At 41.9% G+C, this 288,358-nt stretch overlaps 2 protein-coding genes, 2 non-coding genes and 1 pseudogene across 5 annotated transcripts; all 5 read left to right on the forward strand.

The window, feature by feature from the left end:
- The first annotated feature begins 25,634 nt into the window (after window positions 1-25,634).
- Window positions 25,635-242,399, forward strand: LOC126094110 (ionotropic receptor 25a). The gene is made up of 17 exons (XM_049908770.1): window positions 25,635-25,704; window positions 49,076-49,171; window positions 69,879-70,034; window positions 79,941-80,144; window positions 88,489-88,655; window positions 95,273-95,452; window positions 111,274-111,507; window positions 126,057-126,248; window positions 133,817-134,044; window positions 137,868-137,967; window positions 154,150-154,327; window positions 169,394-169,577; window positions 178,245-178,366; window positions 207,629-207,776; window positions 213,422-213,591; window positions 234,374-234,495; window positions 241,850-242,399. The coding sequence occupies exons 2-17, from the start codon at window positions 49,084-49,086 to the stop codon at window positions 242,077-242,079; spliced, it is 2,703 nt and encodes a 900-aa protein (XP_049764727.1). The 5' UTR covers window positions 25,635-25,704; window positions 49,076-49,083; the 3' UTR covers window positions 242,080-242,399.
- Window positions 146,344-146,461, forward strand: LOC126100374 (5S ribosomal RNA; annotated as a pseudogene).
- Window positions 179,310-179,384, forward strand: Trnal-cag (transfer RNA leucine (anticodon CAG)). Its single transcript has one exon. It is a non-coding gene; the product is annotated as a tRNA-Leu (tRNA).
- Trnal-caa (transfer RNA leucine (anticodon CAA)) lies at window positions 215,246-215,320 on the forward strand. The gene has a single exon. It is a non-coding gene; the product is annotated as a tRNA-Leu (tRNA).
- Window positions 242,400-266,219: 23,820 nt separating the features above from the next.
- LOC126094127 (protoporphyrinogen oxidase) lies at window positions 266,220-280,211 on the forward strand. 2 transcript variants are annotated; one of them, XM_049908772.1, is made up of 2 exons: window positions 266,220-266,338; window positions 278,704-280,211. In XM_049908772.1, exon 2 carries the CDS (start codon window positions 278,717-278,719, stop codon window positions 280,115-280,117), a length of 1,401 nt encoding a protein of 466 aa, XP_049764729.1. In that variant the 5' UTR covers window positions 266,220-266,338; window positions 278,704-278,716; the 3' UTR covers window positions 280,118-280,211. The 2 variants fall into 2 exon arrangements, with proteins under 2 accessions (XP_049764729.1, XP_049764728.1); XM_049908771.1 differs by lacking the exon at window positions 266,220-266,338 and adding an exon at window positions 266,346-266,848.
- The last annotated feature ends 8,147 nt before the right edge of the window (window positions 280,212-288,358 follow it).

Raw genomic sequence — 288,358 nt, forward strand, 5'->3', positions numbered from 1 at the left:
GTCTTCACTTGGTGTCTATGACATTTGTTACTTGCTGTTCTCCTTACGATAGACACTTTCCTTGTCGCATAATAATTTTGCATGGAGTCAGACGATTTGTACAATTTTACACTTCAGGCGATTCTCAAATTTATGAAAAAGAACTTATTTAATCACATTACTTCGTATTCAAAAGACATCCTTGTTGAAGGTTTTGAGATTAGTTGTTCTGATGAGCAGCAATTGCAGAATTGGTTTCTTCTGCTTCAGAAAACTGTTTTATTGCTTTTGACACTTTGTCACAATCAGTCATGGTAACTTTTTACTAGTTAGGATATCTTTGTACCACTTGTTACTTTTGTTTCAAATGGCTGGTATTCCATCTACTTGCATTATTTTGTACTAAAAGTCGCAGTTTTATTACCTCTATGATTTACAGCTCGTATTCCAATTGTCTTTCCACTTACCAGCAAGCTCTTAGCCATGTGCTTATTCTTTGCTGGCATTGACTGTAAATAGAGCGCCTGATGGTAGTGACTACTGTTGAACAATGACAGGTTGATACATATATTTCGATATTTCAAGGTAAACCTGCAATATTGAATTAATTCTGTTCGTTTTAATCTATTATTAGCAACTGATTTCCTTAGTGAATGGTCAAAATTTATCCAGAGCATTAGATGTGCTACAAATACTAAGTCTTTTAACCCTAGTCTAATCTGACTGGTAGTGTAACTGTAACTGAAATTTTACTTTAACAGGGCATAATTAGGATACATTTTCACTTTCACAAGTATTCATTAATTATAGACGTAAAACGTTACAATATATATGTGATTTATTTTGTGTCCCCAGTCCTCAAAACATGTAAAAAACTATGAAAAGTTGTCCTGATTGATTCTATCACGTATATCCAGCTTTATCGTCTTCGGTGACAGTTGTGGTGGCTTACTTGTTATGTTCAACAATGTGAGTTTATCATCCATTATTTACTAGCCATTTCTTGCTTCTAAATAGAAAAATTAATCTACTCCAAATGCCTACGATTGACAAGAGTATTGTAAGGAAACAGTCCTGTAATGTCATGTTTCATACCTCTCGGAAACCTTACGAAACCTGAAGAATGACAAATCTCATTTTCTTATGTCAAATGCCTTTTCTTATTGCTGCAGTTTGCTGCGTTACATACGCTCCGTTTTTCAAAGAATACACGCTACAAATGAATATAACCAATATTATTCGTGTTCAGTACACATCGTATTCAATAGTGTGACTTAGTGGCCACTTGGAGAGCTGCTGTCGCGGAGTACAACAAACATGAACGGGAGTTTCTCGGCTGCAGACTGTGGCTACATTGGAAACCATACGAAGTTATGATAAAAATAATAACAGTACCTTACTCTCCAAAAGTAATCGAACAAAATTAAACACGCAAAAACAAAAATATATTCCCAGTGTGGCTAAAATATGCTGAAGTTAAGCCTCTTTACAATAAGTGGGATAAAGAGATATCATCAAACTATCAGCCAATATCACTTTTTCAGATAATATATAGTCCAAGTCACAATTTTGGTTCGTTAAGAGTTCTGGTATAGAGAAAGCTATTCACATGTGCAGTGAGGACCTACTCAATTCATTAGATAACAAATCAGAGACTACTGGCATCTACGGTGAGCTGTCAAAACACTTTGACTGCGTGAAGCACTGCATTCTTTTAAGTAAATTAGAATATTAGGGTATTACTGGTAGTGCTACAAAATGGTTCGAGTCTTACATAACTAACGGGAAACAAAGGGTATTATTATGAAATACCTGTGCAGTAAGCAGTCAGACTTCATATGATTGGGAATTAATTACATGTGGTGTCCCTCAAGCTTCCATGTGGGATCCATTGCTTTTTCTTATGTACATTAATGACCTCTCATCTGTTTCATTGCCACATGCTAAGGTCGTTTCGTTTGCAGATGATATGAACACTGTAATAAATATAAAATCAAAAAATGGTTCAAATGGCTCTGAGCACTATGGGACTCAATATCTTAGGTCATAAGTCCCCTAGAACTTAGAACTACTTAAACCTAACTAACCTAAGGACACCACACACACCCATGCCCGAGGCAGGATTCGAACCTGCGACCGCAGCAGTCCCGCGGTTCCGGACTGCAGCGCCAGAACCGCTAGACCACCACGGCCGGCCTATAAAATCAAGTACAGATTTAAATGGCTGCTAGTCAAATTTTCACTTACATCAATAAATGGTTTAAAGCTTATTCATTGTCATTAAATTTTGAAATACACACTAATGTAGTTCAGAATCTGTAAGAGATTTCCTTACAGCATGTGTGCAATATACAAAGAAATGCAAATAGAAGAGCTTTATCGTGTTAAATTTCTGGAATTAGAGCTCAGTAATAAATTCAATTGAAAAATCCATACACCAAATCGCTGAAGAGTTTAAACGAGTCTGTGTTTGCAGTGAAAATGATGTCAGATATATGAGGTGTAGGTATTTAAAAAAACTTGCATACTTCGTTTATCTTCATTCCTTTATGTCATATTTTGGGGTAACTCGTCAAACAGAGCAAAAGTTTTTAAAATTCATTTTTGCTGTAAATTCATTAATATCATGTAGAATCCTGTTCAAGGAACTGAATGTTGTAACTACTGCTTCTCAGTATATTCATTCCTGAATGAAATTTGTTGTAAATAATATGAGTCTATTTCCAACCAATAGCCTAGTACATAGTATCAATACTAGAAATAAAACTAATCTACATAAATACCTAAAATCACTTACCATGGTCCATGGTCCAAAAACGGGTCCATTACTCAGGAAAACACATCTTCAATTATTCCAGCAAACATTAAAAATACGGTTTCAGATGAAACACAGTTTAAATAGAGTTTGAAAGACTTTTCAGTAGGCAACTCCTTCTACTCTGTAGACGAGTATCTTAACAGGGACTGTTAGAACCAGCTTAAGTAAAAATGTCTGTTATATTTCAGTTTTTGGAGCACTAGGTCGCAACAGTCAAGATTAGGTATTTTATGTTTGGTAAATTTATTACAAGTGAGTAACTAGTATTAATTCTGCAAATACGAGCAGTTCCAGTTAGTTGTAATGGATACACAAATCTTGACAATCTCCTGACAAATGATCAGGGAAGAAAGCATTATATTCAAATGTTCCGTGTTTTTTTATGTTATACTTTCTGACCTGTGCCAAACCCATGAGAACCTGTGGAACGAAAGCGGAATCTAATCTAATCTCCTGTGTTTTATCTTTGTCATACCTTAAAAAGATATTTTAACTACGAAACACACAAAATATATTCCAAATTCTGTTGAAAAAAAGTTGGATACCCTTTTTTAGAGATCCAGTTATTGAAACAATGATAATTCCTTTATTAGGGCTACAAGAAAATCATTTGGCGATATAAATCTTGAAAAGTAATGAAATTTTCGGCACAAAAAGTGGTATAATAGGTAATTTTGTGGATAACATGTCTAACATAATCACTGTCCACTCAAATATCGAAGATACTGAACCTGAAGGACCATTAAGAAATGAAACTGGGAGTCATCTTGCATTGTGATTCAAGAAATACTATCTTATACTAAAACTAAGTTTCAAGAACGAACACTATAATGTTATTGTTACAGATTTACAATGCTATGCCCTTGTGCTCAACAGGTCAGACAATTCAGTAATTGGTTTATGCTGATTTAATATCCCTTTACGTCAGAATATCTGGCAGAAATGAGGAAAAAAAAGTAGAGTACATCAGTTTTTGTAAGGGTTTAATTTTTTTGGGTGAATATAGAAAGTATAGCTCTTTGATAGCTGTTAAAATATGAAAACCACTAACATGAGAATGACATTGACATAAAATATTTTTATGTACTTGTTCTAAATCGTGTTACCATTACAGTGGTGTTTGATATAGAGTATTTGTTAATATTGGGTGTTCAGAAACTCCCATTACAAACTTCTAGCACTTCTAGAGGGGAGTGAGTACCTAATATTTTGAAGAGGAACCGTATGTTCGGAAACCTACCGTTTCCGTTCTTTGACGGTTTGAATTCAGATGTATAGCAGATTCATTTCTGCTTGGGGAGCTGATTTAGGGGTGACACTGTACAATTATAGGTAATAATTCGAAAGGATATATAACGGATCATTCATTTGTCACTTTAGCTCAGTTGTTTATTGTTGTGGATTGGCAAGAGAGCCAACCCACTATGAGAGGAAGCCGAAAGGCGCGCGTTTTAGCTCACGCAGGCTGGCGTGAGGTCTGGAACAGGTCAAGGAAATTAGACTAGCAAAAAAGGACGTAGCTGTGGAATACTTAACTTTAATTCATAAATGGTGAACATCGCTCTTGACGGTACATGTTTTACAGCATCAATACTCGTAGTAACTGGTAATGGCGCCTTGCTAGGTCGTAGCAAATGACGTAGCTGAAGGCTATGCTAACTATCGTCTCGGCAAATGAGAGCGTATTTTGTCAGTGAACCATCGCTTGCAAAGTCGGCTGTACAACTGGGGCAAGTGGTAGGAAGTGTCTCTAGACCTGCCGTGTGGCAGCGCTCGGTCTGCAATCACTGATAGTGGCGACACGCGGGTCCGACGTATACTAACGGACCGCGGCCGGTTTAAAGGCTACCAACTAGCGAGTGTGGTGTCTGGCGGTGACACCACATTTATATTAACACTTAAGCATTATGTATTTACATTACTCCAAAATAAAAAAGAACCCAACATACTGTACATAGGGAACAGTACTGATGCATTACAAAAGTGGATCAATGTGTCGACCACCAACATTGTTTCGTTATGTTTCCTTTCGAATATGTACCTAATAATTGTACTGCATCACACCTACTTCAGTTCCTCAAGCAAAACTGGATGCGTTAAAATTCTGAACTGCAACAATTGTAGAACGGAAATGGTTCGTTTCCAGACATGGGTTCCCGTTAAAAATATTGTGTACTCACTTCCCTCTACCAGTCCTAAAAGTTCGTAATGGTAATTTCCGAACATCCTGTATAAACACAGATAACCCAGTGCTAATGAAAAAAAAAAAAAACTTTTCACACAAATAAGTAAGAACAAAATAGTAACTTCAGTAGATTTTACGGTCCTGCATGCAATATACATCCAAATCTGATGACCATGCGCAAAGATAGTGTATATACATTTCTAACACGTGTAGTTTCTAAGTAATCAAGATAAATAAGTGACCCTCCATTGTGAAATAACATGAAAATTGTTCATTGTGGGAAACGGCCTATAAACAAGGCTACAGATTTAGCAGGACTTTTTATTTACATATTGTTGTGAACGAGATATCTAAATTAAAAAGAAAATCTATTGCCATTCAGAAGGGGGAGTTTGAGCCTGCAGTGATTTTTTTAGCTATTGACGTATTGGAATTCGTATACCTTTATTTTCCTGTGAGCAAACAATACCGAGCTCATCCAAGCATATAAGAGGGCATTCAGAGTGCAACTAACCTTCATAGTTTGACTAGGGATGAAAGTGACATTATGTACCAGGATGAGTATAAAATGGATTTCAAACTCAGAGCCCTTCGCTTTTTAATTTTATGCAAACTTTTACCAGCAGATCAATGTTATGAAGCAATTCCGCTTTTACAACATGAATCTGGATTTGCTTGTGGCAGTGTTCAACGCAGGACAGTGATATATGTGTTCAAAGCTTATGAATGTTTCTTTGCAATAATACTTTCAATGAGAAACGTATGCAAGAATTTGGGGTAGTTTCTTGGTCGTTTTCTAGAGTCAATTTAGAGAAGCCCAAAAAGCACATTCTAAGAGGCTACTCTGTCTATATTGCATTTCATTTTCCATCTTTCGGCTCCTGAATCGAACATCACAGAACCTACTGAAAGTTATGACTGAGTTTTTTATATCTATACAACAACAATTACCTTCCTCAAAAGACATTTAGTAGAAAAAAATTATACAAAATGGAAATTCGCTTATGAATTGCTATGACATTGGCCAAATGAAGACAATTATTATGAAGAGTACTGTTAGACTTCTTAGAAGTTAATAATTACGGCTTAAATAATTCGCTTAATAATGTGTGACGTACTTACACAACCTGAAAATAACTGACATTATACAGGATTCAGTCAGGTACTGCTTATTTAAACTTTCAGGTTTGCTTTAAACAAAGATAAATGTAAGTTTCCTGGGCATTTTCAAATCGTGTTATTAATAACGAGTCATTAAACGTATCGAAACAGCGACAGCTATCTGTAAACTATCATTTCCTCCAATGAAAAAGCCTTCTACGTAGTGAACTCGCTTTCTTGGGGTGTACGGTCATGAAGGACATAATACAGTTAATTATACATGATTTATTCTTACTTCGACAAATACACAACACTGTCTGATCAAAGTATTTGAACGCCCCTTTGCAATGTGTAAATGACCACTAGATGTCACAAAGGGCTGACCTGCTAGTATGAAAGCAGGCGGGAAGTACTGTGTTGTCAGTAGAAAAGCAGTAACAACAGAAGGGATCGCTCAGGAGAGTTCAGTGACTTCGAAAGTGAATTAGGCATTAGATGTCACTTGGATAGCAAATACATCAGGGACATGTCGCCTCTTTCAGAGTTGCCCAAAAACACTCATGCTCATAAATTAAGGATAATTGCAGAACATGGTTCAAATGGCTCTGAGCACTATGTGACTTAACTTCTGAGGTCATCAGTCGCCTAGAACTTAGAACTAATTAAACCTAACTAACCTAAGAACATCACACACATCCATGCCCGAGGCAGGATTCGAACCTGCGACCGTAACGGTCGCTCGGCTCCAGACTGTAGCGCCTAGAACCGCACGGCCACTCCGGCCGGCGCAGAATATGGTGCTACACAACGTGGCACTACACAAAACTGGCTCTAATAGCATAGGCACATAGGGTACACACACGACACAGATCTGTAAGTCCACAGTATTGGAGATAAGTTGAGAAAACCGTCCCGAAACACATATGCTACAAAACACCACTGTTTCCTGCGCGTGTACCCCGACAGCAATATGGGATATGATCACCATGCACACGTATACAGGCCGCGCAACGGGTTGGCATACTCTGGATCAGGTGGTAGAGCAGCTGCTGGGGTATAGCCTCCCATTCTTGCACCAGTGCCTGTCGGAGCTCCCGAAGTGTCGTAGGGGTTTGAAGACATGCAGTGATACGTCGACAGAGAGCATCCCAGACGTGCTCGATGGGGTTTAGGGCTGGAGAATAGGCAGGCCACTTCATTTACCTGATATCTTCTGTTTCAAGGTACTCCACGATGGCAGCTCGGTGGGGCCGTGCGTTATCATCCATCAGGAGGAAGGTGAGACCCACAGCACCCCTGAAAAGGCAGACATACTGCTGCAACATGACGTCCCGATACACGTGACCTCTTACAGTTCCTCTGTCAAAGACATGCAGGGATGTACGTGCACCAATCATAATCCCACCTCACACCATCAAACCACGACCTCCATACAGGACCCTTTCAAGGACATTAAGGGGTTGGTGTCTGGTGCCTGGTTCATTCCAGATGAAAACCCGGCGAGAATCACTGTTGACTATACCTGGACTCGTCCGTGAAAATAGCCTGGGACCTGTGTTCCAATGACCATGTACTGTGTTCTTGACACCAGGTGTCAGTGGACTGCACCTTGCAGGTCTCGAGGCGAATAAACCCTGTTTGTTCAGTCGTCTGTAGACTGTGTGTCTGAGGAAAACTGTTCCAGTAGCTGCGGTAAGGTCCCGATCAAGGCTAACTGCAGTACTCCGTGGCTGTCTGCAGGCACTAATGGTGAGCTATCGGTCTTCTTGTGGTGTTGTACACTGTGGACGTCCCGTACTGTAGCGCCTGGACACGTTTCCTGTCTGCTGGAATCGTTGCCATAATCTTCAGATCACACTATGTGGCACACAGAGGGCCCATGCTGTGTTTGACCAGACTCCAGTCGCCCTAGTATTCTACCCCTCATAACGTCATCAACATGTGTTCTTTGAGCCATTTTCAACACACAGTCACCATTAGCACGTTTGAAAACGTCTGCACACTTATTCGCTGCACCGTACTCTGGCATGCACCAACACACCTCTGCATATGTGGACTGCTGCCAGCGCCACCGTGCGACGACAGCAAGTCAAATGCACCTCATGGTCATACCCCTAGGCGATTTAAACCCGCAAACCGCCCACCAGAGCGTTGTTTCACCATATATCAGCATTATCCTAAATTTATGAGCGTGAGGGTAGACTGTTGGTGATGTGATGGGAAAGTGGCAACGTTACAAGTCCACCACATCTAAATCAAGGCCAGGCAGACCAAATGTACTGACGGACAGGAGCCGTCAAGTATTGTAGAGAGTGTTTGTAAAACAATCGCATGAAATCAGTGGATGGAATTACTTGCGATCTCCACAGGTAGCACAGTCACTGTGCACTGAGAATTACAAAGAATGTGGTTCAATGTTCCAGCAGCTCCTCATAAGCCACATATTTCCATAGTCAGTGCTAAGCAATGCTTGAGGTGGTGAAAAGAGTGACGCCAATGGACAGTGAATGACTGGAAACGAGTGGCGTGGCGAACCACGCTAAACCCTGGAACAGTCCGATGGAGGATTTGGGTTTGACGACTGCCTAGAGAACGTTGCCTGCCATAACGTGTACTGCAGTATGGAGAAAGAAGGTGTTGAAAAAAAATGGTTCAAATGGCTGTGAGCACTATGGGACTCAACTTCTGCGGTCATTAGTCCCCTAGAACTTAGAACTAGTTAAACCTAACTAACCTAAGGACATCACAAACATCCATGCCCGAGGCAGGATTCGAACCTGCGACCGTAGCGGTCTTGTGGTTCCAGACTGCAGCGCCTTTAACCGCTCGGCCACTACCGCCGGCTAAAATAACATGCCCGACATGGACAGGCCTGCCCAGAGTTCCGACTTGAACCCAATGGAAAACCTTTGGGATTAGTTAGAATGTCTACTGCGTTCCAGTGTCCGACATCACTACCTTCTCTTATTTCTGCTCTATGGGAAGTATAGGCTGCTCCATTCCTCCAGAGACATTCAGACACCTCACTGAAAGTGTTCCCAGCAGAGTTCAAGCCGTCATGATGGCGTAGGGTGGACACAAAAAAAGAACCACCGTTCGACAGGCCTTGAAGGCCCAATGGGACCGATCGGCCGCTGTGTCATCCTCAGCCCTTAGGCACCACCAGATGTGGACACTATGGGTTCCTGCCCACTCGTCTCGTATAGGCTGCCTAAAGGATGCTCCGTTCGCGTAGGCCTATACAACAACTCAAGCAAACGCTGCATGGGGGCTTAATTAAATAAATTTTATTATGCAAATAATTTCCAGTTTAGTAGCTGTCTGTCCGGTTACGCAGCCGCGTAACCGGTTGGCCCTGACCAGTATTTGTACGCAGTCTGACTGCATAGAATAACAGCAAAGAATGAAACAAAACTTCCGTTAACACAATTAATTAATTAAGTCCCCAGCAACTGTAAAACCTACGAAACAACAAAACACAAATGTAACTGTTCTGTGTGTGGAAGTGTGATTCAACGTACACATCTGGCACGGTACTTCCTCAATAAGACAAGATATTTTAGATACCACTTAGACTGAATTAATTAAATAAAACTGAAATACTATAATTGCACATAGAAACCCGAATTACAGTCTAATACATTAACACGAGCCAGATGCTTTGTTGACTGAACCTGTGACCAAGAGGCATTATTTTTAAGACATTGAAATAATAAAAAAAGACATTTTTTACCTTCATATATATATTGACGAAAAGCACATTACAGACATCCCTAATCCAACAACATCTGATGTCTAGCCCATCAAAACAATATGAGAACATCCATGGGAACTTCTCAACAACGACACGCTACTGCAACATCACCACAAGCACTCTCTACCAGCGCTTCTCGACAATAACTCTCCGCGACGACTTCGCGACAAGCACTGCCTACCACCGCTTCTGAACAACTACTCTCCACGACGACTTCACGACAAGCACTGCCAGTGGAGGCGGCTAAATAATACTCTTTGGCGCAATCTCTGGCGCTGTGACTCAGTGTAGCCACCTTTCAACGCGCATTAATAGTTTTTATTAGAAATAAGAAGACTGACAGTACTTGTATTTACATGTATTTACAACAAGTGTCACGCGTGAAGGGTGGCATGCAAACAGTAATGTTTTTCACTGTAGACAATGTTCAAACAAGCAATGGATATGGATCACTAGTAACTGTTCTGCGAGTGCCAGTCTACAACTGTGCGAATACCGTCCAGTACTGAGCGGCCGAGGCTGGCAGGAGCGGTGCTTGTATTCTCCTCTTTTACAGGCCACTCCTGTCGTGGTGCAGTCCTAATCAGCGCACCATTGGCCGACGTCGTTTCACCGTCTTCTCTCCTCTTGCGCTCTTCATCTTCGTTCCGGCGCTTGTGGTTACGCCAGAACATTCCTCCCCCCCCTCCCCCCACCCACCCCCCACCCCCAAAGCTACGGACCGTCGTCGTGTAGGGTGTTCGACCACGGCGGGGGAGGCAGGAATGTAGGCGCTTCGCCGGGCGGGAAGCTACGGCTGCAGGGGACGTCAAGCTTCCGGCCGCACCCCGCCTTCCGGCCTGCGCTCTGGCGGAAACGTCCCCCGAAAAACGACCAGAAAGGTACGCGTCCAACTCCTGCTGCTTGGAACCAGACGAAGAAGGTGGCGACTGCTGCGGTGTGGGCGGGTCCAGCTCCATCGGTAGGACGAGAAGAGGCGGAGGAGGCGAAGGCTCTGTCTGCATGGGGCCGTCCCGCGGTGTCGTGATGACACCCTCTGGCGGCGCTGTCCATTGGATCCGTGAATCTGGGGCAAGAGAGCCTGAAAGATCATCGTGTACATGATAGAGGCGAAGTTGATTTTGACAGCGGCGCTGCAAGCCGTCAGGGCCTGAAAGAAGATACGTGCAAGCGCCAAGTCGACGGACGATCTCGCCTCCCGTCCACTGTCTGCTGCCGCTAAAAACCCTGTAAAAGACAATATCATGCGGCACGAAGTGATAATTGCGGCCTTCCTTCGGCTCCGGATGCTGAGGAGGGTGGAGCAGGTGGAGAAATGTGCGATGGCGGCGGCGGTGAAGCAATTCCGCCGGCGATGGTCCATCTCGTGGGTGTGAACGACATGAGACGAGAAAAGGTTGCAAGGCTTGATCCCTGGTGCGCGCGGAGCGAAGTTTGGCCATCTGCAGCTTGAAGGTTCTGACAAAACGTTCCGCTTCGCCGTTTGACTGTGGGTGGAACGGTCCACTAGTTAAATGCTGTATGCCATTGAGCTCACACAATGTTTGAAATTCATTTGACGTGAACTGAAGTCCGTTGTCTGACACGATTACTTTAGGTAAACCTTCGAGGCAAAAAATCGACAACACCTGAATTGGGCTACGTGACGTTCTTGAGTTCCTTGGCACAGCAAAAGGAAACTTGCTATACGAGTCAACCACAATCAACCAGCGAGTGTTCCAAAACGGTACCGCAAAGTGTGTGTGCACACGTTCCCATGGTGATTGCGACTTAGGCCACACAGAGAATTTTTGTGGCGGAGCGGACTAATTTTCCGCACAGACTTGACACTGTAGTGTCATCTGTTATATTTGGGCGTCCATACCCTGCCAAGCACAGTGTCGACGCGCTAACCGTTTTGTACGAACAGTCCCGCAGTGTCCTTGGTGAAGTAACTGCAACACTTCTTATTGCAAAACTTTAAGGATCACCGTACGTGACTCTCCACTGTCATTTTGAACAAGACTTACACCTTTCTGTACAACGAGGCTATGCCGACGGGCGAAGTATCGGCGCACTACAGAGTTCTTTATGCTGTGCAAGGAACAAGGTGTAAGTAGGCTGTTTATGTTTTCTTATTGGCAACGTTACGTAGCGCTCTGTATGAAAATCACTGGCTGTACTGTGTGCAGTCTGTGGCTAGTTTGCATTGTTGTCTGCCATTGTAGTGTTGGGCAGCGGCAGCTGGCTGTGAACAGCGCGTGTATTGTTGGGCAGCTGGATGTTAACAGCGCATAGCGTTGGGCTGTTAGAGGTGAGCCGCCAGCAGTGGTGGATGTGAGGAGAGAGATGGCGGAGTTTTGTAATTTGTCATGAACTGCTATATATATTATGACTATGAAGGTAAATACATTGTTTGTTCTCTATTAATATCTTTCATTTTGTCAAGAGTCAGCACTGTCTTTCCGTTGGATGGACAACACTGCTTCTTCAAGACTCCATGGAAATCCACTACTTCCGTGTGCATTTTCTTTTACTGCTCAGACTTTGAGAAAAACACTGCAATTTTACAGTGATGAACAATCTGGACTGTCTTTATGGACTGTGAGAAAATTTTAGCTTTTGACCAACAGTGTATCAATAAGTGTGTGCATTTGATATCTTCCTTACTGTAATTATGAAAAAATTTTTCAAATCTGTCTTGGCCACTGCCCAAAAGAATTTGTAAATTTTTTGTGGGGAGCATGGGGGCTATGTAAGTAGGCTGTTTATGTTTTCTTATTGGCAACGTTACGTAGAGCTCTGTATGAAAATCACTGGCTGTACTGTGTGCAGTCTGTGGCTAGTTTGCATTGTTGTCTGCCATTGTAGTGTTGGGCAGCGGCAGCTGGATGTGAACAGCGCGTAGCGTTGCGCAGTTGGAGGTGAGCCGCCAGCAGTGGTGGATGTGAGGAGAGAGATGGCGGAGTTTTGTAATTTGTCATGAACTGCTATATATATTATGACTATTAAGGTAAATACATTGTTTGTTCTCTATTAATATCTTTCATTTGCTAACTATCCCTATCAGTAGTTAGTGCCTTCCGTAGTTTGAATCTTTTATTTAGCTGGCAGTAGTGGCGCTCGCTGTATTGCAGTAGTTCGAGTAACGGAGATTTTTGGTGAGGTAAGTGATTTGTGAAAGGTATAAATTAATGTTAGTCAGGGCCATTCTTTTGCAGGGATTTTTGAAAGTCAGATTGCGTTGCGCTAAATAATATTGTGTGTCAGGTTAAGCACAGTCGTGTATAATTTTTCTAAGGGGACGATTCAAAGGCCAAGATGTGCGAATGTATATTAGCAAAATGTTCAAATCTGGGTCAGCTTCCATGGCCTGTGCAATTTTCTTATTGTTCAGCGGAAAAGACTGAAGCAATTCAGAATCATGAGCCTCGATGTGACAACAAGATGCAGCAGAAGCGTCAAAGTCTGCATCAGGGCCAATCGGAAGACGTGAAAGTGCGTGCGCATTACCATGTTGAGCCGTCGGACGATACACAATCTCGTACTGGTATTGTGACAACAACAAAGCCCATCTTTGCAATTTTTGGGCAGTTCATACAGGAACCGGTTACGTCGGATGAAACAAGGACTGCAAAGGCTTGTGATCCGTCACTAAGTAGAATTTCCTGCCACACAAACAGTACTCAAATTTGGTGACAGCATATACAATAGACAATGCCTCTTTTTCAGTTTGTGAATAGTTACACAGAGCTTTACAGAATGAGATTTTCCCTCTGCAGCGGAGTGTGCGCAGATATGAAACTTCCTGGCAGATTAAAACTGTGTGCCGGACCGACACTCGAACTCGGGACCTCTGCCATTTGCGGGCAAGTGCTCTACCGTCTGAGCTACCCAAGCACGACTCACGCCGCGTCCTCACAGCGATACTTCTGCCAGTACCTCGTCTCCTAGAGTAGATGGTAGACCACTTGCCCGCGAAAGGCAAAGGTCCCGAGTTCGAGTCTCGCTCTGGCACATAGTTTTAATCTGCCAGGAAGTTTCATATCAGCGCACACTCCGCTGCAGAGTGAAAATCTCATTCTGGAAACATCCCCCAGCCTGTGGCTAAGCCATGTCTCCGCAATATCCTTTCTTTCAGGAGTGCTGGTTCTGCAAGTTTCGCAGGAGAGCTTCTGTAAAGTTTGGTATGTAGAAGACGAGGTACTGGCAGAACTAAAGCTGTGAGGACGAGGCGTGAGTCGTGCTTGGGTAGCTCAGATGGTAGAGCACTTGCCCGCGAAAGGCAAAGGTCCTGAGTTCGAGTCTCGGTCCGGCACACAGTTTTAATCTGCCAGGAAGTTTCACACCGAGCTTTGGACAACACTTTTGATGCTAAAGCAATAGGCCTGTCTTTATCACCAATTCTGTGTGAAAGCACGGCACCGGCTCCGTAAGAGAAAGTGTCAACTTGCAATGCAATTGGTTTGGCAGCATCGATCGCTGAGCAATTCATCTTTAAGTTTTTGAAAAGCTACTTAGCACTCATCTGTCCAAACAAAGGGGACATTCTTGTGACGCAAGCGATGCAATGGAGCTGCGACTTGTGCAGTATTCGGTATGAACCGAATTTTCCCTAAAACTGACTGCAATTCTCTGATATTGCGAGAAACTGACAACTCGCGTACGGTTAACAAATGCCGCTGAAGAGAATGTACAGCTTGACTGCTTATGACATGACCAAGATACTGCAACTCAGGTTTAAAAAAATCACACTTGTCCAGTGTACACTTTAGTCTTGCCTCAGATAACACACGAAACAAAGCACGTTAATTTGGAAGGTGTTCTTCAGGTGTACGCCCCGCTACGACAATATCGTCCAAATAGTTAGAACAGTTTGGGATTTGTGCAGTCAGGTGTTCCAAATACCGTTGGAAAATGGCGGGTGCGGAAGCACTGCCAAAAGGCAAACGCAAATATTTAAACAAACCCAAATGAGTATTTACTACACACACTTTTTGACATTCTTCATAGAGCGGTATTCTAAGATACGTGTCGCGCAAATCAGTTTTTACGAAGGAGCGTCCAGCGCCTAATTTGCCCTTGAGATCCTCTGGGCATGGAAACGGATAGGTATCAATCACAGTTTTTGGGTTGACCGTAGACTGAAAGTCAACACAGAGGCGAATGCGACCTGAAGGTTTGGGGAGCAAAACCAGTGGACTTGCCCATTGGCTAGCTGATATGGACGCATTAACTCCCCTATCTTGCAATTCTTTAAGTTCAGCAGCGACTTTGTCCCGTAATGCAAAGAAACAGTTCTGGCCCGGCAAAATTTCGGCTGAGTATTGCCTTTCCCTCCCCTCCCATGAACCAGGGACCTTGCCGTTGGTGGGGAGGCTTGCGTGCCTCAGCGATACCGTAGGTGCAACCACAACGGAGGGGTATCTGTTGAGATGCCAGACAAACGTGTGGTTCCTGAAGAGGGGCAGCAGCCTTTTCAGTAGTTGCAGGGGCAACAGTCTGGATAATTGACTGATCTGGCCTTGTAACACTAACCAAAACGACATTGCTGTGCTGGTACTGCAAACGGCTCAAAGCAAGGGAAAACAACAACCGTAATTTTTCCCGAGGGCATACAGCTTTACTGTATGGTTAAATGATGATGGCGTCCTTTTGGGTAAAATATTCCGGAGGTAAAAGGGTTCCCCATTCGGATCTCCGGGTGTGGACTACTCAAGAGGACATCATTATCAGGAGAAGGAAAACTGACGTTCTACGGATCGGAGGGTGGAATGTCAGATCCCTTAATCGGGGAGGTAGGTTAGAAAATTTAAAAAGGCAAATGGATAGGTAAAAGTTAGATACAGTGGGAATTAGCGAAGTTCGGTGGCAGGAAGAACAAGTCTTTTAGTCAGGTGAATACAGGGTTATAAATACAAAATCAAATAGGAGTAATGCAGGAGTAGGTTTAATAATGAATAAAAAAATAGGAGTGCGGGTAAGCTACAACAAACACCATAGTGAATGCATTATTATGTCCAAGATCGATATAAAGCCCACACCTACCACAGTAGTACAAGTTTATATGCCAACAAGCTCCGCAGATGACGAAGAAATTGATGAAATGTATGATGAGATAAAATAAATTATTCAGATAGTGAAGGGAGACGAAAGTTTAATAGTCATCGGTGACTGGAACTCAACAGTAGGAAAAGGAAGAGAGGGAAACGTAGGAGGTGAATATGGAATTGGAGTAAGGAATGAAAGGGGAAGCCGCCTGGTAGAATTTTGCAGAGAGCACAACTTAATCATAGCTAACACTTGGTTCAAGAATCATGAAAGAAGGTTGTATACACGGAAGAAACCTGGAGATACTAGAAGGTATCAGATAGATTATATAATGGTAAGACAGAGATTAAGGAACCAGGTTTTAAACTGTAAGAAATATCCAGGATATAAGATGAACATCAACAAAAGCAAAACGAGGGTAATGGAATGTAGTCGAATTAAGTCGGGTGATGCTGAGGGAATTAGATTAGGAAATGAGGCACTAAAGTAGTAAAGGAGTTTTGCTATTTGGGGAGCAAAATAACTGTTCATGGTCGAAGTAGAGAGGATAAAAAACGTAGACTGGCAATGGCAAGGAAAGCGTTTCTGAAGAAGAGAAATTTGTTAACATCGCGTATAGATTTAAGTGTGAGGAAGTTGTTTCTGGAAGTATTTGTGTGGAGTGTAGCCATGTAAGGAAGTGAAACATGGACGATAAATAGTTTGGACAAAAGAGAATAGAAGCTTTAGATATGTGGTGCTACAGAAGAATGCTGAAGATTAGATGGGTGGATCACATAACTAATGAGGAGGTATTGAATAGAATTGGGCAGAAGAGGAGTTCGTGTCACAACTTGAAGAAGCGATCAGTTGGTAGGACCTGTTCTGAGGCATCAAGGGATCACCAATTTAGTATTGGAGGGCAGCGTGGGGGGTAAAAATCGTAGAGGGAGACCAAGAGATGAATACGCTAAACAGATTCAGAAGGATGTAGGTTGCAGTAGGTACAGCCGCACGGGGTTAGCCGAGCGGTCTTAGGCGCTGCAGTCGTGGTCTGTGCGGCTAGTTTCGGCGGAGGTTCGAATCCTCCCTCGGGCATGGGTGTGTATTTTTGTCCTTAGGATAATTTAGGTTAGGTAGTGTGTAAGCGTAGGGACTGATGACCTTAGCAGTTAAGTCCCATAAGATATCACACACATTTGAACATTTTTTTGCAGTAGGTAGTGGGAGATGAAGAAGCTTGCACAGGATAGAGTAGCATGGAGAGATGCATCAAACCAGTCTCAGGACAGAAGACCACAACAACAACAACAACATTGTCTTCCAGCGTAATATGTGCAACAAAATTGTTAGCTTTGCCTAAACCTTCAGAAAAGAGCTCGGGGAATTCTTTTAGCAAGCTGACTACACTGTCTTTTGGATTGAATGCAGACACTGCGAACACATTGACTGTGGAAGCCAAACTAATCGAAAGAATCAAGATCAAACATATTCTCACAATCGCGTGATTTAGTACTGTAAAAGTCACTGTTCGCGTATGCAAGCAATACGTGGCAGGCAAAGTACACTTTCCGAGAACAGGAATGTCCTGTCCGTTATAAGCCGTCAGTTGCGTTTATACAGGCATGGGGAGCCTAACTGCTCATATGTGCGACGATTGAGCAATGTGATAGAGGCACCCTAGTCCAACTGAAATTTCACACGTTTCCCACAAATAAGTAAATGAACAAAAAGTTTGTTTGACTGGCATATCACTAAAGAAACTGCACGCTCGCTAGTTTTACTGATGCCTGTTATAGGCTTTGAATATGCTGCACTAATGACATGGGTCTTGTGACTAGATTCCTGTGAGTGGGCTGAATTCTTATGTTTGTTCCGTTGCAAACATACGGATTACACGCGTCCTTTCCTGCCGTCAAGTCCAACACTGAGCTCGTCGGGTGATATGTGCGGGGGTATTGGGGGGGGGGGGGGGGGGGGGGGGCAGCCATGGCGTTCGTGCCGTGAATAACACCGACGGCAAGACAATTCTGTTCGTCTGTGTAGCCGCCTGTTTAGCGAACTGCTTATGCGGCCGCCGTTGCGAGATGGGGCAGTCGCAAGCAAGGGATTCAACCCGACAAATACAGGGTGTTTCAAAAATGACAGGTATATTTGAAACGGTAATAAAAACTAAACGAGCAGCGATAGAAATACACCGTTTGTTGCAATATGCTTGGGACAACAGTACATTTTCAGGCAGACAAACTTTCGAAATTACAGTAGTTGATGGCGCTGCGGTCTGGGAAACTCTATAGTACGATATTTTCCACATATCCACCATGCGTAGCAATAATATGGCGTAGTCTCTGAATGACATTACCCGAAACCTTTGACAACGTGTCTGGCGGAATGGCTTCACATGCAGATGAGATGTACTGCTTCAGCTGTTCAATTGTTTCTGGATTCTGGCGGTACACCTGGTCTTTCAAGTGTCCCCACAGAAAGAAGTCACAGGGGCTCATGTCTGGCGAATAGGGAGGCCAATCCACGCCGCCTCCTGTATGTTTCGGATAGCTCAAAGCAATCACACGATCATCGAAATATTCATTCACGAAATTAAAGACGTCGGCCGTGCGATGTGGCCGGGCACCATCTTGCATAAACCACGAGGTGTTCGCAGTGTCCTCTAAGGCAGTTTGTACCGCCACAAATTCACGAAGAATGTCCAGATAGCGTGATGCAGTAATCGTTTCGGATCTGAAAAATGGGCCAATGATTCCTTTGGAAGAAATGGCGGCCCAGACCAGTACTTTTTGAGGATGCAGGGACGATGGGACTGCAACATGGGGCTTTTCGGTTCCCCATATGCGCCAGTTCTGTTTATTGACGAAGCCGTCCAGGTAAAAGTAAGCTTCGTCAGTAAACCAAATGCTGCCCACATGAATATCGCCGTCATCAATCCTGTGCACTATATCGTTAGCGAATGTCTCTCGTGCAGCAATGGCAGCGGCGCTGAGGGGTTGCCGCGTTTGAATTTTGTATGGATAGAGGTGTAAAATCTGGCGCATGAGACGATACGTGGACGTTGGCGTCATTTGGACCGCAGCTGCAACACGGCGAACGGAAACCCGAGGCCGCTGTTGGATCACCTGCTGCACTAGCTGCGCGTTGCCCTCTGTGGTTGCCGTACGCGGTCGCCCTACCTTTCCAGCACGTTCATCCGTCACGTTCCCAGTCCGTTGAAATTTTTCAAACAGATCCTTTATTGTATCGCTTTTCGGTCCTTTGGTTACATTAAACCTCCGTTGAAAACTTCGTCTTGTTGCAACAACACTGTGTTCTAGGCGGTGGAATTCCAACACCAGAAAAATCCTCTGTTCTAAGGAATAAACCATGTTGTCCACAGCACACTTGCACGTTGTGAACAGCACACGCTTACAGCAGAAAGACGACGTACAGAATGGCGCACCCACAGACTGCGTTGTCTTCTATATCTTTCACATCACTTGCAGCGCCATCTGTTGTTGAAAATTGTAACTACTGTCATTTCGAAAGTTTGTCCGCCTGAAAATGTACTGTTGTCCCAAGCATATTGCAACAAACGGTGTATTTCTATCGCTGCTCGTTTAGTTTTTATTGCCGTTTCAAATATACCGGTCATTTTTGAAACACCCTGTAGCTGGCTGCTCAAATGTATGAGCCGACAAGGCATCGGAATCGTACTGACCTAGTATTTGCACTACCTGCTGAAATGATGGATCTGACTGTTTCAAAATTTGTTCTCTGAGTTTGACGTGGGGCACATTGTACACGGTCGCATCACGCAACGTAACATCTGAATATATAAAGCACCGCAAGCATATTTAAATTTGCATTTCCTTGTCATACCCTGCAAATCTGTTACCGACGCACGATAAGATTGTTCTGACCGTTTTTTGCAATTAAAGAATGGATACCTAGCTGCTACCACATTCCCTTGTTGGTCATAATAGTTAGTTAGCGAAACAATAACCTGTCGTAACTCAGTTCACTCGGAGTTGATAATACATAGGGAAGTATCACAGTATCTGGTACATTTTGGTCGATGACGTGGGCTTCAAATTGTGACAACCACTCGAGCCTTTCCTCGTCTAGTTCACTAAACTGCCGAAAAGGTGGTGCAGCAGCTGTAGTAGACGGTGATTCTTCCGGTGGGCGTGCAGCGTTGGCCAATAGCTGCTGCACCGTGTTGAGTAACGTGGAGATTTGTTGAGTCTGGAACTGAAATTTCCGCGTTAACTGAGTGTCATCGAACGCTTGCTGCTGTGGCGCCTGAGCAGGGAGAGGGACAGGTGGGGCGCGGGGGGGGGGGGGGGGGGGGGGCATGGGCATGTTGGAAGACTCAAATGCAAAAAATAGAGTAAAATTAGGGAACAAGCAAAGAAAATTTCTACAATGCCACCTCAAAACACTGATTAGCAAAAACGACAAGAAACTGTTAAAGCAATTAGCGCCCCTGCAAAGTAAAGACAACAGAGAATTAAGTCGCCAGCAATATACCAAAGTCCGTGGCCGTCTGGCACTGGGTTCGGCGGATACTCGTCGCCAAATGTGGGGTCCTGCTCGCCCGTCTCGTATAGGGTATCTTAAGGATTCGGCATTCTCGGGAGGCTATGATACAATTGAAGTAAAATCACGTTAATACGGGGTGTTCAAAAAGTTTCTCCGCAGTGCCGTATGATTGGTCGCCTGCCTGGGTTACTCCCCTTCAAGTGGACTCTCCCAACATTCCACTGTTTCGTTTAACTGAGCCAGCGTCAGTAGTATCGTTGGTGTGTGTCGTTACCTGTTGACGTGAACGTATAGATTTAGTTCCTTTGTTCGTTTGTTTCATTTTTGTCACTGTTAAAATGCTAACCATTGAAAAAAGTGTGTTTTTAGTCGAACAAGTGTTCAAACTCGGCGTAAATACGCAGTTTCAGTTCTTCAAACATTTAATTCAGTTTTCCCGGAGACAACACTCCCACATCGCGATACTGTGCGAGATTTGATTAATAAATTTCGAAGTACGGGTTCGGTGACAGATGCGCCGAAACGTGGTCGTCCTAGCGTTTTGTCTGAGGATAAACTACTCGATATTTCCGATAAAATGTCCATGAGTCGGAACAAGTCAGTAAGAAAACTCGCCCAGGAAATCGATGTTAGTGTCGGAACGGCCCACACAGCTTCAAGGAAAAAATTAGAAGTTTTCCAATACAAAGTGACAGTCGTGCAAGAAATGAAAAATACTGATCATGCAAGGGATCGGTTGGTAGGGCATGTTCTGAGGCATCAAAGGATCACGAATTTAGTATTGGAGGGTAGCGTGGAGGGTAAAAATTGTAGAGGGAGACCAAGAGATGAATACACTAAGCAGATTCAGAAGGGTGTAGGGTGCAGTAGTTACTTGGAAATGAAGAAGCTTGCACAGGACAAAGTAGCGTGGAGAGCTACATCAATCCAGTCTCTAGACTGAAGACCACAACAACAACAACAGTTTCACGAGTAAGTTGTCTGATCACTTCAACAGCAGAGCATAGATTGGCGTGATTCACTCGGACAGGTAAACGCGAACCGCACGAGTTAGGCGCTTGCTTACAGTAAAGCAGACGTCTGAGGGACCTCTTCTGAATGTTCTCGGAATTTTCTTTAAATTCTGCAAGCTTCACTCTCTTGACAACAATGTTAATGAATGTTCACTTAAAACAGCCGTTCTAATGGGCTATGGTCGATGTATAAAACTTTATCCCAACGTTTCCTCTCTGACTACGGGAAACATCTTCAGAGGCAAAATTCGAGGAAGTGCCGAATACGTTGGCAGTGTAGAGGGAGTACAGTCCATCACGTAACGTCGGTTACGAGATTATCTCTGGTAGTGCCAACATTCTCGACTGAAAGTAATCGATCGTCATTCCTACGTCGCAATGCTGACATCGAATTTTTTGGTCTTTTCTGCTAAAATTATTACAGTGTTAATAAATCTCAACAGCCCCTCCATACATGTGAGCGTAATAATTTGATGTTTTCCATGTGACACTCAGCTCAGTGAATTTTATTTCGTGATCATCCTCCTGGTACAGATGTTTCGTTACGGCCGATTTATCTGTGTGTCCCAGGCGTGTTCACCCAGACGGACTCTTCTTTTTGCGGTACCTATAAAAACCAGACCAGAGCGGCTAGGAATTTTCCTTATAGCCGGTGTAGTGAGAGTGCTATTGGGTCTCCCATCCACGAATTAGCTACGCGCCTTGCCTCATTGCTGCTACCTCATGTTCAGCCGGCCGTAGTGTCCGAGCGGTTCTACGGTCGCAGGTTCGAATCCTGCTTCGGGCATGGATGTGTGTGATGTCCTTATGTTAGTTAGGTTTAAGTCGTTCTAAGTCTAGGGGACTGATGACCTCGGATGTTAAGTCCCACAGTGCTCAGAGCCATTTGAACGAACCTCATGTTCGTGGAACTGACAATCATATTAAAAATCCATATCATTTCATTCACAAATTAAAAGAAATGCACGTGGGCCAAGGTGATATCCTTGTTAGTTTTAATGGTGTGTCGCTATTTATTCCAGTCAAGGAAGCTATCTCGTGTATAGTGAATATTTTTCCACTAGATATTGCGACACTGCCTCACGGCGACGGGACTGAACGTTGGACCATAGGGCACATAGAAAAGCCACGCATGCTGACCATTACCTGCACAAAGATTCTAACCACCACCCAAAAAAAGAGGTGTGATTAAAACCTCGGTGGAGAGGGCACGCAAAATTTGGGAACCGACATATTTAAAAGATGAGTTTGAACATCTGCGGTCGACATTCAAGGAGAATGATTATTCGAACAAGGAGATAGATCGAGCACTTCGTCCTAGGGAGAGAAACAGGATCAACGAGCAACAATGGCCGTCCAAAGGTAAAGTTTTCCTTCTGTTTATCAGTAAGATTACAGATCCCATTGGGAAAGTGTTGAGCAAGTATGGTGTGGAAACTACCTTCAGACTCACCAGGATGATAAAAGAATGTTTAAGATCGGAAAAAGATATATGACATACTTTGGCTACACCGGGTGTGTATAAAGTTCCTTGTAGTTGTGGTCTGGCTTAAACAGGTACACCACAAAAAGAAATTTTACCATCCGTCTGATTGAACACAAGAAGAACTACCGCCTGGGACATACGGGTAAATCGGCCGTAACGAAATATCTTTACCAAGAGGGTGATCATTAAATAAAATTCACTGGGACGAGTGTCACATCGAAAACATCGCTTTATCATGCGCGTATGTGTAGAGAGGCTATTGTGCTTTATAAACACGGAAATAATTTTAAAACAAAACAGGAGCCGGCCGGAGTGGCCGAGCGGTTAAAGGTGCTACAGTCTGAAACCGCACTACCGCTACGGTCGCAGGTTCGAATCCTGCCTCGGGCATGGATGTGTGTGATGTCCTTACGTTAGCTAGGTTTAAGTAGTTCTAAGTTCTAGGGGACTTCTGACCACAGCAGTTGCGTCCCATAGTGCTCAGAGCCATTTTTTAAAACAAAACAGGAAGGTGTTAAATTAGATAAAGTTTGGATGTCAACATTGCAGCGTAAGAATGACGATCGATTACTTGCAGTCGAGAATGCTGGCACTACCACGCGTAATCCCTTAGCCGACGTCACGTGTTGGACTGCGGTGCCTTCTACACTGCCCATATATTCGGCGCTCCCTCGAGATCTAGTTGCAGTTCGCCACTTTACCTGTGAAGATGTCTCCCGCAGTCGGAGAGGAAATGATAGGAGAAAGATTTACACATCAATCACGGTCTATTAGCCCGGAAAATTCAAGTTATGTCACTACCAGCCATTTTGAGTTTCATAATTTTGACGTCAAATCCGTAATCAGTGACCTCGAAAACCTGTTGGTGCAAATTTTCGGAACGATAAAGTGATTATTTTTCCAAAATGTCCGCCATTTCCGTCCGCCATTTTGATTTTCATAATTTTTATATCAAATTCGTAATCAGCGACCCCAAAAACGTAAAATCTGTAAATTTGGAATTATTATTTTCACTTTTCGACTTTTGGCCAGGGTTTAGACCGTTCTGAACCACTGTTCGCCAGCGTTCTTGCACTTCGCTCGACGTTGCACATATTGAGCTTGGACCTTTTGCTATTTCAATTTTGCTTTTTTTTCATCATTCAGTACACTTTCTTCCTGTTTTCATGTTTGATCTGTGTTCAGTTTCTGAAGGGCTATCCACCATCTTACCACTAAATCTGGGGGGAGGGGGGGATGGGGAGTTTCCCTTGTGTCATTTATCCAAGCGACAGAATGAAATCAATTTATGAAATGTAGTATGTTATGAAATAATACAGTGCAGATATTAATTAAACAGGGCTTCTGTTGAAAGAAGTACAGCGTTATCAAAACAAAATTAGATAGGGGTAGAACAGTAATATGTTTAATAATGAATAAGAAACTAAGAATTTTGGTAAGCTGCTACGAACAGCATATGAAAGGTTATAGTAACCAAGACAGATACAATATGAACGCCCACCAGAATAGCACAAATTTATGTATTTACTAGTATGATGGAGAGACTCAAAGAATTTGTGATGAACTGAAATAAATTATTCAGACACTTAAGGGGGATGAAAATTTAATTGTGAAGGTGGACTGGAACTCCATTGTAGGAACAGGAAAAATGGTACGATAACATCGACTGGGGTAAAAGGAATGAAAGGGGAAGCTGCTTGGTAGAATTTTCTACAGAGAGTAGTTTAAATCACTGACAGCACTTACTTTAAGAATCTTAGAGAAAGTTGCATACATGGAAAAAAGCCTGGAGATATCGGAAGGTTTCAGATAAATTATACAACATTAAGAAAGAGATTTTAAACTGCAAACCTTTTCTAGGGTCGAATATGGACTCTAGCCATAAATAAATCGTTATGAACTGCAGACTAATTGTAGAAGCTATAAGGAAATAAGGATATGGGACCCTGATAAAGTGATTGTACGATTGGCGAATGTTATCCAAGAAATTGTTTGACTACGTTAGGTATTATTCATATCGGCTCACCGTGAGCCCAGGAACATCGATTTGGATGCTAGCCGATTGTCTGCGCGCAGCGACACGGGTCGCAAAGTAAGCACGTCAGAAACTCGGCCCGTCATGGTTCCTGCAGACGGAATAGGAAAGTGCGTATTATAGTCCACCTGGAAGTTCTCACCCAGCCAGTCTACACAATTCACGAGCCTCAGACATCAGGGAGAAGTCACGGAGGCGTAGAACCAATTGGTGGGACATTGTTGCGACCTGATTTTTTTTTTGTCTACATCCTAACGTCACGCGATTACTCAATTACTACAGGGCGTCTAGCCTAACAGTGCCCTTCACATCAAGGAACATCGTTCCCAAAAGCAAAGAACTGAACTCACCGATCATGTTCGTAGCTAGAACATAGGTTGAGGCGACATAATCTTAGGAGAGAGTATTTGCCCGCGAAAGGCAAAGGTCCCGAGATCCAGTCTCGGTCCGGTACACAGTTTTAATCTGCCAGGAAGTTTCATATCAGCGCACACTCCGCTGCAGAGTGAAAATCTCAATCTGGAAACATCCCCAAGGCTGTGGCTAAGCCATGTCTCTGCAATATCCTTTCTTTCAGGAGTTGCTAGTTCTGCAAGGTTCGCAGGAGAGCTTCTGTAAAGTTTGCAAGGTAGGAGACGAAGTACTGGCGGAAGTAAAGCTGTGGGGGCGGGGCGTCAGTCGTGCTTAGGTAGCCCAGTTGGCGTTCCGCCGCCGCCGGCCGTGCTGTGCGGACGTGCGGAGCGGCTGTTTGCGGTGTTTACATCGTCGCTGCGAGCGGCCGGCGCTGTGTGGTGAGTGTGCGCTTTCTGCGTTAGTTATAGTACACGATCACATTTCTAATATGACGTAATGGAACAGGCAACGCGACGAGATACTTTGAAGTTGATTTTCGATCCGAACTGCGCACGACCGAAATCTTACGAAGTTGAGGCATTTATCGAAGAAACTTTTCAGATCAAAGTGGATGAATTGATTGGAATTCACCTGCCGATTGTCAGTCCGACTGTGTTCCTTAAGTTATCCAGTTCTGACAAGTGCGACCAAATTGTAGAAGCATGTGGTGGGGTGGCCAAATTCAAACATTCAGACGGACACTTAGGGCAGGTCACGGATTCGCGTGCAGGAATGAGGATAAGAACGGCTCGAATCTTTGAGCTCCCCTTTGAAATAATGCCCGAGGAAATTAACAACAAACTGAGAGACTATGGCGCCATTATCAGCAATGTCGCCAAAAAATGGTCTAGCTTGCACAAGTATCCAGTATTAAATGGAGTCAGGCAAGTTAAGATTGACAAGCTGAAACATATCCAACCGTATCTCTGGATTAGTGGATATCGAGCGATCATCATTTACGATGGCCAGCCGAGAACCTCCACGGGATGTGGTTCGACCCAACACGTACGCGCGCAGTGTGTTCAACGGCGTGTGACGCAACTGCCGACTGGGGAGCGGGACCCGCCTAGTCAGATGGCCACGCTACCCGTGTCGTACGCCGCCGCAATTCGCAGTGACGTCGCCCCTGACGTGTGTTTCGACAGGGCGGTAGTTGCTTAAGCCGACGTTCCCGATGGTAACGCAGCCATCGATACTAGCAGCACAGACGCTACAGGTCCAGCACACTCACAAGACGAGGAAACTGACAGGCGTGCAGAACCAGACCAGGCTAAAGACGGCAGAAGAAGGCATGTGTCAACCACATGTCAACCACTCGAAGAAGTCGGGCAATACAAAGAGGACACGGTTGCAACGTCGGAGGATAATGACCAGCAGCCTACAACTGTTTCACCAACGAAACGGGAGAAACGTCGAATAGCCCGTCAAGGAGCAGCAGAAATCGCGCCAATACTGCGTGAAAAGGCGAAACAGATAGACCAAGAACTAGAGGAGACGACACAGGCAACTCCTCTGGAAGATCGAAGAACAAAAATGAAGACCCGAAATGAGGACACTGAACCCGACCGTGGAATCCACATTCCAGACGGTACAGCTAGTCCGAAGGACCCTCCACGTGTACCAAAAACGGACACGTGGGAAGTTGCGAGATTGGGCGGATGATATGGAGGAGCAAAGCCATGATGTGGAGATGGCTGCCATACCGCAACATTCAGGACGGACGGCACCCGACCATCGACTATACCACCATCCAAGACGCTCATGCAGCAGATGATGATGCCGACTTCTTCTAAGTGGAGCAAACATCCACTTCACCTGGCTAACAGTATCCCACCTGACGCGGTACAGTCGACATGACGTCCTTGCAGGCGTACAGAATTGCGACCTTGAACATAAATAAAATTAGAAGCACCCTCAATCTGAGGAATCTCCAAGATTTTCTGTACGCCGCTGATGTTGACATCTTAATGCTGCAAGAAGTAACGGCTACCCGTTTGGACGACATCACCGGCTACAACGCCGTCATCAATCCTGGCAATGACAATGGCCTCGGCCCAGCGATTATGACTAAAGAGGGGATCCTACTTACAGACGTGGAGAAACTGCCGAACAGTAGAGGTCTCGCTGTCACGATAAACAACACCAGGTTTATCAACATATATGCCCCGTCAGGAACCGGAGACAAGCGCCGCAGAGCCGAATTTTTCAAGGAGGACATTGCCCCCCTTTTCGCGGTGCGATCTGAACAAACAATATTTGCGGGTGACTTTAATTGTGTGCTGAGTCCCAAAGATCAGATGCCAAATTTTAACAAATCTCTGGAGCTGGAGAACATCGTCAGAGACTTCCATCTGCTTGATACTTGGGAACTAAAACATGGTGATAGCTAGGTTTCACCTATATCACCAGCCATTCTGCCAGTCGTATCGACAGGATTTACGCAACATCCCATTTAAGGAGACACGGTTTACAGTCCGAGCTATGGCCCACTATTTTCTCTGATCATATCGCGTACATATGCACGATAAATTTAGAGAAACAATGAATTTACAGGGCGAGATGTCAGTGGAAGCTAAATGTCGCTCATCTTCCGGATCCTGGATGTTACGCAGCCTTCCACACCACTTGGGCAGAATGTGAAAGGAAGTTCCACTTGTACGGTCCGGCGCTGAATTGGTGGCTAAACTGCGCGAAGCCCGCATTAATAAAGACAATGAAAACTTACTCCCGTGAAGAAGTCGCCTGGCGTAAGCGGACATTAGACTTTTACTTCAGCTGTCTGAGAGACTTGGGCGTTCGGGGTGCTACAGTGATAACAAATCATAGGCAGATCAACAGAATAAAAGCAAAATTGCTCACCCTGCAGAGACACCATCTCTAAGGCTGTAAAATACGAACGCGTTTGCAGAACGGTACACGAGAAGAGACAACATCGATGTACCACATTCTCCAAGAGAATAAAAGACAAAAACGGAAAATTCTGGCGGAACTCAAAACTTCAGACGGGAGACTCTTGACAGATCAAGCTGCAATACGAGACGAGATCCACCGACACTTTAGTGAATTGCTGGCCAATACACAGGCAGATGAAACAGCGCAGCAAGCTCCTTCTGCTAGGACGACAGAGCGACTCACTCCAGAAGAAGCTGATATGCTCGCAGCAAGAATAACGGACGAAGACGTCTAAGATACCATCTCGAAGAGCCCAAAGAATAAATCACGTGGACCAGATGGGCTACCCGCTGAATTTTATCAAACTTTTCACGGACAGATAATTACCAAATTGACACTCGTCTGCAATGAAATAATAAATGCCGAAACTGACCTTGCGAAGGAATTCTGTGAAGGTACAGTGGTCTTAGTCCCCAAAACTCCAGGAGGCAAAACCATGGAGAATCTTCGACCCATAACACTTCTCAATAGTGATTATAAAATCTTCGCCCGTATCATGATGCAAAGGTTCAATTCAGTTATTCGTACAGTGACAGGAGCTTACCAGACAAGTGTGGGAAAGGACAGAACTATACTTCAGACCTTATGCGAATACAGAGACATTATAGCGATATCGGAAGCCTGCAAGATTCGCTGTGCTCTGATGTCGCTTGACTTTGAAAAAGCTTTTGATAAAGTTAATCATTCGTACCTGTTCCGGTGTATGACATCTGTGCACTTCCCACAGAAAATTATAGCCTCCGTGAAAAACATACTGACGAATAGCACGTCAAGAATCAGTGTCAACGGACAACTCAGTCGCCCGATCAATATTCAGAGTTCGGTAAGACAAGGTTGCCCCATGTCCATGACGCTTTTCGCGATTGCGCTTGAACCCCTCTTACAAGGGAACCTCCCCATCGCACCCCCCTCAGATTTAGTTGTAAGTTGGCACAGTGGATAGGCCTTGAAAAACTGAACACAGATCAATCGAGAAAACAGGAAGAAGTTGTGTGTAACTATGAAAAAATAAGCAAGATATGCAAACTGAGTAGTCCATGGGTAACACAGGCAATATCAAGGATTATGTGAGCACGAGAGCGCCGTGGTCCCGTGGTTAGCGTGAGCAGCTGCGGAGCGAGAGGTCCTTAGTTCAAGTCTTCCCTCGAGCGAAAAGTTTGCTTACTTTACTTTTGCAAAGTTATGATCTGTCCGTTCGTTCATTGACGTCTCTGTTCACTGTAATAAGTTTAGTGTCTGTGTTTTGCGACCGCACCGCAAAACCGTGCGATTAGTAGACGAAAGGACGTGCCTCTCCAATAAGAACTGAAAACATTTGGTCCAGGAAAACACGTCGGATATATTCTATACGACACTGGTGACGACATGTGCGTCACATGACAGAAATATGTTGTCGACCTACCTAACTTGCACACTTGGCGAATGGGTAAAAAGATTCTTCTACGTTGCACGATTTAGGTTTTCTTGTGGATGTGATAATCACTCCCAAAAAAGTGATGAAAATATAAGAGTGTGTCACATAAACTGCAACAAATGAATGCAACAGTTTCACAGTCACACAGTTTTCTCTGTGCTCTGTCAAAACATATGGTTTTAACGTTTTCAAATTTTTCCGTGTGTAGACCGTCAAATCGTGCATATGTCCAAGCAGATCTGAACATGTGCTGGAATTTCGGAGAGCGAAGTTGATTATGTGCGAGTGCCTGAACTCTGATAATTGTCTGAATTTAAACTTTTCACTCGAGGAAAGACTTGAACCAAGGACCTCTTGCTCCGCAGCTGCTCACGCTTACCACGAGACCACGGGGCTCCTGTGCTCAGACCATCCTTGATATTGCATATGTTGCCCTTGGACTACTCAGTTTGTATATTTTGCTTGTTTTTTCATAGTTCCACACAACTTCTTCCTGTTTTCTCGATTGATCTGTGTTCAGTTTTTCAAGGCCTATCCACTGTGCCAACTTATAACTAAATCTGAGGGGGGTGCGATGGGGAGGTTCCCTTGTTAGTATCCCTCATTCGGGAACTCCGCGAACTACATATACACGGGCAGAAGATCATATGCCAAGCCTACGAGGACGATGTAGGGGTACTTGTGACTGACGAAAGCGAGGTGGACACAGTACTCGAACTTGTGGCGACCTACGAACTGGCGTCAGGAGCTAAACTCAACCGCAATAAATCTGGTATTATGAATCTTTGTCGAGGTATAGAGATCAGAGCCGCTGGACCTACCAACACTGTGGAAAAAATAAAATGCCTTGGAATAGAATATACGAGTAATATCCGCCGCACGGCCGCTCTCAATTATAGTAAATTACTTGCCACATTACGAGCAAGCATACAACAACACAGCTTGCGTAATTTAAATGCAATACAAAAAGTGCAACTAGCCAATACCTATATAACTTCCAAAGTCAACTATGTTGCTCAAGTGGTGCCTCTGCCACGAAACATAGAACACCAAATGCAAGCAGCACTTAGTTATTTTGTCAGCAGAGGTCAGATATTTAAGGTTTCATACGATACCTTGACGCTACCGACACGAAATGGCGGGCTACATCTGACAGATGTCTACCTTAAAGCGCAAGCGCTATACGTTAGCAAAACTTATAAACAGTGGCAACGATCAAAATTGTTCAAATGGCTCTGAGCACTATGGAACTCAACATCTTAGGTCATAAGTCCCCTAGAACTTAGAACTACTTAAACCTAACTAACCTAAGGACATCACACACACCCATGCCCGAGGCAGGATTCGAACCTGCGACCGCAGCAGTCCCGCGGTTCCGGACTGCAGCGTGGCAACGATCACCGCGGACCTTAGTGGCTCATCTCTTACGTGAAATCACCCCAGTCAGCAGAGATCCACCAATCGATGTGCATCACATCTCACACGAGCTGTACCGCTATAAACATATTCTTGTGGAATACAGCTATGTACGCCATCGAATACCGGAGAAGGACATATATCAGGTTAAGGAGGTTTACAACACCTTGCTGGAGGGAAAACTGCGCAATCGAATAGAAAACAAGTTTCGACATTATGATTGGAAAAAACATTTGGGAAAACATATCTGACCCGCATCTACCATCCAATGTGCGATCGACGTGGTACCTCGCAGGCAACAGAAAAATCCCCACCACCTCCAAATTGCACGCGATACATCTGGCACGTACACCAAACTGTTACAGCTGCACTGTCATCGACACTGACGAACATCGCTTCCTCTGTGACCATGTTAAAGACGTGTGGAATCTCTTCAGGCACAAACTAGCACATGTTCTCCGCACGTCACCTAACACGATTACACCGACACACGTCCTTCTGCCTGATGACGTGCCATATCCTAACACTAAAAGAAGGTCAGCCAACTGGCTCAAAGGACTGACAGTCCATTACATCTCGACGGCTATGACAAAGAGTAAAGCAGATTATTGGATGTACCTGATGACAGAACATCAAAAGCTCGAACGACAAAAGAAATACAAAGAAAATTACGCATATTTCTTGAAACTAACATTGTCATAGCGACAGAACTGAAGAACGATCAAACGATATTTTGTTCAATCTCAGGATTCCCTTTTTTTCTTTATGAAATTATTTATTAAGTTTCTCATTCATTTTTCGCCAACGAGGTGGCTATTTCGTTTCCTCCTTACCCTCGTGAAGAAGCACAATTAGGTTGCTGCTGACGCAAACATGAGACGCCAGCAGGATGAAGCATGCCTGGCTCTCCTATAAGAATCGCTCCCGCACAATGACGGAAGAATGTAGCGGATCTATTTTCTTTCCACCACCCCAAAAGAAGGGATTTTGTTTACTTGTATACATTTATTTCGTCAGTCAACTATCTCTTATGCAACAAACATAGCACAGAAAAAAAAATGTTGGTAGAGCACTTGCCCGCGAAAGGCAAAGGTCCCGAGTTCGAGTCTCGGTCCGGCACACAGTTTCAATCTGCCAGGAAGGTTCATAATCTTAGGAAGTCAGCAAACAGATCAAAGTCACCAACGCAATCGCTTATGTATCATACTGGCTTAAATATTGAGAATGATACAGAGAAAGCGAAATGTTGAATTCGGTCCTCCGAAATTGTTTCACTGCGTAAGATCATAAAATAGTTTCTGTTCATTATCTAGTGCACGAATGCCGAAATGACAGATATGGGGATAAGTGACAGGGAATAAAAAATCAACTGAACTCGATCAACAGAACCTAATGCAGTACCTGGAAGATTTTTCTGCTCTTCACACAAACTACTGGAAGGAAATCTATTTCCACAGTTTCTGTCAGTCAGCTCACTGTCCTCATAGCAACCCACAACATACACCGCTTTTTATAACCACGTAAGACCGAAGTGCTATTCATCGGCCTGAGAAGACCACTTAGGAACAAATGCCAACAAAAATACTTTCCTTTTTTAAAGTGTGTTTTCACAACTCTAATGATTTTGTGCATACTTCCACTCATCAATAAGTTACGGAAACGTTTTATGAGGGAACTTGACTTCCAAGGATAACCTTTTCAAAGTATGGCACTACATTATAAGATCACATCTTGTTTTAGTCCTAGAACATTCTGCATATATCCCTTCGAAAACTTAGTATTTTGACAACTGGTACATATTAAAGACCTTTGTCGCTGTAAGTAATTTTTTATTTTCTGAAATAAACAGTATAAAGGATGATTATAATAATGGGACCAAAAACAGTCTTTACAAAGAAATCAAGGATTCAATATCTATAGAGAAAGGACTATGATCGATGGGCACACATATTCATCGACCTACAGGAGAATATGAAATTTGTTGTCAGTAGCAAAATTTAGAAGTGAATTAAAGAACTTTCGTTTGGAAAACCCATTTTCCTCCTTTGAAGATTATATTCGTAAGAGCTCTCAAAAGTTTAACTCTGCCACAACGTTATTGCACCTGGGAATGGGGGCGCTCCGGTCGACAGTTATTACCGTGATGTCACGACGGCACGCTGAACCACTTGATAGTACATATGCAGCTGTCTTGAAACCATCTTTAGTGACTACCGTACTTCTTTATTGTAACATTAACGCGTATTTCCAATAACAACCACGGAAGGTCAGCTGCTATAATATCGTGGTAGGGTACAGTAATTCATTATGTTGGTGCTATTGTTGTTGTTTTTATGTACTTCAGTTCAAGACTGGTTTGATGCAGCTCTCAATGCTAGCCTGCCTTCCGCAGGCCTCTTCATCTCCGAATAACTACTGCAACCAACACCGTTCTAAATCTGGTTACTACATTCCTCTCTTGGTTTGCCTCTACGACTTTTATATTCCGCTTTCCCGCCATTACCAATTCCCTGATGCTTCAGTAATTCTTATACCAATCGATCCTTTCTTTTAGTCAAGTTGTGTCTTAACTTACATTTTTTCCCCACTTCGATTCGCTACCCTCTCGTTAGTTACTCGATATATCCATTTGATATTCAGAAGTCTTCTGTAGCATCACATTTCAAGAGCTTCTGCGCTCTTTTTCTCTGAACTTCTTATCGCCCACGTTCCACCTCTGTAGAAGGCTACACTCCATACAAATTGTAAGTAGGCTGTTTAGGTTTTTATGTTGGTAACGCCACGTTGGTAAGTTTACCAGCACAGTCATTTCATAATTTTTAAAGGGAAGGGTCGCCAAATGAAACATCCCCTTTAAAAATTATGAAATGACTGTGCTGGTAAACTTCTACGTTATTTGATTTTCAAACAGCTGAGCAAAATTCAACGTATTCAAACAGTTTTCTCTTTACTTATTCTGATCATCACTAAACTGACACACAATTTTTTTTTAGCGCAACGCAATCTGACTTTCAATAATCCCTACAAAAGAATGGCCCTGGCCAAAAACAACCTATACCTTTCATGAATCACTTACCTCACAAAAATCTTCGTAACTCGAACTACTGCAATACAGCGAGCGCCAATACTGCCAGCTAAATAAAAGATTCCAACTACTGATAGGCATAGTTAGTAAATGAAATATTTTGATAGAGAACAATGTATTTACCCTAATAATGTTCAAAAGTCATCATATATCTGTCAATTCATGACAACCACCTTTACAAATTTCCTTTTTCCGACGGACACACGTCCAGATCGTCCGCTTATAGTAACCTCTCAAAACTCTGCCATCTCTCTCCCCACATCCACCACTGCTGGCGGCTCACCTCCAACTGCACAACGCTACGCGTTGTTCACATCCAACTGCCCAACACTACAATAGCGACTATTCCAACAATGCCAACCATCCACAGACTGCACACAGCACAGTCAGTGATTTTCATACAGCGCGCTACGTGGCGTTACCAACATAAAAACCTAAACAGCCTACTTACAAAATACGTTCTTAAATACTTCCCAACACTTACATTTGTAATAAATGAAAAGCACCAGTTTCTTTTGTTTTACTGAGTAAATGTCTGAAGATGGCCTTGTAAGCCGAAAACCGGTTAACAATAAAAGTAACATTGTAGAACAAAAGCAAACTGGTGGTTTTCATTTATTATAATGTTGTTCTACCAAGAACCGACGGAAGATACTGTTAACTTACATTTGTATTCGATGTTAACAAATTTCTCTTTTTCAGAAACGCTTTTCTTGCCATTGCCAGTCTACATTTTCTAACCTCTCTAATTCGGCCATAATCTGTTATTCTGTTATTTTTCTGCCCAAATAGTAAACTTCATCTACTATTTTTAGTATCTCCTAGTCTAATCGCATCAGTATCGCCAGATGAATGTCCACCATGTTTTATTAATTATGTGTTACTTTCTTGATATTCATCCTATATCCTCTTTTCAAAACACTATCCACATCACGTAACTGCTCTTCAAGCACTTTGCCATCAGGTATAGAATGTCATCGCCAGATCTCAAAGCTCTAGTTCTTCTCCATCGACTTTAAGTCCCTTCCCACTTTCTCCTTGGTTTCCTTTACTGCTAGCTCAACGTAGCGACCATCGGGGATAGGATACGACCCTGACTCATTCCCTTGCCAACTCCTTTTCACATCCTTCGGCTCTTGTAACTGTAGTCTGGGTTCTGTACAAGTTCTAGACAAACTTTCGTTCCGTTATTTTATTTCTGCTACCTTCATAAGTCCAAAGAGTATATTTCGATCGACTGTCAAAGCTTTCTCTAAATCGACAAAGGCCGAATTTTTCCATTCCTTTGTAAATGATCTGCGTCAATATTTTGCAGCCATGGCCTATTAAACTGATGTCTGGTTCATATTCATACCTGTCACCACCTGTCCTCTTCAGAACTGGGATCATTTCGTTCTTTTTGAAATCTGAGGGTATTTCGTCCGTTTCATTTACCTTGCATACCGGTGGAATAGCTTTGTTATGGCTGGCTGTCCCATGACAGTACGCGTGAGGAAATGTCTATTCCAGGGGCCTAGTTTCCACCTAGGTCTTTCAGTGCTGGGTCATGTTCTTCTCGTAATACCACATTTGCCTTCTCATCTTCATAAACGTCCTCTTCCGGTTTGTATAATATTCTCCTCACCTCGCTTGTCTGAGCTTCCCACTTACTTCTTCTACCTATTGCCTTCCTTCTCCGCTTATTACGGAGTAGCCATCTGAATACTTAACATTAATACAGGTGCTCCCCTTTTCTTCAAATGTCTCTTCATTTTACCAGTAGGTGGCATCTATCTTTCCCATAGTCATGTACGCTTCTACAGTGTGTGCTTCTCCTCTAGCAAGCTTTTGCATTTTCTGTCTGTCTCATTTTTAGGTGCCTGTTTTTCGTTTGCCTACTACATTTGTTGTATTTATCCCCTTCTCCAATTACGTTCAATATCTCGGGTGTCAACCGAGGGTTTCTACCAGGCCTAGACTTTCTGCCTATTTTATCCTCTGCTCTATTCACTACTTCATCTCTCAACTCTTAAACATTCGCCTTCTGCTGTATTCCTGCCCCTGTTTCTGTCGCTCCCGGCGGAACTCTCAAGAGCGTCTCTGGTTGTATCACTTTATCAGGGTCCCATATCCTTATTTTCTTACGGATTCTACAGTTAGTCTGCAGTTCATAACGATTTACTTATGGCCAGAGTCCATATTCGACCCTAGAAAAGGTCTGCAGTTTAAAATCTCTTTCTTAATGTTGTGTAATTTGTCTGAAACCTTCCGATGTCTCCAGGCTTATTTCCATGTATGCAACTTTCTCCAAGATTCTTAAACCAAGTGCTGTCAGCGATTAAACTGCGCTCTGTACAAAATTCTACCAAGCAGCTTCCCCTTTCATTCCTTTTACCCCAGTCGATGTTATCGTACTACTTTTCCTTTTCCTACAATGGAATTCCAGTCCACCATCAGAATTAAATTTTCATCCCCCTGAAATACCTGAATAATTTCTTTCATCTCATCACAAATTCTTTGAGTCTCTGCGTCATGCCAGTAAATATACAAATTTTTACTATTCTGGTAGGCGTCCATATTGTGTCTGTCTTGGTTACTATAATCCTTTCATATGCTGTTCATAGCAGCTTACCAAAATTCTTAGCTTCTTATTCATTATTAAACTTATTGCTGTTCTACCCCTAGTTAATTTTGTGTCGATAACGCTGTACGTCTTTGACCAGAAGTCCTGTTTAATTAGCACTGTAATATTTCATAACACACCACATTTCATAAATTCATTTAATTCTGTCACTGGAATAAATCACAGCTCTACTTGCAAAAGTTTATTGGTCACAGGGGAAGCTCCCCATTGCCCCCCTCCCCCCCCCCCCCCCGCCAGATTTAGTGGTAAGATGGTGGATAGCCCGTCAAATACTGAACACAGATCAAGAATGAAAACAGGAAGAAGGTGTACTGAACGATGAAAAAACAGCAAAATTGAAACAGCGAAAGGTCCCAGTTGAAGAGTGCAACGTCGAGCGAAGTGCAAGAACGCCGGTATCTGGTTGTGTGATCATGGTGTTGGACTGCCATTCTTGTAGGTCCGTTTTCAAATCTCCCTCGTGACCTTTTTTTTTCACAAAATAATGAACTTTGTAACCGGTCGTTGACGTGTCTGTTCTCCTTCTGAAGTCTTAGCAATTGTCATACTATACATTGGTTATAGAACATGAGTCGTATGGTAAAAATATATTACCGTAGCAAGTAAATGTGATGAATAGCGAGAGTAGGCGAGTTGCTGCATAGACGTCTCACAGAAATGAAAACAATAAATAAACTGGTGTGAACTATGTTACAACAAAGGAATAGAAGAATCAAAACTTCCAAAACGAAACGCAAGATTCTTAACATATAGTACTTGTGTAGAACAACTAGGTGGTAAGTACTGAACCAGTACAGTAGTTTCCGCTCCATAAGCAGCAGGTTTCGCTGCTCGCTCGCACCGGGAAATAGAAACAGAGGCGGCTCCGCAGCCAATTTTATTACACGACGCGGCCGGCCGCGGGTGCATCAGAACCCATGAGGACGGGTGGAAAGAAATGTGTCAGGCTTCATAATACGTATTTATATGTGTCGTGTATTATGCATTTCTTGTACGTGAATGTGAATCTGCACATGAACTTTCCTAATCCTCCTCACACCTTTCCATAAAGCGTGGCCACATCTTTGTTGGGAAGTAGTTCTGTAGTATAGTAGTGCCAACCTTACTCCTGGGTAGGGGATCCAGAGTGGCAGCACGGGCAGATAAAAGTCAAAGACTTTCCAGTGTCACAAAATTTGGGGTGGAGAGGTTGGTCGCGGCCAAGTGGTTCGACCACCCCCTCCACCAGGGCCCAGGAAGACCTCCGGGTGCCCGCCATATTCGTGGAGTGTTACAGAAGACGGGTAAGTGAGCAGACGTGCCCTCAGTGCGTCTGTCTCAATGTTCATGCATGGAAGAGAGGTATTTGAATATTTGTACTAACTCTTTTATTTCCAACTTCGGATTGTGTAAGGAAATGAATGATCTCGTTAATTTAGGAAATTTGACCCCCTGTGTTAATGTATCTGGTCCCCAGTTTGCCCGTTATCCTCCTCACATAGTGGATGTCCTATGTAAAATATTGGGAGACTGTGGTGGTATACATTTGGCCAACGCAATTCCGTCTTGCCCGTAGAAATGTGGGTGCGGATTGGTATATAATATTGTAAAATTGTAATGTCTGTAAACTGGAACAATTTCTGCAATCGCTGTAAAATCGAGTGATGATATTTAAAATAAATACGTAATCAATTGTCATCAATCTTAACAAACCATAAAAATCACAATGAAGTCAAGTTAAAGCAATTCATTTAAAATAAAAGATATAGAATGCAGGGACCCACACATCAGTGTGTGAGCCCTCCAGCCCCTTGCCTAGTATCGTATAGAAAGGGCATGCTCTCTAGGTAGCGCTCTCAAGCTCCCCTCCCCAGTTATCCGTTGCGCAATTTTGATTCGGGGCTTGACGACATCAACTTTCATCTGACGTCCCTAGGCAAGGAGGTTAGACGGTAAACATTCAGTACGTCTGGAGTTCCCTTCCACACTCCTCGATGTTGGAAAATGGGGCACCAAGGAGATTTGAACACGGATTTACCCTCTTTGCGGTCCAACACCGTGACCAGATATTCGCTCGATGTTGTACATCTTCAACTTGAGCCGTTAACTGTTTCGATTTTGCTTCTTTTTTCACAGTTCAGTAAACCATCTTCCTGTTTTCGTGTTTGATCTGTGCCCAGTTTTTGACGGACTGGGCCATCTTGCAACTATATCTGAAGGGGGTTCGATGGGGAGCTATCCTTGTCAGCATAACTTTATCGGCCACACCCCATCCTCAAGTGTTCAGCCAGTAATTCACACTAAAGATAGGGTTGCCATATCTAGCTATGACCTTAGGATCTTGTCGGGACACTCTGAGAGGGGTGAGGTGGGGTGTAAAAATGAAGTAAAAATTTATTTAATATACTTATTTTTTATTTCGAACACAATTGCATGGAACTTGTTGTGGCAGAGGTAGTTGGTACATCATATTTTTCGTAATATTTCATCTTTTTCAGCAAGTCTCTTTTCCCTTTTACTTATTTATAGAGCTCCATGCAAGTTAGCTTGTAGTTACATTAGCATTCCACAGTCCCTGGCAGCAGTCAATTTCCTTCACCAGTCCACTGGGCCGACATCAGCGAAAACACTCGTTCCGCAGTGGCGTTGTGTGCGGTACTAGAAAACAAATACTCCCATGATTTTAGCAGTTGGCATTTGCGTTCAGGGTTTTCATGTTCCTTAAAAAAGTAAATCCGTCTTTCTTCCACGGAGTTTTTGGTCTTCCATTCTTCCGAGTCACTCTTAGTTTCTCATATATATACTTGATATTTATTAAAATACATAGCTCATTTCTCTAAGCAATTAAATGCTATGGTCTAGAAAACCATTGTCTCTTCCTCAGATTCTAAATCAAATTAATTATGTATTGGTCAGAGTTTTCAGACTTTGATTTGTTGAAATTCATCTTGCTTTGCAAACCAGTAAAACAGGCAACCTTCCTTTCATTCTGTCATCTTCGAGTGTCGACTAATATATTTCTTATTGCAATTATCGATACTTTATTCTTCTCCATGCTTTTTATATTTTTTCAAGCAGATCCAAGCTTGACTGCAGAATCGTGAAGTAAATTTCAGTGATCTGACCACAGAAAAAATTCTGAAATTATTTTAAGTGGTCTGTCTTCGGCGTCAAAAAAAGTTTTTAATGGGATCCAAAACTTAAGAATTCTTACAACTGCGGGCATTAACATTTCTTTGTGTGTGTAAGATAGAAGAGTCTGATGATTGAAATCAACGTACATGCAGAATTCTTTCAGCTACACTGCCCTTACCGCGTACAATGAAAAATAATTAAATATTTTCATCACGATTATTTCGACAGGTAAAACTCTAGCAATACTTGATATACTATTGTGGAGAATATGGGCAGTATATCCAATTCCTTTAGATTTTTCCTAGTTCTTTAATTTCTGCAAACACATTCCCCTGGCCGTGTCGATGAAGCCTTCCGAAGTTGGTATTGGCACTGTCTCCACAAAAAGCGATTAATTTATCTAACGACATTTGCGGTTGTCTTAAAGTGTCTCGACAAAAAACTACAATTGTCTCCGATGTTTCGTTATTCAGAGAATCAAACTTCAACAGCTTCGTAGGATTCCGTCAGTCTTAGTTAAGTATTGAACAACTAATGGAAACATCTTTTCAGCCTTTTGGTTTGATGCGTAGGTGCCTGTGATATAAAATGAAACTTCTTGCAATTGTTGTTTGCATTCCAACTAGAAGTGTGGTGCGAGAATATTTTTAACAAGCGCTGTAGCGCTGGTCTTGGCTGTAGACTGCTTTGCGGCGACTTTCAAATCAGGACACATTGAGCCATTCAGTTTTGCGGTACGATCAAGAGAACTGAATGACTGGTGATGGTTCACAACCTTATAAGCTGTCGTTAGCTGTGCAGCAGCAACGAGCAGTTCTTCCTGGGTATCTTCTTTAATCATGAATGTAGAAATAGGCTTTGATGTCTGTGCAATCGCGAATACCTTTGTAAGACTCTTCATAAAAATGTGATGCCTCACACGTGCCTTACCTTCGTGAGTTACTGAAATGAAATAGTTACAAATTTCACACAACCCTTCCCGATCCTTACGTCCTTTCTTGAAAAAAGGCAACTCTTATAATGATCAGAAAGTGATACTTTCTTTTTCTATCCTTTCGCAATTTCGTGAGCTTTGATAGGTTTATTAGACGCGTAAACTGTAGACAATAACACTTTAATCATCGAAGTACATATACCCGCAGTAAACAGTTCAAACATTACTAACATGCATTTGTTGTTCGTATTATGTTTAGAAAAAATCGTCTAATCAGATCGTTATTCAAATGGGAACTGCCTGATTCTTCTGCGTGGCGTTGCTTAAATAGTTCCAGTCTTGTGCTGCTGGAGAATTCTAATGTTATCTCGAATGATGGCACTAGATCTAGAAAGTACTTGCATCGTAGATATGCGATACGCAAAATACAACGCCATCTGTGCGACGACACAAACAAACAAAAATGAGGCTGGATTTACATGTTGCGCTATCCAATGATGTTACTTGAGTACTTGAGCCAAGCTCATAAGAGTACTTTGCAAAGTCGGGACAAAATTTTGTCTTGTCGGGATGTCGGGGCAAGAAGGTCCATGACGGTGGCGGTACTGTACATCGGGACGGGTGGCAACTCTACGCTAAAGGCGCAGTGGACGCACCAGGACACGAGACACTCGTTGTATTATAAAAAGTAAAGCCGATCTCAACCCTAAAATTGGTTTGATCACAGCAGTACTTTACTTGGCATGGTTGTCTTGGAACTGTATGCCCTTTCCTTGCTGCGAACGTTACATCTAAGCAGTTTACAACCTTTTCATTACCAATGGGCTCAACAGCTATACGAAAGCAGGGAAACTGTAAGCAGAATTTTTTATAAAAGACTTTCATCACAGCAGTTCAGCTACTAGTTCAGTCTTCGCCTCCACCCGTGGGCGCAACTCTTCAGATGGTTGGATACAATGCGATAATACAACCACAACAGACAAAAGTGTACACTATAAAATAGTCACAAGATACAATTTGTTAATGCAAGCGAACATGAAGAGAAAACATCCTGACACTAAATTAATCAGTTCGTGCATAAAGTTTAGTGTAGAGAAGTGTTTTAAAGAATTTTCCATTAGCACAACACGGAGCGCAACCGGTGGGGTAAGGGCTAGGACCTGTGGGATACACTTCTTACATAAACTGTAACTCCTAATAACCACTTGCAAGAGAAATCATGATAATATGACTGACGATCCTAAAAAAATAACCTTTTCTTAAAAAAAGTTAAAACAATTATATCTAGCAGAACCTGGCTCGGCTTAGGCCAATAAAAGTGGCACAGACGAGTGGATACGATTGGACGTGAATGTATGCTTATAACCACACTCCGTGACGTGCACGCCACGTGTACGCCAGCTACGTGGTGCACGCCGGTTCCTTGGAGCACATTTCACAATCGTCATGCCTGACAGAGTTGTTAGCAGAGGTCAGTCTGGTAGCGGCCCTAGCTGGCCACGCAGGTCACCTGATCTGTCAGTGTGCTATTACTTTGTGTTGGTAGCCCTCAAATCTAAAGTGTATCGCAGCAACCCATATAGTCTTCAAGAACTGCAGCAGAACATTTCGGATGAGATTAATCAGTTCCAGCAGTTTCGATCCTCCATCAGTAACTTGCTGAACGGGGCCCAAAAGTGGCAAGGGATGAATGGTGGTCACTCTCACAAGGGAACCTCCCCATCGCACCCCTCCTCAGATTTAGTTATAAGTTGGCACAGTGGATAGGCCTTGAAAAACTGAACACAGATCAGTCGAGAAAACAGGAAGAAGTCGTGTGGAACTATGAAAAAATAAGCAAAATTTACAAACTGAGTAGTCCATGTGCAACATAGGTAACAACAAGGAAAATGCGAGCGCAGGAGCGCCGTGGTCCCGTGGTTAGCGTGAGCAGCTGCGGAACGACAGGTCCTTACTTCAAGTCTTCCCGCGAGTGAAAAGTTTTCATTCTTTATTTTCGCAAAGTTATGATCTGTCCGTTCGTTCATTGACGTCTCTGTTCACTGTAATAAGTTTAGTGTCTGTATTTTGCGACCGCACCGCAAAATCGTGCGATTAGTGGACAAAAGGACGTGCCTCTCTAATAGGAACCGAAAACATTTGATCCATGAAAACACGTCTGATATATTCTATACGACACTGGTGACGGCATGTGCGTCACATGACAGGAATATGTTGTCGACCCACCTAACTTGTACAGTTGTCGAATGGGTAAAAAGATTCTTCTACCTTGCCCAATTTAGGTTTTCTTGTGGATGTGATAATCACTCCCAAAACAGTGATGAAAACATAAGAGTTTGTCACGTAAACTGCAACAAATGAATGCAACAGTTTCACAGTCGCACAGTTTTCCCTGTGCTCTGTCAAAACATATGTTTTTAACGTTTTCAAATTTTTCTGTGTGTAGACCGTCAAATCCGGCATATGTCCAAGCAAATCTGAACATGTCCTGGAATTTTTGAGAGGGAAGATGATTATGTGTGAGTGCCTGAACTTTGATAACTGTCTGAAAATAAAAAATTAAAGTTTTCATTCGAGTGATGACTTGAACCATGGACCTCACGCTAACGACGGGACCACGGCAAGCCTGAGGTTGTAGAGTCCTGGATATGGTATATGTTGCGCATGGACTACACAGTTTGTATATTTTGCTTATTTTTTTCATAGTTCCACACAACTTCTTCCTGTTTTCTCGATTGATTTGTGTTCAGTTTTTCAAGGCCTATCCACTGTTTCAACTTATAACTAAATCTGAGGGGGGTGCGATGGGGACGTTCCCTTGTCAGTATCTCCTACAATCAGGTTACCAATGTATTTCCTTTCCTCTGCTGCGTTTCTTTGTACGCTGGAACTCTGTTTTCTGGACCAGTTTTATTTGCCACACCCTGTACTATTAATATGCCAAAGTATCGAACACTTGTGGTGCTCACTTTTATGAGTGCAGGCGAGTGGCTTCTCTAACATGCTTAAATTAGTTTCCAAATCTATAACGGTCACCAAAGGCCAACATGTTGCAGATTTAAATGGCTTAAAATCTCTACACACAGAGCCGGAAACTGGCCACGCTAACCAGAACTTGCTTCGCTCCACTAGACCTCAGTCGTACCACAAAAATCGTCAAATAATACCAGGTACGGGGGTCTATACCGTAGTTAGAACAGATTAACCATATGAATGTGTCAGTCTGCAGAATCTGACCAGCCGGCCGCGGTGGCCGTGCGGTTCTGGCGCTGTAGTCCGGAACCGCGGGACTGCTACGGTCGCAGGTTCGAATCCTGCCTCGGGCATGGGTGTGTGTGATGTCCTTAGGGTAGTTAGGTTTAAGTAGTTCTAAGTTCTAGGGGACTTATGACCTAAGATGTTGAGTCCCATAGTGCTCAGAGCCATTTGAGCCATTTTTAGAATCTGACCACAGCCGATCGGCTTGTGGCGACTCAAATGGAAATCGCCACTGCGCAATTTGCAGACGTGTGTTTTACCTTTGCCGCTACTAAACACACGCTGACATTCAGAACATCAGTCTTAAGTCCTTGGGGCTTGGGTATCTGATTGACAGGCGTCAGAGACTGCGAGAGAGCCCCCAGCCGCCGGCGACACGGAATCATCTTGTCTTCGAAGCGCCACCGCCACACCACGTAGACGGGCCAGCGATAACGTACAGAGATGGTCACAATCGATCTATCGCATTCGAGACAATACCTAACTGGCTCAAGAACTAAATATCCAGACGGTGACTTTCACATAATCATGGTCCTAGTGAACGGACAATGTGATTGAAGAGCACAACAGTAAGTTGTAATGCATTGCGAATAGACAATTTGGCTTAAGTGCCAGTTACAACTTACGACAAACCTGTTACTACAGCACTGTATGAATGGTTGAGGTTCCATTAATGTGTTTAGTGGTGCAATATACGTCGATCTTTACCAGAAATTTGTGGTTCTCATTTGGTCCATGCTCCCGCAACCTGCAACTAATTAATGAACAACTAAAGGAGTAAATAGTAGGATAATGATCGAAGCAGAAGAAATGAATTAAAATTTGTGCCTAGCAAGGAAGAACACCCGGGTTCGAACCCCGGCCGCAGCACAAATTTTAATTCATTTCTTCTGCTTCGATCATTGTCGTAGATAATGAAGAGACTTAAATGTCTCGGGGAAACATTTAATTATAAGACTAAATAGTAGTTGGTGGGCGCAGCAGTGAGGAGACAAGCAGCAAGAAGGGAAAAAGGTAAACTTGATATAGGCACATGTTCGCTAAATATTCCGATCCACGTGCCTGTATGGTGTATCATTAGCTGTGTGTGAGACTGAAGGAGAGACGCAATGTACACTTGGGCCGCTCAAATTACATTAAATTAATACTCGCTCCACAGGTCATGAACAGACATTTCGTAATGATGTGGAGCGTGTCAGTTTAACATGAGCTTTCATCACACTTTTTTTTTTACTGTTACTGCTTCAAATCAAAAAATTTATCTATTGAGTAGAAGAAGTTGTCATTCATAAATTCTTTTATTTTTTTAAATATTTTTTGGCTCTCTGTCAGATTTTTAATGCTATTTGGCAAATGGCCAAAGACATTCGTGGCAGTATGATTCACCCCTTTCTGTGCCAAAGTCAAATTTAACCCAGAATAGTAAAAATCATCCTTTCTTCTAGTGATGTACCTATACACTTCGCTATTATTTTTTCGTTGGGATGGGTTATTAATAGCGATGACAATTCTGTAACTTATACAGTAAGAGAGATAGTAGATTACTCCAGCCAGCTACAAAAGAAAATTTTCTGACGCTGATGAAATCCACAGAGAGGACCTCATTTGTCCTGTTTCAAAAATCCGACTTTTTTTTTGTTGCAAACTTCTCAGTGCTGGAATTATCTCGCTTGCAACTATGTCAGAGCTTTCAGACTGGAAAAACATGTCCGGACTTCTAGACCAACAAGAAAAATTCTAAAACTTCTATACCAGTCAGACGAAAATCACACACGCGCTTACGCCTAGGTGTAGTGCTTGATGAAGAAAATCAGAGTGTCATTCAGGCTGAGAATTAAAACTGGTATGAGGTATTAATTCATTTCTTTGCGTAACACAGTTCCGAGCGAAACATAGTGGTCGGAAAACTCATTAGTCGAAAGAGCCAACTGTCAACAATACGACTGAGATATCTGTTGAGAGCCAATATTTTAAACTTAAATTTTATAGGTAGGTACATCTTTATTAACTTAATTAGGACACTCCTAAGCTGGCCTATGCTAAAAACAGTTCTCAGTGTGACTGAGGACCTTTCACTGAGGTCAGCCCCTTCCAACTCTTCCATCCACACTCGTCTTGTACACTTATTTCGCCTGTCTCCTTTGGATCATATCCTCTAACGTGTCCAAACCATCTTAACATACATTTCTCAGCACTCTTCACTGCATCTTCTTTCACTCCGCAACGCTTCCTAAAATTAATTTAATAAACTTTACTTAAAGTTTGAAATTTTGTTAAACTATAGCTGCGTTGCTTAAGCTTTTATGTTGTCCAGAATGAGATTTTCACTCTGCAGCGGAGTGTGCGCTGATATGAAACTTTTATGTTATACTTAGAACGGTATTATTTATTGATAAAATTAAATTGTAAGGTATCTATTGAATTAAATCACGACAATAACTGACAAACACTAATGTAATCAATGGCCTTACACCTGCTTGAAAAGTCTAAGTCAATTTTGAATGTATCTGTTTTTAATTTTAGGCACGATTTTGAGTTTTCATCAGTAAGATGACTTCTCAATTCTCTTTTCACAAGGTTGACGCTTCAGAATGATTTTTCGCGTGAAAATGTAGACTCGAATAAGGAAATAATGTAAAATGCTGTTTTTTAAATGATTTGTAAGTCAGAAATACTATTCCAGGTGTGAAATATCAACATATATTTCCTTCTCTAGGTCTTTAAAAGCAGACCACTTGCGCTGCGAACCAACAAGTAAATTCGTATTTGTTTTCTCCAATATTTGTATATGAGCACAAATACGTTCAAATTTCGACATCCAAAATTCGTTTTTTTTTAATCCAACAATCTTCGAAAGTGAGTCAAACTCTACAACAAAAAGAAATTATTTGCTTTCGAATGCTCTAACACTGAAAAAAAGTGTTCCTTTTCCCCCTGTAATTTACCGATTAAGCTGATTTAGGTGAGATATAAGTCTAACATGGAAATTAAATTTTTGAATTCACAGGTCTTTCTGGATACTGAAAACCCTTCTAAAGCAGAATAAGGAATTGAAATGTTTCAAAACGCTTCTTCTTGATAACCAACGTGAGTTATTATGCAACAGAAGACCTGCGTACAGCAGTTTGCCGACCGCTGGCGTTGAGTAACAACAGATATTCTCTTTAAAGAAAGTAACAGGAATTTCTTGAAAATATTAGAACACATCACACCGTTTGGTGTTATGTTGAAACTAGTCAATATATCAATAAAGTAACACGAAATTTATTCGTCACTCTGTAATCAACAAGTATTCAAAGATTAATTTTAAAAGAATTTTTAGGAAGCAACGTACCAGTCCGTACTCCTGACGTGATTCGCACAGAACAAATGTCAATAGTCCTTCGTTTTGTACAGACAGTGTGTGGTGAGCATTTGTCACTAAGTTTGGTATATTTCTGGGCACACTCTAAGAAAAAAAGGCTCACTGCGAAGGAGTTATCCGAATTGGACGGAAATCAGTAGACGTGATGTACTTGTACAGAGAAACAAATGATTACAATTTCAGAAAAAATTTGGGTGATGTATTCAAGAGAAAGAGCTTCAGAAATTGAGTAAGTCAGTAACACGTTGATCTACCTCTGGCCCTTACGCAAGCAGTTATCTATCCGGCTTGCCTCTGTTTAACAGAGTTGGTTGATGTCCTCCTGACGGATGTCGTGCCAAATTACGTCCAATTAGCGCATTAGATCCTCAAAATCCCGAGCTGCTTGATGGACCTTGCCCATAGTGCTCCAGACGTTCTCAGTTGGGGAGAGATCCGGCGACCTTAGTGGGCCGAAGCACAAGCAGTAGAAACTCTCGCTCGGCGGTATGTCGATGGTAGTCTACACTCCGTTTTGTTGCCCTCCGTGACAAGCCCTCCTGGACTTAAACTTCAGCAAGGTTATACCCGTCCGCACATGGTGAGAGTTTGTACTTCTTTTTTTCGTGCTTTCCAAACCTTCCCTTGGGCAGCCAGGTCGTCGGATCTCTCCCCAGTTGAGAAAGTTTGGAGCATTATGGGCGGAGACCGCCAACCAGCTCGGGATTTTGATGATCTAATGCGCCAATTGGACAGAATTTGGCACGACACTCGTCAGGAGGACATCCACCAACTCTGTGAAACAGAGCCACGCCGGAAAGATAACTGTTTGCGTAAGGGCCAGAGGTGGAGCCACGCTTTACTGCTTGCTCAATTGCTGAAGCTCTTTCTCTTCAACAAATCATTTAATTTTTCTAAAATTTTAGTCATTTGTTTGACTGTACAAATGGTTCAAATGGCTCTGAGCACTATCGGACTTAACATCTGAGGTCATCAGTCCTCTAGAACTTAGAACTACTTAAACCTAACTAACCTAAGGACATCACACACATCCATGCCCAAGGCAGGATTCGAACCTGCGACCGTAGCGGTCACGCGGTTCCAGACTGAAGTGCCTAGAACCGCACGGCTCCACCGGCCGGCTTGCTTGTACATGAAGGTCACATCTACTGATTTCCGTCCCATTCGGATAATACCTTCGTATGCGTCATTTGTTTTGTCCCAGAGTGTGTAATTTGTTAAAATGTGTAACAATAAACATGAATAAGGAGAGAAAACATATGTGTTTACTAAAAAAAGATATCAAATCCCAGTTTTCTCTAACGTGAGGCTGTCTCTAACTGAAACTAATCTCTTACAGGTATGTCAGAGTTTTCAGACTGGAAAATATGTCCTCTTTTGTAGCCGAACACCAAAAATCGTCAAACCATAACCCAGTAATTGTGCCTTTTGTTTGTGACCCAGATATATACAAAACGAATTTAAAGGTTTCTGCACCAGCAGGTATAGAAGTGTTTTTTATTTTTGTTTCCTCGTCCTCTCTGCATGACCATACCGCTGCTAATCAACATGTTGCGTGGCACAACAGTGGTTTTTCTTTAGAAACTGAGAGAGCTTATTTTTGGGACAGGTTTCACCATGTGGCCGCTGTGGGTCTCTGTCATCGCTGTCCAGCTGCAGCTTGCATCATCACAAGCGACGTCCGACCCTCTGCTCATCCGATTCCGTAAGCTCATTTTATTATGATTAAAGTTGTTCGCCTCAAAAGTGATACAAGGAAGAAAATGGAAGCAAATATTATCTATCTAACGCGAATAGTAACCAATCTCAAGTGGCAAATAACGAAAAGGTGAATTAAACAATGTTTTTGAAACTTGTGTACTACCCCACTACAGGTGTGCCTCAAGGCTCTGTCTTGTCACGCCACCCCCCCCCCCCTTTTACATTCTGTGCGCTTAAGACATTCCCAAACCACCAGTCAACCTACCTCCCGCTGACGACACCGCTTACATAGCTAACCACCACAACAACCTTCAACTCTCCCATGCCTCCCTCCAAGCCGGCTGGAGTGGCCGAGCGGTTCTACGCGCTTCAGTCTGGAACCGCCCTACCGCTACGGTCGCAGGTTCGAATCCTGCCTCGGGCACGGATGTGTGTCCTTAGGTTAGTTAGGTTTAAGTAGTTCTAAGTTTTAGGGAACTGATGACCTCAGAAGTTAAGTCCCGTAGTGCTCAGAGCCATTTCAACCACTTTGAACCACCTTCCCTCCAACGCCATTTCAATCTCATGGTCGAATGCTGTAATACGTGGAAATTTCATGTAAATACACAGAAAAGCCAAGCCACCACCATCTTTGGTTGCACCACGTGTCATTTCCGTCGTCCAGACTTCCACCTCTCCATCTACAACCATCTCATCTCTCCGATCGCCACAGAAGAAGGTTAAGGACTAACCCTCGACAGAAAAGTAATATCACAATTAATAACCTAACTAACCTAAGGACATCACACATATCCATGCCCGAGGCAGGTTTCGAACCTGCGACTGCAGCAGCGGCGCGGTTCCGGACGGAAGCGCCTAGAACCGCTCGGCCACAGCGTCCAGCTCCCATTCACACCCTGACTCGCTACTGACTGCAGCAAAATTCCGTTTATGTATCACCCCGCGCATGACGTGACTTCATGTGTTTTGAATACCCGAGCGCATTGGCCGCCGTCGGTTGCCGCCGTTCGCTATTACTATCGTCTCATTCTGGAAGACTGATAAACATCGTCTTCAGCACAGGAATCCAAATATCACTCAATTTCACACCCTCCTCTTTCCTTCTAAAGTTCCTCTGTCTGTGTAGCGTTTCAATGTATCCGCTTGTCGCTGCCAGTACTTGAGTCCTATCAGAGTGAATGTGATGGTCTCTTGCTTGCAAATCACGTTCCCCAATTGTTGATGAGCCAGTCTCCTCCATTGTACAATTACCCTTGTGCCCTTCTAATCGTATTTTCATCGTTCTTTTTGTAGTACCCACGTACACCACTCCACAAGTACACAGAATCCTAAAAATTCCTGCTCTTTCGGCGGTTTGCGAGGATCCTTGGGCAATTTTAGGTAATCCTGTATTTTCCAGGAGGATTTGTTGATTGTCACGATGTTCCGTTTATTCAAGATTTTCCCTAATTGGTCAGTAACATTCTTATTGAACGACAGAAAAACTGTCGATTTTACAGGCGCTTATGCGTCGCTTTGATTTTTGCACGGTGGTCTTAATGCTCTTTTTACCTCAGCGGACGAATAAGCATTCTTGACCAATGCACTGGTGAGATATTTTAATTCCGTCTCAAGCCGCACTGCTTCGCAGATTTTTCTTTATCCGCCATCGTCTTCGGGATGTCTCACGTTTGTTGTGGGTAGTGGTTCGAATTCTGGATGTAGGCAACGATCTCTACACCAGGGTCTTCACTAAAGCGTATATCCCTTCTTGAAAACTAGCCCATGAAGAAAATTTAATCTTCCACCTATCTCCTCCTCCATGGTAAACTGAATCTTCAGATTATTCCCGTTGAGATGCTTGTGAAAACGACCTAGTTCTTCTCTGCCATGTTTCCAGAAAACTAACGCATCACTCACGTAGCGGAACCAAATATTCGGCTTCCTGTTGCCTTTCTCCAATGCCTGCTCCTCGAAGTTTTCCGTAAAGACATTCGCTATAACTGGGCTTAAGAGGCACCCCATAGCCACGTCATCCATCTCTTCGTAGAATTCATCTTTATATTCGAAAGACGTGTCTGAGAGGGAATATTTAAGTAATTTTGCAACATCTCATTGAGCGAAACCATAAAAATAGCGATACCACTTCAAAATTACTGATATGTTCTCCAGATGGACCACTACGCTGTTTAATTTACAGATAAATTGTGCCGAATTTTTGATATAAGAATCCTATCGGCCCACATATGACCATAATAATGATTTCAAGAAGATGGCAATCGGATAGATCGGAAAACCAATGGCACTTATTAGAGGTCTCAGAGAAACGTGTTCTTTATGCACCTTTGGCTAGCCATAAAGTCTTGGTATTAGAGAAATTGAATTGAACAGACTTTTCTGAACGCTATGTTCGACAAAGCACTTTTTATCAACTGTGTGACTGTTCTAAGAAGTTCGTCGATGGGGTCTTTACTCAGTTTTCTACATGTCTGTGAATCTAAGAAGTCGTTAATCTTACTATGATAGTCGATCAATTTCGAAACAACTGTCGCATTTCCATTGTCAGCGGGGAGAACGATAATGGTATCGTTTTCATTCAGGCTTTATGGCATTCCTCTCACACAAAATTAAACTGAAACCGAATGACATCTGGATCCCGGTGGTGGGCATTCAAAATACGTGACGTCACGCCATTGCGCGGTAGCATGCGTAAACGGAATTTTTTGCAATCATTAGCGAGCCAGGATGTGAATCGGACACTCAAAGGAGCTTCAATCCCCCTTGAAATTATCCGTCGCAGATGGGGACGAAACGTTAAGTTTCAATGTGAAATCCATTCGACCACGGCGTAATAGCCTGTAACATTTTATTAATCGTGGCCTTTCCGGTCACGGAAGCTCACATTTCACAAGAAAAGTAATACGGAATGGACACCTTATTACCGTCCAACACAAAGCCCGAAATTGGCTAAAACAACTAACAGGCTGAACATGGGTCCACATCCTCCTACCATTAACATCACCTAAAAGTCACTCATCCACCCCTTCTCAACTTAATCCAGAGTTGCCTGGACCACCGCCTCCCCTAAATGCTACAAGTCTCCTGAAATCCTGGAAAGATATGCATTCCGCCTCGCGTTCCGCGTCCCTGTACCTTCATCAACTCGTATCACATACCAGTTCATCCATTTCCCACACCTTCAGCTCATCCTAGAGCACCTTTGTATCCTAAACATTAATTGAAAAACGCTCTCCACGCTCAATCCCCCCCCCCCCCCCCAACACACACACACACACTAATCAGCCGTCCAGGTACGCTGCTGCGCCAATACATTCATATTCCACCTTCCATGCACCTTCATACCATATCTATCCTTTCTCAACCGATTTCAACCAACTCCCACTCCCCGAAGATGAAATCCGTTGCAAAGCATACCCCCCTCCTTCGAACCCTAGTGAATGCTCCGCCTCACACTATCTTTTCGCTTTCCTTTCTCCCTCCTTCCACCATCTTAGTGACGTTTAGTCGCTACTTACAGTTCCGCAAAGCCCCATTATCATACTCATCACTCCACCTCTATCATGATAATGATTATTTGTATGCACTACCAGCATAGCTATTAAACATTACAGCAGCATTAACATTACTTTACAGTCTACCTATAATATGAATTTAATAAAAAAATTTAAATCGTAAAAATTTTTCGTCAACGTAATTTTTAAAAACACACTTATTCTGTTGTTGTTGCGGTCATCAGTTCAGATACAGGTTTGATGCAGCTTTCCATGCTACTCTATCCTGTGCAAGCTTCATCTCCCAGTACCTACTGCAACCTGCATCCTTCTGAATCTGCTTAGTGTATTCATTTCTTGGTCTCCCTCTACGATTTTTATCCTCCACGCTGCTCTTCAGTACTAAATTGGTGATTCCTTGATGCCTCAGAACATGTCCTGCCAACTGATCCCTTCTTCTAGTCAAATTGTGCCACTAATTTCTCTTCTCCCAATTCTATTCAATACCTCCTTATTAGTTACGTGGTCTACCCATCTAATCTTTAGCATTCTTCTGTAGCACCACATTTCGAAAGCGTCTATTATCTTCTTTTCTACACTTTTTACACCCATGTCTCACTTCCATACAGGGCTTCACTCCACACAAACACTTTCGGAAACGACTTCCTGACATTTAAATCTATACTTGATGTTAACAAATTTCTCTTCTCTGAAACCCTTTCCTTGCCATTGCCAGTCTACATTTTATATCCTCTCTACTTCGACCATCATCAGTTATTTTACTCCCCAAATAGCAAACCTCATCTACTACTTTAAGTGTCTCATTTGCTAATCTAATTCCCTCAGCATCACCTGATTTAATTCGACTACATTCCATTATCCTCGTTTTACTTTTGTTGATGTTCATCTTGTATCCTCCCTTCAAGACACTATCCATTCCGTTCAACTGCTCTTCCAGGTCCTTTGCTGTCTTTGACATAATTACAATGTCATCGGCGAACCTCAAAGTTTTTATTTCTTCTCCATGGATTTTAATACCTACTCCGAATTTTTCTTTTGTTTCCTTTACTGCTTGCTCAATATACAGATTGAATAACATCAGGGATAGGCTATAACCCTATCTCCTTTCCCAACTACTGCTTCCCATTCATGCCCCTCAACTCTTATAAATGCCATCTGGTTTCTGCGCAAATTGTAAATAGCTTTTCGCTCCCTGTATTTGGACCCTGCCACCTTCAGAATTTGAAAAAGAATATTCCAGCCTCCCTTTATAAAAAGGGAGAAAGAGATATTGTAGATAATTTTAGACCTATTTCTGTGCTATCAGTGTTTGCAAAAGTTATTGAAAAGGCTGTGTATGTAAGGATAATTGATCATTTTATATCATACGATTTGCTATCAAATGTACAGTTCGGCTTTAGAAGTCGTTTAACAACTGAAAATGCTATATTCTCTTTTCTCTGTGGGTACTGGATGGGCTAAACAAAAAGTTTCGAATGCTTGGAGTATTTTTTGATTTAACGAAGGCATTTAATTGTGTTGATCACAAAATATTGCTCCAGAAGTTGGACCATTACGGAATACGAGGAGTAGCTCACAATTGGTTCACCTCTTACTTTAGCAACAGGCAGCAAAAGGTCATTATTCACAATGTTAATAGCGGCTGTGATGTGGGATCGGAGTGGGGTAATGTCAAGGTGACACAGAGATCAGTGTTGGGTCCTCTCCTGTTCCTTATTTATATAAATGATATGCCCTCTAGTATTACGGGTAACCCTAAAATATTTCTGTTTGCTGATGACACTAGCTTGCTAGTAAAGGATGTTGTGTGCAACATTGGCTCGGTTTCAAACAGTGCAGTACATGACCTCAGCTCATGGCTTGTAGAAAATAAACTAACGTAAAATCACAGTAAGTATCAGTTTTTACAGTTTCTGACACACAATTCACAAAACCTGACGTTTTAATTTCACAGAACGAGCATATGATTAGTGAAACTGAACAGTTCAAATTTATAAGTGTTCAGATAGATAGCAAGCTGTCGTGGAAAGCCCACGTTCAGGATCTTGTTCAAAGACTTAATACTGCCACTTTTACTGTTCGAACGGTATCAGAAGTGAGTGATACTTCGACACGAAAATTAGTCTACTTTGCTTGCTTTCATTCGCTTATGATGAATGATATATTTTGGGGTAACTCTTCCCATTCTACAGGGATATTTTTGGCTCAGAAACTGGCGGTTCGGGCAATAAGTGGTGTAAGTTCACGAACCTCTTGTCGACCTCTGTTATCGAGTCTGGGTATTTTGAGATTGGCCTCTCAATATGTATATTCCTTATTGTCGTTTCTTGTTACCAATATTTGTTTCTTCCCAAGAATAAGCAGCTTTCACTCGGTTAATACTCGGCGGAAATCAAACCTGCATTTAGATCGGACTTCCTTAACTCTAGTGGAAAAAGGTATGCAGTTTACTGCTGCATCCATTTTCAATAAGCTGCCACTCGAATTCCAAAATCTTAGCAGTTACCCACGCGCTTCAAATCGAAACTGAAGAGTTTCCTCATGGGTCACTCTTCCTATTCTGTCGAGGAGTTCCTTGAAAAATTAAGCTGATTCTTATTGTAATGCTGCTAGCGTTTACTTAAACTTATGGACTGACTTTTTTCAGGTTCATGAACATTTATTTTTATCTGTTATTACTTTTATGTACTGACACGTTCTATGACCTTGGAGGGTTACTCCTCAATTTGGTCCTACGGAACTTGACGTGTAAATAAAATAAAAATAAAAATAAAATGAAAAATTGTCAAAAGCTTTCTATAAGTCTACAAATGCTAGAAACGTAGGTTTGCCTTTCCTTAATCTATCTCCCAAGATCAGTCGTAGAGTCAGTATTGCCTCACGTGTTCCAACATTTCTACGGAGTCCAAACTGATCTTCCCAGAAGTCGGCTTCTACCAGTTTTTCCATTCGTCTGTAAGGAATTCTTGTTAGTATTCTGCAGCCGTGACTTATTAAACTGATAGTTCGGTAATTTTCACGACTATCAACACCTGCTTTCTTTGGGATTGGAATTATTATATTCTTCTTGAAGTCTGAGGGCATTTCGCCTGTCTCATACATCTTACTCATCAGATGGGAGAGTTTGGTCAGGGCTGACTCTTCCAAGGCTATCTGTAATTCTAATGGAATGTTGTCTACTCCCGGAGCCTTTTTTCGACTTTCAGTGCTCTGTCAAACTCTTCACGCAGTATCGTATCTCCATCTAAATGCTCTTCCATTTCCATAATATAGTCCACAAGTACTCCGCCCTTGCATAAACCCTCTACATACTCCTTCCACTTTTCTGCTTTCCCTTCTTTGCTTAGAACTGGGTTTCCACCTGAGCTCTTGATATTCATACAAGTGGTTCTCTTTCCTCCAAACGTCTCTTTAATTTTCCTGTAGGCAGTATCTATCTTACCCCTAGTGATATATGCCTCTACATCCTTACAATTGACCTCTAGCCATCCCTGCTTAGCCATTTTGTACTTCCTGTCGATCTCATTTTTGAGACGTTTGTATTCATCTTTGCCTGCTTCATTTACTGCATTTTTATATTTTCTCCTTTCATCAATTAAATTCAATATTTCTTCTGTTACCCAAGGATTTCTACTAGCCCTCGTCTTTTTACCTACTCGATCCTCTGCAGCGTTCATTATTTCATCTCTCAAAGCTACCCATTCTTCATCTACTGTATTTCTTTCCCCTGTTCTTGTCAATCGTTCCCTAATGATCTCCCTGAAACTCTCTGAAACCTCTGGTTCTTTCAGTTTATCCAGGTCCCATCTCCTTAAATTCCTACTTTTTGCAGTCTCTTCAGTTTTCTTCTTCTTCTTTCGATTTCGGCCATCTTTGGACCACGTTCAACAATTCACTTGCCCGGCTTTTTGATCTTTTTTTCTCTCTTCCCAATATTTCCTCATCATTTTCGAGTGGTTCCTCCTCCGCTCTTCCGACCATTTCCTGTTATTATTCTTTAGTTTCGTTTCTTCTGGAAAACACTTAATTTCGTTCACTATTTGTCTAAACTTTTCCCTGTCCCTGATTGACTCACGGGTGACATTAAAATAGGCCAAATCCTTTTTCACCATCTGTATCCATTTATTGTTGGTTTTTTCGTTCCTGTTACTATGTTCAAACACTTTTCTTGTTAGTCTGTTTCCATCCATCCTCGACAGGTGACCATAAAACGTTAGTCTGCGTTTACGCATTGCCTCACTCACTTTCTCAATAGTTTTGTATATTTCCTTATTACTCTTTAGCTTGTACTCTTCTCCAATCTTTCTCGGTCCTAATATTTTTCTCAAAATTTTCCTTTCTTTCTTTTCCATGTTTTCTATTTCCCCCTTTTTGTTAAGAGTTAGGCACTCCGATGCATACAGGCATTCTGGTCTAATGACAGTTTTATAATGTCTTAATTTAGCTTGAATCGAAATGTTTTTTTTTGTTATATATGTCTTTGGTTTTTTGAAAAGCAAATTCCATTTTCCTTGCTCTCGCCTGGTTTGCACTCTTGTCTAAACCATTCACTTGAATTATTTCACCTAAATACTTAAATTTTTCTACTCTCTTAATATTGCCGTATTTAGTAATAAGATTTTTCTTGTTATTTCTATGATTAGACATATACACGGTTTTTTCAAATGAAATCTGCAGTCCAGCTCTGGCCGAAACTTCTTGTAGTTTCTCCAAGTAGTTCTGAGCTATTTCTTCGTTTTCTGTAATTATTGCCAGATCGTCTGCAAAAGCTAAACAGTCCACTTCTATGTTTTCTTTTTTTGTTCCAATTCTGATGTCATTCTTGGTGCCTTTGAGTTCTTCTTTCCATATTCTCAATATCTTTTCCAGTACGCAGTTGAAGAGGATTGGGGATAAACCATCACCTTGTCTAACACCTGTTTTAATTTCGAACTTCCTTGAAATTTCACCCATAAATTTAACTTTGGCCTTACTGTTTGTTAGCGTCTGTTTGATAATTTGAATTGTTTTCTTATCGACCCCAAATTCTTCCAATACTTTCAGTAATGTTTCTCTATCTACCGAGTCGTATGCTTTTTTGAAATCTACAAATACTATTGCAAATCTCTGGCCTCTTGAGATTCTGTAACGAATTAGTGTTTTCAGGTTAAATATTTGTTCAACACAGGATCTACCTTGTCTAAAACCTGCTTGATATTCACCTATTTTTTTATCCAGAACTGGCTCCACGATTTGAAGTAATTTCCTTGACAAAATTTTGTATCCTACTGGTAGTAGCGAGATCCCTCTATAATTATTAACATTCATCTTATCCCCCTTTTTGTGTAGTGGGTGTATCAGGGCACACTGCCAGTCTTCAGGAATTCTTTCTTCGTCCCAGATCTTCTTAAACATATGTTCCAAAACTTGTGGGAGGTTGGTATCCATTATTTTTAGGATTTCTGGTACTATGGAGTCTTCACCTGGGGCTTTATTGTTTTTTAGACTGTGTATTATGTGTTTTATTTCTTCAGCGTCTGGAGGTTTTGACTCGGTATTAGTATTTCGGTGGTTTTCAAAACTCATTTTATCTTTGGGTGGTTCACAATTTAGTAGATTCTCGAAATATTTTGCTAATATTTCACAATTAGTCTTGTTTGTCAAACCTAGCTTGTTCTCTTCATCTTTAAAACATAAATTTGGGGATTGGTATTTGGTTTTCAGTTTTAATCTACATTTCATAGCCAATAGATTGTGGTCAAAGTCCACATCTGCCCCTGGAAATGTCTTACAATTTAAAACCTGGTTCCTAAATCTCTGTCTTACCATTATATAATCTATCTGAAACATTCCAGTATCTCCAGGCCTCTTCCATGTATACAACCTTCTTTCAAGATTCTTGAATCAAGTGTTAGCTATGATTAAATTGTGCTCTGTGCAAAATTCTACTAGGTGGCTTCCTCTTTCATTCCTTACCCCGATTCCATATTCACCTACTACGTTTCTTTCTCTTCCTTTTCCTACTATCGAATTCCAGCCACCATGACTATTAAATTTTTGTCTCTCTTCGCTATCTGAATAGTTTATTTTATCCTATCATACATTTCATCAATCTCTTTATCATCTGCGGAGCTAATGGCATATAAACTTGTACTACTGTGGTAGGCGTGGGGTTCATGTCTATCTTGGTGACTGTACCGTGATTTATGTTCCAAGAATTTTCTTAAGAATTTATTTTATTTACTATCGATTCATCAAGAACATTAACACATTCAGTCACGCTATGTAAGCACCGAAGTAGTTGCCAGGGAGCAACTGATGAAATCATAACCAAATTCCTTGTAACAAATGGGAATTTTATTCACTTTAATAGTGCTTAAAAGCATTTTTTTAAAGAAACAGATTTAAAATTACAATCAGAAAGAACCCCCTAAATATCAAAGTTATAATCTATTCAGAGGCAGAAAGAAACAAGTTTTGTCTGTATGAGCTTCGGGCAGAGAACCTTGCTACTCCCTTTTGACACGGCCATAGTTACGACCGCTCACAACAGCCTCTGAAAGACTACACTGGTTCAAATCTGCAACACACCAGATAACTTTAAACTAAGAGTTTTAACAATTTACACAAGGACGCAAACTATGCATCCCCCCCCCCCCCCCCCCGTAGGAGGGATGGAAATGGTACAAAACACCAAAACACTAACAATTAAAATATTAACCTTGCCACCGAAGGTGCAACTTGATTTTAACTTCTAAGAAAAGCCTTACGGTGAAAGGGTGGCAACTTTATATACTAAAATGATCATTTAAATAAAAGCCCATGAAATGCAATCTTATATAAAATTCTACAAGGTTGGCCAAACAATAGTTCAGATGCTCTACAGTACACAGATACCGCCTCTCAAGATCATAGGCAATACTATCAAAGTTTCCAAAGATCAAACATATTTCAGGTATTAGGCCGTTACACTTCAAGCAATAAATTCGTTAACACACCAGATCCGACAAACATGACAGAGGCAGCTACTAACGTACGGTAGATTGATAGGGAGATTACTGAACAACCCGAACCGTAGGTTGCTCTAACCCGCCCCTACTCCACAAGGGAAAAACGGACCACCCAATTTATAAACAACCACCTTACAGCGGGTGGGCAAACGGAGAAGAATGGTGGGACGGCCTCAAAGCACAACGGCTGGTGATCTCACCAAGAAAACAAGTAGAATTTAACAAGAGTAAATCAAACAACATATCACCAATCACTTAACTTCTAATATACTGCGATTTCTCGAGAAGATCTGGCGCAGCACCCCCAAATCACTCTCCAGAACCGTCCGCTGCCAGCCGCTTCAACGGACGCAGGAAGGCGCGCCGATCTCCCGCCTCACGGCGTCGCAGCTCGCACCGGCCAGACTGATGTCGTGGGTTGACTCCTGTTGCTCTCGTGTCGACCGCGAAGTCACTACCCCTCGCTATATGGGGCGGCTCACTGGACTCACGTGGCGACCTCATATGCGCCGACGCACAAGACGGACAAGTCGTCTTGTGTCTCACAGCGCGACCGACCAACCGATAGATCCAACCACCAATGACCATTACCAGAGAAAACTCGAGCAGACTGGCGGCCTAACGCGCAGACTCTTAGATGCAGGAACTAAGCCCCGACCGGGCGACCACTCGCTGAGTTCTCTTACTGGCGGAGTGGAAAGACTCTCATTCTGCCGGTTTTAAAGGTTGATCCGAACGACAGACATACTAGCACTACGAACGACAGACAGACACTAAGTGCCTAACAAATTCGGACGAGAGACAGACTAGCATGCTGGGGACGAGAGACTGACCCAGCCTGACTCACTGGCGCGCGCGCGGCCTCATGAGATTCTGGACGGGGTGTGGAACATCCCGGTCTATCGTGAACGTAGGGTTTACCGAGAGGCATTTCCTACCAAGGCTGCAGGTGGAGGTTGGCGGAGGACATCGCGTGTGATAACTGGAAGTCGCAGAGAGGAATAGGTGGTGGGGAATCCGCGGGGCTGACCTGATTATTCGATCAGGGCAACGGGCCGCCTGTAGTGGTCGTGATTGTCATTATGTCGTCCTAAGTGCCGGACGAGGGGATTGTCTGAAGTGCGGGTGGTGTTATAAAACCGGCGCGCTGCGTCTTGAAATCTCTCCCGGACGAGGGGTTCCTCAGCCGCCTGATGGAGGAGGCGATGAGGAAAATCACGCGGCACATGGTAGATTCGGCGCAAGATCTTGTTTTGTAGTTGCTGGAGCCTCTGAATGTGAGAGGGGGCAGCATTGCCCCAGACTTCACACGCATAGTCCATGACCGGACGGATGCACGTGCGATAAAGACGCAGTCCGTTGGCGACAGGAAGCGAGGAGGTTTCATTGAGCATGGGGTACAATGCCCCAGCCCTCTGAGACGTCTTCCGGTGGACAGCGGTGACTTGAGCCTTACATGTCAGCTTGGGATCGAGAATGACCCCGAGGTAGGTAGCAGTCGTGGTCCAGGTGATGGCCTGGTTACAAAGCACCAGGGGTGGCACGTCAGGTGGGAGACGGCGAGTGAGGGTCAGCCCCTGAGATTTGGTGGCGTTGAAGCTGATCCTCCAGTCGGCGGCACAACGCTCGAGGTCCTGCAGCGCAGCTTGCAGACGTCGGAGGACGGCGTCGATGTTGCGATGGCGCGAGAAGAGGGCCGTGTCATCAGCATAGATGGCACGACCAACCCTCGGGGAAACCGGCAGGTCGGAGGTGTAGAGGGAATACAAGATCGGGCCCAGAACACTCCCTTGCGGCACTCCAGCAAGGACGGGGCGAACAGAGGAAGTCGTGCTGCCAACCCGGACGACAAAAGTACGTCCCTCAAGGTAGCTGGCAAGTAGGCGGACGAAGCACGAAGGGATGCCGAGGTGGAACAACTTGAAGAGCAGGCCGTGGTGCCAGACGGTGTCAAAGGCCTTTGACACATCAAGCAGGACAAGGCCGCAAAACTCCCGATTGTTGAAGGCCAGTGTCGCCTCCTCGACGACGCGGAGCAGCTGTTGAGTGGTGGAGTGGTGCTGGCGGAATCCAAACTGCTCCCGAGGAATGATATTGTCTTGGTGAAGCAGCCGGCCGAACCTAGAGAGGAGGATTCTCTCGAAAACTTTGCTCAACGTCGGGAGGAGACTGATGGGGCGATAATGCGCCGGCACCGTCCTGTTTTTGCCCGGCTTCGGGACCGCCACAACGACAGCCGTCTTCCAAGCTTCTGGGTACTGCAGTTGGTCAAGGATGGCGTTGAAGAGAGCGACCACGTACAAGATGCCAAGCCTGGGCAGCATGCGGAGGACTCTCCCGTCAACGTTGTCGTGCCCAGGGGCCTTCTTCCGGGGAAGTCGTCGAAGATGGTCAGTGACCTCCCTTTCCGACGTCGGGACAATGGTGGCGTCACCGTGGTCGCCGTGGAGGAAGACAGGAAGTCTGGTCTCGACTGTGCGGACGTTCTCGTGGTTGACCGGCACCGCAAGGGGCCGGAAGTTGGCCTCGAAAGCCGTCGCCAAGGCCTCGGCTTGAGCGGCAGGCGTGTAGGCAGGTCCATCCGGTGTTGTGAGCGGCGGCATGTGTGGGCGATGGCGTGTGAGGGAACGGACCATCTCCCACGTGTCGGCCCCAGGATCAACGGAGGCAAGCTTCTCCTCCCACCGGCGTATACGATGAGCAGCAAGGGCAGCCTTGATGGTGCGGCGGAGATGATTGATGCGCCGCTTCAGCAGAGGCTGCCGTGTTTCATGCCACTCTCTGTTGAGACGGTTTCGTTCTCGGATAAGGGCCTGTAAGGCTGCAGGAAGAGCTGGAGCCGCCACAGAGGAAACCCGTGGAGGCGGAGTGGAGTCAGCGACAGCCGTGGTGAGAGCCGCAGTCAGGGTGTGGAGAGCAGCATTGACATCTGTGTCCAGTGGAGGTGGCTCGTCAGGGAGGCGTTCCCGAACAAGCTGCTGGAAGACTCACTGGCGAGCTCATAGCGCCCCTTAAATGCACGTGAACAGGCAACCTTTCCCCTTTCCCACCAGAGGGAGACACCAAAGCTGCGATTGCCACTGCGGCGCCACAGCCAGAAACGGAGGGCGACTGCTTCACACTACGCGCTGCAGTGCGCTCTTCTAAACAGCAATTTTTACCACGGCTCAGTGACAACAATGCGTTCACTATGCTGTTTGTAGTAGTTTTCCCGCGCTCCTATTTTTTTATTCATTGTTAAACCTACCTCTGCATTACCCCTATTTGCTTTTGTATTTATAACCCTATATTCACCTGACCAGAAGTTCTGTTCCTCATGCCACCGAACTTCACTAATTCCCACTATATCTAACTTGAACCTATCCATTTCCCTTTTTAAATTTTCTTACATACTTGCCCGATTAAGGGATCTGACATTCCACGCTCCTATCTGTAGAACGCCAGTTTTGTTTCTGCTGATAACGCCGTCCTGAGTAGTCCCCACCCGGAGATCCGAATGAGGGACTATTTTACCTCCGAAATATTTTACTCAAGAGGTCACCATCATCATTTAATCATACAGTAAAGCTGCTTGCCCTCGGGAAAAATTACGGTTGTAGTTTCCCCTTGCTTTCAGCCTTTCGCAGTACCAGCAGAGCATGGTCGTTTTGGTAAGTATTACAAAACCAGATCAGTCAATCATCCAGACTGTTGCCCCTACAACTATTGAAAAGGCTGTGCCCCTCTTCAGAAACGACACGTTTGTCTGTCCTCTCAGTAGATATCCCTCCGTTGCGGTTGGACCTACGGTACAGCTATCTGTATCGTTGAGGCACGCAAGCCTTCCCACCAACGGCAAGGTCCATGATTCATGGGGAGAACATTTATTCTATCTGTTTTAAATAAAGTAATCTTTGGCTGAAGAGTGGATTTATCAGCTATCAGACCGCACCTTCCTGGGGCTTTGAAACAACAACAAATAAAAACACACACATAAATACTTGATGCGAAACCCACCTCGCGTCTTTCTCACATGACATCCTGAAAGCCATGGATCATGGCTACTAGTAGCTGCAGTCTTCCTTGACTTCGTAAAAGCGTTAAACCCGATACCAGATCAATATGCATTAAGAAATTTACGATTATAGGAGTATCAAACGAAATTTGTGTTTGGATTGAGGAGTTCTTGAAACGGATGACGCAGTATGTTACTTTGGATCGAGTATTATCGATAAATGTTGAATTAACTTCATGTGTCCCCAAGGAATGTGTAATGGGGCATATGCTGTTCATTTTGTACATTAGTAACTTGACAGACAATAATAATAGCAACTCTACACTTGTTACACAGGATGTAGTTGTTGTAATGAAGTACTATCTGAAAATGCTGCATAAATATGCTAATTATCTTGCGTATTTTAAATGTACACAAATATAAAATTGTGAACTTCATAAAACTCTGAGTGGTACTATGCTTACTTTATCAATGGTTCACAATTAGTATCGGTAAACTCATACAATACACTAGAATTCGATAGCAGGAAAAGGAAGAGGAGGAAAAAAATAGATGACTATGGGCTGTAGGAAAGGAATGAAAGAGGAAGCTGCTTGGTAATATTTTGCACAGACCATAATTTAATCATCGCTAACACTTGGTTTAAGAATCATAAACGAAGGTTTTGTAGATGAAAGAGACTTGGAAACACCAGAAGGTTTCAGATTGGTTATGTGATGGTAAGGCAGAGATTTCGGAATTTTAAATTGTAAAATTTTTCCAGGGATACATGTGAACTCTGACCACAATTTATTGGTTACAAACTGTAGATTAAAACCAAAAAAATTCGAAAAATGTAGGAAATTAAGGAGATAGGACCTGGATAAGCTGAAAGGATAAGAGGTTGTTGGAAGATTCAAAAGGAGCATTAGGCAACGACTGACTAGAACAGGTGAAAGAAATACAGGAGTAGACGAATGTATAGCTTTGAAAGATGAAATAGTGATGGCAGCAGAGTATAAAAAATAACAATAATAAAAAACTCCTAGTCGAAATCCTTGGATAACACAGAAGATGCAGCAAATGAAGCAGGCGAAAGGCAATACGAAGTCTAAAAACATGAGACTGACAGGAAGCGCAAAACGGCTAATCAGGAATGGCTAGAGGACACATGTAAGGATTTAGAAGCAAGTTTCACTAGGAGGAAGTTAGTAACTGCCTACAGGAAAATTAAAGAAGCCTTTGAAGAAAAAAGAAGCAGCTGTATGAATATCAAGAGGTTAGATAGGAAACCAGTCCTAGGCAACGAAGGGAAAACTCAAAGATGAACGAAGCATATAGAGGGTCTGTTCACAGGAAATGAAATTGAAGGCAATATTCTATAGATAGAAGAGGTCGTAGATGAAGATGAGACGGGAGATATGATAATGCGAGAAGAATTTGACAAAGCACTGAGAGATCCAAGGGACAAGGCCCCGCTAGTAGACGACATTCCGTCAGCGCTACTCACAACCGTGGTAGAGCCAACCATGACAAAACTCTTCTATCTGGTATGTAGTTTGTATGAGACAAGCGAAATACCCTCAGACTTCACAAAGATTGTAATAATTCCTGTTCCGAAGAAAGACGGTGCTGACAGCTGTATATGTTATCGAAATCTCAGTTTAATAAATCGTGGTTGCAGAAAACTAGTACGAATTCATTACATAAGAAGAAGAAAACTGTTAAAAGCCGACCTCGGGGAAGATCAGTCTGTATTCCGGAGAAATGTAGAACACTCAAGGCAATACTAATCCTACGAATACTCGTAGAAGGTAGGTTAAAGAAAGTCAAACCTACATTTATAGCATTTGTAGCTTTTGACAATGTTGGCTGGAATATCCTCTTTGAAATTCTGAAGGTAGCAATAGGGAGCGAAAGGCAATTTCCAATTTGAACAGAAACCAGACGGCATCTATGAATCGAGGAGCATGAAAGGGAAGCAGTGATTGAGACAGGATTGTAGCCTATTCCCGACATTATTCAATCTGTACAATTAACAAACAGTAAAGGAAACCAAAGAAAAACCTGCTGTAGGAATTAAAGTTCAGGGGGAAGAGATACGAGGATCGTTTAGTAAGTAATGCCCCACATTTTTTTCTCTCAAAACATATTTATTGTTAAGAGCCAGAATTTGGTGACTATATAAGTCAAAATGTCTTGTCCATATACTATTTTTCTATGTAGTCTCCATCACGTTCTATGGCCGTACGCTAACGTCGTGGAAGAGCATGTATTCTCTGCTCGTAAAAGCTCTTGCCCTGTAGGTGTAGCCATCTTTTTACTGCATGACTGACCCTCTCGTCATCTTCAAAGTGTGTTCCCTGTAGAGAATCATTAAGTGGCCCAACGAGGTGGAAGTCCGAGGTTGCCAGGTCTGGGCTGTAGGGTGGATGAGGCAGCGATGTCAAACCCAATTTGGCGATGTGTTCCCGGGTTCTCAACTTGTGTGTGGGCGTGCATTTCGCGTTGGAGCAAGATTCCTGTTGGATTCTTGTTCGATCGAACACGTCTTGAGTTTATTACGAGTCTTCACGTATGCCTCTGAATTGATGGTTGATCCTCTTGGCATCACATCCACGAGAATGACGCCATCACAATCCCAGAAGACCGTCACCATGACTTTTCCGGCAGAGGGGGTTGTCTCGAATTTCTTCTTTTGTGGTGAATGATGATGATGCCACTCCATTGATTGCCTTCTTGTTTACAGCACAAATTAGTACACCCAGCTTCCGTCCCGGTAACGATACGTGACAGAAAGGCCTCTCCGTCGGTCTCAAAACGCTGCAACAATTCAGATGAAATGGCCTTTTTTTTTAATCTTGTGGTCCGCTGTGAGCATTCGTGGAACCCTTCGTGAGCATCTCTTAGAATATCCGAGAGTCTCGATCATTGCAGACGCACTTCGAATGCTGACCGACAACTGTAGAGCCAATTGTCGAGGTGTGATGCCCCGGTCGGCACGAATGATGGCTTCCGCACGATTCAACACGTCTGGAGCAGTGGCTGTGACAGGACGTCCCGAGCGTGGCTGATCAAGCAGCTCTGTTTCTGCGTTTCCTGAGGCTGCAACTTTCTTTACCCATCGCCCAACAGTACTCCTATCAACTGCAGCATCGCCATACACTGCACACGAACGTTCATGGATGTTCACCACGGTTTCTTTTTCTGCACACAAGAATTCAATAACAACACGCTGCTAGTAACGTGAGCCGTATTTAGACGCCATTTTGACGCTGTGCTACTGTTCTCCCATCTACCAGAACGGTTCTAAATTTCACCGGCAACAAGAACAAACATCAGATGTGAAGCACCAACAAGGACGTTTGTCTATGTATGTTAATGACTTTTAAAAAAAATATGGCCATTACTTATTGAACGACTCTCGTAAAAACCTCAAGATGTGCCAATGACATTATAAATCTGTTAGCAAAGGACTAGGAATAGCAGTTGAACAGAAAGAAAAGTGTCTTGAAAGGAGGATATAAGATGAACTTCAACAAAAGCAAAACAAGGACAATGGAATGTAGTCGAATTAAATCAGGTGATGCTAAGGGAATGAGATTAGAAAACGAGACATTTAAAGTAGTAGACGAGTTTTGTTATTTGGACAGCAAAATAACTGATGATGACCGAAGTAAACAGAATAAAAAATGTAAACTGGCAATGGCAAGAAGATCGTTCCTGAAGAAGAAATGTTCAAATGTGTGTGAATTCCTAAGGGACCAGATCGCTGAGGTCATTGGTCCCTAGACTTACACACTACTTAAACTAACTTACGCTAAGAGCAACACACACATACACACACACACACACACACACACACACACACACACACACACGAAAGAGAACTCGAACCTCTGGCGGAAGGGGCCGCACAATCCGTGACATGGCGCCTCAAACCGCACGGCCACTCCGCGCGGCTTCTGAAGAAGAGAAATTTGTTTACATTGTATACATATTTAAGTGAACCCGCCAGGGTAGCCGAAAGCGCTAATGCGGCGAGCGGTAGGTTGAGATTGGATCTGACGGAAAATGTGTTCGAATGGCTGAGGCGTTGAGGCAACTGGTCTGAGAAGTAAGTAGAGCATCTGGGTTCGAGTCCCAGTCTGGCATAAATTTTTCAGCTCTCGCCGTTGGATTGCCACAATGCCCTGTGCTGCTGGCAGTCGTATTTCCGTCATATATCTCTCCCATTGCGTTTCTCTTCTATTCCTTTCAACCCAGTTTCTCATGTCCTACAGGTTGTCAGCCGGGACCACAACGACCACCAGCGCTAGCCTAAGTTGATGTCGCCTGTTTGGCCCGATACCTATTTATTGGAACTGAATATTTCTCATTCGCTTCCCCAGTTGTCATTTCAAGAAGTCTGACTTTTTCTACGGATTCCTTCATGTTGCTTTCATCCCATTTATGTCGTGATTCTCCACACTGACTTTTAAAAAAACGTAAGAAGATAAAATTTTATGTTACCAGTTTTGTCATTAGCAGCCAGAACATACCTCTGTGGTAGTTTTAACATTTCCATTGTTATAACTTAGGCTACAAATAGTCACTCCCTCCTATACTGAGATCACATCAGTTGCATCTGAAGAACAATAAAAATATAATATTACGAGGGGTGTTCAATAAATAATGCAACCCATTTTTTTCTGAAAGCAGTTTTTCGTTATTCGGGATTTCAATACACCATATTATTCCCCACGTTTATTGGCTATAAAACCCTATTTTTCAACATAATGTCTAATAAATGGCAACGCGGGGTGGTCGCGCGGTCTTTGGGCGCCTTGCCACGGTTCGTGCGGCTTCCTCTGTCGGAGGTTCGAGTCCTCCCTCGGCCATGGCGTAAGTTATTTTAAGTAGTGTGTAAGCCTAGGGACCGTTGACCTCAGCATTTTGGTCCCATAGACACTTACCACAAATTTTCAGATTTTTTCCAATCAATGCGACGGCTTTCCGCCACCTTACTCAGAGGACTAGTACACTCGAATGGCACCACTTTACTGATCGACGTCGGAGTCAACGTCTTGCAGCACCAATAACCCCCTTGTCATGCATGTACTGCTTCTCTCGGAGTACATTCGTCGCTGGACCAAACAGATGGAAGTCGGAAAGTGCGAGATCTGAGCTGTAGGGTACTTGAGGAAGAACAGTCCAGTGAAGTTTTGTGAGCTCCTCTCGTGTGTGCGGACTTATTGAGGCATTGCGTTGTCAAGAAGAAGGAGAAGTTCGGTTGCATTTTTGCGGCGCTGAACACGCTGAAGTCGTTTCCTCAAATTACTTAGCGTAGTGCAGTGCGCTTCAGGGTTATCATTGCAGCATGAGGAAGGACATCAAAAGGACTAACCCCTTTAGACGATCACCATGGCTTTGTTGGTTGAGGGTTTGACCTCAAAGTTTTTCTTCGGAGGAGAGATGGTGTGGCGCCAGTTCATCCGGTCGAAGCGATGAACTCACGTTGCGTGTTCTGCTAGACAGCGAGGAACCCAGCGGGCACCTACCTTTGGGTATCGTAACTGGTGGACGAGTGTCAGCACTACCGACAGAGACGTCCATTTGAGCAGCAAGTTGTTGAATGAGAGTGTTGGCACGTTCCAACATTGCAGGGGTCACAGCTGTGAGCCGCTGGGGGGGGGGGGGGGGGGGGGGCACATGATATATCAGACAACTTTGTATGACCTTATTGCGATGATAACAGACGCCTTGCACCACGACTCAGTGTTCGTTTGTTCACTACCAACTCTCCGCAGACGTTCTGCAAGTGCCTATGAATATATACGACGCTCTGGCTTCCGGCCAAAAGAAACTCAGTGACAGCTCTCTGCTTGGAACGCACTTCCGTTACAAACGTCACTTTGAAAACTATGTACAGTGCCACCACCTATCGGAACATCATGAAATTATAGGGCTTAAGTGAGAATATTCACCACATTGAGCTCATTTACCCAAAAACTCACCGGGAATAGGTAGCTTGTTGCTGTTGTTTCGATTCAGAGTCTCAAGAGCGGTATTGTTCCTCCATTTCTCGCACTGCAGTTTTTAAACACCTCTGATACAGTCCACTGTCAGATACTACCCGACTTTGCCCATTGCACTGCAAGTAACGCCTGGGGGGGTGGGGGAGGAGGGTATCCTGTGTCGGCACGCTGAGCTCGCTGACTGTTGCCACCGTGCGCCTGTCCTGTCCCTTGTGCGCAGTGCTGGTGACCGAGGTGAACGCCACCTGGGTGGGGGGCGAACTGCGCGCCAACCTTAGCGGCCTGGAGGCGCGTTACGCCGGACTGCGCCTCCAGCTGGACCTCAGCGCCATCGAGGTGGACCGCGAGCACGAGGTGGAGGAGTTCCAGCAGAAAGGTCGGTACCAGCAACCAGTGGAGAAGTACAGCGAAGTCATGCATAAATCAGATAAGGTTGATTTATTTTTTGTTTACATTTTAATGAAATCTTTAATTAATCAATTATAATGAAAGTTACAGTTATAGAATAGTTTAACATTTTTTATATGCATAGTTTTTTTAAAAAATGCCCCATCCTTTCAAAGGATTTCAGCTGTACATACATGCACTTAACGCAATATCACTATGTAAGAGTCAGACCACTATTGTCTTTTTATTTTGTTTGGAAAAATATCAAATGAGAAATATGAATTGGTACAATTTGTGAAAACTACATTTAATTCACTGTGTTACACTGTTTTCTGACTTTAGTGACAGTGATGTTACTTCTTCTTTCTTGAAACAGGATATAGTGACACATTGTTCCACCTAGCCAAACACAAGGTCAATCACCTGAAACTTGCACAGCAAATATTGTGGAAATGGAGATCTGTTGATGAGTGGATTTCACAGAATGGATTCATAGTCGCGAGCTTGTACTGTCAGCCAATAACCAGATCGTAATAACACTTAGAAAGTGTATTTTTTGTGCAAACGTATGCTTTTTAAATGGAACAATGCCTTTTCACATTAACTAACTATAAGTAGGGTGAATTAGAATGTCAATGGTGATTGTTGCAGGTTTATAGTGCGAGTCGTTTACAAGATTCAGTATTTTGGAAAGTTTCCACACTGACACTTGTTTGTGCCATTCAATCTGCATAGTTGCTACATACGAAGTTAATATGTTTGCTTACAGTGTGCTTCTGTGTTCCTTGAGAGCATTGCGACTTCCTCGTCAGTTAGTGTGTGACAGTCCAAGCAATAAATCGTGATTGGGCAATGAGGTTTACCAATGCAGAAGAAGCCGACATGCTCTTGGTGTGTGAAGAATGTAATAAGAATGCAGTTCGTTCTTAAATTTCCAAAGGAAAACTACTCCAGGAAGTAACCAATCTTCTATCTCTAGTGATGGTGGTGTAACTAGGCCTTTGGATTCTGGAGAGCCTAGAACATCATCCAAGGAAGAGTTGGAGCTTCCTAGAACTTCTTCAAGGATAAGATCGAAGAAAAAAACACCTACTGGGGACTCTGAACATCAACACACTTGTGAAAGTTGGAAAACTAAAAAACCTAATGGACACACCTCAATCAGTGCAATATGCTTATATCAGCACTTCAAGAAACAAGGTATCTGGATGAAAATGCATTTGAGTCAGGTTGATACAGGATCTGCAAAGGAAAACCAGCCATTAAAAATTCCATAATAAAACTATATTATGGACAGCAACTTATGGAATCAATAACTAATTTAAGCATCAGAACGAATTTCATCTCTGGTGTTTAAGTCTGGCAATAAAAATTACATCATTATAAATGCACATGTACCTATTAACCAACAAAACAGAACAAATGTTAACAAAGTGGAAGATTTTTGAGAAATGCTAGAACACAAAACATAAAAATTACCAAAAGGACATATCAAAATTTTAGTGGACGACTTTAATGCAAAAGTTGGCAAAGAAATAAAATTTAAATCAGTAGTTGGAGATTATCCAGCACATGAAAGAACCAACAGAAATGGGGAAAGACTCATAGATTGTTGGGAACAATTTAACCTAAGACTAATGTCTACTTTTTCAGGAAACTTGCAAGAAAGAAGAAAACGTGGGTATCACGTAATTCAAATCAAGGTGAATATCAGTTAGATCATGTGGCAATAATGGCTTGTAACTACGAGGAAATCTCGGATGTCAGAGTGAGGAAGGGCCTAAACATAGACTCTGACTGAAATAAAGACCCTGTTGAACCGAACAAACCTAAACCAAAACCAAAAAGATTTCCAAGAGTAAACACTAAATATCTGACGCAAAATCAGGACAAGTTCTGTGATATATTAAACACAATAAAAATGGAAGAACTTAAAGAAACAATGCTAGAGTCAGTTAAAGAAATGGGCCAACCACAAAGAATTCTAGGACACAGATGGTGGAATGAACTGCGTGGTGAAGCAATTGACAATCGACTAAAGGCATAGAAAAAATGGAACAGCAATAAGAAACATGAATATGGGGAAGAGTTTAAAGAAGAAAGGAAAAAGACAGCAAAAATCTTCAGATCAGTGAAAAGAAAATACGACGAAGACAGATTAGAAGAAATGGATTCAGACTTCAAAAGGAACAACACTAGAGACTTCTATAAGACTTTCAAAGAGGTTTTAACAGAATTTCAGTCACCAAGTTTACATTTTAAAGGTAAAAATGGAAATTTGGTCTTACGCAATAAGGAGAACTGCCAAATTTTAGCTGAATGCTTTGAAAATCTATTAAATTGTGAAGATCCTAATGACAGATTGCAATTTCTAAAACCACAACATGAAAATCCGCCATCGGAACCACCTACAGTAGAAGAAATAGAAAAGATTATCAAAGCATTGAAGAATAACAAAGCACCAGGAGAGGATGGGACAGTAGCAGAAATGTGGACACTAGGGGACTTATCCACAAGGCCGAAAATTCACAAAGTAATTAAAGACATTTGGACAACAGGAATCATACCCAATGACTGGAAACAAGCTTTGATCCATCCTCTCCATGAAACAGGAGATAAAACAGACACCAACAACTACAGGGGTATATCCTCGTTACCAGTAAGATACAAAATACTGACTAAAGCACTTTTAAATAGAGTAGAGGAACAAGCAGGATATAATATAGGAGATTATCAAGCAGGATTTAGAAAAGGTAGATCATGTGCAGAAGAGATTCTTAAAATTAAAAACATTTTTGAGAGTGAGTGTGATCTGGTAGTCAGGGAGAGGCAGGATAAGGCAAGGATTGTGGATGGGGCTGTAATCAGCTACCGTTGGTTACAGTAAACTCATACACTTTATTTGAGTAAATAATTTTCAACAATCATTTTAAAAGATTTTACTACACTGACTGCTAAAGGGCTTACTAAGAAAGAATTCAAAATTATTTGTTGTCTGTAGCCCACAAGCAACTTCAGAATAGTCAACAGCTGAAGACCTGAATTACAAGGGAGGAAGGCAGTTACAAGTTAACAAATACTAATATATTTTCTTCTTAAACAATCAAAAGTGTAACAAGCTATAGTAATGGCTGAAGGCCTTAATAAGAAGGAATTGCAAATTATTTGTCAGCAGAAGGCCACAATCAAAGTTACACACAATCAACAGCTGAAGGCCTGATAAGGAAAAAATCGAAATTATTCATCGGATGAAGGCCACAAGCAATTTCAGAAAACTCAATGGCTGAAGGCCTGAATTACAAGTGAGGAGGGCAATTACATGTTAAAACATTAGGGTGAATTTTAAACAATTATGACAACTTGACCAAGTAAGACAAGTGATCCACAGACATTGCTCCCTGGATCGACCTGAGAAAGGTGACTACAGCTGTGTGAGCGGTGAGACTGACAGCCAAGAGCAATGTTCACCTAAGGAGGGCATGTCAAACTATAGACGGTTTAAATGCCGATCAACCTTCTTAGCAAATCCACCTAACGACAGATAACCAGTACAACGATGGAATAACTCAGGCGAGAGCGAAGTGACAGACAGCACTGCATCTCCAGAATCCGGTGTCTAAAACACCAAAAGGCAGAAGGAACCACTATAACCAAGGTACGCAAGGAAAACAACTATCCATACCGAAATCAAGCAAGCTGTAAAATTACGAGCCATGCTGGACAACATCTGCAAGATGAGGAAAAGTACACTGCTGCAAATTACACCAACCTCCAGGGCAGGTAACTGGGGCGTTTGCGGCCACTAGGTAGTATGATACCGCTGGTTGCACTTCAACAATAATAATATTAAATTCAAACTAAAATCAAGCAGCAGAAGGCGGCTAATAGCTTCCGCCAACCTGACAGACTCCATTTGTTGCAGTTGGTCTGACCGACCCTAGGAGCAGATACATGCAAACAACAGCGAGATCTCAAACGGTAGAGGTTTCACTACTGGATAAGGTTCACTCAACTTCAAAGTCCTGGGTTCGGTCATCGGCTACAGCCCCTCGGTCCGACAGTGCCTGCACGCCGCCAGCAATCCCGGCCTGCCCTCGCACTGCGGACCTCCTCTCTGCTCCCTCCGAAGCCAAACTGCCTGCCACACACGACGACCTTGAAATACATGTGGCCACACCAAAGATAGTACCACAGTACTGGCTATCGATAACCGCTGCTGCTGCCACTCGTGGACAAACAATACTAGCAAACTCAGTGGCGCCATTCACACAAGAAGGAAACGAGACGTCACTACTGCTCTTACAAAACGCCAAGTTATGAAAGGCAAGAACGCGAGCCGCACATGGCTCTGAGGGCTATACATGATAAAAATACAATAGTTACTTTCGTAGACTTCAAGAAGGCCTACAACTCATTTGACAGACAAACACTATTCCAGATACTTTATACCAAGCGGGGTGGCGCAGTGGTTAGACACTGGACTCGCATTCGGGAGGACGACGGTTCAATCCCGCGTCCGGCCATCCTGATTTAGGTTTTCCGTGATTTGCCTAAATCACTCCAGGCAAATGCTGGGATGGTTCCTCTGAAAGGGCACGGCCGACTTCCTTCCCAATCCTTCCCTAATCCAATGAGACCGATGACCACGCTGTCTGGTCTCCTTCCTCAAACCAACCAACCAACCAGATACTTTATGAATCAGGGATAGACGAAAACGCCAGGAGACTTCTGAACAAACGCTCACAGATACAACATCAAGGATTAAGTTTCAAGGCGAAATTTCTGAACCATTCAAAATCAAAACAGGAGTTCAACAGAGAGATGGACTGTCCCCAATTCTCTTTAACTTGGCTTTAGATAAAACAGTAAAAACATGGGAAAGCATATTAAAAATACAGGCACAAATGGTATAAGTATGGGCCAAGAAAAGACGAAATTTAAAGTTAAATGTTTAGCCTTTGTGGATGATAAGGCATTGATAACTGACACCCAAACAGACACAACAGTTATGCTTGATCTGTTACACGAGATTGCTGAAAAGACTGGGCTTAAAATAACCTATAAAAGCTGAGTATATAGAACACAAACATAATACAGAAAAGTGTATGAAAACAAAGTATGGAAAAATTAAAAGAGTTGATAAATTCATATACCTTGGGGAGTGGATCCAAGCCAATAAGAAAGAACAAAAAAAATTAGGTTCAATGGTTCAAATGGCTCTGAGCACTATGGGACTCAACTTCTTGGGTCATAAGTCCCCTAGAACTTAGAACTACTTAAACCTAACTAACCTAAGGACATCACACACACCCATGCCCGAGGCAGGATTCGAACCTGCGACCGTAGCAGTCCCGCGGTACCGGACTGCAGCGCCAGAACCGCTAGACCACCGCGGCCGGCCTAAAAGTTAGGATTTGCATATATATTAACACAAAACTCCTACAATAACAAATCAATGTCCATACAAGCGAAGATTAGACATTATAATTCGGTTATTAGGACACAAGCAACATATAGATCAAAGTGCCTAACACTGAATAAGAAAGGCGAATTAAGAAAACTTGAAAAAAGAGAAAGAAAAACGCTAAGAAAAATTCTAGGTCCTGAGAAAAACAATGAAAATAGGTGGATTAAAAGGAGAAATGAAGATTTATAGAAAAATACAGAAAGGATCACAGATTAATTGAGGAAGAGACTGCTAAAATTTTATGGACATTTAAAAATAATGGAAGAAACATGGATTACAAAGAAAACTTTTAATTACATTAGTAAGCTGAAAGAAACTGTAAAATGGATAGAAGGAGTAAAGAAAGATGCCAACAAAATAGGTGTTACAGAAGAAATAATATGTGCAGGAATCACTTCAGGCTACTGATAGAAAATGCAAACTATGAAGAAGATGAGCCGCAAACTTGACCCAAGAGAGTGTGGACATATAAGCAGAGACAAGAGAAAAAGAAACACCAAAAATCTTAAGTTGTATATGGTCCATAGGTGGCCAAATTAATATATATATATATATATATATATATATATATATATATATATATATATATATATATATATATATATATAAATTATACAGGCTAAAGCAATGAATGAAAATTTTTACTGAGGCCTGCTCAATACTCATGTGGTAACCACTATGCCACCCTGGCAGAGTGGCTTTGCACAACTGCACAGACTGTCCTGGCACACCTCTCTCCTCAAACCAAATTCCCACTCACACCTCGTCCCTCTTGGTATTCGCCATAAGCTTAAACAGTGTGAGGTGTGAGGTGTGAATGGAAATTGGGATTGAGGAAAGAGTGTACTAGAATAGTCCACACAGCTATGCACAGCCACTTTGCCAGGGTGGTTTGCTGGTGAGACCCCTGTTCAAATCCCAGGCTTGGTACAAATTGTCATTCATCCTTTCAATCTCCTACATACATCGAAAATTTTTAACCTCGCTTTCATCTTCAACTAACATGAATGAGATTCATTGTAATTAAAATATTGTTCAAAGTGAATACTGTTTATGTTAGATAATAATGGAAACATGTGCAACTCAAAAAAACTCCATACTAAATACCTAAATAATTATGAGAACAATGCCATTAGAATGTGAAAGTATAGGTCATTGCCGAATGTAGAGCCAGTACTGCATCAAGAAAAATGTATAGTTGCATTGTTGTCATGAAATAAACAACCACTTATTCAATAGGGTAGGGTGTTAACATATTTTAACGTACTCTAGACACATCATGATTCGAACTTACTAAAAATAACCAGCAGTTATCTTTATTTGTAGAAGCTATGGTGATACTGCGATAAAAAGCTTTCTTCAAGCAGATGTTGACATGTAATGGGAACATGCAGAAACAAAAACAATATCCACAGAAAGCACATGATGTAAAGTGTACACTGCTGAGCTAGGAAAAATCAAAGCTGGATGTGGAGTATGTACTAGATAAGGACTGACAAGGTTAAGATCTTACTACTGCTGAACTTGGAGTGGAACAGGGACAGGACTTTACTTGCACTTTTTTTAGACGAAAGACCCAGACCATCCCATTCTCTGGATGTATGTATGTGACCATGGTTGTAAGCTACCACAATTGACATGGACTGGCCAGAATAAAACCACAAGAGCTACCTGCAGACAGGCAGAGCTCTGAGACTAGAATGCACGAGAAACTCTTGCTCTGACACATCAAATGCTCGCTCAAGTGGCTAAATAGCAGGTATGGGTCAGTTGGTTGCCGAGTAGTGTACGTCCAAATGTCAGCTTTTTGAGGAAACAAATTTAAAATTTTGAGTAAATTATGACACTGCAATAATTTGTGAGCTTTCAGTAACTATGTCACTATGTACAAATTTACTGTTGAAACGTTTTAACTGGAAACACCCTTTACAGCACATGCAGCCTACATTACGAAACATTTTAGGTGGTATGAGTTTACCTGAATGATACCTTTATGACTCGCCACTGTTTCACAAGCTTTTTTCAATACCACATTAATGTCTATCATGTTTTATAACCTTTCTCGGCCATGAAATAACAGCAGTCACATCCATATTTTAGCAGTCTTTAACACACAGCTACATTATTTTAGTTTTGAGCAACACAAACATAATAACATGGATGTCTCACATACAACAGAACAAGGCCACACAACTAATTAAGGTTATCAGGTAGTACAAGCAGACCTGACTACCATGGGCACTTGGATGTACACCAATTGATGGCAAAGGCACTAGCAGCCACCTTCAGTGTAATAACATTCAGCGTTCTCTGTGTATGAACTACTGAACTGGGTCCCAAGCAGCTTTTCAGACACAAACATCTACTTGTCTAATAGGTGGTGTGAGCTCAATTTTTGTGACTTACACCACTTTGCAGCCAACCTGCCCATATATCAATGAAGCGGCACTTTTTTAAAGGTGAGAGGAATCACCCTGCCACATTGTCTCTTTGTCTGTTACCCTTCTAGTGGTGATAGCAGTAACATGAGAAAGGACTGTATACTATTAGGGTTTTAGAGAATGGGATTTTAGTGGCGCTGAGTCCATTAACCCCCTCCCTACCACACCTCAAATACTTTTATTAGTGAGTTTTCTCTTGCTGCGCATGATAAGTAACGTCTGAGAACACTTAGCCAACATGGTACCACACATCGGAGCTTAGTGTGGAGGCCACGCAGAATGCTGTGGCCAGTAGATGCGAAGATGGCAGGGCACGCTTGGGGAGAGCTGTAGTGGTGGGGGTTGTGGACAGGCGCTGTAGGGGAAATGCCAAGCGCTGGAGGGGAAGTACCGTTCTAAACCGAAGCCTACACTCACATTTTTTTGTAAATATTAAGTGGGGCCCCTCGGCGCCCGTATTTGTATGGTGAACATTCAAAAAGATCTGTCATCTCTACTTTGGTTACTATCTAAAAAGAATTTCACCAAAAGTGCAGCGATTTATTTTCGTCTGGCTTGTAAACCATTTGTAGCTTTCAGAAAAGTGTCACGAGTGGCGAATTGTAAGTAAAACCTACGCATTTCTCTTGTTTCTATGTTCAAATTTGCTTCTTTTGCCAAAATCAAGCTGAGTTTACAGAGTCTCACGCCACTAGTATTTTGTACAGACGAAATTACGAGAGAATTCTGAAACATTGGTTTAAATTTATTAAGTGAGGAGCTGAGGAAAAGTAAAGTCAGTATCTTATGAAAAAGCACATCCTTGTCACAATATAAATGTGTAATGTCTTCACTTATGTTTTTTCCAAAACTGATGGCATTTCTTGTTTCACCAGCTATCGATAACCCTTAATATTTACATTCTTTCATCGAAAAAATCTCTACTTAGTGCAGTAACATGGTAGATAATGAAGTTTTGCATAATAATAATATGGCAAAATACTCTCATCTTTGGGTGCTATCATTTCCCAAAACCTCATTTCGATATCTTAAACCATTTATGAAGCATGAGGAATGTTGTGGATATTTCACTCTCGCTTTATCGCTGTCGTGGCGTATTCGCAAATGAATGTGCTACATCTGACCAGTTTTCTCGAGATTTGTGACAGATAGAAGTCTCCACCCAAGTCTAAAGAAAAATTTAATATGTTAGCGATATTTCATATGCAGCAACATATTATGTAATATGCTCCAAACGCAAAATCATAGCGACATATGTTTTTCATTGCAAACTTTTTCTAATTTAGCGCAGTGTCTTACTTCCATGTAAATATCACAATAACTATGACCATTAACGAAATGATGGGTACCTCATCATGAACCTGGCATATAAAGCTATAAGTAAAAAATGAAATATTTTTACCGAATCGTTTGAGAAAGATTGCAAGGCGTGTGTCATCATTCTGCCATTGCCGACCGGACGAAAGGCGGCAAACAATATGGGCCTCTCCTTCGGAACAAACGAATGATTTCGCCCAGCGCTTTGGACGAATATTGGTCACTGCGCATCGGCCAACGTACCCTGCGTGGACACTAGCTTCCGTTGCCCAGTGGTGTGCTACTAAGTAGTCCACACACAACATTGAGAGTAAATGCTGAGTTAATACCTCGGGAAATCATACTTCGACACTTTGAAGAACTTTCAGAGAGAATTTTACCAAATTCCTCGATGTCCAGGCAATTTTAGTATCAGACATGTAAATAAAATAACAACTCATACACAGGCACTTAATTTGTTCCTACGCTCAGTCAGTGAATACCAAGAGAAGAGAACCGTAATACAGAATGTTACAACAAGAGGTTCATGCTGATTTTCTCTCGTTCTAAAATAGTTTAATGACGAAAACATTTCGAGTGGCCCTCCACTGATACCTCGTAATAGGTTGTGCGTGGTTTAAACCGCTGTGGAAGTGCGGAAGTGATAATCTAAAAAAGTTGACCGGCACAGTGTGCGGGGAACTGGCGGTGGGCGTGTCTGCGTTGCTGGACGCCACGTGGACGGGATGGCGGCGCCTGCGCGACGAGGCACAGCACCGGGGACTCCCCTACCTCCGGCTCGACGCCACGCTTGCCAACCTGGTGGACGCCGTTGACAAGTACCTGCAGGCGCGCGAGGCGTCTGATGCAGCACTGATATTTCACACAGAGGAAGGTACAGTAAGTTACATTTTCTATCAGCACTGAAGTAGACTGCAGAAACATCTCTTGTTTACACTCTAAAACTACGTACCTCCTACATTAGCCGGTTTTGATGACATTCTGTGTCTTACTTTAGAAAAATGTCTTGTAATACTCTTAATTTTCAAAATTATCTGTCAATGTGTCCGAGATAGGTGATGCTTGTAGAAGGAATTGATTCAAGCCATGAAACAACATTGAAAAATATACCTGTATAAAATCTTGAAATATCCCTCTTCTAAATGATTCTATTCTGAATAATAACTGTATCGTCTAGTGCCAGATAATAGCCACTATAACCTTTCCCTGGAATCTCCTTCATGAATCAATAAATAACAGTCAGAACTCCTTTAAAAGAAGTATGTAAATCGTAATTAAAGTTAACTACAAATTTAGTAAACAGTATTTCCTTACTGGTAATCAGCAACTCTGTCTTGTCTCTTTATCTCGTACAATCCATGGAAAGCTTGCAGCCGGCCGCGGTGGCCGTGCGGTTCTGGCGCTGCAGTCCGGAACCGCGGGACTGCTACGGTCGCAGGTTCGAATCCTGCCTCGGGCATGGGTGTGTGTGATGTTCTTAGGTCAGTTAGGTTTAAGTAGTTCTAAGTTCTAGGGGACTTATGACCTAAGATGTTGAGTCCCATAGTGCTCAGAGCCATTTCAACCATTTTGAAAGCTTGCATTTTACATCACAATTAGTTGGGGTACTATTCTACATTTTCTCCGAAATCAGACTCTGTAACGACTAACCATGAACCACCAATAATTATCAAATCACGGAAAATATATTCCGATGATGAAATTAAAACTCAGAAAACCAAAAGTACTTGAAACTGCCTCATCCTGTACGACGTGGATAGTTTATTCTTTTTTACACACTCTAGAATAAAATTATGGAAGATTTCCTTTCATCTTGGACGTTTAACAACGAATAATAGCAGTGAATAAATCCATCTGATCTGTTAGCGCACAAGATCATTGTAGAACTAGTTATACAGATCTTTTTCTGTATAATACTAGTATCATATTTGTTGGAATCTGTGTTAACAATCTTCATACAGTTTAAAGGTCTGAACTGTTGGAGCGTGTAATTCCACAGCCGTCAACTTTTGTGTGTCCTTATTAAAGCCAGTAGAGAAACTGCAGGACAGTATCTTCAATAGCGAGTGATTAAAGTCTGCTTCAGTATTATCTGTCTCGATAAAGATTTTTGATGCATTATAGGTGTATCCGTAAGCGTGCGCAAAAATGTAGCAGAACGTGGTGGATGCTCCTGTGAACAAATTGAGGTAGGGAACCTGGGGTCGGAGAAGCCAGCTTCAGTAGATAGTAGGATAAAAACCACATTTCTGTGTGCTTTTTTATTTACATTAGTTAACTGCACTGATACAATGAACGTGCCATTTGTACTGTATCTTACAAACTCTGCTGAAACTGACAGTCATCAGCCTCAATGCAAGCATGACAACCGCGAACAAGATTCTGACGTACCCTGACAAATATCCCTGGTCTGTTTCGAATCACATCTCAGGCAGCTACAATTAGGGCAACAAATTCCATCTGCGTATCGACTGGGGTCTCACACAGAAGTGACTATAGATAACCTCATAGGAAGTAATCAAGGCGATCCAGGTCAGGTGACCTCGCAGGGCGTGGAATAGGACCTACTCTCCCAATCCAACGACCAAGAAATACAGCATCATCACTTCCTAGTAATCAGGCTCGTCCTGCTTGTTTTCTTGTACGGAATAAAAAATATACATAGTTAAATTTGTACACATGTTAGCTGTAAATAAACTGGAAAACGATAATGCTAGACAAAGCAGCAGACAAGTTTATTTCCATATCTCCTTCACCTGGCTTCTCCGACCTCAAGTTCCCTGTCTCACATTGTTCAGCGACGCGTTCTCTACGTCCTGTTACATTTTTGCACGCTCTTACGGAAACGCCCTGTATAATGTCCGGCTTTTGAGATTCCTGTACTTGTTTCACGATGTACAATACATGATAGTTCCAACTCCAAGGAAAACAGATCCTGACAGATGTGAAAATTACCGAACTATCAGTTTAATAAGTCACAGTTGCAAAATACTAACACGAATTCTTTACAAAAGAATGGAGAAACTGGTAGAAGCCGACCTCGGGGAAGAATGGTTTGGATTCCGGACAAATATAAGAACACCAGAGGCAATACTGACCCTTCGGCTTCTCATAGAGGACAGGTTAAGTAACGGCAAACCTACGATTATAGTGTTTGTAGACTTATCATCATCATCATCATCATCATCATCATCATCATCATTTAAGACTGATTATGCCTTTCAGCGTTCAGTCTGGAGCATAGCCCCCCTTATACAGTTCCTCCATGATCCCCTATTCAGTGCTAACATTGGTACCTCTTCTGATGTTAAACCTATTACTTCAAAATCATTCTTAACCGAATCCAGGTACCTTCTCCTCGGTCTGCCCCGACTCCTCCTTCCCTCTACTGCTGAATCCACGAGTCTCTTGGGTAACCTTGCTTCTTCCATGCGTGTAACATGACCCCACCATCTAAGCCTGTTCGCCCTGACTGCTACATCTATAGAGTTCATTCCCAGTTTTTCTTTGATTTCCTCATTGTGGACACCCTCCTGCCATTGTTCCCATCTACTAGTACCTGCAATCATCCTAGCTACTCTCATATCCGTAACCTCAACCTTGTTGATAAGGTAACCTGAATCCACCCAGCTTTCGCTCCCATACAACAAAATTGGTCGAAAGATTGAACGGTGCACAGATAACTTAGTCTTGGTACTGACTTCCTTCTTGCAGAAGAGAGTAGATCGTAGCTGAGCGCTCACTGCATTAGCTTTGCTACACCTCGCTTCCAGTTCTTTCACTATGTTGCCATCCTGTGAGAATATGCATCCTAAGTACTTGAAACCGTCCACCTGTTCTAACTTTGTTCCTCCTATTTGGCACTCAATCCGTTTATATTTCTTTCCCACTGACATTACTTTCGTTTTGGAGATGCTAATCTTCATACCATAGTCCTTACATTTCTGATCTGGCTCTGAAATATTACTTTGCAAACTTTCAATCGAATCTGCCATCACAACTAAGTCATCCGCATATGCAAGACTGCTTATTTTGTGTTCACATATCTTAATCTCACCCAGCCAGTCTATTGTTTTCAACATATGATCCATAAATAATATGAACAACAGTGGAGACAGGTTGCAGCCTTGTCTTACCCCTGAAACTACTCTGAACCATGAACTCAATTTACCGTCAACGCTAACTGCTGCCTGACTATCCATGTAAAGACCTTTAATTGTTTGCAAAAGGTTGCCTCCTATTCCATAATCTTGTAGAACAGACAATAATTTCCTCCTAGGAACCCGGTCATATGCCTTTTCTAGATCTATAAAGCGTAGATACAATTCCTTGTTCCACTCATAACACTTCTCCATTATTTGCCGTAAGCTAAAGGTCTGGTCCTGACAAACTCTAAGAGGCCTAAACCCACACTGATTTTCATCCAATTGGTCCTCGACTAATACTCGCACTTTCCTTTCAACAATACCTGAGAAGATTTTACCCACAACGCTGATTAAAGAGATACCTCTGTAGTTGTTACAATCTTTTCTGTTTCCATGTTTAAAGATTGGTGTGATTACTGCTTTTGTCCAGTCTAATGGAACCTGTCCCGACTCCCAGGCCATTTCAATTATCCTGTGTAGCCATTTAAGACCTGACATTCCACTGTATTTGATGAGTTCCGACTTAATTTCATCCACCCCAGCCGCTTTATTGCACTGCTATCTATTGACCATTTTTTCCACTTCCTCAAATGTGATCCTATTTCCATCATCATTCCTATCCCATTCTACCTCGAAATCTGAATCATTACTGATCGCATTTTCGCCTACATTGAGCAACTCTTCAAAATACTCCCTTCATCTGCCCAAGGCATCCACAGGATTCACCAGCAGTTTTCCTGACCTGTCCAAAATACTTGTCATTTCCTTCTTACCTCCCTTTCGAAGACTGCTAATTACACTCCAGAATGGTTTTCCAGCAGCTTGACCCATAGTCTCCAACCTGTTTCCAAAGTCTTCCCACGATTTCTTCTTGGATGCTGCAATTATCTGTTTGGCTTTGTTTCTTTCTTCAACATAAATTTCTCTGTCTATCTGGGTTCTGGTATGTAGCTATTTTTGATACGCCTTCTTTTTCCTTTTACAGGCTGCCTTGACTGTATCATTTCACCAAGCTGTTTGCTTCATCCTACTTTTACACACTACTGTTCCAAGACATTCTTTAGCCACTTCTAGTACTGTGTCCCTGTACCTTGTCCATTCCTTTTCCAATGACTGTAATTGACTACATTCAACTAACTAGTACCTTTCTGAGATCGCTGTTATGTACTTCTGCCTGATTTCCTTATCCTGAAGTTTCTCCACTCTTATCCTCCTACATATGGACCTGACCTGCTGCACTTTCGGCCTCACAATCCCAATTTCACTGCAGATTAAATAATGATCAGTGTCATCAAAGAATCCCCTGAATACACGTGTGTCCCTCACAGCCTTCCTGAATTCCTGATCTGTTATTATATAGTCATTGACATATCTTGTTCCCCTGCCTTCCCAAGTATACCGGTGAATGTTATTATGTTTAAAAAAGGAGTTTGTGATTACTAAGCCCATACTGGCACAGAAATCCAAGAGTTGTTTCCCGTTCCTGTTGGCCTCCATATCCCCTCCAAATTTACCCATAACCTTTTCATACCCTTCTGTTCGATTTCCAATCCTGGCGTTAATATCACCCATGAGCAGAACACTGTCCTTGTCCTTACTCTAACAACTACATCACTGAGTGCCTCATAAAAACTATCCATCTTATCTTGATCTGTCCCTTCACAATGCGAATATACTGATACAATCCTAATTTTCTTGCTAGACACTGTCAAATCTATCCACATCAGTCGTTCGTTTACATACCTTATTGCAACTACGCTGGGTTCCATTTATTTCCTGATGTAAAGCCCTACTCCCCATTGTGCTATTCCTGCTTTGACTCCTGACAGGTAGACCTTGTATTCTCCCACTTCCTCTTCTTTCTCACCCCTTACCCGAATGTCACTAACAGCTAAAACGTCCAGCCCCATCTTACTTGCAGCCTCTGCCAGCTCTACCTTCTTCCCAGAGTAGCCCCCATTGATATTAATAGCTCCCCATCTCATTACCATTTGTTTGCCAAGTCGTATCTTAGGAGTCCCTGGTTTGTCAGTTAGAGGTGGGACTCCGTCACCTCCAAAGGTCCGAGGCATTTTGCTCTCATTGTTGCCAGCATCATATTTAAAGTACCAGGGAAGCACGTTGCTAGCCTTACTTGCCCCGAGTCCCATTGGGTTTTACCCCTAACGGCTGACGGACTAACCGGTGGATTTGGTAGTCTTTGCCGTATGAGCACAAAGGTGACCACGACTCAGAATATGTCCGAGATGCCCAGCCTTATTCCGAAGTAACCGGTGTCCCGACTGTCGGGACCACTTACTTGGCCACTCATACGTTGCCCGTGGTTCATGAACTAGGACATGACTACAGGAACCCACACCATGAACCACTTAGAGAAAACTTTTTAATGTGTTGACTGGAATGCTCTCTTTCAAATTTTAAATGTGACAGGTTTAAATTCCAGAAAGCGAAAAGCTGTTTACAACTTCTACAGAAAGCAGGCGGTGGTTACAAGAGTGAAGGGGCATGAAAGGGAAGCATTGGTTGAGAAGGGATTGAGCCAGGGTCGTAGCCTATCCTCGATGTTATTCGATCTGTATATTGCGCAAGCAGTAAAGAAAACAAAAGAAAAATTTCGAGTAAGAATTAAAAGTCCTGGGAGAAGAGATAAAGCTTTGAGGTTTGCCGATGATATTAAAATTCTGTCAGAGACGGCAATGGACTTGGGAGCGGAGTTGAAGGGCATGAACAGTGTTTAGAGAGGAGGATATAAGATGAACATCAAAACGAGGGTAATGGAAGTAGTCGAATTAAATCAGGTGATACTGAGGGAGTTAAATAAGGAAGTGAGGCACTTAAAAAAGTAGATGAGTTTTCTTTTTTGGGCAGCATAATAACTGATGATGGTCGAAGCACAAAGAATATAACATCTAAACTGACAATGCCAAGAAAAGCGTTTCTGAAGAAGAGAAATTTGTTAACATCGAGTATACATTTAAGTGTCAGGAAGTATTTTCTGAAAGTATTTGTATGGAGTATAGCCATGCGTGGAATTGAAACTTGGCCAGTAAACTGTTTAGACAAAAAGAGAATAGGAGCTTTTGAAATCGGGTGCTACAGAGGAATGCTGAAGATTAGATGGGTAAATCTCGTAACTAATGAGGAGGTACGCGGAACAGAATTGGGGAGAAAAGAAATTTGTGGCACGACCTGACTAGATGAAGGGCAGGTTGGTAGGACACACTCTGAGGCGTGAAGGGATCACCAATTTAGTATTGGAAGGAAGTGTGTGTGTGTGTGTGTGTGTGTGTGTGTGTGTGTGTGTGTGTGTGTGTGTGTGTCTGTGGAAAGGGGGGGGGGGGTTAAAAATCGTAAAGTAAGCAGATTCAGATGTTGTAGGTTTCAGTAGTTACTCGGATATGAAGGGGCTTGCACAGGATAGAGATGCATCAAATCAGTCTTCGGACTGAAGACCGCAACACTAACATACTATTCACTCTCTGATCAAAAGTATATGGACGCCCTATGAAATGCGGAATTGACCACTAAATGTTCACGAGGGAAGGACGTGCCAGAATAAAAGTATATGCTGTCACTAGAGAAGCAATAAGAGCACGATAGGTTGATCAGAAGAGCTCGATGACTTCGAAGAAGCACTGGTTACTTAATGTCACCCGAATAATAAGTCCATCAGGGGCATTTCGGCCATTCTAACGTTGTTGTGATGTGACTGTGAAGTAGAAACGCAAACGAACCGCCATGGCTAAACCAAGACTAGGAGGACCTCCTGTACTGATGGACAGGGACCGTCGAGCATTGCTGAGAGTGGTTGCAAAATATCGCATGAAATCAGCAGAAGGTCTCTATTGTTAGTCACAAAGTGCTACAAGCAGCCTAGCTAGCACAACGCACTTTGTAGCATGTCTGCACGCTGCATCCCCAGTGATCCATAAAGTGAACTGCAGAAGGGTCGGTATAACTTTCTGAAACACCTTCATTGCGGCAGAGGGAATGGGAAAATGCCTGCTCGCTCTTCGTTTTGCAGACCTATGAAGGAGGGAAGTGCATGACAAGAATCCAGTGACGTACCTTCCCTCATGCTTCTAACAACCTCCACCCTCAACTTTCCACCCTATTACACCCCCAGAACACAATTTAGATATTATTACAGTTCTACTACACTTAGTGCACTTAGATATGGTACACACATTTAATATTTATTCTTAACTCACTTCATATAATAATAAATATAAAATTTATACAATTACAACACTGTCTTTAATCACCTGAGATTTTTCATTTGCTGAAACGCAGAAACTATTAGTTTTGAAGGAATAGGACCTTTTTTGGTGATAAAATCTTCTCAGGGACTTCGCCTGAAAATGATGGGTACGAATCTCACTGAAACGTTGCGACAAGACGACGCCAGCACTCGGCTGATCACCCGAGAAGATTTTATCATTGGAATAGGCCGAGGAATCCTGCAATCACGTAAGACCTTTTTTGCAGCAATATGTACTGAGGGACATTTTTTTCTGGATGCCGCAGTTTTCGAGAAACTCAAGAAAAACCTAAAAAAGTAACCTCTAAGCGACCCCCATCTCAACTCCCACGCTCACATCCCACCGGTCAAGATTTTAAGTTTGTTGATCATGACCGTCCCACCTGCCACCGTACAAAAATTTGTGACTGTACGATTTCCCCACCCCCCACTCGATATTCCTTCGTCGTCGTTGTCTGGCAACCCTGAGTATCAGGCAACTCAGTCACATTCATTTGTCTCTCGGCTGCCGCGTCGTTCACTTTATACACTATCATTTCTTCTACCTCTGTCTTACATTGCACAGTGTCACAGTTTCCGTACACAATAAGTGTCTGGAGGGTATATCATAGACACGTTAGGATTACGTGTAACGTCATTAATTTTTAATCAAAAGATGTGCCTCACCTACTGCACGGCACCTGCTCGCAACAGAACCTCCCACCACTGCTGTTGCCGCCACTTTATGGGCCATGTTGTATTGGGTGCACTATACACCACTACTGCGTCAGACTTGGCATGCCTGTACGTCATTCTGCGTGCTGTTTTCCCAGAACTGGACCAGGCGCTGTACCACCTGATCGGCAACTCAGTGCTGCGAGTGATCGCCCTGAACGGCTTGGAAACGGAGACGGTGAACCGGCTCAAGGACATGCGGCCCGTCGCCTCCTACTTCGTTATCTTCGCCGATACGGCCCACATGAGCGAACTCTACTCCAAGGTAAGTCGATGTCCCACGCCAGTTAGCGCAATTGCTGCATAAAGCTGTTCCACCCGCACCTCTCAGAACAGCGCAGCTCTCGTATTTTTTTCTGTAATGTTACATCAGTAAAATTTACTCAGTCAGAGATTATGATCTTATTTGCTGATATCAGTAGATTAAAAAAAAAAGACACACATAGCAATATATCTGCGACACCAGAAACCTAACCTCCTGCAACGGAGAATTTGAATCAAATTAAACACCTTTGAGCCGTCTAGTTCCCAAACTTATTTGGCTACCAGTTTCAGCATTTTACTACGCCATCTTCAGCCCCATAACCGGAAGATTCTACCTCGGTTGTGATAAAAGCAGGGGTATTAGTAGATTTTTGCTCCAGCGGTCACTTCAATCATCATCTGCCAACTGTTTTGATCACAACTGAGGTATAATCTTCGTACACGTCGATTAGGGACCTGAAGATGGTGTAGTAAAACGCTGCAGCCGGTAGCCAAATAAAATAAGTTTGGAAACTAGAAGGTTGAAAGGTGTTTAATTTGACATCCTGTATCGAACAGCCGAGTTCCGCAGCCTTCTCTAAAAAGATGGGCATACAGAGAGAATTTGAGTGTCTGTCTCCGTACCAACCGTTAGTAAGAAGCACATGGTACATTGATGAATCATACCATCAATGCATACTGCGAGATTGAATGACACCTGGTGGCACTGCGGGTACATTTTGCGCTAAGAGAAGTATATTAGTCGAATAGAGGTAAATTGGAATCATTCTGGCGACTACACCGTATGCAAATGGGGAAATCCAGTGAAGCAGATCATAGTAACGTGTGCCGTTCACACTGCACGTCCTTGTCCTTGGGGTCAGAGTTCCTCAAAGAAAAATGGACCAGTCTTACGAATGGCACATTGTTATAGTGTGGTGAGTGGAAACGATCATCTTGGAAAAGGAGAAACTGGTTGGCTGGTCGCATGCTACTGTCGTGAGTACCTATGGAAACAAGGTTGTTGGATGTCGACACTTCGTCACACAATGTGGAGGTCAGAGGTTTGCCTGTTCTTTAAAGTAAGACAGAGTACAGCGGGGTTGTCGTTATTTTATTTGCTACTTCAGAGGGACCCCATAAAAATAAGAATAAGGAACTATGAATAAACCAAGAAGAAGAGATACATTTTAATTTCCATATGAGAAGGTAACATTTGTTAATGTGATGTTTGCGTTCCAGATTACAAACGTCGCTCAATGTGACGACGACCACCTGCATCCACGACAGCCTGGAACCGCACTAGAGATTGCTCTACGGCTGCCTGAAACATCTCGGGTGGGATGTTGGCTACATCTCTCGCTGTGCTCATCTACAACCTCCAACGGATGTTGTGGCCCGTTGATAAACCTCGTCCTTCAGATGACCCCACAGCCAGAAATCGCGCGGGTTCAAATCTGGTGATCTTGGTGGCCACACAGTTTGGAACGATCGTTGAATGATTCGGTTTTCTCCAAATGTGTTAAGAAGTAACAGAATGACCTCATGAGCAATGTGAGTTGGATCTCCATCGTGTATCAAAACAGTTTAGTCCAAAGCACCTCTCTCCAATAGACAGGGACCACATGTTGGCGAAGCAGATCATAGTAACGTGTGCCGTTCACGCTGCACGTCGCTTGTCGTCGGGGTCAGAGTTCCTCAAAGAAAAATGGACCAGTCGTGAACTGTGCCGTGAAGCCACACCACACAGTGACGCTTCATTATGAGGGGGAAGTTTTTGAACGTTCATTGGTTTTCACGATCCCCTGTATGCGACAAATGTCAATGTTGACTGCCCCAGTGAGCGTCTAGTGTGCTTCTTCACTCCGCAAAATATCCCAAGGTCACATGTCGTCAACTTCAACCCATGCAGAAATCTAAGATCAAAGTCTAATCAAATGTCTGTGTCACGTGGCAAAAACTGGCGAGTAATATTAGGTTTGTATGGATAATATTTCACAATTGTTCACAGTACTTTTAGAATGGTGGACCATGGAATGTTCAGCTGTCGCGACACAGCTCGTGCATTGTTTGAAGACTGCACATTGGTTCCAGCATTCTCAGCCATGGCAACAGAACGTATTCAACAATTTGCGGTACTATTGGCCGTCGGCCTCTCCCAGGAGCATTTCCCAAATCGCCAGTTATTTCGAACTTCCGAATCATGTTCTTCAATCCCAGTGACAATATTGGACTTCTCTGTATTCCTTTAACGCGTCGATACTCGCGAAGATTAGCAGTACCATGGCTGTTGCTGTGATAAAACAACTTTACGAGTAAAGCCCTGCAGATCTTGTCCAGAACCACACTGACTGTCCGCAACTGTAATGCACCCTGGTGCTGTTTCAAAACTACGCCGCCGTACCAGTACTGGCGCCTACCTGCGAGTCTTGACACTAACACTACTAACAACGTAAATCCTGCAGCACATAGTCTGAACACCACCCCTATAAATTTGGGTACCCACACGGTAAATAATTCTCCGTCTGTACTGAATCAAGTAGTGAAAATTTAATTATGACCACCCTTTACAGCGCTAGTGCAGGCAGAAATGCTTCGAAGCACATCGGCCAGTGCAGGTTGTTGAACGTGAGCTCAATAGCCTCATGCGTTCCCATGTTGACCAACGACATGGTCAGTATTAGGATTACAGTGGGCATGGGCCATCAGCACTGGACCGTGTATCAATAGCAACGTGTCACCTGCTCAGATGAATCTCATTCCTTGTTACACAGGGTCGATGATCTTCTCTGGATACGCCATCATCCAGACGGACGCCTACAAGAAACATGCATTGCGTCACGTATGCAGGCCTGTGGGGTGCAGTATTATGATATGGGGGAAATTCAGCTGGGTCTCAATGGAACCCATGGTAATAATCGAGAGCACCACGAAAGCTAAGAACTCCGTAACATTACTGTGGACCACGTACATCCTTTCAGGCTTGATGTCTTCCACAAGCCGATGGTATGTTCCGATTGGTTAACTGTCTGTGCCATAAGGCCAGAATAATGCTTCAGTGTTTTCAGGAGTCTGACAGTGAACTGTTCTTGATTGCTTGGCCACCATATTCGCCTGATCTGAAGCCGATAGAACACATTTGGGACTTCAAAGGGGTAAAAAATAGGGTAGTCAGTAACAACAGGACGTTGCTTTAATAGAAGCTGTTAACGCTTGGCTGCAACAAAACGCAGTACATACAGGTTCTGACACTGAACTCTTGTAATAGCGAGATTTTATTGTTGCATTGTTGTCAAACAGTGAGTGAAGTCGAACATTTGAAATTCTTAGAACTGAGGATGGATAAAAGGGATGTCGTATGGCTGGGAGACTCCGAGGGCTCAAATGGCTCTAAGCACTATGGGACTTAACATCTGAGGTCATCAGTCCCCTAGGCTTAGAACTACTTAAACCTAACTAACCTAAGGACATCACACACACCCATGCTGTCGTCGAGCATCAACAAACACAGGAGAGGTTTAAACGTGACTCGGTTCTTGTGAAGTTGGGGGCGGGAGGTCGCCACAGGAATCTGTTCTGGATCCATTGCTGTAATTAGGGCATTGGGCGTCTTTTGACCACTGCGGCGGCTCCTGACGCAGACGCAGACGCAGACGCAGGCGCAGGTGACCCCAAACAGTGGCTACTTCACCGCACTTCATTCCATTCCTCGGTGCCTCCGAATTTAAGGTCCACATGCGACGCAGAGATCACCACCGATAGTGTCGCAAGTCGCCACGTCACGAGGCACTGGGGAGAGGTTTGGAATTTAATCGAAGACATCCGCGCATTCTGTTGATCAGGAATTGCACGCCACCACCCCTGTTACCCCCTGCGAGGAAGACAAAGGCATAGCAGCCAGCAGCACGTGGTGTACTCGGGCGATTGCGCATCCAAGTACCGTCCACGACCGACGTTGCTTAACTTCACTGATCTGACGGGAACCAATGTATTCGAGGAGGTAAGACAGTTGGCACTGAGGGTAGAGGGAACGGCTTTTTCAAAGTATCACACTGAAGAATTTGTGCAGAAACTGAATGCTACCATCTCCACTTTCTCTGGCACTGAAACGCGAAAGCTTGTTTATTTTGTTTACTTTTACTTTATTATCTCATCTGAGGTTACATTTTAGGACAACACTGTGCACTTACAAAGAATATTCTTAGCCCAGAAAAGGTCAGTCAGACTGATCTGTGGTGACAGTTCGCGAACTTCGAGTAGGCCGCTGTCCAGGTGTCCCAGAAATCTAACTCTGGCACTCCTTTACATATATTATATTCCATCATGTGATTTGTTGTTGACAATATCGACGCATTCGAAAGAAACTGCCGCATTCATTCACTGAACACTAGACGTAAAAACAATGTTCGCTTGAAAAATGCTTCCATAAATATAGTATAGCTCAACAGGTTTTATTTTCGACTGGCTTGCAGAACAGAAAAAAATTGATTATGCTTATCCATTACGGATAGGGAAGATTTCTCACCAAACTGCTAACCTCTTCAAGACATACAACATAAAAATAAGCTTCTTCGCCAACAACGAAATACAAAATAAAATCATACACAGCACCAAAACCATTACACAACAGTATCAAAAGTCAGGTGTATACAAGTTCATTTGCAACTCATGTCCAAGCTTCTACATTGGGCAACCTGGTAGAAGCTTCACAACAAGATTTAAAGAACACATAGAGGCACTCCATCTTAAAATCCAGCTTTGCTTCACATCTTGTCAACACAATCATTCTGAAAACAACATCTAACAAAATCACCAAATACTCTATTATGCCAACAAAGGCACGATCTTCTTGAAGAAACTGAAATATTTATCTACCAAATACAGCATCTGACTACCTACTCAGTGACCAAATTGAACTGAGAAACAAATTTTTCCTTCAGAACGTTGAAGATCTACTAGTTCAAAACAAGTAACCACTCAACCAACCCTACATCGCCTCCCCATCCGCCCCTTCTCCCTAACGACCGCCCCCCCCCCCATCCCTTTCCTTACATCCTAATTACACTGGTGTCAATGTAATATCCTACAACAGAATAAAACCTGTACTAAATTTCTAAATGGTAAGCCCTCCACTGTTAACATAAATCAGTACTTTTATACATATTACTTCTATCTGGAACAAACAGAAGCTGCCTTTACCAATAATCCAGATCACTTTAATAATACAAAAACAAAAATAAGTCAACAGTTCACTTGAACCTTTGTTCTTAGTTTTTAAATATAAAGTGTACGGTCATACAAACAGCTTTAGTCCATTACAAACGCTATGACTTCTATACACACATCTTTAGCTAAAATAAACAGAATTTACTCTTACTAATATCCCAGATCAAGTTAACGTAACAACAGAAATAAGTCAACAGTTCATTTGAAATTTTGTTATTATTTAAAAATTTAAATTTAAAGGTCCCAGTCATACAAACAGCTGTATCTCATTGCAGATACAATAACTCTGTATTATTGATTCCTGGGCATTCATGTTAATGCCAATCATGATTAAAATATTTGCTATAAACTGCTTGTATTATACATTAATAGGCAACTACAAATAAGACTGCAGATCGATTGAAGTTTGTTCTTGTAGTAATTAGTTATTTATTTTATTTTGTGCTCTCATGTTATCGTCAGTCTGATTAAAATATTTGCCCTCATATCGACTTTAATACATGTAAAAAAAAGAACAAATTACATCTCTGTGCAAAGTAGGCCTATGCCATACCTTTTTGTCAAGATCTTTGTTACAAGCAACAGTTGTAAAGCAAATCCTGGATGATGGCGAAGTTTCGCTGTCAGACTGTAAATTAATATAGTTTGTGTGAAAGTGTGTATAGTGATATAACAACTGGACATCAAAATGGTGGCAGACAGATGGACACTAAAGGAAAAAGCTGCCCATACTGTCTCAGTAAGTAAAAAACTAGATTTACATCCATATCGACAGATAAGCAATAGTCATGGCGATACATTAAAGCGTGTTCCATCTTCTTGTCATAGAGCCAGCACCCAGCATTATGCTAGAAATAATAATGTAACTTCCAGAACCATCTCAAGATGAACTTGAAAAGGTCCGAAAACCGGTTCATGGAATAAAACATAATTATTCAAAAAAATGACTGATTGCAGTTTTATATAACTTATTTACAAGAAAAAAATTGTCTGATAAAAAAAAGGCTACCTTGTGAAACACTTATTCTTTTCTGTAGAGGAGTTCCTCACAGTAGTTGAGAACTTCCCACTGTAATGCGTTATTTATTCCTGTACTTCCTCACAATTTCTTCGTGTGTTATTAATTCCTTATTTTTGTTCATAAATTTTGTACTCATCGCTCTGTAAACTATATACTGACTCTGACTAAGACCGTGTAGCTTTGGCCTGCATTGTCGGAAGGGACCTGATAAATAAATGAGTCACTTTGGTACCATCTTTCACCCTTTGCCCTCTCGCTCGCTTCCTGTGACCTCTACCTGAATTGAGTAATGACTAATACTGCATGATATTTAGAAAATAGGTCTAGTGCCTTTGGGCAGCAGATTTGTATTTCAGTGAGTTTGTGAGGATTGCCAGGTGTACGTTATGCAGGCGGCAGCCGGCGGTCTGGTGCGGAAGGCGGAGCGCTGGACGCTGGTGTTCACCGACTGGGAGTGGCGCAGCTTCGGCCGCGAGCACCTCAACCTGTCGACGGCGCTGCTGCAGATGAAGCCAGCCTCCTGCTGCGCCCTGCAGGGGGAGCCCGACGCCTGCAGGTGCACCCTGCGCAAGGTGACGTACCGCCACTACCTCATCCTGGCAGCACCACGGAAAGTATACTTCCTGCTAGCAGGAATCTGCCGATAAAGAGCGGAATGGTGAGGTACCTCTAGAATAGGTGAGGAAAGAAGGACAGATAATTTTTTTCCAGGAGTAGCAAATTATTAATTTGGGAATGTAGCTCACGGGAAAACCAAAGCACTCTTCACCCCATAAAAGGGCACACTGGCCACTTCAGTGGGCTGTAGATAATGTGAAACTGGTACGAGGCACTTATGTGACCCTCCCCCGCTGATAAAGTCATGGGAGTGGTGTAGCATGTACACTATCTGACACCTCTATTAAAAACGGAATTCACCACTAGATGTCACCAGAGGCGGACCCGTAAGTTTAGATGGAGGTGGGGAGTGTTGTGTTGTCATTAGAGAAGCAGTCCGGAGAGTTCAGTGACTTAGAACGTGGACTAGTCATTGGATGTCACCAGAGTAACAAATCGATCAAGGGCATTCCATCCCTTCTAAAGATGCCCGCGTCAGCTGTTGGTAATATGACTTAAGTGGAAACGCGAAGGTACATCCACAGCTAAACAAAGACCAGGCAGAACTCATGTACTGTTGGACAGAGACTGTCGAGTATTGGCGCAGGGTGACTGTATAAACAAAAACTTCCATGAAATCAGTGGAAGGGATCATTCGTGAGCTCCAAAGTGCTACCAGCAGTCCAGTTAGCGCAGACTGTGATTACGGTGTTGAAAAGAATAGGATACAATGGTCGAGGAGTCGATGCTAAGTGACGCTAAAGGTGGAGTGAAGAGTGACGGCACTGCACAGTGGCTTACTGGAAACGCTTGATTTGGAGTGATGGAAGTTTTGGAGTTTGGCGAATGCATGAAGAACGTTACCTGCTGTCGTATGTACCAACAGTTAGTACGAAGGACGTGGTGTTGGTTGATTGGTTGATTCGTTGGTTTGGAGGGGGGGGGGGGATAAATGTGAGGTCATCGGTCCCATCGGATTAGCGAAGGAGGAGAGAGGAAGTCGGCTGTGCCCTTCCAAAGGAACCATTTGACTAAAGCGATTTAGGGAAATCACAGGAAACCTATATCAGAATGGTCGGACTCGGGTTTGAACCGTCGTCCAGCGTGCTAACCACTTCGCCACCTCACTCGGTATGTGGTACCACAGAGTTGGGTTCTTTTTCGTCTTTAGAGTGTGGTCCCTTTATTGCGCTTAAGAAAACACTAAATGCGGAAGGATGTGAGCACATCTTACAACACTGTGTTCTGGAAAAAATAGAGGAACAATTAATCATCTGTGAGGAAATGATGTGTGCACAATAACATTCCTGAAATGGATTGCCCAGCCCAGTCCCTACCTGAACCCGATGGAACACCTTTGCCATGAGTTAGAAGGCAGACTTCGCTCCAGACCATAGCGTTGAACATCACTATCTTCTCTGGTTTCGCCATTCCTCCGCAGACATTCACACACCTCCCTGAAAGTGTTCCCAACAGAGTTCTAGCCATCATAAAGGCATAGGATGGGCACTTCCCATACTAAGTACACTAACAGGTGTGCGGATACTTTTGATCAAATAGAGTTTGTGCCAGTTGGATGTATGGAATCAGCGCAATAATCCTGGTCGTCACAGAGAAGTGACAGAATGCCAAAACGGAGATATCGCGTTTGATGGGCCCACAAGCGCACCGTGAATGAAGTTGCCCATGCTTGTTGTTGTATCAGCGCGAACTGTCCAGCATGCCTACAGGGAATACTGTAGCCATATAACAAGGCGTAAGAGAACTGATCTTAAAAGTATCTTATCCGGATGCGACTTCCTCTGTCACACGTTGTCGGTGAGTATCGGTTTCGTTGGAATTCTTGTTGGAAACCTTCAGCTGTCTTTTATTTTGCAGTGCTACTACTCGTAGTTTCTATAGAAGAGCATGTTCAAGCTTGGCCTAAACGAGGAAGTGCAAAACGTAAGAGATTGTACAATCTGACAAGTTAGTGTAAGATTGTAAACAACGTACGTAAGGCAGTAATGTTATACCATGATGTAAACGATTGCAAGTTACTGTTTCAGGCCGGCCATAGTCAGTACAACAGTCAACAATATAATAACTGTACAGAGCAATTGTCACCAGAAGGCTGATTCACGTAGAAAGTCAATAACAAAACTAAACAGATGAACTAACTTGCAGCATGCTCGAACAATTTCAGGTCAGCAACTTGTCTTAATCAGTACAACGGAAAACCAGCCAAAGTTGCAAATTTCACTTTCTTTATTTACTTGATAACTAGTTTTCGGCCGGGTGTATACACTGTAACTGTCCATTTGCATTTCATAATGCGTATATATTTTTGACATTTTTGGAAACAACATTTTGACTATCTGGATGATTTGAAAAGGGGTTTCGACCAGAAACTACTCATCAAGTAAATGAAAAAAGTGAAATTTACAGCTTTGGCTGGTTTTCCGTTGTACTGATAAACAGATGAAAATAGGTAAGTAGTACATGGTGAACAGGGAAAGATAATGCCATGTTACAGATAAAAACACTAGAGCATATGCTAACAAGTGAAGCAGTAGCCTAACAAACAAAGCGGTACAACGTAATCTTTGATTGAAAGTAAACAGAATACCCATGTGAAAGTGATAGTAATATTAAGTATACAATATAAATAGAAACAAACTGTTTAGTAATAAATTTATAGCGACTGTGAAGTATATTCAATCGAACTGAGTGCTTAGTAAAATATTCTAATTTTAATCAGCATAGCCAAAGTTGTTGGGCAGAGGAGCTGGAAGCATTTCTTTAAAGTGAAATTTTAATTCTCTAGTATAGGCAAAGGAAAATGTAAAGGAAAAGAAAATATAATGGGAATGTGGGTAGAAGAATTGAGGAGAAGAGGGGGGGGGAGGGAGGGGAGGAGAAGGAAACGAAAACCGGCATAGGGAGAGAAGGGAACTTAGCTGTCGAGTATAAGCTTACACATTAACTAAGTAGGTAAATATTATCTAGCTAACATCCCTGTAAATAATGTTATACTATATAATCTCCTTAAATGAGGAGATACTTGCAGACTGAAGCTTTTTCCTATTTTTTTTTTACGAACAAAAAATTGTTAAGCACAAAAATTATTTTCATGTAACCTTTTATAATTCTTATGTAAGCTAAGGAATGTGTTCATGTGTTTCGTTAGCACAGTTTCTCCTTCTCAATCCATGATTCTTACTACTTTATATTCCCACTTTCTCCCATGGCTGACTTCCGTCCTTCCTCCTCCCCCCACCCCCTTAGATACCTACATTTTTACTTTGTATTCGTTCTCTGATTTATCCTGTGTCTACAGTGACTCAGTCAATAATTTTGTTTATGGTTTGTCCCCCCTCCCCCGACACAAATTTGCCTTCTTCATCCCCCTCCCCCATTCACGGGTGATTTTGCTAGTAACATAAGTACGTTTATCTACTTAATTAATATATAAGCTAATACTTGACTGTTAATGTCCCTTGTCTGCTTTTGTTCATTTTCATTCTTTTCCCTCCCCACCCTCCCCTCTCCCCCCTTTCCCTTTCAATTCTTGTTTGTACCCTCTTTCTCTATTAATGTTTCTTTTTCTTTACATTGTCCTATATCGATAGTGCATCATTAAAATTTCACTTTAAAGTAATGGGCCCACAGCCCCACCCCCCTTTGGTTCTGCTATTTAAAATTACAATATTTTATCAGTTAAATATTTTATCAGTTCAATTGAACGTAGTTCACAGTCATTATAAATTTATTACCAAACAGTTTGGTCAGATTGACTTTCTCTGTTTCTATGGTGTCAATTGTTAGCATATGCTGTACTGTTATTCTTTTTAACGTGGCATGAGCTTTACCTATTTTCCAGGTATTGCTTGGCCCATTTTTTCTGTTTAGTCTGTTACTGTCTTTCGATTTGAAGAAGCCTTCTGGTGACAATTGTTCTGTACAGTTGTTATATTGGTGACAATTTTATTGACTATGGTTGGCCTTCAACGGCAACTTGTAATCGTTTACATCATGCTATAACATTCCCGCCATTTCTGCCCGTAAGTATGATGGTTATAACCTTTCACTACCTTGTGAGACCGCACAATCTCTAACGTTTTGTATTTCCCCGTTAGGCCAAGCTTGAAAACGGTCTATTGCCGAGTCTAGCAGCACTGTCCAAAATAAAGGACAGCTGAAGGCTTCCACGTTGAATTCCAACGACTATTTAGCAGCTGATTTTCCGCAGCTATATGCATACACGAGTATCGGTTTCAAACGCGACAGATATTTCTGCCTTGGTGGGTGATGGTCCATCGTAACCAGAGTTCCGACGGAATAATGGCAAGTGTACGGACGTTTGGGGTCGGGTACCCGCAGAAGGCTGTGATTCGCAGTGGCACGTAAAAGCTGTTTTCAATGGGCCAAACAACACCGACACCGGACAATAGCCACCTAGTGGTCCAACTAATTGCGGTTTTGCTTCTTCTCAACTGATCCGAGGTGTCGAGTGCACCTATGGACTAATGAGACGTGTAACATGGATTGTTGTGTTTCAGGTTGCAGGGACTTCTGTGATTTTTGGGGATGTTTTCTGTACCACGACTTGGGTCTACTCAGTCAGGTTATTGTGAACATTCTCAGTGACCTCCCGTTTTCCACAATGCCAACGGTCGAGTTCATAGGTCTGCATGCTTACATCCCTTACTTGACGAACACTCAGACACCCATCAAAACTCGACCGGCCCACAAAATCACCCGAAAAAATACATAAATACCTTAATTGTCTATTGCTCTTAATATATTGTGCTTGAAATAGCTAGACCAAGTGGGGAAATTAATGTGAGAAAAACACTAATGAATCCGTGACTGGCTTTCAGCTTTGCACTTGAGTTTAACCTCATCTTTTTCAGATTGTTGCAGAAGAGAAGGAACCTCCACAAGTTGTCTATATTAGTATTTGCATTTGTTATCGTAAAAATGGTTGAAGTTCTTTCTATAACAGTTATCAACTTTTATCTGATACTTTTTCAATGAAAATAATAAAAAATCTGTGGACAAAGTCGAAAATCTGTAGACTCTTCGACGTATTTCGCACTGCGATATCTCTTCACTACGTCAGAGGTTTCTTCTGCTAAAACTTGAAATATTCATTCATTCATCCTATGTGGAGACTATTTCAGTGCCATAACAGTTTTCCGATGCTGACTGGGTACACGAGATTAGAGTTATTGAAATAAAGTGTATATTATTTTCTTTTCATTGAAAATTCAGTTAACAAAAGATTGATCAAGTAGAGTTTCCAAGTTCGTATACCTATACCTAGTTCATATCTGTTCGTTTCATTTACGCAGAAGACAAAACACCGAACATCTAAGCTTCAAGCGTTAATCAAAATAATGTTCACGAAACATACTTTACAGTTTGAACTGGTTCTGAATATATTTTTCTGATTAACTACAGCGATTTACTCTTTACGTCTGCTTTTGCTTCTGGCTAGTAATTACAACAACAGTTCGCAAATTCACAAACACTGAACATAGGTAAGCCACAACAATGGTTTTTACATTTCTCTCTCCCAAATCGCAAACTGGACTCTACTCCACCGCACCATCCCGAGGCTGGCCCCTGTGGCCGAGCGGTTCTAGGCGCTCCAGTCTGGAACCGCACGACCGTTACGGTCGCAGGTTCGAATCCTGCCTCGGGCATGGATGTGTGTGATGTCCTTAGGTTAGTTAGATTTAAGTAGTTCTAAGTTCTAGGGGACTGATGACCTCAGGTGTTAAGTCCCATAGTGCTCAGAGCCATTTGAACCATTTTGAACCATCCCGAGTCTCACAGCAGCGAATAGTGGCTCTGAGAACTATGGGACTTAACACCTGAGGTCATCAGTCCCCTAGAACTTAGAACTACTTAAATCTAACTAACCTAAGGACATCACACACATCCATGCCCGAGGCAGGATTCGAACCTGCGACCGTAACGGTCGTGCGGTTCCAGACTGGAGCGCCTAGAACCGCTCGGCCACCCCGGTCGGCGAAGAAACACAGAAAACGGGGGTGGGAGACAATGATACTTTCATCTCCTTTGCATTCATACCATAAAAATATCTCAGTGAGACTCGCATTACGATTCTACGCATGCACTATTCTGGACAGAGGTTTAACCGATGCACGAGGTTGTGCGATAATTATTCAACATACTAACTGCGTCTGCTGCTTGCAAACGGCCGAAATAGAGCACGTGGTGCATTCCGAATCAAACTGTTGTGCTGCTTGGTAGCGCACGAAAGAACAGATATTCTTGCGGAAATTATAGCTCATTAAACAAGCAAACTGTTAAAATAAAGCCTATTGCGGTGCCGTGGGGGACCAGAAGGGTCATTGATTACCAAACAGGTGGCACAAAATCGACACACAAAGACAAAAGCAACTTCCACAAAATATAAGATTAAAAATCATTAAGAATCATACTCACTTCGACACAGTATTACACTCACGTACGGTTGAAGTGATCCTAACCATCTTTTCCTAATCAGATTTACCGTGTGAAATTCCACTTCATCGTTGTTCAAAATGAACAAAGTAACTTCCACACTTTTGACTCAAACACCCAAAAATCGCCTATTTAAAGCAATATAACTATGGCACATTCGGAAAAATAACTCGCTTCACACGCTTCAGTTAAGCTGAAGTCCTTAAGTATTTCAACAGTTAAACATAACGAAGTCCTAACTCAACCTGCTTCCTATCACCTGAAACCCCCCTTAAGAGCTACGATCCGTACTCACCAAGCGTTCTCCGAAGAGTGCCGCTTTCTCTTTCGAGATTACCTAGCTCCCCGTGCAGCGGAAGCTACCAGATGCGTAGCCCTCCGTCGCCAACCTCACACACAAAAGCAGCCTTCGACTAAGATGGGCAAACCTCTCTGTTTAGGTGGGAAATCTAAGTTGGTCATCCTGTGCTCTCCTTCGAACGAGAAGCAACATCGTCTGCTCCCAGCAGACGATGACCAACTCAAGAGTTTCCCACAAAACAAAACCGATAGGCCTTATCTGAGTGCTCAGTCTTTCTGGAAGATTTCATGAATTGAGCTAAAATCAGGTAGTAAAGTGAATAAGTTGTACCGAATTCGAAAAGCGTCTTATGAAACGACTTCACAGAGACGTTTCAGCATTCTTGATCAACGTCAACTCACCACTTCCAATCTCAAAGGTAACTAACGCTCACGACACGTACAGTGTGCGTTTAAAATAAACCTGATTTCCATTCTCATAGTGAATCTACTAGCGTCACTCTTATGCGACTGGCGCAAAATTTGAATGGACATCGTCTTTCAGCTGTAGAAACACGCCTTCCAACATTCGTTTATGTCGCACTACTCCTTCTTGGTGTCGCGATTTTTTTCGGTCAGAATGTTATTTCTTCTAATATAGATACCGCGAAATTACCAGCGATAGAAATTATAGCTCTTACTGCTGCTTACAAACAGTAGTTTATCTCACGCACCACTCTCAAATTGAACAAAAAACAGATGGAATGATAGTGGTAACATAAGTTCCCTCCGCCACACACCATAAGGTGACTTGTGGAGTATAGGTTACATGTAGATCTAGATTTTGAACGAGAACTTACAAGGAGGTTTTTGGCGTAAAATGGCAAAAGAAATATGTTATCAAGCTGTCTGAATGACTGCACGGAATATTGATCGACGTGCTCTTTCGTAAATAAGGCCTGCTGTAATTCGCCCGACTGCTCTGGGCCGGGTTTTTAGCGGGCATTCGCCCGTTTGCCGATCGAAAGTCGGGCTGTAATCGCGTGTTGTGCTGTAACCTGGCAACGGGTTGGTCGATGCTCGCACACTGAGTGCCCTTCAATGTTTCAGACGCCCAGCTCCATTCCGATGACCCAGATCCGGTTCTGATGGCCCGAGATTCTAGCTGGACAGCCGGACAATTGGATATCAGATCGGGAACCGCCTCCTTGTCGGTCGCGTCTCGTTCATCAAACTATCAGTTCGTGCGCCGAATTCCACTCGCCGCTGCCTCGCCAGCATTTCTGTGGCTCTATGGTTAGCTGTCAGAAAGTGGTAGTCCATCTTGTGCAAAAACATACTTTTGTTTCCTTCTCACCCTAATATGTTTCGTCACCGCTGTGACATCATTAAAGAATACACTATTTAAAGTCAAACCTCGTTAATCGTGCTCCCATTATTTCGGATCTCCGGTTATCCATGAACATGTCTTTTCAATTTTTTGAGACATGGCATTTAGTAGCACAGCAGCCTAGTACCACAGTCATTAAGTTTAAATTCAGCCAACTATCGCACACATATCCTGGCGCGACGTTAGTTAATAGTACTCTGGTGCCTCCGCTTGTTCTGAATGTAATATGAGATCAAAGATAAAGAAACTGCTAGTGTCCATGGACAAAAAATTAAACGCACTGTACATTATGAATAAAGGAGAATCGTCAAAAAAACTTTGGTACTGAATTTGGTGTTAGAACTTCGCCTTTGCTAGACTGAAACAACAACCGAAAATAAATTGAAGAATTTTAGTTCAAAATGACGACAAAGGACAGTTTAAAAACCAATAAATGAATCGCTAGATGACGCATTTTCATCTGGTTCAGTGCAACGAGGGAGAGTGAAATCCCGATTTCAGGCCAAATATTTTAGGTAAACGAAATACGTTTAAAGAAGAAGCTTTCCAATGGCGGTTCTAACTTCACAGCCAACCAGAGTTGGTTACAAAGGTGGAAAAAATCGACATGGAATACGTAAGATATCAGTGACTGGTGAAAGTCTTTCGGGGGTTACGTTAGGAAAGGAATTCGAAAATCTTATTTTCTTTGACAAGTTCACTCCATATCAAGTTTTAACGTCCATGATTCTGGTATTTTTTTTATTGGTTGCTATTCAGTAAGATATAAGCTTCCACATTAGATCACTGTGCAAAAGCTATTCAAAGGATAACGATGGAATTACAACGAAGATTTGTTGTAATGCCTCTGGGAAACAAAACCCCTCTTCTGATAAGGGCAATCAAGCCATTCCCTTGCTTTAAAGTATGTGAATCGTCCCTCCTTGAGAGTATCTTATAAGTCACAAAATACTGCATGGATGTACGGTTTGCTTTTTAAAAACTGTTTCTTCAAGATTTTATACCGAGTATAACGAAACTGTAAGCTTAACTTGTACATGTTAGAAACTTATCTTAGTTCAAAAACAGACGCTCCCTAATTTCATTATATATTTACGGGAGAAAAGATATGTTTCTGAGAATTTTCAGAGGTTTGTAACCGTTGTCTTTCCGTGAAATTTTGTAAGCCATGAGTATTAGGCATATCCTGTTTCGCAGGAAAAATGCTGTTTGTGATTTACAATTACTGTGAAAAACTAACATATTGCGTCATATTAGTTTTCTACCAGGAGCGTATATTCCCTGTATTAATCGTGAATTTGCGCTATTGTCAAATTTTTTAGTGACCATAACCTGAGAAGCGCGTCAGAAAAATAGTACAGTTATTACCAAGTTTTTCTGTTACCGTAATAGATATCTCGCTCTGGATGTTCATCGCTTCAGTTCTAAAAGGTTACTGGTAATACTCGTAGCATATCAGACCCATAAGTTAAAGGAGAATCAACAAATCTTGTTGAAAGTTATTTGTTTACTGTTCTGTAAAACAGTTTGCAATCCCGCTGTGTATGCTGTCCTCGGGCACGAGACGAACTAGTAGCTGTTCGTAAGCAACTAAAAATCGCCCTGACTACTATAAAGCAAATGGAAATTGCTGTAAATGTTGTGTTTTGGGTTGGGGGTGGGGGGCTACCGAGAGCCATGTACGAGTGATACCAAAGGTACCTCAAGTACTGTCCCACACTGTGGATACTCTCCCTGCTGCAGAAAACACAAAATCTATCACTACACGTCCACCCGATCGATGAGTGGCATGTCAGTGGTAGGTTTAGACATTCTGTACAGGGGTGACAGGGACAGGGGGGACAGGGACCAGGGAGAATACCCATACCCCTAACCCACAAGTTCGAGGTTTTGTCTTCCACTGCAACCGAAACTGAGCCAGTAAGAATTACTCACCTGTTGGGAAACGTGCTACGTCCCGATTCAAGGTGAGATAAACGACCGGTGAATAAGGATAACCTTAGGGAAATGGGAGTAGGAGATGGGAAGGATTATTATGTGCACTCCGGGTTCCTAGGAGGAAGTTATTGTCTGTTCTACAAGATTATGGAATACGAGGCAATCTTTTGCAAGCAATTAAATGTCTTTACATGGATAGTCAGGCAGCAGTTAGAGTTGACAGTAAATTGAGTTCATGGTTCAGAGTAGTTTCAGGGGTAAGACAAGGCTGCCTGTCTCCACTGTTGTTCATATTATTCATGGATCATATGTTCAAAACAATAGACTGGCTGGGTGAGATTAAGATATGTGAACACAAAATAAGCAGTCTTGCATATGCGGATGACTTAGTTGTGATGGCAGATTCGATTGAAAGTTTGCAAAGTAATATTTCAGAGCTAGATCAGAAATGTAAGGACTATGGTATGAAGATTAGCATCTCCAAAACGAAAGTAATGTCAGTGGGAAAGAAATATAAACGGATTGAGTGCCAAATAGGAGGAACAAAGTTAGAACAGGTGGACGGTTTCAAGTACTTAGGATGCATATTCTCACAGGATGGCAACATAGTGAAAGAACTGGAAGCGAGGTGTAGCAAAGCTAATGTAGCGAGCGCTCAGCTACGATCTACTCTCTTCTGCAAGAAGGAAGTCAGTACCAAGACTAAGTTATCTGTGCACCGTTCAATCTTTCGACCAACTTTGTTGTATGGGAGCGAAAGCTGGGTGGATTCAGGTTACCTTATCAGCAAGGTTGAGGTTACGGATATGAAAGTAGCTAGGATGATTTCAGGTACTAGTAGATGGGAACAATGGCAGGAGGGTGTCCACAATGAGGAAATCAAAGAAAAACTGGGAATGAACTCTATAGATGTAGCAGTCAGGGCGAACAGGCTTAGATGGTGGGGTCATGTTACACGCATGGGAGAAGCAAGGTTACCCAAGAGACTCATGGATTCAGCAGTAGATGGTAGAAGGAGTCGGGGCAGACTGAGGAGAAGGTACCTGGATTCGGTTAAGAATGATTTAGAAGTAATAGGTTTAACATCAGAAGAGGCATCAATGTTAGCACTGAATAGGGGATCATGGAGGAACTGTATAAGGGGGGCTATGCTCCAGACTGAACGCTGAAAGGCATAATCAGTCTTAAATGATGATGATGAGTGTGTGTGCCTGGGGGCCTCAGTCAACATGTTGGACAGGCTACTCTGGCAGCCATTGTAGGATCAGGATTCAAGTGACTGCAGATTGTGGCTCACGCTGGTAGAAGCGATGGATGTCATCTGGGTTCCGAGGTCTTACTTGGATAACTGGAACGACTAGCAGAGAGGGTTGACAATACCAGCCTCGCTCATGGAGGTTCAATGAGGCTCACAATCTACAACATAGTCCCCAGAATAGATGGTGGCCCATAGTTACCTGTCCTGATGATTTTAATTTTTTTTTCTGAGTTAGTAGGATGATAGTTAAAATGGTTCAGATAGCTCTGAGCACTATGGGACTTAACTTCTGAGGTCATCAGTCCCCTAGAACTTAGAACTACTTAAACCTAACTAACCTAAGGACATCACACACGTCCATGCCCGAGGAGGGATTCGATCCTGCGACCGTAGCGGTCGCGCGGTTCCAGACTGAAGCGCCTAGAACCGCTCGGCCACTCCGGCCGGCCGATGATAGCTATTGCACTTTAATTGCTCTGAGAATGTGGAATGATTTATTTCATATTCCAACAGTTGATTCTTCTTCGTAATATGTTTAAAAAATCACCCTTGTCATTCGTATGTATACTGTATGACAACTTTGACATCCACGTTCGCATATTCCAGATTTCTAGAATTTGTCCCTCTTGATTGCTGGTTGGCTTAAGTTTGTTTAGAGAGTTTGCGCAATTTATATGCTATCTTGAGGTTCTGTCTGCTACTCTGTGTGATAATTTATGTGTGTCAGTCATAGTATATAAGAAGTACTTTGTTTCTGTGTGGTGTTGTCACTGTGTATGTGTGGTATGTATTTGTTGATTGGAAAGAAGCCATATAGGTTTTACATAGTGCACTAATCAAATCACTAAGACGCAGACTTTCTATTGCATCTCTTTCCGTCTCAGTTTACCAATAAAATATTTCTTAGTCTGCTAGCTTCTTTTCTTCATTCCTCTGCAGTAGATCCTAACGCGCTTCGTTACTGGAATGTTATAATGGCCTACATAGTGCAGTATCTGCAGCCCAGAGGCGAATCAAAGGGAAGCGGGGGAGGGGGTCTTCAGCGCTTCAGCGCTTCCCAAAACTGCAGCTGTTTCACCTTAATCTAAAAAAAATTCCAACATAGTTTTCACACTTAATGGTCTCGAAAATTTTCTCGCTGTTGTAATTGGTATTATATTAGATTAAGAAAATACTTCCGTTTACTCTATTCTAAAGGATCTGAAGACGGTACTGCGATCCAAAATGTCTATGAACGCACGACGAATTAGTGCTTAAATGAGCTATCATTTTTTTAAGAAAATCACTCTCTCTGAGAGACTAATTGGAGAGATTCTTCAATACAAACAGACGAGTATAAGCGGCCTTAATGATCGTGATTCTGTTATGCAAGCGTTGTCTGGTTGTCCTAGATCTGACTGTCATACTTTGCACGCGCTGTGGAAAATATTTGCTTGTCTACCTGCACCTATTGCTACAGTAGAAAGAAGTTTTTCTTCAACATTGCGGCGTACAAAGACATGACTGAGGTCGACAATAAAGGAGGATCGACTTAATGGCTTCGTTCTGTTGGAAACACACCCTGGCATGGATTGTTCCATTGACGATGTAATTAACCAATTTGCCAGGAAGACCAGGCGCATAGAATTCATCATTTAAGGAGGAGAACCACAATTGTAACTTTTTTGTACGAGGGTCACTCTAAAAGAAATGCACACCATTTTTGTAAAAATACAGTTTTCATTCTGTATGTGTGAAAGTTATACAGTGTGTAGATACATCCTTCCCGCTTGTTTTAAAACTTATTTCAACCTGTTCCCGTGAGTGGCGCCGTCACAGCATGTCTTCAAGATGACTGCTACACTTGACGTTCGTCAGAAGCAACGTGCTGTCATAGAATTCCTGTGCTGTGAAAACGAGACAGTGGGAAACATCCATAAGAGGTTGAAAAAGGTGTATGGAGATGCTGCTGTCGATCGCAATACAGTTAGTCGGTGGACAAGCAGGTTACGTGATGAAAGCGGGCACGGCAATTCTGAGGATTGTCCTCGCAGCGGCAGGCCTCGCACTGCACACACTCCAGACAATGTGCAGAGAGTTAACGAATTGGTGACTGCTGACAGACGCATCACATTGAAAGAATTGTCACGCTACGTTGGGATAGGGAAGGAAGTATTTGCAGAATACTGAAACTGTTGGCGTTAAAAAAGATTTGTGCCAAGTGGGTTCCCAGGATGTTGACAGTGGCTCACAAAGAAACAAGAAAAACGGTATGCAGCGAACTTTTGGAACAGTACAGGAATGGTGGAGATGAATTTCTTGGAAGAATTGTGACAGGTGATGAAACATGGCTCCATCATTTTTCACCAGAGACGAAGAGGCAATGCAAATTCACCCAAGGAAAAAAAATTCAAAACCACACCTTCTGCTGGAAAAGTTATGGCTACGGTGTTTTTCGATTCCGAAGGACTCTTGCTTGTGGACATCATGCCAAGTGGAACCACCATAAATTCTGATGCATATGTCACGATACTGAAGAAACTTCAAGCTAGACTGAGTCGTGTTCGACCACATCGGCAAAAGCAGGATGTTTTGCTGTTGCACGACAATGCACGGCCACATGTCAGTCAAAAAACCATGGATGCGATCACAAAACTCGGATGGACAACACTGAAACACCCGCCTTACAGTCCTGACCTGGCTCCATGTGAGTATCATCTCTTTGGGAAACTGAAAAACTATCTTCGTGGAATAAGGTTTGAAGATAAGGACTCACTTGTGCACGCTGCCAAACTGTGGCTTCAACAGGTTGGTCCAGAATTTTAGCGTGCGGGTATACAGGCGCTGGTTCCAAGATGGCGTAAGGCAGTTGAAAAGAATGGAAATTATGTGGAGAAATGAAAATATTGTTCCTAAAGGATGTATCTACACACTGTAAAACTTTCAAATATGTAGAATAAAAGATTAATTTTAAAAAAATAGTGTGCATTTCTTTTGGAGTGACCCTTATAACGGTACTTTGCGGGCAGGCGTGTCAATTAGCATCATATTAATTAAAATCGGGGAAGAATTAAAAAGGGGAAAGTAATACGAAACTTTAATAACCGCACAGTATTACTAAGAAGCAATATAATGAAAAGTAATAAAAAGCAAAGTAGCAAAGACCAAGCGGGACAGAAAGATATAGGGCCGCGTGTGTTTCTTATACATACAGAAGAACAAGTAACACATTATTGAGCTCTCTTCCTTCAGTTATCGCTAGTCGATGAAAAAGCGGTACGCGACTGCTAAATTCGTTAAGGAGATTATTTTAAGACTCTTCAAGCACGTATAAAATACATTACGTGTGACGATGTGATCAGAGACGTTTATTGTCTGGTGAAGTGAAAATGAATCCGACAACGTAATTCGTACTTTGTGTTAGCTAGGAAAAATACTCTTGGGAAACTATTATGGTTGTGGAACCCACGAACATTGTGCGTAACGGAAAGATATAGTTTACGTAATTCTGCATTTTATAAAATGGTGAAACGCATGTCCGCGGAACATCAATAGAATCTTATCCTTGGACGGTTGCGGGGGTAACTGATACAAACAACGCGCCAGCATAAAAAGTAGTTGGCTTATTAACTACCAGATATTAATTAACGGGGACCTAAAATACTAAAAAATAAGGATAGGATCATCACTTCCAATCCCGGTTCATACTTCATATTTAATTAGTGAAAAGAGAAGTGTTAATAAACAAACTAAATTTCAATTTTATCCTCGATTTTGGCTTCATTACGTAGTCTTCACTACATGATATACAATATCTGTGGAAGTTGTATGCAACGTATCGTCATAATATTTAGCCAGCCAATATTATGGGACACCAAAAATGTAAATACATGAAATTGTTCTTACAGCGGATGTATAGTGCGTGAGTGCGACGAACTATATTGAGAAACTGAACATCCATTACGTACTTGCATGTTTATCTGCGAAAATGGTCCTTGTCGGTACATCAGCATAGAGTTCGAATAGAATCGCTGGAACATTGCAAACCATTCAGATTAATCGAACAGCTAAATACGCATAATGCTGGTACCACCAGGATGTGTTCTTTCTCCTCACCCCCGTGGCAGCAATTGAGTTAAGAGACAGCCGGGAAATACATTTAAATCAATTGACGACCATTGAGCTAGAGTCACGAATTTTTAAACGTCCACTGCCATGTATGAAGGCGAGTGACACCACGAGTGTTAACGTCGATCGAGGGGTGTCGTCGTGATCGTATTGAATGACATTGAGCGGTTACACCCTCGTATCATAAGGTGGCATTGTCTTGTATATATGTATAATCAGTTTAAATAAAACTTTCTTAAACTCTGCATGTGACTTGGTTATTTTTTATTACGGTAAAGCTGAAGGTAGCTCAAGATATCTTTAGCGCCCCCTCCTCGAGGTTCTTCTGTATCCGCCACTGGGTGCAGGTGGCGCCCGCGTACCTGCGAGCGGCGCTGTCCGCCGTGGTGGAGGCGCTGACGGAGCTGCACAGCAAGGGGCTGGAGGTGCGGCCGGTTGCCAAGCAGTGCAGCGCCGCCGACGCCGGCTCGCCGTCGGACGACGAGGGCGACGGGGGCGGGGGCGTGGACGCCGAGGACGCCACCGAGCCGCCCCCCAACGCCACCGGCAACTACGACGCCTTCCTCAGGGCCATCGCGCCGGTAAGCACCGGGGTGACCAGCTCTCTCCCGTATTACGGCAGTTTTCTCTTACCCCTCGCGACTCACAGGCTGAACGCCTCTTTCTCCCGTATATTTCGTCACTGATCACTGTTGGAAACGTTAATCCCTCAAAGTACAATCGATAGTTCGAGTTCCATGATCGATAGATCTCGTAAAGGTTTCGTATAATAATCGACACTGTTGTCGACATACAGTGTTACTCCCGTTCTTGATTCTACAGAAAGAAGAGAGTTTGGCTCAAGGGAATGTGAAGAGTGAAGAAGCAATGGCGTAGAATGAGATTTTCACTCTGCAGCGGAGTGTGCGCTGATATGAAACTTCCTGGCAGATTAAAACTGTGTGCCCGACCGAGACTCGAGCTCGGGACCTTTGCCTTTCGCGGGCAAGTGCTCTACCATCTGAACTACCGAAGCACGACTCACGCCCGATACTCAAGGTTTTACTTCGGCCAGTATCTCGTCTCCTACCTTCCAAACTTTACAGAAGCTCTCCTGCGAACCTTGCAGAACTAGCACTCCTGAAAGAAAGGATACTGCGGCGACATGGCTTAGTCACAGCCTGGGGGATGTTTCCAGAATGAGATTTTCACTCTGCAGCGGAGTGTGCGCTGATATGAAACTTCCTGGCAGTTTTAATCTCATTCTGGAAACATCCCCCAGGCTGTGGCTAAGCCATGTCTCCGCAGTATCCTTTCTTTCAGGACTGCTAGTTCTGCATGGTTCGCAGGAGAGCTTCTGTAAAGTTTGGAAGGTAGGAGACGAGATACTGGCCGAAGTAAAGCTGTGAGTACCGGGCGTGAGTCGTGCTTCGGTAGCTCAGATGGTAGAGCACTTGCCCGCGAAAGGCAAAGGTCCCGAGTTCGAGTCGCGGTCGGGCACACAGTTTTAATCTGCCAGGAAGTTTCATAGCAATGGCGTAGTCTACGCATCTAGAGGGGTCGTGACAGGGGAAATGTTAACTTCTCAGTACTGTACTGGTAACCTACGGATGCGCTTGCCTCGTACCGATCAGTAACTGTGGTACAAACAACACAATGAAGCAACAAGGAGCCGTGCAAGAGGATTATAGAGACCCTCGTTACATTATCTATTTCTCAACTGACTCACACAACGCAAGAAAATTTCTCAATGCTTCGAAAGAGTTGATTCCCCTATGAACAATACGTGGATTTTTCAGAAAAACAGCAGCAGACAATAAAGTCAGAACTTATGATAAAAACCATTTTGTTTATAACTGCAAACAGTATTTTAAATTTGCACTAGAAGCTACAAGATTGTAGAATTCTACAGCTTCTGTACATAAACACTTGTAGAGAACACACGATAAATATGGGAAAATTTGTAGGATTGTATTGTGACTGTATTTGTGTATTATATGCAGTGAACAAATAAATTGTTATGTTTAAGTTAATTTAGATTATTTTTCATTCCACAGACCCAAAAAAGAGAGGATAGTCGTAGTGCGGCATATGTCAGAAAAAATATAGCAAACACATTTAGAACACTTGAGTGTAATATTCATCTCTGAATTTGCACCACAACTAAATCTTGTTACACGCTTTTTTCGGTTTGTGCAGTTACCCATAACATGCTACCGTATGACGTAATAGAGTAAAAGTAAACAAAATATGCCAGTTCTTTTATATCTCCATTGTAGCCCATTCCAAGAAAATTCGACGGTCTTGTGGATCCGAAATTTCTTGCTGTTAAATCTCCCTTAAACGTTTCCTAAAACCAAGGTCAGATGTTGACCATCTCCCTCAAAACGCCCTAGTAGCAACCTCCACTCCAGATGTGCCCATGCCTAATTCTAGGGTGGTAGCCAGGAATAACTATATCTGTGATTAACTGTATATTGTTGTACATGATGTATTTCTAAATATGACCTACACAGTAAGGACCTGAAGGCCACGCGATGCCAACCGATCTCCGTGTCTTGATCTGCTAGTGACGTCATTTGATTCTGGTCTGAAGGGAATGAAGTAGACATATTCCTGTCCCAATGGCTGTCAGTTTTCCAAGCTTTGGCTCCGCTATTTGCCTTCCATCTCTTCACTCTTCCTCATGAAGCTGAGTGCACTCTTTTTTCTTCTTCTTCTACGCATGGGCTATTCTGTACTTAGTTTATTTCAAGTGTTTATCCTTTATTGTATTCCATGTTTCTCTCATCGTTTCTCGAGGTTTCTCCCTTCTTTCTTCTGTCCAAGTGACTCCCGTCATCTTCTGTTTTCCACGGAAACCTTTGGAATCTTGTAATTTCTTTCTGAGTAGCAGTCGTGCCTCAGTATCCCGCGGAGCGATTAGGATTTCTTCTCTGTCCCTTCCAATTACTTTGCACCATGTGTCATCCATTTTTAGGTTATCGAAATGAATGAACAGGCTCTTTGTCGGTCTGTTGGTATTCATTCTTTGTATGAGGCTACAGAGAGTTTTCTTCTTTTCCCTATCAAGACTGTAATTTTTTCAGTGCATGTGTAACATTCACTATTATTTGGTCCTGTTTATCGTGTTTGCTCTTTAATTTGTACCGAAATTTTCCTTAGTATTTTTCTTTCTGTGATTACTAGTGCTTCTATCATCGCCTTTTCGTTTAGAGTTAAAAATTCTGCTGCATAATGTGCTCCTGGTCGAATTACTGTGAAGTAGAGTCTATAGCATTGAGGTATATTTATTTCTTATTATATACATCATTAGTGAGGTACTACAGTGTTTACATCTGCTTAATTATTGCTTTAAGGGCGTCTTTCTCCCAAATGCCTTCCACAATATTTTTTATTGATTTATTTATTCATACAGGGACCATTTGACAATGATATAGGTTTCTTTATCATAATGAAAATAAATAGCTCAAATATATATAAATATAGGATATATGTTGTTAGGAGGATAAGAAAAGTGGTCGCCTGTGCACCCATAGAAGGAACCATCCTGGCATTTCGAATATATGAATTATGCAGCCAACTGGTTGCAAAAGTTTAATGTAAAAACCTTGACCAGGTTTCATAATACGAAGGGTATCTTCTTCAGAAGGAAGTCACGTAAATTACATAACGTAATGTCTTCTCTTTTAACAAGCTCTATCTGAGTAACAATTTTTACTGTTTCCATGGAGAACTTTACACCATATTTTCTGTTGTTTCACTTGAGCTCTTTTGCTTATCATGTATGTATACAATGTAATTTATGTGACTTCCATCTGAAGAAGTTACCCTTAGTGGTATCGCAACCTGGTCAAAGTTTCTTACATTAAACTCATGCAACCAGTTGACTGTATACTTTGGACATTGAGAATTTATTTACGGTTGCTGCTGCTGGCCATGTTTAAAATTGTGAGATCTCGCTGGAATGATTTAGGAAAAACGTTATGAGATGTTCATAAAATCTGTTTATTGAACAACCAGTTTCAGGCTGCAGACTATCAGCAGGTTCATCAAAACATTTACAATCTGATGATGATCTGTGGGCCGAAACTGGTTGTTCAATAAAGAAATTTTATCAGGAGCTGTTGCTGGCAAATCAAGAGGGCCTCTAAACCTTCTTAAAGCATATCAGTTTAGGAAACCCACAGAAAATCTAAATTAGAATCAGCCGACAGAGGAGACTCCATCCTCCTGAATATGATGTCATTGTCTTAACGACTTCACTGGCTCATTCGGCTTGTCCCTATTGTACAATATGCTTCTGATCGTGCACAATTTGCACAAGATAACTTATATAATAAGAAAGTAGTTTAGCACTGTTTCTTTACAGTGGATCACGAACATGCTGATACGCCCCTCGTCATCCTTTCAATCTGTCCGGAAAACTGACTCTAGACCCACACACATGATATCATGCTCCACGCAAACCTCCATGTCCTTCCATAGTACGTCTGGAAAACTGAGTCCGTTTCTTCCCGCACCACGAGTGAGATGTTTACCTCAGGAGAATGGAGAATAACAAAACATTTTGATACAAGATTTTCTCCATTCCAATGTGATTATCTATTTTAGTGTGACAGGATATATTGTTGTCCCGTTTCGTTAATAAACCCTACTCTGAATAATGTTTAACTGTGTAGCAGATATTATTACTGCCTTTTAAAATAAAGCTATACATGATGATTTTTTTTCACAACGTAAAAACTCTATGGATTGAACGATGATAGGATACACAACAAAAAATGTCTAATGAACGTATGTCCACTTATTGAATGATACATTGTTACAGAGACTGTTATTTAGTTGGTTGGTTGCATGTTACATTGATCAATTTCACGGTACAGTAGCCATTGTGATGTGGAACGTGTCAAGCACACACACACACACATATATATATATATATATATATATATATATATATATATATATATATATATCAGTACAATGTTAAAGATTAATATTTCTATTATTCACCCCATTCCCTTAAATAGCACAACATGCACATACTATATTTATAGATCTATTTATTCCTATTCATGAATTCATCTATGGTATAGAAGGAGTTGTCAAGGAGATATGATTTCAATTTATTTTTGAAGCTATTACTGCTGTCTGTCAGGCATTTTTATTTCCTCTGGTAATTTGTCAAAACTTTTTATAGCAGCGTATTTTACCCCTTTCTGTGCCAAAGATAGGTTGAGTAAAGGATAGTGTAAGTCCTTTTTTCTGGTATTATAATCATGAGTGTCACTGTTGTTTTTAAACTGGTCCATGTTGTTGAGAACAAATTTCATTAGTGAGTAAATGTACTGTGAGGGTGTTGTAAAAATTCCCAGACTTTTAAAAAGATACCTACAAGATGTGCGACTGTGAACCCCACACATTATTCTAACCACTTTCTTTTGAGCAGTGAATACTTTTTGTCTAAGTGTTGAGTTACCCCTAAATATTATTCCGTATGACACCAAAGAGTGAAAGTATATCCTCAAAATTGGCAATTATTCTGACTGCAAAAGTTGCTGAACCCAGTCGCTTTAGAAGATCCAAAATATGAATTTTCCAATTAAGTTTCTCATCTATATGTACACCCAAAAACTTAGTATGCTCCACTCTGACTACTGACTTCTGTTAATGTGTTACTTTTATTGAAGGAACTGTACTTTTTGCAACAGAAAATTGGATGTACTGTGGTTTTTCAAAGTTTAGAGCAAGCCCATTTGCTGAAAACCAATTAATGTCTTTTCCAAAGACCTTATTTGTATCATTTTCAATGGGAGTTTCTTTTACTGGACTACGGACTAATATGCGCTGTACCATGTAGCCATATTGAGAGTATGCATGGTTTCCTCCTGGAAGGTGGTACTGTTCTTCATATGTCATGCGCTAGCGCCCTCTCCTGCCATAGTCATTGGTGATATTGTGTCTGATTCACCTCTCTTGCTGATTCACCTCGTAATGGCTGTGATACAGCGTTGTACACAATGGTTCCGTATTCGAATCGAGAGCTTGCCAACGTGTTGTTTACCTACGGAAAAGCAAGTGGCCACGGGTGGTGAGCAGCAAGGTTGTATCAGGAGACTTATCCCAGTCGACAACAACCACAGCATTCAATGTTTACTACAGTGTTTCAGCGTTTGTCTGAGGAAGGGTAGTTTCAGGAAGCAGGAAATCATGAAGAATGTACCCAAAATGTTCGGACACTAGATTTGGAGGAAAATGTGATTAACACTGTGGAAGGCGACCGCCAGTGCAGGGTAAGCCAGACGACCGTGTGGAACATTCACCATGACAATTGTTACTACCCTTATCACTTACAGCGTGTGCAGGGCTTACTAGCGACAGATTTTCCACATCGGGAGCAGTTGTGTCACTGGTTTCGTCACGAGGCAACCATCATTCCGGGACTTGTATAATCCATCCTATTCACAGATGAGGCCACCTTTACGCAGAGTGTTATCTTCAACTTTCATAACAGTCATATGTGGGATAGTATGCAGATCCCAATGGTATGGTGACGGCGAATGATCAGCATTGGTCAGCCAGAAAGTGTGGGCTGGGATCAGTCTCCCTTCCACGTCGCCTAACAGGTCGGAACTATCGGCGTTTCTGCGGGTGACTTTGCCTCCCCTGTTGGAAGAAGTGCGATTGATGATTCAAAGGTCTATATAGCTGCTACATTATGGTGCTCCGGCCCACTTCGCCGTTAATGTCTGAACGCATTTCAGTCACGTCTTCCCAGGTCGGTGGATCAGATGCTGGGGTCCAGTGGCATGACCTGCTCATTCAGTGGATTTCAGCCCGTGCGATTTCTCGTTATGGGGCATCTCACCTCAAAAATATCGTGTATGGAGAGCCCATTCCAGATGCGGAGACACTGGAGCAGTGTACTCGTGTGCCTTTGACACTGTTCGGATGCAGCTTGGCCGATGTAAACGTGTGAGACAGAATATGCTACGACGCGTACAGGCATGCATTGAGTCACATGCAAACCATTTTCAACTGTGGCTGCATGGAACAGCGTATATTAGATCGCAGTTTCTGTAACAATAAATTGTCTCTAGCATGGAAACCGTGCATTTCCGACATAAGTTCATTATACATTTTTCGTTTCGATTCCTCTCATTGCTCAATCCCTAGAGTTTGTACACAGTGGAAAAAATTGCGCTGTAGGGTCAATACGTACCAAGTGGTCCAAGAAAAAAATAATTGGTTGCTTGACCATCTCAGAAAAATTTTATATTTGCTGGGTTAATTCACCAATGTTTAGTAGTCACAAAAATACTTTTTTTAAAAGTTGATTGTTTATTATTTTGAAATGGCGGCCATATTTGTTCCAGGCCGCATGCGTTTTTTCGTATTTGCAAGCATCTACATTTTTTTACAATTATTCAGTAGTGGGTTGTCCTAAGCCTTTCAGATAAAATGCTTTAGTTCAACACTCTCTGGGCTACAAATTAAAATCATTATCACTTAGCTGAATGTATTCTTTAATATATTTTTAACAGTTAAAAGTTATCAGCCACAAATTTAAAGAACTCAATTTTTGAACAGTAGTTTTCCAAAGAAAGATTAAATTTCTCAGCTTTAATATTTTTTCTGCTATTACACTCTATAGTATAGTTACTTTTTATAGTATAAATGGTGAGCAGCTTACACTTAAAAAATACACTATTTTAAAAAATTGATTTTTTTTTAGTTTTTCCATTTTGTGACCTGCAATATCTTTGTTGGGGGACCAGATAAAAATCTGAAAATTTCACAGTTAATAGACCTTTATGATATCAAACTTCAGTATAAATTTTAACATTGAGATTCAATTGGAAGTTATGGAAAATATATTACAAACACGAGTCAAATATACGTTTTTTAACATCTGCCATATCTAGGCCTATGGAATAAAATATAGCAGCTACAGTATATAATTTAATCATATCTGTGATTACTTACCTTTTTTATTGAAAATAAGACTACTAATTACATTATATTGTTCTCTTATTTGTTTTTAGTACATCGCTTATTGAACATTTGAGAAATTTGTTCACCCAGTCACAGTTGTAAATTCCTTGGGAGACAGCTTCCTTAGTACATTTTTAAGTGGCGTCCAAACTTGATCCCTCTCAATTTTTTAAAAGATGTCCCTGGTCCTGGAGGGTGATAAAATACAACATGTACATCTTAGTTTGACAGTCAATATTATCAACTTCGCCAATCCACCACTGTTCATCGTAAACACAAGCCACTATGTCTTTATTTTGAAGAACCAGTTGTACAAGTTTTTCACACTGATGAAGTTCACTATCAGGAGAAGTTAATGTGATCTTACACTTCAATAAGTTGTGTGAATGGGGTACAAAACAATGAAAAGATCGAGTGACTTTAATCTTCTGACAAGTGTTGTACCTTTCCTTCAAGACATTGTCATAGACTTCTTGTATTTCCTCACATTGTACAAAAACTTAGGTAATTCCTTTGATATGTTTTTTACAGAATTCAAACATTTCTTGAGGTGTTATGATATGATTGTCATCAGTCCACTGCAGACTTGCTTTTGTGACACCTCGCTTTGTTGTACCCCCAACACCATCACAAGCATTCTTCCCATGGCATGAAGCGAAAAAGTGCCATTCTACATCAAACCCAAAATCTTCTTTATGAAAGGAGATGTTAATAAATTTTTGTTGTTTTTATTAACTTGCTGCCCCATCAGAAAAGTAAATCAGATTTTTTATGGAAGGATAGTGCCATTTAATGTAGTTTGTTAATTTTAGTTGAAAAATGTGCACTGCTGTAGTGTTGTGTTCAAGGTAGTCACTTATGACACAAAATCTGTGGGTCATTAGTTTACCTTCATCTGTATAATAGAATACAAATGGTTGAACTGTGGCCTATTTGTTTACCCAGTGGTGCCCTTATACTTCATCTTGAACAACAAAGTCAGCAAGAACTAAGCAGTCATCAGCTGCCAAGGTTTGCTTTTTGTCTTTCAAAAATTTACTTTGACCTTTTGCAATAAAATGATGCATTATCAGATTTTCAAGGTTAGCCACCAACACTTCAAAAAACTCTTCTCGTTATTTTACGACTGTCACCATTTCACTTCTGTCTTGTCACCCATTGTTTGTATTTTATATTGTCACGCATCAAATCGTCTTCTTCGGATTCTTCAAACATGGCAAATAAGGCTTGCTTGCCTGGACAGTCTACACATTTTCCCTTGATCATACATACAATTGTGACTGTCAATATTGCATACCATAACAGCCAAAAGGTCTTTTTAGTCAACTCTAAGAATTATGAACTTTATGTTCTGATGGTACAAAGAAACACAAACATTACAGGTGCCAGATGCCCCTGCAACAATACATTATCTTGGTCTCAACTCGCAAAACTTTGATCTTCCAATTTTAATGTCAGGATTTTCTTTTTTAAATCCAGTGAATAGTTCACTTAAATTGCACAGTATTAACCTTTTTTGTCTTTGAATCTTAGAACTATTTTCTTTCACAGAAAGTCTTTTTTTGCCAGACATTAAATGGCTGTTATTGTCATCATCATAATACTTAATAACTTTATTGATTGTGTTTTCATCTACCAAATTAGATGCACTTTTCTTTTGTAATGCTGGTAAAATTCCCTGTTCTTTTACTAATTGCCTTGTTAACTTAACAAGATGTTGTGACACATTAAATTCATCACTAACGTTTGCTCGACTCCAAGAATTCGACAGTAAACTTATAATCTTAATTTTATACTCTTTGTTTGAAATACTAATTTAGTTTTTAGTTTTTCTATCAAATCATCATATTCGGTTGGTGAAGTTTTAGAACCTCCATCTGTTTTAGTACAAATTGTATTTTGAAATGAAACTTCGTAATTCTTATTGACTGTAGCTGACACTTTCTCAGTTTTTGTATTCAAGGCACTTGGTGTTTTATCTTGACTTAGTTTTCTAATTTTACTAGCTCACTATATACTCAGGATTTCACAAGCTGTATCTACTTTTTTAATGGTTGCTGATAAGTCACAAAATTCTGTATCTGAGGTTTCACTGTCATCTCTCTTGTGAATTATAAATATCTTAGAATAACATGTCAGACACAATGATTTTCCTGGTATGAGATTGACAAAAGGGCTTTTATTTTTAGAAAAATGATCAAATCTTATTTCTCCCAGACCTTTTGCTATAGGTTTCTTATATTTCTCAAAAGGGTACATGCAAGACTGACCAAAAAGGTGATGAAATTTTTTAAAGTATTTCATTTCGTGGTACTTGCATGTTGATTTGACCACTGAGACGACTCGTAAGTAAAACAACACTTTTTCTTCTTTACTGTAATCTTCGATTAAAGTAATGTCTTTAGGATACACTCCATACACACTTTTATTACATGTTTCATTAACAATAATACCAACAGAACACTGAGACACAATTTTTCTACTGCACACTTCAAGAACTTCTAGCTAAATAGCTGTGAGTAGACAATTGTTGAACCATGGACCTTGCCGTTGGTGGGGAGGCTTGCGTGCCTCAGCGATACAGATGGTCGTACCGTAGGTGCAACCACAACGGAGGGGTATCTGTTGAGAGGCCAGACAAACATGTGGTTCCTGAAGAGGGGCAGCAGCCTTTTCAGTAGTTGCAGGGGCAACAGTCTGGATGATTGACTGATCTGCACTTGTAACATTAACCAAAACGGCCTTGCTGTGCTGGTACTGCGAACGGCTGAAAGCAAGGGGAAACTACAGCCGTAATTTTTCCCGAGGACATGCAGCTCTACTGTATGATTAAATGATGATGGCGTCCTCTTGGGTAAAATATTCCGGAGGTAAAATAGTCCCCCATTCGGATCTCCGGGCGGGGACTACTCAAGAGAATGAAATTATCAGGAGAAAGAAAACTGGCGTTCTACAGATCGGAGCGTGGAATGTCAGATCCCTTAATCGGGCAGGTAGGTTAGAAAATTTAAAAAGGGAAGTGGATAGGTTAAAGTTAGATATAGTGGGAATTAGTGAGAAGTTCGGTGGCAGGAGGAACAAGACTTTTGGTCAGGTGATTACAGGGTTATAAATACAAAATCAAATAGGGGTAATGTAGGAGTAGGTTTAATAATGAATAAAAAAATAGGAGTGCGGGTTAGCTACTACAAACAGCATAGTGAACGCATTATTTTGGCCAAGATAGACACAAAGCCCATGCCTACTACAGTAGTACAAGTTTATATGCCAACTACCTCTGCAGATGATGAAGAAATAGATTAAATGTATGACGAGATAAAAGAAATTATTCAGGTAGTGAAGGGAGACGAAAATTTAATAGTCATGGGTGACTGGAATTCGTCAGTGGGAAAAGGGAGAGAAGGAAACATAGTAGGTGAATATGGATTGGGGGGAAGGAATGAAAGAGGATGCCGCCTTGTAGAATTTTGCACAGAGCATAACTTAATCATAGCCAACACGTGGTTCAAGAATCATAAGAGAAGGTTGTATACCTGGAAGAATCCTGGAGATACTAAAAGGTATCAGATAGATTATATAATGGTAAGACAGAGATTTAGGAACCAGGTTTTAAATTGTAGGACATTTCCTGGGGCAGATGTGGATTCTGACCACAATTGGTTATGAACTGCAGATTGAAACTGAAGAAACTGCAAAAGGTGGGAATTTAAGGAGATGGGACCTGGATAAACTGAAAGAACCAGAGGTTGTAGAGAGTTTCAGAGAGAGCATAAGGGAATAATTGACAGGAATGGGGGAAAGAAATACAGTAGAAGAAGAATGGGTAGCTCTGAGGGATGAAGTAGTGAAGGCAGCAGAGGATCAAGTAGGTAAAAAGACGAAGGCTAATAGAAATCCTTGGGTAACAGAAGAAATATTGAATTTAATTGATGAAAGGAGGAAATATAAAAATGCAGTAAATGAAGCAGGCAAAAAGGAATACAAACGTCTCAAAAATGATATCGACAGGAAGTGCAAAATGGCTAAGCAGGGATGGCTAGAGGACAAATGTAAGGATGTAGAGGCTTGTCTCACTAGGGGTAAGATAGATACTGCCTACAGGAAAATTAAAGAGACCTTTGGAGAGAAGAGAACCACTTGTATGAATATCAAGAGCTCAGATGGCAACCTAGTTTTAAGCAAAGAAGGGAAGGCAGAAAGGTGGAAGGAGTATATAGAGGTTTTATACAAGGGCGATGTACTTGAGGACAATATTATGGAAATGGAAGAGGATGTAGATGAAGACGAAATGGGAGATAAGATACTGCGTGAAGAGTTTGACAGAGCACTCAAAGACCTGAGTCGAAACAAGGCCCCGGGAGTAGACAACATTCCATTTGAACTACTGATGGCCTCGGGAGAGCCAGTCATGACAAAACTCTACCATCTGGTGAGCACGATGTATGAGACAGGCGAAATACCCTCAGACTTCAAGAAGAATATAATAATTCCAATCCCAAAGAAAGCAGCTGTTGACAGATATGAAAATTACCGAACTATCAGTTTAATAAGTCACAGCTGCAAAATACTAACGCGAATTCTTTACAGCCGAATGGAAAAACTGGTAGAAGCCGACCTCGGGGAAGATCAGTTTGGATTCCGTAGAAATATTGGAACACGTGAGGCAATACTGACCTTACGACTTATCTTAGAAGAAAGATTAAGAAAAGGCAAACCTACGTTTCTAGCATTTGTAGACTTAGAGAAAGCTTTTGACAATGTTAACTGGAATACTCTCTTTCAAATTCTGAAGGTGGCAGGGGTAAAATACAGGGAGCGAAAGGCTATTTACAGTTTGTACAGAAACCAGATGGCAGTTATAAGAGTCGAGGGGCATGAAAGGAAAGCAGTGGTTGGGAAAGGAGTAAGACAGGGTTGTAGCCTCTCCCCGATGTTATTCAATCTGTATATTGAGCAAGCAGTAAAGGAAACAAAAGAAAAATTCGGAGTAGGTATTAAAATTCATGGAGAAGAAGTAAAAACTTTGAGGTTCGCCGATGACATTGTAATTCTGTCAGAGACAGCAAAGGACTTGGAAGAGCAGTTGAATGGAATGGACAGTGTCTTGAAAGGAGGATATAAGATGAACATCAACAAAAGCAAAACAAGGATAATGGAATGTAGTCAAATTAAGTCGGGTGATGCTGAGGGAATTAGATTAGGAAATGAGACACTTAAAGTAGTAAAGGAGTTTTGCTATTTAGGGAGCAAAATAACCGATGATGGTCGAAGTAGAGAGGATATAAAATGTAGACTGGCAATGGCAAGGAAAGCGTTTCTCAATAAGAGGAATTTGTTAACATCGAGTATAGATTTAAGTGTCAGGAAGTCGTTTCTGAAAGTATTTGTATGGAGTGTAGCCATGTATGGAAGTGAAACGTGGACGATAACTAGTTTGGACAAGAAGAGAATAGAAGCTTTCGAAATGTGGTGCTACAGAAGGATGATGAAGATAAGGTGGGTAGATCACGTAACTAATGAGGAGGTATTGAATAGGATTGGGGAGAAGAGAAGTTTGTGGCACAACTTGACTAGAAGAAGGGATCGGTTGGTAGGACATGTTTTGAGGCATCAAGGGATCACAAATTTAGCATTGGAGGGCAGTGTGGAGGGTAAAAATCGTAGAGGGAGACCAAGAGATGAATACACTAAGCAGATTCAGAAGGATGTAGGTTGCAGTAGATACTGGGAGATGAAGGAGCGTGCACAGGATACAGTAGCATGGAGAGCTGCATCAAACCAGTCTCAGGACTGAAGACCACAACAACAACAGACAATTGTTGGTGTAAGGGGGAAGACAACAATCATACTTGTGTAGGCTTGCAGATGCAATTGTTAGCCTGCTGAAACACTTATCACAGCATTGTTTCGACAAATAATCATTAGTTGGTGTAATGTGGTGTGTTTCATTATGCAATTGGTATACTTTATTTGATTAGCTTACTAGATATCGCAGATGTTAAAAAACGTATTTTTTATTCGTGTTTGTAATATATTTTCCATAACTTCTAATTGAATCTCAAAGTTGAAATTTATACTAAAGTTTGATATCATAAAGGTCTATTAACTGTGAAATTTTCAGATTTTTATCTGGTCCCCCAACAAAGATATTGCTGGCCACAAAATGGAGAAACTAAAAAAAATCCATTTTTAAAAATAGTGTATTTTTTAAGTGTAAGCTGCTCACCATTGATGCTATAAAAAGTAACTATACTATAGAGTGTAATTGCAGAAAAAATATTACAGCTGAGAAATTTATCTTTCTTTGGAAAACTACTGTTCAAAAACAGAGTTATTTAAATTTGTGGCTGATAACTTTGAACTATTAAAATATATTAAAGAATATATTCAGCTAAGTGATAATGATTTTAATTTGTAGCCTAGAGGGTATTGAACTAAATGCATTTCATCTGAAAGGTTTAGGACAATCACTACTGAATAATTGTAAAAAATGTAGATGCTTGAAAATACGAAAAAACGCATGCGGTCTGGAACAAAAAAATGGCTCTGAGCAGTATGGGACTTAACATCTATGGTCATCAGTCCCCTAGAACTTATAACTACTTAAACCTAACTAACCTAAGGACAGCACACAACACCCAGTCATCACGAGGCAGAGAAAATCCCTGACCCCGCTGGCCTGGAACAAATATGGTCGCCATTTCAAGACAATAAACAATCAATTTTTTAAAAATATTTTTGTGACTGCTAAACATTGGGGAATTCACCCAGCAAATATAATTTTTTTTCTGAGATGGTCAAGCAACCAGTGCTCGACCACTTGTGTGGATTGACCCTGGTATATTAATCTTTTCCATCCCCTGTCGCAATTCATTGTACAATTGTGATCCCTGATAGAAAATGTTCAATTCCGCTCATCAACAAAAAATTCCTCGAGGTACCAGGAATCGAACGTGTGTCCTGGTGATGCCAGTCGGTTACAGAGATGGACTTCATGTTTGTTTACGATGTTAGATTTTTTTAACGACATGTGTTTGATATTGCTTCACGGAAATTGTAGCCGCTCTGGCTTCCTATTCACGAAATATTCTCTAATTTCTTGATTGCGTATACGATTTCGACAATAATGCAGAGGTGTTTATCCTTCCTACAGCGTGGACAAACCAACTCGACGCTGTTCTTCCGCATGCAGGCGGCCCAGCTCACCTTCAACACGCCGCTGCAGCTGCGGATGGTCAATCGGTCGGAGGAGATCGATCTCGGTAACTGGTCGGCAGAAAAGGGGCTGCAACTCAACACGCAGCTCAAGCCTGCCAAACGCTTCTTCCGCGTCGGCACAGCAGAGGTGAGTCTCGAAGCGTCGAAGTGCACAATGGAAAAGAGCAAACGACCCTGTGATTCATATCGAAAACATTCGTTCCAGAGACCCTCTGGAATAAATACGTCCGAGTCACGATAGCCGTCAATTGCCCATCACGTCACGTCAATGTCAGAGTATATTCATATACGACATCACATCAAATCACGTAAGTTTCACGTCACGTCAATTCGCTTGAGTCCAGTACGGAAGTGTGAAAGTCAGGTTATGAAATACCATCGGTCACACAAAAAGTCGGAGTATAGTATCGAAATTGAGGTAGTAACAACGATGAAGTTGATTAATGCCCAAAGCAAACTTCATAACGTATTGTTACAACCTGAGGGACTGTGATATGTCAGAACGACCGAGAGATGTGGTCTGGGAGAGAGGGATGACTTACGCCGAAGCGTGCAGAGAAGCACAGTCGGCCCTTCCTGAACTCGGCGATGGCGCCACGGAGCATGCATGGGTCAGTGGCACCTGAATCTGGAATCTACAGCGTCGGCGTCCGGCTGCCCAGCCTTGAGGATGTAGCGATCCTACTCGCGCCATGGCTAAGTGGCCGCCGCGTGCGTTGACTGTGTCCGTGGCCCGGAACACGGCTGACTGCTTCATCAAGCGTTGCTCGTGGGCCCCATGTAGAGCGCCGATGGGAAACAACCGACCGCCTTCCTTATACTGAGCCTCAGCAGCTGCGGCCGTCCGCCCAGGGCAGCTCATTCGGCGCCTGCAGACAGCTCTGCATCCAGGAGGCCGCGTGTTCGCGCCTGCCCCGCCCCTATGGACGCCACCTTGCAGTCCGCCGGACGATGCCATCCAGAGAGCGGAGGCTAGCAGCCCTCTCGCTCCTCGCGCTTTTGTAGCTCCAAGGTGCGACGCGCCCCACCACAGCGATGATGTGTCCGTGCAGCGAAAGTTGGAGGTAGCTCCAGCGGGCCGGTTGACCGCCGATATCTATCACAAAAAGGTCGCCTTTGTTGGCCTGCAACTTAAACAATCGTCGTTCTCTCCGGTTCTAGACGTGGACAAAATGGCGAATAGACTATTTGCTTTGTGCCTCCGGGCTCGATTATTCATACGTCTTTTCCCTATGCCTCTGACGTAGTTCCTCTATAGGGGATAAGCGAAGTGCTCTTTGATAATTACAAAATCAGCTTTCCTCAGTCCACTTCGGCCCCTACAGGCAAGTCACTAGGCGTTGTTGTAGCTGCAATGTATGGGTTCTTTACAGCACGTTGGTACCCTATGCTGTCCTGATTACTTCACATCTGCCGGCCGAAGTGGCCGAGCGGTTCTAGGCGCTACAGTCTGGAACCGCGCGACCGCTACGATCGCAGGTTCGAATCCTGCATCGGGTATGGATGTGTGTGATATCCTTAGGTTAGATAGGTTTAAGTAGTTCTAAGTTCTAGGGGACTGATGACCTCAGAAGTTAAGTCCCATAGTGCTCAGAGCCATTTGAAACATTTGAACTTCACATCTGTACACAGTGCCCGCCGGGCCGTGCCCTCAAACCTGCGAGCGGTCTTGTAAACCTGACTCGCCGAATACTTTGCAAAATATCAACATCGACCGCGCCTGCCATCCGATGTGCCAACGTTCCCTTAATTACTGCTTTCCATTCATAGCTCCGCGAGATCTACAGGAATTCCACAAATCCACGCCTGTACGTATTCGTGGCGCAGCAGCATGTTCTTGATCAATTTTGTGTGATAAAGCGCTGAGAAGTGAAACGACATTTCAAAACACCGACAACAATAAATATATACATAAGAAAACGTCAAACAGTATGTATAATAGAATAGATGGAGCCTGGTTGCCCTACCCATTACGCTTGATTTTCCTACGCAGCAAATAACGTCGTAAACAACTGTATTTTTCTCCTTCAATAGAGCTGACTTTTTCTCTTAACAAAAGGTTATTCAGTGAAAATTGATTCATCAATTTATGTTTTTATTTACACACAGTGTAGGTGTCAGTTCCATTTTCTTACTGTAAAACCTACATCATTTTTCACTTTCATATATCTAGCCTCGCGTATTCGCAGAACACTCAATGGAAAAAATTTCCAAGTCGTTTGTCACCGAAACAAAACAAAATAATAAAATGAAGATTAAGAAGATACAAAAGCACAAAATATACTACTACTTTAACAAGAGTGGCCGCGGGGAAAAAAGGTTAACTTCAGAAGCTAGCAGACGACGACACAATGCCCCCTACTCAACATCACCGTCGAAACTTTCTTCCAGAGAATCCTTGACGACGTGGCGTGACGTTGTCGGCCTGTGTGAATGCCGCTACTTGAAATACATTATGGAATGTTTTGACGCGACGTGACGGCAAGTGTGAATTTATCTTTAAAGGTTTTAGCTATAGTAAATAGTGATAACAAATTGATGTACAATTTCATAAGGCTCTATTTTCCATAAGAATCAAGACAAACATGTAGTGCATTTCTATCTCAAAGAGGGAAACACATTTGATCTGTACAGATTGGTTGGTTTGTTCAGGGGAGGGTACCAAACAGCGACGTCATCGGTCCCATAGGATTAGGGAAGGATGGGCAAGGAAATCGGCCATGTCCTATCGAAGGAACGATCGCGGCATTTGCCTAAAGCGATTTAGAAAAGCCATGGAAAACCTAAATCAGGATGGAATTTTCTCCCTAGTCTGGTTTGAACCGTCGTCCTCCCGTATGCGAGTCCAGTGTGCTAACCACTGCGCAATCTCGCTTGGTGATCTTCACATTTCACTACATACGTCATCTTGCTAATAACATGTACTATGACGTGAACTCCACTTCTCTGTAACAATAGATCGTTTGGATATTATTGTTGAGAAGGCCTTCTGAGATGACACATTGATTTGCACATATTGTTGTCGGTTAGTGCATGTTCACGATAAATTTTTTTATGGTCTTCAGTCTAAAAACTGGTCTGATACAGCTGCCCACACTGGACTATCTTGTGTTCTTGTCCTGTCCCCTCTACTGTGCATAGGTAATGCAACAAACATTCCTTTGAACCTGCTTGGTGTAGCCAAAACTTTTTCTCCCTCTTCTCCTTTTTTCTCCTATATTGCCATCCGCTACCAAAGTGACGATTTCTTTTTGCCTCGGCATGTGTGCTATCAGACGACCCTCTCATTTAGTCAAGCTGTACTGCAATTTTTTTCTCCCTAATTCGATTCACTGCCTCTTCATCAATTACTCGGTCTATCCTAAAAAAACCATCCGACCACCGAGATTTACTTTTCTCGCAAATTCTCTAAATCGATTGCAGTATATGATACAATGGTTCTTTTACAAAGGACACGGCCGTTTTTCTTCCACATCCTATCGTATTCGACTTTGCGCTGCATACCTAATGGCGTCTTCGACGCATAAATAATGTACCTAAATCTTACTTCCCTCTTTTTTCGGTGTACGTTTGACAGCAAAAATCGAAGGAATTCAAAGACAAGGATTGGAACACATCGGTATAGCTCACAAAACAGTGGTATCCTATGGATACCTGTCGTCGGGCTCATGAAAATAAGACGAGTGAGATTAGGCTGCTTACGGAGGCATAAAACTATCACTTTCTCCTCGCTCCATCCGCAAATTGACGTGCTAATATTGATAGAAAGTAGACTGACATGCTCCGTAAAACTGCTTACAGAGTGTATCTAAATCTACATCTACATGACTACAATCGTTGCTAGAGGATTCACAGAACCACATTCAGACTATTTGTCTCCATTTCACTCTCGAAAAATACACGGGAAAATAAACATTTAAATGTTTCCCTGTGAGCTCTGATTTCTCTTATTTTATTAAAATATTCATGTCTTCCTATGTAGGTGGGAATTGACAAAACATTTTCGCATTCGGAAGAGAGAGTTGATGGTTGAAATTTCGTGAAAAGATCTCGCCGCAACGAATAACGTCTTTGTTTTAATGGTTGCCACCCCAAACCTGCATACCACGACCGTAACACTCTCTCCCCTATTATGTGATAATATAAAACGAGCTGTCCTTCTTTGAACTTGTTCATTGTCCTCCGCCAGTCTTACATGGTAAGGATTCCACCTATAGTGCGCAGCAGTATTCCATAAGAGGACAGCAAGCGTAGTGTATGCAATCTGTTTAGTAGACGTGTTGTATCTTCGAAACGTTCTGCCAATAAAACGCTGCCTTTGGTTCGCCTTTTCAAACTTTTTCTGTGTGATGGTACCAATTCAAGTTGTTCGTAATTGTAATGCGTAGGTATTTGGATGAAGTGACAATTTTTTTTAATTTCTGTGATTTATCGTGTAACCGAAATTTAATTGAATTTTAGTACTCATGTGGAGGGTTCTTTAGGTCACTTTCCGCTCTATACAGCTACTTTGTGTAAATCTTTTGCAGTTCGTTTTGATCCTCTGATGGCTTTAGGTAGATGGTAAATGACAGGATCATTTGCAAACAAACTAAGAGCACTGCTCACATTGTCTCAAATTGGTTCAAATGGCTCTGAGCACTATGGGACTTAACATCTGAGGTCATCAGTCCGCTAGAACTTTGAACTATTTACAACTAAGTAACCTAAGGACATCACACACATCCATGCCAGAGGCAGGATTCGAACCTGCGACCATAGCGGTCGAGCGGTTCCAGACTGAAGAGCCTAGAACCGCTCGGCCACACCGGCCGGCTTCGCATTGTCTCACAAATTGCTTATATACGAGGGCGTGCTGAAAAATATTGCCTCCGCATGTCTGATGTGAAAACTCTTGAAGCTTTTTAAATAAAACAATCGTTATTAACATTTTACGTCTTTATTCTTCGTGTTTGCGTAATTATTTCTCAACACAATCACTCTGGCGACAAACACATGTCTCAGAACGAGAAACCGGTTTATTGGCACCGTCAACCTAGAATGTTTGTTGAAGGGATGACAACCTCACCTCTGCTTGCATCGCTTCATCACTACCATCGAAGGTGTTCTTTAAATTTTGGAATCAAATGAAAATCGTATGGGACCAAGTCGGGACTGTGTGGATGATAATCGAATACTGTGAACCCATGGCGTCAGATAGTTGCAGATGTCGCAGCACTCGTATGTGATCTGGCATCGTCCTGCTGAAGGAGGAGTGCTCCGTGTGTGGACGAACTGTTCAAATTTCTGCTTTCAGCAACTCGAATACAGCACGCTGTTTCTCATGCACCGACATAGTTACCTTGTACACCGCCATCTTACACGCTACAATTCGGAGCCCTCTAGTCACAGAAGGATGCAACGTGGATCAACGAAGCGAGAAGTCGACCGAGAAATACGCTCGACAGGTAATACCTTAACCGATATTTGAAACAGAAAAAAATTTCGGAGGCATTACTTTTCAGCACAGCAACAGCAAAGGACCTATCGGGATTTTCGTTGAGAAACTTCAGATGCAACTTTGACTTCATTACATGCCTTCCCATCGATTTTCTAACAGTAGGTCCCCGTTTTTAAGAAGGGACGTCGAACAGATATGCAGATTTATAGACCTATATCTCTAACGTCGATCAGTTGTAGAATTTTGGAACACGTATTATGTTAGAGTACAATGACTTTTCTGGAGACTAGAAATCTACTCTGTAGGAATCAGCATGGGATTCGAAAAAGACGATCGTGTGAAACCCAGCTCGCGCTATTCGTCCACGAGACTCAGAGGGCTATAGACACGGGTTCCCAAGTAGATGCCGTGTTTGTTGACTTCCGCAAGGCGTTCGATACAGTTCCCCACAGTCGTCTAATGAACAAGGTAAGAGCATATGGACTATCAGACCAATTGTGTGATCGAATTGATGAGTTCCTAGATAACAGAACGCAGCATGTCATTCTCAATGGAGAGAAGTCTTCCGCAGTAAGAGTGATTTCAGGTGTGCCGCAGGGGAGTGTCGTAGGACCGTTGCTATTCGCATTATATATAAATGACCTTGTGGATAACATCGGATGTACACTGAGGCTTTTTGCGGATGATGCTGTGGTATATTGAGAGGTTGTAACAATGGAAAATTGTACTGAAATGCAGGAGAATCTGCAACGAATTGACGCATGGTGCAGGGAATGGCAATTGAATCTCAATGTAGACAAGCGTAATGTGCTGCGAATACATAGAAAGAAAGATCCTTTATCATTTAGCTACAATATAGCAGGTCAGCAAGTGGAAGCAGTTAATTCCATAAATTATCTGGGAATAGGCATTAGGAGCGATTTAAAATGGAATGATCATATAAAGTTGATCGTCGGTAAAGCAGATGCCAGACTGAGATTCATTGGAAGAGTCCTAAGGAAATGCAATCCGAAAACAAAGGAAGTAGTTTACAGTACACTTGTTCGCCCACTGCTTGAATACTGCTCACCAGTGTGGGATCCGTACCAGATAGGGTTGATAGAGGAGATAGAGAAGATCCAACGGAGAGCAGCGCGCTTCGTTACAGGATCATTTAGTAATCGCGAAAGCGTTACGGAGATGATAGATAAACTCCAGTGGAAGACTCTGCAGGAGAGACCCTCAGTAGCTCGGTACGGGCTTTTGTCAAAGTTTCGAGAACATACCTTCACCGAAGAGTCAAGCAGTATATTGCTCCCTCCTACGTATATCTCGCGAAAAGACCATGAGGATAAAATCAGAGAGATAAGAGCCCACACAGAGGCATACCGACAATATTTCTTTCCACGAACAATACGAGGCTGGAATAGAAGGGAGAACAGATAGAGGTACTCAAAGTACCCTCCGCCACACACCGCCAGGTGGCTTGCGGAGTATGGATGTAGATGTAGTCGTAGATCCAGTGGCACAGCTGAGACGATACTCCATAGCTAAGCAATTTGATTAAGAGCTGCTCTTACGAGGTACGGTGTCAAAAGCCTTCTGGAAATCTAGAAATATGGAATTCCCTTGAAATCCCCTGTCGATAGCACTCATTAATTCGTGTAAGTAAAGAGCTAGTTGTCTTTCACAAGAACGATATATTCTGAACCCGCGCTGGTTACATAAGAGTAGATCTGTTTCTTCAAGATATTTCGTAATGTTTTAACACGATATATGATCCAAAAGCCTACAGCGAATTGATGTCAATGATGTAGACCTTTAATTCAAAGGGTTCGAATCCTGCCTCGGGCATGGATGAGTGTGATGTCCTTAGGTTCGTTAGGTTTAAGTAGTTCTAAGTCTAGGGGACTGATGAGCTCAGATGTTAAGTCCCATAGTGCTTAGAGGCATTTGAACCTTTTTTTTTTTAATTCAGCGGATTACTTAATTTGCTTCCTTGTGTATTAGTGTGACCTGTGCAGTTTTCCAGCCTTTAGGTACAGGTCTTTCATCTAGCGAGCAGTTGTAAGCGGCTGCTAAACATGGATTTCTTTCATCAGGATACTCCAGAAAGAACCTAACTGGTACGGGGTATTGACCGGAAGACATGTATTTTTAAGTAACTTACATTGCTTCGCCACACCGAACGTATCTTCTTGTAAATGACTGATGTTTTTACCGGACAGTGTCCCATGAACACGTGATCGCCAGCCGTTGGTGTTGTATGGACACAGGGCGTGCCCTGGTCGTTCCCAGTGCGCGACGAGCAGACGGGGGCGCCCTTGGTGGGCCCGGAGGGCGAGCCCATCTGGGACGGCTACTGCATCGACCTGCTGAAGAAGCTGGCCGAGCCGACGCACATGAACTTCGACTACGAGCTGGTGCCCGCCAAGGACAACGACTTCGGCTCGCGGTCGCCCTCCGGCAGCTGGACCGGGCTCGTCGGAGACCTCGCCGTGGGGGTGAGCTGCTCTTCTCTGTCATCTGAATACACCAGTGTCGTGCGTGACAGCACGAAATCCAGAGATACGTAACAGTTGCTGTGAGCACTTTCTCAGATAGAACTTTTTCCAATTTGAGTCTACTGTCGTCTCAAAATATTTTCAGTTGAATCTGTCCTTTTTTATCAAAATATGGTGCTTTTCCACGCTGAAAAGTCCCACTGCTGAATAAACACCATTCACTCTGACATTCACAGCACACGTACTCCTCTCACGGACTAAAAGAATTAGTTTTCGTCTCCAATTTTTTGTATGATTTACGAAAAAAAATTAAAAGATTTCACGTCTTTTAAAGAGACTAAGTTTCCCAGTTCTAATCACATACAGTGTCACAATTTGATCAATACGGCTTTTTTAAAGCAATGTAATTGGAAAATAATAATATATGATTGGTTTCAATTAAAAGGTTAAGGGGGGTGGGACGTCAAACTGGCCGACTTGGAGCAGGAGAGGCACCACTGAACATTTTAATTTCCACTGTCTATACATTTACAAATAAATTCATAAAACTTTGTCAGCATGACCAGGAAGGATTCAGAATTCACACTCTTAGCAGTGGACGTTCGAAAACAAACAAAATAATTTTTTTACATGTGAAATTTCTTCATTTTTTTCACTTACTAATGGCAGCATTTGTTGTTGTAGGTACACTTTTCTTCATAAGTAAGAGAGATTCTTTGATGAATTTTGCACAGCATACAAACCATACTTAAAGGTGTATGGAACTCTAGAATTTTCCAAATCTATGGAAAACTGTGGTAAAAATTGAGGTAATTAACTATAAAATTTGTGTTTTTGCTAAACATGAAGTTTAAAATATAACAGTTCATTCGTTTTTTCATAAATTAAATAAATTCTAGAGTTTCATACACCTGTGAGTATGGTATGTATGCTGTGTAAAATTCATCGAAGAATCTCTCTAACTTATGAAGAAAAGTGTACCTATAGCAACAAATGCAGCCATTGGTAAGTGAAAAAATAATGAAATTTCGCACGTAAAAAAATTATTTTGTTATGTTTTCGAACTTCCACTACAATGGGTGTGAATCCTGAATCCTTCCTGGTGATTCTGACAAAGTGTGATGAATTTATTTGTAAAATTATAGACACTGGAAATTAAAATGCCCTGTGATGCCTCTCCTGCTCAGAGTCGGCCCGTTTGACGTCCTACCCCCCTTAAGCGCTAAACAAATTTAAATGATAGACTATATCTGTGGGACTGAGCAAGCTGGGAATGCAGAGATCTAAATTTAAAATACGATATTGGACTGCCTGTGTTATTCTAAATTAAGATGCACTCTTCCTTTCCACATGCATTCATGTCCAAAGGAACAATCCCTGCAACGACAGCAGCCGTTATGAAACACATTAAACGTATTCGCATTTGCGAATAAGGACAACCATCAGCTGTATAATGGAATTACGACAGTGAAAATTTGCGCTGGACCGGGACCCGAATTTATCGCTAGCGGTCGCCTTCCCGTTTGGCTGCCCGATCACGACTCATGCATGCGGGAAGGAACTTTGCATCGTAACCCGGAATAACACAGGCACTGCAGTATAGTATATATCCGCCGACACCGGGCAAGCGACTTTCAAGTACAATGTCTCACCTGTACGGGGGTATGCTTAGTGGTTGTACGAGTACAGACTGAAGACGCATGATTCACGACATATGGAAGTTTGGGTGTGGCCGTGAGTCGTGTACGGTTAGCCAAATGGTAAGGCGACCGCTCTCGGCAAGCTGGAAATCCGACTTCGAGTCCGTGTCCGGCACAAGTTTTCACTGTCGTCATTCCAATCTACAGCTGATGGTTGTCCATACTCGCAACTGCGAATACATTTAATGTATAAATTTAAAATGGTCACCTAGAGATAAACTCGAAAATAGCCATGCTCTTAGTAATCAAAATTATTCCTGATACTGATCCGCAGAAAAGCGTTTCTACTATTCATTTACCAGCTCTTTGCCAAGTACTCAGTATACACTGCCTGGCAAGAAAAGTTAAGCACCCAGAAACGGATAGGCAAGCGAAATTTATCTTCACGGATTGAAAGGGTATATGATTTTATTTCAGTGATAAAAAAATCTAATCAGATTTACAAACGACTTGCGATTATGAACCCACTTATCAGTATGGCGTTGCACCCCTTCTGCCATTGATGCGTGCACTGATTTGGTTGAGAAGGCAGCCATGAAGCAGTTGTATGCTCTCCTGACGCAAGCTGGTTCGCAGCTGTTGTAACTAGTCTTTGACAGCCTGGACACTGGAAATGCGACTCAATAGAGCTGTGAAGACGGGTTGTGTTGGGGTAGCATTTGCCAGCGAAAGGCAAAAGTCCTGAGTTAGAGTCCCGGTCCGGCAAACATTTTCTATCTGCCAGGAAGTTTCATCATAGATACCGTTTTCTTTGTAGTTAAAATAGGAAAATTTCAGTTATTTTTGTATAAAGCAGATTAAATATTGGATCAGTACGTTAGCCAGTCGCAGAATTACCGTGAGTTCGTTGTGTCAGTTCTCACTGTACAACATCGCCGTGAACAGCTTTGAAAATATCCGTCTCTCCCATGTGTGATTACACCGAAAGCTTCGAAATATTACAGTACACTTAATCTGAAAACAGTCGGATCTTTCGAAGGGAGATACTTCACTTGCCTATTAGTGAACATTAATATGCCTTTATGATGCGACATGACCACCACTGGAAACACTTTAAATGATACAGAAAAAACGGTCTTGCTTGCCCAAGATAGGTATCATCAGACATCTGGGGAAATTGCAACTGCTTTACCAGATAAGTATAAATTGCTGTTAAAGATAATAATAAACTAATAAATGAAAAATTACAGAAGAAGACGTACACCGATTGGACTATGGAGCACAGGGACACATTTCTAGAGTGGTGAGGGTTATAAATTTCAACTCGTAAAATATTGCATCATGACTGAGCTTACCGACAAAAACTCTTGCTAATCGTGACCGAGGCTCGCACGTAATTAAAATCCCATAGATCCTAGAGGTAACAGCCAGATAGTCACAGTCGGTGCTCATTGTTGATGAAGATCAAAAGTCAGAGAGTAAATAGCTTTTTCCAAGGGTAAATATTTTTCCCTATTTCGCGTAACATTCTTCAAACTAATAAGCGTTTTGTACTACACATTTTCTAAAGTAGCTTACGTTTTTCCCTAGTGTTCAACCTGTCTCCATACCAAATTTCATCGAAATCGATTCAGCGGGTTGGTCGTGAAAACGTAACGGAGAAAGTTACTTTCACATTTATAATACTAGTTTGGTTAAAGCTTTCAACTTCGATATTTTTTCCTTAATCTGATTTTGATTAAATTAATCCTATACGGTGCCACATGCTATGCCCAAGTTACCTGTGAAAACCTTGAAAATTCGTCTAGCAGCTTTAGAGAAGCGTGCTCAAACAGATACGACAGTTTCACAGATTTATGACTAGTATAGATATGGCAGATCCGTTACAGTTTGGTGTTTGCCATTGTCTCAAGTTCATTGAACATTATGACCCCGTACCTCCAAGTCTTTATTGAATTATTATTTTGAAGCATTGTTCCTAATTACTAACAAATCTATCTGGGCGGGACGGAAGTGTGTGAGATTCCATTCAGAGAGCATCAAGAAATAAAACGCAGCTACCTCTTTTACACGGTATTAGTTAGAGTGACAAGTAATTATAATTCTTTGTCCTCCATTATCGACGATGCAACATAATTAAAAACCGTTCGTCTTCTGACTCAGTGACATTGTTTCATGTTCAGGAGACAGACATGATCATCGCACCGCTGACAATGACGTCAGAGAGGGAAGAAGTAATAGACTTCGTTGCTCCTTACTTCGACCAGTCTGGCATCTCTATTGGTAAGTGTAACCATCTAATCTTGACTCTACTTACTAAATTTTATCGTGTAAAGACCTCATGACAACTAGAAATTTTCCTCACATCAATAAATTGATTTATGTTGTTCAGCGATTGGAGTGTTGAAGCGGTGATCGCTTCGAACGTGGCCGGTTCGAACTCCGTTAGTGGGAAGAGTTTTTGCTTGCAGTATTTGTCCGGCAGGGGGAGGGGAGGTGGTGGTCTGAGTTCTTGGTCGGTTGTCTTTCCGCCAGTGTCGAATATTAAATTCCAAACGACTCCATGGTATATGCTGCCGTGAGGGCATGTTGCATTGTTGATGGCGATTCATCTCAGAGTAGCACTTGCAACCAACTAGCTCAATCATTTGTTGGATCTATTCTACTTTCCGTCTTCTTTTGCAATATTTACCTTCTACAGTTCCCCCCAGTGACGTAAAAGCTATTCATTGTTGTCTTAACACATGCCCTCTCATGCTGTTCTTTCTTTTTGTTAGTGTTTCACACATGTTCCTCTCTTTGCAGACCCTACGGAGAATTTCTCATTTCTGATCTTATCATTCCACCAAATTCTCAACACCCTTCTACAGCACCAAATATCAAACGCTTCGATTCTCTTCTCTTCCGTTTTCCCTTCGGTCCATGATTCACTACCATACAATGCTGTGCTCCAAACGTAAATTCTTGAAAATTTCCTCCTCGAAGCCGATGTCTGATATAGCAGATTTCTTCCGGCCAGGAATATGCTCTTTAGTAGTGTTACGCTCCTTTTTATGTCCTCCTTCCGTCGTCTGCCGTATGTTATTTTGATTCCAAGGAAGCAGAATTGCTTAACTTCATCTGCTTCGCGGTTCCTAATTCTAATGTTAAGTTTATCGCCAATCTCATTTTTGCTACTTCTCATTTTTGTTCAATTTATTCTTGATCCATAGTGTGTGCTCATCAGATTTTTCTTCGTGAAGTGGTCCACACCAGCTTCTCCACGGGAGAACTAACAACCAGGTAGACAACGAACAACAGGTTTATTACTAATAACATAATTCACTCTTGTCAGTCTTGGAGCATAAATTCACAAGAAAGCAAAAAATAGGTTGACAATCGAAGTCTCTGTCTTACTAAACACCTCTGATAGTTTAAGCCAAAGTTGAACCGTTTGCCTAGAATGGCTAAAAATGGTTCAAATAGCTCTAAGCACTATGGGACTTAACATCTGAGGACATCAGTCCTCTAGACTTAAAACTACGTAAACCTAACTAACCTAAGGACATCACACACATCCATGCCCGAGGCAGGATTCGAACCTGCGACTGTAGCAGCAGCACGGTTCCAGACTGAAGCACCTAGAATGGCTAAGTCACAAAGAGTCAGAGCTGTAAGGACACCCGTTGAAGCTTCTGTATCTAAACAGAATCACTGTAACATGCCGAGATACCAAAATACGAGAGGTCCAGATGTCAAGAAGCCAAGTCTCTGCATAGCCAGGATGAAGACCGTTGGCAGCTCCACGTACCTCTGGAAGGTGGCAGCCCCAGATGGGTTGACAAGGTGCAGCTGCCGGTTACGAGCCGGGTAACGGCTTAAGTAGCAACGGGCGGATGAATCTTTCTCGAATTACTAGCGGCCTCGTAACGTAGCAGAGGCTCAGGTATTATCGCCTTGGAGGTGAAGTGATGCGGTAGCTTCTTGAGATATACCCTCACGAAAACCTTTGAGAGGGCAGGTAAAACACAGTGATCACACATTCGTTTCTTCTCAGCTTCGCGGCAATGTTTCGTTCACTCTCGATGTGTGAAGTTTTTTTTTGTGAGGTTTTAGGGCGCTCAACTACTGATGTCATTAGCGCCCAGTCACAAATGTAAGTGCACATATAATCTGGTAAAACTCAAGGGGGTGGGGGGGAACGCCAGAAAGTTCTTACAAAGACGCAGATAAAATAATTTAAAAAGTTAGATGTCTTTGGACAAGTCCGTCAAAGTAATAAAACGAAGAACACGAGCAGCTGCTCGAGCGTCATCAGCTAAAATTTCCTGTAAGGTAGATGGCAGAGACAGGACAACACGAGATTGATTAAAACGGGGACACGACAATAAAACATGGCGCACTCTCAATGCATGACCACAAAGGCACTGCGGGGCGGGGTCACCGGATAACAGGTAGCGGTGGCTAAAGCGGCAATGCCCAATCCACAACCTGGCCAAAATTACCTCCTCTCGCCGAGATGGTCGGGAGGAGGTTGTCCAAGCTGTTGGGAACGGTTTTATGGCCCGGGGCTTATTTTCTTGAAGTGACGACCAAGTATCCCACCATAATGACACGAGACTCTTACAAACAACCCCACTAATGTCAGACGGTGGGACACAAAGGGGGGCTGGCCAGGCAGGAGGACTGCAGCCTTGGCCGCAGCATCAGCAGCCTCATTCCCAGGCACTCCTACATGGCCTGGAATCCACATAAAGCTAACAGGAGAGCCACCATCAGCAAAAGAATGGAGGGATTGCTGGATCCGTTGCACCAAGGGATGGACCGGATATGGAGCTCCAAGGCTCTGAAGAGCACTGCGTGAATCAGAGCAGAATACATACGGAGAATGGCGGTGGCGGCGGACATACTGAACGGCCTGATAGAGAGCAAAAAGTTCAGCTGTAAAGCTCGAACACTGGTCGTCGAGGAGCCAATATTTAAAGGTGACGTCCCCGACGACAAAGGCACAGCCAACGCCATCGTCAGTTTTGGAGCCATCAGTGTAAATAAAGGTGTTACTGGCGAGTTGCGCACGAAGTTCGACAAACCGTGAGCAATACACTGCATCTGGAGTACCCTCCTTTGTGAGCGAGCTGAGGTCAAGATGAATGTGAACTGGAGCCTGGAGCCAAGGTGGTGTCGGCCTCTCACCCTCTCTGAAGGTGGTAGGGAGGGCAAAATCCAATTGTCGAAGCAGGCGACGAAAGCGGACTCCAGGGGGCAGCAGGGCAGACACATACAACCCATACTGACGGTCGAGAGAATCGTCGAAGAAGGACTGATAAGAGAGGTGGTCGGGCATTGACAACAGCCGGCAGGCATACCGACAAAGAAGTACGTCACGCCGGTAGGTCAATGGTAACTCGGCAGCTTCAGCATAAAGACTCTCGATGGGACTAGTATAGAATGCTCCGGTCGCAAGACGTATTGAGACGGCATAAGAGGGATGGCCGAGCAGACGAGTAGACGAGGCTCCCATAATCCAGCTTTGATCGGACGATGGACCGATATAAGCGAAGCAGGACAGTGCGATCCGCTCCCCAAGATGAATCACTAAGAACACGGAGGACATTAAGGGAATGTGTACAGCGGGCAGCCAAACAAGAGACATGTGGAGACCAACAAAGTTTCCTGTCCAGTGTGAGCCCTAAAAACTTCGTTGTCTCCACGAATGGGAGAACAATGGGACCGAGATGTAAGGATGGTGGAAGGAATGCTTTATATCGCCAAAAGTTGATGCAAACCGTCTTCTCTTCAGAGAACCAGAAGCCATTAACCACACTCCATGAGTATAGGCTGTCAAGACAACGCTGAAGGCAGTGCTCCAGGAGGCATGTTCTCTGGGCACTGCAGTAGATCGCAAGTCATCGACAGAAAGAGAGCCTGAGACGTTAGGTGGAATGCAATTCATAATTGGCTTGACCGCTATGGCAAAAAGGGCTACGCTCAAAACGGAGCTCTGAGGCACTCCGTTGTCCTGGAGGAAGACGTCGGACAATACGGAACCCACACGTACCCTAAACATTCGATCTGTTAAAAATGAATCAATAAAAAGGGGCAGGCGACCACGTAGGCCCCACCTGTGCATAGTGCGGAGGATACCTCCTCTCCAACAGGTATCGTAAGCCTTCTCCAAATCGAAGAACACAGCTACTGTTTGGCGCTTTCGCAAAAAGTTGTTCATGATGAACGTCGACAAGGTCACAAGGTGGTCAACAGCGGAGCTGCGTCGACGAAAGCCGCATTGAACATTGGTAAATAGCCGTCGAGATTCAAGAATCCAAACCAACCAAGCGTTAACCATGCACTCCATCACCTTACAGACACAGCTTGTAAGAGAAATGGGGCGGTAACTAGAAGAATGGTGTCTATCCTTCTCGGGTTTGGGTATGGGAACAACAACGGCCTCACACCAACGCATGGGGACCTGACCTCCGGTCCAGACGTGATTATAGGTATTAATAAGAAAGCATTTGCCTGCCGGAGAAAGGTGTGTCAGCATCTGAACATGAATGGCATCTGGCCCCGGAGCAGAGGACCGGGACAGCGCAAGTGCACATTCGAGTTCCCGCATGGTAAAGGGGGCATTATAATCTTCCATATTCAGCGAGTGGAAGGAAGGTCGCCGAGCCTCTTCTGCCTCTTTTCTGGGAAGGAAGGCAGGGTGGTAATGGGCCGAGCTTGAAACCTCCACAAAAAAGCGGCCGAAGGCATTGGAGACATCCACAGGGTCCACAAGTACCTCATTACCTGAAGTCAGGTCAGGTATCGGGGAGTGGGCCTTAATGCCCGACAGCCAGCGCAGGCCACCCCAGACGACAGAAGAGGGAGTAAAACTGTTAAAGTTGCTGGTGAAAGAGGCCCAACAAACTTTTTTGCTGTCTTTGATAACTCGATGACATTGCGCTCGGAGTCTTTTGTAATCAATACAATTCGCCAGCGTAGGATGGCGGCGAAAGGTCCGTAAAGCACGCCATCGAGCACGGATAGCGTCTCTGCAAGCCTCATTCCACCAGGGGACTGAAACGCGACGTGAAGAAGAGGTAGTATGAGGAATGGAACGTTCGGCAGCATTGATGATAACAGCCATGAGGTATTCGACCTGACTGTCACAGCTGAGAAAATCTTGGTCTGGAAAGGTCGCCAGGGAGGAGTAAAGTCCCCAGTTCCAGCTCGAGGGACGTGTGGATGGGGTGTGGTGCAGGAGACGAACGACACAGGGGAAATGGTCGCTCGTATAAGTGTCAGAAAGGACATACCACTCGAACTGATGGGCAAGAGTGGTAGAACAGATCAAGAGGTCGAAGTGGGAGTAGGTATGAGTAGTGTCCGAGAGGAAAGTTGGGGCGCCAGTATTGAGGCAGACAAGATTGAGATAGGTTGAAAACATCCACCAAGAGGGAGCCTCTCTGACAGGATGCAGGAGAATCCCAAAGGGGATGATGGGCATTGAAGTCGCCAAACAATAAAAACGGCGGAGGGATCTGAGCAATCAGGTGCATCATGTCAGCCAAACTAACTGCGGATGACGATGGAGTGTAGACAGTACAAACAAATAAAGTAAAGGCAGAAAGAGTAATACGGACAGCTATTGCTTGGAGTAGGGTAGTCAATGGGATGGGATGGTAATAGACATCGTCCTGAACGAGCAACATGACTCCACCATGAGCTGGAATACCGTCCACAGGGGTTAGGTCAGATCGCTCGGAGGTGTAGTGGGTAAAAGCAATACGGTCAGTTGGGCGTAACTTCGTTTCCTGGGGACCAATGACGAGCGGACAGTGGAGATGGAGGAGCAGTTGTAATTCCTCCCGATTAGATCGAATACCTCTTATGTTCCAATGTAACAGAGCCATCGCGAATCAGAGAAAGGGGGAACGAAATCGGTGAAGAATTGGTCACCTCGACGGCCGCAGAGGGTCAGGTTTCGAGGGAACATCGCTACAGCCGTCGGGAGGCGGGTCATGTTCCATCGAGTCGTCGCCAGCTGCGGCCACATTCCTGGATTGCGCAGGAGGGGCAGCATCGTCCGCCGACAACAGGCCAGCTGAGCGCCTGGCAGCAGAGCGTCCCAGCAAAACTGAGGACGGCTGGGAGCAGCGACTGTCGGATGGAGCATAAGACGAAACGCGCTGGAGAGGGGGATAAAGACTTCTTCTTTGAGGCCTTCTTGGAAGACCGATGAGTCACAGGGATGGTGGGCTGTGGGGACTGGACCTGAAGAAAGTCCTCACGCTCGGGGTCCTTTTTTGAACGCCGGACCTCGGAAGCCAGGGTCCATAATATTTCCCCGATGGATGCCTGAGAAGAGGATCGCTTCTCAGGCGGCAGTGGAGGAGGAGGAGGAGGAGGAAGGGCGGCCCCTGGGGCAGAGGGCGCAGGGGCCTTGAGGGAGGAGGATTTGGAAGGGAGGGATTTAGGAGGTGGAGGCTTAGACCCCGGATGGGGTGAGGAGGTGAAGGGGGTACAGCATAGGGGTGAGGATACTGCGGAAGGAGTGGACACGACCGAAGCAAACGACGTTGTCAACATCACGGGATGGAGGGGGTAATATTTCTTCCTGGCCTCAGAATAAGACAGATGGTCCAAGGTTTTCAATTCTTCTATCTTCTTCTCACATGTCTCACCAGTAGCACATCACCTTTACCTTCTCCGGGAGAACATCCCCCCTCGAAGGCGAGGATAAAGGCCCCAGTGTCGACGCGACGATCTTTGGGGCCACGCTGGACTCGCCGGACGAAATGCACGCCACGGCGCTCCAGGTTGGCCCTGAGCTCCTCATCAGATTCCAGCAGGCGGTCCCGATGGAAAATAATCCCCTACATCCTATTGAGCGCCAGATGCAGGACAATGGACACTGGGATGTCCCCTAGTCAGTCGCATGCCTGGAGCGTCGCCGACTGTGTAGCGGAGGTGGTCTTTATGAGAATGGACCCCGAACGCATTTTACGAAGAGCCTCGATTTCTCCGAAGATATCCTCGATACGCTGTACAAAGAACATGGGCTTGGAGGTGGCGAACGTCCCCCCATCGGTCCAAGAACAGACTAAATAGCGGGGGAAGTATTTCGCCCCAAGCTGGCGGGCCTGTCCTTCCTCCCAGGGAGTGGCCATGGGGGGAAAGGCAGAAGTACCAGAACCAGAGACAGAGACAGAAACAGATCCTTTCCTCTTAGAAAACGCGGCCGCAGGGCGACCTGATGTATGTTGACTCTTCATCTGCAAAACGTCCGCCCCTATACCACCCACTCCGACCAGGGACTCTCCCCACGGGCGCCACCCAGCCTCAGCAAGGGCCACCTGGCAGGATGACCATTGCCGGGAGTCCTGATGCACCAGGTAGACGGGCATCTAATCCTTGCCTGACATGGGGAGGGTGCAGCTCAGGTATTGGCAGTACGATCCCTGTGTTGTCAGGGGGCTACAACCTAGAGGGTACATGACAACCCCACCACAACGGGCTGGCTACCGTGCTGGATTTCGGGTGCCATGGAAAGTCCATCATGATCGTAGGTGCAGATGGGGACGCACTATGGACGTAACTTGTGCAACCCATCAGGTGTTTAGGCCCAAATTGATGAACAGTGGGTGCAGTTACGACGCCATTGCGATGATGAGTGCCAAGGTCTTAAAAGTCGAATTTGAAGTGGCGCTCTACATGATGAATAGCATTATGATATCTACATCTACATGGTTAGTCTGCCATTCACATTCAAGTTCATGGCAGAGGGTTCATCGAACCACCTTCAAGCTATTTCTCTAACTTTCTACTATCGAACAGCGCGCGGGAAAAACGAACACTTAATTCTCTCCGTGCGAGATCTGGTTTCTCTTACTTTATTACGATCTTTCCCCTATGTAGGTGGGCGGCAGCAATTTTTTTTTTCTCATTCAGAGGAAATAGTTGGTGACTGAAATATCATGAGAAGATCCTGCCGCAACGATAAACGCCTTCGTTTAATGATTGCCATCCAAATACTCGTATCGTATCTGTGGCACACTCTCTCTCTCTCTCTCTCTCTCTCTCTCTCTCTCTTTTTCTCTCTTCCTCCCCTCTCCCCTGCTCTTTCGCGGTAATACTAAACGAGCTGCCCTTCTTTGAACTACTTCGATGTCCGTCAATCCCATCATATGCGCATCCCATACCGCGCAGCAATACTCCAGGACGGACAAGTGTAGTGTAGGAGGTCTCGTTAGCAGATTTGTTGCATTTTGCATCTTTGGTTTGCTTTCCCCACAACATTATCTATGTGATCGTTCCAATTTAAGTTATCCGTTATTGTAATCTTAAGTATTTAACTGATTTCACAGCCTTTAGATTTATGTGATTTATATTTTACTAACTACCCCTTTGTAATGTAAAAGATAAGCCGCCATATTTGTACAGTGAATCTGCCGCCGAATCCTAATAAATTCATGTTTTGAGGTATCAACATCAAAGTCAATAAATGTTTACGTAACTGTTTCGAACACATGCAGCAGTCAATATTTTGAGATGCAGTAAAATGTATGTGTAAATAAATATACTGACGGAAAAAATCGTAGCATCAAGAAAGTGTTGTGCGACATAAACGAAAGTTGTTAGGCGTATTTCTACATCTGAAAGATGTCTTTTCATATACTACGCTAATCGCATAAGGCCAACGGCCTTGCCGCAGTGGTAACACCAGTTCCCGTCGGATCACCGAAGTTAAGCGCTGTCGGGCTGGACTAGCGCTTGGATGGGTGACCATCCGGTCTGGCGAGCGCTGTTGGCAAGCGGGATGCACTCAGCCCTTGTGAGACAAACTGAGAAGCTACTTGATTGAGAAGTAGTGGCTCCGGTCTCGGAAACTGACATACGGCCGGGAGAGCGGTGTGCTGACCACAAGCTCCTCCACATCCGCATCCAGTGACGCCTGTGGTCTGAGGAGGACATGGCGGCCGATCGGTACCGTTGGGACTTCATGACTTGTTCAGGAGGAGTTTAGTTTTTTAGTTTAGTTTAATCGCATAAGAGTAGCGCTAGCAGCGCCACTATGAGGATGCAAATCAGGTTTCCTTTAAATAGCCGCTGTAACGGTCGTGAGCGTTGGTTACCTTTTAGATTGGACGTGGTGAGCTGTTTTCAGTCAAGAATACCAACAGCTCACTGAGTTTGAACAGGTCGTGTAGTAGGACTACGAGGTGCTGCATGTTCCTTCTGCGATACTTCAGGAAGACTTGGCAGGAACATAGCTACTGTAATGACTACTGGCAGCGTTGGTCACTCTAATGTACAGTAGCAAGAAGACAGGGCACCGGAGAGTCACGTGACAGACACAACCGAGAGGGAAGACCATTGTGTTCAGCGTATGGCTCTGGTGAATCGTACTGCATCTCCAGCAGCAATTTGAGCAGCAGTTGCCACCACATTGACACAACGATCTGTTACAAATGGGTTACTTCAGCGACAACTTCGAGAAAGATGCCCAGTAGCGTGTATTCCACTGACCCCGTACCACCGCCATTTGAGTCTTCAGTGGATTCAAGCGAGAGCTCATTGGAGGGCAGAGTGGAGGTCAGTTGTGTTCTCTAATGTAAGCTGGTTCCGTCTCAGAGCCAGTTGTCACTGATGGCCGTGTGTTATTTAGAAAAGAGGTCATTTGAGGGCCTGCAAACAATCTGTCTGCATGCTAGAGACACTTGACCTCACCTAGAGTTATAGTCTGGGGTGCGATTTCCAACAATAGCAGGAGCACTCTCATGGTTATCCCACGTACCCCGACTGCAAATCTGTACGTCAATCTGGTGATTCGACCTGTTGAGCTGCCTTTCATGAGCAGCACTCCAGGGCGTGTTTTCCAATAGGATAACGCTCGCTCGTATATCGCTGTTGTAACCCAACATCCTCTAAAGCGTGTCGGCATGTTGCCTTGCCCTGCTCGAGCACCATATCCGTCTCCAATCGAGAAGATATGGGACATCATCGGATGACAGCTCCAGCGTCATCCACAAACAGCATTAACCGTCCCTATATTGATCAACCAAGTGCAACAGGCATAGAAATCCCAAAAAACTTACATCCGGCACCTGTACAGCAGAATGCATGTAGGACTGAGTGCTTGCATTCATCTGGGTGTTACACTGATTGTTAATTTACCAGCATTTCACATGTCTTATGTCGCGCTTGGCAACGGCCTTGCCGCAGTGGATACACCGGTCCCCGTGAGATCACCGAAATTAAGCGCTGTCGGGCGTGTTCGGCAGTTGGATGGGTGACCATGCGGGTCGCCATGTGCTGTTGCCATTTTTCGGGGTGCACTCAGCCTCATGATGCCCATTGAGGAGCTACTCGACCGAATAGTAGCGGCTTTCATCAAGAATACCATCATAACGACCCAACGCCCCTCCTATCCGCATCCTCCACTGAGGATGACACGGCGGTTGGATGGTCCCGGTAAGCCGCTCGTGGCCTGAAGATGGAGTGTTTATGTCGCGCTTACATTAATCTCTGATCTTGCAATATTAATGACTTAAACAAGTTACCTAGACAAATGCGTATCCGAAACTTAATTACTCTTCTGAGACCCCCGCTTAACCCGCAGGACATGACAGATAGTATAAAGTGTGGAAAGGGACCAAACTAAGGGGCTGTCAATTACACTCGAACATATAACTTTATTGTTTGATCAAACATTACAAGAGCCCCGAAAAAAAATTTTTAAACACACAGCTTTAATCTTTCGGACATAATTACCGGCTGAGAGCGACTTTAATTTAGAAACGGCTGAAGGCCAATAACTTAAAACCCAAGCTTAATCAGAAATTTAAAAGGGCAACCTTATCTTCAATCAGTTCTTTAGTTAGGCTGAAGTAACAAGTTAAATTCAAATCGGCTGAAGGCCTAACACCTAAAACTCCAAAACATTATTTAAAAAAAAAAATACCAAAGGCCTTACGTGAAACAGATATTTAAACTAGGCTGAAGGCCTTAAGAGAAAAACAACGCTAATTTTTTTAAAAAAAATCGGCTAGAAGCCATACAAGTACAAACAACGAGAAGAAATTAAAAAAAAAAAAAAGGCAGTCCACACAAAGGCGCTCAGATGTTCGAGGGTCGGCCTCTAATGCAAACACTAACGCTCGCTTAGGTGACACAGGTAGTCGGGCCAACCATTCACGATCCGATGACAACCCAACCGACAGAGAGTCAACGGACTAAGCGATAGGATAACGTATCTTTCGTGTCCGGGATCGGTGAGCATGTCATTCTCAATGGAGAGAAGTCTTCCGAAGTAAGAGTGATTTCAGGTGTGCCGCAGGGGAGTGTCATAGGACCGTTGCTATTCACAATATACATAAATGACCTTGTGGATGACATCGGAAATTCACTGAGGCTTTTTGCGGATGATGCTGTAGTATATCGAGAGGTTGTAACAATGGAAAATTGTACTGAAATGCAGGAGGATCTGCAGCGAATTGACGCACGGTGCAGGGAATGGCAATTGAATCTCAAATGGTTCAAATGGCTCTGAGCACTATGCCACTTAACTTCTGAGGTCATCAGTCGCCTAGAACTTAGAAGTAATTAAACCTAACTAACCTAATGACATCACACACATCCAAGCCCGAGGCAGGATTCGAACCTGCGACCGTAGCGGTCACGCGGTTCCAGACTGAAGCGCCTTTAACCGCACGGCCACACCGGCCAGCAAACGAATCTCAATGTAGACAAGTGTAATGTGCTGCGAATACATAGAAAGACAGATCCCTTATCATTTAGCTACAATATAGCAGATCAGCAACTGGAAGCAATTAATTCCATAAATTATCTGGGAGTACACACTAGGACTGATTTAAAATGGAATTATCATATAAAGTTGATCGTCGGTAATGCAGATGCCAGACTGAGATTCATTGGAAGAATCCTAAGGAAATGCAATCCGAAAACGAAGGAAGTAGGTTACAGTACAGTTGTTCGCCCACTGCTTGAACATTGCTCACCAGAGTGGGATCCGTACCAGATAGGGTTGATAGAAGAGATAGAGAAGATCCAACGGAGAGCATCGCGTTTCGTTACAGGATCATTTAGTAATCGCGAAAGCGTTACGGAGATGATAGATAAACTCCAGTGGAAGACTCGGCAGGAGTGACGTTCAGTAGCTCGGTACGGGCTTTTGTTGAAGTTTCGAGAACATACCTTCACCGAGGAGTCAAGCAGTATATTGCTCCCTCCTACGTATATCTCGCGAAGAGACCATGAGGATAAAATCAGAGACATTAGAGCCAACACAGAGGCATACCGGCAATCCTTCTTTCCACGAACAATACGAGACTGCAACAGAAGGGAGAACCGATAGAGGTACACATGGTACCCTCCGCCACACACCGTCAGGTAGCTTGCGGAGTATGGATGTAAATGTAGATTTAGACCTCGTAGCAATGGGAACAGCCCCTCAAACTCCGACCGCGCGTGGACGCCGCCAAGCCCCGGCCAGACACGCGCCACGGAGACTTTCTCGCTGCTCCACGCCAGACGCGGAAACGCTGAAAGGAGCAAATTACGTCAGCCGATGAGACGACCAACCGAACTACCAACCAACGGTCGTCCCGCTCCAATCTCCCTCCGTCGGACAGTTCATGTGTGTCACCAGCGATCGGCGAGCACTGGCTGTCCGCGCCTCAGCGGCTCTCCGTCCTCCGACTTCACTGCTGCTGCGTCCCCACTGCGCTGCTGCTCCGTCTCCGACTGACTCCCAGACACATTTTTTTTCCTTTATTGAATTTCAATTCCGCACGAAGGGGGCGGGCTGGCAGCAGCTTAGTATGCCTCTCTTCAGCCTACAGACTTTGTTAAAAAGATGAAGAGAATAAATAATAAAAACAGGCGATAAAATCGGAGAATTAAATAGTAACATGGCGAAAAAATCGTGGAACTTAAAACATAGAACAAAGAGATGATGATGCTAATAAAATACATACGAAGCAGACAGGTAAAACAATAAACAGACAATTAAAAAACACAGCGACCGTCTGGGTTCTGTTCGCAAAAGACAAAATTCACACCCAGCAACAGCATGGTTTCTGTTCGCAACACGAGAAAGACGAACAACACTGAACATTCACTGGAACACTGCACTAAAAAGTTAGCAAATGTGACATACCACAGCCGAGAGCAGGTGGGGGGAAAGTGGACAGATGATGGGAAAATAAAAAAAGGGAGGGAAGGAGAGGAAAAGCGAAGGGGGGGGGAAGCGGCAAAGGAGCCGATGGAGGATGAGGACGCATAAGAGGGGTGGGGGATGCTGGGCATATGCGACAGTGAGTGGGGCAGGCAGAGGAGGGGAATACAAAAGGACTCGGGGGGGGGGGGGGAGAAGGGAGGCAGGGAGAGGTTTGGAGGTTTGGTGGGGAGAAAACAGGATGGAAGGGGGGGGAAGAGGGAGCCCTGGGAAAAGACAGGAAAGGAGGGGGGTGACGATCACAGTTGATAGGAGTGGTAGATGGAGGGAGAGAGGGTATCATCTGGAAGGGGGAGTTGATGGAAACCACCTTGGGAAAGGAGATGTAGGATGTAGAGATGGAGGGTAGGGGGGACACAACAGTGAAGGCGTGACAGGGGGCGGGGACGAGAGAGGAGAGGAGCAACCAGGGGGTGAGGGGGATCAAGGCGGCGGGAGGTGTAGAGCAGGCTGTTCCAGCTCGTCGGCTCCGTTGTGAGCCGCGGAGCGCTCCCTGCTCCAGGGAGCCGTGTCGCTCGCTGTGACCATTCAAGTGGGCCGGCACGCCGGCAGGTGGCACGGCAGGCTGAGGCAGGCAGCAAGACAAGCGTTTTGATGTGCCAGTTGCGTCTTACAAGATCGACAACCTCATACTTTTAGCTCCTAAGACGTGGTGACATGCTACACCAGGAAATACGATGTTCAGGAAATAAATAAGAAACAACTGTTTTATAATAAATTGCATACTAAATTTATTGGGCCTCTGTAGCTTGACTTTCTTTTCATTGCAAGATCGAAAATATCAGGCGTCAAAGTGTTCACAGCGGTAATGCGGAGGATGGCCTTCATTGTTGCATCCTGAAGAAACGATCGTTCCTTACTTTTTACTCTTTTCATTGCTGAGAAAAGCTGCTCACAACAATACGTAGATCCAAACATGCCCATGATCTGAGCAGCACTGTTGTGAAGCTTGGGAAATGTTTTTTGCTGTAATGAACGATACCATCATGACAAATCCAACGTGTTGTAGCACCTGTCTTTCAACAAAGTTGAATTTTGCTAATCAATAATCTCCAAATGAAGTGATGATGACAAGTCATCGGGGGAAACTGAAAAAGGAATGCTGAACACCTTAAGTTCCATTTCCAAACTAGTGAGGTCTCGGAATCGTATTTCAAACGACGTGATGAGCTGCTTTAACTTTGCTTGGTAATCGCCGAAAGTAGTACCTTCAGGTAGTTTTAAAGAAGCAAGACGATTGAAGAACGTTAAATGTCCATTATTCATATGCCTCTCAAATAAACGTAACTTTTGCATGAACGCTTTGATCTGGTCGTGCATGTCATCTATTAGCTGCCCTTTGCCCTGCAATGACAGATTTACATTATTTAGATGCATAGTTATGTCAGCTAGGAACGCCAGCTCTGATATCCATTTTTATCTTTCAGAAAACGCATTTCTTCCCCTTTCATTTCGAGAAAAAGGGTTATTTCCTCACGAATGGCAAAGAAAACATCAAGAAATTTTCCCCGACTCAGCCAACGAACTGTACTGTGGTAAGGTATATCCCCATACTCCGCTTCCATATCTTTCATGAATCCTTTGAATTGGCGATGATTCATACCGTGACGCCGCACAAAATTCACACACTTCACGACATCTTTCATTACGCCACCTAGCTCTATTGTTTCAGCGCACAGTGCCTCTTGGTGAATAAAACAATGAAGAGTCAAAATGTCTTTCCCGAATTCGTCCCTGAGTTTATTTTTCAAACGAGAAGCATAACCTTGGTGACACCCGATCGTTTGTGGTGCACCGTCTGTCGCTACAGAATGGAGCTTATCCCACGGCAAATTCATATTGTCCACTGATTCACAAACAGCTTCAAAAATTTCACGTCCTGTTGCGGTGTAATCGAGTGGTACCACATCCAAGAGTTCTTCAGTTACTTGCAGCTCCACGCACAAAAACTGCAAGCTGAGCACAGTCCGATATGTCGGTGCTTTCGTCAAGCACTAGCGAAAATGCAACAAAGCTCTCCGCCTTTTTCCTGAGCTGTGTCTCTAAATCCGCTGCCATGTCTAGGATTCGACGAGACATTGTTTGCTTCGACAGGCAAACCCCTTCAATTGCCTGCACCTCCCTTGGAAACAAATATTCTGCAACGGCTACCATGCACGATTTTACGAGTGGTCCCACCGAAAACGGCTTGCCACTCGTCGCAATGATGTGAGCCACCCTGCAGCTAGCTCGAATTGCAGACTCAGTAGTGTTTTCTCCGCTCTCATTCACCTGAAAATTATAAACGCATTACAGATCACGAACTATGTTGCATGTTTTGATACCCTCCGTATTACGAAACCGTTTTTAAACTTAACGTCTCCTGGTATGTCGTTCTTAAGCCTGGCCACCAGTTCTCTGCGTGCAAGGCCTTCTACCTGATGGTAGTGCGCTGCGTGAAGACGTGTATAATGTCGTTGTATATTCGCAGAATTAATTACTTTATGACATACAAGACACTGCGGACGACCATCCCTCTCAATGAATAGAAAGGTATCCTCCAATAGAGGTACAGGTCTCCCGCGGCTAATCATAGCTGTCATTGAACACGGATTATTGCGTCAGTTGCGGCTGCATGCGGCCAGGGGGCAGTGAGTTCGCTTCCCCCTCCACGCGGGCTCCGAGCTGCCGCAGTGAGTGCTCCGGAGCGCTCCGGCTCCCTGGAGCTCGGTTGGAACAGCCTGGTGTAGAGTATGCGGATATGTTCGAGGAACAGGAGCAGATGGGGGAAAGGAATGAGGTCATAGAGGATCCGCGTGGGGGACGGGAGGCGTATACGGAATGCGAGGCGGTGTGCATGACGCTCAAGGATCTGGAGGGACTTATAGAATTCCCAGACAGACGACGGCCCGGAAATACTATCGATCGCTCCAGAGATGGTACGATAGTGCACTTATCGATACGCGCTGCTGCTGCCGCTCACGGGCAAGTAAGGCAGGAAGTTAGTTACGCCAGTAAATGGAATAAGAAAACGAGGCAGCAGTACCGTAATAGAAGATGACAAACAATAAATGGCGTGAACACGAGCCATGCAAGGCTCATCTTCATTAATTATTTTTTGGTGTTGCGATTTTTTCCTGTCAGTGTGTTTCGTTCAATTGCCTTTGCAAAACCTTAAAAGGAAGGCCCTTGTAAAAGTGGAAGTGGTGCTTACTTGGTTTTTGATGCATGGCTCGCTAACACTCGTTGGGCGGCGTGCGCAGTGATACGGAAGCCGGTGCGCGAGACGTCGCTGTTCAAGTTCATGACGGTGCTGCGGCTGGAGGTGTGGCTGAGCATCGTGGGCGCGCTCACCGTCACCGGCATCATGATCTGGCTGCTGGACAAGTACTCGCCCTACAGCGCCCAGAACAACAAGGAGATGTACCCCTACCCCTGCAGGTGAGTACCTCCCCACCAGCGGTCCGACCGGAAGTGTGGGAACTGAGGTTAGTATGGCAGGTAGGATGGACCACTTCGTGTTGCTCGGCTTGCCGTGAGACAGCGGTCGCATGTAGTGCTTCGAATAAAATTTAGACATCGCTCCGCCATTTGCTACAACTTGAATGAGCAGATGTTGGATTTGGGTCACAAATAAACTTTATTGGTTTTGAGTGTCGAAACTGGTGAATGGGGCAACTTTCACCATAGTTTTATAATGTTAAAGGCAGGAAGTTATATTACCATACTACACTACTGGCCATTAAAATTGCTACACCAAGAAGAAATGCAGATGATAAACGGGTATTCATTGGACAAATATATTATACTAGAACTGACATGTGATTACATTTTCACGCAATTTGGGTGCATAGATCCTGAGAAATCAGTACCCAGAACAACCACCTCTGGCCGTATAACGGCCTTCATACGTGTGGGCATTGAGTCAAACAGAGCTTGGATGGCATGTAAAGGTACAGCGACCCATGCAGCTTCAACACGATACCACAGTTCATCAAGAGCAGAGACTGGCGTATTGCGACGAGCCAGTTACTCGGTCACCATTGACCAGACGATTTCAATTGGTGAGAGATCTGGAGAATGTGCTGGCCAGGGCAGCAGTCGAACATTTTCTGTATCCAGAAAGGCCCGTACAGGACCTGCAATATGTGGTCGTTCATTATCCTGCTGAAATTAAGGGTTTCGCAGGGATCGAATGAAGGGTAGAGCCACGGGTCGTAACACATCTGAAATGTAACGTCCACTGTTCAAAGTACCGTCAATGCGAACAAGAGGTGACCAAGACGTGTAACCAATGGCACCCCATACCATCACGCCGGCTGATACGCCAGTATGGCGATGACGAATACACGCTTCCAAAGCGCGTTCATCGCGATGTCACCAAACACGGAGGCGACCATCATGATACTGTAAACACAACCTGGATTCATCGGAAAAAATGACGTTTTGCCATTCATGCATCCAGGTTCGTCGTTGAGTACACCATCGCAGGCGCTCCTGTCTCTGATGCAGCGTCAATGGTAACCGCAGCCATGGTCTCCGAGCTGATGGTCCATGCTGCTGCAGACGTCGTCGAACTGTTCGTGCAGATGGTTGTTGTCTTGCAAACGTCCCCATCTGTTGACTCAGGGATCGAGACGTGGCTGCACGATCCGTTACAGCCATGTGGATATGATGCCTGTCATCTCGACTGCTAGTGATACGAGGCCGTTGGGATCCAGCACGGCGTTCCGTATTACCCTACTGAACCCACCGATTCCATATTCTGCTAACAGTCATTGGATCTCGACCAAGGCGAGCAGCAATGTCGCGATACGATAAACCGCAATCGTGATAGGCTACAATCCGACCTTTATCAAAACCGGAAACGTGATGGTACGCATTTCTCCTCCTTACACGAGGCATCACAACAACGTTTCACCAGGCAACGCCGGTCAACTGCTGTTTGTGTATGAGAAACCGGTTGGAAACTTTTCTCATGTCAGCACGTTGTAGGTGTCGCCACCGGCGCCAACCTTGTGTGAATGCTCTGAAAAGCTAATCATTTGCATATCACAGCATCTTCTTCCTGTAGGTTAAATTCCGCGTCTGTAGCACGTCATCTTCGTGGTGAAGCAATTTTAATGGCCAGTAGTGTAGTATTAATATCTAAGTACCGTAAAGCAGATATAGAGGGTGAGTCAAAAAGGACTTTCCAATTTTGAAATGATATAGAAATTTATTGAGATAATTTACATAACCAGTAAGTGTATAATTTTGTGGCAGACAACTTCAAGTTTCATATAAAAGTTACAAGTGTCATTATGGTGTGATATGGTTACCAATCGTGATGCGACAAACATCTCACTGGTAATCAATTCTCCCCACACTCGACGCAGAAAGTCATGCGTGACTTGTGCAACAGCAGTGCAGATTCGATTTTTCAGATAGGCTTCATTGTTTGGTACTGGAGGAATATACGCACTGTCTTTAATGAAACCCCAGAGAAAGAAGTTCCAATCATGAAACCAAAACACACAGCGAGCACACTCCACACCAGTGAAAGTAGCCATTTTAACTGTGCAACACGCTAGCACTCTTGGATGGCGGTATGGGGCACTGATACACTACATGAATCAAACTTGAGGTTGTTTGCTACTAAATGACACATCTACCGCTTCTGTAAGTTAACAAATTACTGTATCATTCCTAAGTTGTAAAGACTCCCCTTGTACTTCGACCGCCGAGGTTATTTCGACCACTCACCACCAAGAGTTTTACAGCTCTCTGCTGGCTCTCAGTTGGGTGTTTAGTATATATTGTTTCGTGGTAAAGTACTATCATGTACCCTATGAGGCACCGTATAGAGCTGATTTCTTACGCAACAGTTGGCGAACCTGAAGCGACTTATAATTGTATGCGAAAAGTGTGTTAAAATCAGGCTGTACTGAATCCACCGATATCATTTAACTGCAAAGCGATCGGTGTTTCAATTGTATCATGCATGTTACTCGATTAATTCTCAAAACAGACCAATGATTAGTTTTTTGTGGACGTGTGTGTATCAGCTACTAAATTACGATTTCTCAGGTTACAGATACACAACTTGTTAAACAGTGTTGTTGCCAATTACAGTGTGCAACTAAGGAATACGTACATTAACTATTATTATATAGTCGAAGCCTCATTTGTTACTGTTAATGTGCCTACAACTAAGAAAAAAAAATGTCGGTCATATATTGCTCAAATTGCAAGCTGTTATGGTTCAGGCAGAGACTGAAGTACAACATATAGTGTCAAATATATCAGGAAACACAGAATGAAGACCGTGTGACCACAAGTGCCAGACATTGTCTCGATAGATGTAGAAAGATATCCTTAATTATAACTGTAATAGATGTTTAGAAGCGATAATTATGTCTAAGATGGAAGAAATTGAAGTTATTACGCTGAGCTAGATTTGGAGCTATGTGTGTAGTACTTCATCTTAGTACCTTTCATAATACTTATAATTTTGCTGATGGATCAAACTGCTTGTTTTATTTACTGTACAAGTTTTTTTCTCTTTTATGAGACTTAATAAAGCACATATGAATACTTTAGATCACTAAATTTGTTCCTGAGTGGTCAAAGCTCCATTGTATTTTGGAAATATTGACCACAAATGGAATGGTAGCTGATATTTGTAGTGGAAATATAGTCCAGCCATTGCATCCCCTAATCCACACTAATTTTGAAAACCTACATTTTTTCCATTAGTTTCTCTGCATTTTGGAAAATGTTGACGAAAGGCAAACTACGTTTGTAGCTTTTGTGTAGACCTAGAGAAAGCTGTTCACTAGAATACTCTGTTCGAAATTCCAAAGATGGCAGGGGTAAAATACAGAGAGCGAAAGGCTATTTACAATTTGTACATAAACCAGATTGTAATTATAGGAGTCGGGGGACACTGAAGGAAAGCAGTGATTGGGAAGGGTTGGGACAGGGTTGTAGACTATCCCCGATGTTATTCAGTCTGTATATTGAACAGTCAGTAAAGGAAATAGAAGAAAAAATTGGAGTGTTAATTAAAGTCCAGGGAGAAGAAATAAAGACTTTGAGGTTTGCCGGCGACATTGCAATTTTTTCACAGACGGCAAAGGACGTAGAAGAGCAGTTGAACGGAATGGGCAGTATCTTGAAAGGAGGATATAAGATGAATATCAACACATGCAAAACGAGGATAATGGACTCTAGTCGAATTAAATGAGGTGGTGCTGAGGGAATTAGGAAATGAGAAACTTAAAGTAGCAATTGAGTTTTGCTGTTTGGGAAGAAAAATAACCCATGATGGTCGAAGAAGGGAGAATATAAAACGTAGACTGGCAATGGCAAGACAAGCGTTTCTGAAGAAGAGAAGTTTGTTAACATCGAATATAGATTGAAATTTCAGGAAATCCTTTCTGAAAGTATGAAGTGTAGTCATATATGGAAGTGAACATGAACGAGAAACAGTTTAGGCAAGAAGATAGTAGAAGCCTTTGAAATGTGGTGCCACAGAAGAATGCTGAAGATTAGATGGGTAGATCACAATAACTAATGAGGAGGTGCAGAATAGAACTGCAGAGAAGAGAAATTTGTGGTACAACCTGACCAAAAGAAGGGATCGGTTGGTAGGACACATTCTGAGGCATCGAGAGAAAACCAATCGAGTACTGTAGGGAAGCGAGGAGGGTAAAAATCGTAGAGGGAGGCCAAGAGATGAATACAGTAAGCAGATTCAGAAGGATGTAGGTCGCAGTAGTTACTTGGAGATGAAAGAGGCTTGCACAGGATAGAGTGGCACGGAGAGCTGCATCAAATCAGTTTTGGACTAAAGACCTCAAAAACAACACCACTGTACTAATTGGTATGTAAACATTTCATACAAGGTCCTATGTTCACTAACATAAATGTCACAGAAGTTAAAAAGCAGTCATGATAATCGCATTTAAATCTGAAAATCGGTCAAAGTATTACCGGTTTACTGTAGTCTGAAGTACAGGGGATGGACCAAAATATGGAAACGCCACAAACAGAACACATTACCATATCTAATAAGGTGTAGAAAACAGCTGGCATACAAAACATTTTCCAGACGTCTCGTAATGGATAAATGCTGGTCCTACATAGTTTTCAAGGGAATCTTATATCATTCTTCTTGCAAAATAACAGCAACGTCAGGTAATGATGATGGAGGTGGATGGCGACCACATACTCTTCTTTCGAACGTAGACCACAAAGTCTCAATAATATTGAGATGCCCTACCTGTGATGTTAATGTGACAGTTCACCTTCATGCTCATAAAACCAGTCCTCGACGATGCAAGCTGTGTGAACAGAGTCCTGTCGTCTTGGAACAGAGCATCAGCACTGGGGAACAAACATTGTACCATGAGGCAGAACTGATCAGCCCAAATGGTCACGTAAACCTTGGTAGTAGTGAGACCATGCAGAGCTGAAAGTTATCTGTTTAGAGTTGGTTGTATGCTGAAACTGTGTGTAGCTGAATTTCTCGTTAACAATCTAAAAACTGCCTGGTTTCTAAATTCCGATTACAGACTCATAACTAGAATCAGCGTAGCTATCCTACTTTTTAACATAAACTTATTTATGCAAATTACTTAATATGAATATGAATTTAATTATCTGAATTGTATTTGATTATCTGTATGGTAGATTGCACGAAAGATCTATTCACAACAATACTCACAATGACTAACTGTTCGTAATTTAAATGTGCCCTACTACAAAAAAAAGCATGTGTAGAATGTACATGAAATTTCACTAATTGAAAACTGTTTCTAATATTCCGTCAAAAACGCTCATTTTAGCCCTACAGCAAATTCCTTCGTTGCAACGGATAACCTGACTTTGCTCGGGCTGCATTGCAAATGATGAGCTGAAATAAATCACTGCAAGGCATTTTGCCTTCTTATCGTTATTTCAGTTTTTTCATGCTGTTTTCTAAATCATTAATTATTATTTCTACTAAAGTGCGCAGCATGGCAACGCATATTTTAACGAACAGTGAAAATATGATTTTCGAAAAAATCTATAAATGACAAAAGGTATTAGTTTAAAATTCTTTTAATGAGGCGGAAAAGAACTCTGACAAATACCAACAACAAGCATTCTCTCTCTCCGCATTGTCGTACTCGATAATGTCTATTACCAAAATTTGTTTTCTTGAATTTCTAATACATTTTTATCTAACTGATCTAAATGAGGGAAAGGTAATTAAAATACTGAACACATGATTGATTGTTCTCTCTGGTTACCAACACGTAGATATCGTTGGACACAATTCAATCTTTGCACAAAATAATTACTGAACTCACTCTTGCAAATAGAAAGCTCAAAATATCTTACCTTCTTCTGAAGTATAATCTCTTTATAAAATAATCTTAAAAGTTATTCTTCATCTTCGGGTCACACACCATGGAACATCTGCAGTAGAAATCTCTGTGCGCCAAGCTGCTTATTCCTCCATGATCCAACACTCTCTCTCCACGACTCCACAACTATACTCCGTTCATCATAAGAATAAACCTGGTGTAAATAAACACAAAAGCGATGATTCGTCAGTAGCCGTAGCACACGTACATGATGATGTTACATTACAGGAAGTAGGTCCTCCTTATGTATTAGATATATTATTACTAAATTACGTTAAATGAAACTTTAAGATATTCAAATGTATTAACAGCCATCAACGTTTTTCTTAATTACGCTTTGGTTACGTGGTTTTATTCCAAAAATCGTGTATAGTCGCAGCCTCTGCACTGTTGTGCTCTGATCGACGCGCTGTTAATACGCAGTACGAAAATGACTGAGGCAGCTTTCTGTTCCGTAGTGAAACATGCGTGTGGAACACGATTAAAAAGTGCCGAGAAATAGGTTGTTCTTTATGTTTGTCTTAAATTTACAGAGATAATCGGCTTTGAAGTTTTCCGAGGGACTGTATTAGCTACAGTTGCAACAAAAATGAAAGTTTGTGTTCAGCGGTCTCGGTAGCGTAATAGTCTGGCTGACTTATTACTGCACATGTTTAGTTGGTTAAAGTCTCGCCTGAGTCAATTTTTTTTCTCGTTCAATCTGAATTACCTACAACTCGCAATTGTAAAATTCATCATCATTTTATGAATAATGCATGTCTTCTCGTTTTTAATTACATATTGCACGCGGAACTCCTGCTATCAAATATCAATTCTCAGTTATCGATATTTTATGAAAGACTGTTAACAAAGGTTGCTTAAATTAAGAAAGCATAACAATTTATTTTTAAGGAAAAAACTAAATACTCTTTATTTGGAGTATATCAATTGTTTTATAACACAGATGTGTCGTGGAAACATGAAAAACAATCATTTTCACAGCATCGAGCACACCATGCATTTGCTGCATTTTTACATTTGCCACTGTACCATTGTAATATGAACCCAACAGTACTGATCTGCAACCAAGTTAAGGGTTTTGGCCCGAGAAATAACAAGACTGTTAAGCTACCAGACGTACTGGATCTAACGCACGCAGCTTTTTCATGTCACTGCCGGACATTGGTGGGATGTAGAATGACACGTCATAAACGAAGAGGAGAAAATGCGGCGCCTCGGTTGCTTCGTTGATTCTGTTGTTGATCGACTCTTTGTCAAAGTAACAGATGACAGTTCCATTACCGAAATGTATTTCTCGGATTCCCATAAGGAAGGAGCTAAGAGATTACCAGACGACTGACTGTAACTAGTAACTTCACTGGCTTCAGTGTTCAGCAGTACGGTGAAATCCCTGCAGTATACTTTTGCATCACAAACGGCTCGCTCAGAAAAATTACGCTACGTTTAAGTTAGGAATTTTCATCACTCTTATTTGTGATTATAATTCTATGAGAACGAGTGCTGAGGTTTGCCTAATATTATTTCATTTTCTTTCAAAATTAAATGACATTCAAAACTATATTATTTCTTTTCCCGTTTCTTTTTACGTCTGAACTGCCGCTGCTCACATCATTCCAGGCCAGTTTGACCGCAGGTTGGGTCAGTGCTGTCAGAGTTTACTGCCTCGGTAAAGCTGTTTTCCCGCACATTATCGCTCAGTCTATGTGCGTTTTACCCAGCATAAAACGTATCCATATGATTGTGCTTGACTGTACTGGTCACAACTTGGCTTCCGCTCCACGTGAAACGAACTCCAATGAGATCCAAACAAACACGGAAGAATATACAGCGTAATGTTTATATCAAGTTTATTCTTATGATGAACAGAATATACTGCTGCTCAAGGCTGCGGCGCGACTTGACTGAACCTACTAGTTTTCCCGCGCTTTTGTCAATAATGCAACCACTGGAAATAAAAGACTCTGTATCGCTCATGTGCTCAGCATGCAAAGATATTAGAAGTGACCACATTCCGAAAAAACAGATAATTTTCCTTATACACTAGTGGCCATTAAAATTGCTATACCAAGAAGAAATGCAGATGTTAAACGGTTATTCATTTGACAGATATATTATACTAGAACTGACATGTGATTACATTTTTCACGCAACTTGGGTGCATAGATCCTGAGAAATCAGTACCCAGGACAACCACCTCTGGCCGTAATAACGGCCTTGATACGCCTGGGAATTGAGTCAAACAGAGCTTGGATGGTGCGTACAGGTACAGCTGCCCATGCACTTTCAACACGACACCACAGTTCATCAAGAGTAGTGACTGGCGTATTGTGACGAGCCAGTTGCTAGGCCACTATTGACCAGACATTTTCAATTGGTGAGAGATCTGGAGAATGTGCTGGCCAGGGCAGCAGTCGAACATTTTCTGTATCCAGAAAGGCCCGTACAGGACCTGCAACATGCGGTCGTGCATTATCCTGTTGAAATGTAGGGTTTCGCAGGGATCGAATGAAAGATAGAGCCACGGGTGGTAACACATCTGAAATGTAACGTCCACTGTTCAAAGTGCCGTCATTGCGAACAAGAGGTGACAGAGACGTGTAACCAATGGCACCCCATACCATCACGCCGGCTGATAACGCCAGTACGGCGATGACGAATACACGCTTCCAATGTGCGTTCACCGCGATGTCGCCAAACACGGATGCGACCATCATAATGCTGTAAACACAACCTGGATTCATCGGAAAAAATGACGTTTTGCCATTCGTGCACCCAGGTTCGTCATTGAGTACACCATCGCAGGCGCTCCTTTCTGTGATGCAGCGTCAAGGGTAACCGCAGCCATGGTCTCCGAGATGATAGTCCATGCTGCTGCAAACGTCGTCGAACTGTTCGTGCTGATGGTTGTTGTCTTGCAAACGTCCCCATCTGTTGACTCAGGGGTCGAGACGTGGCTGCACGATCCGTTACAGCCGTGCGGATATGATGCCTGTCATCTTGACTGCTAGTGATACGAGGCCGTTGGGATCCAGCACGGCGTTCCGTATTACCCTCCTGAACCCACCGATTCCATATTCTGTTCACAGTCATTGGATCTCGACCAAAGCGAGCAGCAATGTCGCGATACGATAAACAGCAATCGCGATAGGTTACAATCCGACCTTTATCAAAGTCGGAAACGTGATGGTACGCATTTCTCCTCCTTACACGAGGCATCACAACACCGTTTCACCCGGCAAAGCCGGTCAACTGCTGTTTATGTATGAGAAATAGGTTGCAAACTTTCCTCATGTCAGCTCGTTGTAGGTGTCGCCACCGGCGCCAACCTTGTGTGAATGCTCTGAAAAGCTAATCATTTGCATGTGACAGCATCCTCTACCTGTCGGTTAAATTTCGCGTATGTAGCACGTCATCTTGGTTGTGTAGCAATTTTAATGGCCAGTGGTGTACACTACCAAATTTCGCGTCTGTAGCACGTCATCTTCGTGGTGCAGCAATTTTAATGGCTAGTAGTGTATTTACTTTCTGAGATGCACTGAATGATAATATACAAGAACAACTTTGATTTACTGACAATTCATTTAGTGTATAAGCCTTACTAAGTAACCACAGGGCCTATTGAAAACAACGATGCGGCCTCCCAAATCATCACCGAACCCCAGCCATGCGCCGCTCTTGGGATGTGAACTAGGCCAGATTGGAAACAGTGTGAAATAAGAGTCTTTCGACCAAATGGCACTCTTGCTACACACACCAGGCTTTATGGTTTCGGCTCCACGTTTACCTGTTAAAGGCGTTTGCAATACCGATGAGCGGTTTTGGAATTCCAGCTCGCCCCAATGCCCTGCTTTTGGAGTTCCCTTAGTGTTGTTTTGGTGCTGACAGAATTCACGAGAGCGACGTTAAGTTCTGTAGAGGCTTTTGCAGCTGCAGTCCTCTTACTTTTCGTCACAATCCTCTTAAATAACTGTCCGTCACGATCACTCAACACACACGCATTGTGATTCACCGGATGATGTTTTCCCGCTTCCCCTGTGTGCCTCTTGAAACTCCAAGTACTTCGGCTACGTTTGTTACGAAAGTAGCCACCGTACGCTTATCAAGCATTTGTTCACTTTCGGATTCACTTAGCTCCGCCATAACGCACTTACTCGCAACTTCACAGCACACCGTTGTGACCACGACTGTTACTTACAACGTATTGCGGACATTTCAAGATGTTTTTCGTAGTCAAATACAACAGTGCAACCTGCAATCTTGGTTAAAGACTGCATTTACAGTATGTGATCAAAAGTATCCGGACACCTGGCTGAAAATTACTTACAAATTCGTGGCGCCCTCCATCGGTAATGCTGGAATTCAACATGTTGGCCCACCCTTAGCCTTGATGATAACTTCCACTCTCGCAGGCATACGGTCAATCAGGTGCTGGAAGGTTTCCTGGAGAATGGGAGCCCATTCTTCACGGAGTGCTCCACAGAGGAGAAGTTTCGATGTCGATCGGTGAGGCCTGGCACGAAGTCGGCGTTCCAAAACATCCCATAGGTACTCTACAGGATTCAGGTCAGGACTCTGTGCAGGCCAGCCATTACAGGGATGTTATTGTCGTGTAACCACTCCGCCACAGGCCGTGCATTATGAACAGGTGCTCTATCATGATGAAAGATGCAGTCGCCATCCCCGAATTGCTCTACAACAGTGGGAAGCAAGAAGGTGCTTAAAACATCAATATAGTAGGCCCGTGCTGTGATAGCGCCACGCAAAACAATAAGTGGAGCAAGCCCCCTCCATGAAAAACACGACCACATCATAACACCACTGCCTCCGAATTTTACTGTTGGCACTACACACGCTGGCAGAAGACGTTCACCAGGCATTTGCCATACCCACACCCTGCCATCGGGTCACCAAATTGTGTACCGTGATTCGTCACACCGCACAACGTTTTCCCCGCTGTTTAATCGTCCAGTGTTTACGCGCCTTACTTCAAGCGAAGCGCGTTTGACATTTACCGGCGTGATGTGTGGTTTATGAGCAACCGCTCAACGATGAAATCCAGGTTTTCTCACCTCCCACCTAACTGTCATTGTACTTGTAGTGGATCCTGATGCAGTTTGGAATTCCTGTGAGATGGTCTGGATAGATGTCTGCCTATCACACATTACGAACCTCTTCAACCGTCGGCGGTCTCTATCAGTCAACGGACGAGGTCGGCCTTTTGCGCTTTTGTGCTGTACGTGTCCGTTCACGTTTCCACTTCACTATCACATCGGAAACAGTGAGCCTAGAGATGTTTAATAGTGTGGAAATCTCGCATGCAGACGTAAGACACAAGTGACACCCAATCACCTGACAAAGTTCGTAGTCCGTGAGTTCCGCGGAGCGTTCAAATGGTTCAAATGGCTCTGAGCACTATGGGACTCAACGTCTTAGGTCATAAGTCCCCTAGAACTTAGAACTACTTAAACCTAACTAACCTAAGGACATCACACACACCCATGCCCGAGGCAGGATTCGAACCTGCGACCGTAGCAGTCCCGCGGTTCCGGACTGCAGCGCCAGAACCGCTAGACCACCGCGGCCGGCCCGCGGAGCGCCCCATCCTGCTCTCTCACGATGTATAATGACTACTGAGGTCACTGATATGGATTACCTGTCAATAGGTGGCAGCAAAATGCACCTAATATGTAAAAGGTATGTTTTTGGGAGTGTCCAGATACATTTGATCACATAGTGTACGTTCAAGTACGCCTTTGTTGCGGTGTTTCGTTGTTTTCGTAAACCCCTGTAAACTGAACTGCAATAATGAAATTCCGATTTTTTTAAGGGCACAATGCCAAGTTTTAAGAATGTTGACAGCAAGGATCAAGGGGAGACTGCCACTGGGCTTGGCATGGAAGACGTGACAGCCAGTGATTCTTTGGGCTGAAATGCAAATGCAAAAACTGAGTTGCAAATATCCTCCGAAATAGCAGAAAAATGCACCTAACGACTCTTAGGACAGACACCCGGTATATGAAAAACCACTAAAGTTGCAACATAAGCGCTAACATTACACAACACTGTAATATAGGTACCCAGAAATTACAAAATATGCCTGTTTCTCAACGCACCTGGCAACCACCTCCCTCCTCAGTTTTCTTGTGAGAAACATATCGTACGTTTTCAAAATGAATACAATTCTTACATATTAAAATTTCAATGTTATGATCATATATTGTACAAACATGATCTAACGTTCTTGTTTTTAACAGTTCAATGAAATCGATCTTGGTGTTTGTGTTATATTCGTAAAGACAAAATTATAGTTTAATGTTGTCTTTTTTCTGAACATGAATTTTCAAGTTTTAACTACTATTTCAGTTGCAAAAATCAAACATCACCCTGCAGCGGAGTGTACGCTGATATGAAACTTCCTGGCAGATGATTAAAACTGTGTGCTGGACCGAGACTCGAATTCGTGACCTTTGTCTTTCGCGGGCAAGTGCTCTACCATTTTTTTTCCATTTTGTTCGTTGTATTTGGTCGTAGCGGAGTCACATGACATCCATTGAATTTTGTTATCGATCCTTTCACTTAGTTTTTGTGTGACAGAGATCAGCCAGGTCTCTGACTGAAAGCGCTGAGCTAACGTGCCGGCGCCATCTGAGCTACCCAAGCACGACTCAGGACCCGTCCTCAAAGCTTTACTTCGACCAGTACATCGTTTCCTACCTTCCAAACTTCACAGAAGCTCTCCTGCGAACCTTGCAGAACTAGCACTTCTGGAAGAAAGGATATTGCGGAGACATGGCTTTGCCACAACCTGGGGGATGTTTCCAGAATGAGATTTTCACTCTGCAGCGGAGTGTGCGCTGACATGAAACAGCAGTTTCCCAGGGGAGTTTCTGTGAAGTTTGGAAGGTAGGAGATGAGGTACTGGTGGAAGTAAAGCTGTGAGGAATGCTTGTGAGTCGTGCTTGGGTAGTTCAGTTGGTAGAGCGCTTGCCCGCAAAAGGCAAAGGTCCCGAGTTCGAGTCTCGGCCCGACACACAGTTTTAATCTGCCACGAAGTTTCATCCAAACACGATGTTAGCCAAGATGTATCAGAAAGGACTGTACAACTTTGAAAATACGTACAAACATATTCACACGCCTCATAGACTTGGTCTTGGTGTCATCCTGAAGGAAAATAGATGAAGTTTACACTCAGGCGGGACGCTAGTCCAGAGGGCGGGCCATCCCAAGCGTTATCGGCAGTTGCAGCAAACATGGCTGCCTTTACTTGTCCCGAGCTGCTCGCTGTGTGTTTTGGTTTGAAGAATCGAAGTCTGGAACAACTTTGCAACGTAATTTTCGTACAGAGTGTGGTAAATATCCTTCGAGTGGGTCTTTTATTTGTGACTGGCGTATGTGTTTTATTGAAATTAGATGTTCGGTAAGACATAACAACTCCTCGGGTAGTCCACCTGCGTCTGGCGGAGAAGAGCAAGTGAGACAAATGTTTGTGGACAGCTCTGCAAAATCGACACGACGTTCTTCTCGACAGCTGGGCGTCCCACTTCTGACTGGTGCGTGTTAAGGAAATGGTTGCATCTGAAACCAAACAAGTGTTCAATGGTGCATGAAGTAAAAGACGCTGATAGGCTAGCTCGTAAATGGGTGAGCCGAAATGCGCCCACTGCACGGCAACCACGTTCACCGAATCTGACCACACACGAAGGGACCTCCATTAGCAGCGAATTGCAGGATTTGGTAGAAAAAGAAGGTGGGAAGACTGGGTTTAACGTCCCGTGGAAGGACTAGCTGGAATTCCAAAACCACTCATCGGTAATCAAAATATCCAAAGGCAAAAGTGTTGCTAAAGGCGTAAAACCTCGACTGCAGGCAAGGGAAGAATGTCATTTGGCTTGATGAGTCTTGTTCCATACTGTTTTTAATTTCTGGCCGATTCTACGTCCCAAGAGTGACATATGATGGGGGTTCAATGGTGATTTGGGCAGCCGTATCACGGTGTTCCATGAGCCCCATGGTTACTCTGCGTGTTGGCATTACTGCCGAGGTTCAAAATAAAATAAATGGTTCAAATGGCTCTGAGCACTATGGGACTCAACATCTTAGGTCATAAGTCCCCTAGAACTTAGAACTACTTAAACCTAACTAGCCTAAGGACATCACACACACCCATGCCCGAGGCAGGATTCGAACCTGCGACCGTAGCAGTCCCGCGGTTCCGGACTGCAGCGGCAGAACCGCTAGTACTGCCGAGGATTATGCGACTATTTTGGCGGATCAGATCCATCACACGGTACAATGTTCGTAATCGTGATGCTGTGGGCGAAGACGTCAGAGCCTCTATTCACACATTTCGCATCGACCAGGACTGGTTCTGTGAGCTCGAGGATGGATTGTCGCATCTCCCCTGGCCACGACAGTCACCGGATCTCAAAACATTGAGACTCTGTGCTCTGCTTTGGAGAGAAGGGTGTCTGATCGCTGCCCAGCTCCATTCAAAATGGTTCAAATGGCTCTGAGCACTATGGGACTCAAATTCTGAGGTCATCAGTCCCCTAGAACTTAGAACTACTTAAACCTAACTAACCTAAGGACATCACACACATCCATGCCCGAGGCAGGATTCGAAACTGCGACCGTAGCGGTCTCGCGGTTCCAGACTGTAGCGCCTAGAACCGCACGGCCACTCCGGCCGGCTCCAGCTCCATTATCATTACTTGAACCTGCCACTGTTTTGCGGGAAGAATGCTACAAGATTCTCTTGAAAACTGTGGTGGATCTCTGTTTATGCATTATGAGACAGCTAGTATCTGTTTTGAATGCCTATGGTTGTCCTGCACAGTATTAGGCAAGGTACTGTGTTGTGTATTTGGTGTTCCCATATTTTTATCCACCTCTTGTATCTCCCTGCCCTGATTCCTTGGAATCAATTGGCACGTACCAATACAGTAGCAAAGCGCCCGTCAGCAGAAGATGGTCACGTGACTGGTACCAGTTCAATGTCGTCTACAATGCTCCAAAGTGACCACTGTGCTTTTTTTAAGGCAGTGACGAACGTTATGTCCAGCGCAGACCGTACTTTACTTGTAGGTAACCCGCACGTGACGTTCCGTTGCAGAGAATTCACTCTGAAGGAGAGCTTCTGGTTCGCGCTGACGTCATTCACTCCGCAAGGGGGCGGCGAGGCTCCCAAGGCCCTCTCCGGCCGCACGCTGGTGGCCGCCTACTGGCTCTTCGTGGTGCTCATGCTGGCCACCTTCACCGCCAACCTGGCAGCCTTCCTCACCGTCGAGAGGATGAAGGTACGTCCACCCTAGCACTGGTGTTACTCTGCTATACGGTGAAACGTGGTGGCGACCAGGTTGGTACCGCGTCCCCTGTCTTCCTGAAACCATTTCATAAGTTTCACACTGTCTTTTTGTGAATAGAATGTGAGAGTAGCTAGTATCGTACTAAATTTGTGACTGGATTCAAGGCTTTCTAACAGGTACAGGGGTGGACAAAAATATGGGCACATCAAAAACACAACACAGCACCCTCCCTAATACTGTGTAGGAAAACGGGTGCCATTCAAAAGAACTTCCGGTCTTCTTGGACTGGAGAAATACAGGTCTTTCGTAGTTTTCAAGGGATCTTGTACCATTCTTCCTGCAAAATAATGGAAACTTCAAGTAACGATGATAGAGGTCGGTAGCGACCACGCAGACCTATCTCCAAAGTAGACCACGAAGGCTCAATAATTTGAGGTCTGCTGAGTATGGTGGCCAGGGAAGATGTAACGGATCATTCTCGTGCTCACAAAACCAGCCCTGGGCGGTGTGAGATGTGTGAACAGGGGCCCGGTCGTCTTGGAACATAGAATCGCCATTGGAGAACAAACATTTCACAGTGGCTTGGACGTGATCAGCCAAAATAGTCCATAAACTTTGACTATAATGCAGTGTTACGGAACACCCAAGGGAACCATGGAATGCTGCGATATGGCTGCCCAGATCATCACGGACCCCCGCCATGTTTCACTCTTCAATGTAGACTTGGCCAGAAGTTGAAAATAGTGTGAACCAAGACTCATCCGACCAAATGATTTCTCCCATTGCTGCACAGTCCAGGTTTTACGGCTTCGGCACCACCTTTTCTGTTAAGGGCATTTGTATCACAGATTGATGGTTTTGGAATTACGTTTCGCCCTGCAATGCCCTGCTTATGGAGTTCCCTTCGTGTTGTTTTGATGCCGACTTGGTTTCTTGAGTGCGACATTCAGTTCTGGCGTGACTTTTGCAGCTGTCGCTCTCTTATTTTTCATCACATTCCTCTTCACTTATCATCTGTCACGACCACTCTACACATACATCCGTCCGCGTTGTGACTTAGCGGAATGTGGCTCCTGAAATACCCAACACCTCGGCTATCTTGGTTGCAGAAGAACCCACCATACGAGCACCAACCATTTCCCCACATTCCAATTCACTTTCCTCCGACGTAGCGCTCACACAACTACTCGGAACATTGTTCTGGTGATTCACACTTGCAACGTATTGGGGACGTTGCAAAGGTACCGTTCGTGGTCAAATACAACAGGCTTGGCTGGTATCTCCATTTATGTCCAAACAAGCATTTCTCGCCGTGTTTCCATATTTTTGTCCAACTCCTGTAGACCTCAACAATTCGTTCTTATTGGGACTACATCGACAGATTTAGGGAACTAAATAAAACTTCACGGACTGAGAGAGCATATTTTATTTCAGTGATTACAAAATCAAGTGAAATTTACAAAGAACTTTGCAGTGTGAGCCCACTTATCACTATGATGCTGCGTCGCATACCATGGTGCTATGAGTAACACCACTATGCCTCTATGTGTGTGGTCGGTAACGTAATTTTCAGCACAACTTAACTAATTTTCCGTACAAATAAATGGCTGAATAAGTGCTTAAGTGCGAGATTCGTATGATTTTTTAATTACTGATTAACATCACGCCTTTTCAGTAAAACGGAATACAATCACTCGCTTAAATTGGCAATGTTAATTTCTTCTTCGCGTACTCCTAAGCGAACTTTGGTCCTCAAGTTTGCACACCCAGCGGTACACCAGCTTGATTAGTTACGTGTTAATTTCATCCGGAACAATTTAATCAACAGGAATAAATTAATTAATTTTAAATGATGTAAAGACTAGTTTCACTCTGAAGCATAGCCAACTGAAATACGATCCATCCAACGTGTCATTGACATGTGAACACCATTCGACGGTTTCGCAATACAACACTAATAGGAACCGTAAGACTAGTGTCGTCGAATCAAGCGAATGTGAATGATGTATTCCTTCGAAGAACAAGTCGATATGTTTTTCATTTACGGAGAATGCCAACGAAACTCAATGAGAGCAAGAGACTTATACGCTGAAAGATATCCTCAAGGTACTCACCCTACACGTCGTACATTTAAATATGTGTATGATAAATTGAGAACAACTGGATCTTTAACGTACCGGAAACATATCCGGCAAAGGAAAGTTACTAACGAGGAAACTGAAATTGGTATTCTTGCCACTGTGGTTCGAGATCCGTGTGTTAGTTCACGTCAGATCGCAAGTGAATCTGGCATCAGCCAGAGTAGTGTTATTCCTGTTCTGAATTGCAATAAGTATCATCCTTACCATATCAGTCTCCGCCAAGAATTAACTGGTACGGGTTGTATGCGTCGCACTGAATTCTGCCGATGGGCTCAACTTCAGATTCAGAGGAACGACACATTTATTAATCTGGTTTTATTTACTGACGAGGCTACATTCACGAACCATGGAAATGTTAATTTGCGTAACATGCATTATTGGGCAACTGAAAATCCATGTTGGCTGCGGCAAGTTGCACACCAAAATCCGTGGTCGGTGAATGTATGGTGTGGGATTTTGGAAGACAGAATTATAGGCCCCTATTTCATCGAAGGAAATCTTAATGGTAGGAAGTACACCACATTCCTACAAGAAACATTAAGTCTGTTATTCGAGGAAATATCTTTGGGAACAAGGAACAGAATGTGGAATCAACATGATGGATGTCCGGCAAATTTTTCGCTAGAAATGAGTTGCAGAGACAATTCCCACATCGTTGGATTGGACGCGGAGGAGATGTGTCGTGGCCGGCTCGTTCGCCAGACTTGACGCCTCTGGATTTTTTTTTTTACGGGGATTCGTAAAAGACATTGTTTATAAAGACGTTCCAACTACACCTGAAGATATGCAAGAGAGAATTGTCAGAGCATGTGCTTCGACAAGTGCCGATATGATAAGAAAAACGAATCAATCCATCCATGATAAGAAGATTGCAGCACTGCATTGATACTAAGGGTCATCACTTCGAACACCTTCTGTAAATGGACGTCCACGCCACCTTTGTGACCTTCGTTGACCTTCAAAGACCTTACTGTTACGCATCATCGGATTCTCTCGATAGCCGCTATCAGAAAAGAAGTACCAAACTATAGCATCCCACTTAAAAAGCAAAGTTGACCTTCATATCTCTGACGCGACCCCACCTAGCAGCAAAAAACCAACGTCATATTATGGTCCCCAGTGTCCCATGCAACTTTGTCCCACAAACTTTTCAGCTCCTATCATACTTTCGGAGTTATTCTTGGTGGCAATAGTAGTTAGTGACTCACCCTGTAGTTTCAGAACAGCATGAAATGATTAATCTGCAGTGAAAGCAGAACGTTCACAGGCAGTAACGAATGCGAACTGAAGTCTTGGAGCCGAGGAGCAAAGTAACTAAAACTGCAGAGAAAATCGCAATACACAATATCCGCTTGCAAGTCATTACACAGTATAAATTTACCGCAGTCGGGAAATATTCACTCACTGAGAACCCAACTGTGAGCCTGCGTTCATTAACACTCAGAGTTCCAAAATATTTCTAACTTCTGAAATGATGGACACCGAAAGTATTTCGAAGTCCGAAACACCACACTTAAACCCAAGCAGCTCTCTGGCAGCGCAGTCTCTTCAAATATCTTACCAAGACCAGCCTCACTGACCAAACGACGAAGACGAAACGAGCACCTCTCTGCTTTGGCCATGTGACTACTACCTTACTCTATACTCGATACAACAATTAACGGTTTGACCATTATTTGTAAGACTCGACATATTATAATAGTTACACATTTTAAATATACACAGCAAATTCTCCTAGTTGATTAGCAACGCCATTATTCAGTTTTAAACATAGCAATATTAACTGACTTTATTCAGTTTTGTACAGCACAAATGGAACTGCAGTGAAACTAATCACTATAGCAACTTTATTCACGTTGGCGCTGCAGTCATACATAAGTTAAATGATAATCTAGCTCATATTAAGTTACAAAAATCTCTTTAAATAAACATGTGGATTGATGGGATAATGGAAGAGCTCTCTCATGCTGGCAATAATCGTTTGTATACACAAACGATTACCTGGAGAAATATTTTTTTGCCTCCGTTTTAAACTTGCTCAATGAATAATTTATAACTATTTGTTTAAAAAGAATAGAAACATTTTCATTCCCTGCAGAATAAGAAGAGCTACATAACGGTATGTCACGTGCATATATTACGTGTTTTTACCGATTTTTGTTGGTTGCGTTAACAAAGTCAGTGTTCTTTGTTAACAACTTTGTTAATGATATACGGGGCTCTTGAAAAAGAAGAAACAGACATCGAACATTTATTGCTCCCAAACTACAAAAGATAGAAACAGAATTTCAACGTTCAATGTGAGCACCATGTGTTACTCGACAAATTACGAAACGGTGGTGCATCTCCTGCCACACACAAAGCAGCTGGTCTCTCGTTATGGAATTCACAGCTTCAACAAGTCAGTGTTCAGAATTTCAAGTGCCAGGCATAGGGAGGATAAAAATGCGGTCTTTTACGTAACCCGCCAAATAAAAATCACAACGTGTGAGGTCTGGAGACCAGGGAGGCCGCCGGCGATGAAGTTGATCTTCTGCTCCTCCTCTTCCAATCCAACGTCCTGGAACGGTGTCATTCAGGTAACGTAGGGTGTGCTTAGCGAAATTGTCTTAGTGCCTCCACGTTTTTATCCCCCCTTATGCCTGACACCCTTTAAATTCTGCGAAACCGCATTGTTGAAGCTGTGAATTCGACAACGAGAGATCAGTTGCTTCCAGGAACGTTGAAACTGAATTGTGTTTCTATCTTTAGCAGTTTGGAACCAATAAATGTTTTAAACAGTATATGTACTAAATTTGCTTAAAATCGATCCAGCACACACACACACACACACACACACACACACACACACACACATATATATATATATATATATATATATATATATAGGGTGAGTCACCTAACGTTACCGCTGGATATATTTCGTAAACCACATCAAATACTGACGAACCGATTCCACAGACTGAACGTGAGGAGAGGGGCTAGTGTAATTGTTTAATACAAACCATACAAAAATGAACGGAAGTATGTTTTTTAACACAAACCTACGGTTTTTTTTAAATGGAACCACGTTAGTTTTGTTAGCACATCTGAACATATAAACAAATACGTAATCAGTGCCGTTTGTTGCATTGTAAAATGTTAATTACATCCGGAGATATTGTAACCTAAAGTTGACGCTTGAAACCTCCGACGTTCAGTTGCGTGTTGTAACAAACACGGGCCACGGTCGGCGAGCAGCATCTGCAGGGACATGTTTACGATGACGACCGTGTTTACGAGTGTGGCTGTAGTGCACTGTTGTGGTTTGGTCTAGCTGTCGCAGTGTCCGCATGTAGCGCTTGCTGCTATCGTTATTCTGCATTCGTCTCCGCACGCAGACCATCTGTAGTACACCGTGTTACCAGACGTCTGTGATAGCGTAGTGTTGTAGGTACTGTGACCATGGTGCATTCGAACTCTGAAAAGGCGGAGATGATACTCATCTATGGCGAGGTTCGACGAAATGCAGCTGAAGCCTGCAGGGTGTATGCAGAACGGTACCCGGACAGAGAGCATCCAACGTGCCGCACATTGCAAAACATCTACCGCCAACTGTATGCAACAGGTATGGTCGTAGCACGCAAACGGGTCCGTAACAGGCCCGTCACAGGAGAAGCGGATGCAGTTGGTGTGTTAGCTGCTGTTGCCATGAAGCCACACATGAGTACACGGGACATTGCGAGAGCCGGTGGACTGAGTCAAAGTAGTGTCATGCGCAAACTGCATCGTCACCGCTTTCACCCGTTTCATGTGTCGCTACATCAGCAATTACATGGTGATGACTTTAATCATCGAGTGCAATTCTGTCAATGGGCATTAACAGAGAATGCGTTGCAGTTCTACCTGTTTACCGATGAAGCGGGTTTCACAAACCACGGGCCAGTGAATCTACGGAACATGCATTACTGGTCCGTGGACAATCCTCGCTGGCTCAGACAGGTAGAGCGACAGCGACCGTGGACTGTAAATGTATGGTGCGGAATCATTGGCGACCACCTCATTGGTCCTCACTTCATTGCAGGGGCCCAAACAGCTACAACATACATCGCGTTTCTACAGAATGATCTGCCAACGTTGCTCGAAAATGTTCCACTGGAAATGCGTCGACGTATGTGGTATCAGCATGATGGTGCACCTGCACATTCCGCAATTAACACTAGGCTGACCCTTGGCAGGATGTTCGACGGGCGTTTCATGGGACGTGGAGGACGCATAAATTGGCCAGCCTGTTCTCCTGATCTCACACCTCTGGACTTCTTTCTGTGGGGTACGTTAAAGGAGTATGTGTACCGTGATGTGCCTACAACCCCAGAGGATATGAAACAACGAGGTACTTCTATTTTATCAACTTGTCAATGGTCGCCAACAGATGAACAATATCCAACAATCGGTCGAACAAGTTCCTGCGGCGACATTACACCAGACGTACTGCGGCGTGTACGACATTCATTACGCCAGAGATTGCAATTATGTGCAGCAAATGATGGCCACCACATTGAACATCTATTGGCCTGACATGTCGGGACACACTCTGTTCCACTCCGTAATTGAAAACCGAAACCACGTGTGTACGTGTACCTCACCCCTCATGGTAATGTACCTGTGCGTCAGTGAAAAAGACCAATAAAAAGGTGTTAGCATGTGGACGTAATGTGCTGTTCCAGTCTCTTCTGTAACTAAGGTCCATCACCGTTCCCTTTGGATCCCTACGTAACTCGGTGCTCTCCGATACACACGATCGAACAGCGGAGGAGTGGTACTCAAGCGTCAACTTTAGGTTATAATATCTCCGGATGTAATTAACATTTTACAATGCAACAAACGGCACTGATTACGTATTTGTTTATATGTTCAGATGTGCTAACAAAACTAACCGGGTTCCATTTAAAAAAACGTAGGTTTGTGTTAAAAAACATACTTCCGTGCATTTTTTTATGGTTTGTATTAACCAATTACACTAGTCCCTCTCCTCACGTTCGTTCTGTGGAATCGATTCGTCAGTATTTGATGTGGTTTACGAAATATATCCAGCGGTAATGTTAGGTGACTCACCCTGTATATGTGTGTGTGTGTGTGTGTGTGTGTGTGTGTGTGTGTGTGTGCTGGATCGATTTCAAGAAAATTTAGTACATATACTGCTTACTGCCTGGAAAGAAGTACTGTGGGGTAAGTACCACCTAGCTCTCATACCCTATCAATATACTCTTAGATTTTACCCAAACCCCTCAACGCTATCAATTTAGGGTTTTAGCCGGCTCGCTGTACATAGTATTGCGCGAGCACCGCTGACTTTTTAGGAGTCCATCCACGATAGAAATTACATAAAGACACTTGTTCGACCGATTGTTGGATATTGTTCATCTGTTGGTGACCATTGCCAAGTTGATTAAATAGAAGTACCTCGCGTTTCGTTGCGGAATTGTTTAGTCGGCAGACCCTATGAAAGTGGCGTTTTGCTTCAAGGGCAGGTCGGCTGTTGAAATTCCAAGAACGTATGTTCCAGGACGAGCCAAAAGATCTTGGTTGGCACAATTTGTTCAGCAGTGAAGAATCAATGACACATCTCTGTTAGTTAGCTAGCTGCATGACCTATAGATTATTCTGCATAATTCTTTGCATTATGTTTAAGTGTGAGGCAAACCAGGTGTGTGTAAAGCCACCAGTTCTATAAAAACGGAGTTTTTCTGAGGGTATTACGATGTACACCTTTGAAAGCTCACAAAAAGTATCGGCAGGCGGTATTTTGTTATTTAAGGTGTGGTGTCACCGCCAGACACCACACTTGCTAGGTGGTAGCCTTTAAATCGGCCGTGGTCTGTTAGTATACGTCGGACCCGCGTGTCGCCACTATCAGTGATTGCAGACCGAGCGCCGCCACACGGCAGGTCTAGAGAGACTTCCTAGCACTCGCCCCAGTTGTACAACCGACTTTGCTAGCGGTGATTCACTGACGAAATACGCTCTCATTTGCCGAGACGATAGTTAGCATAGCCTTCAGCTACGTCATTTGCTACGACCTAGCAAGGCGCCATTACCAGTTACTATTGATACTGTAATCATACCTCACGCCAGCCTGCGTGAGCTAAAACGCGTGCCTTTCGGCTTCCTCTAGTACCCGGTGTTGGCTCTCCTGCCAACCCACAACATAAGGCTTCTGATATTTAATGAGCAAATGTATAAATGGCAATCTCAGTCGAGCAATCTTTCTAGACTCGGAATTGTGAAATGCTAAATAAATTGTTTGTTAAATATGAGATTACTATTGAGCACACGCTTTTTCAAATATTTTGGAAAAAGTTGGACGATAATTATGTAAATGTATTACACGCACCTCGATGTTGTTGCCAGCTGTCATGCCTACAATTTTCTGCAATTTTCTGCCGTTTCTCCCTGCGTACATGTAGTAGAGTATTCAGACGTTTTTCTGTGAACTGGGCACTAAGCGAAGCACACGCGTTGTGTTCTTCTCCCGCAGTCGCCGGTGCAGTCCCTGGAGCAGCTGGCGCGCCAGAGCCGCATCAACTACACAGTCGTGATGAACTCAGACACGCACGAGTACTTCCGCAACATGAAGAACGCCGAGGACGTGCTCTACAAGTAAGTCGTTCCCACACTTCGCCATTATCATTACCATCACCGAAGTTTTGTCATGTTTCTAAAGCAGGCCGTGTGCAGTTGTGCATTGGGTAAAACACTTGACTCCCATTGGAGGGGGTGGGGAGGGGGGGGGGGAGCGGAATTTCATGTCCCAACCTGCCATCTGGATGCTTCCTTCGAAAGGGAGACGGCCACTTTCCTTCTCCGTCCCTTCTCAACCTGAGCGTGTGCTCCTATTCAAACAGTTGGGTCTAAGATTTTTGAATGCTGCACTCTAATATTCTTATTTATAAAAATGGATCACGCATATATCATATGAAAACTACCATCTGTAGTAGTACTAGTAGTAGCAGTAGCAGTATTCATCTGTAGATCACTTTTACGAGGATTGATTCCGTATTTCTATGAGGGTTGAATGAAAAGTAACGCCTCCACCTTCGTTAATTGGGTTTGGGTGGGAATATTTTAATAAATCAAATGCAGAAATAATCCTTAGGATGTGATCTTCAATGACCAATATTCACTTTTCCACATAATCACCAGCCAATAGGATACATTTCTGCCAACGATGAACAGGTTTTCTGAAGCTGTCAGGGAAGAAGTCGACACTCTGTTTCCGCAACCAAAATCTCACAGATCTCTCAGCGTGTTCATCAGAAGCATAATGCTGTCCCTGCAGATTATCTTTCATTATCGGGAATAGATGGAAGTCACACGGTGCTAAATTTCAAGTCTGTGTGCATTCATTTCAGGAGTCGGCATCCTGGGTACCCATTGTGCACAGATCTTCCAATAGCCAAGCAAAGCAATAATGTGGCCCACACGTTCTTGTGAAATGCCGATTGTACTTGGAATTTCTCTCTGAGTGTTAAGACGATCGCCCTGAATCACTCTGTCAACATTTTGCTTGTGAAACTCGGTGGTTGCTGTCACACGTGAGTCGTGCTTGGGTAGCTCAGTTGGTAGAGCACTTGCCCGCAGAAGGCAAAGGTCCCGAGTTCGAGTCTCGGTCCAGCACACAGTTTTAATCTGCCAGGAAGTTTCATCTTTAAACTTACTCGTCCAACGACGCACAGTACTCACATCAACACAATCACCATAAACTGCTTTTATTCTCTGATGAATCTCGTTTGGGGTGACACCGTCTGCTGGCAAGAATTCAATATGACTGCACTTTGCTTAAATCGCATTGACCGACCGTCTGCGCATGCTTCCATACCTTACACTGTAACAACACAACCGTTCAATGCTAAGGCTCCCCGGCAACTGGAGCTGTATAGAAGAGGCTACTGAACAAGCTAGTACCTGCCGCATACCAATGCTGCCAACTGTTGAAGAGTTACGAAGGTGGAGGCATTCAGTCAACGTGCGTACATTTCCACAAGGGTTTTCACAGTGTACCACACAAAGGACTTTTAGTGAAATTGCATCCTTATGGAATATCGTCTCAGTTATGTGAATGGATTCGTTATTTCCTGTCAGATAGATCACAGTTCGTAGTAACTGACGGAAAGTCATCGAGCAAAACAGAAGTGATTTCTGGTGTTCCCCAAGGTAGTGTTTAAGGCCCTCTGCTGTTCCAAAGCCATATAAACGATTTAGGAGACAATCTGAGCAGCCGTCTTTGGCTGTTTGTAGATGATGCTGTCGTTTATAGTCTAGTAAAGTCATCAGAAGATCAAAGCAAATTGCAAAACAATGTAGAAAAGATATCTGTATGGTGTGAAAATTGGCAGTTGACCCTAAATAACTAAAAGTCTGAGGCCATTCACTTGAGTGCTAAAAGGAATCCGTTAAACTTCGGTTACACAAGAAATCAGTCAAATCTAAATGCCGCAAATTCAACTAAATACCTAGGAATTACAGTTACGAACAACTCAAATTCGAAAAAAACACATAGAAAATTGTGTGGAAGGCAAACCAAAGACTACTTTTCGTTTGACAGGACACTTAGAAAATGTAACAGATCTACTAGAGAGACTGCCTACACTATGTTTGTCCGTCCTCTTTTGGAGTACTGCCGCGTGGACTGGGATCCTTACCAGATAGGATTCATGGAGTACATAGAGAAAGTTCAAAGAAGAGCAGCACGGTTTGTATTACCGCGGAATAGGGAAGAGAGTGTCACTGAAATGATACAGGATTTAGGGTGGACGTTATTAGAACAAAGGCGTTTGTGGTTGCGGCTGAATATTCTCACGAAATTTCAATCACCAACTTTCTCCTCCGAATGAGAAAATACACTCCTGGAAATTGAAATAAGAACACCGTGAATTCATTGACCCAGGAAGGGGAAACTTTATTGACACATTCCTGGGGTCAGATACATCACATGATCACAATGACAGAACCACAGGCACATAGACACAGGCAACAGAGCATGCACAATGTCGGCACTAGTACAGTGTATATCCACCTTTCGCAGCAATGCAGGCTGATATTCTCCCATGGAGACGATCGTAGAGATGCTGGATGTAGTCCTGTGGAACGGCTTGCCATGCCATTTCCACCTGGCGCCTCAGTTGGACCAGCGTTCGTGCTGGACGTGCAGACCGCGTGAGACGACGCTTCATCCAGTCCCAAACATGCTCAATGGGGGACAGATCCGGAGATCTTGCTGGCCAGGGTAGTTGACTTACACCTTCTAGAGCACGTTGGGTGGCACGGGTTACATGCGGACGTGCATTGTCCTGTTGGAACAGCAAGTTCCATTGCCGGTCTAGGAATGGTAGAACGATGGGTTCGATGACGGTTTGGATGTACCGTGCACTATTCAGTGTCCCCTCGACGATCACCAGTGGTGTACGGCCAGTGTAGGAGATCGCTCCCCACACCATGATGCCGGGTGTTGGCCCTGTGTGCCTCGGTCGTATGCAGTCCTGATTGTGGCGCTCACCTGCACGGCGCCAAACACGCATACGACCATCATTGGCACCAAGGCAGAAGCGACTCTCATCGCTGAAGGCGACACGTCTCCATTCGTCCCTCCATTCACGCCTGTCGCGACACCACTGGAGGCGGGCTGCACGATGTTGGGGCGTGAGCGGAAGACGGCCTAACGGTGTGCGGGACCTTAGCCCAGCTTCATGGAGACGGTTGCGAATGGTCCTCGCCGATACCCCAGGAGCAACAGTGTCCCTGATTTGCTGGGAAGTGGCGGTGCGGTCCCCTACGGCACTGCGTAGGATCCTACGGTCTTGGCGTGCATCCGTGCGTCGCTGCGGTCCGGTCCCAGGTCGACGGGCACGTGCACCTTCCGCCGACCACTGGCGACAACATCGATGTACTGTGGAGACCTCACGCCCCACGTCTTGAGCAATTCGGCGGTACGTCCACCCGGCCTCCCGCATGCCCACTATACGCCCTCGCTCAAAGTCCGTCAACTGCACATACGGTTCACGTCCACGCTGTCGCGGCATGCTACCAGTGTTAAAGACTGCGATGGAGCTCCGTATGCCACGGCAAACTGGCTGACACTGACGGCGGCGGTGCACAAATGCTGCGCAGCTAGCGCCATTCGACGGCCAACACCGCGGTTCCTGGTGTGTCCGCTGTGCCGTGCGTGTGATCATTGCTTGTACAGCCCTCTCGCAGTGTCCGGAGCAAGTATGGTGGGTCTGACACACCGGTGTCAATGTGTCCTTTTTTCCATTTCCAGGAGTGTATTTTGTTGACACCGATCTACAGAGGGATAACCACGATAAAATAAGGGAAATCAGAACTCGCACGGAGAGATACAGGTGTTCGTTTCTCCCGCGCGCTGTTCGAGATTGGAATAAAAGAGAATTATTGTGAAGGTGGGTCGATGAACCTCTGCCAGGCACTTACGTGTGAGTTGCGGAGTGTCCATGTAGATTTAGATGTGGATGTAATGTAGATATTGGGCATGCCTTGCTACTACAATTTAAGATAATCAAAAATAATATAATTCATATATACAGGCATTTACATATTTGCAGGCCTAGTTCAACAAGGATAGGACAGGTAGTCGGCCGTGACCTGATATTAGTAACCATTCCAGCATTTGCCTGAAGTTTTAGAGTAACCACGGAAAACCCAGATGAAAATAGAGCATCCACCCTCCCTAATGTAAGACCAGTCTGTTTAAAACAGTGCTGCCGCATTTGGGTCATCTCCAGTGTACACTACTGTTTTACAAAGAAGCTGTTTAACAATATGAAAGATTAGTGCTTCACTGTTCATTCACTTCTCACCCTAAGTCACTGCACACGCTACGCACACTATACACGCTATCAGCTGATTTCAGAGTCATAGCGGCTATGTCTGTTTCCATTTTGTGTACGGAAACTTCCCACTTGCTAGCCTGTAAAAAACTGAGTCAGCATCCCTCTATAACGAGGAAAATGCTGGTCTCAGAAAGAGTATAGTGTGTTAGTATTATACATTGCATAGCTCTGGGAGTAAGCTTTTCCAGGAAAGCAAAAAGAAAAAAACTAGTGTGAAAGTGGAATGTGAAACGATATGTGTTATATTATCGATATAATTATTTATATGTGTTACACTTTTTATCGAACCTGTAGTTTGTGTTATCTAAGTAGCCCTTCAGTGTATAGAATTTATTGGTTAGCAGGTACTTTTTGACTGTTTTTAAATATAAGTTGTTTTAGTAATTTATTTAATCTCCTTGAGCGATTCATTGTACAGTTTTATTCCTTAGTAGAAAATGATGTTTTGAGTTTTATGTTCATTCTTTCTTGGTAAACGTATGTTCAGTCTAGCTCTCAGTCTGTAGCTATGAACAGAGCTGTTTGTGCAAAAATTATTAATATTATTTTTGATGTGCCAACTGACTGCTAAATGTAATCACATGGTGTACGCCGGCCAGTGTGGCCGAGCGGTTCTAGGCGCTTCAGTCGGGAACCACGCGACTGCTACGGTCGCAGGTTCGAATCCTGCCTTGGACATGGATGTTTGTGATGTCCTTAGGTTAGTTACGTTTAAGTAGTTCTAAGTCCTAGGGGACTGATGACCTCAGATGTTCAGTCCCATAGTGCTCAGAACCATTTGAACTATTTTTTGAACCACATGGTGTAATTAAAATCCTCAGTGTTTTAAACAGATCCGTACAAGGAGCTCAACTACTGTTTTCAGTTATTATTCTTATGCACTTTTGTATGGTTTGAAAACGAACAGTGAGTTCGTTGCACCTTTTGTCAGCGTCAGCTGTTTTGTAGCGTTTAGTTTTTCCTTCTTCCTCACCTTTAACTCTTCTTGAGAGTTGCCGTTTACCTATTTTTGAAGCCGACCGCTGAATATTTGGATTTGGGCCTGGAACAGTTTCTCGTGGAAGACATCTACTCAAAAGATTGAACAGCATTTTAGTTTTTAAAAAATGATAGGAGAGACAGATGATTCCCGTTCACCTTAAGCAAGTTGTTAAGCAGAAGTTTTGTTGCAAAAATTGGCCCTATTTGGCCAAAAAATAGTTACTTCTAACTATAACCTATGAAGTGCAAACATCAGCATAGCATTGGCAGACTTTATATTTCATTTACACTTTTTTGATACAAATTCGTAAAGCTCACACTTGTCCCCCGAAGTGCTTTCCAATTAAGCACCGGTATCTTCCTTCTTGATTGTTTCCTCAAAGTAAATGACACCATAACTCGAAGCACTTTGAATGATTTCTCATACCTTTGCCGTTAGGCCTATATATTAACTTTTTCCGTCTGGAATGTTCATACATCCGTAATAGGTATCTTCAGCCTCGCTAGATACTTTGTTTGGCGGACGTAAGCCTAAAAGCTCATTGGGCGCATTCCGATCACCCAACTCAGCTTGTTACTTATACTTAATACCAGAAAGAGGGGAAGATATTTTGTAATATTCCTATCACTTGACATCTCAGCTGTTGACCCAACACAAATAGAAAAGTATCATAATAATTTCTGCAGAAATATTTTGACACTAGACGTATAATGATGGAAGATTCATACTTTGTTAATGTAAGACACTACTGTCGCATCGTAATGAATAACAAACCACAAATAAATAAATAAAATGAGTTATACAAGAGACAATTGAAAAAATGATAATAAAAACTGAGTAAATCAACCAGAAAAAAGGAGTCAAATGAAACAACTGAGTATGTCTACCTCTGTTAGTTATGTAAATATATTTCCAAAAATTCCTGGCCAGGCAGACTATCTTAACATCTTCGCTACCACTGGGACGTTTATGTCTCACGACAGATTATCAGAGAACCAGTGCGAATTTGCTGCATGTTATTGCTATGTATCAGTGTCCAACTGGTAGAGGAAAGTTTGCTATTATTTGCAGAATTCTTATAATTACAGCTTGCACCTGTAGATTGTGTTGTCTTCAAGTTCCGTTTTTACGCTTTGCTCCGATCTGCTCCTTATTGCCGCACCGAATTAGCTCACGCCTGCAGGTAGGCAACCCACCTAACAGATTTACAAAGCAGGCTGCTGTCACGCCTTCCCGAACAAGTCTGCACGTATTGACGTTCGCCACGTCACAAACGGTGCCCATATTGAGTACTTGTAACGTGAGTTAAAAACTTAGAGAGATGCCCTGTCCAATGGTATGTATCTGTTTTCTGCATGTCTTGTAGTTTTTCTTTTGCAATTGTCTTCTGAAACCCTAGAGCTGTTCATAATTAAGACTGTATGTTCCAGCCGTCCCCCACGTTGGAAAACGAAACGGTGGGAAATATTGTTTTTTCATATTGTTACTTCTGACTTCGACATCAAGTATAATAACCATACATTAATAACTTTCAGGTTCAAATGGTTCAAAAGGCTCTGAGCACTATGGGACTTAACTGCTGTGGTCATCAGTCCCCTAGAACTTAGAACTACTTAAACCTAACTAACCTAAGGACATCACACACATCCATGCCCGAGGCAAGATTCGAACCTGCGACCGTAGCGGTCACGCGGCTCCAGACTGTAGCGCCTAGAGCCGCACGGCCACTTCGGCCGGCAATATCTTTCAGTCCGAAAAAAATTGATAATGATAGAGTTACGGACATAATTTCTAGTAATCGTCGCCCTGCAGATAGTTTATAGGGTACCAGTACCTGTCTCGTGACCACGCCACTGGCAGAAGCAGTCTGAAGTTCGGTGCGTCACACTCAGTGAAGAGTGTAGCTTGTAAAACTCGTAGTGCTCTTCCGCTTGTTTAATTTTCCTTCCTTGTCTGCATCCCAAGATGCTGAAATCCAAAATGAGCGCTATGAGATTGCGTGGCATTGTTAAACGGTTTAGTAGTGACAGTATTCAGGGTGACGAATCCAGTGTCAGGTTAAGGGCGAATCGACGCAGGTGACGGTGGGGGCCGCCAAGGTGAATGGGCACCGTTCCATATACGTACATTTTTACTAACCAGAACAATAGTTCAATATGTCAGTTTCTCGCGATTAGTTGTGATCCACACTTCATATACGGGGTGTAACGGGCGCAAGAGCAGATATACACTCCTGGAAATTGAAATAAGAACACCGTGAATTCATTGTCCCAGGAAGGGGAAACTTTATTGACACATTCCTGGGGTCAGATACATCACATGATCACACTGACAGAACCACAGGCACATAGACACAGGCAACAGAGCATGCACAATGTCGGCACTAGTACAGTGTATATCCACCTTTCGCAGCAATGCAGGCTGCTATTCTCCCATGGAGACGATCGTAGAGATGCTGGATGTAGTCCTGTGGAACGGCTTGCCATGCCATTTCCACCTGGCGACTCAGTTGGACCAGCGTTCGTGCTGGACGTGCAGACCGCGTGAGACGACGCTTCATCCAGTCCCAAACATGCTCAATGGGGAACAGATCCGGAGATCTTGCTGGCCAGGGTAGTTGACTTACACCTTCTAGAGCACGTTGGGTGGCACGGGATACATGCGGACGTGCATTGTCCTGTTGGAACAGCATGTTCCCTTGCCGGTCTAGGAATGGTAGAACGATGGGTTCGATGACGGTTTGGATGTACCGTGCACTATTCAGTGTCCCCTCGATGATCAGCAGTGGTGTACGGCCAGTGTAGGAGATCGCTCCCCACACCATGATGCCGGGTGTTGGCCCTGTGTGCCTCGGTCGTATGCAGTCCTGATTGTGGCGCTCACCTGCACGGCGCCAAACACGCATACGACCATCATTGGCACCAAGGCAGAAGCGACTCTCATCGCTGAAGACGACACATCTCCATTCGTCCCTCCATTCACGCCTGTCGCGACACCACTGGAGGCGGGCTGCACGATGTTGGGGCGTGAGCGGAAGACGGCCTAACGGTGTGCGGAACCGTAGCCCAGCTTCATGGAGACGGTTGCGAATGGTCCTCGCCGATACCCCAGGAGCAACAGTGTCCCTAATTTGCTGGGAAGTGGCGGTGCGGTCCCCTACGGCACTGCGTAGGATCCTACGGTCTTGGCGTGCATCCGTGCGTCGCTGCGGTCCGGTCCCAGGTCGACGGGCACGTGCACCTTCCGCCGACCACTGGCGACAACATCGATGTACTGTGGAGACCTCACGCCCCACGTGTTGAGCAATTCGGCGGTACGTCCACCCGGCCTCCCGCATGCCCACTATACGCCCTCGCTCAAAGTCCGTCAACTGCACATACGGTTCACGTCCACGCTGTCGCGGCATGCTACCAGTGTTAAAGACTGCGATGGAGCTCCGTATGCCACGGCAAACTGGCTGACACTGACGGCGGCGGTGCACAAATGCTGCGCAGCTAGCGCCATTCGACGGCCAACACCGCGGTTCCTGGTGTGTGCGCTGTGCCGTGCGTGTGATCATTGCTTGTACAGCCCTCTCGCAGTGTCCGGAGCAAGTATGGTGGGTCTGACACACCAGTGTCAATGTGTTCTTTTTTCCATTTCCAGGAGTGTATTTCTTGGTGACTGAGGAGAGTCTAGTGAACACATTAAAACGGCATTTACTTCATTTGCAGAGCAATAGTTATATCCGTTACGAGTAGTATATTTTTAGGTTGGTTTGTACCTCCAAGAACATGTTGCAAGAGCAAGCCATTAATGCTTACTTTCACAAGGGCAGCACGCCAGGTGTTAAAGTGGGGGCGCAAAACGGGTAGCCTTTACTTCAGTGGCAGTCCACGTAGCGGTGCAGTGCAAAAAACATCAGGTAATAAATTATGTGATGTGTTTACAGGAAGACTGACGCAGAGAAAAAACAAGCAACGCACTGATGTGTACACATATGAAGGTACCACATATAAAAATATCTGTTCTTATACCCTTTACGCCCTGTGTAATAACAATAATTATTATACTGTTACAGTTAAATAAATAATAAATCTCATGTCGCTCACAGATTGGTGTAAATATTATCATCTAACGCGAATTCGCTGACGGGCATGTCAGTTTAAATTGATGCTGTCACCAGTAATAGAACCCAGCTTAACTTCGTGAAAAGCTAATGTCTGAGGTAGGTGGGGAGCTCGAACCGGTCGTGGATGGATCTGTTGTAAGTACAGCATCTGTAACGTCTCGGTCACAACTGAAGACAACCACCAGCAAAATCGCATTCGACAGTTATGTAGAAAGCACAAAGCTCTCCAAGATAAGACACTACAAACTGGCGACGATATGGCGACACAGCAGTTCATTGCTGAGACACTGGCAACTTCAAAAAGTGTAAATGATTTTTTTTGGCACGACGACGGCAGTTATAGCATGCGGTATTCCATTTTCCAAGATCACCAATCTACATGTACATCTACGTGATTACTCTGCTATTCACAATTAAGTGTCTGGCAGAGGGTTCAATGAACCATCTTCATGCTGTCTCTACCATTCTACTCTCGAACGGCGCGCGGGAAAAACGAGCACTTAAATTTTTCTGTGCGAGCCCTTATTTCTCTTACTTTATCTTGATGATCATTTCTCCCTATGTAGGTAGGTGCCAACAGAATGTTTTCGCAATCGGACGAGAAAACTGGTGATTCAAATTTCATGAGAAGATCCTGTCGCAACGAAAAACGCCTTTGTTTTAATGATTGCCACTCCAATTCACGTATCATGTCTGTGGCGCTATCTCCCCTATTTCGCGATAATACAAAACGAGCCTCTCTTCTTTGAATTTTTTCGATGTCATCCGTCTGTCCCACCTGATGTGGATCCCACAACGCACAGCAATACTCAAGAATAGGGAGGACAAGTGTGGTGTAAGCAGTCTCTTTAGTAGATCTGTTGCACCTTCTATGTATTCTACCAATGAATCGCAGTCTTTGATTTGCTCTACCCACAACATTATCTATGTGATCGTTCCAATTTAGGTTACTTGTAATTGTAATCCCTAAGTATTTAGCTAAATTTACAGCCTTCAGATTTGTGTGACTTATCGCGTAATCGAAATTTAGTGGATTTCTTGTAGTACTCATGTGAGTAACTTCACACTTTTCTTTATTCAGGGTCAATTGCCACTTTTCGCACCAAGCAGATAGCTTATGTAAATCATTTTACAATTCGTTTTGGTCATCTGATGACTTTACAAGACGGTAAATGACAGCATTCTCTGCAAATAATCTAAGAGGTCTTCTCAGACTGTCTCCTATGTCGTTGATATAAATCAGCAACAATAGAGGGCCTACAACACTTCCTTGGAGAACGCCGGATATTATTTCTGTTTTACTCGATGATTTTCCGTATATTACTACGAACTGTGACCTTTCTGACAGTAAATCACGAATCCATTCGCATAACTGAGGCGATATTCCATAGGCACCATTTTTATTAGCGTTTTTAAATAGATGTACGTTGCGTTTCTTTTTGATAGTTGTAGGCGTTACGGTATTCAGCCTAGCAGCAACTGCCTTGTGGTCGCTAATCCCAGTTCGTCATGATAATAACTATTTGTCCACGATTATTTGTTGCTAAGAGGTCAAGTATGCTTTCGCAACCATTTACGCTTCGAGTGGACTCATGAACTAATTGTTCAAAATAATTTTCTAAGGAAGCATTAAGTACAATTTCGGATGACGTTTTATGCCTTCCGCCGGCTTTAAACGTATAATTTTCCCTGCATATTGTGGGTAGATCGAAGTCGCCACCGACTATAATTGAATGAGTGGGGTACCTATTTGCATTGAGACTCAAGTTTTCTTTGAACTGTTCAGCAACAGTATCTTCTGAGTCGGGGGTCGGTAAAACAATCCAATTAATAGTTTAATCCGATTTTCAAGTATAACCTCTGCCCATACTATTTCGCAGGAACTATCTAATTCAATTTCACTACAAGGTAAACTACTTCTGACAGTAATAAATACTCCACCACCAACTGTATTTAATCTATCTTTTCTGAACTCTGTTAGATCGTTTGAGAAAATTTCGGATGAACTTATTTCCGGCTTTAGCCAGCTTTCCGTACCTATAACTATCTGAGCTTCAGTGCTTTCTATTAGGACTTGGAGCTCTGGTTCTTTCCCAACACAGCTACGACAATTCACAACTACGATACCGATCGTTTCTACGACTACCTTACCGTGTTTTACCTGCCCCCTTTTAGACGGACGCCCTTTCTGTGGTTTCCTGAGACCTTCTAACCTAAAAAAAAAAACGCCCAGTCCCTTCCACACAGCCCCCACTACCCGTGTAGCCGCCTCCTGTGTGTAATGGACTCCTGACCTACTAAGCGGAACCCGGAAACCCACTACCCGATGGCGCAAGTCAAGAAATCTGCAGCCTACATGGTCACAGAACCGCCTGAGCCTCTGTTTCAAACCCTCCACTCGGCTGTGCACCAACGGACCACGGTCGGTTCTGTCGACGATGCTGCAGATGGTGAGCTCCGCCTTAATCTCACAAGCAAGGCTCGCTGTCTTTACCATTCCGCCAGCCACCTGAAACCAGAGAGAATCTCCTCCGATCCAAAGCGACACACGTCACTGGTACCGACATGGGCCACTAACTGCAGTTGGCTGCACCCCATACTCTTCATGGTATCCGGAAGCACCCTTTCCACATCCGGAATGCCTCCCCCGGTATGCATATGGAGTGCACACTGGCTTCCTTCCCCTTCTTGGCAGTCATGTTCCTTAGGACCCCATTACGCACCTAACGTTGAAGATCACAACTACCAACAAACCCACCCTCTGTGAATGCCCAGACCTCGCGGGCCGAGAAGCTTCCTATGGAACAGGGTGGACGACTGCATCTGGCTCAGAGACTTCGTCAGCCACAGATAGCACCCGAAACCTGTTCGTCAAACAAACCAGGGAGGCCCTACGATCGGCCTCCCGGAAAGTCTTTCGCTGCCTGCCAGACTTTGGAATGATCTCCCACTCGACGACGGGTGATGGGTAAACCTCAGTGAAGGCAGTACCTGGGGCAGTCACAGCAGAGGACCGATCGGGGGACACGTGGGACTTGCTCGACATCCCTCGGATCCCTGCGTCCAAACCCCCACAGTGATGCTCCTTGGCAGCAGCCTCAATCTGTGTGACGGAAGCCAATACTGCATGGAGCTGTGAGCGAAGGCTCAACAACTCAGCTCGCATCTGTGCACAGCAATCACAGTGCCTACCCATTATGAACTCGTATCTGGAGACATGTTCTTGAAAGTCTCTTGCCGATGAGAGTACTTTAAGAACATTCTACCTTCAGCACTTAACAGATCATCCAGAACATTATAACCAACTACCTGACAACTGGTATGTCCACCTATGGCACGGATAATAGCATCTATGCGTCGTGACATGGAGGCAATGAGGCCTTGCCACTCATGTCCACAAATTCCGGGGAGGAGAGCCAAGAACTCTGACGCCAAGTTCAATCACATCCCAGATATGTTCGATCTGGTACAGATCTAGCGACTTGTGGGATCAGCACATCATTTGGAACTCGCCACTATGTTCCTCGAACCACACCATCACACTTCTGGCCTTGTAACATGGCGCATTATCTTCTTGAAAAATGCCACTGCCGTTGGGAAACGTGATCATCATGAAGGGATGTACGTAGTCTGCAACCAGTAAACGATACTCCTTTGCCATCATGGTACCTTGCACGAGTTCCACTGGACATATGGATGCCCATGTTAATGTTCCACAGAACATAACGGAGCTGCCGCCAGCTTCTCTCTGTCCCACAGTGCAGGTGCCAAGGAGCTGTTCCCATGGAAAACGACGGATTCGCACCCTCCCAGTGGACAGTATCAGTATTCATCAGACCATTCAACACTGTGCCACTGCGCCAGAGTCTAGTGCCTGTGGTCATGTACCAATTTCAGTTGTAGTTGCCAATGTTGTGGTGTTAACATTGGCACATGCATGAGTTGTCACTGTGGAAGCCCATCAATAAGAGTGTCTGGTGCACTGTGTGTTCAGATACACTTGTACTCTGCACAGCAATAAAGTCTGAGGTTAGTTCCGCCACAGTTGACTGCCTGTCCTGTTTTACCATCCTGCTCAGCCTATGAAGTCTGACATCTGTGGTGAGGGTCTGCCACCCTACCCCACGACGTCTGGCCATGGTTTCCCCACGTGTTGAAGACACTCACCACAGCACTCCTCAAGCACCCAACAAGTCGTTCAGTTTCCGAAATGCTCGTGCCGAGCCTCTGGGCCATCATAATACGCCCTTGGTCAAACTCAGATAGATCGCGCGCCTTCACTATTCCACACAATGACAGCAAGGTCGATGGTCATAATATTCTATCTGATCAGTGTACTTTTCTGTCAGCACTTATAAGAGATTCAACAGAGTCCATGTTGACACTCCACACGAAAGCTGATACCTGCGCATAAGCAGCCAACTTGAAACACAAATTGCCGTTTGTAGGAATCATTAAATTCAAGTAGTAAAATCTATCAACATGGTCGCTTGACTATAAACTGGTGCACTCTCCTGTTAGGAATACAAATGGATAACTGTATGATAAAATCCAAAACTTAACATGCTGTAACTCATTCAGAATGCAACAAAATAGGTTTTTCAATTAGCACAATTATAACATACACTGACACATGATCTAATTTTGTTGTATAATGAGTGACATGGCATATCTGACGAGTGTGCTATCATCTAGTGGTATTTATGCCAAGCTAATGGGGATAAAAGTCTGCTGCAGCGTGCAGCGTGCTAATACCTAGTGATGTTGATGTAAACTTGTAGGTGACTGGGTAGGGCTAGTTTGTATTTGAAACATGAACGCGGGCAACGAGACATTTGGGCCCTGCTACGTACTCGTGATGTCTTGTCAGCTTGTCACCACACTTCGCGAATGCTCGGCTTTGTGCACAGCCCACAGGAAATCAATATTTAATTGAAATGGTGTGCACTAAGGGTCTTAAATTTGTGGTGTGCTACCGAGATCGTGCATGCATTTAAACATGCACTCGAGAATTATTAAAACTCATCTGAAATGCACACATCAAAAAAAGTTTTGCATCACATCGGTTCCGAGAGTTACGGAACCTGTACAGAAAATTGGAATAGAGATCACCACAAAATCATTTCTGCCCCTTTTTATTGCTCGTGGAAACCACACATTGCACGTTGTACCACAATACAGAGAGACATTCAGAGGTGGTGTTCCAGACTGCTGTACACACCAGTACCTCTAATACCCGGCAGCACGTCCTCTTGCACTGATGCATACCTGTATTCGTCGTGACATACTATCCACAAGTTCATCAACGCACCGTTGGTCCAGATTGTCCCACTCCTCAACGGCGGCTCGGCGTAGATCCCTCAGAGTGGTTGGAGGGTCACATCGTCCATAAACAGCCCTTTTCAATCTATCCCAGGGATGTTCGATAGATCCACAGAGAAGTGGTGCTGGCCTCGAAATGAAGAAAAAGAAGTGGCTGCCTGCACTGAACACATGTACTTAATGGGATTGTTTTCCAAATAATCTATGACAGTGCTTGATTTGGTTTGTTTTGGAGTTTTACAATAGCAAAATGATATTAATTACTAGAGAGACTGTTAATGACAGTAGGTTGCACAGAGGCTTCCCTCCTTTATACTGCTGTTACGTCGGCTCTCCATCAGGAGATTTTGGCAGCTTTTCACAGTGATGAGGTATCTGACATTGCAGTTCACTATCCTTCCGACAAATGTCTGAAGAACATGCTGGCCGCTCTAGTCGAGCGTTATCCTGAAGGAAATCATTCACAAGATGTGCACGATGGGCGCGCGAATTGTCGTCTATGAAGATGAATGCCTCGCCAATGTGCTGCCGATATGGTTGCACTATCGGACGGAGGATGGCATTCATGTATCGTACAGCCGTTATGGCGCCTTCCATGACCACCAGCGGCGTACATCGGTCGCACATAATGCCATCCCAAAACAGCAGGGAACCTCCACCTTGCTGCACTCGCTGGACAGCGTGTGTAAAGCGTACAGCCTGGCCGGGTTGCCTCCAAACATGTATCCGGCGATTGTCTGGTTGAAGGCATATGTGACACTCATCGGTGAAGAGAATGATGCCAATCCTGAGAGGTCCATGCGGCACTTTGTTGGGCCCATCTGTACCGCGCTGCATGGTGTCGTGGTTGCAAAGATGTACCTCGCCATGGACGTCGGGAGTGAGGTTGCGCATCATGCAGCCTACTGCGCACAGTTTGAGTCGTAACACGACGTCCTATAGCTGCACGAAAAGCATTATTCAACATGGTGGCGTTGCTGTCAGGGTTCCTCCGAGCGATAATCCGTAAGCAGCGGTCGTCCACTGCAATAGTAGCCTTGGGCGGCCTGAGCGAGGCATATCATCGACAGTTCCTGTCTCTCTCTGTATCTCCTCCATGTCCGAACAGCATCGCTTTGGTTCACTCCAAGACGCCTCGACACTTCCCTTGTTGAGAGCCCTTCCTAGCATAAAGTAAGAAAGCGGACGCGATCGAGCCGCCGTATTGACTGTCAAGGCATGGTTGAACTACATACAAAACGAGCTGTATACCTCCTTCCTGGTGGAATGACTGGAACTGATCGGCTGTCGGGCCCCCTGTGTCTAATAGGTGCTGCTCATGCATGGTTGTTTACATCTTTGGGCAGGATTAGTGACATCTCTGGACAGGCAAAGGGACTGTGTCTGTGATAAAATATCCACAGTCAACGTCTATCTTCAGGAGTTCTAGGAACCGAGGTGATGCAAAACTTTTTTTGATGTGTGTGATTACTCGCCCCCCACCAGAGACGGTTGCTGGCACTCGTAAGACCTGCAGGATCATGTGCTGTGACGTAGGCGCCACGACGTGTCTTTCACGTGGGTCACACTCATAAGGCAATTACGTCATGCAAACTACTTAAAATGTGCACAACTAAAGATGTGCTAGCGACCGTGATGCCAAGTTTCACAGAGTATAGGGGAGTGATGATGTAGCACAGCATGGTATATTTAAGTGTCGTATATTTCAGATTACCGTATCTATGCTACGTTTAACAGCATTCAAAGAAAAACAAACAACTCCACAAGGTTCCCCAAATTAAGGTGTTCACGTGCCCTTGTGCTCTTAAACGGCAGCCGCCGCTCCCTATCCTCGAGACGGCTTAAGAAGTTTCCTCACAGTTCACAGTGCTGTTGCCAGCTTTGCCGGCCGGAGTGGCCGAGCGGTTCTAGGCGCTACAGTCTGGAACCGCGCGACCGCTACGGTCGCAGGTTCGAATCCTGCCTCGGGCATGGATGTGCGTGATGTCCTTAGGTTAGTTAGGTTTAAGTAGTTCTAAGTTCTAGGGGACTGATGACCTCAGCAGTTAAGTCCCATAGTGCTCAGAGCCATTTGAACCATTTTTTGTTGCCAGCTTTCTTCTGTGAAGCACTAACGGCTGCAGCCGAAAACAGTAGCCATCTAAAGAGCTGTGACAACACTCAGGTATTGTCGAAGAGTCGTTTACAGAGTCATGGTTGAGATAGGGCCCGAAGCTCCTGTGCCCAGCCTCTCCAAATGGCATGAATCAACTAATATCGACTCAACCCTAGACACCTATACAGGTCAATGAAATTTGAAGGATGTTAGATGTTAACCGGAACTTCACTGAGTTTCAACAAACCGATTTTTCTGTTCGTTAAGTTGTTAGCTATTTTGCTTTCCAATGAGGACAGTACGAAAGCATTGCCCTACAGCCTATGCGGTCACTGAACACCAGATAAGACTCTGTGCAGGATACTGTGGCTGACGTGCAGTGACAAACTTTCGTCCAAAGCGCTGGGCGAATTCCTTGTTTTGTTAGGAAGGGCAGGTCGGTGATGACAATCTAGGCGCATGCCCTGAATCTTTCTCACACAAGTTTAGAGAAACAGTTCTGTAAAAAAGTGCATTTTTCCATTGCTTACCTATATGTCAACTTCATTATGATATGCCTATCATTTCGTTAATGGTCATAGTTATTGTGATATTTGCATGTAAGTAAGAGACTCCGTCAAATTCGAAAAAAGTTTCACTGAAAAATAGTGATCGCTATGATTTTGCTTTTGGTGCATATTACATAATTGTTGCTGCATATGAAATTTAGCTAACATACTGAATTTTGCTTTAGACTCGGGTGCAGGTCTCTGTCGCCAATGTCGAGAAAACTGATCTGATGTAATAGTAATAGTAAGAAGTCACCAGTTGGTGTCTTCTGTGATATTTCCAAGGCCTTTGACTGTGTAAACCACAAGATACTCTTGGAGAAGGCCTATCATTACGGAATCAAAGGGGCTATAGGTAACTGGCTAAAATCATATCTTCAAGACAGGAAACAAAAGGTGGTTCTACATGGCTGTAACAAAGGATCTCCTAATCTAGTGGATTCTGAATGGGGCAAAATTCAGCATGGAGTTCCCCAGGGATCTGTCCTTGGACCCTTGCTGTTTTTAATATATGTTAATGATTTACCCCTGTCCATTAGTAAAAATTGTGAATTCACAATGTTTGCTGATGATACAAGCATTGTCGTAGATGGTCAGTCTACTGCAGATCTGGAGACTGATGTTAATGATATACTCAGAGAAGTTACAGCTTGGTTTTCAATTAATTCTCTTTCAGTTAATATTAAAAAAACTAATTTTATACAGTTCCACACAAAAAATAAAACTCTAGAAAGTATAGTAATTACTCATGACAACCAGGAACTAGAACAGGTGCAATCCACTAAATTCCTGGGGGTTCACATTGACAGTAGGCTCAACTGGGAACAGCATGTGTCCCTTACTCTAAAAAGGCTTTCATCAGCAACTTTTGCTCTAAGAATAATTACTCATTTTGGGGACATCAACATTTTAAAATTGTCTTACTTTGGGTACTTTCACTCATTAATGAGTTACGGAATAATATTCTGGGGTAATTCACCAGCCTCAAAAAAAATCTTAACGGCTCAAAAGAGAGCAGTCAGAATCATGTGTGGGGTTCCTCCACGAACCTCATGTAGAAAACTTTTTATACTGTTAGGTATTCTGACCACAACATGTCAGTACATATACTCTCTGATGAATGTAGTTAATAAAGACTATGCTCAGTATGAAACAAATTGTTCATACCATAACTACAATACAAGAGGTAAAGATGATCTACATGTTGAACTAAAAAATTTAACACTTGTACAGAAGGGAGTAAAGTATGCTGCTATAAAGACTTTTAATGCATTGCCTAATTATATTAAATGTACAATAGAAAATGAAACGCTGTTCAAAGGTATGTTAAAAAAATACCTGCTCGACCATCCACTGTACTCGTTAGATGAATTCTTTTCCAAAAGTAATGCCCTCCCTTAATAATAGATGTATTTAGTGTCTTAGTTATTAGATGGATGATACAATATTATGTTAATGTTATAGTGTTAATGTTATAGTTATAATGTTATATTGAGAATTGCTGTACTAGTTTAATGACAGCTTGGAAATGAGAAAAAGTGATACTTATAATATCTATATCATTGAATTATATTACTATTCTGTAGCATTAATTGTATTTGTACAATTGTATTGACACGTTCCACATCCAGGCGAATCACTCGCATGTACGGATCTATGGAATATGCATACCAAATAAAAATAAATAAATAAACACTCATTTGCAGTCGTTTACGCCTGCGATAAAGCCAGAGCGAAATATCCACATTTCCCTTATTTCATAAACGGTCTGAGATCTCAAAATGAGATTTTGGCAGATGATTGCACGTAAAGAGGAGAGTATTTTGCCTTATGGTTAGTATGCAAAATTTCATTATATATCGTGTTATTCCACTAACTACAGACTTTTTCGATGAAAGAATGTGATTTTTTAGCGCCATAGATAGCTGATGAAACGAGAGAGATGCTACGGATTTTAGAACAACATTACTGAAGACATTACACATTTATTTTTGTACCGAAGGCGTGATTTTTCATCAGCTATTGAGCTTACTTTTCCTCAGTTCCTCATTTAATAAAGTTAACAAACCACTGTTTCAGTATTCTCTCGCAATTATGTCTGCACAACATGTTGCTGAAGTGACACTGTGTAAACTCAGCTATGTTGTGGCAGAAGATGGAAATTTTAACATGACAACAAGTGAAATGTGGTGGTTTTACTTAATATTCGCCGTTCATTTTGCTTCTCTGAAAGTTATAAATGGTTAACAAGCAAGGCGAAATAAATCGCTGCTTTCTCTACCTCGTGATGACTGGGTGTTGTGTGATGTCCTTAGATTAGTTAGGTTTAAGTAGTTCTAAGTTCTAGGGGACTGATGACCATAGATGTTAAGTCCCATAGTGCTCAGAGCCATTTTTTTAAATCGCTGCTTTTGCTGTATTTTGAGCGGAATTCCTTTGGAATACTAACCAAAGCAGAGGTGACAAAACATTTACTGGTCACCATGGAAGTGTGGGCATGGAAGGGCTCCACTTAATATTTACAACAACAAAAAAGTGAGCTTAAGCTTCAGTTTAGAACTGCAGTTCTCCTCCAGCACTCAGCATTTCCCCTACAGCACCTGCCTGTAACCACCAACATTACCGCTCTCCCCACACGTGCCCTGCCGATTGTGCATCTGCCGGCCATGTCACTCTGCACGCACTCTACTTGAGGTTTCACTTGACACTGACGTATGCTAGTAAACAATGAGATAGTAACAACCAGTTCATCTTTCAACAAAGAGAAACAACTGACAACTTCAAAAAATATAACCTTAGGATCAGAAAAATTCAATGAAAAGCTTTGTTAGGAGTAATAGTGTCGGAAGTTCCATGCGGCTTTTCGCGGATGATGCTGTAGTATACAGAGAAGTTGCAGCATTAGAAAATTGTAGCGAAATACAGGTAGATCTGCAGCGGATAGGCACTTGGTGCAGGGAGTGGCAACTGATCCTTAACATAGACAAATGTAATGTATTGCGAATACATAGAATGAAGTATCCTTTATTGTATGATTATATGATAGTGGAACAAACACTGGTAGCAGTTACTTCTGTAAAATATCTGGGAGTATGCGTGTGTAACGATCATATAAAATTAATTGTTGGTAAGGCGGGTGCCAGGTTGAGATTCATTGGGAGAGTCCTTATAAAATGTAGGAGGTGGCTTACAAAACACTCGTTCGACCTATACTTGAGTATTGCTCATCAGTGTGGGATCCGTACCAGATCGGGTTGACGGAGGAGATAGAGAAGATCCAAAGAAGAGCGGCGCATTTCGTCACAGGGTTATTTGGTAACCGTGATAGCGTTACGGAGATGTTTAGCAAACTCAAGTGGCAGACTCTGCAAGAGAGGTGCTCTGCATCGCGGTGTAGCTTGCTCGTCAGGCTTCGAGAGGGTGCGTTTCTGGATGAGGTATCGAATATATTGCTTCCCCCTACTTATACCTCCCGAGGAGATCACGAATGTAAAATTAGAGAGATATGAGCGCATACAGAGGCTTTCAGACAGTCGTTCTTCCCGCGAACCATACGCGACTGGAACAGAAAAGGGAGGTAATGACCGTGGCACGTAAAGTGCCCTCCGCCACTCACTGTTGGGTGGCTTGCGGAGTATAAATGTAGATGTAGATGTAGATGTAGATGTAAGGGTCAAAGCACTGACAGCAATGAAGACAGAAATGAAACAATAAAAATCCTGTGACATGTGATGGTATTGGAGAGTGCTGGAGAGCAGTTTGAGTGATCCAGTAAGTAATGAATATGTCCTGCAACAAGTCAACAAAACAATGCTCATAAAGGACATTCTGAATCGAAGAAGTAGAATCGTTGGGCACATCTTACTCTTTTAGTCATTGCTGAAAACTATAGTTGAAGGGATGGTGGGAGGACAGAATCACAAGGACCTGCCGAAATATGAAAACGTTCTTTGTAACAGCGTTGGAACACCACTTGTCGAAAATATTCATTCTGTTTCATTCACTCATGCTGTAACAGTAACTGGTTATGTCCTCTTATGTTAACTGAATCAACAAGTTCTTGTCTGCATGCCACAAAGAGACTTTAGATTTGTAGGATTGCCACCAGTCCCTGTTTTGTAGGGATCATCCCTACTTTTGTACAATTAATGGAAAGGCCGCTCCCATTGCTCTTTAGAACTTTATTTAATGGACAAAATCAAACATACAGTTGCAGAGCACATGGGAAACTAATATTTTTTTTATAATTGTCCTGTGTCCCTACATGATTATGCCGGGACTCTCTCAAGTCCATTCTTTTTTGGTTTACGTACTTTTACAGTCTTACTTTTTTATACTTATTTATTTCTTTAGCATCCATGTCATCATAAAAACGATATTGGACTTGTTACACATAGAAATTAAAAAAATATAGAATGTGCAAAATGAAATTGCCTACAACATACACCAATGAATTTACAATTTCTTTGCATTTGAATGGTGAATAATAATTTGTTCACCAGTAATAACTGCATGTAGAATAAAAATTAATATAGATAATGAAGTAGTATAGTATAAACTGAATCACACAAAGATAGAAACTTGTCACAGGATTTGTCATACAACTGTATTACATATATTGGAGCTTAGTTTATAAAACCATTTTCTTGATTTTCAAGATATTCATTCACTGAGCAGCAATATCTACCAATTAAAAGTTTTCTAAGTTCTAATTCAAAATTTATATCATCCTTCAACTCTTTAACGTATTGAGGCAATGCACTGTAGAGCTTAATACCTATATAGCTTACATGCTCCTTTTATTTGTTCTACAAGGAGATCGTCCCTGTTCCTTGTGTGCTAATTGTGACAGTCAGCATTTTTGTGCAGATTGCATAGATTTGCTTTGGTTAAGAGAGTAAACATTTAAAAACATAGAGTGATGGCTGATTAAGTATTTCTAGTTTTCTGAAAAGAGGCCTGCAGTGAGTGTGTGCAGGACTGTGGGTAATTTTTCAAACAGCCCGTTTTTGTAAGATAAAAATTTCTTTTAAATTAGGTTTTTACTTTCCAGAGTATGCCATTCTGATGCCTTCTAATGTGCAAATATTTATGATAGCTCTCAGTGCAAAGCAGACTGAGTTAAGTCTTTGTGTAAGGAATCTTACATTGTCCTTCCAATTCATAGCTTGAGCTATACACATTCCTAACAGTTTTGCAAACTGTATTCTTCCTTTTAGTCTGTCCTCCAGTTCTACATTGTCTTCACTCTGAATCATTTCACCAAGCTGCACATAATTTGATATAATTAAATTTTCCTTGAGACATTTGAGTCTCATCTTGTTTTATTTGCATTCAGTGTAAGTTTATTTTCACTCAACCAAGTCTCAGTACTTTTTATGATTTTTTTTCAATAGTGGAATTCAATGAGTTTTTAAAATCACTCTACTAGACCTGAATCAGCTGTATTTTGGCTGTATCATACTATAACAGTAAATCGTCAGGTATATGAGAAAGAGTAGTTGCCAGTTGCCCTATGATGCTGCCATGGAGTACTCCTAAAAGAAACTAACCTTATTTTTCGATCTGAATTAAGCGGTGAGCTCTACAATCTGAGCTCTGTGTCTGAGATATGACTATGTAACATTTAATTTCATAGTCTTAAATATTTCATCTCATTATTGGTAGCCAAACCCAATATGTGAAAATACATGTGAGAGCAACAAGACAATGGCTTTAAAAGTCAGTTGTTTCACCACCCCATTTTCATAATACTGTAGCAAGTGTTGAAGAAGCAGTTGTATTTATGGAGTGACTGAGTGGACAACTATTGATCTTTCATACTTCTGCTTTTCCATAAGTGCAAAACATTATTAATATTACTGTATGGTGATCTTAGGGCATCCAAAACCCAATTCAAGTTTAAAATGCTCAGTAAATTAATTGGAAATACAAATAATACAAATAGCGCACCAGACGACAAGTACATCTATTAAGTGACAGTCCTGCCACATTGATTTTCATCTATGTGTAAGGTAAATACATTAACTTTTAAATATTTTAAGTTTCAAGTATAGTATTTGTAGTTTAGTTTTGATGTGAGGATAAAAACTGACAAATATTATTAAGAACTACACATTTTTACTCAAGTGCAACATTTTGATTAAAGTGTCCTGACTTTTGACTTTCAACAGGTGGTGACCTTACACATTGCCCTCATGAGTCGTTTCTCTATCTAACTACTCAAGATATTTTTCAGAAAAGTTGCTTAGAACATTTCACATCACAATCACATTAGTTCCCAGTACAGGTAGTAAGATTTTCATTCACTATTACAACTGCATGACCAGGAAATTTACGTGTGATATTCTCCAGTTTTTTCTTTTTCTTTTTTCTTCATTCCATCACTACATTTCCAGAGACAAGTGGTCTATAAAAGGATCTGATCAACCAAGTTCAAAATACCTTTAATACTTGCCTTGGCTAATGTTATTTCACATTTGAAATCTGTAATAAGTTCACCTGATAAGTCACTTTCAGTGCCTATATCATAGTCACCAGAGCTAGAGTGTGATATCAGCATAATATTACAAAACAAGATGTTCATTTTTTCCATTTCTGTTTCGATGTTTCTTGATGTCTTGTTCTTGTCTGACTGACTCTGACCAATTAGTAAAAGGATATAATCTTGTCCTCAGTCAAAAGCGTGAGTATCACAGTGCTTTACTAGACATGTTTGTTCTGCAGATAGGGTGCCCCCACCTTCCTCCTACCTGTGTGAACTGACCTAATCAGTCAGTTATAGAGAAACTTTCAATTTGATATGCAATCAGATCCAGAGTACAGCTTGGTGTTTTCCACACACACAATGAATTTTCAAAGTTGAAAGATGCAGAAAAATTCTTTTATTGGCCTGGGATCTAACCCCAAGCATTTGGAGCTGCAATTTGACATTTCTCTGCTTAGCCACTGGGCACAAAAGTATTATTCAATGCTTATTGAAAATGACTGATAGGACAAACACAGTTTAGCCATAGATACATAGGGTGTACATAAAGACTGAGAAAGCTTTCAATTATGTATTGCACAAGAACTAAACATTGTATAGATGTCATACATATTGCATTTTGAAGACAAACTCGGATTTTTTTTTTTTTTTTACAAACATTCAATATGCGAACCATAATGACCTAGCAGGCATAAATACCATAATCGAATTCTGACCATATCCATCCCCGTATGGCATCATCGACTGTGGCAGTCACTTCCCCGTATTCTCTCCCAGAGCTCTGCTACATCACATGAGTGAGGCGGTACATACAACAGATCTTTAATGTGTCCCCACAGAAAAAAGTCACATGGAGTGAGATCTGGTGATCGGGTAGGCCATTTCATGAAACAGCTGTGCCCTTCTGTAGCATGGCCGATCAGTCGACTAGGCAGCTCCGTGTTTGTAACTAGCGCTGACTATCAGCAAATTACCAAACTACGCTGTGGCAGTTGTTGTTGTTGTTGTTGTTGTGGTCTTCAGTCCTGAGACTGGTTTGATGCAGCTCTCCAGCAGCTCTCCATGCTACTCTATCCTGTGCAAGCTTCTTCATCTCCCAGTACCTACTGCACCCTACATCCTTCTGAATCTGCTTAGTGTATTCATCTCTCGGTCTCCCCCTACGATTTTTACCCTCCACGCTGCCCTCCAATACTAAATTGGTGATCCCTTGATGCCTCAGAACATGTCCTACCAAACGATCCCTTCTTCTGGTCAAGTTGTGCCACAAACTCCTCTTCTCCCCAATCCTATTCAGTACCTCCTCATTAGTTATGTGATCTACCCATCTAATCTTCAGCATTCTTCTGTAGCACCACATTTCGAAAGCTTCTATTCTCTTCTTGTCCAAACTATTTATCGTCCATGTTTCACTTCCATACATGGCTACACTCCATACATATACTTTCAGAAATGACTTCCTAACACTTAAATCTATACTCGATGTTAACAAATTTCTCTTCTTAAGAAACGCTTTCCTTGCCATTGCCAGTCTACATTTTATATCCTCTCTACTTCGACCATCATCAGTTATTTTGCTCCCCAAATAGCAAAACTCCTTTACTACTTTAAGTGTCTCATTTCCTAATCTAATACCCTGCTGTGGCAGTATACATGAAAAAAATTTTCAGGGTTTCTCTTCAAAATGACATATGTATGATATCTGTACAATGTTTGGTTCTTGTGCAATAAATAATTGAAAGTGTTTCCAGACTTTATGTACACCCTGTATTTTATGGTAGAATTTTATTGCAACAATCATTGTTGATTGTAGAAAAAATGTGCTCACTGTTGTTCCCGATCAGTGAAATGACAAAAATACCAATTCTTAATTACATATAATATCATTTTGCTTGACAAAAAAAGTGAAGCACCCAGAAAGGGAGAAAAACAAAATGAAACTTCACGGTTTGAGAGGGTATGTAATGTTACTGCTCTAATTACAAAACAGAGTCAAAATTACAAAAGGAAACTGACAGTAAAAGCCCACTTATCAGTATAATGTTGCATTCAATGATTTGGTTGGGTAGGCTGTCATGCTGTTGTATCCTCACCTCAGGCAAGCTGACCCACAATTGTTGACAGAGTTGACATCTGAGCTAGTCCCAAACATGTTATATAAGGGACAGATCTGGGGATCTTACTGGTCATGGAAGTACCTCAAAATCATGCATGCAGTTCACAGACACATGTGCCATCTTTAGATGAGCATTGTCCTGTTGAAAAATGGCACCACAATTCTAGCACACAAGAGGTAACACATGAAGACAATAGACATCTGCGACATCCAGTGTACAGTTAGAGTTCCCTCGATCACTACCAGCTGTAACCTGAAGTTGTGCCCCATGATTCCCCACACTATTACACCAACAGTATCACCTCTGTGCCTCTCCAAAACATTGGAAGAATGGGATCTCTCTGTGTAGGTCACCTCCATACTAACTGACAATGGTCATGTAGGGTAGTCCAGAACCATGACTCATCACAGAACACAATGAGACACCTTTCATCAGTAGTCATTGCTTCCCATTCTTGCCATCACTCCAGACACAGCCATTTGTGTTTTCGTGTTAATGGCACCCTACACATGGGACTGTAATTCCCTATTTGAGCTGCCACTAGTCTCTCATCAATGGTGTGGGATAATTCAGATTCGTTTTGGTGGCAGGTGAAAGTGTGAGGGATTTATGTTGTGCTTGTTTCTCGATGACAATTATGCTTGTCCTCATGTTCTCATACAGTTCACCATTGAGCCACTGCCACATTCAAATACCTCACAAATCTGGATATGGCACAATTTGACCAGCCAGTGAAATGGAGATCCCCTTCCAAAATCTGTCAGATTCTCACACGAGTATGTGTCATCTCTGTGTCTTTCAGTGATCACTCAACATTTGATGCTGCTCATGCCCCTTACATATCCTATCAGACCTGGTAACAACACTGAACATGAACAACACTAATGCACTCTGGTGGCTGTTCAACCTGTCACAGAGTATTGCAACTCTACTCATTAGAATATAATATTTTTTAGAATAGAATATTTTTATTAGCCTTTCAGTATTTTTCATACAATTGGCTTCGTCAAAGTTTACAGAGGGTTTTAGTTTCAGTACGATATTCAAATAGTTACAGAAAGGGGAGAAAAGGAACTACAGACCTTTTCTTCAGCATTATGTAAAACAATGTTTTATACAGTAATTAAATACACACATAAGAAAAGAATCACAGTAAATAACTAGCTTATATAATATCAAAACATTTTCTTCATAACTTAGGTAAAACATATATTTTGATGATTAGTTTCTAAGAATTCTTCAGTTGTAGAGAATTCGTTGTTTTTTAGCCAGGTTTGCAATGTATTCTTATATTTATTTAGTGGTACTGTATGAGCTGAGCATGGTAACTTATTGAAAATTTTATGCTTAATTACTTATAGTTATTATAAACTACAGCAAGTCTTGTGGAAGGCTAGTCCATCAGGTGACTGTTTCTTATACTGTGTGCATGAACATCACATCTCATGTTCAATTTTTTCAGATTTTCTCTGGCATATATTAAACAGTTGTATATGTACATTCTTGGCACTGTCATTATGCCAAGAGATTTAAAATAATTTCTGCAGGACTCCCCAGGTGCTAACCCTTCCATGCACCTGATTGCTTTCTTCTGCCATCTGAAAATATATTCAGCCCCTGGGGAGTTACCCCAAAGCAATAAATATTCCATATTGCACTTGGGAATGAAAAAAAGCATACTATGAGTGGAGTAGCAATTGCTTGCTCACACTGTTTCTTAATTTATACAATAAGAAAAGTACTCGCACTAGTTTACTACATAGATAATTGGTGTGTCCTTCCCATGAGAGCTTTTGGTCTATGATTAGTCCAAGTAATTTCACTGTTTTGTTTTCATTTTTAGTTACTTTGAGATTAAATATTATTTCTTCTGTTTTTGTTTGATTTATGCACAGCTGGTTAGCCTGACACCAGTAATTAGCCATTTGCATCATTTCTCTATTTTTGTCCAGTGCACTCTGTAAGTTCTCTCCTGTACTTATTAATGTCATATTGTCAGCATATAGTATGTTCTTACACGGTATGTAATTCGAGAAGTCATTAACATAGACAATGAACAGAAAAGGTCCAAGAACAGAGCCTTGGGGTATTTCTCTTTCTATAGGGAGTATTTCTGACCTCTGCTTATTTGCATATACAAGTTGTAACCTATTGCTTAGATAAGATTTTAATAGACAGAGTGTATCATCTTCAATGCCATAGTATTTTAACTTTTTGATGAGTATGTCATGTGACACCAAGTCAAATGCTTTACTTAGGTCAATAAGTGTTCCAGACATTGATACCCTTTTTTCATACCCTTCATAAACATTTCTCACCAAAGCTTCTACTGCTTTTACAGTTGATAGGTGAGACCTGAAACCAAACTGTTGTTCATTTAAAATTTTGTTGGTTTCAAAATATCTGTATATCTGCTTATACACACAATTTTCTACTAACTTGGATATGATTGGTACTATTGAAATGGGTCTGTAGTTATTTGGGAGGTTTCTTTCACCTTTTTTATACACAGGCAATGTAACTGTGAGCTTAAGACAGTCGGGGAATATTCCTTCATCAAGTACTCTGTTTGATAGTGAGAGAAGTGGCATTTCAATTTTTTTTGCTATACATTTAATGATGAGATTACAGAGTCCATAATAGTCTTCTGTTTTGGAATTACTTAATTTGTTTATTGACATATGAATATCATTTAATGTGATTCGGGTCCAAGTGAACTTCTCACTTCTTGTCTGTTTTGCACAAGTGCGCAATGCTTCTGCATCAGAGGCAGAATTGATGGGTGGGGTGGTGACGCTACTTACAAAATATTCATTGAGAATATTGCAGTCAATAGGGATACTCTTTTCTTTATTGGTATTATTAATTTCCCTTTTAATGACAGTCCAGGCAGCTTTACATTTATTTTTAGAATTTAAAATATATTCATCATTTGCACAGCACTTAGCATTTTTTATTTCTTATCTGTAAAGGTTTCTCATTTTAGTGTAATTTTCCTTGTCCTTATCACTGTTATGGGATTTGTCTTTCATAATCATCAGTAGTATTCTGAGTTTGGTAAGTTGTAGGGTGTACCACTTGTTAGTATTTTGTAGCTTATGGGTAATATTACTCTGGTACCTTTTGGTTACCAAGGGGCATGTCATTTCTACTATTTGCTTGATCTCTGTCAGGAAAATGGAAAACTTTTATTAATTGTTTTCTTGTTATATTTACATAGCCACCAATGGTGAGTATGTGTACAAAGTTGCATTGACTTCAGAACCATGTCTTCTGGCTGCTTCACTTTTCCTGTAAGATAGTGTATCATTTACACAACTCACCAAAAATGTGAACTTATTTCGTCTTTACAGTGTTTGGAAAGACATCACACTGAACAGTTCAAGTGACCAGTCTAGGTACAGGGTATGGGACTACCCCATCAAGGAGCAGTATGGGCATATCCTTCAAGCTATTGAACAGGCAGGGCCAGTACCCAATGCATCTGTTGGCTTCCAAAAGGTATACCATCTAATAATAGAGGATATTGTTGGAACTTACTGCTAGTCTAAACTGCATGCAAACCAGACCTCTGCCTGTTTTGGGCAATGCACCTACTGAGATATCCATGCACAAGTCACAACCAATCGTTGCTGCTTTATTTCTCAAGAATTATCAAAACAGTGCACATTCTGTACCAGAATGAAGGATTCATTCTAGAATGCAATTATTACTGGAGAGTGTATATTAAGTCTCAGAAATAAATTTCTTAATAAAATGAGCTTTCAGTCTTAGAATATGTGGATAGATATAACAAGATCTAACTACATACATGAGTATACAGAGTAGAGGTCTGCAGTGACAGATGTATTAACAAACAAATTTTTTGCACAAATGAACTGGAGAAAAATAATGTAACTAGAAACATTTCACCTTTTTTTTCAAAGCCATAATATTTTTTAAAATGCCAGTGCTATTGAGAACACAGTAAGGCATTCATTGTTAACAGTTTTACATACTAATAAAAGAGTGAACTGTTTCTCATTAATACTCTTCTGACAGACTTAAATTAGTGATAGTAAATAGGAAACTTAATCAACAGAAAAAAACTTAATAGTAGCTGCCACTTAATACTAAATCATCAGTATTTTTATAACCATTTGTATTCTTGTAGAGTACTTATTACCTGACTAAATGGATGTATGCTTGTGTTAGTATTTGTGCTTGTCACCAAATGTAATAACATAAAAATTTACGCTACATCTTAATGTGAAGGAATCGTGAATCCCATCAAGTTTTTTCATAAAGTGTTTTATATTTTGGCTATATCCTTATCAGTATTGTGAATTAAGTACTGAAATACTACTCACAAGTAAAAAAAGATATGTACATGCCACACACAAAAACAGAAACAATCAAAACAAGTTTTGCCAGAATACAAAAAGAAAAATAATTTCAAAATTAAGTTCTTGGAAGAAAAAGACAAGGCACAGAATGAAAAACTTTTCCAAAATCATATACTAAGTTTTCAAATATCTTTTGTGCATTGTATACAACAGATGCCTAATAAGCTCAATGAAGATACAGTACAATGCAAGAAACCTGGATTTAGTAGTATAAGGAAGGAAGAGTCATTCACACCATCATGACAAAAGAGAAACAATGAGGTGACAAATGATATCTGCATATTAAAAACAACTTTAATAATCCTTTAATTGTATTAATTAATATTCACAGTTTCTCAATTAGCTGATGATAAACCATGTTCATTTCCTAATATTCATTCATATATTCATAACCCATTCTTTATACCCTGTCACAAAGGAAAAGTTACTACAATTCACAACCACGGTAACAGAAATAAAACGAATTTTTTTATAGACCCTGCATAAGGTTCAGAATGTAGGTACACATAGAGATCAGGCAGTAAATTGAAAATCTCCAGTTGTTTAAAGGCGAATTAAGGGGCGCTATTTTGTTCTGTACAGAATATTAAAATTGGGGATGTACATTTCCTGTAACTATAATGTTTGTACTAAACAGGTTTTGACTGTGACAGTAAATAGGCAGTTGATAGTGTCCCATGTAGTCACATAAAAACCTTGCATTAAAAAGAAACACCAGCTGAAACATATAAGAAGTGTAACAATGGCATTTATCAGAGTAGTTGCTTGGTAACCTAGAAGAACCACAATTCATATAATTATCAATGCCAACAGATCAGCATTAGTCATAATTTGTCATAGCTGTCTGCAGTGGCATCTTCTGATAGTTAACGTACGACTTGAGAATCCATGTCCCCGAAAGAAATTAAACAGCACAATTCTAGCACATTGGATCACCAATCACAGCTGTCAATTATAAATTTTCACCAATCACCAGAAATTTTATCTCCACCAAGCTGTATCTCAGTCCTAGGTAATTGCATTGATGAATTAAAGCCACCCAACCCAGTTGACATAATCTGCCTCTCTGAACACCATGTGACCACTGGTATAGCAACTAGGCCTAAGCACAATGAGAAACTCAGACAGGAGAGTACTGCAAATGTTAGAATAAGGAAAGGTTCTCATAAAAGTATAATTAAAAATAATGTAAGTATATTTCATCAAAATATTGGGAGTTTAAAGAATAAAATAGATGAGCTTCTGGTTTGTTTAGAAGATTTAGATGCTGAGGATAAAATAGATATACTATGCCTGTCTGAGCATCACATTGTTACTGATATGGATAAGGTAAATGTAAGTGGATATAAGCTCTCTGCACATGTAATGAGAGAAAATATGGAGAAAGGAGGAGTTGCCATATATGTCAAACGTTATCATTGTGCAAAAAGTATAGAAACAAAAAAGTTTTGTGTAGAGAAACATATAGAAGAATGTACCTGTGAGCTTAAATTAAATAAAGGCACATTTATAATTGTAACTGTATATAGGTCCCGATCAGGAAATTTTCATCTATTTCTGAAAAATTTGGACTCCTTGTTGTGCTATCTGTCAGACAGTGGGAAGCAAATTATTATTTGTGGGGACTTCAATGAAGATTCTCTGAAAGAGGGTAATAGGAAAAATGATCTTGAAGTATTACTCGGTTCTTTCAATTTGACACCCGTTATTGATTTTCCTACTCGGGTGGTAAAGGATAGCAGCTCACTGATAGATAACTTCTTTATAGACCAAGATAAGTTTAACCAGATAAATGCTCAGCCTGTTGAGAATGGTCTTTCTGATCATGGTGCACAGCTAGTTACAATATATGACATAGCTCCATTCAGCAATACTAAACAGTCCTCCAAAGTAGTACGTTCAGTCAACGATTTAAGAATTTCAAATTTCAGGGAAAGCCTACAGCAGTTAGACTGGGATGAGGTGTACCGTGAACCTGATGCCAATTTAAAATATAATTTATTTCATGACATTTTTGTAAATGCATTTGAAAACTGCTTCCCCAAGAAAATAGTTAAATATACCCATAAGAAACCTTGTAACAAACCATGGCTTACTAAGGGTATAAAAATATCTTGTAACCGGAAAAGGGAAATGTATCTGACAGCAAGAAAGAGTAGTGACCCAGAAACTATCAAACATTATAAAAACTACTGTGTTATATTAAGAAAAGTTATTAAAAAATCCAGAAGTATGTGTATCATGTCTGAAATCAGCAACTCTGATAATAAAATTAAAACAATTTGGAATATTATTAAAAGAGAAACAGGTCAACCAAGAGCACAGGAAGACAGTATTACCATCAAATTGAATGAAAACTTTACGAACAAAAAGTCAGAAGTTGAAAATATTTTTAATAATCATTTTCTAAATGTTGTGGATATAGTAGGATCCAGGTGTTCATTAGAAGATGCTAGGCTGTTAATGGAAGAGATATTGCATACCTATGCAATTTGATACAATTGAAATCTCACCCACTTCTCCCTCTGAAATTAGGAAAATAATAAACTTGCTTAAAAGCAAAAACTCACATGGAATTGATGGCATTTCCAGCAAAATACTAAAAGCTTGTTCTCAACAGATAAGTAAGATTCTCAGCCACCTGTGTAATAGCTCTCTGGAACAGGGCATTTTCCCTGAAAGACTGAAATATGCTATTGTTATACCTTTGCATAAAAAGGGGGATAGATCTGATGTCAACAATTACCGTCCAATCTCCCTTCTAACAGCTTTATCCAAAATTTTTGAGAAAGTGATGTATTCAAGAGTAGCTTCACATATCTGTAACAATGAAGTACTAACAAAATGTCAGTTTGGTTTCCAGAAAGGTTTTTCAACAGAAAATGCCATATATGCTTTCACTAATCAAATTTTGAATGATCTGAATAACCGAACACCACCCATTGGGATTTTTTGTGATCTCTCAAAGGCTTTTGATTGTGTAAATCATGAAATTCTGCTAGACAAGCTCAAGTATTGTGGCATGAGTGGGACAGTGCACAAATGGTTTAATTCGTACCTAACTGGAAGAGTGCAGAAAGTTGAAATAAGTAGTTCTCATAATATGCAAAGATCAGCACATTCCTCAAACTGGGGAACTATCAAGAATGGGGTTCCACAAGGGTCAGTCTTGGGTCCTTTGTTGTTCTTAATATATATTAATGATTTACCATTCTATATTCATGAAGAGGCAAAGTTAGTTCTCTTTGCTGATGATACAAGTATAGTAATCACACCTGACAAACAAGAATTAATTGATGAAATTGTCAATACTGTCTTTCAGAAAATGACTAAGTGGTTCCTTGTAAACGGACTCTCACTGAATTTTGATAAGACACAGTACATACAGTTCCGTACAGTGAATGGTATGATGCCATTAATAAATATAGACCTTAATCAGAAGCATATAGCTAAGGTAGAATATTCAAAAATTTTAGGTGTGTCCATTGATGAGAGATTAAACTGGAAGAAACACATTGATGATCTGCTGAAACGTTTGAGTTCAGCTACTTATGCAATAAGGGTCATTGCAAATTTTGGTGATAAACATCTTAGTAAATTAGCTTACTACGCCTATTTTCACTTGTTGCTTTCATATGGCATCATATTTTGGGGTTATTCATCACTGAGGAATAAAGTATTTATTGCACAAAAGTGTGTAATCAGAATAATAGCTGGAGTCCATCCAAGATCATCCTGCAGACATTTATTTAAGGATCTAGGGATATTCACAGTAGCTTCTCAGTATATATACTCTCTTATGAAATTTGTTATTAACAACCAAACCCAATTCAAAAGTAATAGCAGTGTGCATAACTACAATACTAGGAGAAAGGATAATCTTCACTATTCAAGATTAAATCTAACTTTGGCACAGAAAGGGGTGAATTATACTGGCACTAAAGTCTTTGGTCACTTACCAAATAGTATCAAAAGTCTGACAGATAACCAACAAGTATTTAAGAAGAAATTAAAAGAATTTCTGAATGACAACTCCTTCTACTCCATAGAGGAATTTTTAGATATAAATTAAAAAAAAAAAAAATTAAAACAAAAATAAATAAAAAAACACAAAAAAATGAAAAAGTTGTTATATTAACTTAAGTATGTTGTTAAATTAACTTAATTATGTCATGTATTGGAAAATTTGACTCATTCCACATCATTACGAAATATAGTATTCATGATCCATGGAACTAGTATTAATCTAATCTAATCTAATCCAGTCTAACCTCCTTTGTGATGGGATTCATGGAACATGCTATGTGAATGAATGAACTCAAAACATTAAAAATATTCTTTGCTATGTGATTATAATGACTGCACTTTTCCACATACATTAGGTCAGTGACATATGAATAAACACTGTTGTGGAATTACCCAACTGACTTGTTACTTTAAAACTGGAGAAACCATTTTTGAAACAATACATACCAACTGCACAAAACCTTCACATATTAGCATTTCAAAAGCTTCAGCAGTAGTATTTAATGCTTGCATTAGATTGTTCTGTTTCTGACATCCACATACGAATGTTATGATTATATCAACAAATTTCATGTCTTGCAGAAATTTTATGACAAATTTTGTTTACATTTTTTTTATCTTAGGCACAATCACAAAATGTCATTTTTTTCTTCGGAAATTGTTTAGTTAGCTCTATAACTGTCATACTGCAACTTTATTGCTGGTACCTCGTTCCACTAAATGTTTCTGTTGTAGGTCATTGACCAGGAGGAAGGTAAGTTCGCATTCATCCATGATGCAGCTCAGATAAGGTATGAGGTGTCCAAAAACTGCAACTTGACTGAGGTTGGAGAGATGTTTGCTGAACAGCCATATGCCATTGCAGTACAACAAGGAAGCCACTTGCAGGAAGAGATCAGCAGACAGTAAGTTCACTGTATATTGGCTACTCTTAGTGATTTACACTGTATACCACTGCTTTCTGTACATTCATAGATAAGCAACTGCATTAATCAGTGCAAAGTACTGTATATTTCTGTATTTGAAAGAAGAATACTATGATTGGATTTGGCTCACTCTTTAGACAAAACTGTACACTGATGTACTATAACCTTTCCTAAAATATATTTTTTCATGTTTTACTCCCATTACCCACCAATACTCTTATTTCTTCACTAAAAACAGATATAAATTGAGTAACACCATATTGAAAAGATCTTTGTCTGACCGTCACCATTATATCCAAAATTATAAACTAAAGAAAAGTGGGTACATTTACATTACACTTCTCCTTCAGATATAAAAATTTTCCTCTGCCTTGGGTAATGCAACATATAATGCATTACAGTACTTTATGCGATGGGAAGGTTAGTCATAGCCGAGTAGTAGCCAAACAAGAGATTAACAACTGCTCCTCACACTCATTACCAATGCTACATATGGTTTTAGATATTATAGTTTCTGCAACTCCAATTATCAAAATGTTTGAGTTGTTGCTGTTTTGCTCCAGATACTTGTTTGCAAACCATTAAGTTAGGAAAACAAATGGAAAAGACAACAGATTATTTTCTCAACCTGCTTAAATAGACATTATGGACACAGAAAGGGCATCTTGCTACAGAAGCAACATAGCTAATATCCATCACTTGTACACCCAACTGAAATAGCAACAGTATCAAAGAAAGGGGAATAAATACAAGTAAATCTGTCTATATTGAATTTGATCTTGGGATGCAAAAAACTCATGAAAACCAAATTTTAATGGATGATGAATACATTAAAAAAGAATACTTGGCCAAATTTCTTGTCCTGACACTTGATACAGAGTTAAATTGGTCTGATCATGTAAATGATATTTGCAAAAAGCTATCTACTACCATATACGCACTAAGAAAACTGACACCTGAAGAGATTTTCATTCTGCAGCGGAGTGTGTGCTGATATGAAACTTCTGGGAAGATTAAAACTGTGTGCCGGACTGAGACTCGAGCTCGGGACCTTTGCCTTTCACGGGCAAGTGCTCTACCAACTGAGCTACCCAAGCATGACTCACGCCCCATCCTCACAGCTTTACTTCTGCCAGTACCTTGTCTCCTACCTTTCAAACATAACAGAAGCTCTCCAGCGAAACTTGCAGAACTAGCACTCCTGAAAGAAAGGATGTTGTGGAGACATGGCTTAGCCACAGCCTGGGTAATGTTTCCAGAATGAGATTTTCACTCTGCAGCAGAGATGTGCTGATATGAAACTTCCTGGCAGATTAAAACTGTGTGCCAAACTGAGACTCGAACTCAGGACCTTTGCCTTTCGCGGGCAACTGCTCTACCAACTGAGTTCGAGTCTCGGTCCGGCACACAGTTTTAATCTGCCAGGAAGTTTCATATCAGTGCACACTCCACTGCAGAGTGAAAATATCATTCTGGAAACATCCCCCAGGCTGTCGCTGAGCCATGTCTCCACAGGATCCTTTCTTTCAGGAGTGCTAGTTCTGCAAGGTTCGCAGGAGAGCTTCTGTTAAGTTTGGAAGGTAGGATACGAGGTACTGGCAGAAGTAAAGCTGTGAGGACGGGGCATGAGTCATGCTTGGGTAGCTCAGTTGGTAGAGCACTTGCCCGCAAAAGGCAAAGGTCCCGAGTTCGAGTCTCGGTCCGGCACACAGTTTTAATCTGCCAGGAAGTTTCAAACTGACACCTTTTTATAACATTACCACTCTGAGGCAAAAATATTTTGCACTATTTGAATCCCATCTAGAATAGAGATATGGGGATCCAGAAGTAAAGGTAATATGAAAAATGTACTCATCCTACAAAAAAAAGGCACTTAGAATAAGGGGAAAGAAATGCGCCAGGGTGTCCTCCAGAAATTTGTTTAAGGAATTTAAAATACTGATTGTTCATAACATGTGTGTACTTAAGATAATCATTACGGCAGTAAACAGTAACAAAATACCTAGTAAAGAAATACACAATCACAACACTAGAGGTAGAGAGAGACCCCACAACATCTCTCATAGAACAACACTTTATGAGAAAAGCCCTCACTATGCAGGCATAAAACTACTGAGTTGCTTGCATCCTAATATCTCCAAATTATTCATGGCAAAATTAAAAAAGAAATTAAAACTATGGCCCCTAAGCAATCCTGTGTATTCAATATATGAGTTTTTAGATTTAGTACACTCGTATGATGGAAGACCATCTGTCTAAAAATATGTTAATCTCAGATCTTAGACTGTCACAAACTGAAAATATTTGAATCTCCGATCTGAAGACTGTGTCACAAACTGTAATTCCTTAATCTATGTATTGCAACAGCAAATTGTTATTATGTATAGTACATGTATGTCACATTGTTCTCTCAACTAAATTTAGGAAAAGTTGTGTAGATAATAATGCCAGGCAATAATACATAATTCTAGTAAGTAAGGCTCTGACTTATCCAGAAGACTGGAACAAAAAAAAACTTTTTTTGTAATCAGTTGATGTTGGAACAAAATAAATAAATAAATGAATAAATGAATGTACACAAATGTCTGTTTCATTCAAGCTGAAAGGAGAGTCTTATTAATCCCCAAATATGGACATCTCTCTTTACTCTTCCATTATTTTCAACATGTTCTTTTTTTAAAATATATATATAATGAATACATTTCTCACATTATGGCATACATTTCTTCATGTATTACTCTGACATTTTTTCCTTCAAATACCCACTTGTGATTTTCATTACTTTTCTGACTCAGCATGGGCACACATCTTAATCCAACCAAAAACTTATTAATATTTTATATTGATTACTTTGTTTTTTATTCTTATCATTTAAATAATTTTGTACTTACATTTGCAATTTATTTCAAAAATAAGCTGTGATATTTAGCTCATCACTAGCTGACACTGTGTTACACACACACACTGATCAGTTATTTTGCTAGCTTATAACTACAACTGGACACTAGCCCAGTTAGTTTTGACAATGAATTTTCCCCAATATTTTATGAGATTTGAATGTGCTGCATCAGCTTTTGGTATGACACGTTTTCTGCTCCTATAGCCCAAAACTCAATGAAAGTTTTTATAGAAGTTTAATATATCTTTTCCTTTTTTTGTTTAATTCATTGGCTTGCAGATTTACTAATAAAGGAAATAAGTTTCAGTAAATATTTTTTCCATTTTTGTTTTATTTACATCCTAATGCACTGACTCATTAGGACTTGGGACAACTCAGTTTTTTATATTCATGACTACAGCTCCTGTCACAATTACATAACATTTACAATACATCTGAATTCATATTTATATAAAATTTATGTATTCGTAGACATTGTAAAAATGGTATTAAGTTTATATATCCATGGACACTGCAATTCTATTCAGAGAAACAGAAACAGAGTGAAAAGTAAATAACATTATTAGTGACAAGCCTTGTAAATTTCAAGACTATACATTATTAGATAGTATTACAGTCATATTTTATTTATTTATTTGTCCATACAAATCTCTTTTTCAGTCTATATAGCATACACAGGATATTGGACAGAAAACCTTTTTAGCTATTGGTTTTACAAATATCAAACATTCATCATTTAAATATTTATAACCATGGACCATGAACCATGGACCTTGCCGTTGGTGGGGAGGCTTGCGTGCCTCAACGATACAGATAGCCGTACCGTAGGTGCAACCACAACGGAGGGGTATCTGTTGAGAGGCCAGACAAACGTGTGGTTCCTGAAGAGGGGCAGCAGCCTTTTCAGTAGTTGCAGGGGCAACAGTCTGGATGATTGACTGATCTGGCCTTGTAACATCAACCAAAATGGCCTTGCTTTTCTGGTACTGCGAACGGCTGAAAGCAAGGGGAAACTACAGCCGTAATTTTTCCCGAGGGCATGCAGCTTTACGGTATGATTTAATGATGATGGTGTCCCCTTGGGTAAAATATTCTGGAGGTAAAATAGTCCCCCATTTGGATCTCCGGACGGGGACTACTCAAGAGGATGTTGTTATCAGGAGAAAGAAAACTGGCGTTCTACGGATCGGAGCGTGGAATGTCAGATCCCATAATCGGGCAGGTAGGTTAGAAAATTTAAAAAGGGAAATGGATAGGTTAAAGTTAGATATAGCGGGAATCAGTGAAGTTTGGTGGCAGGAGGAACAGGACTTCTGGTCAGGTGAGTACAGGGTTATAAATACAAAATCAAATAGGGGTAATGCAGGAGTAGGTTTAATAATGAAAAAAAGATTGGTGTACGGGTAAGCTACTACAAACAGCATAGTGAATGCATTATTGTCGCCAAGATAGATATGAAGCCCACACCAACTACAGTAGTACAAGTTTATATGCCAACTAGCTCTGCAGATGATGAAGAAATTTATGAAATGTATGATGAGATTAAAGAAATTATTCAGGTAGTGAAGGGAGACGAAAATTTAATAGTCATGGGTGACTGGAATTCCTCAGTAGGAAAAGGGAGAGAAGGAAACATAGTAGGTGAATATGGATTGGGGCTAAGAGATGAAAGAGGAAGCCGCCTGGTAGAATTTTGCGCAGAGCATAACTTAATCATAGCTAATACTTGGTTTAAGAATCATAAAAGAAGGCTGTATACATGGAAGAACCCTGGAGATACTAGAAGGTATCAGATAGATTATATAATGGTAAGACAGAGATTTAGGAACCAGGTTTTAAATTGTAAGACATTTCCAGGGGCAGATGTGGACTCTGACCACAATCTATTCGTTATGAACTGTAGATTAAAACTGAAGAAACTGCAAAAAGGTGGGAATTTAAGGAGATGGGACCTGGATAAACGGAAAGAACCAGAGATTTTACAGAGATTCAGGGAAAGCATAAGGGAACAATTGACAGGAATGGGGGAAAGAAATACAGTAGAAGAAGAATGGGTAGCTTTGAGGGATGAAATAGTGAAGGCAGCAGAGGATCAAATAGGTAAAAAGACGAGGGCTAGTAGAAACCATTGGGTAACAGAAGAAATATTGAATTTAATTGATGAAAGGAGAAAATATAAAAATGCAGTAAATGAAGCAGGCAAAAAGGAATACAAACGTCTCAAAAATGATATTGACAGGAAGTGCAAAATGGCTAAGCAGGGATGGCTAGAGGACAAATGTAAGGATGTAGAGGCTTATCTCACTAGGGGTAAGATAGATACTGCCTACAGGAAAATTAAAGAGACCTTTGGGGAAAGGAGAACCACTTGCATGAATATCAAGAGCTTTGATGGAAACCCAGTTCTAACCAAAGAAGGGAAAGCAGAAAGGTGGAAGGAGTAAATAGAGAGCCTATACAAGGGCGATGTACTTGAGGACAATATTATGGAAATGGAAGAGGATGTAGATGAAGATGAAATGGGAGATATGATATCGCGTGAAGAGTTTGACAGAGCACTGAAAGACCTGAGTCGAAACAAGGCCCCCAGAGTAGACAACATTCCATTAGAACTACTGACAACTTTGGTAGAGCCAGTCCTGACAAAACTCTACCATCTGGTGAGCAAGATGTATGAGACAGGTGAAATACCCTCAGACTTCAAGAAGAATATAATAATCCCAATCCCAAAGAAAGCAGGTGTTGACAGATGTGAAAATTACCGAACTATCAGTTTAATAAGTCACAGCTGCAAAATACTAACACGAATTATTTACAGACGAATGGAAAAACTGATAGAAGCCGACCTCGGGGAAGATCAGTTTGGTTTCCGTAGAAATGTTGGAACACGTGAGGCAATACTGACCCTACGAATTATCTTAGAAGAAAGATTAAGGAAAGGCAAACCTACGTTTCTAGCATTTGTAGACTTAGAGAAAGCTTTTGACAATGTTGATTGGAATACTCTCTTTCAAATTCTAAAGATGGCAGGGATAAAATACAGAGAGTGAAAGGCTATTTACAATTTGTACAGAAAGCAGATGGCAGTTATAAGAGTCGTGGGGAAAGCAGTGGTTGGGAAGGGAGTGAGACAGGGTTGTAGCCTCTCCCCGATGTTATTCAATCTGTATATTGAGCAAGCAATAAAGGAAACAAAAGAAAAGTTCGGAGTAGGTATTAAAATCCATGGAGAAGAAATAAAAACTTTGAGGTTCGCCGATGACATTGTAATTCTGTCAGAGACAGCAAAGGACTTGGAAGAGCAGTTGAATGGAATGGACAGTGTCTTGAAAGGAGGGTATAAGATGAACATCAACAAAAGCAAAACGAGGATATTGGAATGTAGTCGAATTAAGTCGGGTGATGCTGAGGGAATTAGATTAGGAAATGAGACACTTAAAAAAGTAAAGGAGTTTTTCTATTTGGGGAGCAAATTAACTGATGATGGTCGAAGTAGAGAGGATATAAAATGTAGACTGGCAATGGCAAGGAAAGCGTTTCTTAAGAAGAGAAATTTGTTAACATCGAGTATTGATTTAAGTGTCAGGAAGTCGTTTCTGAAAGTATTTGTATGGAGTGTAGCCATGGAGTGTAGCCGTGTATGGAAGTGAAACGTGGACGATAAATAGCTTAGACAAGAAGAGAATAGAAGCTTTCGAAATGTGGTGCTACAGAAGAATGCTGAAGATTAGATGGGTTGATCACATAACTAATGAGGAGGTATTGAATAGAATTGGGGGGAAGAGGAGCTTGTGGCACAACTTGACTAGAAGAAGGGATCAGTTGGTAGGACATGTTCTGAGGCATCAAGGGATCACCAATTTAATATTGGAGGGCAGTGTGGAGGGTAAAAATCGTAGAGGGAGACCAAGATATGAATGCACTAAACAAATTCAGAAGGTTGCAGCAGGTACTGGGAGATGAAGAAGCTTGCACAGGATAGAGTAGCATGGAGAGCTGCATCAAACCAGTCTCAGGACTGAAGACCACAACAACAACAACAACAAATTGGATCCGTAATGTTAATGATTTCAAATTTTATTTCTACAGTTAATGATATGAATTACATTTTTTTCTTGCACAAGATAATGTGATATTGAACAGTAGCAGTTTTTCAGATGGTAGGCTGTCACAGACTTTTTAAAGCTCTGTAGTTCAGGAAGAGATTTTATGTGTCTAGGTACGGTGTTGTATAGTTTTGTTCCTGCATGATGTACATCTATTTGATATAATGTGTTGTTACAATGACTAACATGTACATCACTTCTGAACTTGTACTGTAATAATGGACACTTGTGTTTTGAGCAAAAAGGTTTTCTTTTCTCAGTATACTTTTGTGACATGCATGACTATTTTCAGTACATAAATGCAGGGAAAGAGTAAGATCTTCAGATCTTTAAAGAAAGGCTTGCCTGGTTTTCTGCTGCTCATTTGTTTCATAATTCTTATAATTGCCTTTTGTTTCCTGAAAACTGTTTTGCCCTGGTGTACATTTCCCCAGGAAATGATACTGTACTTCAGTACTGAATGTACACAGCACTGTTTCTGCACTAGTGTTGTTGCAAAGAATTCTTACTACACAGCTCATTTTTGCTAGTTTTGAATTTAGAGATGTGATATGAGAGCTCCATTTAAGGTTTTCCTGGATATGAATCCCAAGAAATTTAGTTTGTGACAGTACTAATACTTTAGTTATCTATACATATTACTGGTTGTGCTGCATTTTTATTTTGATCTGTTTGGAAATTCATAAAAACTTTTTTGGGGGGATTAATTGTTAGTCTGTTTCTGGTAAACCACTCAGCCACTTCTTTTGTAATATCTTTTGCAGATGCAGTAAGATTTTCTTCTTCATTTCCTTCAATCACTAGATTGGTGTTATCTGAAAACAGTACCAGTTCAGAATCCCTAATCTTTAGTGGGAAATCATTAATGCATACCAAAAACAGAAACAGCCCTATGGAACACCATAACTTAGTCCACATTGTTCTGACAGGCGCACCTGGAGTTCATTTCATCCCATATACTTAATTTCAGTTACCTAAGTGTGATATTCCGAATATGATTTAATCTGCTAATTACACCATACTGTTCGAGCTTTCTCAGGAGCACAGAATGATTAGTCACATCAGAAGCTTTTTTTTAGGTCCAAGAATAAACCTGCCATTTTTCTGCAATTGTCCACTGCATTTAAGATAGTTTATGAGGTTTAAAGTGACTGTTTCAGTTGACCTCTGTGGTCTGGAATCATGTTGGCATCCAGAAATAATATTATTCTTGTTGAAGAATGTAGTTAATTGTGAAAAGAACACTTTTTCAATAATTTTTGAAAACCCTGACAGTAGTGACACAGCCTATAGTTACTCATGCATTGCCAATCTCATTTTTTATACAGGGGTATTATTTTTGCCATTTCCAGTTGTTGTGGGAAGACACTACATGATGAGGATGAATTGCATATGTCTAATAAGGGAGCCAGTATGTGTCTTGCTTTTATTTTTTATAATATAATCTGGAGTATCATCAATACCTGTTAAATAATTACTCTTCAGTGAATTAATGGTATTTAGGAGCTGTCTTGGGCCTACTGGACTGAGGAACATGGATACATTATTTATTTCAATAGATGAAAGTTCTTTTAGTGTTGTATTAGGTGGGTTACCAAATTTTTCCTTCACTAATTTTCCAGCAACATTTGCATAATAAGAATTGAAGCTGTTTGCAGCTGCCCTAGGGTCAGTGACATTCTTACCATTGTGTGATATCACAATATTTTTGCCAGTTGTCTTCTTCCTCTTAAGATCCTGCACATCTTTCCAAGTGGACTTAGTTTTATTGGATGACTTCATAATATATTTGCCATTTTCTGTAATTTTTGCCTATTTTGTGATACATTTCAAAACTATCTTGTATTTTTTTGAAATAACTAATAAATTCTGAACTGCTGTCAGTTTTTCAGTGCAGAAAAAGTGTCTCCTTCCTTTTACAAGATACTCTAATGTTTGTGTGATCCAGTTTTGAATATGTCTGTGCTTCTGGAAATCACATTCCTTTATGGAAAAGCTGTGTCAAAGTAATGATTGATAATACGCAACAAATTTTGCATCTTGTCATTGGTAATAGAGGTATCGTATACTTCTCTCCAAGATTGTTTGCTGATTAGATACTGGAAGTGTTCAATATTTTTCTGACTATAACTCCTTTAATGGATAATATTTTGTACACAGGTCAAAATGTGATTTACAGGTATGGTTAGTAATTGCGAAAGGTGGTCACTATAGCCGGTATCAAAAATGTACCTTTGTCCATGTTTACACATAACTGATCAAAGAGAGTGACACTAGTTTTTGTTACCTGTGTTGGAGAGCTAACAGTCAGGCACTAAAATCATCTAGGTACGTTAAACAAGGGGAACAGCTGAAAGCAAGGGGATAGTACAGTCGTAATTTTCCCCATGGGCATGCAGCTTTACTGTATGATTAAATGATGATGGCGTCCTCTTGGGTAAAATATTCCAGAGGTGAAATAGTCCCCCATTTGGATCTCCAAATGGGGACTACTCAAGAGGACGTCGTTATCAGGAGAAAGAAAACTGGCATTCTATGGATCGGAGCGTGGAATGTAAGATCCCTTAATCAGCAGGAAAGTTAGAAAATTTAAAAAGGGAAATGGATAGGTTAAAGTTAAATATAGTGGGAATTAGTGAAGTTCAGTGGAAGGAGGAACAAGACTTTTGGTCAGGTGAATACAGGGTTATAAATACAAAATCAAATAGGGGTAATGCAGGAGTAGAAATAATGAATAGAAAAACAGGAGTGTGAGTAAGCTACTATAAACAGCATTGTGAATGCATTATTGTGGCCAAGATATACACAAAGCCCACACCTACTACAGTAGTAGAAGTCTATATGCCAACTAGCTCTGCAGATAATGAAGAAATTTATGAAATGTATGATGAGATAAAAGAAATTATTCAGGTAGTGAAGGGAGACGAAAATTTAATAGTCATGGGTGACTGGAATTCCTCAGTAGGAAAAGGGAGAGAAGGAAACATAGTAGGTGAATATGGATTGGGGCTAAGAGATGAAAGAGGAAGCCGCCTGGTAGAATTTTGCGCAGAGCATAACTTAATCATAGCTAATACTTGGTTTAAGAATCATAAAAGAAGGCTGTATACATGGAAGAACCCTGGAGATACTAGAAGGTATCAAATAGATTATATAATGGTAAGACAGAGATTTAGGAACCAGGTTTTAAATTGTAAGACATTTCCAGGGGCAGATGTGGACTCTGACCACAATCTATTCGTTATGAACTGTAGATTAAAACTGAAGAAACTGCAAAAAGGTGGGAATTTAAGGAGATGGGACCTGGATAAACGGAAAGAACCAGAGATTTTACTGAGATTCAGGGAAAGCATAAGGGAACAATTGACAGGAATGGGGGAAAGAAATACAATAGAAGAAGAATGGGTAGCTTTGAGGGATGAAATAGTGAAGGCAGCAGAGGATCAAATAGGTAAAAAGACGAGGGCTAGTAGAAACCATTGGGTAACAGAAGAAATATTGAATTTAATTGATGAAAGGAGAAAATATAAAAATGCAGTAAATGAAGCAGGCAAAAAGGAATACAAACGTCTCAAAAATGATATTGACAGGAAGTGCAAAATGGCTAAGCAGGGATGGCTAGAGGACAAATGTAAGGATGTAGAGGCTTATCTCACTAGGGGTAAGATAGATACTGCCTACAGGAAAATTAAAGAGACCTTTGGGGAAAGAAGAACCACTTGCATGAATATCAAGAGCTTTGATGGAAACCCACTTCTAACCAAAGAAGGGAAAGCAGAAAGGTGGAAGGAGTAAATAGAGGGCCTATACAAGGGCGATGTACTTGAGGACAATATTATGGAAATGGAAGAGGATGTAGATGAAGATGAAATGGGAGATATGATATCGCGTGAAGAGTTTGACAGAGCACTGAAAGACCTGAGTCGAAACAAGGCCCCCGGAGTAGACAACATTCCATTAGAACTACTGACAACTTTGGTAGAGCCAGTCCTGACAAAACTCTACCATCTGGTGAGCAAGATGTATGAGACAGGTGAAATACCCTCAGACTTCAAGAAGAATATAATAATCCCAATCCCAAAGAAAGCAGGTGTTGACAGATGTGAAAATTACCGAACTATCAGTTTAATAAGTCACAGCTGCAAAATACTAACACGAATTATTTACAGACGAATGGAAAAACTGATAGAAGCCGACCTCGGGGAAGATCAGTTTGGTTTCCGTAGAAATGTTGGAACACGTGAGGCAATACTGACCCTACGAATTATCTTAGAAGAAAGATTAAGGAAAGGCAAACCTACGTTTCTAGCATTTGTAGACTTAGAGAAAGCTTTTGACAATGTTGATTGGAATACTCTCTTTCAAATTCTGAAGATGGCAGGGATAAAATACAGAGAGTGAAAGGCTATTTACAATTTGTACAGAAAGCAGATGGCAGTTATAAGAGTCGTGGGGTATGAAAGGGAAGCAGTGGTTGGGAAGGGAGTGAGACAGGGTTGTAGCCTCTCCCCGATGTTATTCAATCTGTATATTGAGCAAGCAATAAAGGAAACAAAAGAAAAGTTCGGAGTAGGTATTAAAATCCATGGAGAAGAAATAAAAACTTTTAGGTTCGCCGATGACATTGTAATTCTGTCAGAGACAGCAAAGGACTTGGAAGAGCAGTTGAATGGAATGGACAGTGTCTTGAAAGGAGGGTATAAGATGAACATCAACAAAAGCAAAACGAGGATATTGGAATGTAGTCGAATTAAGTCAGGTGATGCTGAGGGAATTAGATTAGGAAATGAGACACTTAAAAAAGTAAAGGAGTTTTTCTATTTGGGGAGCAAATTAACTGATGATGGTCGAAGTAGAGAGGATATAAAATGTAGACTGGCAATGGCAAGGAAAGCGTTTCTTAAGAAGAGAAATTTGTTAACATCGAGTATTGATTTAAGTGTCAGGAAGTCGTTTCTGAAAGTATTTGTATGGAGTGTAGCCATGGAGTGTAGCCGTGTATGGAAGTGAAACGTGGACGATAAATAGCTTAGACAAGAAGAGAATAGAAGCTTTCGAAATGTGGTGCTACAGAAGAATGCTGAAGATTAGATGGGTTGATCACATAACTAATGAGGAGGTATTGAATAGAATTGGGGGGAAGAGGAGCTTGTGGCACAACTTGACTAGAAAAAGGGATCGGTTGGTAGGACATGTTCTGAGGCATCAAGGGATCACCAATTTAATATTGGAGGGCAGTGTGGAGGGTAAAAATCGTAGAGGGAGACCAAGATATGAATGCACTAAACAAATTCAGAAGGTTGCAGCAGGTACTGGGAGATGAAGAAGCTTGCACAGGATAGAGTAGCATGGAGAGCTGCATCAAACCAGTCTCAGGACTGAAGACCACAACAACAACAACAACAAATTGGATCCGTAATGTTAATGATTTCAAATTTTATTTCTACAGTTAAAGATATGAATTACATTTTTTTCTTGCACAAGATAATGTGATATTGAACAGTAGCAGTTTTTCAGATGGTAGGCTGTCACAGACTTTTTAAAGCTCTGTAGTTCAGGAAGAGATTTTATGTGTCTTGGTACGGTGTTGTATAGTTTTGTTCCTGCATGATATACATCTATTTGATATAATGTGTTGTTACAATGACTAACATGTACATCACTTCTGAACTTGTACTGTAATAATGGACACTTGTGTTTTGAGCAAAAAGGTTTTCTTTTCTCAGTATACTTTTGTGACATGCATGATTATTTTCAGTACATAAATGCAGGGAAAGAGTAAGATCTTCAGATCTTTAAAGAAAGGCTTGCCTGGTTTTCTGCTACTCATTTGTTTCATAATTCTTATAATTGCCTTTTGTTTCCTGAAAACTGTTTTGCCCTGGTGTACATTTCCCCAGGAAATGATACTGTACTTCAGTACTGAATGTACACAGCACTGTTTCTGCACTAGTGTTGTTGCAAAGAATTCTTACTACACAGCTCATTTTTGCTAGTTTTGAATTTAGAGATGTGATATGAGAGCTCCATTTAAGGTTTTCCTGGATATGAATCCCAAGAAATTTAGTTTGTGACAGTACTAATACTTTAGTTATCTATACATATTACTGGTTGTGCTGCATTTTTATTTTGATCTGTTTGGAAATTCATAAAAACTTTTTTGGGGGGATTAATTGTTAGTCTGTTTCTGGTAAACCACTCAGCCACTTCTTTTGTAATATCTTTTGCAGATGCAGTAAGATTTTCTTCTTCATTTCCTTCAATCACTAGATTGGTGTTATCTGAAAACAGTACCAGTTCAGAATCCCTAATCTTTAGTGGGAAATCATTAATGCATACCAAAAACAGAAACAGCCCTATGGAACACCATAACTTAGTCCACATTGTTCTGAAAGGCGCACCTGGAGTTCATTTCGTCCCATATACTTAATTTCAGTTACCTAAGTGTGATATTCCGAATATGATTTAATCTGCTAATTACACCATACTGTTCGAGCTTTCTCAGGAGCACAGAATGATTAGTCACATCAGAAGCTTTTTTTTAGGTCCAAGAATAAACCTGCCATTTTTCTGCAATTGTCCACTGCATTTAAGATAGTTTATGAGGTTTAAAGTGACTGTTTCAGTTGACCTCTGTGGTCTGGAATCATGTTGGCATCCAGAAATAATATTATTCTTGTTGAAGAATGTAGTTAATTGTGAAAAGAACACTTTTTCAATAATTTTTGAAAACCCTGACAGTAGTGACACAGCCTATAGTTACTCATGCATTGCCAATCTCATTTTTTATACAGGGGTATTATTTTTGCCATTTCCAGTTGTTGTGGGAAGACACTACATGATGAGGATGAATTGCATATGTCTAATAAGGGAGCCAGTATGTGTCTTGCTTTTATTTTTTATAATATAATCTGGAGTATCATCAATACCTGTTAAATAATTACTCTTCAGTGAATTAATGGTATTTAGGAGCTGTCTTGGGCCTACTGGACTGAGGAACATGGATACATTATTTATTTCAATAGATGAAAGTTCTTTTAGTGTTGTATTAGGTGGGTTACCAAATTTTTCCTTCACTAATTTTCCAGCAACATTTGCATAATAAGAATTGAAGCTGTTTGCAGCTGCCCTAGGGTCAGTGACATTCTTACCATTGTGTGATATCACAATATTTTTGCCAGTTGTCTTCTTCCTCTTAAGATCCTGCACATCTTTCCAAGTGGACTTAGTTTTATTGGATGACTTCATAATATATTTGCCATTTTCTGTAATTTTTGCCTATTTTGTGATACATTTCAAAACTATCTTGTATTTTTTTGAAATAACTAATAAATTCTGAACTGCTGTCAGTTTTTCAGTGCAGAAAAAGTGTCTCCTTCCTTTTACAAGATACTCTAATGTTTGTGTGATCCAGTTTTGAATATGTCTGTGCTTCTGGAAATCACATTCCTTTATGGAAAAGCTGTGTCAAAGTAATGATTGATAATACGCAACAAATTTTGCATCTTGTCATTGGTAATAGAGGTATCGTATACTTCTCTCCAAGATTGTTTGCTGATTAGATACTGGAAGTGTTCAATATTTTTCTGACTATAACTCCTTTAATGGATAATATTTTGTACACAGGTCAAAATGTGATTTACAGGTATGGTTAGTAATTGCGAAAGGTGGTCACTATAGCCGGTATCAAAAATGTACCCTTGTCCATGTTTACACATAACTGATCAAAGAGAGTGACACTAGTTTTTGTTACCTGTGTTGGAGAGCTAACAGTCAGGCACTAAAATCATCTAGGTACGTTAAACAAGGGGAACAGCTGAAAGCAAGGGGATAGTACAGTCGTAATTTTCCCCATGGGCATGCAGCTTTACTATATGATTAAATGATGATGGCGTCCTCTTGGGTAAAATATTCCAGAGGTAAAATAGTCCCCCATTTGGATCTCCAAATGGGGACTACTCAAGAGGACGTCGTTATCAGGAGAAAGAAAACTGGCATTCTATGGATCGGAGCGTGGAATGTAAGATCCCTTAATCAGCAGGAAAGTTAGAAAATTTAAAAAGGGAAATGGATAGGTTAAAGTTAAATATAGTGGGAATTAGTGAAGTTCAGTGGAAGGAGGAACAAGACTTTTGGTCAGGTGAATACAGGGTTATAAATACAAAATCAAATAGGGGTAATGCAGGAGTAGAAATAATGAATAGAAAAACAGGAGTGTGAGTAAGCTACTATAAACAGCATTGTGAATGCATTATTGTGGCCAAGATATACACAAAGCCCACACCTACTACAGTAGTAGAAGTCTATATGCCAACTAGCTCTGCAGTTAATGAAGAAATTTATGAAATGTATGATGAGATAAAACAAATTATTCAGGTAGTGAAGGGAGGCGAAAATTTAATAGTCATGGGTGACTGGAATTCGATAGTAGGAAAAGGAAGAGATGGAAACATAGTAGGTGGGTATGGAATGCGGGTAAGGAACGAAAGAGGAAGCCACCTGGTAGAATTTTGCACAGAGCAAAACTTAATCGTAGCTAACACTTGGTTCAAGAATCATAAAAGAAGGTTGTATACATGGAAGAAGCCTGGAGAGACTGACAGGTTTCAGATAGATTATATAATGGAAAGACAGAGATTTAGGAACCAATTTTTAAATTGTAAGACATTTCCAGAGGCAGATGTTGACTATGACCACATTCTATTGGTTATGAGCTGTAGATTAAAACTGAAGAAATTGCAAAAAGATGGGATTTTAAGGAGATGGGACCTGGATAAACTGACTAAACCAGAGGTTGTACAGAGTTTCAGGGAGAGCATAAGTGAACAACTGACAGGAATGGGGGAAAGAAATACAGTAGAAGAAGAATGGGTAGCTTTGAGGGATCAAACAGTGAAGGCAGCAGAGGATCAAGGAGGTAAAAAGAAGAGGGCTAGTAGAAATCCTTGGGTAACAGAAGAAATATTGAATTTAATTGATGAAAGGAGAAAATATAAAAATGCAGTAAATGAAGCAGGCAAAAAGGAATACAAACGTCTCAAAAATGAGATCAACAAGAAGTGCAAAATGGCTAAGCTGGGATGGTTAGAGGACAAATATAAGGATGTAGAGGCTTATCTCACTAGGGGTAAGATAGATACTGCCTACAGGAAAATTAAAGAGACCTTTTGATGTGTTGGCAGATGTGCCAACACCTTGTAGTTAGAGGAGGCCGAAATGCACGCTATAATCTAATGCAGACTGGCGTGAGGTCTGGAACAGGATACGTAATGAATGCTTTAAAGAAAAGTACGTAGCTCCTGGAATACTTAACTTTAATCCATCATTTGTATACAGCATTCTTGATGATACAAGTGAGACTCTCTCTAGACATGGTTAATCGCGCCTTGCTAGGTCGTAGCCCTGGACTTAGCTGAAGGCTATTCTAACTATCTCTCATCAAATGAGAGAAAGGCTTCGTCAGTGTAGTCGCTAGCAAAGTCGTAGTACAACTGGGACGAGTCCTAGTACGTCTCTCTAGACCTGCCGTGTGGTGGCGCTCGGTCTGCGATTACTGACAGTGGCGACACGCGGGTCCGACATGTACTAATGGACCGCGGCCGATTTAAAGCTACCACCTAGCAAGTGTGGTGTCTGGCGGTGACACCACACCTTTGGAGAAAAGAGAACCATTTGTATGAATATCAAGAGCTCAGATGGAAAATCAGTACTAAGCAAAGAAGGGAAAGCAGAAAGGTGAGAAGAGTATAAAGAGGGTCTATACAATGGCGATGTACTTGAGGACAATATTATGGAAATGGAAGAGGATGTAGATGAAGATGAAATGGGAGATATGATACTGTGTGAAGAGTTTGACAGAGTACTGAAAGACCTGAGTTGAAACAAGAGATTAGACAACATTCCATTAGAACTACTGACAGCCTTGGGAGAACCAGTCCTGACAAAACTCTACCATCTGCCGAGCAAGATGTATGAGACAGGCGAAATACCCTCAGACTTCAAGAAGAATATAATAATTCCAATCCCAAAGAAAGCAGGTGTTGTCAGATGTGAACATTACCAAACTATCAGTTTAATAAGTCACAGCTGCAAAATACTAACTCAAATTCTTTACAGACGAATGGAAAAACAGGTAGAATATGACCTCGGGGAAGATCAGTTTGGATTCCGTAGAAATACTGGAACACATGAGGCAATATTGACCTTATGACTTATCTTAGAAGAAAGATTAAGGAAAGGCAAACCTACGTTCCTAGCATTTGTAGACTTAGAGAAAGCTTTTGACAATGTTGACTGGAATACTCTCTTCCAAATTCTAAAGGTGGCAGGGGTAAAATATAGGGAGCGAAAGGCTATTTACAATTTGTACAGAAACCAGATGACAGTTATATGAGTCGAGGGGTATGAAAGGGAAGCAGTGGTTGGGAAGAGAGTGAGACTGGGTTGTAGCCTCTCCCCAATGTTATTCAATCTGTATATTGAGCAAGCAGTAAAAGAAACAAAAGAAAAATTCAGAGTAGGTATTAAAATCCATGGAGAAGAAATAAAAACTTTGAGGTTCACCGATGACATTGTAATTCTACCAAAGACAGCAAAGGCCTTGGAAGAGCAGTTGGACGGAAATGACAGTGTCCTGAAAGGAGGATATAAGATGAACATCAACAAAAGCAAAACAAGGATAATGGAATGTAATCGAATTAAGTCTGGTGGTGCTGAGGGAATTGGATTAGGAAATGAGACATGTGTCCTCGGAGTCTTTCGCAATGGCACACATGAATAAAACTTCTCGGTTTTCCAGCCGCGTCACTTCGAATAAAATGCTCGAGCTTTCGATGGCCATCTCCGCCATTGTCGTCAGGAGTTCACTGACTGCCAGGGCTATTACGGTCTCCTGCTCATATAGGCATGATGGCATCATCAGCAGCCAATCAGATTGGTCCAATGTGGAGTGTGCATGTAAGTCGACCCAGGTAGCTAGCGGAGCTATTGCCCGTAGCAGCACCGGTGATATCAGGTGGCGCCAGGGGCAGGCGCCACGTTTGAAACTGCCGCTCCCACGTCGCGCATCTGTCTCTGTTTTCTTTTAATGTCCAACGCCCATCCCCATGCCCTGCTGAGTGTGTATCCCTGGTCTCTGTTGAAATTGTTGTTGTTTAAGCGAATATCAGCCCCTTCCTTTATAGTGGAGTCCCAATATGTAGTTGCATGAGCCAACACTTTTGTATTTTCGAACTGTATTTTATGTCCATTTTCTAGGCAATGCTCCGCTATGGCCGACTTGTCAAGATCCCTGTGTTTTATATGGCGCTTGTGCTCAGTACAACACTCCACAACCATTCAAATTCTCTGTCCAATGTACATGTTGCCACATTCACAGGGTACACCATACACACCGGACACTTGAAGAGCAATGTCATCCTTAACAGGGTGCAACATATCTCATATCTTTGGGGTGGGCCGGAACACTGGTCTTAGCCCACGTTTCTGCAGCAGACATCCTAACTTACTGCTAGTTGCTCCACAGTATGGCAGGAATACAGTCCGTTTGGCCTCTTCTTCTGATTCACCAGGTGTCTTTCATCGGCGGCCCTTGAAAGAGTTTGCAATGTCTCTTTTTGATGTATCCATTTTCGCCAAAAACACGTTTTTAAGTTCTGCAATTCAGACTGTAGGTGGTCGTCATCAGAGATAATCTTGGCTCTATGAACCAAGATAGCCGTAATGTCAGAGTTTGCAGAGCCTACTCCTCAAAGTGCTCAAGCGCCATATAAAACAAAGGGAGCTTGACAAGTCGACCATAGCAGAGCATTTCCTAGAAAACGGACATAAAATACAGCTCAAAAATACAAAAGTGTTGGCTCATGCGACTACATTTTGGAGCTCCGTTATAAAGGAAGTGGCCGAGATTCACTTACGAACAACAATTTCAACAGGGACCAGGGATACACACTCCGCAGGGCATGGGGATGAGCGTTGGACATCGAAAGAAAGCAGAGACAGATGCGCGATGTGGGAACAGCAGTTTGAATCGTGGCGCCTGCCCGGGTCAACTTACGCGAGCATGCCACATTGGATAGATCTGATTGGCTGCTGATGATGTCATCATGCCTACATAAGCGGGAGACTGTAACAGCCCCGGCAGTCAGTAAACTCCTGACGATGATAGTGGAGATGGCCATCGAAAGCTCAAGTATTTTATTTGAATTGACGTGGCTGGAAAACTGAGAATGTTTTATTCAGGAAATGAGACACTTAAAGTAGTAAAGGAGTTTTGCTATTTGGGGAACAAAATAACTGATGATGGTTGAAGTAGAGAGGATATAAAATGTAGACTGGCAATGGCAAGGAAAGCGTTTCTGAAGAAGAGAAATTTGTTAACATCGGGTATAGATATAAGTGTCAGGAAGTCATTTCTGAAAGTATTTGTATGGAGTGTAGCCATGTATGGAAGTGAAACATGGATGATAAATAGTTTGGACAAGAAGAGAATAGAAGCTTTCGAAATGTGGTGCCACAGAAGAATGCTGAAGATTAGATGGGTAGATCACATAACTAATGAGGAGGTATTGAATAGAACTGGAGAGAAGAGGAGATTGTGACACAACTTGACAAGAAGAAGGGATCGGTTGGTAGGACATGTTCTGAGGCATCAAGGGATCACCAATTTAATATTGGAGGGCAGTGTGGAGGGTAAAAATCGTAGAGGGAGACCAAGAGATGAATACACTAAGCAGATTCAAAAGGATGTAGGTTGCAGTAGGTACTGGGAGACGAAGAAGCTTGCACAATATAAAGTAGCATGGAGAGCTGCATCAAACCAGTCTCAGGACTGAAGACCGCAAGAACAACAACAACAACATGTTAAACAAAAGACTGCTACTCACTGCATAGAGGAAGCATTGAGAAGCAGACAAACGGATTTGAAAGTTAACTGTAGGATTTTTTTGTAACTTCTTGAAATTCTTTTTGTTGCAAATTTGTGTCCTTATTTACAGAAGAGGTGCACTGAAAACCTTTGTTCCAGAAACAAGGCAAAAAATGGTGTTTGTTTAGTTAATTAAAAATGTTCCACCAAGAACCTATAGTTGATTCGATTAAAATTAAAATTATAGTAAATCTGCATTAGGATTGAATACTAATAATTGTATACTGGAGCTGAGATGCAAAAGTGATCACTTTTAGACATGTAAATGATCACTTTTACACATGTACTAGATGCATTTTATGACAAATACTTTACTGAGGAAGAAAAGATAATTGGTTGGTTGGTCAAAGAATGAAAAAGCTAGGTTTACTTGGGGCACTTGATCTCAAACACCTATGACTGCAAAATATGAAAGTACAAGCCCATGGGGCATATTTATGAGAACGTGAGTCTGTATATCATTACTATAGATATTTGATGAACTAAACAATGTCATGTGACATACTGATGAGGAAGTTAGTCATTATTTCATTATTGTATATTTTTGATGAATTATATAAACCTCAAATATTTGTTAAAAAGTAACAGTTGGATAAGAAACTGCTTGGCTTCTACCAGCAGATTTCTTTATCCTACTGTAATTATATGTAAAATGAGTAAAATATCAACAGGCTACTTATGTTCCAGCTTTAATTTCCTTTTGCTACTGTTATTACAAATTCAGTTATCAACTGAATCTTCCACTTAATTTTTATAGTAGACTCTTATTACAGCTATAATTTAATCAGTTAATATCAAATAACACTGAAAATAATTTTCTGATTCTTTCAGAATTCTTGATCTCCAGAAAGATCGCTATTTTGAATCACTAACTGCAAAATTCTGGAATAATTCAGCAAAAGGGACATGTCCAAACTCTGATGACAGTGAAGGAATCACCCTGGAAAGTTTGGGCAAGTATCACAAGAAATCCTTTATGCAAACGTAAATTTAAATGTGATAAAATTCCTACAATACCTTTAACATAAGAAAGTTAAAATAAATGAAAAATTTATTTTTGATTTTTCTATACATAAATTCTTGAACTGCATCTGAGGTTTCATTCATTCATTCACACATGTCAGTAAAACCGATCAAATTTCATCATGAAGGAGATGCTCCGGGGATTTAAGTAATGACTAAGTCAGTAATCAAAGTACTCTGTACAAAAATGTAACTGTTTTCACTGAAACCATGAAAACATGCCATTAGTCTATTTCTGTAGACTCTGTTAATAATATATGATGATTATACATGGTGATTCAGGAGGAATGCCATATAATTTGTGAGGTGATTGTACATGTGAAAATAAAATGAAAAAGTCCTATGAACAAATGTCCAATTTTGAATTGTTACGGGACTGGAGTGGGTTAAAGACTACACACATCCACGAATGAATATGTAGACAAGTTTGAATGTTACTTACCGAAATGTTGTGTAGGCACTATGGTGGACAGGTAATAGCAGGACAGATGACTGACCCACCCTACAAGAGGTGCGGGAGCTCTGTGTTGTTGCAACAATTTTGTGAATGGTTTACTGTACATAGAGAAATTGTGGAACACTCTTTATTTACAGATGAGTCTAAATTTACACCAATGGTATCATGAACACCAACAGTTCTCATACATGGGTGATAAAGAACCCATATGACATGGGGAAAAAACATTCCAAGTTAAGGTCTCATTGAATGTCTGGTGTGGTATGATGATAATTAAAGGAGGATGTGTATGCTATAAAGGCAGATACAAGGAAGAACTTTTTGCTTGCATCACCAGTGCTGTTGCCCACATTAAAGCCAGCTGAGATGATATTTTATGCATAATACAACATACCCTCCACCATGCCAACAAGCACATTGAGATCATTGAGATGGGTGGGGGACTTTTTGAACACCTCTTGTAGGATGGATCAGTCATCTGCCCCACCATTATTCTGTTCACCAGAGTGCCTACACAGCATTTTGGTAACTAATGTTCACACTTGTCTTTATATTCATTCAAGGACATGTGTAGTCTTCAACCCGCTCCAGTTCCGTAATGACTGAAAACTGGACACATTCTAATAGGATTTTTTCAGTTTATATTCACAAACAGAATTACATCATAAATTATGTGACATTTCTCCTGAATCACCCTGTATGTTATCTGGTAAATCCATTTCATGTTCAGTAGACTATAAATCAGAGCAAAAGTTGCAGTAATGAAAAAAATTGCTGGATTCCCAGAATTCTATGTTAGCAGTTTTTGACAGAACTGGTATTCAAGTTTATTACATCTTGTTTGTATTTTTTCTTTGAATAGCATTGCTTCTCGCCACTGAGTATGCCTTGTAGTAATAGTGACAGGGTATGTAATATTGTCACATGGAAGAAGGTGTAATTAGATGAATGACGAACAGTAACTTCACTTAATGAAGGTTTTTTCAGCACTTGCACATACAAGAGCATGGAGTGAACTGCCTCCAGCCATAACACACACAGTATATATACATATAATAGGGGGAAACATTCCACATGGGAAAAATATATCTAAATCAAGATGATGTAACTTACCAAACAAAAGCGTTTGGTATGTTGATAGAGACACTAACAAACACAAACACACACACAAAATTCATGCTTTCACAACCCACAGTTGCTTCATCACCCACTACCACCTACTCCAGTCCTGTAACGCGGAAGGTGTACATGATCAAAGGCAGAGCCACGTGTGAAAGCACCCACGTGATTTACCAACTGACCTGCCTACACTGTGAAGCTTTCTATGTGGGAATGACCAGCAACAAACTGTCCATTCGCATGAATGGACACAAGCAGACAGTGTTTGTTGGTAATGAGGATCACCCTGTGGCTAAACATGCCTTGGTGCATGGCCAGCACATCTTGGCACAGTGTTACACCTTCAGGGTTATCTGGATACTTCCCAATAACACCAACCTACCAGAACTCCGGAGATGGGAACTTGCCCTTCAATATATCCTCTCTTCCCGTTACCCACCAGGCCTGAACCTCTGTTAATTTCAAGTTACCACCACTCATACCTCACCTGTCATTCAACAACATCTTTGCCTCTGTACTTCCGCCTCGACTGACATCTCTGCCCAAACTCTTTGCCTTTACATATGTCTGCTTGTGTCTGTATATATGCGGATGGATATGTGTGTGTGTGTGTGTGAGTGTATACCTGTCCCTTTTTCCCCCTAAGATAAGTCTTTCCGCTTCCGGGATTGGAATGACTCCTTACCCTCTCCCTTAAAACCCACATCCTTTCGTCTTTCCCTCTTTCCTGATGAAGCAACCGTGGGTTGCAAAAACTTGAATTTTGTGTGTTTGTTTGTGTTTGTTAGTGTCTCTATCAACATACCAACGCTTTCATTTGGTAAGTTACAGTATATATACAGTTATAGAACATTCCAGTACAATGATTCTTGACATTTGTGGATACTTCTAGACTGTACTCGAACCAAATATAGAAATTAAAATTTTACAGTTCAGGTGAATTTTGAATTCACGACCCTCCATGCAACAGTCTAGTATCATAACCACTTAATCACTGTGACTGTGCTACTCAGCTTCTTCTGTGGACATTGCTCCCTCCTTAAGAGAACAGCGTCTTGGTGTTACATCCTCCTAGTCCGGGAATGAGTCATCGGTCCTGCATACTCTGACTCCTGATGGCTGATGTTCGCCCTGGTGGTGATCTTCTCAGAACTTCCTTTGCTGCTATGCTCTTCATCACCTTTCTGCTTGTTGCCTGTGGCTGGAGCTTCGAATTTACCCTGGGTTGCAGGATCCTTGTAGGGCTTCATTCGAAGGACGTGGACCATATCTCTGATCTTTCATCGTCTCGTGTCTGAGTTGAAATCTTCAGCTTCATAAGTAACATCAGACAACTGTTTTACAACCTTATAAGGTCCACAGTAGCGCCTGAGGAGCTTCTCAGAGACACCAACCTTCCTGTCCTCTCCGAACAGGAGTGAAGATCCAGACGAGGTCACCAGGCTGGTAGACAACAGTGTGGTGGCTCACGTCAGACCTTTGGCGATTGTTTTCTTGAGCCCACAGCATGCGGAGTTGAGCTAACTGACAAGCTTCTTCAGCTCTATTTAATACCTGGCCAATGTAGTCGTCGTCCATGTCATCAGGATGTAACAGAAACACAGTGTCCATCATTGTAGTCGCCTCACGCCCTGCACCAGGAAAAATGGAATAAATCTTGTGGTGTCTTGTTTGGTAGTGTTGTAGGCAAACGTCACAAAAGGTAGCACCTCATCCCAGTTGCTCTGCTCAACATTGTCGTACATTGATAGCACGTCAGCCAAGGTCTTATTAAGGCGTTCAGTAAGCCTGTTAGTTTGCGGATGGTAGGCAGTCATCATGTGATGAGTAATGTTGCACTGACAGTTTATCTCTGTCACAAGATTTGATTGAAAAACTTTCCCTTGATCCGTGATTAATGACCTTGGGGCACTGTGTTTTAATACAATGTCTTCCATGATGAATTTGGCTATCTCGAATGCTTCGGCTGTTTTCACAGCTTTTGTAATGGCATAGCCTGTCAGATAATCAGTGCAAACAATAATCCATCTATTGCCATTAGCAGACATTGGAAATCATCCGAGGAGGTCAGTCTCAACATGCTGGAAAGGCGTTTCAGCTGGTGGAATTCATATGAGTCAGCCAGGTGGTTTCTGAGGAACTGCCTTTCTCCTCTGGCACTCTCAACAGTGCGACACATAGTGACGGACACTCCTAAATAAACCTGGCCAGAAAAATGTCTTGCGGATCCTATCATATGTCTTAATAAATCCAGAATGTTTGGCCTCAGGTGTGTCACGAAATTTCTGTAGAACATCTAAGTGCATGTGTTTAGGAATCACTGGTAGCCACCTCTTTCCAAATGGATCAAAGTTTTTCTTGCAAATTAATCCATTAACTACCTTAAATTGTCCTTTCCCATCCTCTGACCGATTTAAGACAAGCATAATTTGAGATATCTTGGCGTCATTCCTGTGCTCAGCAGGGAGATCCTGGAGTGCAGTGAGACAGTCACTATCTTCATCAAAGTCTTGATGGTCTTGCATAGGGTTTCTTGAGAGACAGTCGGCAACTCGATGTTTTCTTCCACTCTAGTACACTACGGTAATGTTATACTCTTGCAGATGTAGTGCCTACCTGGCAAGTCATCCTGTTGGATCCTTAAGACCTGTCAACCAACAAAGTGAATGATGGTCTGTAACAACTGTGAATGGCCTTCCATAGAGATACTGTTGAAATTTGCACATGGCTCAGATCACAGCAAGACATTCTCTTTCTGTAGTTGAGTAGTTTCTCTTGGCTTTTGTAAGTGTCCTAGAAGCATAGGCTACAACCTTATCTTTTCCATTCAAAATTTGCAACAGAACAGCACCAATCCCATACCCACTGGCATCTGTGTGTAGTTCTGCACATACTCTCTCATCATACAGACCAAGTACAGGATCAGTCATCAGAGCTTTACACGGCACATTGAAAGAATCTTGTTGAGCACCACCCCAGATAAATTTAGCATCAGCTTTTAACAACTCATGGAGTGGCCTGGCTTTGATACAAAAGTCTTTGATAAAACAATGGTAATAAGAACATAATCTGAGGAAGCTTCTCACATCTCTAATACTTTTAGGAATAGGAAATTCCATTATAGATCTCACCTTTTCTGGGTATGGCCGCAAACTTTCTTTTTTTCCAAAGAGACACTATCTTGGATTAAGTTTCAGTCCACCTTGTTGGAGACACTTAAGAATGGTCCTCAGTCTTTTTACGTGTTCATCAAATGTCTCTGAGAACACTGTAATGTCATCTAGATAACAAAGACACATCGTCCACTTCAGGCATTATCCATCATCCGTTCAAAAGTTGCTGGTCCATTACACAAACCAAATGGCATTACCTTAAACTCACACAGGCCCCCGGGCCGATGAATGCGGTTTTCTCATGATCAGCCTCATCTACTTCAATTTGCCAGTATCACAAGTACATGTCCATGGTTGAGAAAAACTTAGCCTCCTTCAGACAATTTAGTGTATCGTCAATTCATGGAAGGGGGGTAAATGTCCTTTTTAGTTACCTTATTAAGCTTCCTGTAGTCAACACAAAAGTGCCAACTGCCATTCTTCTTCCTGACGAGAACCACTGGTGATGACCATGGGCTCTGCAATGGCTGAAAGACATCATTCTTCATTGTTTTCTCTACCTCATCATGAATTATTCAACGTTCCATTGCTGACACACGGTATGCTATCTGGCTTATTGGTTGATGGTCTCCAGTGCTAATCTGGTGTTTCACTGTCAATTTGTCTAATTTGCTCTTCACCTGTGGATCAAAGCATTCAGAGAACTCTTGAAGAATGGCAAGTAGCTTCTTCTGTTGTTCCTTAGGGAGATCTGGTGATAGTTGAGCTAGAAGATCTTGTCTCATAGTGGTAGCACCAATTTTGCCCACAGACTCAGTGTGGGAGATTTCTATGATGCTCAACTGTTTGGCAATTAATGGTTCAGTGTTTCCTATGCACATGCGTCTTGGAAGGATCTGTGGTTCTCGACAACAGTTAACTATCCACAATTCACTGAATCCATTCTTAAACGAGACTAAAGAGGCTACGATGACCAAGTTATTCTTCAGTGGTACGCTTCTCTTACATTCCACTACAAGATCCATGGGTTGATGCATGGCATGACACATGACAGTTACCTTTCTAGTGCTGACTGCAGGAATGATCACTTCATCCAGCACACCCTAGTCTCCACACACTCGGATGTGCATAGCATAATTTTGCACTTACATGGATTCAAAATCATCCCCTTGCACCTTCACACAACTTTTATACTGACCATACACATTGTTGAAAGAACACTGGAAATCCTGATTGTGTACCTCCTTTAGTCTGTTGGCCACGGCACTTTCAATGTCCTCAGTGTCACTACAATGATTGTCTTTTAAAGCAGGTTTAACTTTCAGAAACAGGAAAAAGTCTGCAGGTGCCAAATCAGACAAAAAGGGTAATTTTTCAAGCATGCATTTCTGTTTTCATGTTAAAAACCATTTCATGGTTAGTGCGCACTGAGTCAGTCAAATGTCATGCAGAGGAATCCAACTCTAGCACTTGAACAGATGTGGCCCAAAATGATAAATGTGAGGAAAGAGATGTTGCATAGCTCCTAAGTAGTACTTTCCAGTCACTGTTATACCCTCAGAGAGAAATTCACAACAGATCACTCTAGAAGCATCAAAAAACAATAATAATTGTCTTGATGGATGATTTCTGCAACCTGAATTTCTTCTGCCTCAGTGACAATGTTCCACACTCTGACATTTTCTCTCTGGGTCAAAGTGAAAACACCAACTTTCATCCCTAGTTATAATTTGTTTCAACAAATTAGGATCCTTATTAACTGTGGTAATGAAACAGGCACAACTTGCCACTTAGTGCTCTATCAGCTCTTGTGTTATCGAAAATGGCACAAAACGGCAACAAATCTTTCTCTTGTGTGAATCTCTCTCTAAAATGGACCTAGGTAATTCCTAATGACACCAAGTTTCACTGCAAGCTTTCTGGTGGTAATTTGTCTATCATTGGTAACAATTTCCTGGCGTGTGTTTCATCTTCTGAAGATTCACTTCCATTCTTAAATGTTGAAAACCTTGCTGGTGCATGGCTAAGACAAACATTCCTGTCAACAAGTTTCATATCTTTGTAAGCTTCTGATGCTGGTTTTCCTAATTTACAGTACAATTTTATTACTGCTCATTGGCCCATGATATTACATTTGACTGCCCCTACTTGCACTTTCCTACCTGCTGCGCATGCAATGGCTGTGTCATCAACACAATCAAAGTATCTCACACATCAAAAACATCACAAATAAATGGCATAGCACACAAAACACACACTTGAAAAATGGGGATCATTTCCTGAAATGCATCATACAAAATATAATGAAAATGAAATCATGACTGGTAGCAGAAAAAGTCGTTTTACAAACAAACCAAATGTTTTTAGTCACAAGATTTCACCAGTTTTAATGGATAAAATGAAAATAACATTGGTTTATAAGGAGACCTTGTAATAATAAAAAAATTCTGATTTACATCTGCCATTGATGTCACAAATATGTATAGTTGCATCCCCCTCTTTTCCCTTTCTTCTATGGCACATTATATTGAACATTTTATCGTTGTCATAATATTTCATACTTTTTTCATTGCTATTCTTGCTTCTTTGCTACAGGTGGTGTTTTCATAGCAACCTTATTTGGACTTGCACTGGCCATGATAACTCTTGCTGGAGAAATATTTTACTACAAGAGGAAAAAGCTGACAACAGTTAATGTGACATCAGCATCAGCAAAAATTCCCAAAAAACAAGTGACAATAGGGAAAGAATTCCGGCCGGTAATGGAAAAGACTGCACCTCGAGTTTCATATATCTCAGTTTTCCCAAGAAATCAGCTATATTAACATTATTATTCAGTAATGCGGTACCACTTAGGAACCAACATGTAAATAATAGTGAATGATTATTACAGTATCAAGACTTCTGCTCATAGATTGTTAGCATCTCTTTGTATCTGGGTATTGTACTGCAAAAAGTTTTCTTTTTGTAAATAGGAAACTTTCAGACCAAAAAAATATCATCATCTCATATGCATTTTGTCTAAAGCATCTCACCATTATTATTCTTTAATGGCGACTTTCATTGTTTCAAATGTAATATTAATTATGGATCATACGTTCATCTTCTTTACTGGAAACAAAATAAAATTTTATTTTAATTGTTATGGTTTGTAAATAAATAACTGGTAACAGGATCAGTCCCATTTTATAACACAAGAAGCAAAAATATGTTCACATTGTAAATTTATGTCTAAAAATATATGGCATGAAAAGTGAAACTGTTGCAGACATTCCACGTGAGACAAATGGAATTCATGTTCTGAAGTTCTATGTGTGCTGTCCAAATCTCATAGTATATGTATAAGTGAGGGTGTGAGTAAGTGATATTGCAGTGGAGTGTAGTATAATACAGGCAACAGTACTTCACCTGGGGACACAAGGGCAAAGGCACAAAAGAAAATAAACACTAGTTTCAGAAACAAATAATGGAAACTCCACATTGGAATATCAACAATATTAGGCAAAGGACAGGTTGCTACTTATCGTGAAGATGACACATTGAGTTCGAGAGAGGCACTATAGTTAGTCATGAATGATGAGTTTTAAGCTTGTTCTGTGCATCTTTTTCACGTATTCTCCGACAGCCAATGACCATTCAGTAGTGTACTGAGCATTCTGCTGTGAAAGTTGTATGCAATGCAAACATGATACACAATTGTAGCAAGTTATTTAGTGAATTTTTATTCCATTTGTTGCGAGTCGTCATGGCTGATGGTGGAGTGAGCAACAAACTTTACAGAAGCAAGCGATAGATATAATTTGTTGGATACATGCTTTTATCATGTGCAAAGCACTTGTGTGAGAGTACTGCAACTGTTACTTTGAACCAGCAACAATACAATCCTCATTCTTGTCTCAACCTGCGCATACTGCCATCGTTCACAAATCAGACCATAGTTACAGAAACAAATTTGTTTAAGACCCAAAGGAGCTACAGACATTGGCTGCATGTTGGCACTGATTGAAATCAATGGGGAAAGTTGAAAATTTGTGCTGGATCAGGACTCAAACCTGGGTCTCCTCTTTATTAGGCAGATGCTTTGACCACTATGCCACCTGGCCACAGCAGTCACTGCTACTACACGGACTACCCTAGCATGCCTCCTGTCAGACCCAAATTCTCATCTTATCCACACACTACTAATGTAGTGACCCTTGCTCATTATTCTCATTACTTATGTCATTTTGCCAATTCCCATAAGAGTTCAAGCCTGGTGTGCATCTGCACTGGAGAGATCATTGGCCATCTTGCCTTAATTATATATAATTATGTGGTGTCTGTTCTTTTGGACACAGTTGCAGTGACCACTGTGTCCGAATAGTTTAGTGGTCAGTTCATCTGCCTAGTAAGCAAGAGATCCAGGGTTGAATCCTGGTCTGGCACAAATTTTCAACTTTCCCCATTGATTTCAATCAATACCCACTTGCAGTCAATGTATGTAATTCCTTTTTGTCTTAATTCATAATGGCTGCTGGATCAAAATGGTGTCTGCTCTTTCAGACAGATCTGAAAGAACAGACACCAAATATATATAAAATTTTAGTTTGTCTTGTGAAGGCCTAGCCTTGTGACTGACAAACTGGTGATGAAAATCAATGACAAAATTTTTAAAAATCATTGTCTTGTGATAACAGAACTTTCACATTTTTCCCCAAATTTCATGAAGTGTGGCGAAAAACTGGGTTACCACAAATTTTGCCCTAGGTGGGTTCCCAAAATCCTAATGGAAGATAAAAAAAAACAGAGATACCTCAACACTGACCTTCCTCAAAGATTACAAGAAAAATGGTAACAAAGTGATCACTCATATCATAACTGGGGATGAGATTTGAGTGAAGAATGTCAGTTGGGAAACAAACAGGCAGTTGATGGAATGGGAACACCAAACTTCTCCCAAGAGACCAAGGAAATGTTTGCAAATGCTGTCAGTAAGAAAGATCATGGATAGTGTCATTTGGGACTCTAAGGGTGTGATTCTCACTAGTTTCCTTTAACATGGCACAACACTTAACCCAGAGAGGTATTGTCATACATTTGACATAGTTAAGCACCAGAGAAAATTTGGCACAAAAGTTTTGTTTTTTCACAGCAGTGCACATCCACACATGGCCAATTACACCCAAAAGCCCCTATGGGATTTTGGATGGTAGGTGTTTGTCATCCATCCTACGACTGGGGCTTGGCTCTGAGTGAATACCACCTCTTCTCAGCTATAAAGATATGGCCTGCTACACACTTTGACACCGATGCCAAACTGCAAGCTGGTAGGAACCAGTGTTGCAATTGCAGGTTACTACACAGAAAGTAACAAGAAACTTGTACCATGGTATGATAAGTGCCTCAGTTTGAGTAGCAACCATGTAGAAAAATAGCTTAAGAGTGTACCTTTAAAATGAATATAATAAAATTTGGTTTTTCCTTATTGTTAATTTTTCATTTCAAAACATCTGTTACTTTCTGGATAGCCATTGTGCATGTTTTTTGTCCTCTACTATGGATCCTTTCCTCTTTCTTCTGCACCTGTATGGAGAAGTTCCCCTATCCCTAGCTAGAACACAGTCATACATACTGTTCCCATTTTATTGCCTGACTCACTGAATCCCCCCCCCCAAAAGAATCCCCCCAAAATGAAAGCCTTGGATCATGGCAGTCAGGTAAATGCAGTATTTTTTGATTTCTGAAAAGCATTTGACTCAGTACCACACCTACACTTATTGTCAAAAGATGATCATATGGTGTATCAAGTGAAATTTGTGATTGGACTGAGGATTTTTTGGTAGGGAGGATACAGCATGTTATCTCCAATGGAGAGTCGTTGTCAGATGTAGAAGGAACTTCAGGTGTGCCCCAAGTAAGTGTTTTGGGATTCTTGTTGTTCATGTTGTACGTTAACAACCTTTCAAACAGTATTAGTAATAACCTCAGACTTCTTGCAGTTATTTGTAAGGAAGTACTGTCTGAAAGAAGCTGTGTAAATATTCAGTCATATCTTGATGAGATTCTGAAGCAGGGCAAAGATTGGCAACTTGGTTTAAATGTTCAGAAATGTAAAATTGTGGACTTAAAAAAATGTAGTATTCTATAACTATAACCTTTGTAAAGGTCCTAAGTTTGAGTTTCAGCCTGGCACACAGTTTTAATCTGCCAGGAAGTTTCACTTCAAAGTTTTTTGCAGAGTATAGATGCAGAGGTAGAATTGCCCGCCTGTCAAATTACTCACCTCCAATTGTATCTCCCCCTCTCACAATGAGCTCATTCTGTTCAAATTTCATCAATACCTAGCCCTCACCAATCTAATCCTAAAAAACCATAATCATGCTCTAACCTGTTAACACAGCCCTTCCCAATCTGTAAAATCCTCCTGCTCTGCAATCACGAGTTCCTACATCCCATCTCCCAGGTAGATACCCTTGCCCTCCAGGAACTAGAGCAGCATGCACAATGCCACCTCAAAAAACTTTGCAATCTATTCACATTATAAGCACACCTTGGACTACCACTAACCACCACAACTACAAGAACCTCCATCAAACCTCTCCTGCACTCTCCTAGTCACAATACTCAGTCTTGTAGATATACTACCTTTACCACATCCTCATAAACTCACTCTGCAAAATCCAGAGTCTAGACAGACCAGCAACATAAAAGCCTCACACCAACAGAAGTATCAATCCTTTCCAAACGAAATTCAATCATGCTAGTCACTACATTGGAAACACTTTTTTGGCACTAACCCTGCCAATCAGATTCAATCAAAAACCAATATGAAACATGCTTGACTCAGTTTATTCTTCCATCTAGCCATGATCCATCTCCACTGACTCCAAATCATTCCCTTTTAACTTTCCAGAATTTCCTAACCTAGAACCTTGTCTAACCATAATTCTTTAAATCCCTCAACTTGGACATCAGCCTCAGATCCACTGTAAGAATGACAATCCACCACCTAAAAACTCATCCTGTTCTTATAAACCAATCTGCCTACAAAGTCTCCACCACTGTGGTTTTTAACTGCAGGGAATACTTGGTGGAGGGACTCCACGGGTTGTCAGATTTGTCCACCTACAAGCCCTGCCACAGTGACCCGACTCCAGAAATCCAGCAGGATCTCCATCATCTCCTCAAATCCATATGTCAATACCAAAACCTTTCCCCAGAGTTGATCTCTCTCCATGACCCCACCACTCCCAATACTCCCATCTTCTACATTCTTCATAAAACACATAGATCTAACTGCCCAGGATGCCTCATTATAGCTTGTTACTGCACCCTATTGAGAGAACTTCTGTCCTTGTAAACCAATACCTTCAGCTACTACCTGTAGCCTTTTGTCCTATATCCAAGACAACAACCATTTTCTCTGCCAACTCTCCACAGTTCCTATTCCTTTGCCACCCAGTATGTTGCTCATCATTGTTGATGCCCCTTCCTTCTACACTAACATCCCCAGTGGCCATGGCCTTGTTGCTATTGAAAACTACCTTTTCCAACACCCAACTGATTCCAAACCTATAACTTCCTTTTGGTTACCATGAGCCAACTATATACTCACCCGCAATTACTTCTCCTTTGAAGGCACCATCTACAAACAAATCTAGACACATCAATGGTCTCCCACATGTCACCATTCTACAGTGAGCTGTCATGGACCATCTAGGGAAATTGTTCCTAACCATCCAGAATCCCAAATCCATCACATCATTCAGATTCACAGATGACATCCTTATTGTCCGGACTGAGGGTGAGAACACCTTATCAACAGCCCATCACAATCTCAACATCTTAACCCCATTAGCTTCACTTGTCCTCCTCAGCCCAACAAACTACTTTCCTTGATGTTGAGCTCCAACTTAAGGATTGTTACATCAGTGCCTCTGTTCACATCAAGACTACCAACCACCAACAGTATCTCCACATCGATAGCTGCAACCCATTCCACACACAGCCACCTGTGTTCATCACATCTGTACTGACAAGCAACCTTTTCCCAATATGCCATGTGTGTCACTGAAGCCTTCACAGACTTAAATTGTCCCTGTCCAGAAACAAATTTCTCATGTCTTCTCTCCCCAGTCACCTACCATCCCCCACATACCCACTGTCTAGCCACATGGGAGCACTCCTCAAGTGACTCAGTACCACCAGGACAGGAAAACTGAATCGTATACTCCATTAGGGAGAATTACCTCTCATTGTGCCCTGAAGTGAAACATATTTTACTACTGTTGCTGTATGTTCCTCAATGTTTATGTATCTGAAGCTTTCTGGTCACTGTCATTACTATTTACAGACATCAATACATTTGTCTTGCTCATTCCTCTTGGTTTACTGTTTGGGTTTCATTTGTATGTTCATATGCTGTTGATTCTAGTCCTAAGATCTAGAGTCCTCTCAGTTTTGTCCTTTCAGATTGGAATAAAGCTTGCCCTCATCCAGTCAGGTCTTTCTGGCTGCTTACCATTTTTTCTGAAACCATGTAGTGGCATTCCCCAGTTGGATAGAGCATTACTACAAGTGGCAATGCGGTGACACCCTCATGTGAAATAGCTTTTAATGATGGGACAGATGTGAGAGCAACAACAAATACAGAAGAAGCAGATGCAGGAGCTGATCAAGCAGAATGCAGAGCTGATCCAAACTTTGGATATGCAGCCTTCCAGTTGAGCACCTGTGGGGCGACCTTCACTGTGTTTGATGACACTGTACAGAAGTGGGAAAACTACCTGCATAGATTTACGCTGTATTACAAGGTAAGTAACATATCAGATTCCACAGCCCACAGTGCTCTGTTACTTAACGGTAGCAGCAGTCTTTATGATATTGTGTAGAAGCTGTATCTGCTCACAGAATCTGTGGCATTAGAATTTACTGAATGGTGCTGTCTTTTGAGTGAACATTTCTGTCATCAAACTCATTACAGTTTAACCAGCAGTGCCACAGAGTGAGGTCTAATCTAGAGCTCAGAATCATCAGGCCCCAAATTAAGCGCAAAATGTGCTTTCAAATGGTTGGCAGAAATCTCAGCTCTCCACTCTATGCCACATGAATGATACTCAGAGAGTCCAGTGCCAGGAAACACTTCTTGCTTCCAAGTAGATTTAGTGGACTTAGTAAACAGATGCAATCTAGCTGAGTATCTCGATGTAGATCATGTTCTTTAGTTAACAAGAAAAATTCCCCCTGAGCTTTGGATTGCCCCCCCCTCCCCCCCCCCCCCACCCCATTGATGCTTAAGGCTTTTCTGAACTGTTGGATGCATCACGAGTCTCACCAGTGATCAAATCTTTTCAGTACATGTTACACCTGTTGCAAGTGAGGGCATTTAGCAGCAGTGTATCTGCGCAGGAAACCAGTAGTGTCAGCTGATGTGCTGATGTTTGCCAGTACACTGTGGGCACCAGAATCTGACCAAGCACTGGTGTTCACATTAACTCCAGACTCAGGAGCACCTGGCCAAGTGCTGATATCAACAGTATTATGTCCCAGTAACTAAATGATTAATGATAAACTATTAAACCTATCAGTGTTGGGGTGCCTCTTGTCTCCAGACACTCCACAGGCAGGCTATTTCATATAGATGACTAAAGATCCCATTGTGAAAGCAAATGTCTGTATGGGCAAAATAAAGAAAGTAGAATGGCAGATCATAAGTTTCCCATCACCAGTAAATATTTTTGGTTTAGATGCATTCACCACATTTGTCTACCAAGTATTGGATGAGGAGAACCTTGTATCCATTCCAGGATTTAGAATTGTTATTAGAGAATTATAAGCAATTGTTCCGAGCAACCTTGGGTCAGTCCAAAGAATTTGAAGGATATATTTCACTCAAGCTGTCTGTTGTGGCTCAGTTTTGTCAGGCACGGCCAGTTCCGTTCACAAGGCATGATGTAGGGAAGGCTGAACTAGACAGAATACATTAACTGGAAGCCATTGTGCCAATCTTGGCTAATTAATGGGTGACTCCCATGGTCATCATGAAAAAAGCATACGGGTCCATCAGAATTAGTGGTGATTTTAAGGCGACTGTTAATGCGCAAGGTCAGACTGATGTTTATACAATTCCTTGGCCAGAGGATATTTTAGAAGAGAGGCAGTATTTTTTCTGAGATTGGTTTGAAGGATGCACACTTGCAGTTACCTCTAAATGCAGACATGCAGAAAAGTCTGGTACTAAATATGCCTTTTGGCATATATCAGTACAGGTGTTTACCTTTTGAGGTCACCTTTCCCAAAGGTATGCAGAACAACTAACTTTGGCATTCCAAAGTGCATAAAGTAGTTGGATGACATCTGGGTGATGAGTGCTAAAGCACACATGCAAAAGTTACAAATACTATTTTAGCAGCTGCTGGAGAATAGGTTCCATTGTAATCTAGACAAATGCAAAGTTTTTTTGCACCCTCTGTGCAGTATGTGGGACATATGGTAAGCAGCAAAAAGATCAAGCTATGAGCAAAGCACAGTTATGCAATCAAGAAGCTTCTGACCCCAAAGTAATTGCAATCTTTACTGTGGAAAGAGAGCTGCTACTCAAAATTCATTCCCCAGACAGTTCACCTCACACATCCATCTCTCAAGTGTCACAAAGCATTCTTGCAGTTGAAAACACACCTGAGATTAGTTCCATGCTTAGCAATGTTCATACCAGGCAAGCTCCTGATCCTTGCAACTGACACAATACAGTATGGGACTGGTGCCATACTCTTGCATAAGAAGGATGACGGTGCAGGGCAACCAACTGCTTTTGCACATTGCAGGCAAAACAAAATTATTTAAAAATTGAGAAGGAGACATTGGCTACTGGGTATGGCGTTAAAAAAAAATCCCACGTTTTCCTGTATAGGAACAAATTCCAATTACTTACAGACCACAAACCACTAATTTGTCTTTCTGATCCATATGCTCACCTTCCAAAAGCGTTTGCAAGATTGGGCTCTTTTCTTCAGGAAATGCCAATATGATTCATTTTAACCCACTGCTCAGCATGCAAATTCTAATGCATTATCATGTCTCCTCATTGGCCCTGGTGTCAAGTTTGACTGTCTGGAAGCAGGGTGTTTTGCCCTAGACGAGACAATGTGCCACTCCTTGCAAGCTTTCCCGATCGTTACTCACGAAGTAGCAGTGGCTGCCAGCCAGGATCCACTCCTGTGCAGAGTGGTTGGTCAGAGAGTTTTCTGAAAGTATCAGACCTGGCATTGCACTATTATTCTGCTATGAAACACGGGCTGACTGTGGTTCCAACAGAAGTACTACAGTCTTCAGAGTATGCTGGATTTTGCATTGTTTTCACCTCTGTTCCATGTCCACATCCTTAAGGTGCTACATACAACTGACTGGAAGATGTTGAGGATGAAAGCTTTAGCTGCACTACACGTTTATTGTCTAGGGAAAAGTTTAGGCCTCTAGACCTGGCCTGAGCTCACTTGGAACATTGTGCACATTGACTTTGCCAGCCCTTTTAAGGGCACAATCTGGTTGTTGTTGGTGGACATGCCTCTTCTAAAACAGCAAACACTCAGCACCTGACCATTCCCCTTCATTGCAAGAACAGAAATGACACGGGATCTAGCAATATCCCCACAACATTGCCTGAGCACTAACCAAGTGACCATTGAAAAGTGAGGACTGGAAGGCCATTCTAAAAGCACTGTTTTTCAGCTGTACACATGTTTAAATTTGTAAACTGAGCTAATGTATTCTGTATTCTCGCTTTGTTTTTAGCTTGTCTGAAGCTTATAGCAAATTCAGTTTAAGCTGTACTCTAAGGTTCCTTCCTTACCACACTCTATAAAATCATAGCACATTCAGAAATAAAACAGTCACGTAATTGTGACAAGTGAGGAATGTAAATGTCATTTGTGCTCATTTCACTTACAGAAATTTTAACTGTACTTTCATTTACATTACCATATTTTATGGCAATACTTGGTCTCAATAATGTTGCCATCAATATTGCTGCATTGTGGCCACACTAGATGAAAATTTTGGAGTATAGGTGGATATACTGCTGACGTTTTAGGATACAGCCACACTAGTAAACGAGACAACTATGAATTTTACAAATGCAATTTATGTGGGAGCAGAGTTATTTGACATCAAAATTAGTGTACACAAAGTCTGTAAAAACATTTGGCAAGCTGTTGCCAATCAACTCTGAATTGCACTTGATGAAGTATACAAAAAATTCCAAAGTCTTTGAATTTATGCTAAATGCGAGGCAAAAAAGTTGCATAGAAAGAGTGGAAGTTCAGGTGGCTCTTGATCCACATAGATTACAAGCCATGCTATGAGCTTCTTACCATCTCGAGGCATACCTGAAGTAGCAATTGGTAGTGTAAATGGTAGTGTGTGCTGATGAACAAAAATAAACTAATACTAAATACTGTATTTTTATTTCAAACCACCCTTAATGTAATCTTTCAGTCCTTTTATCGAAGCACTCCATATTTCTCGTACCATTTGGTTATTGATGTATGGTGAACTTAAAATGGCACATTTAACTTCAGTACCAATCACCAGTAGCTAAAAACCAGATGGTGACAGCCATTTAGATTGTAACTTGTATATACTCTCTTATATTGGTATAAGTTTTAGCTATTCTCAGACAAATTGCTTGTATGAGAAATCACGTTCCTACATTCTGGTAAAATTCTGGCCAGCATCAATTCAATAGTTAAATTTTCTGAAGCATTCTGCTTACTTAATAAAGATTGCATCCACAAAATTCAATTGCTATTGTTCTTTCTAAGGTAATTTCTTGTATAATATGAAAGTAATAGATCCACCCTGGCTTCCACCAGCTTGTGCCATTCCATTTTGTGGTAATAGAGTGGGTCTTTGAAAACACTTCTGGGTTGGCAATGTATTAAATACTGCCGAGCAATAGTGACCATTTATGCTGCTGTACATGTAGCTGTGATTTGTGTGGCTGCAACATTACTGTACAACAATGTCAGGATATATTGTTGCCAAAATACAATTTTTATGTCCCATGTAAATGTACCTCAATTAAGGTACACACCCAAGGAATGTATTATTATTATTATTATTAAGCATTACAATCCATGAAGGCTTTTTGCTGCAGAATGGACAATGTTGAACCACTTTGCTCTGTCTTTACAAGTAATTTGCCACTGTCTGTCATGTCCTAGTTTTCTGAGATCGTCTTGAATATTGTCCAAGTATCTCATGCGTGGGCGTCCAAGAGGTCGTCTTCCGGTGGGAATCTCTTCAGTCACTTTCTTGATGGTCCTGTTTGGTGGTGCTCTGATGACATGCCCTATCCATTTCAGTCTTTTGGCTTTAATTTTGGCCACTATATCGGAGTCTTTATATAATTTGTAAATTTCATTGTTATTTAGCAATCTCCATTCATCACTGATCCTATCTCTTATGGGTCCAAATATTTTTCTCAAAATTTTTCGTTCAAATACTCTTAATCTGTTTTCCTCTTTTTTTGTGAGAGTCCAGGTTTCAGATCCATAGGTGAGTACTGGTATAATCAATGATTTGTATACTTGTAGTTTGGTGTTCCTAGATATTAACTTACTTTTGAAAACTGTCAAGAGACTATAGTAGCATTTGTTAGCCTTCTGAATTCGTGATTCTATTTCAATTTTTATGGAGTTGTTAGAGGTTACTATTGTACCAAGGTAATTAAATTCATTTGTCTTTGTGAAAGCTGTGTTATTAATTTGCAGTACATTATTATTTGATGGATAGCGGGATAAGATAAAGTACATTGTTTTGTCTGTATTCAGCTGGAGGCCTGTGCCATTTGTGGCTTTAATTAATTGTGCTGTAAGAAGCTTCAAATCATTCTCACTGTCAGATAATAATGCAATGTCATCGGCGTATGCTACAATGTTAATTTTGCTTTCCAGTTGTGCTCCAATTTGTAGTAGCTTTACTTTTTGGATTATTCTATTGATTACTATGTTAAAAAGAACTGGTGAGAGTGAATCCCCTTGTTTGACTCCAGTTTTAACCTCAAAGTCTTCAGAAAGTTTGCCAGCTACTTTTATTTTGTATTTTGAGTTTAAAGTGCAAGCTTTTATTAAATTTATCAATTTGTTAGGGATGCCAATCTGCCTCATGCACTTCCATAAATATTCCCTGTTGATACTGTCAAAAGCTTTTTTAAAATCAATGAAAAGCATATGTACATTTTGATTGAATTCATATTTCTTTTCACCCAACATCCTTAGGACATATATATTGTCAATAGTCGATCTGTTAGGTCTAAATCCACATTGGGCATCATCTAGGGAGTCTTCAACGTAAGGGCTTATCCTTGCTAACAGTATATTTGTCAGAATTTTATATGTTGTGTTTAGTAACGCAATTCCTCTGTAGTTTGAACAATTTGTTGGGTCCCCCTTCTTGTATATAGGGCACACAACTACTTCTTTCCAATCATGTGGGACCTGTTCCTGCTTCCAGATGTTGGTGATGATTTTGTGTAAGCAGTTTACAAAAGGAAATTTACTGAGCTTCCATATATCTGTGTCTATACCATCACTTCCAGGAGCTTTATGTCTCTTCAGCTTCTTGATGCTTTCTTTAATTTCTGCTAAGCTGGGCTCTTCGTCCGATGGGTCAGCAGTAAGATATTCATTGTCATCTTCCTGAGAGACGCTTATAGTTGGAGCATTTAGTAACTCATTAAAATATTCCTTCCATCTGTTAGCAATGTCACTTCTTTCTGTTAGCAAGGAGCCATCTGGGTCTGTTATGAACTGTCCATAATTTTTTATATTCCCACTTTTAAACATATTTATGCTCTTGAAAAATCCTCTGGAGTCTGTGGTACGGTCATTCTCAGCTCTTTTTAATTTGTAATTCATAAAATCCCTTTTCTTTTTCCTAATGAGTTTCCTGGCATGTTTCTGTTTCTCTTCAAAAATAAGTTTGTTTTGTGTTATTGGTTTTTGTAGGAATTACAAGGAATGTATGACTATTTAAAATAAAAATAAATAAATAAAAAAAGGCCAAATAGTTGTGACAAGGAAGAATAAATATTTCCCAGTAAGTTAAAAAAAAAAAAAAAGACATCAGCCTACATCAGGATGCGAACCTTCTTCTGTTTACTCCATAATTAGATGCCACTTATCACATGGCTACACTGAACAGTTGGTCAGCATTGCTACCATTGTCATTTACTTTTGTCTCCTGAAGCCTTTTACCAGCAGATATTGTTAGTTGATTAGATTAGAAATTAGATTAGAATAATTAACTATGAGAAATGGTACCAAGGATACGTGTTTGTGATAAATCTTCAATACAACAAAAACAACATTAATAATAAAAATTTGCAAGTGGGTGAAATACAGCACTTTTCGATTGGCCTTCCAGTTCTGACATTTCATTGGTCACTTGGTTAAAGCTCATATGGCGTGGTGGGGACATTGTTAGACTCCATGTTATTTCTGTTCTTGCTTGCCCCTTTCCACCCAGCATCAAGATCCGAAGTGGAGCAAATGGTCGGAACCTCCAAGTCACAAATGAGGAAGGTACTCGCATCAATGTCTGCTGATGAAGCCTTAATAGCATTTCTTGCCACCTACCAGTTCACCAGACAGAGCCTGGCTGAGGTTCTGCATAGGGTGCAGGCTGAGCACACTCCTGGATTTGCTGTACCCTGCCCAGCGGCCCCAAGACCTGGTTACACATCCCGCTACCAGCAGGATGCTGTTGTGTGGGCTCGCACATTCTGTTGGAAGCCATTTTGGTGCCAGACAACATTCTTAGCCACAAAGGGCACTAAGTGCTCCTCCTCATGTCTAGGAAGGAGCATCTGTTCCACCACCAAAATAGTTGTGTCTGTGACACATGCAGGAGCCTATCCCACTCTTTGAGCCAGCACAAGGTCTTCCAGTCCCACCGCTCCTGTCTACCACATTTTCAGGCCACCCTCCCCAGGCAGCTGGTGCTCCTTAGTTTGCACCCAGGACATGACTACAAGGCCCTTACAACCAATGCCTGTGCCATCTCTTTAACAGCAGCAGAAGCAGCAGCTGACAGTTGAATCCATACAGGACTGACAACCCATCGAGATTGAGTCACTTCCTCCAACACTGCACTTGCTGACAGTCTTAGTGCCTCAGCAGCAACAGCTGCCTCAAGTGGACCAGGGTGCAAACGAACAGGATGTCATGGGTATAGAAATGCTGGAAACTGAGTTGCTGTTGGAGGCACTGGCAGGTCTATCAACTCATCACTCCCCTGCCCAGTGGATGAAGCACATATCTGGTCATTTATGACCATATTTGCCTGTTAAAGAGGGAAAGGATTTAGTATCATCATCAGATTCAAGATGGACTCACCAGCGTTGGGCGTCAGAGCTGTCGACAATTCCCTTGGTATTATTCTTCTGGATTGGTGTTTAGTCACTTAACATGTTCTCTGATACTGTCTAAGAGCACTTCTCACCTGAATAGTGTGTTACTGAATATATCCTTCCCACCCTTCAAACACTGGTATTTTGCCACCTACCCAACCTACATAATATCCTTGTCCATCCCTACCCCATCCCTGCTCCCAACCCCTTGCCTCATTACCCATATCCCTGCAATATATCTAGATCCAAGAAATGTTCCACACATCCTCACAGACAAGCTGTCTGTCTGCATAAATGGCCACTGCCAAACTGTGGCCAGGAGGCAGCTGGACTACTCGATTGCGAAGCATGCCACCCGACACGATGTGCTTGACTTTAACAACTGCTTTACATCCTTGCCATCTGGGTTCTCCCCACCAACACAGGCTTTTCTTAATTATATGGTTAGGAACTCTCCTCATCACATATCCTCTGTTCCAGTAACCCTTTTGTCCTCAAACTTTGCCAGTTTCTGTCATCCACCTCCCTATCCTCTTCCCTACATCCATTCCAGTAGCATACATGCCTTCTATATCACCAGTGCATCTGCATTGTACTTTCCCCTTCTCTACTTCTCTCCCCTTTCCTCTGCCCCCTCCCCCCCCCCCCCCTTCCCCATCACAGCCTCCTGAAGTCCTGTCCTGTCCTACGCTGCTCTCTCTGCCCCTTGCTGCCTGATGCCTCTTCTGCATTTCTCTACCCACCCCAGCAAAAACTGCTGATTACATCAGATGATGTAGCAGCCAGGCCTTAGCATCCAGTGATGAAACTGACCTTGTGGGCATGAGTTGTGCTTGTCCGTGTTTTTTCTACATCTACTTAGTTCAGTGGCTGAATATATCTAGTACTCTTTTTCTTTGTGCATGCCTGTGACTCAGTGCATTCCTTGTACAGTAAATAGCAATCTATCCTTCTTCATGTTACTGTTAATAAGATGGTAACTCTTCGTGATAGTTGCACACAGCAAAAAGTCCTGGAGATAGTGACAACTGGTAAACCTGTTGTTCTCTCTATAAGAGTTTTCATCAGTAGTTCTTCAGAAACTGAAGGGTCTGACAGACATAGCAACATTCTTGGGCAGAGGTAACACACTGGCAGAATGTTTTAATGTGTAAAAGTTATTTTTTGTCTGTTTATGTGTGTGTTTCATGCTCTGGCGTAAATGTATGAACTAGGTGCTGATTCTGGTGTTTTCTCATCCACAACATATTTCTAACAGAAACTCTGATGATAAGATGTACACCTTGCCAGGCACTTCACAGTGGTTCACAGAGTATAGATGTAGATGAACAAATAATTTTAGTAAATGAAACTGATCAATTTATTCATATATTACAGCATAAATGCAAAGAAATTTTGACCTGCATCAGCTCTGTTGGAAATGTATATTTTTTTCTATTACATAAACTCAGATTTTATTAATTAATTGGGAGATATCACTACATTTTCACCTTTCTTGTTTGGTTTCTGATAGTGATTATTTGTGTGGTTAATCTTAAGCAGGGTACAAACTTTCTAAAACTTTAGGTGACAAATCTAAGAATACACTGATGGAAAAAAAGTCAAACACCAAAAAGTAATTAATGTAGAGTAATGAAATTTCGGTAACACATTTTTCTAGGTGACACATTTGAGTAATTAACAGTGCAAGACCACAGGTTAATTTAAGTGCAAGATAAGCCATTGCAAATGCGACCTGCTGGTGCATTAATAATCAGTGTAACTCCCAGAATGTTGAATGCAAGCATGCAAATGCACATGCATTGTGTTGTACATGCAGTGGATGTCATTTTATGGACTGGAGTTTCATGCACTTGATTGGTCAATCCAAGGGCTGTTACTGCTGGTTGTGAATGACACTGTAGTTGTCATCTGACAATGTCCCACATGTTCTCAATTGGTGACAGATCTGGTGATTGACCAGGACAAGGTAACATGTCGACACACTGTACAGCATGTTCAGTTACAACAGCGGTATGTTGGCAAGCGTCATCTGTTGACCTGGAATGTTTTTCATGAATGGCAGACTGCCAGGTTGAATCACCAGACTGACATACAGATTTGCTGCCAGGGTGCGTGGGATAACGACAAGAGTGCTCCTGCCGTCATATGAAATCACACCCCAGACCCTAGCTCTAGGTGTAGGTCCACTGTGTCCATGCAGCCAAGTTGGGCACAGGCTCTCAACTGCCCTCCTACTAACCAACACACGGCTATCACTGGCACCGAGGCAGAACCAGCTTTCATCACAAACCACAACAGACCTCCAATGATCTCTTGCTTCACATCAATGAAGTGGCAAATGGTGACAGTTTGGGGTTAGTGGAATGTAAGCTACAGGGCGTCTGGCTCGGATCTGTCCTTGAAGTAACCAATTTGTAACAGTTCATTGTGTCAACTGCTGCTGAAATTGCTTCTGCTGATTGAGTGTGATGCGTCAGAGCCATATGCCTAACACGGTGGTCTTCCCTCTTTGTAGTGCCACATCGCTGTCCAGAGACACTGCTGCCGGCAATCTTCTTCTTCTTCTTCTTATTCTTCTTCTTCTTCTTGCATTACGGCCTCTGTAGGACCATGGATAGCCCCTTCGTGGGCTGCATTTTCCTCTTCTTCTCCCAGAACCTCTTCAATCTTTCTCTTCTTCTCTTCCGCTCTTCTTCTGAGACCTTCAGTTTCCGTTTCTCCTGTCGGCTCCACTCTTTTCTGTATTCTTGTCTGTCATTGATCTCCGGCATATTGGTCGGTGTATATTTGTTCCTCCAATTTTCCTTTCCTTCGACCTTGATCCCCAATTCCAACCAGTCCTTCTGAAGTTCAACAACCCACTTGGTTCCTGTCTTTCCCCTTGTCCTCCCTGTTGTTTCCCACACTCTCTTCGTCATTCTGTCCATACTCATCCTAACTACATGTCCAGCAAACCTTGCCCTTTCGAGTCAGATTTCCCCGGATATTGTTCTTATGTTCCGGTACAATTCTTCCCTAGGTTTTCGCATCCACCTCTCTCCACCTCTTTTGGGACCTAGTATTTTTCTCAGTATTTTTCTCTCTTCTTTCTCTAGTTGTTCTGCCCCATTTCCTCCTAGTGTCATCGTCTCAGCAGCATATAATACTGCATTCCTCACCGTTGCCTTGTAGTGGCGTATCTTTGCCTCTGTGGATATATTCTTTTTATTGTATATGTATCTTATCATGCAGAAGGCTGACCTCATCTTCTTTCTCCTCTCTGTTATTTCCTCCTTGCTCCTGTTCCTTCCTGTTATAAATTCTCCCAGATATTTAAATTTGTCCACCATTTGCACAGTGCCTTCTGGTGTTTCCCAGTCTGCAATGGTATTTAATGTCTTGTCTTGTTATAGGCGATCCTCAGTCCCACCTTTCTGGCTACCTTACTTAAGTTGTCGAGTTGTGTCTTTGCGTCTTCTTCCGTCTCACTTACTATTGCTGTGTCGTGTGCAAAGGCTAGGCAGTCCACTTGAGCCCTGTTGTCCTTTTTGTCCCCCACATGGGTCTTTGGTATTCCCATTTCCTCATTTATTGTTCTCCACTGCCTGATCACTTCATCCAGTGCTATATTGAACAACAATGGTGACAATCCATCTCCCTGGTTAACACCAGTCTTGATCTCAAATTCTTCTGACAGTGTTTCTCTGAATCTCACCCTTGCTTTTGCGTCTGTCAGAATTTCTTTTATGAGTTCTTGTGTAGTTCCATCAAGTCCTCTGTTCTTCAGGATTCTAACAAGAGTCCGTCTGTCAATGGAGTCACATGCCTTTGTGAAGTCCATGAAGGTTATTACTGTCTTTTTGTTTTTTAAGGCCCTATGTTCTATCAGTTGCTTCAGGATAAATACCTGTTCTATACAGCCTCTTCCCTTCCTGAATCCCGCTTGGTAGTCGCCAACTGTACTTTCTACCTGTTCTTCTACTCTCTTGAGTAATAGTTTTGACAGCACCTTGTATCCAACCTCTAGTAGCGATATTCCTCTGTAGTTGTTTGCATCTCTCTTGTCCCCCTTCTTATGTGTTGGTACTACAATTGCATTCTTCCATCCTTCTGGCAACTACTTTGTTCTCCAGATCTGGTGAATTATGTTGGTCATGTTGTATATTGCTTTGTTGCCTCCCCACTTTATCATCTCGGCTGCTATACCATCTTCTCCAGTTGCTTTATTATTCTTTAGATCGCTTACGGCATGTGTGACTTCATCCCTGGTTGGAGGGCGTGGCTCTCTCTCTCTTCTGTGTCAGTCCCCAGTTCCAGCTCTTCTTCAGGTGGTTCACAGTTCAGCAGGTCGTGAAAGTGCTCTGCAAAAATCCGACAGTTCTCCTTTGCACTAACAGTCAGCTCCCCTTTCTTATCTTTTATAAACAGTTCTCTACCCTTGTATCCAATCAGACTCTTTTTTAATTTCCCGAAAAAGTGTCTGCTGTTGTTTTTCCTGAAGTTGGTCTCAATCTCGTCCAGTTCCTGCTTCATCTTCTGTCTTCTGGTCCATCTTATTGTTCGGGCTGCTTCCTTTCTTGCTCCTAAGAAAACTTCCCATTTTTCCGGGTCCTTCTTGCTGCTCCAGTCTCTCTAGGCTTTCCTGCGAGTCTCTACTGCTTCCTCACATTCCTTGTTCCACCACCAGTGCTTCCGTTTCTTTTCTTCCTTTCCCCATAGTTCAGCCTGTTTCGCCATATCTCGCTTCATGTCGTCCCATTCATTGAATGATTCAATTCCTTCCTCATGTCTGGATCTATTGTGTCTTAATTTGTCTCTGTCTGCCTTTATGTTTTCTGTTCTTCTATTCGTCTGTAGTAGTCTGTCCCTGTTTGGAATCCAAAGGCATTTAATTTCTGTAAGATAGTAATCCGATTCTATTCTTGTGTTCTTCCTGACCTTTGTGTTCAAGATCTCTTTAGAGCTGATTGCTATGTGGTCAATTCGGAATTCCCCAAGGCGGATACATGGGTTTGCCCATGTCTTTTTCTTACACGCTTTGGCCCTGAAGTGTGTTGTCATCAATCTCATTTTGTGTCCTCGACACAGTTCTCCATTCTTGTTTGTCCGCTGGTCTGCAGGGTACTCGCCCATTACTCCTTTATGTTGCTTTTCTCTTCCAATCTGTGCATTATAATCTCCTACGAGTATCTTTACATGCCTGTATGGTATGTTTTTCAGTGTCTCATTTAGCTCTTCCCAGAAACTATCTGCAACTTTCTAGTCCTTCCTGTTCTTGTCATTTGTTGGTGCATGTCCATTTATTATTGTATACTTTTTGTTCCCTGCTTGAAATGTCAGTGTTGATATCCTTTCTGACCTGCTCTTCATTTCAGTTATGCCATCATCGTATCTCTTGTCTACTGTGAACCACCAAAGCATCTAGGTGCATGTCTTTCCTTTCCCACTTTAACTCCTGGTTTCCCCTTCAGTGTTATGAAGCCTTCTGACTCCACTGTATCTTCGTCAGTGTATCTTGTTTTTTGCATTGCTAATATTCCAATGTTTCTCTCTTTCATCTCATCTATTACCTATTTAAGTTTACCAATCTTAATCATTGTCTGTACATTTATGGTTCCAATTATGTACAGTGGTTACATTCTAGCAAAGCCTTTCTATAATATTGCAGAAGGAACGTCCACTTCTCGTAATCCTATTACGCGACCTCGTTCAAACTCAGTTAGGTGTTGACAATGAAGTCTTTGTCGTTTTAAAATGACTCACCAAAGTCCATTGTTAAAAATAACTAACGCTCAAGACATTTACAGCGTATATTTAAAGCAAACCTGTTTTGCATCCTGATAGTGGCGCTACTATACTTCATCAATCGTAAGAATAAACCTGATGTAAACAAATACAGAGTGATGATCGGTCAGCAGTCGTAACTCTCGTACACTGGCATTGTTCCACTCTTGGAAGTAGGTCCAAGTTACGTATTAGATAACTTATTACTGTGTCATTGTAAATTAAACTTTAAGGCACTCTGGCGTATTAACAGCAATCAACGTTTTTCTTGATCATATTTTTCCTACGTAATTTTTATTTCGAAATTAGTGAACAGTCGCAGTTTCTGGACATGCTACTTGTGCTCTGATCGTCTCAGTGTTAATCAGTACTGTGAAAATGGAAGACACTGCTTCCTGCTTCGAAGTGAAATATGCGCGCGGAACGTCGTTCATGGTGAGAAACAAGTTGTTCTTAATGTCTTTCACAAGCTTACAAGGTAAAACAGTCAGCTCTTACGTTTTTCAAGGAACAGTATGTAATAAATTGTAAATTATGTTCGATTTTTAATTGTGGCATATTCGACAGCATCGTAGAATGATATGTAGTTTTGGGGCGACAGTTCGAATCTTGCTATGGTCTATATTTTGTTCATTTTGAATACCGGTAGCGTCATAGAATAATATTCATGTATGCTTTGAGGCGGCAGTTCGAATCTCGACGTGGTCTACAATTTTTTTCAGTTTCAGTACCTGGATCATTTAGATATTAAATTCATCAAATATTTGTTAATTACCGGTAACTCTTACTTAACCATCATTTTCAAGAAAAATGCTCGTCTTCTAGTTTCTAATTACAAATCACATGCAAAATTTTGGTTTTAATTGGAAATATAAATTCTTAGGTATCGATATTTTATAAAAGATTGCTAAAGATTGCTGAAGTGAAGAAAATATTACACAATCAGTTTTTTAGAGAAAAATGAGACATCAAATACTGTTTATTTGAATATGCCAATGGCCTTGTCGCAGTGGTAACAATGATTCCCGCCAGGTCAGTGGTCACCTAAGTTAAGCGCTGCCGGGCTGAGATAACACTTGGATGGGTGGCCATCTGGTCTGACGAGCGCTTTTGGCAATTGCGCTGCACGCAGCCCTTGTGAGGCCAACTGAGGAGCTACTTGGTTGAGAAGTAACAGCTCCGGTCTCGTAAACTGACTTATGGCTGGGAGAGCAGTGTGATGACCACATGCCCCTCCATATCCGTGGGCTGAGGATGACACAGCGGCCGGTCAGTACCGTTGGGCCTTTCGAGGCCTGTTCGGACGGAGTTTTTATTTGAATATGTCCATTGTTTTGTAGGACAGAGGTGACCTCACACGAGCCAGAGTGATAACGGTTGTAGAAACATGGAAAACAGTAATTTTCAAAGCAACGAACACACTGTACAAATGCTGCATTTTTACAGTTATCACTGTACCACTGCTACCTGAACCCAACAGAGTTGATCTAGAGCGAAGTTATGGAATCTGTCGCGAGAAACAAGACTTTTGCTGGCAAACGTACTGGAACTAATGCATAGAGCTTTGTGACACGTCACTGCCGAAAAATGGCGAAATGCAGAATAGCACTTCATAAAAGAGGAAGAGCAAATGTGGACTCTTTTAGTGGCTTGGGATTCTGTTGCTGATTGCCTCGTTATCAACATAGCAGTACTGGAATGTATTCCTCGGAATCCGATATGAAAGGAGTTCAGAGATTACCAGCGGTTGAATGTAATACCTTCAATGGCTTCAATATTTAATTACCTGGGAAATTATTACGCCATGTATAGCTAAGACAGAAAAATTACTCCCGTTAAAGTCAGATTTTTCATCACTCTTGTTTTTAATTACATTACAATGTTAGCTAAGATCGAAGACATGCTATGCTCTCCATCAGGTCACCTAAGAAGCATATCACCTGAGTTTTGCCATATATAATTTTATTCTGTTTAAAAATTAAATGACGTTCAAAGCTATATTGTTCTCTGTTTGTCTCGTTTTACGTCTTTACTGCAACTGTTCACGTCACTGCAGGTCCATGTTAAATGCGCTGGTAAAGCTGTTGTGCCCTATCATCGCTGAGTCTACGTATGCGTAACACACAGGGTAAAACATATCTACATTAAAGTACATGGCTGTACTTGAGACAGTTTGCTTCCACTCCACATGAAACGAAATCCAGTAACATTCCAGGAAACACAGAAGAATACATAGTGTAATAAAACTACCTGGAAGATGAAAACTGTGTGCTGGACCGAGACTCGTACTCGGGACCTCTGCCTTATGCTGGCAATGTTCTACCAACTGAGTTAAGCCTAGTTTAAACGACGACACTAGGATGCAGGCGACTGCGCTACCGGCCACTGCGCATGCGCCCTGTGCGTTTGCGCAACTAGTTGCTGAAACTAATCACTTTCGGCGTGTTCCAACTTTGGCGACACTAGTTGCATGCATTTTGAGGTTATGTGTGTTCGTAGAGTGTAGACAAACTGAAATACGCAGTAGGGAACGGAGAATAATGTTCGCTTTTTGGATATCTATGTATCTGTGCTTCGCATAGGTGTTTGTGGGATTTCAGTGATGTTGATCACAAAAATAAGCAACATATTGCTGCTGCTGAGACCGTCATGTGCGATCATAGCATGGATTGTTTGACAATATCTGAGCTGCAGGGTAAAATGTATTGAGTTAAGATCATATGTACGATACAAGCAAGTGTAATTCTAGCTGTGGCAATGCTCTCGTCTACAAGACTAAAATCCCATCGTTCGAGTTGGGCATCTCTTTGTTAAGGAATATTGTTGACAGGAAGGAAGACTATGCAAATTCAAGAAGCTGCATTCTTTATTCAGTATTCATCCATCTGAAACGTCGCTGCAGTGTTCCCCATTCACATACGTTAGAGTTTTGAAACATTGCCACTGTAAAGATCTGGTTTCAAGAGAGTAGTTTGCAAACCATTCTCTTCTTAATGCAGCCTGCTTCGAGTAATTATTGTTGCTAATAATAATTATTGCTGTTAATGTTAATAATTATTGGTGTTAATGAAATAGCGTCATCACCAACTAAAGCCGTTTCTTATAGCATGCTGAGTGTTCTCTATTGTAATGCACGCAATATGACATGTGATTTCAGTTCTGGCGACAATACTTCATGCATTACGGTGCCTTTATTTCTTATCGCATAATTTATTTAGAAGAAACGTGAACAGTTCTGGTGACATTCTAAGATAGTTAAAAGAACTTCTTGGACCTTCCGTTATAAATTATTTCAGCATGAGTGCTGAGCAACCGAGCTGACGTTTTTTCTTCATCCATTCACGAATCGAAACATGTTTCTTATTTTTTCTTATGTAGTGATTCCACACAACAAGCTTTAACTCGTGCGACATGCAGCTGTCTAAACTTTCATTTCAGACACGACTCAGGGACCCACAAAACGACGAAACTGAAGTGTATACTGGTGTCGCCATGTCTACAGTCATATATGAAACCACTTGAGTGTAACTCATTCCACTCAACGAGTGGCGCAACCCAATGTCGTAGTGTAAACCAGGCTTTACCCAAGTACACCCCACGACCCCTAACACAGCGTTACTTCCGCAGTTCCTTGTCTCCTACCTTCCAAACTTCACAAAAGCTCTCCTGCGAAACTTGCAGAACTAATAGTCCTGGAAGAAAGGATATTGCGGAGACATGGCTTTGCCATAGCCTAGGGGATGTTTCCAGAATGAAATTTTCGCTCTGCATCGGAGTGTGCGCTGATATGAAACTTCATGGCAGATTAATACTGTGCACCGGACCGAAACTCGAATTCGGCACCTTTGCCTTTCACAGGCAAGTACTCTATAACAGAGCTCATGGGTAGCTCAGTTGGAGCCGGCACGGTAGCTCATAGAGTGTTCGGACGCCCACCCCGAACAAAATCAACGAACAATATAGAACAAAACGAGGAAAAAAAATTGGTAGAGCACTTGCCCGCGAAAGGCAAAGGTCCCAAGTTCGAGTCTCGGTCCTGCACATAGTTTTAATTTGCCAGGAAGTTTCATATCAGCGGCCACTCCGACGCAGAGTGAAAGTTTCATTCTGGAAACATACTGTAATGTTTACAGGCGGTTTATTCTGATGATGAATGGAGAATATACACTCTAATGCGGCAGGCGCAAAATTTGAATAGACATTATTTTTCAGATGAAGAAACACGCCTGTCAGCTTTCTTTGTACAACTCCTTCTTGGTGTTGTGATTTTTTTCCGTCGGTGTGTATTAAAATCCCCTACGTTTCGCTCCCTTAGGGAGGCATTTAAGCACAAATTCTTCCCTCGCTCTATACGTGAACGGAACGAGTAAAAGCCCTAATAACTGATACTATGCAACAGACCCTCTGTCATGCACTTCACAGTGGTTTGCAGTGTGTATATGTAGTGTAAGAACCGGGTATTGGTGAGAGTCGTGCAACCATGCCCCAACAATCCTTGGATGTTGGTTAGAATGTGAAACGGCCTGATTGGAAATTATGTAGTTCACGTTAACACCAATACCAAACGTTTTTGTACATTTGTTTTAAATTGATGTTTCTTGTGTCATCTTCCTTGAATTAAATATTTTATTCCACAAAAATTCAATTAATTTTAAGGGAAGGATCTTGGAGTCTTATGACATTAGTTTGACGCTGTTTCACCAGCCTTGGCTGGTAATTATGTAAACGTTATTGTTGAATTAATTAAATAAATGTGCGCAGACAGAGACTTATGTAGGAATTATTTCTCGGGGAGATTTTGTTGTATCACAGTAATGTTAGACTGTGGTTGTATGTAGCGTAGTGGCGCCGGTTAACCAAAGTATGATTTCTTTGTCGTTAGCTGTGATGCGAAGATGTTTGTAACCTGTGAAGCTAAAATGCAAACACCGGTTTGTTTTGGTTTTCATAGCTCATATACTTCATATGTTAAAGGTGTTGGAAACGAAGAGGGTGTTGTAGGTTTACTTATCAGTAACGAATGACAAAATAGGAAAGACTCGTGTCGTCATGAATCAGCAGTTTTTTTATTTCGTATTCTACTCTTTTTACCTGAAAAAGAGCAAAGATGTTTAGAGGTCTTTTGTAGTATGAAAGAAAAAAAATCGGAACAGTCACTGCTGTATTCGGATAAAAGGGGTCACTGAAATCATATGATAAATTATTGTGTTGTTTTTCTTTCGTATAATTATGTCAGAGAAAATAAGTAACTTTTTTGTTACGTATCATCAATGAAACCCAGTCGCGTAATCGGTTCACTAAATGAACGACACAATGTTTTCGTTGTACACAACTTGAAAATAAGTTTTTGGAGGAACGATTAAACAATACTACTTAAAGACGTTGTTACCGATGTTGTTAATTTGGACTTAGTGTAAACCTATGAACGCATAGTTTTCAAGGCGAGTATATACAATTGAATAGAAAATTCAGTATTATTGGTTTTAAACTAGGTTATTCAATGAAAAGTGACATAGGAAATCAACTCGACACTTTTTAGAAATTTGTTCCGGCCAGTTGCTTCGTTGTGAAGTACTACAGTCTAAATCATTTATACCTCCTCACACAGCTCTACACTTAAGGCCTAATTCATTTTCGCCATTGCACGTTTACACCAGAACTTGGTACCCTAAATACTGTACAGCTTTTTTTCTTTCATTACTAGTATATTTTTGTACATGAGTTTAGGAGACACCGTTGCTTAATTAGTTTCTACGAATAGCCATGAAAATTTATAGTTTTGTGTTTGTTCCTATGGTACCATGGTGTTCTGTTTTGTGTACATGATCGCACGAAACAGTCTCGCTGAAAGATTCTTTAATGGTTGCTTTCCAACTCGTAGTCTTGTGGATCTATGTTTTATTAATTACGACTAGGTGCAGTTCACCTCTTTCACAAAACCCAATAACTGAATAGCCGGATAATTTTGAAGCTTACTCACTGCCAAATATGCGTCTAGTGTTCCAACTGCTGTGCCACTTGCAACTACTGTTGTGAAATATGTGTAGTGTTTTACATTTAGTACAATTACAAATTTAATTTATCTGCAGTAATATCTGTGTCATTACATGGTTAAGAGTAAATGGTGTGGGTCTTCAGTTAAAAAAATACTTGTTATGCCTACTGAAAATGTTAAACTGCCACATATATTGTAAAAATAATTGACTCTATAGCCTATCCTACAATTGAAGTTAGATGTTGAAAGGAGATCTACAAGGTTTTGAATTATATTTGGTGATGTTTTTCACAGTTCTTCATGAAGTGCAGCACTTGGTTATTCAGTGTTCACAAAGGGATAAAATATACACAAGAGTCTCCTGTAAAATTGTCCAGTGTGTAATATTAATGTGAGCCAAGTAATTGGGTTAGCCAGGAAAAGTTGAACTTTTTTTTAGACGTCCACCTGTGTCATTGGGTATTGTTGATAGCCTGAAATTTCAAAATTGTCTTTATTCAAAACTAATGCTTTTGAAGTAACAGTAAGATATTAAAATTCTGTGAAAAGAGTGAAGTGCTGTTTTTGACCTAAAATATCCAAATAATCTTTGGCCTCAATTCATCCTTGTAACTTAACACCAGGGGACTGAAATTCTTTGAAACAAAGAAACCTTATCCTGATCATGTGTGGTACCACCACCTCAGACTGTGATGCTTTCAGTGATGGTAACACCTAACCTGCCTGCAATATGTGTAGTGCAACAGATTTCCCCTCCCTCAGGGGGGCGAATAAAAGCTGGAGGGATACCATTCTTTGCCTTTAACTGAGACCATATTACAGAGTAAAATTCCTTAGGCAGATGAATGGATTTTAGAAACATTTACATTTTCTTTATATAGCAAAGGTTCCTGTTCTGTTTCCATTAATGTCAACTTTCCTTTGTAACCACTATGTCATCATGCAATCACTCAAATTTTACTTATCCAAGAATCGGGACACTTTGAGTGGAGATTTTCTTGTTATTACATCTTCAATGTAAACAATTAAAGTCTTGCTCCACATTCGTAACTGTGAATGTATGTGGGTTTAGATTCAGAGGGGGCAGAGAATGAGAATGAGCCATTGTTGTATTCTAGTCATCAATGTAAGATGGCTGTTTGATGCTGTTTTCCATTCCCATCACTTGCCAACTAACATTATGAAACTAATTAAAAACCTTTTCCGTGAAGTAACAATAAGATAGTGATCAAAGAGTACGTAATCTGTTCGACTACATACGTCTGTGAAATTGAAATCTGCTGCTGAGTGAAGTTCAGTATTGTGCTTCACCCCAAGCATAGTGAAATGTTTAGATCCTCCTTGACATGCTGTCCACACAGTGGTGAGATAGTAATGCTCCAGTATCCTCTACTCTTAGATGGCATTTCTTCTGAAGTCATACAGTATGTGAGTTATGTTTTTTGGAATGACACTGGAAGTTTGAAGTGGTCTTAAGCATGCTCCTTCAGAAACTGCAGGCCATTCAATTTGGCTGGTTCCGGCTTCAGAGAAGGAAGTGTTCTTAAGGTGAGAAAAGTTTGCTTCAGCACCCTGTTATTGTACAGACCTAAAATTACTGTTGACAGTGATGAGAGGTGGCCATCATTAGTACCTACATGGTATGGCCCCAAAACATGAGTGATGCACCTCCCTGCTGAGTCCATGAGATTGTATGTCTGTATGTATTGTATGGCATCAGACCACCACCACCACTTCTCTGTGATCATCTGACATCAGACAATACTGTACTCTGCAAACCACCATGAAGTGCATGTCAGAGGGTACGTCCCATCGTACCAATTGTTAGGGTTTCTTCCCATTTCATTCACAAATGAAATGTGAAAAGAATGAAGGTTTGAGTGCCTCTGTGTGTGCAGTAATTATTCTAATCTTATCATCACAATCCTTCTGTGAATGATATGTAGCAGGTTGTAGTATATTTCTAGAGTCATCATTTAAAGTTGGTTCTTGAAACATTTTTAATAGACTTTCACAGGATATTTTACATCTGTATTCAAGTCTCTTCCACTTCAGTTCCTTCAGCAACTCTGTGACACACTCCTACAGATCAAAGAAACGTTTGGCCGTTTGTGCTGTCCTCCACTGTATACGATCAATATACCCTATTATTCCTATTTGGTAGGGTTACTACACATTTGAGGAGTATTCTAGAACCGGTCACACAAGTGAACCTGCTTTACCCATGACTGAGCCTGTGTGATAATTGCATTTCATATCCCTACAAAGATATTTGTAAGAGTATGCTGATTCCCCAACAGTGACTCACTGGTATTATAGTCTTAGGATACTACTTTTTTCGTTTTGTGAAGTGCACAGATTTACAATTCTAAACTTTTAAAGCTAGTTGCCAGACTTTGCATCACTTTGAAAACCTTATCAAGATCTGACTGAATATTTATGCAGCTTCTTTCATACAGTACTTCATTACAAATAACTGTGTCATCTACAAAATTTCTGAGGCTATTATTAATATTGTGTGCAATGTTATTAATATACAACAAGAATAGCAAGAGCACCAACACACTTTTCTGGGACACACCTGAAGTTACTTCTATAGCAAATGAGGACTCTCCATCCAAGATAACATGCTGCATCCTCCCTACCAAAAAGTCCTTAATCTACTCACAAATTTCACTCGATACCACATGTGATTGTACTTTTGACAATAAGCATAGGTGTGGTACTGAGTCAGATGCTTTTCAGAAGTCAAGAAATACTACATCTACTTGACTGCCTTGATCCGAAGTTTTCAGTGTGTCATGCGAGAAAAGTACGAGTTGGGTTTCACATGGTCATTGGTTTTGGACACCATGCTGGTTGACATTAAGGAGGTCATTCTGTCCGAGGTACCTCATTATGTTTGAGCTCAGCGTGTGTTACAAGAATGGACAACAAACTGATGTCAAGGATACTGGACGGTAGATGTGTGAGACCTGTGCTTTTTTCCAAGAACTGGGCATAGTTTTTTGTTTGTTTGAGGGATATTATAGTTGGGAGAGGGGCTACTCAGCCACAAATTCACTATACTTGTATAATCTGTCAACAGGGATTACATCGGGCCCTAGAGGTTTGTTCAGTTTTAACAATTTCAGCTGTTTCTCAATACTGCTGACACTAATGCTTGTTTCATTCCTGCAAATCAGACACTTGCTGATAAAGAAACCCCGATGTCAGTGGCACAGGTACAATTTCAGGTGTTCCTTTGCCGAAGTTCACCATACATCATGGTGAAAGGGGGGGGGGGGTTGTACTGTTACTCATAAAGGATGCTTAGTTGCATACTGTCTGAAATGGAAGTCCTCCCAACCACCTTCAAAAGGAAGCATACAGTTCTGTTGCAGTCTCTTAGCAGTACCTATGAGCTGTAATTTGTAGGTAGTGGTCATTAACTGGTGTTGTTGAATGTGGGCAACCACTAACTCAGTTCTTCATTGTTTTGTTCCTCACAATAGTGGCTGTTGGATCAAATTTAGTTGTTGTACTGTACACCAATTCAATGGGCATCTTCATGTGCTGACAACACTTCTTGCTGTAAAGTGACAGTATGTACATGTTTTAAGGTTGAAATGGCTCTTTGAGACATGCTGAAAGACAGAAAAATGTAAACAGTCCACATTTCTCCATCCACTATTGGAGAGACAGACTGCTCAACAGAACTGCACTGAGAATGCATGTGTACCTTCTAAACACTAGTGGCTGTATGCAGTAAATACCTGTGATAGAAAGAGTATTGAGAAAGATGTTTCTGATCAACAAGCACAAACTGTGCGAGTCATGAAGTTGATACTAAAACTTTTTTTCAGTTATTAAAAAATTAAGATTACAGATCATAATGGGTAAATAAGTATTTCCACAGGAATATAAATCTATAATATTCAGGCTAAGTTACAGATCTGAGTATTACCATGACCTTGATTAGAAAAATGATGAGAAAAATACTGATGATATCAGTGGTCAAAGCTGAATGGCAGTATTGCAAACTATACTGCACCACAATACTGTGCCTAAGTGTTTTTTGTAAACATTCCTAAGTTGTGGCAATTGAAGTTTTGAATAAATTTTGTGAATCTTACTCGTAGACTCTCTTAAATGTCAGAGTATATTTTATTCACTACAATAAAATTTGTTGACAGCATGCTGTTAACTGATGTCTTCATATTACTCACAATATTAATTTTGTGTAATGCAGTAAGAGGGTCCGCAAAATCACTGATGAAACAGTCTTCCTTTTTAAAGTTTTGTCACCGACAGTAAATGGTTATAATTACTGTATGTTTGGCAGCTGAAGTATAGGTTACTGCATGCATGAGGTGCATTCAAGTTGTAACACCTCCGATATTTTTTTTCTCATTAATTAATTTATCCCCCCCCCCAGAACCATGGACATTGCCGTTGGTGGGGAGGCTTGCGCACCTCAGCGATACAGATGGCCGTACCGTAGGTGCAACCACAACAGAGGGGTATCTGTTGAGAGGCCTGACAAACGTGTGGTTCCTGAAGAGGGGCAGCAGCCTTTTCAGTAGTTGCAGGGGCAACAGTCTGGATGATTGACTGATCTGGCCTTGTAACACTTGCTGTGCTGGTGCTGCGAACGGCTGAAAGCAAGGGGAAACTACAGCCATAATTTTTCCGAGGGCATGCAGCTTTACTGTATGGTTAAATGATGATGGCGTCCTCTTGGGTAAAATATTCCGGAGGCAAAATAGTCCCCCATTTGGATATTCGGGCGGGGACTACTCAGGAGGATGTCGTTATCAGGAGAAAGAAAACTGGCATTCTACGGATTAGAGCGTGGAATGTCAGATCCCTTAATCGAGCAGGTAGGTTAGAAAATTTAAAAGGGAAATGGATAGGATAAAGTTATTAATAGTAGGAATTAGTGAAGTTCAGTGGCAATAGGAACAACTCTTTTGGTCAGGCGAATACAGGGTTATAAATACAAAATCAAATAGGGGTAATGCAGGAGTCGGTTTAATAATGAATAAAAAATAGGAGTGCGGGTAAACTACTGCAAACAGCATAGTGAACGCCTTATTGTGGCCAAGATAGACACGAAGCCCACGCCTACTACAGTAGTACAAGTTTATATGCCAACTAGCTCTCCAAATGACGAAGAAATTGTAGAAATGTATGATGAAATAAAAGAAATTATTCAGATAGTGAAGGGAGATGAAAATTTAATAGTCATGGGTGACTGGAATTCGGTAGTACGAAAAGGGAGAGAAGAAAACGTAGTAGGTGAATATGGATTTGGGCTAAGAAATGAAAGAGGAAGCCGCCTGGTAGAATTTTGCACAGAGCACAACTTAATCATAGCTAAGACTTGGTTCAAGAATCATAAAAGAAGGTTGTATACATGGAAGAAGCCTGGAGATACTGACAGGTTTCAGATAGATTATATAGTGGTAAGACAGAGATTTAGGGACCAGGTTTTAAATTGTAGACATTTCCAGGGGCTGATGTGGACTCTAACCACAATCTATTGGTTATGAACTGCAGATTAAAACTGAAGAAACTGCAAAAAGGTGGGAATTTAAGGAGATGGGACCTGGATAATCTGAAAGAACTAGAGGTTGTACAGAGTTTCAGGGAGAGAATAAGGGAACAGTTGATAGGAATGGGGGAAAGAAATACAGTAGAAGAAGAATGGGTAGCTTTGAGGGATGAAACAGTGAAGGCAGCAGAGGATCAAATAGGTCAAAAGACGAGGGCTAGTAGAAATCCTTGGGTAACAGAAGAAATATTGAATTTAATTGATGATAGGAGAAAATACAAAAATGCAGTAAATGAAGCAGGCAAAAAAGAATACAAACGTCTCAAAAATGAGATCGACAGGAAGTGCAAAATGGCTAAGCAGGGATGGCTAGAGGACAAATGTAAGGATGTAGAGGCTTATCTCACTAGGGGTAGGATAGACACTGCCTACAGGAAAATTAAATAGGCCTTTGGGGAAAAGAGAACCACTTGCATGAATATCAAGAGCTCAGATGGAAACCCAGTTCTAAGCAAAGAAGGGAAAGCAGAAAGATGGAAGGAGTATATAGAGGGTCTATACAAGGGCAATGTTCTTGAGGACAATATTATGGAAATGGAAGAGGATGTAGATGAAGATGAAATGGGAGATATGATACTGTGTGAAGAGTTTGACAGAGTACTGAAAGACCTGAGTTGAAACAAGAGATTAGACAACATTCCATTAGAACTACTGACAGCCTTGGGAGAGCCAGTCCTGATGAAACTCTACCATCTGGTGAGCAAGATGTATGAAACAGGCGAAATACCCTCCGACTTCAAGAAGAATATAATAATTCCAATCCCAAAGAAAGCAGGTGTTGACAAATGTGAAAATTACCAAACTATCAGTTTAATAAGTCATGGATGCAAAATACTAACGCGAATTCTTTATAGACGAATGGAAAAACTGGTAGAAGCCGACCTCGGGGAAGATCAGTTTGGATTTCGTAGAAATAATGGAACACGTGAGGCAATACTGACCCTACGACTTATCTTAGAAGCTAGATTAAGGAAAGGCAAACCTACGTTTCTAGCATTTGTAGACTTAGAGAAAGCTTTTGACAATGTGGACTGGAATACTGTCTTCCAAATTCTGAAGGTGGCAGGGGTAAAATACAGGTAGCGAAAGGCTATTTACAATTTGTGCAGAAACCAGATGGCAGTTATAAGAGTCGAGGGACATGAAAGGGAAGCAGTGGTTGGGAAGGAAGTGAGACAAGGTTGTAGTCTCTCTCCGATGTTATTCAATCTGTATATTGAGCAAGCAGTGAAGGAAACAAAAGAAAAATTCGGAGTAGGTATTAAAATTCATGGAGAAGAAATAAAAACTTTGAGGTTCGCCGATGACATTGTAATTCTGTCAGAGACAGTAAAGGACTTAGAAGAGCAGTTGAACGGAATGGATAGTGTCTTGAAAGGAGGATATAAGATGAACATCAACAAAAGCAAAATGAGGATAATGGAATGTAGTCGAATTAAATTGGGTGATGCTGAGGGAATTAGATTAGGAAATGAGACACTTAAAGTATTAAAGGAGTTTTTGCTATTTGGGGAGCAAAATAACTGATGATGGTTGAAGTAGTGAGGATATAAAATGTAGACTGGCAATGGCAAGGAAAGTGTTTCTGAAGAAGAGAAATTTGTTAACATCGAGTATAGATTTAAGTGTCAGGAAGTCGTTTCTGAAAGTATTTGTATGGAGTGTAGCCATGTATGGAAGTGAAACATGGACGATAACTAGTTTGGACAAGAAGAGTATAGAAGCTTTTGAAATGTAGTGCTAAAGAAGACTCCTGAAGTTTAGGTGGGTAGATCATGTAACTAATGAGGAGATATTGAATAGGATTGGGGAGAAGAGAAGTTTGTGGCACAACTTGACTAGAAGAAGGGATCAGTTAGTAGGACATGTTCTGAGGCATTAAGGAATCACCAATTTCGTATTGGAGGGCAGCGTGGAGGGTAAAAATCATAGAGGGAGACCAAGAGATGAATACGCTAAACAGATACAGAAGGATGTCGGTTGCAGTAGGTACTGGGAGATGAAGAAGCTTGCACAGGATAGAGTAGCATGGAGAGCTGCATCAAATGAGTCTCAGGACTGAAGACCACAACAACAATTAATTTATGGAAACTATGAAACTTTTTTCACTTTGTGACATAATCTACCTGCTGCCAAACACATTTTTCACAATGTTGACACCATGATTCCATGGCTGTCATAAACATTTGTGTAGGAGTGTGGTCTGACTACGGGAAATCAGTGATGCAGTATCGGTACACTAGTGAATGTGTGACCACGGAGTGTGTGTATAGTCGGTGAAAATGGCAATGTTGCATTCATTGTCACAATCAATGAAAAGAAAGTCTCATTGATGCCACCATCAAACATTAACATTACTGCCTTGTGGTTTGTCATTATTTGTGGCAACCACCTGGAGGACACTTTTTGCATTTTCAGGTTTTCATGCAAAGATCCTACAAAATAACAGCTTTGGGGGCGATGTGTTCAGTTCTCACTTGGCGACCCTTCAAAACAACTTTCTCTATTCACTTAATCATTTCATCAGATCAGCAGGTGCAAGGCCGAGATTGTCTTGCTTTGTTGTCACACAATGTTCGACCTTCTTAGAACTTTGAACACATCCAGGACACTGTCACCATGCCTCATTCAATTGGCGATGAATTTCAGTCAGTTTCACACCACACAAATGGAGAAAATGAATGATTACATGCTGCTCTTGTAAAGAAAATGTCACCATTTTAAGTATCAAAAACAGTCCTCACTCTCACCACTACCGCTACAGTTCTGTGTACCACACCGTGCTGCTGTCTCTGTTCAATCACAATGAGTGCACCTGTATTTTAAAATAAACCTCTTGCTTCTCTCTGTTTCCAGTCCTGAGGCAAAAAATCAAAGGTGTCATAACTTGAATGCACCTCGTAGTTTGCTAAACTTTCTGCCTTTTCTTTGTTGTAAGTTCCTGTAAAAAATGTTGAGAAATAAAACTGTATAAGCTATAAAATCCTGTTATTCTTAGGCACTACTTGTTTCACAGCACTTAGAGGTGCAAAATTGGAGTTAAATCATGATATACATAACACATTACTACTAGACGACCCAGCATTCAAAGTCAGTCCAATAGAGTAGATTATTCGCAATAAGGGCCTACATCCCAAAAATAATAAAATATGGAGAAGAATGCTTCCGTCAAACTGATCATGAAAGTCTAGAGGTGAACACCTACTATCATATGATATCTAAGTGACAATCCACTGGCTGAAAACGTTTGCTCTCATAACAACAGTGTCAAGGAATATGGACTGGTGCCTAAGGGTTCCCACTGAAACCAAGAACAGAGCTAGGCACTGATATGTAAAATGCAACCCAGGATGCCCAAGTACTACTGAGAAACATGAGTAACCTCCACTCAGAAGTCCATTTTCCTTTACATAGCGTTTTTGTGTCAACAAAAGTGTTTAGCCAGTGGACTAAAATCAAACATTGGAAGATCCAGGATGGAATGTAACAATATTATGAGAAGGTTAAGTTGCTAATCACCATATAGCGGGGATGCTGATTCGCAGATAGGCACAACAAAAAGGCCTTCAATTACAGCTTTCGGCCATTGGCCTTCGTCAACAACACACGCACACACGCACGCACACACACACACACACACACACACACACACACACACACACACACACACACACACAACTACAGTCTCAGGCAACTGAAACCAGTTTCAGTTGCCTGGGACTGTAGTCGTGTGTGTGTGTGTTGCAGCATGCGTGTGTCTACGGCCGAAAGCTTTAATTGTGAAAGTCTTTTTGTTGTGCCTATCTGCGACTCAGCATCTCCACTGTATGATGAGTAGCAACTTTCCTTTTCATAATATAGCCAGTGGACTGTCACTTAGATGCCATGTGATATTGGGTGTTCACCTTAACTTGTTGAAGTTCATTTTGATGGTAGCATTCTCCACCATAATTTATTACTTGTAGGACATAGGCCTTTTTTTGCGAATAATCTATTTCAAGGGACTGACTACAAATGCTGGTTCTTCTCATAATATGTAATGTATGTCATGACTCAACTCCAACTTTCACCTGAAGCTGCAGCTGTAAGTGCTGTGAAACTGGCAGTCCTAAGAATAAAAGAATTTTAGAGCTGAAGTGATTTTATTTCTCAACATGATTTATCGTGGCTGTGGTTGCTCAAACTATAAAGTTTTTTGCACACCTATAGGAAAAGCTGTGGAGTTCACATGTGCATTGCAACTAAACTTGTTGTTGTAGAACAGTATGCCCCCACTGCTCAACTCACTGATGTTAATTACACAATCATCTCAACTGATATGAAGTCCCCAAATTTACATGTCTTCTGAGATCCCTTATTTTCCACCCGTATCTTTCAAACATTTTCCCATCCCTTATTTTCCACCCAAATATTTTTCAACATTTTCCCTCTCGGAAATGAATGTTTAGTTACGGTAGACTGAAGATGCACACTGAGGTGATAAAGAGTCGTGGGATGCCTCCCAATATCATGTCAGGTCTCCTGGTGTAGTGCAGCAATTCTTCAGGCCATGGAGTCAGCAAATCATTGGAATTCTTCTGCAGAAATGCTGAGCTATGCTGCCTCTACTGCCATTCATAATTGTGAAAGTTTGCTGGTGCAGGATTTTGTGCACAAACTGACCTCTCAATTATGTCTCATAAATGTTTGATGGGATTCATGTTGGGTGATCTGGGTGGCCAAATCATTCGCTAAAATTGTCCAGAATGTTCTTCACACCAATAGGAAACAATTGTGGCCCAGTGACATGGTGCATTGTCATCCATAAAAATTCCGTCGTTGTGGTCTCCAGGTAGCCAAACTTAACCACTTTCATTCAGTGTAAATGCAGTCCACATCATTATGGAGCCACCACCAGCTTGCACAGTACCTTGTTGACAACTTGGGTTCATGGTTTTGTGAGATGTGCACCACATTAGAATCCTACCATTAGCTCTTACCTCATCTGACCAGTCCATGCCTTTCCTTTCATGTAAGGTCCAACTAACTTGGTCACGAGCCCAGGAGAGGTGCTGCAGGCAATGATGTGCTTTTAGCAAAGGCACTCACATGGTCATCTGCTGCCATAGCCCATTTTCACCACATTCTCTTAACGGATACATTCGTTGTACATCCCACTTTGATTTCTGCAGTTATTTCATGTCTGTTAACAGTGGCAACTCTATAGAAATGCGGCTGATCTGTCATTAAGTGAAAGCCAAAGGCCACTCTCATGCTCGTGGTGAGAAGTAATGCCTGAAATGTGGTATTCTTGGCATGGTCATGATACTGTGGATCTCAGAATATTAAATTCCTTATTTCTGAAATGGAATTTCCCCCGTGTCTAGCTCCAACTACCACTCAGGGTTCAAGATCTGTCAATTCTCATTGTGCAGCCATAATCTGAAACCTTTTCACTTGAATCACCTGAGAACAAATGGCAGCTCACCAATGCACTGCTCTTTTCTACCACATGTACGTGATACGACCTCCATCCATGTAGGCATCTCGCTATCCCATGACTTTTGTCTCCTCTGTGTAACTACAGGTTGTGTTCCAATTTCTGAGACATTTAATTATGTATCTCGTTAAAGGAGGTACTCGCTACCTCTTGTCTGTTTTTAAACCACACATGTAAATACATATTACTAATTTATTGAACAAACTTCTTTTCCATTTTTCAACAGCTGTAGGAGCACAATGATTGGTGTTCTTGGTGGCGGAATCAGCGGACTTGCAGCTGCTCATTATCTCTTGAAAACAAAAGTTCAGCCAGTTACAGTTCTGGAAGCATCACATCGCATTGGAGGCTGGATACAAACAACAAATTCTCCAACTGGAAATATATACGAACATGGGCCAAGGACAATCAGAGTCCGAGGTCCTCTGGGAGAGAACACACTTCTCTTGGTAAAGGAACTGGGATTGTCAAATAAAGTGTTGCCAATACCTAGTACACATCCTGCTGCACGGAATCGAATGGTGTATGTTGACAAGAAGCTACACCTGTTGCCATCCAACCTTACTTCAGTATTGCTTCCAAAACCACCTTTCACAAAACCAATCATTAGTGCTTTACTGAAGGATATCTCCACTGCCAAGAAGGAAGTCAGTGATGAAAGCATATATGATTTTGTGGAAAGGAGATTGGGTAAAGAACTAGCTGAATATGCTATTAGTCCACTAATTTGTGGTGTGTGTGCTGGTGATGCAAAGAAGATAAGTGCAAAGTTTCTGATGAAATCATTGTTTGAGGCAGAACAGAAACATGGTTCAATTTTTAAAGGCATGATGATGAATATGTTACAGAATAGGAAGAATAAAATGCCTCCAAGTCAGGATGAACTATGTGAAAGAGCCAGGAAAGAGAGATGGAATGTTTGGTCTTTAGAAGGGGGCATGGAGGAACTGCCCAAGGCATTAGAGTCTAATGTTAGGCAAAAAGGTTGTGAAATAGTTCTTAATGCTCCTTGTACAGAAATGCAAATACTGAATGACAAGGAAGTGTTTGTGAAGGCTGGGTCAGTTGAACACAAATTTAATCATGTATTTTGTGCCTTGCCAGCATACAAACTTGCTGAACTTGTTCACAGACAGCACCCTCAACTAAGCAGTGACTTGGCAGCTATACCATATGTTTCTGTTGGACTTGTGAATTTGCAGTATGATGGGAAATGTTTGAAGCAAGATGCCTTTGGATTTCTGGTACCACCATCACAGAAGCTCCCAATATTGGGAATTGTTTTTGACAGTTGTTGTTTTGGTAAGAATGATAAAACTGTTCTCACTGTAATGATGGGAGGGGCATGGTTTGAAGAACTATTTGGAGAAAATCCTAGTCCAGATACTTTCTTATCCACTGCAGTAAAATATACTACAGATATCCTTGGTATTGTAGGGAAACCAGAATCACACTCTGTTTCTATCCTTCGGAACTGTATACCCCAATATGTATTAGGTCACCATGATAGAGTAGATAGAATTAGGAAGTACATAAAACAGAATAACTTACCAATATCAGTTGTTGGAGCACCTTATGATGGTGTTGGTGTGAATGATGTGATATTCTCATCAAAACAAGCTGTTGTTAATATACACTGAATTACATTTCAACAGCCACAAGTTTATTTGTTGCCTTTATAAGATTACTTGTGAAGAATATTTCATTCATGATATCATGTTTCAGGAGAAGGTTTGAAGTGTAAAAAAATTCTGAGTAGAGAACACTTTGCAGAATACCTCACACAATCCAAACAATAGGATAAGGAGTATGTGACATCAAACATATCCCATTTTGGAGTTTTTGTTTGTCAATTCTGATTTCACTGCTAGGCTGATTAGTTTAAAAATGTGTTCTCTTACTGAAATCTATTGTTAATTATTTTTGTACTCTTAATACTGATTGAAATGTAACATATCATGACATATGCTCAAATGTAATGTCTGTACATTTGCTTCAACTTATCATGGAGAATTTTGATTATAATGTTTCTAAATGGAACTGTAATATTACAAATCAGTGTTTGTTACCATTACCAAAGCAGTTTTATACTTTTTTGCAGTTTAGGTTCACTTTTGATATGCTAGTACTTGAAACTGAATATCAGATGTATCTCCATTCCTAAAAGACTGTGCAATTTGTGTATATAATTGTTGAATAAAATCTATTTATTTTCCCAGTAAATTCCTGGAAGAAATATTTCATATGCAGTTATTTATTTAGTCTAAAATGGACTAAAACAGTTTTCAAAGAGGGGTAGAAAAGAAAGATCTGTGAAGATTATTATTAAAGTTACGAGAATGATTGGGTTTTGGTTCACTGTTGTCCTTTAGACAAATAAATGCAATAGCAGTAACTTGTACTATTTATTGTTCAAAGTTTCTACAATTCATGGCCAAGTCTTCTGTTTCTACAAGGTTTTCAAAAGGATATAGTGAAAGCAACCAAAGGGAGGTCTTTGTGGCTTTTGTTCAGCCATAGTAATATACTTGCTGACAGGGTGAAAAGTCTCAAATCTGAACAATTTTGCATCTGCATTACAACCACACTTGGCCTGTGAAACCACCTGTGAGCATTGTTTTATGTCACCAGAATCTTTGTGTTAGAACAGCAATTCTTTTCCCACCTTTTAGGAACACTTCTGGTTCTGAAGAGCTAACAGATGGTAAAATTTCCTGAGGTAGTTAGTTGTGACAGTATAGTTCATCCACAGGGTGTCTAAAAGAATGCGTCAAATGCTATTCACAAAACATTTGCACCACTATGGTGGCACACTTTTCTCAGTTCTATTCACATCATCTGCTAAACTACACTCCTGGAAATGGAAAAAAAGAACACATTGACACCGGTGTGTCAGACCCACCATACTTGCTCCGGACACTGCGAGAGGGTTGTACAAGCAATGATCACACGCACGGCACAGCGGACACACCAGGAACCGCGGTGTTGGCCGTCGAATGGCGCTAGCTGCGCAGCATTTGTGCACCGCCGCTGTCAGTGTCAGCCAGTTTGCCGTGGCATACGGAGCTCCATTGCAGTCTTTAACACTGGTAGCATGCCATGACAGTGTGGACGTGAACCGTATGTGCAGTTGACGGACTTTGAGAGAGGGCGTATAGTGGGCATGCGGGAGGCCGGGTGGACGTACCGCCGAATTGCTCAACACGTGGGGCGTGAGGTCTCCACAGTACATCGATGTTGTCGCCAGTGGTCGGCGGAAGGTGCACATGCCCGTCGACCTGGGACCGGACCGCAGCGACGCACGGATGCACGCCAAGACCGTAGGATCCTACGCAGTGCCGTAGGGGACCGCACCGCCACTTCCCAGCAAATTAGGGACACTGTTGCTCCTGGGGTATCAGCGAGAACCATTCGCAACCGTCTCCATGAAGCTGGGCTACGGTCCCGCACACCGTTAGGCCGTCTTCCGCTCACGCCCCAACATCGTGCAGCCCGCCTCCAGTGGTGTCGCGACAGGCGTAAATGGAGGGACGAATGGAGACGTGTCGTCTTCAGCGATGAGAGTCGCTTCTGCCTTGGTGCCAATGATGGTCGTATGTGTGTTTGGCGCCATACAGGTGAGCACCACAATCAGGACTGCATACGACCGAGGCACACAGGTCCAACACCCGGCCTCATGGTGTGGGGAGCGATCTCCTACACTGGCCGTACACCACTGGTGATCGTCGAGGGGACACTGAATAGTGCACGGTACATCCAAACCGTCATCGAACCCATCGTTCTACCATTCCTAGACCGGCAAGGGAACTTGCTGTTCCAACAGGACAATGCACGTCCGCATGTATCCCGTGCCACCCAACGTGCTCTAGAAGGTGTAAGTCAACTACCCTGGCCAGCAAGATCTCCGGATCTGTCCCCCATTGAGCATTTTTGGGACTGGATGAAGCGTCGTCTCACGCGGTCTGCACGTCCAGTACGAACGCTGGTCCAACTGAGGCGCCAGGTGGAAATGGCATGGCAAGCCGTTCCACAGGACTACATCCAGCATCTCTACAATCGTCTCCATGGGAGAATAGCAGCCTGCATTGCTGCGAAAGGTGGATATACACTGTACTAGTGCCGACATTGTGCATGCTCTGTTGCCTGTGGTTCTGTCAGTGTGATCATGTGATGTATCTGACCCCAGGAGTGTGTCAATAAAGTTTCCCCTTCCTGGGACAATGAATTCACGGTGTTCTTATTTCAATTTCCAGGAGTGTATGTCCAGTAAAGAGGGCAATTTAGACAATACAGTGATGAATGGTACTCCTAAGAAATATTTAAGAAAATAGAAAGGCGTAGTAATTTGTGGTGGACGAAAAGATAGTAGCGAAAGTGTGATGAGCAAGCTAGCTCACTAGACGGTAACACCATTTTCTACAACTTCAAACAAGATATCAGTTGTCCAGTTTTGCATATGACAGCACCAAGTGTATCAAAGACAGACAGATTTCACAAAAACAGTATCATGAACCTGAGCGTTGCTATTACTCTTTGTTAACAAGAAAAGGAAATCAAAGACACCATATTTATTACATATTTTAAGCAGGTCACATAACAGCCAGTACATGTAGTACTGAATGATAAAAGAAGTTATTATGTACATAAATTACATTGTAATATGTACTTAACTGTTACTAACTGAATATACAACCTAGAGTTAATCCATCATCATTGTGGTGTCACCGCCAGACACCACACTTGTTAGGTGGTAGCCTTTAAATCGGCTGCGGTCCGTTAGTATACGTCGGACCCGCGTGTCGCCACTATCAGTGATTGCAGACCGAGCGCCACCACACGGCAGGTCTAGAGAGACTTCCTAGCACTCGCCCCAGTTGTACAACCGACTTTGCTAGCGATGGTTCACTGACAAAATACGCTCTCATTTGCCGAGACGATAGTTAGCATAGCCTTCAGCTACGTCATTTGCTACGACCTAGCAAGGTGCCATTACCAGTTATTATTGAGATTATGAATAATGTACCGTCAAGAGCGATGTTCACCATTTATGGATTAAAGTTAAGTATTCCACCAGCTACGTCCGTTTTTTCTAAAGTCTAATTTCCTTGTCCTGTTCCAGACCTCACACCAGCCTGCGTGAGCTAAAATGCGTGCCTTTCAGCTTCCTCTAGTAAACCGGTGTTGGCTCTCCTGCCAACCCACAACAATCATCACTGTCCAAACAACTACATACGAAACTGTTTTTATCAAGTTTGCAAAATAATTATTATCTAATGTGTTTTACAGAATACAAATAAAGGTAAATAACCACGACCATGGACCTTGCCATTGGCGGGGAGGCTTGCATGCTCAGCTATACAAACAGCTGTACTGGAGGTGCAACCACAACAGAGGGGTATCTTTTGAAAATGTGCACCCTGAAGATGGCCAGCAGCATTTTCAATAGTTGCAGGGGCAACAGTCTCGATGATTGACTGAACTGGCCATGCAACGTCAACCAAAACAGCATGACGTGCTGGTGCTGTGAACGGCTGAAAGCAAGGGGGAAACTACAGCTGTAATTTTTCCCAAGGGCATTCAGCTTTACTGTATGGTTAAATGATGACGGTGTCCTCTTGGGTAAAATATTCTGGTGGTAAAATAGTCCACCCTTCAGATCTCCATGCAGGACTACTCAGGAGGCTATCGTAATCGGGAGAAACAAAACTGGCGTTCTACAGATCGGAGTCCTGAATGTCAGATCCCTTAATCGGGGAGGTAGGTTAGAAAATTTAAAAAGGGAAATGGATAGGTTGAAGTTAGGTATGGTAGGAATTAATGAAGTACAGTGCCAGGGGGAACAAGATCTCTGGTCAGGTAAATAAAGGGTTATAAACACAAAATCAAAAATGGGTAACACAGGAAACTGTTTAATAATGAATAGAAAAATAGGAATGCAGGTAAGCTACTATGAACACACTGTTGTAACCAAGATAGACAGAAAGCCCACGTCTACCGCAGCAGTACAAATATATATGCCAAATAGCTCCAAGGATGATGAAGAGATTGAAGACATGTACAATGTGATAAAAAAATTATTCTAGTAGTTAATGGAGATTAAAGTTTAATAGTCATGGGGGACTGGAATTCATTTGTAGAAAAAGTAGTAGGTGGGTAGGGACTGGGGGTAAGGAATGAGAGAGGAAGTCGCCTGGTAGAATTGTGCACAGAGCATAACTTAAACATGGCTAACACTTGGTTTAAGTGTCGTGAAAGAATGTTGTATATGTGGAAGAGGCCTGGAAACACCAGAAGGTTTCAGGTAGATTATACCCACATCAAAAAAAGTTTTGCATCACCTCAGTTCCGAGAGTTCCAGAACCTGTACAGAAAATTGGAATAGAGATCAACATAAACATCAATTTCGCCCTTTTTATTGCTCATGAAAACCACACATTTCATGTTGTACCAACATAAGGCGAAATCTTCAGAGGTGGCGGTCCAGACTGCTGTACACACCAGTACCTCTAATACCCAGTAGCACATCCTCTTGCATTGATGCTTGCCTATATTTCTCCTGGCATACTGTCCACAAGTTCATCAAAGCACTGTTGGTCCAGATTGTCCCACTCCTCAATGGCAATTCAGCGTAGATCCCTCAGAGAGGTTGATGGGTCACGTCGTCCATAAACAGCCCTTTTCAATCTATCCCGGGCATGTTCGATAGGGTTCATGTCTGGAGAACATGATGGCCATTATAGTTGAGCGATGTCATTATCCTGAAGGAAGTCATTCACAAGTTGTGCATGATGGAGGTGCGAATTGTCATCCATGAACATGAATGCCTCGCCAATGTGGTTGCACTATCGGTCGGAGGATGGCATCCACATCTTGTACAGCAATTACAGCGCCTTCCATGACCATCAGCAGCACATGTCAGCCTCACATAATGCCACCCCAAAACAAAAGGGAACCTCCACTTTGCTGCACTCGCTGGACAGTGTGTCTAAGGCGTTCAGCTGACAGGGTTGCCTCCAAACAAGTCTCCAACAATTGTCTTGTTGAATGCATATGCAACACTCATCGGTGAAGAGAACGTGATGCCAATCCTGAGTGGTCCATTCTGCATGTTGTAGGGCCCATCTGTACTGCGCTGCATGGTGTTGTGGTTACAAAGGCGGACCTCACTGTGGACGTCACGAGTGAAGTTGCGCATCATGCAGCCTATTGCGCACAGTTTAAGTCTTAACATGATGTCCTGTGGCTGTACAAAAGGCGTTATTCAACATGGCGTTGCTGTCAGGGTTCCTCTGAGCCATAATCCATAAGTAGCGGTCATCCACTGCAGTAGTAGCCCTTGGGCAGCCTGAGTGAGGCATGTCATAGACAGTTCCTCTCTCTCTCTGCATCTCCATGTCCGAACAACAGAACTTCGGTTCACTCCAAGAAGCGTCACACTTCCCTTGTTGAGAGCCCTTTCTGGCACAAAGTAGCAATGCGGATGTGATTGAACCGCTGTATTGACTGACTTCTCATGGTTGAACTACAGACAGCACGAGCTGTGTAGCTCCTTCATAGTAGAATAACTGGAACTGATCGGCTTTTGGACCCCCTCCGTCTAATAGGCACTGCTCATGCATGTTTGTTTACATCTTTGGGCAGGTTTAGTGACATCTCTGAACAGTCAAAGGGATTTTGTCTGTGATACAATATCCACAGTCAACGTCCATCTTCAGGAGTTCTGGGAACCTGGGTGATGCAAAACTTTTTTTGATGTATGTGTAATGGTAAGCCAGAGATTTAGGAACTAGGTTTTAAATTGTAAGACATTTCCAGAGGCAGATTTGGATGCTGACCACAATTTATTGGTTATGAACTGTAGGTTAAAACTGTAGAAACTGTAAAAAGATAGGAATGTAAGGAGACGGGATCTGGATAAACTGAAAGAACCACAGGTTGTAGTGTGTTTCAGAGGGAGCATTAGGGAACAACTGACAAGAACAGGAGAAAGTTATAGTGTAGAAGCAGAATGGGTAGCTTTGAGAAATGAAATAATGAAGGCAGCAGAGGATCAAGTAGGTAAAAAGACAAGGGCTAGTAGAAATCCTTAGGTAACACAAGAGATATTGAATTTAATTGATGAAAGGAGAAAATGTAAAAAGCAGACAAAAAGGCATAAAAAGTCTCAAAAATGAGATAGACAGAAATGCAAAATGGCTAAGCAGGGATGGCTAGAGGACAAATATAAGGATGCAGAAGCATATACCACTAGGGGTTAGATAGGTGCCACCTACAGTAGAGAACTACCTGTATGAATAACAAGAGCTCAGATGGAAAACCAGTCCTAAGGGAAAGCCGAAAGGTGGAAGAAGTATAAAGAGGGTCTATACAAGGACAATGCACTTGAGGGCAAAATTATGGAAATGAAAGAGGACGTAGATGAAGATGACATGGGAGATATGATACTGCATGAAGAATTTGACAGAGCACTGAAAGACCTAAGCCAAAACAAGGCTCCAGAGCAGACAACATACCATTAGAACTACTGATAGCCATGGGAGACCCAGCCATGATAAAAGTTTTCCATCTGGTGAGCAAGACGCATTCAAGGAGAATATAGTAATTCCAATTCCAAAGAAAGCAAGTATGAAAATTACTGAACCATCAGTTTAATAACGGGCGCTAATGACCGTAGCAGTTTTACGCCCTAAAAAAAAAACAGTTGCAAAATACTAACATTAAGTCTTTACAGACGAATGGAAAAACTGGTAAAAGCCTACCTCGGGGATGATAAGTTTGGATTCCATACAAATGGAATAACATGTGAAGCAATATTGATTTATGACTTATCTTAGAAGATAGTTTAAGGAAAGGCAAAGCTAAATTTATAGTATTTGTAGACTTAGAGAAAGCTTTTGACAATGTTGACTGTAATACTCTTTCAAATTCTGAATGTGGCAGGGGTAAAATACAGGGAGAGAAAAGCTATTTACAATTTGTACAGAAACCAGATGGCAGTTACAAGAGTCGAGAGGCATGAAAGGAAAAGGAGCAAAGAACTTGGAAGAGCAGTTGAACAGAATGGACAGTCTTCAAAGGTGGATATAAGATTAACATCAACCAAAGCAAAGCGAGGATACTGGAATGTAGTTGAATTAAATCAGGGGATGCTTAAGGAATTAGATTAGAAAATGAGACACTTAAAGTAATATATTAAGTTTCGCTGTTTGGGCAGCAAAATAACTGATGATGGTCGAAGTAGAGACAATATAAAATGCAGATTGGCGATGGCAAGCAAAGTGTTTCTGAAGATGAGAAATTTGTTAACATCAATTATAGGTTTAAGTGTCAGGAAGTTTTTTCTGAAATTATTTATATTGAATGTAGCCATGTAGGGAAGTGAAACATGGGCAATAAACAGTTTAGACACGAAGGGAATAGAAGCTTTTGAAATGTGGTGTTACAGAAAAATGTTGAAGATTAGATGTAACTATTTATTATTGTCCTCTGAATCAATACTGTACATGACATGCACATGGTGATGCACAAACAGACATTTGATGTTGGACATTGTGATAATTTGTTGGCATGAGGTAATATGCCAAAAAGTTTACACATGAGGAGGTATTGAACAGAACTGGAGAGAAGAGGAATTTGTGGCACAACTTGACTAGAAGAAGGGATCAGTTGGTAGGACATGTTCTTAGGCATCAAGGGATCACCAATTTAGTATTGGAAGGCAGCGTGGAGGGTAAAAATCATAGAGGGAGACCGTGAGATGTATAAAGTAAGCAGATTCAGAAGTTTGTAGGTTGCAGTAGTTACTCAGAGATGAAGAGGCTTGCACAGGATAAAGTAGCATGGAGAGCTGCTATCACACCAGTCTGTGGACTGAAGACCAG

The sequence above is a fragment of the Schistocerca cancellata genome, chromosome 1 (assembly GCF_023864275.1).
Source record: "Schistocerca cancellata isolate TAMUIC-IGC-003103 chromosome 1, iqSchCanc2.1, whole genome shotgun sequence".
Taxonomy (NCBI): domain Eukaryota; kingdom Metazoa; phylum Arthropoda; class Insecta; order Orthoptera; family Acrididae; genus Schistocerca; species Schistocerca cancellata.

Excerpts from the sequence above, each read along its gene's own strand:
- LOC126094127 (XM_049908772.1), top strand. The coding sequence starts at position 278,717 with ATGATTGGTGTTCTTGGTGGCGGAATCAGCGGACTTGCAGCTGCTCAT.
- LOC126094110 (XM_049908770.1), top strand. The coding sequence starts at position 49,084 with ATGTGGCCGCTGTGGGTCTCTGTCATCGCTGTCCAGCTGCAGCTTGCA. Across the intron at positions 49,172-69,878 it reads CCCTCTGCTCATCCGATTCC|TGCTGGTGACCGAGGTGAAC; the intron begins GTAAGCTCATTT and ends CCTTGTGCGCAG. Across the intron at positions 169,578-178,244 it reads TCACCGTCGAGAGGATGAAG|TCGCCGGTGCAGTCCCTGGA; the intron begins GTACGTCCACCC and ends CTTCTCCCGCAG.